We start from the raw sequence: 288,358 nt of genomic DNA, 5'->3' as shown, positions 1-288,358 counted from the left end.
TACAAAATCAAAATACCGCAATAGATTGGATGCCGAACCAGACATGAGAATTCAACATTCTTCTATCAAGCCTGATATTACCCAGTTGATGAGGAATAAAAAACAATTACATGCCTCGCATTAAATGAACTTAGTGTTATCATTTGTTTACTAACTAACTACTTACTGAATCTATATTTTTTTGTATGATTATTAATAAACAATTCACATATAACTGCTTTTGCTTTTAGTTTAGAGTCTAGGGTTCCGTTAAAAATTAATTTTTTTAAATGGGTTCCGTCACGAAAAAAATTTGAGCAACATTATTCTATTGAATGGCAATACCACGAAGAACGTTCTAGCTGGAAAGGAAAAGCAGTGAGAGCAAGTATGAGACAAGGACGGAAATAGAGTCGAGAGTCAGTATTTTCTACGTATTTCGAGAGCAGGAATATTTCAATATATAAGCGGGATCGTGAGGCAGAGCAAGGCAATTCAATTCGACGGGACGACGAGACAACGAATACAATTCAATTCAGTTCGGAGCTTAATACAAGCCAATATTTCATGCGCCATAGTGTTTTAGAGTTAAATTGCGCTGACACGAATTTACGTTTACTGCGCAACAATTTAATACTGAAAATATTACTTTGTCAAATTGATATCAGGAAATTTTTCGAAAGAGGTAAGTCAACACAAAACAAAACCTAATATGACTATTTGATTTCTTAATTCAAACCACAAAGTTAACAAATTTTGAATATAGCAATATTACTTTAACTGATAAGTCCGAAGTAAATGATATTTGAATGTAATGTTATTATATTTATTTTGATCTCTTTTTTCCGTATTTTCATGCTATGCCTAAACACCGTAATAGTAATTTTGTGTATCCATTATTTACGGACAACACGCGAAAAAAGAAAAAAATGTCGAAAAAGTAGCAGTGGAAGTGATGAAAATGACAGCTATGATAAAACTACTCATTTAATGTCAAGATCATTACATGCTAACATTGGACAAGCGTCACATTCTCCAGAAGCTGTTATATATCTGTTGCCGACTATTCTTCTCCATCGACGTCCCAACAAACTTATGACATCAACGTCGATCCTGAAATTATAGTGGACGATGGATATCATGGAAATGATCTGGGTCGTCATGTTGGGTTGGCTACCCAGGTATCGACGGAAAAGAAGAGGGAGTTGGATAAAAAATCCTTAAATCCTGCCCAGAAATTACGATTTTGAAAATGATTTGAAAAGAAAGCAATTTGCAAGCCATTTGAAAAAAAAATGTAATCATGCTTGGTTGGATCAATCTTCGAATATATTAGCCATGATGCATCATGGAGGAATTTTGGGATCATTTATGGTTAGGCCACATATAAAGTTCAAAAATATGCATGGAGACTGCCGAAAGTATGCAACGACCAACCTTCATCTAACAGAGACAAGTGATGCAAAAAATTTTCTTGAAAATGTTCCTGTAGACATCTAACTGCAAAGTGGACACCAAAAAGCAATCGATGAAAACAGACAAATATTGTCATCAATTATTTCTTGTATAGTATTTTGCGGTACACATGATATGCCAATTAGGAGAAAACAAACAGATGAGGGTGTTTTAGTAGATTTATTGAAGTTGAAAATCAATTCAGGGGATGATAAATTAAAAAGTCACCTAGGAAAGTGCCGTCGCAATACAGTTTACACATCTCCAAAAATACAAAACGAATTGATAAATTTATGTGACGTGTGAAGTTATTAAGGAGAATACAATAAGTGAGGTTCAGAAGACCATGGCTTACTCAGTCTTAGCTGATGAAACAGCAGACCTAGCTGGGAAAGAACAGCTGTCAATAGAGGTGCGATTATACGACGAAAGCAAAAGGAAAATCAGAGAAGAATTTGTAGGGTTCATTGAACTAAAAACACAAAATGCTTCATCAATTGCCGAAGCAATTGACAATTTCTTGATTAGTTCTAACCTCCCAATCAAAGATTGCGAAAGGTGTGGATTCGATGACTGTTTTACAATGGCTGGGAAAGAGGATGGCGTACAAGCCATTTTGAGAAAAAAATATCCTCGTGCTTTATATTTTTATTTTTCAAGTCACAAACTTAACCTTGTTGTAAATGATGCGAACGAAATGCCAGAAATTAGAAATACTTTCGCCACTGTAAAAGATGTTATAAAGTTTTTCAGAGAATCGTCTACACGTCGAAATTACGCTCCAAACCTATCACGCATGTGTGAGACGAGATGATCCGAAAAATACAAATCAATCAGAAAGTTTTCTCAAAATTTCCCAGAGCTTAAGAAATCTCTAGAAACGTTATAAAATGTAGAGGAAATATATGCCACCGGAAAATCTGCATATCAGTTGCATTCAGCCGTTACAAAACAAATGTTTATTATTGCTCTACAAACAATAGCCAAATATTCAGCAGTTTTAAAACCAGTAGTTAGCGCACTGCAAGCTAAATCGATCGACATGATCTCGGTGGGAGAACACATCTAAAATATCAAAGATATTCTCAGAAATGACCACGAGTTTCCTGATAGAGTAATGAGTAATGAAATGCTTCAAAAAGCGCGAGCTGTTGCAATGGATTTGAACATAGAAATGTCGGTTCCACGTCTTGCTCACAAGCAAACACATAGAAGTAATCCGCCATCAGACAATGATAACGAATATTGGCGGCGTTGTTGCTTAATCAATAATATTGTTGATTATTTTAAGTGGGACACAAACCTTAATAAAAAAAACAATACTAAGCTAAGCCAACCACCAACACTCACATTTACAGATTTTTGCGTCTTGATTTTTTAACTGCAGAATCACGGATAAATTCTCAATGTATTAACAGAAACAACTCTGACTACTATCAACAACTGAATAGTTTTCCTTCCTCAATGAAGATCAATGATAGTTTTAAGCATGTTTCAAGGCAGAACATGATCTTTCAGTAGTACACTTTGAAATAGAAAGTTGAAACAAACAATTTAATGCAATGCAAAAAATACTTTTATTACACTTAATTTGCCTTGAATTTTGCCGCTCTAGGCCATAGACTATATCTTCTTTACGGTAAGTCCGCCACTGTGTACAATATTTTTTAAACTTACCACTTTCAATAAAAGTTGCTATAATGTGAGATGGACAAGTTCCATGCATTTTTATGCTCCCTCCAGTTTTTGTAATATCTTTTTAAATACTTTCCAGTAAAACCTACAATAAACAAATCTTCTTAATACAAATACAAATAGGTTTTTAAAACTATCATTGTAGTAATTTTGTCCATGATGTCAATTTTGTTAATAATTAATAATATTAATAATTATACCACTTATATAATAATAATTAATATAAGTGGGTCGATTTAGTTCGCCTTATATATTTTTAAATCTTACCTTTCGAGTTACTTCTGTTGCAATTATAATATCAAATCTTAGAATTTGTCAGAGTTGTTTTACAAAATACATATGTACAGAGGCAAGGAAGGTGTTTTGTTTCCAAGCATATTCATCGATTCTCTGTTGTCAAGCCTACACGCATTTTCAAAAGACGAAATTTTAAGCTATAATTAAGCTATAATTAACACAAGATGTGAAAACCACAACACTGTCAAAGTCCTAATTAAATATTTGCACCAAATATGCTATTTACTCATAAGTACGAATCGTACAGCAGTATCGTAAGCAGCTCTAGACGCGAAGGAAGTCTCACACATAATTTCCTCCACATATAATAATATTAATTTATTGATGTTAGATTTTGGGTTAAAAATAAAAAGTAGAAATAGATATATGTTATTCTAAGCTCAAAAATAAGGTCTTCAAAGCAAAAAAAGTTATTAACTTTCTTATTCCTAAAACCGCTTCAAAAAATTTGAAATGGTAACACAGCATTTGTGAAGTTTTATTTTTTATATCTGTTCTATAGTGTTTGGCTAAAAAGGACGTATTTGAGTATTTTTGTGGACCATTGCGATAGTAAAAACTTGTGTTGTTTGTCCCGCACCATGGGAAAAAATGCGATTTAAGCCGATCTTTTCACAAGTTCACTCATATAATATATAGTTTGCTCGTATACTATGTCATAACATCAAATCAGGAGCAACCGTGGCCATAAACGTACAATAATAAAAACGTATTAAGAAATCTTTAATAATTATAAAATATTTAATTTCTAATTGAATCTAAGTGATTTTAGTAGTTATCGATAATTTCTGATACGCGCCGTTATTTTGCATAACTACCAACGGTTTTAGTATTTACGCATAATTCCCAATATGTTTAGCTATTGTATAATAGCAGATTTTGGATATTAGCGGTAACATATATATACAAAAGTATACGATACTTCGAGGGAATGAAGAATGAATCCCAAATGAATATCGACCGGTATCGTCGATATCTGTAACATCTGGATGATGCATTAGTTTGTTTTCTTTTCGTTTGATACTTGGTATTGACAGACAACATTGGCAGCTGTCAGTAACAACAGTGTTAAATGTAGGCTTGAGCTAAGTCGTGAATTTGAATTCACAGGTATAACTGTTAACGCGATTTTCTATTCACTGTGAATATAGCCTGTGAACGTGAATTCACGATTGAGCGCCGGTTGGCGAGTTTGCTTATCGCGCAGTTTAATATCATGGCAGTGAATTCGTATAATAATAAGAAAAGTATTACTATTCTGTGTTTATTGTGTTAAGGATAGTTCATACCCAGGTACAAATATTAAGGGGGCCTAAAGTAAATAAAAAATGGAGACAATATCATTGACAATGACAACAATGATTCATTGTTGTCACATTTGAAAATATATATATTTTCATAGACATTTTTAAAGCTAATATCACGATGTCTTAATAAGAAATAATTGTCTTTAAAACTTTAAAATAATGATAAAAACAAACATATTTTAATATTCGACCTTCCGCAGAAATAGATAAATTAAAATATTCTATCATAATAAAAATCCAGTAAAAAGAAACTAAATAAGCATGACAATATAAAATATAATATTTGTACAATAAAAATAATTTATAAAAAATAATAATTGTTCTCTCGTTTTTCCCCACAAACGAGAGAGACGGATAGACGATGGGAGTCAGATAGTCTGTTTAACGATGGCTAATCGCTGATGAATAAATTACTTCTTTCGGTTTTTCAAATTTCAACGCGCATTCGTTAGTCTGAATGTGAACGCGCCTTTCTCATTCACATTTTGACATTTCACAGTTTATTTTTAAGTTGTCATCAAGTCGTGAATGTGATTTTTTATTCACAGTGAATGATTCACAGGTAGTGAAATTTTGCTCAACCCTAGTTAAATGTGAGAAGGCGGCAAGCCCATAGAGAAATGAATATTACATACTTTTAATTACTCTATGGGCAAGCCTCTTGAGTCTTGAAGTCTTGATATTGAATACTAACCATTATTTCTATTCTTTTTCTTTTACGTTGTAGGCAATGGTCAGAAAATAAGTGTGAAATACCAAAAAAGACCCTTTTACAATTCCAGCATATCGTGTACGTACCCATGGAAGACGGCAAGATAGAAAGTGGCATGCATAGGGCTGGTAGATAGGATTTTAACTCTCTTCCTGAATAAGGAGGCAGCAATGGCGAAGGGAGTCCATGCAAGAGGACCCATGTATTTGATTTAAAATAGTGTAAGTCAAAATATTGCTGATTTAATGTTTGAGACTTGCTGAATAAATCTGGTAAGGGACAGTAAGGGTGCAATCACTTACCCGTCTAAGAAATGTATATCCCTGTTTCTCTTAATTAGAAATTTAATTATATAGTTTATAACACTTTTGAGAGTATACGTATTTGCTTTTTTCTTGTCCTATTCTAAGTCATAATATTTATTATATCAAATAAAGAACTTCTACCATTTATTACTTCTATCAACAGTATAATAATGAAATAAGTAAAAGTAGGCCTTTGATAGTATTATCAAACAGATACCAAGTATTAGCCCTATAACAAAAACCAATTTTTAATTCACTAGAAGATACTGTATATCTGTCTTTGCCAACTTATTTAGTTCAGAGCTCCGCAATTTTAACAATTACCAAGAAGCTAGCACATAAAAGATCAAAGGAATCAGATGGACTATATCCTTTGGTGGTTTTGCAAAATACTTGCCAATGAACAATTTATTAATTAATATAGTTAATTAAGAATAACTTAAAGAAAATTCCCAATATTTTTCATTATCGTTAATAGCAATAAAGGATTGTGGCATTGCTCAAATATTCTTAAAATGGTGAGATTGCTATGGTAAGATTACTTAAGACTTATTTTGTAAACAAAGCACTTGCTTGCAGTGTATGGAAAAGGGCATTTCTTTGACCAGGTCAATCATGTGATACTTATTGTAAACTTGATGCTTTCTTTATCATCCATTATTGGGAGATCACAAGTAAATATTGGGGGCTCTCTCTGTGGCTTTTGATATTTTGTTCGATTTGATTGATATTTGCAGTTAATATAATATTTTTTATAGAGATTAGGACTGTCTCGAATGCCATTTGTCTTCAGAGAGATTTGAGTTCTTTTTTTTGAGGGGTGCGTGGAGAATATATCTACTTTGAATAACCAAGAGTTATAAAATTATACAATTAAAATGCAAAAAGACCATATTAAATCTGAGAATTCCTATCTTAGGATTGTGGATTTTAAAATCACACTTTTCAGTCCAGTCATAATAATCAGATTATATCAGTCACATATAGGGCTGTGTTCAATATCTACTTGTAAGATGTCTAATATTTATCTTAGGTTTGACATATTCTGGAATTTATTTAATCAATTTATTTAAACAAACTTACAAGTTACAATTTTGTGTTAAATATAGTTTAAACCTCTAAATAGTGCCTTTAAGCACTGGTCTCGAGAATAACAAAAATAAAATGATAAATTTAAACAAATTTAAATAAGAAATAGTTTCTAAGTAATATAATAAATAAAAAACCCTATAAATGCTCCAACAAACAGTCATCTAACAAATTTAAAGGTCTTTAATGTTTTAACAAATGTATTATATGTTGTTAAAAATTTTAATTGCATTGATAATTGGATTATTTAAACCTATATTAGTCCTAGTGCTCACTTGATATATATTATTTTGGGATCTTGTTTGATAATTATGCATATCACAATGAAATAAAATATTTATGTCACATTTTTGCTGCCCATGAAGAATTTCATAAATCATTTTACATTGTTCAATTTCTAATATGTCTTCAAATTATGTAAATTTAGTTCTAGGTAAATTATGTTTTTAATACTGGTGAGCCAATCATAGTTAAATAATACATTAGCAACTCTATTTTGTAATATTTGTGCCTTATTAAAGTTAGTTTCACCACACATAAACTGGCAAAAGGTATTGAAAATGTGTTGGAAAAAAAGCATTATAAATCTTATTATAAACTTGATTAAGGGCATGACGGGTCCATTAGGAGACCTATATGCACAACTGCCTTGGCAGCCCACTGTTTCATCAATTCAATTATAAATCTTAAATTTACTTCCCCTACTTGAATAGTTGCTACTCCTATACAAAGCAGAAAGCATGGGTACTATTTTTTCAAGGATTTTGGTTATGTCTTGTGCTCTGTTGGACATGAAAAATAAATAACTATAGTGAAAAAATATTTAAAAAAGGAATGTTAATATTTATTAATACTCATCAATTCATTGATAATTTTTAATATATATTTGAAAGAGTATTTCCTATAATAACTTTAGGATCTTCTTTTTAGAAAAAAAATTACATACGCTTTTTCTCACAAGATTTATGTCCAGTTTTCCAACAAGTTTTAAGTAACCATTTTAATGAATTGACATTGAAATAATTGAATTTTACCAAGTAATAAATAATGTTAAACCTGAAGAAAGAAATCAAATAATTCAATTTTCTCATAAGGGAAAAACTATTCATTGCAGAATTCAAGAAACTTTCTTTCTAATAAAATTAAACTATTATTGGAAATCAATGAAAAATGTTATTATAAAATATATTGATAATTGTGAAATCTGTCAAAAATCTAAATATAATAGAAGACATTTGAAACCATTTGAAGTTATTTATATAGATACACTTATATTAGGAAATAATAATAATAATATATTTATTTATTACTATGAAGTAACATTGTACATGAAAACTTATATAAAATTAAATGATATCACCAAAAAAGGCCTATTTAGTAGAAAAAACATCTCCCTGACATAACTACATATAAGTAACAAAAAACAGAAGGGGCGAAACTAGCAAAAAAATGTTTCCCCCTTGAATCAAAAATTGACGGGTCCGAGGATTTTTTCGCAAAAGTTCTGAGGGACCCAAAATAGGCTCTGTTTCATTTTCAAATTTCTACCCTGTATACATTTATATTGAATTAAAACTGATGGAAATAGAATAAAATTCCATGATCTAAATAATAACCCTGAAATACTACTGTACAAATTAGATAAGATTTCACTCTTATTATAAAAGAACATTTTAATTATCGTTTTAAATACTGATTTTTATTTATATTAGAGAATGTGAAAACACCTTGTTAGCGTTATTTGCTTATAAAAAACGAATTCAAAATAGTATTAGACAAATAAACCCAAATATACATATTGAAAAACAAAAAAAATGTATCTGCAAATCAATATATTCTAAAAGGTTGCATATTACAATTAAAAGTGATACTTTACTCAATCAATCAAATAGTTATCAATATCTTGAACTACATTTTATAATCAATTAAATATCAATGATGTATCAAATCATTTATAATTATTATAATATAATTGGAAAAGTTGAACACATTACATAATTCAATACTTGATCCAACTGGATTAATAAAAGAAATAAATCTGTTAAAAAATTAATTAACAATTGATAGTTTGCCAATACCAGTTAATATCTAAAACATTTTATATTTTTAGATTATTGAAATTAAATTTAATTTGACTCAAATGGTGCAATTATTACCTTTAGATTAGTATTACCATTGGTCGAATCAGATATATATCACTAGTATCAATTATACCTATTCTGTATCGCCAAAATCAATTTTTCTTGAACTTACCACAAAACCATTCCTTGTGGTTAGCGATAGGAAGTATTCTTATATGGATAAATTATCTGCCGAACTACAACTCTATGTGTATTTATGTAAAAATGCTCATACTGTCTGCATAATGCTACAACGTGTCGCCCTTTTTGCATAGAAGTCCAAGATATTCAAGTTAATAGAATTATGGATGGAAAATGGAAATTGAATGCTCCAGGGTCATGCCCAATTTTCAAAGACAATGTGAATGACAAATTACTCAAAATTAAATTTAAGTTTTCACTTTCATGATAAAAGGAAAATATGGAATCTCCCTACGCTGGACCTAAGTACAATGAATCTTGAAGAAAGATAGAAGCTCTTCAGCCATTCAAGAACAAAAAAGACATTTAAAAGAAATTAAGACTCAATAATAATTATTTTAATATGTATTTTCTTTATAGGAAACTCGATTTATACAGGGTGTTCCACTATCAACGTCACATGCTGTAACTTTTTTATTTTTAACTATAATTTTTTTAAAGAAAATGTATACCCAAAATTTCTTAAAAACAATACCCCTGACAAGTGATCCCCTAAAAATCACATCAACTTTTTTTTTTTCAAATGACATCATCATTTCTTTTAGTGTTTGGAATACTTGTAAAATTATTAATTACATTTTATAAAAAAAGCATGTATTAACATCAACCTAAGGAATTTTTAAATTTAAAATTTTTAAAATTAGGCTTTTCTCATCATTTTCAAGTTTAATATCTATAATAAAATGAGGTAGTATATTGAAAAGAAGAAACGAGCTCAGAGATCAATAGATCAATCCTCAGCTCCTGTGTATATAAAAAAGATCTATTATACCTCAAGTAAATTATTGTATTTAAGATTTATTGAACTTACATTAAATTAAATATAACAAAAGGTTTCGTTAAAAATTTAAGGTCATATATCTTCTTTTCAATATTTGAGCACATGACACAGTATTTTCTAAATTGATTTTTATTGTATTATTGATGTAATACCCAACAACATAGGTAACTCATCATGAATTCGCCACAACAGTACAGATTTTACTTATACTTACATATTTTTATCCAACATGTAGAGCAGAATAAGCATTTATAGATGTAGCAAGCTATCAAAGCTCAAGCTACAATTATTTATTTTATTTTTAAGTGAATGTAAGGAAACATATTTCTAAATATTTAAATTATCAGTTTTATTGATTTTTTTAGTGCAGTTACAGCATCTCATCTGGTAGGCCTCTATTTGACTCTGAAAAATTTAGTTTTTTCTTTTTATTTCTAAAGTTTGAATATTAAAGTCCTTTAGCATGGTTTTATATGCAACTATGTACAAGTAAACATTAACTATGTTAACATAAAGATAACATGTGAAGTTGCTTGAATTCCTCATAACAATACCAAGTGCACCATACACTTTATTAGTAGTATTCTCAAAATTACTATTGAATTTTATATTACTTTGAAAAACAACTTTAAGATCCTTTACCTCTGTTTTATTAATTAATAATTTATTATTTATGAAATAAGTAAATTTGATATCGATTTTGCTCAAAGCAATTTTTCTGCAAAGTTTATATCTTCTTGCAACTTTTAGATCTTAGTCATCAACAAAAAGGAGACTTTCCCAGTGTTTTACCACCCTTGGATGGCTATCAGTAGGAATTCAAAAGAGCAACAGCCTCAAATTACTATCCTGTGGCACAGCAGAAACTGCAGAAAAACCCTCAGACATTGACTTTGCAACTGTAAAAATCTGTTGTAGTGAGGTCAGGTATGTTTTCAAATTGTAGCGTTTTTACCGTTAAGGTGTAAAATAAAACACTCGATGCACAAAAATAGTTAACCGATTTATTATACACGTACACACTAAACACTATAATTTAAGACTACTTGAAATATTTATTTACCACTATTTATGTCAATTTTAAAAGTCGCGCCAATATTCTGAAGAATTAACTTGACTCCTAGAACCTTTTAAGCGGTTTTTATTATAGAAAAGGAATAAAAATTAAAGTTTATAAAAGAAAACTCAATTTTCTTAAAATAACGTACAGTGATGCTATGGTACGTTAGGGTCTTAAGTATGTCTGAACAATACAAAATTTGTATTTGCAATTCACTACAGAATACAAGTTAACACATATTCGAAATTTTAAACATGTGCGTGAAATAATAGAAGAGCGCATATTGATTGTGAAATATTTATACAGGTACTTTACGTGAAAATCGAGTAGAAAATAGCCCACTAAGGTCAAAGCAAGAATGGAAAACTGAAAAAAAAGGCTTCTGTCATAAGTCTGCATGTCAAGATGTTGTAGTTGTTCAATGGAAGGAACAAAGCTGTAGCAGCTGCTTCAAATTTTGACGTATCTGCAAATACAACAGCTCCACGTTACTGCAGAGAAACTAAATCTAAGGTAAATTTTCCACAGCCAGGCATAATATATAATTATAATAGAGGGATGGGTAGGGTAGATAAATTAGACAACATAGTTGCCAACTATCGGACCCGAATAAGACAAAGAAAATGGTGGTGGCCAATTTTATATTTCGAAGAAACATAGCCCTAGCTTTGCGGTATTCATATGGCGTAAAGTCTGTAAAAGGGAAACTAAGACCAACCTTACCGCTGGATGTTAGATTTGATAATATCAATCATTTGGTGGAATATTCTGAGACTGATAGAAGGTGTGCATTTTGCAAAAAAAGGAAATTTTGTTTGCATAAAATGTAATGCGGGCTTACACCCCAAATATGTTTCAAGGCTTATCACACTAAATAGGCATATCAAAGAATACATTTTTTGTTGATTATCAGAATTTTTATTTTGTTATTTTTAGCACAATGTCCCTCATAAGGGACTGTTCTTTTTTTCAAATGAATACATTTCTTGTTTTTTTTCCACATTTGCCTGCTTATTTCACGTACACTAAACAAATGTTTAATAAAAAACTTATGTGCTTCTTATTCCATGCTACTTCATGCACTAATGGGTTAAATAAGTTTTGGTTAAAAGTCTCTTTACTGCTTTATTTTTATATCAAAAAAATATTACTGTAGCTTTCGCTAAAATGCGATAGGGGCATTGACTTGGGGATTTACGTTATTCAAGTTAACGATATATATTTTTTTATGCTATTAAGAGCAGGGAACAAAGCTAAACAGATTGGTAAAAACCGCATTCACATATAACTACTCAAACTAAAGTTATTAAAAAAAATGTAACCATTCAAAAATTAAAATTACAAAAATCGTCGTAAATTACTATTGCCTTAGTCGAATTGAGAAAACTTTTGTTTAAATGAATATTCGTTTAAACAAAGAAACTTAGTATAAGTAGGTTTTCGAAAATCCATGAGGAGGCGTTCTTTCATATAATACATTTATATTAATAGATTATTTCGTCCTAGATTTTCAAAATGGGCGCCCCTATGTTCACGCGTAGACTTTGTCTAGCTAAGAAAAGGTACAGCACGTGTTGTTCGGCTCGGTTGCGCAGTAAATTTGTTTACGCCGCTGCCAAAGCAACGGTATCGATCGCCCCGATTTGCATATAAACACTGCCGTTGCGTTAATTCTTATATTTGTGTTCTGTGCCTTTTAGTGTTTATGTCTTTTCTTAAAAAAGGCGCGCTACTGTCGCTAATCGCGCGTTATTAGGGGACATAACTTGGCGCAGCTTTGAAACAGATGGTGTACCTTTCCTTAGCTAGACAAACTCTAGCTGCAATTTTTCCCTCCCTCGTAGAGATATTGACACATTCAATTTCCTCTCTAGGCAAACCATGTATCGCATTTTAAATTCTGAGGATCATATTTTCTGAATGTAGGCCTGGTCCGAAAAACGAGGTCTTTTACTCTTCCCCAGAGGTAAAAATCTAAAACGGTCAAGTCGGGTGACCTGGCTGGCCATAGAAACAGGCTTCCTCTTTCTATACATCGAGTATAGGAAGTATGGTAATGCAGCATTTAACACCTAAATGCAGCAATGGGTATGCTGCAATTAGGGGTTCTCGCATATTTCTTGCAAAATGCGCTGGACAACCATTAAGTTGCAGAAACATATTGCGCCTAAGATCCAGATTTACATCTCCCAATAAAATTGGCAATATGTTTCTGCGGAACTCTAGATGTTGCCTCTTAGTGCCTTGTCAAAGACATATGGTCCTATAATTGTGCCACCTATTATACCACACCATGCATTTATACTACAGCGTCCTTGATGCTGAACTTCTTGCTTCCAATGGGGATTTATGAAGACCAATAATGTATATTATGGCGATTATGGCGAATTCTGTATAGAAATTGATAGTTTTCGTTAACCATTCCCAGAAGCCAATGGCAATAATCGAGTCGTCTATCGAAATCGATATCTGTCAAAGCTTAGTGCAGAACGACATGATAGGGATGTAATCTGAAAGTAAACTTAATTTGCATCAATATGAATCCTATTTGATTAGCCTCTAAGTTATTATATATACAGGGTGGTTCAGTTTAAACGTCATTAATTTTAATACGTGATAGAGAATTTAAAAAGAAATAGACTTTCATTTTAAAATTTTTCTCAGAAATGTTTAATAACAAAGATACAGGGTGCTAAAGTTAAGAATAATTAATTGTTTATTTATCATAACTTTTAACCTACCTGCTCAACTTTAATTAAATTTGGCATGCAGGTTATTGTAGTGAATTATCAAATACTGATGAAGCCAATTTCTAATAAAATTGCCAGTGGCGTAACATACGGAGGGACTTGGTTCTTTTTTGTCTCAAATCTGCAAGGCGATAAAATATTTTTTTATAAGAAGTCAACTGTTAGATTTTCCATTTAATTTGAAAAAAAAAGTTACCCTTGCAAAATTATGATTTAAGGTACTGTTTTTAAAATATCTTAGTTTAATTGTACTCACGTTAAACGTCAACTAGAGGTCGCGTAGTAGTTCAAGCCAGGTCGAGTCGCGGTGACGTCGAGAGTCATATCAAAGAGACTTCCAGGGTCAAAACAAATGTCGAAGGTCCAGTCAAATAAATCATCCCTGTCGTGGAAAGGATCCTCTTCACATCCGATAAATTATCAACAAGGTGCTGCAACTCACTTGCTGATAATCGCTGATTTTTTTTCAAATGGAATAAATAATTATTACACTACAACATACTGCAGGGATAAATATCTCCCACTGACCATTTTTTTGTGCTTAACATTGTATAAAAAGTTTAAAAATGGATAAGATCAATTACCTTTTACTCATACTACTTGCAGCACTTTGAATACAGCCAATTTACAAGGTAATTTCCGGTTTATGAATCAAAAAGAGAGATACCACAATATATACAACGCGCGGTCGCACGGTATTCTTACTCCCGATATTCTGACAAATTGTGATAGTTTTATTCCCAATAACACAGGTTATTTAGTGTCATAATGTGCAGCTTTTTTTCGCCGATATTATAAAACTATTATTGTGTATTAATATTAATCTCGAGTTACTAGAAAGTGGATAAACAACTACCAAAATCATTTGCTCTTTGAAATTTACTGCAATTCCAACAAAAAAAAAGGAATGCACTGATAAAAAGACCAACGGACGAACTTACGCGCAGTTTTCGCATGTACCAATTTTTGCATGATCTACGTTATTTTCATTTTCCTACGTTATTTGGAGAATCTGAATCTTTCTTCATAACTTATAATGTCTAACATATGTTCCTCCTGCTCTCAGGATTGTGTGCTGAAAGAGCCAAAACATTCAAACGATGTTTTTGGCTACCCATGTGATTTTTGTAAGAAGATTTTATGCAGGAAATGTTCAGGAATTAGTACCACTGAACTTCGGGCCATCGTCATGAGCAGCCGAGTTATGCCTTATATACGCAAATTGTGCTTGCCAAAATTAAATGAAACCATGCAACTAGTTAACCGCGTCACAGCTCTTGAGATTGGATTTACCGAATTAAAAAGTAGTACACAGGGAATTTTGGATTCAGCCAATCTTATGAGGTCTTTTTCGAATGACCTAAAAACAATGAAATCCCAATTTTCAGCAAGTCTTGAGGACATCAAATCTCTAGTTAAAACGAAAATAGAAGGCTTAAAGAATGCAGCTAAGGATAATTCAAATAGTTCTGCACAACCAATTACAAGCCAAGCTCCAGAGGAAGAAGTTATCCTGGAATGGCAGGAGCGGCAGAAGAGATCAAAGAATCTAATGCTCTTTAATTTACCTGAGGGTGAGGACAAGAAAAAGGTCGAAGAACTATTTAAACATCTCACTGAAAATCCCCCAGAGGTGTTACACTTTTCTCGGATTGGTAAACCTAACGCAAATCAGGCTCGGGCTTTAAGGATATCTCTCAAATCACCAGATGATGTCATGAATCTTGTCAGGAATCGCTTTAAACTTAAAGGAAAGAATGTTTTCTTGAACTTTGATCTCACCATGAAGCAGAGGGATGCTGAAAAGAAATTGTCAGTTGAGCTTAGTAGCCGGAGAGCCCAGGGTGAAAATGTATCCATTAGGTATCGTAATGGTACCCCATACATTTTTAAGAAAAAAAACTAATAAACGGGCCTTCTACAACAAAGCAACCATCCCATAGACAGCAAAACCTAGATATTTACTACCAGAATGTTCGAGGATTGAGAACTAAGTTGTCAGTTCTCCAGAGTAACATTATCTCTAATTGCTACTCCATAATTTTACTAAGTGAAACCTGGCTCTCGGCTGATATATCGGATGCAGAGCTTGGTTTGGATAAGTACAATGTCTTTAGGACTGACAGAAGTGCAAAATCTAGCACCTCCTCAAGAGGTGGTGGAGTATTGGTGGCGATCTCAAAGGAACTATCTAGTGCTGTAATAAACTTGTCAACAGACCTTGAACTGCTATTTGTTAGTGTAGGCTCTGGGCTAGGAAAGTTCATAGTGGGCTGTATTTATTTCCCTCCAAAATCACCTTCAGAAAAGTACAACATGCTCAGCCAAGAGATCGATTCTTTCTCTGGGAATCAGGAGTGCCCATTACTACTGTTCGGGGACTTCAATCTGCCAAAAGCAATTTGGTCATCAGACAACTTTTGTTCTCAAGCGACCAGTGCACTGGGTGCTTGCCCTCTGGAAGTCGAGTCCATAGAAGTGATATCAGACTTATGTAGTTTCCACAATCTATACCAATTGAATAATATTCCAAACCACCTGGGGAATACACTGGATCTGATTTTTTGTGAGAGTACCTTGTCTGCAGAGGTCACGGCAGCTGATGATGCTCTGGTTCCACAGGACAATTACCATCCACCCCTCCTTACATCCATTACTGTTTCGAGAGGACATACTAATCATCCAGGTAGATTTAACAATCAATATTATTATGATTATAATTCAGCAAATTTTTATTTAATTAATGAACTTCTTGGACAGGTTAATTGGAATTATGTACTTCAACGGGATTCCCTAGATATTATGTTAAATATTTTTTATGATATACTTTATTCAGTTATACATATTGCTGTACCTTTAAAACTGGTGTCTCGCGGGCACTTTCCAAAGTGGTTTTCTCCAGCTCTTAAAAATTTGGTAATTTCAAAGAAACAGGCACATAAAGTTTTCAAAGAATCGGGTTCCAGAGATGATTATATTACCTTCTCAAGCTTAAGATCAGAGTGTAAATTACTTGCAAAAGTCTGTTTTAAACAATATGTTTCCGAATCAGAAAGAAATTTAGTTGATCACAGTAACATAAAGAAGTTCTGGTCTTATGTAAACTCTAGAAGACTAGGAAATGATCTACCTTCAGAAATGTTCTATAATGATAAGCATTGCCTTCTTGGTCCTGCCCTACCTGATCTCTTTGCTGATTACTTCAAAACAGTTTATTCAACCAAAAACTACCCTGTACCTGAATCTTTATCCTTCAATAATATCAACATAAGCAATTTTCACATAAATATTTCTACAATATACAATGAAATTTGCAGCTTGAACACCAATAAGGGTCCAGGGCCAGATGGCATACCACCCTCCATCCTTAAATCATGCAGTTTTGTTCTGTCTCATCCACTTTTTATTTTATTCAATAAATCATTAGAATTGGGAGTCTTCCCTGATTTTTGGAAGACAAGCTACTTGACCCCTATACATAAAGCAGGAAACAAGGGCGACGTAAGCAACTATAGACCAGTGTGCAACTTAAACGCTATTCCAAAACTATTCGAGAAAATTGTAACACAACATCTTACATCATTTTTGGGTCCTACCATTATATCAGAGCAGTTTGGCTTTAAGACCAGGAGATCAACAGAGCTTAATCTATTGACTTATGCAGACTATCTGGCGAGCGTCTTGGATAGGGGTGGCGAGGTTCACACTATCTATACCGACTTTTCGAAGGCGTTCGACAGAGTCAATCATGAGATACTTTTGAGTAAGCTTGGAGCCGCGGGTGTAGGGGGAAATTTCTTGAGATGGTTTCGCAGCTACCTATCAGATAGGTCCCAAATTGTAAGGGTCAATGGCTTCATGTCCTATGAGCTAAGCGTTCCCTCAGGTGTTCCTCAGGGATCACATTTGGGGCCGCTTCTTTTTAATGTTTTTATGAACGACATCCACTCATGTTTTAAATATTCCAGATTCTTATGTTTTGCAGACGACCTGAAATGTTTTCTAGCTATCTCCTCTCTTAATGACTGTGTCAATCTACAGTCAGATCTTTCCAGACTGGAAGAGTGGTGTGTTCAGAACTGCATGGATTTGAATCCAGCCAAGTGCTATAGTATTTGCTTCTCCAAGCGTAGAAATACCACAACATTCGCATATTCCTTGTGCAATAGACCCTTGTCGAATGTGACAACAATTAGGGACCTTGGAGTCATATTCGACTCATCTCTTACATTTAGCTTTCATATATCTGAGATAGTAACAAAAGCCCTTAAAATAATAGGTTTTGTCAAGAGATGCACAAGAGATTTTACAAATACCCCTGCTATCCGCATGCTCTACTGTACATTGATCAGACCTTTGTTGGAGTATGCCTCCTCAGTCTGGAGTCCTCATTATGCCTGCTATATTCACAGGTTGGAACAGGTGCAACGGAGAATGCTGAAATACCTGGCATTTAAATCCAAAATTGATCCTGTTGACAACTACCATTATGATTACAGGGTTCTGTATGAGCTGTTTTGTCTTCCTCCTCTTGTTGTTCGTCGGGAACAACGGGATTTAAAAAATTTGTATAACCTTCTGACTGCTTCTGTAGATTCACCAGACCTGCTATATTCAATAGGTCAGGCAATACCTACGAGAAATACAAGGTCAAACAGCCTTTTCTACCAACCTTTCTGTAGAACAAACATCAAGTACAATAGCTTTATTGCTAGATCAGCCAGGCTTGCAAATAATAGTACATCTCTGAACATAGATTTCAATATAAGTCCAAGGCGCTTTGCTAAGTTTGTTGAGGATTTTCATGTGTGACTTTGTATATTGTTGTGGGGTTTTTGCTATTCTGTTTAATTGTGTGTACATACTATTCATACTTCATAATATTGTGTGCTGGTTTAAACCAATTTTGGAGGTGATAATTGGGTTCAAGGGAGTGAAAACTGAATTTAATTAATTTTATTGTGTTCTTTTGTTGTATATTTTTTAAGTTCTCCTGTTGCCATTATTTATTAATCCTGTTTTATTCTATGACTGTGATAGTGATGGGTTGTGAATATCAAATGATAATTATATAAAATAATACTAAGTATAAATTGTTTGAGGTTATAAATTATTGTTATTGTAAATTATGCTATTTCTGTAAAAATGGGTAATGCCCGTAAATAAATAAATAAATAAATAAATAAATAAAAACACGTGCACGTCTCGAGAGCCACCAACCTTCTCTACAAATGTCGAGAACGTACGTCGTAGCTCGGGAATCCCGTTCGAGATATCCCCAACACTGAATTATCCCATCCCAATGCATTACAAAGCGCTGGTTTCGTGTTCTTGAAAAAATTCTTGGGACATTTATGAGCCAGCAATTTCGAAAAGGTTAAAATTATGGCATCATAGTACATTTCATAATGTATTTATTGTACCTGACGCAAAATACGATTTTTACAAAACCATTTTCAGCTTTTTTACCAACAAACAGGATATTTCTTGTTTAGGCACTTTGTGTTGATTATAACGTTTATAGATGTGCTGGCGAAAACACTAATTTGCCTTTTTTTGTTTAAATACAAAAAACAACCATACTTACAACATTTAAAGTAAATGGCTCTGTTTAGTGGCTTAAAATCACATTTCTGGGAACCAGCTCACTAAATCAGTACATATTTTCTCGATTTTTCCTAAAATATAAGGTCTTTCTTTCTTAAATACTCGAGAAAAATTTAGAAAAAAAAAAGTTCTGTGGTTAAATGATTCTAAATACTTCGTTAAAAGGCGCGGTTGCCATATCTCTTCTGGAACTTTCAAGATTATTTTCTATGGGTATACAGTGTGTCCGAGATAAGGATGTCTATCATGGGGATCTCGGTAGCTGTAGGAGATGCGAGGTTGATTAAATTGGAGAAAAGTTGCGCATTTTAGAGCCTAACAATACGCCGTTTAGAAAGTTTTAAAATTTTGAGTAGTTCCGGAGATATTCGAGAAAAGCCGAAATTTGCCGATTTCGTTTTTATTTTTTTCTGGCGTTATTTAAAGAGATATAGAAAAACAAAAGACACTTTCTCATGACCACTTTTTAAGCTCTAAATAATAACATGGCGAGATTTTTCGTACGACGTTTCGTTTCGAAGAAACCATCATCAACTTAATTTTTTTATATGGCGTGTAAAAAAAGTACACTCTGTATAAAATAGCATATTTTATTACGATTTTAACGATGTATGACACAATATGTTCCCACAATATTTAAATGTTAAAAATTGGATTTTTTTTTAAATTCGGTGGTTTTGATGTAGTAGGCGGTGAAATGATGACGCTGAGTATGGTTTAGTAGGCTGCTATTACTAATATTTTGAAATACTAAATAAAAATCACGTTATTGACAACTTAAAAACTTTATTGACGTCACGTAGCTAGGTCACGTGATTATTTTAAAGAATTAAACACATTATTAAATTAAAAATTTACCTACTAAAAACCCAAAAATACTAATTTAAATCATAGTAATAAATGTTCAAATAAATTACCATTATTCTCCAAACAGAGATAATATCATTTAACAGTCGAGTTTAAAACACTTCTTAACATATCAGGTGTAATGCTCACAAATGCTTCAAGAACTATTCTCCTCCGATTTAAAAACACGACTGTAAAGATAATTTTTGCAATAGCCCCAGAGAAAAAAGTCGACCGGAGTTATGTCTGGGGAACGAGTAGGCCAGGGAACTGTTAAATGTGTTCCTATCCATTTTTCCGGAAATCTTTTCGATAGATACTCTCGCACGCTTAGGGCATTGTGTGCGGGCGCACCATCCTGCTGAAACCAACAGTTTCTAACCTTGGCAAGCGAAGTTGTCCAAGGATTCTTCCAAATCGCGTTCCAATAAGTTGCGATACCGCTCCGAGGTAAGGGAATTGTTGTAAAAAAAGGGGTCTATTAAATCTGTTCCAAAAATACCAAACCACATAATAAAACCGAAACGGTGCTGATATCTAGCCATTTGGTGTACTCGGGGATTATCTCTTGACCAATAATAGGTGTTCTTCCGGGTAAAAAGCTCTCGTCGGACCAGATAATCCTATGGGGAAATGTTTGATCCTCCTGACACTTCCTGGTGTACTATTCACAAAATGTTCTGCGCCTTTTTCTTCGTCACCAGGTCTGAGACCTTCACAGATTCGGAATTTAAACGGGTGGTATTTATGTTTTTTTAAAATGACATGGGCAGTAGATTATGGTATTCCGGTGGTATTTTCAATTTTTCTAACAGTTATTTCCGGATTTTCAGTTACATCTAATACCACATTATTTTCTTTTTTTTTCATTGCAGGGCTTATTTCTTGACAATACTGGCTTCTTAAACGCACCATACTGCTTAAGATTGAAAACCAATCGTCCGAAAATTTTTCTACTAGGTTGTTTCCTGTGTGGATAGTTATTTAAATACATACGACCCGCTTCAACGGCGTTGCTGTAGCATAGGTTATAACATTTCGACATATCAAACTTTTCCTCAGGTAAAAAAGCGTCTTCTATTTTGTAACAAAAAAACTAGCAACAAGACGCAAAAACAGAGTTCAAAAAGACAACGTCAACTAAATTTATTAAATAATTAAAACTATTTACATCACTTAAGATAAAAAGAATAAAAATTAATGGTTATAATAAAAACTACTTTGACATTTAATTTTTATTTAATTTTGACATTTTCTCAACGTCAATATTTCACAGCCTACTACATCAAAACTATCGGAATTTAATAAAAAATCATTTTTTACAATTTAAATATTGTAGAATCATATTGTGTCATACATCGTTGTAATCGTAAAAAAATATGCTATTTTATACAGGGTGTACTTCTTTTACGCGCCATATAAAAAAATTATGTTGATGATGGTTTCTTCGAAACGAAACGTCGTACGAAAAATCTCGGAATGTTATTTTTTAGAGCTTAAAAATTGGCCATAAGAAAGTGTCTTTTGTTTTTCCATATCTCTTTAAATCACGCCAGAAAAAAATAAAAACGAAATTGGCAAATGTCGGTTTTTCTCGAATGTTTCCGGAACTACTCAAAATTTAAAAACTTTCTAAACGGCGCATTGTTAGGCTCTAAAATGCGCAACTTTTCTCTAATTTAATCAACCTCGTATCTCCTATAGCTGTCGAGATCCCCATGATAGACATCCTTATCTTGGACACGCTGTATAAATAGAGTTGAGTCGACTGTTATGACCTTAAAAGAAACTCAAAACAGTAAAAAAGTATCTAATATATAATTGCTGAGTGCTTTTCAAAACGAAAACGATGGCTTGTGACGGTTGGGCTTTTAAAATCAGCGAATTTTTAGTGATGAGTTTCAATCGCCGAAAACTGGTTGATTGTTTAGTGAACCATGATGTGTTGATAAGATCTACGAACTGCAACACCTGAACCAACCAACACGACCTAAGCTCCCTCCATGTGCTCAACATTTATGAGCCCTCTATATTCTTTTTCATACGAATAAAATCTTAAAATGTTAGAAAATATGAAGGCTACCAACCTTTGTCTAAGCGATGAATTTTTCATCGCTGGGTATTAGCTTGGGTAGAAACAGTGAAACCATGCGGTGCGGCAAAACAAACAGTGCAGTTGCAATGGGTGACTAGATCCGCTGTGGTGGGGATGGGAACCTGGGAGTGGCCTCATTCGGTCCGGACACTCACCCCGTTTTCAGTCGTAGCAATGGTTTGGAGCGGAGAGCATCGCGGCTTCGTTATTCGCACGTTTTTTGAAAGCGGTCGTTCGTTCATCACCACTCAACGAGCCTTCCGACGGCACTTTAACATTCCACCTCGTGATCCCGTTCCGCACCGCAATGTTATGGCGAGTTGGCATCGTGCGTTGGAAGAAACTGGTTCAACGAAAAGGCCTAGGGGTATGGGAAGACCCAAACAAGTAAGAACTCCTGAAAATGTCGCTCTAGTAAGAGCAGCTGTCGAACAATCACCAACACGCTCTGCCCGGAAACATGCAACTGCATTAAACATGTCCGACCGCTCTGTAAGGAGGATTTTGCATAAAGATTTATTCTTCCATCCTTATAAGATTATGATAGTTCAAGAGTTGATGCCTCCAGACTTTGAAAACCGGGTGAATCGCGCCCAAGAAATGTTAGACCGTATTCCACCAAGGTCAACATTCTTCAGTAGTGATGAAGCCCACTTCCATCTGTCTGGGGCCGTAAACAAGCAAAATTTCCGCTATTGGTCGGCCAATAACCCACGACAAGTTCACGAGAGACCACTCCATTCCCCGAAATTGACTGTATGGTGTGCAATTTCCATATTTGGGGTGATTGGACCGTACTTTTTTGAGGAGGATGGGCGTACAACAACCGTCACCGCTCGGCGGTGTTGACCATGTTTCGATGCTGGAACAATTTTTTGAACCAGAATTGGAACGGTTGGCTGAACAGCAAGACCTTGGGGATATTTGGTTCCAGCAGGATGGGGCTACGTCCCACACAGCGCAGATATCAATGGCAAAATTGCGGTGCTCTACCCAACTTTTTCTTTTTTTAGTACTTCGAAAAAATTAACATCTATAGTAAATACAGAGAGAAAAGGGAAGGTCTTATTATCTATTATAATCAGAAATAAATTTCATTGAAATATGAAATACTTATTTCTGTGTATCATGCTTCAAAGAACCGTGGTGTGTACATTACAAAGCGTGTGTACAATACGCTCCGCTCTCAAGTAACTCGTATAAATATATAATATAACCAATATTTAATGATACCTTCTTATTTTATTATAATACGCTAGTGGCATCTAGAGTAAATACGCTAAAACAGAGTCCTCAATAAATACACTGTTGTACTGGCGAACGTTATGGCGTATTCACCATAGTATGCGGATAATCGCTGCTTTTAAAGTAATTTCACTTACGTTTTTAAATTATGCTCCAAATTCAAAATTAATTTTTTTACCTTAAAGGCCATTCAAAACTTAGTAGAAAAGTTTAATAAGTAAATTTTCCACGATTTATATGTGCCACAAGATACAGGGAAAAGAGGGTCCCATTTATTAGGGTATTGGGATAAGACAACCGGGTTTTTATGTCGATTTTTTTTTATTTTTCAAATTTATTTTTGAAAAATAAAAATTTAAGTTTGAGCTCGTTTATCTCGGAAGAAGTTTCTTGTTGAAAAAAATAGTTTTAACAAAAAAGAAAGCTACATTTACGTAGGGCTGTTTTGTCCGCATTATCGGGAACGTTACCGTTTAGGCCCCACAACCGTTTAAGTCCGCGAGGTACCGCGCAAAAAGTACAAATTTCATTCACAGAAAAATCCGACTTCTAAAGGGTTTATCTTAAAAAGCGCCCTTTAAGAGCTGCTTTTATATAAAGGCCTGTAACGTTAATGAGTTTCAGAAAATTCGGCTCGGTCAGTTTTCCAGAACGGCTTAATCAAAATTTTTTCGTCAAAAAAACGTTTTTTGCCACGCTCACCTCTTCGGGGTGGATGTGGCGAAAAATTTTTTTTACCATTATATACGCTCATCCTTCGTTCTTATAATAATTTATTCTCCGCAAACGCAGGTATCATTTTCGGCTTCTGAAAGTTCATTCAACATTCTGCCACTTATTTATTATTAATGGGATAAACTAATAAAAGGTTACTACTGGATTTTGTGTTTTAATTTTTCAACCCTTATAGGTTCAATACTTGGCTACTAGGATATACATATAAATGGTATTCACGATAATTTTCTACACCGACACCTAAGAACCAATCGGATAACCAAACAGAAAATCAAATGCTTCGGTTTCAGGATTTTCCCATTTAAATTTTTATTGTATTTTAATTTTGTACTTTGTCACTATCTTTGTGACGAATTTATGGAGCGTGACAAATTTTAAAAAATATCTATTCCGAAAGGTTAAAGAATTATTGTTTGTCTCTTACGCTTTCCCATCTAAAATGCACGCTCTTGAAAATTTAAACCAACTTGAAATCGTGAACCTGATTTCATCAATAAGGTCATCACTGCTGTATTATGTTTATTAGTTTATACAATGCCAAAACACCAGCTTTCAAAGTGCAAGGTCCTGAATTGAGTAAGGCATCTTTGCAGAAGCACTTTGTAGGATGTGTTATTAGGTATTATAATAGGTGATGACTTTCTTTTTGGTTATTGCCGAAGTGAAAAACTACATTTAAAACGTTCGGAAATTGAATAACGATTGTCAACCATTTGATATTATTTTGTATTTTTCCAGATAGTATGAAATAACCATGAACACCAGCCTTTAAAGTGTAGAGCCTGAATTGAGTAGGGCATCTGTCAAGTAACACTTTGTAGGACGTGTTGTATATTTTTTGAGATTCATTTATCTCACAGTCTTGTGATGTTTTCTGATAAAACAAATAAGGTAATTTGATGTTGTAATTGACCTTACCAGGATGGAATATTAATATAAATTGTCGATTCCGTTTTGATATAAACTGCAATTTGTGATATTAAATAAAACAATATCTGGTAGAGTGAAAGAAAAACCACCCTAATGGGAATTAGATATAGAGATCAAAGATCCAGTACGAAAAATCAAATTCGTACAGCCACTTCTCTTAAATGTTGAGCTGAATCTAGACTTTACGTGTATTAAGTATATAAGTTACAGTACACAAGTTAATTCTTATTAAATTAACTTGCCCACCTCTAACAGGATTGACGTTAAACTCGTTAAATATTTACGATAAAGAATTTAACTCCTAATTCCGTAGATAGTCATAACCGGACCGAATTAAGTAGGGACTTTATGTGAGTTTTTTTTTTTTATGGTAAACACAAGCACAAGAGGAAAGTCCTATGTCACTCTTGGAGTGGTGCTTGCGCGAAGATATTTGTGGGCATTTATCTTGAATCGCTGTAAGTTGTATGCGTCGGGAAATATGTGAGGTGGAAGCCCGTTCCACAAAGAAGATGTTCTCCAGATGAATGAGTCCCGATACAGCGACGTCCTTGGGGTAGGCAGGTGAACTTGATGTTGATGAGCCGCAACTGCTAGACGCGTCCTTCTTGCCGGAACAGCCCTGGGTGGAATCAGGCCTGCCAGCTCAGAGGAGCACTTACCGTGATAATAACGGTAGAATAAACAGAGATCAGCCACCTTTCTCCTGTGCTCCAGAGTATCCAGATTCTTTGTCAGTTCTGGTTTGTCGATAAGACGAATAGCTCTCTTCTGTATAGAATCCAGCAGGTTTAAACTATGCTTGGGTGCAGAGCTCCAGACATGCGAGCAATACTCGAGGGAAGGGCGTATTTGAGCCTTATAAAGAGTCAGCAGCTGTTCTGGTGTATACAGTTTATCGTTTTGAAAAGCACTCCGAGTTTTTTGGAAGCCGCCCTGGCGACCTCGGCAACGTGGTCATGCCAGGACACACTGTTGGTGACCTCGACTCCTAGAAGATGTAAAGATAATTTCATTGGCAATGTTTTCCCTGCCATAACCAGCTCCGGGCCACCAAAGTTAGTCTTCATCGTAAATACTGCAGCCTGCGTTTTTTTAGCGTTAAAATTGACCAAATTGTTATCGCCCCACTCCAAGATTGCTCTAATATCGTTGTTGGTTGAAGCTACTTGTTGCTGCCTAAGACTCTGAGAACTTGCGGCTGTCGTTGGTTTGGCGGACTTAAATGTGGAAATAAGTGTGCTATCGTCCGCAAAGCTGTAGATTGGATTGACAGTGGTTCCTAGCAAATCGTTGATATATACCAAGAAAAGGGTGGGGGATAGAATGCATCCTTGAGGGACTCCAGTGTTAATGTTAAATTTGTCGGAGAGGTATCCATCGACGGCTACTTGGATTGTTCGTTGTTCAAGAAAACTTTTGATCCAATTCAATAATGAGTTTTGTATGCCGATTGCGGAGAGCTTGGTTAGTAGTCCCTCATGCCACACTCTGTCAAATGCCTTGGAAATGTCAAGAGCGACTGAGCGGGACTCGCCGTGCTTCTCCATGGCCTCCGTCCACAAGTGTGTGACGTAGGCCAGAAGATCGCCGGTGGATCTAAGCTTTCGGAAGCCGTATTGATGATCGCTGATTAGTCCAGATGATTCCAGATATCTTAACAGTTGGTTGACTGCTTTTTCCAGAGTTTACAACTAATACTATGAAAAAAACAGTGATGATACTCTATAATTTGCTCATTTAGGGGAGAGTCGGTGAATTGTGCGCACCTATGAAAAAACCTTGGTATTTTAGTAAATATGTCGTACAAAAATTTGCAATTTGGCTCAGATGTTCTTCATTTTGTGTACTATAAGGCGAGCGACTCGATTAGTACCAAAAAGTATATTGTAAAATTAAGAACAAGATTAAATGAAATCTTGCCGTGCGCACGATTTCCTAGCCTATGCGGTTAAAATTAGAAGATCAATCGACTTACCTGTAAGGAAGAGTGATCCTAATTATGCGAGCAGCCTCGTCGAAAGATTATAAACACCCTGTAGTAGCAGCGCGACGTACTACATACGACGTTCAAAGAATTTAAAAAATTGATTGGGCAGCATATCGTCAGTTAAGATGCAATAGCTCGTAACCCCCATGAACTTTTTAAAGGAGGAGAAAAAACTAACTACATGTGAGTGGCGACGGTACCTAAAACCAATAAATCCTGGATATTCAACAAAAAAAATAACTGTATGATCGTAAAAAGAAAAATAATGATTTTGAGCTATTTAAGTGGGATAACGAGATATTGCTCGAATTAAATGTTGACCAAATGTGGGTTAACAGAATTATGTAATATTCTTAGTCAAATTTAGTGGCGACCAAATAAGGCAGACTTCTTTTCGGCATCGCCGTTGGGCGAGCTCAGTCCATGAATCATCAAAATTCAGTTTATAGAAAATTATTCCTTCGGAGGTGTATTTTATCGCTCGGATATCCGTAACATTTTTGCTTCCTGGTCTAATACTACCATACGAGACGATATTGACCTTTATAGAAAAGTCACGGACTAAGTCATAATTGACCTATTCCGCACAATAAAGGTGGCATTCCGATCCTGGCAGTCGCGACTCATTGAAACTGCTCGGTCGCGCGACAATTACCATTCGGATAGAAGCGACCCTGTTTCCCAATTTATAGAGTCATTTAGTACTAGACCGAAGCCACTGTGAATAGTTGTGTGTGTTCGTCGTGTTTAAAGATTGAAGCAAAACTATGTCAGATATAGCAAAACAAGAACTTTTGATGCGGCTACTGGAGGACGAAGAAGAGGATGATGATATAATTTTGCTCTTACTATCTGCCAAGAGAAATAAAATTGATTCATTTTATACATCAAGACATGCTGAAGGCTGCTTTGAAATTTTAATAAAACGGCACTTGAAGATCAAAGACGCAAAATTCAGAAAGTATTTCAGACTAAATAAAACACAGTTTAGATTTGTACTCAGTTTAATTCAACATGAAATCCAACCAAAAAAACAAGGTTCGATTACAGGTGAGGAAAAATTATTTCTTACTTTAAGGTAAATATGTAAGACTATTATTTATATCATTTGACTCATTATAATAATCGAAATTAAAAGTATTCGAGTTATTTAAGTTAATTGCTGTAATGGGTAAATTAGTTGTATTCGAATTGCTCAAGTCACTAGCTTCAAGGGGCGAATGAGGCGACGAAACAGAACTTATTAGAGAATATGAATTTGATGATAAATACTCAGAGCTTTGGCGTAACAGAGAGCTATTGGAGGTATTGCTGGAACTCTGGTTTAGGGTAAAAACACACGAGGCTGTTTGCAAGCGGTTTGCGCCGCGACGGCGGCCGGTGGACCGCCGCTCGACTTAAAACACACGCGACGGCTTTCGCAACTACGAACGGCACGAAAAATTACAAGATCAGTTTGATGTTGCCAAGCTTTGCGTACAGTTCACAGTTTTTTATTTATCGTGAGCAAAATGAACTCCGACAGTGAAGATGATTTTTTATTTTTGTTGGCGGCATCGGCACTGGCATTACGCAAAAAACCAAAAAAAAAAATAGAACGAAACGTAAGCTATGGATACATCCCATAGTTATGGAAAGAAACGAGAAGGGATATTTCAATACCATCTATAAGGAGATTTGTGAAGATCCGGAAAATTGTTTAAATTTCACCAGAATGTCAAAGGAATCATACCAGGAGTTACTTTTATTGATCCAAGAGCCATGTACAAAAGCTAATACCATTATGAGAGATAGCATATCAGTGGAAGAAAAGCTTTTGATAACGAATCAATATAATCGCATATAATATATAATATACATATAATATATAGCATATAATACTTATAATTTTTTTTTCCTCAACAGAAGCAGCTGTGCTTAGAAATTCTGTAGTAACTTCTTCCCATGCCTGTTTTTTTTAAATTCTGTTTGAATAATTATCATCACGCAAATCCCAAATCGCTGGGGCCTGTTTCATAAAAAATATTAGTCCAATATTATTGGCAAAAATCTAGTAATATTAGTTTACATTATCAATTTATGTTTCATAAACTTATTAGATAATATTATTAATTATTAGCGTATTGGTTATTAAATTAGTACATTTTATTAGGATAATTTGAGAACTGTTTCATAAATACCTAGACTTCATAAATTTTACTAATAAAATTGATGTATTTTTATGAGTGTTTTTAGCATAATAATGTGAGTTAGAATAATAGAGTTAATTTGCAAAAGTTTACAAAATGGGCGATTCTGAATCAAGTGACGAGGAAGAGAGAGTTTTTGTGAGAAGACCAAGAATATTTAGGGAACGAATTTCCTATTTTTATATAGAAGATACTTATGAATTTAATGAACGATTTAGGTTACCCAGTGCGAAGTTCTACGTAATTTTAAACAGAATAGAACAACAACTAGCCCACGATACAAGGCGAAATTACGCGTTAACGCCGAAACAGCAACTAATGGTTGCTTTACATTGGCTTGGAAGTGGCATGCAGTATCACAGTGCAGGAGATATGCATGGCATCTCAAAAGCTACAGTATGCCGTATAGTTCACAAAGTTGTTCTATCTATTAACAGAACCATGCTTAGAGAAACCGTTTGTTGGCCCGATGATATTGGAAGAGTTATGTATCAATTTAAACAAATTGCTGGTATGCCGCTTGTTTGTGGAGCAGTTGATGGAACACTTATTAAAGTTGATGCGCCTAGTTTACATGAACCAGCTTTTGTTGATCGCCATGGAAACCACTCTTTAAATATTATGCTTGTTTGTGGTCCTTCGTTAAAATTTTACTACGTTTCCGCTAACTGGCCTGGTAGCGTAAGTGATGCGAGAGTTCTGCGAACTAGTTCATTATTCCAAAGAATGGAAAACGGTTGGCGACCATTTCCAGGATCTGTATTGCTGGGAGACTCCATTTATCCACTTAAATCATGGCTTATTCCACCTGTTTTACGAAATGACGGTGACGCTTCGCAAATGCGATTTCTAAGAGCTCATAAAACGACTCGCAGAGTAGTTGAATGTGCTATAGGCATTTTAAAAGAAAAATTTCCTTGCCTCAATTATGTTCGACTGAGAAATACAGTGTTTGCTTGCGAAATGATAAAATGTTGCGTCACTCTTTGCAACATATCAAAAGCAGATAACGAACAATATAACATAGAGGAGGAAGAAAATGCCAATGATGACAACATAGATGCAGAAGAACAAGATGAAATAGATATAGGAGCTGAGGAGAAACTTAACTATTTTTACAATTATTTTCGTAATAATTAATTCAAATATAGGACAATAAAAGAAAGGTTAGGACGTATAAAAGAAACTACAATATATTTTTTTAAATGCAAAATTGTTCTTTATTTACCTTTTTTATTTAGATAGATAACAATTTTTTTAAAATCAGTCATAGTTTTTCATTAATACCGATTACATCACCTTCTTCATTTAAAATATATTCAGTAATATTTTGTGTGTCCTTTTGCTCTTCAGTATGGCTTGTAAGGTTACAGTGACTTACATTAAGTGACCTTTCTTTATCCCACACTTCCAACTCCAATTTTCGGACTTCTAGTTCAAGTTTTTTTCTCTTGAGGTCCTCGAGGTATTTTGTTTCATTGGAATTTTGGACAATGATTTTTCTCTTAAGACATCCTGCAACCGAAAACAATTAATATTAGTAAAAAGGTCAAATCAAATGATGGAAAAAGGACAGTGTAGGGAATGATAAATACACGCTTGGAAAACTTACTTGGAAAGGTTACTTTCTATGCACAAAAATAAACGAGTTTTTTGGTGGAAAAATAAAAAATATAAGTAATAATCTTTTTATGAGGACAGTCTTTATCGAGGTCTTTATCTAATGGAAATGTATTTTTGTCCAGCTGTAGCCTTCTATCCAAAGCCAGCTGGAATTGAAAATTAATTTAGGAACTATCGATAATAACCTCTTGTTAACTTTTGGGACTTCAGCGGTGGGCTTACGACATCTTCAAATGTATTTCCCACATCCTCTTTTATCTCTGTTACATCAGGTAATGTCTCAGTATTAGTCGGTAGAGTTTGGGTTACAACCTCTTCCTCCATTGAATCCGCGACCCCCGATTCCTTCTATAACTGGAGAGTTTTTTCCAATTATTTCAATTACTAGCTTGTCGGTGTCATCAAGTTTCGAATCGGGGCCGCCATCTGATCCAGTTTTTTTTGCGTTATCAAGTTTGATCTAAAAAATATCTTCAATTAAAATACAAAGTATATTAGTTTTTATTTTAAATTAGAGCGTTAGCACTGCATTGTAGCGTAATAAAACAATTGCATGAATATTTTTTTAATAAAATTGCTGAGCAAGAGTAATAAAGTTCTATTTTTTTAAGTGCCTACATTGAAAAAAAACGGATGCTAATGAAATTAATACCATCATGCGATTCCTTCAAAATAAGAAAATAAAAAAATATACAAAATTGTCCAAAAATAACTTAAAAATTGTTTTTTCCCGTTTATTTGGACCAAAAAACAATTTTTTTTTGTTTTGGGTAAAAATGGTATTATCACTTTCGTTATTTATCATGAATAAAATAAATTTTTCCTCTCTTCCTCTTAAAGCCCAATTCATAAACTTTGCGCCTTGCGTTTAGTACGTAAAGCTCATGAACTGGATCTGATTCGACTCACCCCACTTTTGAGATTTTACTCATAGGTAACGCAAAATACGAGGGTGAATCAAATATGAACCGGACTTTGGTTTTAGTAATTTTATTGGTACAGTAAATAAAAGTTTGAACACATGTTATTTTTCTACATAATCTCCTCTCTTATTTACGCATTTTTCCCACCGGATCGGAAGTTTTTTAATTCCTTCATCAAAGAATGAAGCTGGTCGTGTCAGTAACCAATTGCGCACAAACGTTTCCACACCTTCGTCGTCGTCAAAGTGATAACCTCCCAATTCTTCTTTTAGTGGCCCAAACATGTGGTAGTCACATGGTGACAAATCGGGACTGTAAGGCGGGTGTTCAAATCGTGCCAAAAGCCTTTCACACACGGCAAGACGGTTTGCTTTCTGATCTTCCGTCAAAAGGCGAGGAACCCATCTTGCACACACTTTGCGGTAACCCAAATTTTCTGAAATGATTGATTGAGCACTTCCGTATGATATTTCGACGTGTGCAGCAATTTCCCACAATGTAAGGCGGCGGTCACCTTCAATCAGCTCACGGATCGCACGAATGTTCGCCTCATTGATGCTTGTCCTGGGTCGGCGTGCATGGCTCTCGTTTTCCACTACCTCTCGGCCATCGGAAAATTTTTTGTGCCAGTCGTAGACTTGAGTCCTTGATAAGGTTTCATTACCGAACTGTGCAGTTAGTCGACGCAAAATTTCGGAAGGTTTTACGCCCTCACGCGACAAAAATTTTATAATAACGCGTTGCGCAACAGACGTGTGTACCTCTTGTTCAGACATGATGCTACTAACAGCTCATCTACTCCGGTGCGCCAAACCGACTGACTCCCCTCCTCTTGACATCCCTATCTAGCATATATCAGGACGTCGCGCCACTCGCTTCACCTATGGCGCGCTAAACAGAAAAGTCCGGTTCATATTTGATTCACCCTCGTATTAAGCCGTTTAAAAGTTATTACTTAACACGCACATACTAGATTTTTAGAAAAAAACAGACACGATTTTTTTCCTCTAAACCGACTTTTACGACGTTTTAGGACTTTGTGAGATATCTAAACCACTTATATGGTTACGGATTATTATAGTGTATCTTAATACACTATAATAATCCGTTTGTATACAAACGGATTATAATGCGGAAGTAATAAGTTACTTACCATTGTTCGGTTCCGAATATTAGGCCAAGTAGCATCACGCACGTAGGTGTAGTCTTTCTCGCATGTAATCAATCCAATAGAAACCGCATAGTCCCTAACTTCCATCCATGCGGATCTTTTTGTTTCCTTGGTCAGTGTGGTAGAAAACTGTCCAAATAGACTATCTTTCATGTCTTTAATTTTTCGGAGAAAGTTTTGTTGCTTAACTTGCTTTTCCGATCTTTTACTTCTTATTTTAGACATTATGCAAATTTAACGCCACTTAATGGAACCGCACCGCAAATTATGACATAACCTCACTAACTTGTAAACAGCTGACTAGTAAAATAATATTATTAGTCTTCACTTTTATTAGTCTAATATATATTTTTATGAAACAGAAAAAAGCATACTAATATTATTAATTTATAAGACTAATATTAATAGCTAATATTATCAGTATGGTTTATGAAACAGGCCGCTGGCCTCAATTGAACCTCAGTAATTAATTTTTATATGTTGAATTCCCTAGTTTCCATAATAAATGAACAATTTTCAACACTGCACAAAAAAAAACACACCAAAAAACCCTACGTGTGGTTTGCAACACAGAAGATATGTAAATGATGTGCCGCGGTAGTGCCGCTAAAGCAATAAAAACAAAGCGGCGTGCCGGCGGCCCATGGTATCGAGCAGGGGACGCCGCGTTTTATGGGATTAGGGGTCGCCGTCTGTTTCAAAGCTCACAAGTCCCATAAACGAGGCGCCGAGCTCGACCACGGCGCGACAACCGTCGCGGCGCAAACCGCTTGCAAACAGCCTCGTGTGTTTTTACCCTTAGACTCTTTAACTCATATTCTGCTAAAATATTGAAAACTTTAGTTTTAGCTTGTATTCTCAACGCAGGAGTAAGTTTTGTCAACATTGTCCCAACATGTGAGCAAAACGATTTTATACCATCTACATCTGGTTCATCTATTTGGACTGCGTTTGACTGAGATTTCAGATCCTGAATTTCAGCTCGTCTTTGGATATCCCTCTTTTTCCAATAATGTAATAACGCCACATTCATAGCATTATTTTGACCTACCTTCTTTTTTTTGAAAACGGCGCCGGCGCCAGTAGACCGTTTTGCGTTTGTTGTTTTATCTTTATCAGTCGTATCTGTACTGTCTGTTTCTTCCGTTACACTTCTATTTGCACTTACGACTGTTATTTCACTGTCCATTTCTATTTCATTATTCTCTATTTGTGTATTATTATCGTCATTATTATTATAAGGGTTTTCATCATTTAAAGCATCGTTTTCACCATGATCGGCATCCTGAGAGTCTTCAATATTACTCACACTTTTTCTTTCTGCTGGAATTTTTTCCAAAAACTGCAGTCCTTCAAGCAAAGGCCATTTTTTTGGTTTGCTACCCGCTGCTGATCCAGTTGGTAATTCATTTTTACGTTTGATTCGTGCGTAAGAATCTCGGATACATTTCCACCGTTTTTTGCAGTCATCACCTAAAACATAAATTTTATTTCAGGTTCCTGCATCATTAGAATTTATGTATCGCATATCAGCAAGCTATATAAGTAGATTAATCCAGCAAGTTCTGAGGAGTTTAAGAAATAATTTAGTACCAATATTTCTTCCTGTGCCAACGGAAAATCAACTAAAGGGCGCAGCCAAACAATTTTGGAATAGGTCGAATTGTCCGAATTGTTTTGGAGCCATCGATGGGAAGCATGTACGTATTAGAGCTCCAACACACAGTGGATCAATGTTCTTTAATTACAAAGATTATTTTTCCACTGTGCTGCTGGCTATAGTAGATGCAAACTACAAATTTGTTGCTGTCGATGTGGGTTCGTATGGAAAGGAAGGCGACAATGGGATATTTCAAAAGTCAGCTATGGGGAAGAAAATTATTTCTGGCAAATTTAATGTGCTCAACCAGCATCTTTACCAGGCACAAATATCTTAATTCCACATTTTTTAATTGGCGACGACGCTTTTGCATTGGATGTCAACATGATGAAACCTTATTTCAAAGATCATGTTCGAAGTGATCGTGCTAAAGCAATCTTTAATTACCGTATCTGTCGAGCTCGAAGAGTCTCAGAGAATGCTTTTGCTCTGTTGAGCCAAGTATTCCGAATTTTATATACACCTATTGCAATTAAACCCGAAATATGTGATGATTTGATTATTGTTCTATGTTGCCTTCATAATTTACTACGGGATGCGTATTTAGAAAATAATGGTGTCCCATTTTACCATTACGATGAGACAAAACCCAAACCTATACAAAACATGATTTCATTGGCTCGCAGGGGAGGATTTTCAAACATCGCTGGATTTCAAATCAGGGATACTCTTAAAGATTTCTTTAACTCAGAAGTTGGAAAAGTAGCATGGCAAGAAGAATGGATAAGTAGAAGGAATTGAATAAATGATTTTTTTTGGCAAATATATATTATTTCTTAAACAGGGTTTCCCACGACGAACTGGGGCGATCGATTTCTCGAAAAGTATGATTTGTGGTATATTTGGAAAATTTGGCAACGTCGATAAAGGGTAAAAATCTAGCTGTTAAAAATATTTTGAGTAATGCAGTGTTGTCGCTTCTATATAAAACCGGCAACGTTTTTCTTATTTTAAATGAAACACCCCATATATTTTTTATCATTTAGAGTCTCCATAAAAATTTAAGAAATCTGGTATACCATGTTATGGCCTACCTTTAACTGTTTTTGACAAAATGAGTTGAACATCCACTTTTTTAGTACTTTGACCAGTCATAACTTCCAAACTATTTAAGCTATTAAGCTAGAAAGAAACGGTTTTCACTGTCCTATCCTAATTTTTTAAGATCTTAATGTATGCAATGACAGTTGCATATATTGTCATAATACACAGTCATTGCCAAAAATTTTAAAAATTAACATCTGTCATATTATTTTTTTAAAAATTATTTAGCGAGCTTTTAAAAGTTACGTGAAATAAACGTGAAAACCGTTTATCTTAAACTCTAACTTAAATAGTCTTAAAAAGTCTTTTTCGAAATCCTACGTTTCGAGCAAACGATCGCCGCAGTTCGTAGTGGGAGACCCTGTATACTGGCATTCGTATATAATAAGATCCAAATTTTTTAAATAAAATATGCTCTTAGTTTTGGCATTTTCCATTATAAGCAATAAATTATTTATAAAATTAAAATTAAATCCTCAAAACTTACCAGTTTAATTTTAATCTTTATTTTTAATAATAAAATAGTGTTCCATAGGAAATAAACCCTGTACTTTGTATTTTAACAGGAGTTATGTATTTGTACAATAATAATAGGAATAAATAATAATAAATGAAAATAAAAACATAGCACTTACTTGTCTTTTTTAGTTTTTTTGCTATATGCTCCCAAATATTTTCGCGAACGGTACTGTCCTTATACGATTTTAGTCGGAAATCATATAGAGGAGGATTTTTATTAATCATTTCAATTAAATATTCATCATCTTGGTCATTAAACGTGGCCATTTTTGCTCAGTCACTGATTGAGTCGCGCGACCATACTGCTCTTGAAGCGGTCTGGCGGCGCTGCCAAAATGACGCGCATGCCGCGTTCACTAGCGGCGCGACCCAGTCGTGTACATCCAAAGGCTCTCCATTCAAATGCATACAAAGCAGTGTGCCGCGACCCGGCCGCCACCGCCGGGTCGCGACTGCACGGCCGCGACTGCCAGGATCGGAATGCCACCTTAAGGAAATGGATTTCTGCGAGCATCTCGTGTAATTGACAAATAAGTCGAAGGAAGGTAAATCTCTTTAGTTTCTTTGATTTAAGTCTCAATTCTACTATGAACAGAATCACATTGCATTTGCGTATGCCCACGCTCAAGGTACTTCTGTTGAATAATAATATTTTTGGTTGCTGATAAAAAAAGAAGAGCATTGGCCATGATATTGTTCCTATTTTGGTAGGTGCACCCATCACTGTAAATAATAATTTGCTTGCTGTTGTTAGTGAATCTCGAAATGTAGTCAACGACCAAAGACGCAAGCGTGGAAGCTGAAAGGTCACTTTCGACTTCACTAAACAAGTAACACATTACATGCTTAGTTTTTATGTTCATAATTTGAAAATTGTGACAGCATAATTTTGTTTTATAGTACAAAGAACTAGCATTCAAACTGGGGCATACTTTTACAGCTTGCAAGTCCATCATCAACAGTACTGCCTCTTCAGCATCGGCCAATTTTATATCATTCGCCTTTTTTTGTCTTGCTCTATCTCTTTTAGCAATGTGTATCGCATAAAGTCCTTCTTCTAAATTTCCTACTTCATACTGGCAACAAAGATCGCACCTATCTTTTTTCGGCTGATTGATGGCAAGATTTTTTTCTTGAAACAGGTCATCGAAAGTTTTTCGACTCATAGATTTTTTATTTTCAGTTTCACATCTTGAAAGATACGCCCTAAATAAAGCCATTTTTGATGGCACATTTTGGTCCAAGTACAAGTTAGATAATGTTTGACGACAATAATGGAATGGCAAGAAAGACAATTCATCAAAAAACTGATTTAAAAATTCCTTATCACTATTTTTCTTTTCGCGTAAGTGAGCAGCCCTATTCTCATTCTTGCCAACTTTTGATTCATGCATACCATGTTCAGCCTTTTTAACCCATGAGCTTACTTAAAATTCTCCTAGATATGGAGTAGACAAGAAAAGTTTTTTGCAGACATTCGTTTTCTGGCCATCTACTGTTAAACTATAAAACATCGAAAAGTTTCTCGACGAATTTTCATTTTTTGTGTATCTTCTTTTAACAGCTAACAGAGCTACATTATTAACCACATAAACTTTGCGCTGATCCCAAGTCATTTTCCGAAACTTTTCAAAAAGCTGCCTTCTTTTCTCTTCGAAAATATTTGAACAGGAACGTAGTTTAATATTTTTACAAAGATTGGAATCACAAGGTAGGCCCATTATTCTTTCAGCTTTAGGGCCCATTTGTTTGTATTTTTTGGTCTCGCCGTCTTTTTTAAATCCGGTATATTTTTGTCCTTTCTCGCGAAGAATTCTATTGTTTTCCCTCTTCCATAGTTGTTTTAAAGGTTTCCTTTTACGTTTTTAGTCACATTTTCTTCATTACCGCTACTTGATCCACCGTCTTCATGTTGTTCATTTTCTTCTTGGTAACTTGAGTCGCTCTCCAAATCTGATTCATTGTTTCTTTCTGATATCATGGCTGATGCTTCTTCCTCGGTCTGCATGTCTCCTAATCTGGGGCTTTAGTTTTTCATTATCATCCGTTTCGTCCTTTATAATCTCCAAATTTGTATTGTTTGGTACATCACTAAATGGTATGTCGATTACACTATGTGACTGCGAAATATTGCAAGTTTCGCTTTCTAAGGTATATAATTCTTCTCTTAGATTGTTCGCGTCTAAAAAGAATTCTGTAACGGAATCGACAGTAGGTTGAGTAGCTATCGTCTCATTCTCCATAATGTCTTCAAAACTTTGCAAATAATTGTGCAAGATTTGAGGCTCTATTGGATACTCTTTTTCATAATGGCCAACTTGTTCATCTGGCGGCACAGTTACTAGCACAATCGGTTGATTTTCTCCTGAACTACTAGAAGCAGATTCATTTACCTCAGTGGATTTACCTTCTGAAAAAAAAAACAATTTTCTCTTACACAAACCAAAATACTTAACTTGGTGTGCCTTTTCAGAATTTGACATAAAAAATGGCCAACGTTGCCAGTATTAAGTAGCTTAGGCTTTAGCCATTTATTAGCTTTACATCATTACATGAGACCTCTGTCAATCAACCCCAAAGGTTTTATGAGTTGTAAACGCTCCATACACTTTTTTTTTATTTGTTAGTCCCCCTATGTACATTATTTCAAGAGTCGCCTGTCACTTTTTTACCTTTAACTTATAAATTAATAAACTAAAACTACTTGGGCACTCACCTGTAGATGGTAAACACATTTCAACAAGTAATTTACTTCGTTTACGTACATTATAATTAAAGGCGTTATTCATTTTAAAACACATTTAAATTAAAACACGAACAACACACAAAACAAACACAGTGTGGGTTACTTTTGTTTATGACAAACAATGTCAAAACCTCGTAAGCCACTTCAATACACCTGTCACTGTGGGATGCGATGTTTTGCTTTAAACGGCAATACCTCGTAAGCCGCACATGTGGGGGGAGTACGTGGTATTGCATTTATGAGTGTGGGAAACGAGATTTTTTATTTTAAATATATTTAAATTATCGTCAAACTGTGGCTTGGGAGATATTGCATATGCATAATATGGCATGCCACAAATATAATGGTAACAAAATCTAATTTTTGCAAAAAGTGTGGGTTACGAGCTATTGCATCTTAACCGACGATATTAGTACTAGCATATTAATAATAACAGTATTTTATTTATCTAGTGTGTAATAATGGCTATTATTAGTCACAGCCATTGTACGCGTGTTAAAGACTATATTTTATCTACAACTTTACACTTATATGTAGGTATACAGTATACTTTTTTAGTTTAAGAATCTGTTGATATTTTTAATATCACCTGTCACCTAGATGGTGTACAGTGGAGTAATAGACCAATTAGGTTCTCAATCAAGTCGTCAAAGTTAATGTATTACTTATGTTTACAAGTACTTAATAGTTGTAGATAAAATATTTATTTCTACAATTTAAAAAATAGTTCAAACTCTGGTAAAGATAATAAGGGAATAAGTCGGCATTAAAGCATAAAAGAAAACAAAAAGTAAGTTGCAAAATATAAAAATATAAAGCATTAATTGGTATGTATGTAGAACCCTATTCTGTAGACCTTTAGTTTAAACTTAAGTACCTACATACCTATATTTTTAAAATAAATAATTTAAACTAAAATAAAACAATATCTCTCGATTTTATGATTTAGTTAATCTGTTTTTTATGAAATTGATAATTGATATACAGGATGTTTCAGTTTATTGTTGCATAACTTTAAGATTCGATAGAACTTTTAAAATTAATGCATAAAGACTATATAAACATAGGTCGAAAAATGCTTGGCTTCCGAAATACAGGGTGTTGAAAGTAAAAAATGTCATTTTTTATTCAACTAAAAAGAACGTTACGTTTCTGCTTTTTTCACATTAAAAATTATTTTTATAATTTTCCACAAGTTTCTAACAAAAACCACCTCTTCACTTTTTTCTGTCCGGAGAACGGTTTGTGCCAAAAAAAAAAATCAATTTACCTTCATGACCTGTGCATCTTTAGGGATTAAGCAAAGAGTTGCCTCGCCGAATCAAAAATCCGCCACCCATTGCAATAAGTAATTACATGCATTATAACAAATTGGCCATTAAGCTAGGTTTAATCACTTATCGCATAATATGACTCTAATATATAAAGATATCACGTAGTGAAATCTTTTGGGGGGGGGGGGAGATCATAATTTAATATCTGAATCGAAGTGCGTCAAGACTCAAGAGTTTTGGTTACAGTCGGGCCGGATAACCCCTGGATGCATGTTGAGCTAGAAGTGTGAGTAAGCTGATGTTTTATTTGCTTGCAATGCAAAACTCACTGCTCATACTATCTGAATATTGCTTTGCTCATTTGTAAATTTGTTTATGTTAAATAGGTTTGTCCTAGTATTTTAACAAAATTTAACATTTTTCTAAGAGCAATAAGTATACATCTTCCAAAGTGTTATCAAACCCAGACATTCTAGTTATGTGATTATCATCACATTTCCACCATTGATCGTTATAATTAACTATAGATGTATAATAGAGAAAAAATGAAAACTAAGTCTCAGTCTCAAAATGTCTTTTTAATTAATCAGGTGACATGTTTCGCTAATAAAGCATCATCAGACCTTATTCTGATGATCTTCATTTTTTCTCTAGTTACGTAGGTCTCTTTGAGATAATGGACGAGTTCTTTCAAATAGATGTATAATGACCAGATCCAATGGTGTTTCCATGATGCTTAACAACACTTTTTACTCGGTATATTTGATCATCCAAATTAACACTTTCAGAAGCAAAATTGTAAAATTCTCTGAAGACATACTACCAAATATTTATGGCAAATAACCACTGAGCGTGTTTTTAGATTATTGTTACAGTATGGGCATAATCTATCAGAGTCTTTTAGCATTAACATTGAATTAAAATCAATTAAATTGCCACAGTTTTCAGGAAAATAAAGAAAATGAGTGTATATTAATTGTTCATTTTCATTCATATTAATATTACAGTTTTGGCAATTTAAAAGTTCATGACCATTAGCTTTTATGAAAATGCTAAAATCATCTGCATCTAATCCTCTGATTAAAGATTGACAAAATGATTGAGCGTCCATTTGTTGATTTACAGCAAAATTTTCACCATTTCGACCAGACACCAATTGTCGAACTTTTAATGTGGAATTAATTTTGGTCAGCATAATATCATTTAGAATACTGTTTAGCGCTGTATTTCGCCTTGAAATGGAAAAGCGAAATTCAGGTAAACATAAAAATGACTGTACGATGCTATTTGCATAACATGAAACCATATCGGTATTTAATAAAGCAGGCGGTTTAGTAAATAAGTTGGGGTTGTTTTCGTCATCGGAACTAATATCTACTACCATATTATCATTATTATGTTCTATACTTTGGTAAGTAGAGATAGCCAATGAATTTTGTGTTGGTAAAATTTGCATTTGCTTGGTATTAAATTTTAGTTCAGTAGAGCCTTTTGTTTATTTTTATCAACGTTTTTTACCTGCTTAGGAATAAAACCTTTATCATAAATACTAACCACTAGTGATTTATGGTAACTATACACAGTATTATAAATATTGTAACTCAAATTATTAAAATTACTAAAAAGCCAATTAATTTGAGTTTTTAATTTTGTAGTTGATTCTCCAATACTCAATTTGCAACTTAAACCTTTAGATATTAAACAATTTTTCAAACCATTTTCATTTTGATTGATAATATCTTGATTAAAATCACCCATGATTAGGATATCACTTTGTTGATCAATAATCTCTTCCAAACAAAATTTAGCATGTGCAATGCTCAATTTTGGGGAAATATAAACTGCTATGATAATAATAATAATAATAATCTTTATTTAGCAAAAATGCTACATGACATATCAAAATTAAATATATAAATACGAAGCTTGTTTAGTTTAATTTACATCCATACACACACACATGTAATTCCACAATCGATGTTTTGATTTGGTTGCGCTCGGGTCGGGTTGCGGCCTTGTTGACTCAGCCAAAATAGTGCGGTCCCACGCTGTTCCATGGCTGCACGTTTTATCCGGGTCACCAGGACAATGACGACATCCCGGCAACATAGAAACACACCACCCTAACCATGCGCTAGATATGGATGCGTACAAACTAAATATTTAAAATTAAAGACAATTTTACAGTATAATTAAGAATACAAAATAATCATTTACATATTACCTATTTACAGAAAATAAAAAATAAAATAAAAATCTGTCATAATCGGGAAAAATTACATTTTTGTGGTTATACTAACATTAATATTTTGTTAAGACGTATTCCCTTAGTAGCCTTTTGAAGAGGTTAACACTATTACAAACTTTTATATCATTTGGTAATTTATTAAACTCACTAAAGCCTTTGCAAAGAATAGAATTTAGCAATTGGTTGGTATTACATCTATTAAAATAAAATCAGTACAGTTTCTTGTGTTATAATTATGCACGTCTCGAAAAATTGATAATTTATCAGTTAAATATTTTGGCAAAAGACCTTGTTTTAATTTAAATATAAAAAAATTAACATTAAAAGCAATCCTTTGTTGAACAGATAACATATTTAAAACATTAAACATAATTTTAATAGGTGTGTATCGGTTGCATTTTAATATCGTTCTCATGGCTTGATTTTGAATTTTCTCAATTTGGTTGATTTTATACTGAGGCAAATTATATAATAATGTTGAACAAAATTGTATATGAGGTATATATAAGTGCAATGGCATTGTATAAAGAAAGTTTAGCATAAAGTGATAAATTTTGGCCTACTCTGTTTATAAATCCGACCTTTTTTGAAAACTTCCTCATAATGTAATCAGCGTGTGAATGAAAATTTAAATTTGAGTCCAGAATTGTTCCCAAGTACTTAATATTTTTGTCGTACATCAATCTTCCACCGTTTATTGTTATAGCAATGCTTTGGACATCTAGTAAACTTGTTTTAGATTTTTTTGCAAATATGCAGAATTTAGATTTAGTAGTATTTAAACTTAAGTTGTTTTTACAAAGCCAGCAAAATAGATTTTTAAGTTCATCATTTATGTCCGCTATAATTTGTTTTAAGTTTTTACCAATAATATATAACATGGTATCGTCTGCCAATAAAACTAAAGAACATTTTTTTGTTAGTCTTACTATGTCATTTATGTACAGGGTGGCCAAATAAGCGAGGTAAGCGGCTGTATCTCAGGACCTGTACATCTGGCAACAATGGAATTTTTTTTATTATTATAAAAGTGGCCATGAAAAAATTCTGGAAATTATTTTTAAGTTCCGTATTTCACTGCAAGAGGGCGCAACTAAAAATTAAATAAAAGAAACGTCTTTTTTTCCGAAAACTTAAATATTAACTTATACTTTTGATATTATTTTTAGTAAGCCTAGATAATTTGCTATAATTTTGGTTTATGAATTATTGAAGTACGAACTATAGTAGGGGTGGGGGAAGCTATTGAAAGTGGAATCATTAAAATCGGTGTAAATTCTAAACCACTTATTCGATTTGAGCAATTCAAAATTTATTTGCAAGATAAATATAGCTGCTTTAAAAGTCTGATCTCATCACTATCCTGTAGTTCCTAATAAAACCGCCAGAGGTCACAATTTGTAATAATTCCAGTTTTTTTCATTTGGCTCCAAAAATTCAAATTAAATGGTATATTTTTGACATCCTATTTACAAAGTAAATAAAATTTGCAAAAGTACTGTGAAAACCGCACGATGATATCTTTGCTCGTTTTAAAGTTATAGCGAATTAAAGTTTTTTACGCACCGAGCCTAAACTTACGTACCGCCATCTAGTGTCTCGTCTAAAAATCTCTAATTAGTATTACCACAACTAGGATACCATGATGTTGTCATAATTAATAAATTATGAAAGTAATGATTGATAAATTATAAATTAATAATACCTATGTATCACAGAATGACTGGAAGTTTATGTGACTTTCTTAAGGGGAATAATTTTATTAACGAATTTCTTTTTATATTTAAATTATGGTCCTGAAAATAACCGATTTTAAACCCAAACATATTTGGTATTTAATGCCTCGATAGGTGTTCAAACTGCTTTCCATCACATTCCAAACAAGCTTCCAACCTTCTTTGGGTGGATAAAACTGCTGTTTCGATTTCAGCAGCTGATATTTCATTTATTGCACCACGGATTCTGTTTTCCATATCCTGTCTTGTTGTAGGTGGAGTTTGGTACACAATATCTTTTAAACGACCCCATAAGTAAAAGTCTAGGCATGTTAAGTCGGGTGACCTGGCCGGCCAAGGATATAGACTCCCCCTTCCGATCCAGCGCCCTTGAAAGTAATTATTTATATGATGCCGCACCAAACGGGAAAAATGTGCTGGGCACCCGTCCAATTGGAAATACATGGTCCGTCTTACTTCCAATGTCAAATCTTCCATTAAAATAGGCAAGGAATTTGTTAAAAATTGCAAAAAAACATTACCGGTTATTGTGCCATCAAAAAAATAAGGACCAATAATTTTCATTCCGATAATGCTACACCACACGTTTACACTCCAGCGGCCTTGGTGCTGGACTTCTCGCATTCAACGAGGATTTTCAACCGACCAATAATGCATATTATGACTGTTGACTTTCCCATCGCTACAAAAAGTGGCTTTATCGGTCCACAGAATCTGTGACAAAAAAATCCCTGTTTTCGCGAATCATTGCTAGTATCCATTGGCAAAAATCAATTCGGCGCTCAAAATCATGTTCGTTTAGAGCTTGGTGTAGGATTATATGAAAAGGGTGTAGCCTTAAAATAAAAAGAAATGCCTATATTCGAGAAGAAAATTATAATAAAAAGATGTATTACCTGTGGTCTTTAAGTATATTTTGAACAGTAGTTCGAGCTATTCCCAAATCTAAAGATAACGCACGAGTTCCAATATGCCTATTAAACTCTACGTAGGCCAACACATTAATAATGTTTTCTTCAGTTCTTCCAGTAGAGCGACGGCTTCTAAATTTAGGCCGACTAAAACTCCCAGTATCGCGTAGTCGCTGTACCAACCGTGGAAAAATTCTTCTGCCATAATGGCGGCGATCTGGATAGCGAAGGGCATACTGTCTTTCAGCTATTGCTGCATTTTGAAAGCACTCAAAGAAAACCGCAATCAAATCCACAGCTTCATTATTTGTTAAAGGCATTTTACAAAAAATCGAGCAAAGAAAATTGAAAACAGATTTAAACTGGCCGTCTAATAAATATTTGACGTTTCCATACAATCCTTTTTAAAAGTTTCTTTTGTTTTTGCCGCCTACTATACGTTAACTAGACATTTTAAGGGTACAAACATAGTGGAACGACGAGGCTAGAGGCACAGCGACGAGGTAAGCGACGATATAAGCGACGTGGCAGGAGACATACACTTAGTAAGGAGACAGAAGTCGCGATTAATTGCGGCTCTTCAAATTCAATTTAGTCAAAACAATGTTTTCCGACAGTGAAGATGAAATTTTATTTGACAATGCCGCGCTTCGCGGACTTATTGTAATGGGAGGTTTAAACAGAACTTGCTCTGTACATCCCATTAATAAATCGCGCAAACGATTTGGGCAGTATCATACACTATTTTTTGAACTCAAGCAGCATCCAGACCGATTTTTCGAGTACTTGAGAATGGATATTGCTACTTTTAACTATATTTTAGAAAAAGTGTCTCCATGTCTACAAATGAATTGGACAAACTACAATAAACAACCCATTGGACCGGAAGAGAGGTTGGTTATTACTTTAAGCTAAGTTGAATGTATATTTTTGTACAAAAAACATAATATTTATTAAGTATTACAACTAAACAGGTCAATTAACATAACATCTTAAACACTGGAAGAAATGAACAAAAATAAACTAAGTAGAAATATTCTTTTCGGTAAAAACATAAAACGAAAGATTCAGTAGGAGTTGGCGTTCTGATTGATCGGATAATCGAAAGGTTCGATTCCTTGATTCTGATTCATTTGATTAGTATAGCCATAAGCATATCTCTGAACCAGATCTTGAACGCCATTTCTAAAATGCAAAATGTTGTTATCCGTAATTTTTCTCACGTGTGGTAGTAGACTCTTAAAAAATGACAAATGATCATCTTCTTTGGTTTCATTTATGTTTGCCCTCTTTGTTCTAATGAACTCCAATTTCTGTTCCTCGATGGCCAACAAAGCGTCAACATTATTTTTTCTTTTACGAAGTCGGCCCTTTAAAACTGTTCGAGGTTCAGCAAAATGACTTGACGTGCCTGTAGATGAATCCTCAGTGTTTTCGGAAGCAACAGAAGCAGGTGTCAATGGCTCGACATTCACGGGATCTTGTACATCGTCTATTGTTTCCGTCTCCACTCTATCGTCATCAGAATTCACATCAGATTGCACGTCCGTAGCAAGCGATTCATCCAAAGAATCTACCAAATTTCCCGTTGCTTGTCGAGGCCTAAATTGATCCTTTAAGAATAACAAACTTTTAAAATAGGACCAGTGGGATTTAATTGCAATGTCCCCTGGATCACCAGACCGTGAAATGGGAAGTTTTTTCAGTTCTTTTCGGAAACAATCTCTTAAATTTTTCCATTTAGTTTGGGCCACCTTCACTGCAAAAAAATGGATTTCAGTTACGAATAAGCTATTTTTAACATTGATTTTTGTTTCAGAAGTGGTTCATTCTAGCATTAGTGTTAAAATAAAATAGAACACAGCCTAATCACTGACACTAACTAAAATTTTATTATTTTTTATTGCAGATATTGTGCTACAGGGGAATCTTTCAAAAGCCTATCATTCACTTTTCGCATGGGAGCTACAACAGTTGGATCAATTGTTAAAGAAACTGTTAACGCGGTATGGAATATATTACAGCCAATACACTTGCCAGTTCCAACACAGGATGATTTCATTAAAATCAGTGAAGATTACATGAAAATCTGGAATTTTCCCAATTGCTTAGGTGCATTGGATGGCAAGCACGTAAAAATTAAATGTCCCAGTCATTCAGGAAGCATGTTCTTTAATTATAAAAAATTCTTCTCGATCGTTCTTCAAGCAGTCTGTGATGCAAATTACCGCTTTACTGTAATAGAGGTGGGAGGATATGGACGACAATCCGATGGGGGTACTTTTCAAAGTTCGGCTTTCTCTAAATTACTTTCAAAGAAACAATTAAATGTACCAACTGAACAGTCTCTACCACATACGCAAATTCGAATGTCATTTGTTTTCATAGCCGATGAAGCATATCCACTACAAGAAAACTTGCTTAAACCCTATAGTAGACAAACTCTGAATCCTGAAAGGCAGTACTTTAACCAGCGATTATCTAGAGCTAGGAAGACGATTGAATGTTCATTTGGTATAATATATGCAAAATGGAGAATATTATCGAAAGCCATAGAAACAAACGAACAACTCGCCGACATTACAATTAAGGCAATTTGTCTTTTACATAATATTATCATGGATAAAGAGGGTTTCGAAAGGCATTTAAAATTGGTCACAGAAAGTCCTGCAAATAATAATTTTACAAGACCCAATTGGAATGCAAGAGGTCGGGTTCCCAATCAAGCAATTTTTATTCGTGACACATTTAAAGATTACCTAAATAATTTCCCTATTCAATATGAGTGACTCTGTATATAAAATAAAGGTATGTACTTAAAATTTACTTGCCTGTTATTCCACATTCTGTAGCTACTTGTGACCAAAGCTCATCTAATACATAACGGTTTCTATGATCTGGATGAGAAGCATTCCATAATGCACGCCTGTTGAACACGCAGGTTATTATGTTTACTTGCTCAGCCATTGCGTATATGCTGTACCAACAAACAACCTTTTCTAAACCAAAACATGCAAAAACCAATCAAAACCGTCCCGTATCAACGCGACAATAAATGCAAATTTTATCTCGACGCGCACCGCGTCGCTTTTCTCGTCGCCTAGTACCGCGTCGATCTCTTTACTATGTTTGGCTTCATTACAATACACGATGAAATAAAAGCCGCGTCGCTTACCTCGTCGCTGTGCCTCTAGTCTCGTCGTTCCACTATGTTTGTACCCTAAGGCCAAGCGCTAGATATTAGCGGTATATAAGTTTGGACTCGGTGCGTAAAAGACTTTAATTCGCTATAACTTTTAAACAAGCAAAGATATCATCGTGCGGTTTTCACAGTATTTTTGCAAATTTTATCTACTTTTTAAATATGATGTCAAAAATCTACCATTCGATTTGAATTTTGAAATGAAAAAAACTGGAATTATTACAAATTGCGCCCTCTGGCGGTTTTATTAGGAACTATAGGGTAGTGATGAGATTAGACTTTTAAAGCAGCTACATTTATCTTGCAAATAAATTTTGAATCGCTTAAAAAGAAATAAGTGGTTTAGAATTTACACCGATTTTAATGATTCCACTTTCAATAGCTTCCCCCACCCCTACTATCGTTCGTACGTCAATGATTCATAAAACCAAAATTATAGCAAATTATCTAGGCTTACTAAAAATAATATCAAAAGTATAAGTTAATACTTAAGTTTTCGGAGAAAAAGACGTTTCTTTTATTTAATTTTTAGTTGCGCCCTCTTGCGGTGAAATACGGAACTTACAAATAATTTCCAGAATTTTCTCACAGCCACGTTTATAATAAAAAAAATTCCATTGTTGCCAGATGTACAGGTCCTGAGATACAGCCGCTTACCTCGCTTATTTGGCCATCCTGTACCAAAACAGTAATGGGCCCAACACTGTTCCCTGTGGTACGCCGTAATTAACTATTAGATATTCAGATAAAAAATTATTATATTTAACTTTTTGAACTCTGTTGGACAAATAAGATTTAAACCATTTTAGAGCATTGTGTTTTACACCTATGCTTTTTAATTTTTTTAACAAAATATCCCTATTTATGGTCTCGAAGGCTCTTTTAAAGTCCAGAGACACAGCCAAAACGAAGTTGTCAGAATCTATAGCTTTAAGAAATTCATCACAAATATTTACAACTGCAGACTCGCAAGAGTGATTTTCACGAAAACCTGATTGGTTGGGCGGTATTATTTGGTTTTTGTCACAAAACTGCACTAATTGTTCTTTAACGCACATTTCTAGTAGCTTTTCGTAGATCGGACTGTGTTAATAGGTCGAAATTCACTATGTTTTTTTGTGTTTTTACACTTTGGGAACTGGAATGACACTTGACACTTTCCATGACTCCGGGAAAACACCACTACTCAGTGATGTATTGACAATGTCCAAAAGTCGGTCACCAATAACATAAAATGCATCAGATAGTTAACTTGTTTAGTTATTCCACTTTCACCACCCCCGACGTTTTTTAGACTTTTAAGAATTTTCTTCATCTTGGCCATAGATATTCTTTTAAAATCTGTAAAGAAATTATTAGCTGTTGGAATCTCGGGGTTTATCTGAGTTATGTTGGGCTGCGGTATATTTTGAACAATTAGGTCAACACTGTCAACAAAATAATGGTTAAATTTTTGTGCTATATTTTTTTAATTGGTTACTACTTCTGTATCAAAAATAATTTCGCTGGGTAACAATTGACTTTTTCCTGGTAGGAGAGTTTTAAGATGTTTCCATAGCTCCTTTGGGTTATTTCTATTTTGGTCAATGGCCTCTGCAAAATATTTTTCCTTCTCTTGTCGGATTTTATTGACTATGTCATTTCGTTTCCTTTTATATGCATTCCAAGTAGCTTCGGTTTTACTAAAAACAGCTCTTTTATATAAAACGTCCCTTTCGCACATCATAACTCTAATATCGTGCGTAATCCACTTCTTATCTACATATTTTTGTTTAATGACATTTTTTACCACAGGACACATTTTAATTGTACAAATATCTGTGACAAAAGACTCTGCCCGTAAATTTACGTTGGAAATAATGTTGTTCCAAGTTGTTTGTAATAAATCTTGTTGTAAAATAGCACTATTATAATTACGCATGGTTCTCTTGTATGTGGTTACATCAACATTTTTCTGTCTTTGGTAACCATCCGTTACAGTCAAAATCGAGTGGTCACTAATTTTTGGAGCTAAGTGTACCTTATGCTGAAGATATTTGTCATTTGTGATGATGTAGTCAATTAGTGTCTGGCTTCTATTTGTGATCCTGGTGGGTGTTTTAACAATTTGTGTAAAACCGTAGGAATATATGTCGTTTCTTATTTTTTTTGCGTAATAGGAGTACTTAAGCAAATCAAAGTTAAAGTCACCTGTGATAATAATTGTCCCATTAAATTCGCTAATCCGGTCCAGGTATTCATTAAAAATTTAATGAAATCTGCGTCATTTTTTTGCGGTGGGTGATATACAACACCACATAACAGTTTATTACTGCCTGAAGAAATCTCCAAAGACAACAACCACACATAATTGTTAATGCATTGTGCAGTTTTAACTCTACAAGCGCCAATACTCCGCCAGTTCTATTATTATCTGTGGTACATTGCTCTATTTTGTACCCCTCTATCTTAAGTTCACAAGGTTCTACTTCTTCTGACACATGAGTTTCACTTAATAAAAGAATTTTAGCTCTCCAATCATTCAGTAATAAGGTAATACCATCTTTGTTGTTAAGATAGCCTTGACAGTTAAAATAGACTATATTAGAATTTAAAGCTATATTTAGGTCTGGCTATTTTATATATCTTAGCTATTTTATATACCTTCTGCTCTGGATTTTTTCGATTCTCTTATATGACTCACATTTAGCTACATCCCATGTCACGTGACCAACATCTAAATTAAGGCCAAATTTCTGGTTTGATAAGACACAATTTACGCACTTAACCCTTTCAGCGTTACATTCCTTTACGTCATGATTGCCACTGCATTTACCACATACTTTACTTTGTTGACTCTTTGGCCATATGTCCATACCGACAGCACTTAAAACACCTCTTAATATTGTAGTCATTAAATACCACGCAACGATTCCATCCAATATTCATTTTTTCCCTTTCAATGAAAAGTCCATAGTTAATTGGGTCAACTTCCAGGATTAAGTTAAACTTTTTATTTACCACTGTTGTTCTTCGTAGTACTTTAATTTTTGTATCAGGACGCCTCTGGATATTATTCTGCTTTTCGATTTTGGACACTATTTCTTCATCGCCTAAAGAATGTTCACTTTCATTTATTCCGACCACTTTAATTCGCCTTTCCAGATTTTTTGGCACATCTACAGTGTACTTGTCGCTGTATTTCAGTCCTAATACTGGTAAGGTCCTTTTCGTTACCACAATTGACTATAATTCCACCGTTTTTGGTGGCTTTTCCTAATGACAATCCCGCCCCTATATCCGTTGGGTTCACCTTGCTTCTAATATCCTCCTTCACTTGATTTAAATTTTTTTCTGCCTCTTTTTGTTTTACAACCAAAACTTTGCTGTTTTTTAAGGCACTGGCATACGATGTACCTGGCTTCCCATTAGTTAAAACAGGTGTTGGTACTTTGATCCCCTTTAATGATGTAATTTCATCCTTAAGGCTTTTATTTTCCACTAGTAACATGTCTACTTTTTCGGTAAGCTCCTTGGTCTTTGCCACCAAAAACTCCAAGGTATTGCTGATTTCACTGGCAAAATCATGATCCAGAATATCGTCAACACGGCTTCTTTTTCTTGTACGCTCACTTTTGCTACTTCCCTCACTTGACCCTACTTCACATTTCCAAGTGGCCTTTTTCATGTGAAAGCCGCGCATATCAACATTTCCACACTTCCCATGGTAGTACTTTTTACACCCCGTACATTGGATAATATTTTTTATATCCTCAAACTGTTGTTTGCATTTTACGCAAAAACCTGAGGGATCTCCATCGAAGACCATAGCCCCACCGGTCATTTTTAACTATTTTTACCAAAACAAACATATTATTCAACAAAAATTTAAAATACGGTCACACCTCGGTACACTTATATGTTTACTTAATTTATTGTAAACACGCAACAAACGGTAGACCGCCTATCATACGTGTTAACCGTCTTGCACCTCGACGACTACTAAATAAGCTATGACATAAATTTCATTCAAGTAAAATGTGATTGCTTGAAACACTGTACCACAGAAATCTTTGGTGTATTTTTTCACTGACTTTATTTTTGCTGATACATTTTTTTTCTTGAAACAAATTATGCCAAAGGGTTTACTTACAGTTTGATCGTTATTCAGGTTGGCAAACACTTCAAAATCATTTATTTTTAAATTTTGTTTCTTTTTAAGTAACCAGGTTTCAACAAAAATTAGGAAATGTGCGTCTTTAAAAATGGGATTATTTTTTATAAAATTAAAATTTTTTGGTTGACTTTGCACATTTTGATAAGGAATAATATATTTGACATTAGAATCATTAAAATACTGAGTGTCATACCTGGATGTTATAAGTTTGTTTTCTTGCATATTTACCAGTTCTTTATAAGCGGCATCCTTTTCGATTACCGGTTTGGGGGCCTTAAAGTTACCAATGATGTAGAGGCCACCAAGCTTTGTAGCCCGACTGCACGCAACATAGGTACTGGTTCCCGTCATGCGATTTCCAACGTGAACAGCCACTTGCTTGTAGGTGGCACCTTGACTCTTGTGGATGGTAATTCCTTCACTGATTACAAGAGGAAACTGAAGACGCTCAACGTGAACATTGCTGCCTTTTTGAACTTTAATAGCTCTTGCAGCTTTTTCTATGGGCGTCCAAGTGTATAATACACCCATAGACTTCTTAAGGGGTTCGTTTCTCTTGCGGCATTCCTGGCCTGACTTGGAATCGAAGAACTCCATCCACACTCTGAATGGAATTTTATTTCGGTCATAGTCTATTTGACGTAGGATGCCTGTTTCACCATTGACTATTCCATCACTGGTTTTCACATTCATTGAAATCATATATTTGGCATCTACCTGCAATATTAAATTTAACATTAGGCCAAAACTCTCCCCCTTTTTAAGCTTTTTGCGTGTTCCAGAAATAAATGTTTTAGTCGTTCTGAGCAACTCCCTTTGATTACGTCTCTGGCTTGACTTACGGCTCGCTCGGTTTTAAATGTAGACAGTCTCATTTCATTGAATGCCTCTACTTCTGCATTGGTGGAAAATAAATGCATAGTGTCTTCAGGAATTTGGTCAATATTGTCGACTTCCCTCGACTTAATCAATTGCACATCTTCGTCGGTCATTTTACCAAACGCCATATTATTAAGGGCAACTGCAAAAGACTTATCTTCACTCTGTCTCATTATTTCTGAAAGTTCAAATTATTTAAAGTGATCCCACAGATACGTTCCGCATAATTCTTTATACGGATTTGTTTTTACTGGGCAAAAAATATACATATCCCTTACTGGGGGTAATTGACGATTATCACCGGATAAAATTATTGAACTATTTCCAAAGATGGCGTCAGATTTAAAGATTTGCTGCAATCTACTGTTAATATGGTCAAACAATCTGGCGCCAACCATGGAATATTCATCAACAATAATTAATTTTAAGTCACACAAATTACAATAAATAGTATTAACGGTGTCATGGTGTAACGGAATTAGTTGTTCACCATACTGACTAACGGGTAACGATAATGCCGCATGTAAGGTTATACCTCCGATATTAAATGCCGCTTTACCTGTAGGCGCACAAAGTAACACTTTTAAACTTTCAGGATTATTTCCCGATATTGCAATAACGACTGGGTTATTGCCGTAATCAGGTGACTTTTGCCTGTACCTGCTGGACCACTAAGTGTGCAGTAGAAAACTTCCCCTTCAATTAGACTGTCTTGCAAGACATTAAGGAACTGATACTGTTTGTGATCAGTTTGCTTATGAGGGCTTCATACTCTGAATCGCTTATCTGATGAGGCGTTGGGAAAGCGGTATGTTTTACTGGCGCTTCGTCGTCTTTCTTATCGATGATTTGATTGAATGGATCATAAATGGGGTTGTCTAGTCCATAAGGCATAAACTCATCATCGATTTCTCCACCGAATCCACCATCGTCTAATTGATTTAATCGGTCTTCGGCAAGTTTCAGTGCTTCGTCGATTACCTGTTCATCTAAGACATTGAACTTTTGTCGATTTGCAACAATCTCTTGGTATTGATCTTTGTATATGGTCTGTTGATCGATGTTCTCATTTTCAACTTCATCCACTTCATTTCTCCATGGGATGTATAACATTATTTGTTCCCTATAATAGTTAAGAGGGTCTTGCTGAAGTCCATAATTACGGTATGCTAAAATTTTAGCATGACCCCTTTTAACTAAAACGCCACTTCCATCTTTTAAGGGTAAACCATTAGCCTTTGTTTCTGCTTGTTTCTTAAAGAAATCATAATAGGCCGCAAACTCAGCCAAACATATGTTTTCCATCTCATCAGGCCACTGTTCATAGTGTTCTATAAGACCATCACAATAAATATTGGGATCGTCATTGTCCATTTCTTTAAGTTGTGCTAATGGTTTCAATATTTTTGACCTTTCCCTGATTGGATTTGTATGGATGTATACATAGGAGGTACAGGTGTCACGCATAGGTAACACGCTGTAGGCGGCTTCTTGGGCACTAACTTCGCTCGCATTTAAGAAAGCTGCTGCAAGAGATTTAGGTTTGCCCTTAACATCTAAATTATCTTTTTTAATTTCTTCCATAGTCTTCATTAAAATATCAGACGATGTAGGTGCAACAACCATATGACTCAAAAACTAATTGAATGTCCATGTTGCTCTTCATCATGGAGAACATTTCAGCATTAGAATTGTTAATAAATCCATCTTTTGGCAGCCTTTCTAAAAATAAAGTGGTTTTAAATATGTTGTGCTGTATAACATTAAGATACTCATCCTTAGACACACCAAGGTCAGCCAAAAAGTTTTCGAATGACAAATCTGGTTTATCTTTAAGCCTACGCATTATCATCAAAAACTTTTCAGACATGGCCTTACGTAAATCCGCTTCCTTGGTTTTGTCAATTTTTATTGGCGTTAGAATTACCGATTTATCCATTGGAAGGTATGGGATACCATACCTGCAAACTTTGTGTCCCCGCACTTCTTTTTGACACGATTTAGAATGATGATGCGTATTAAACTGAATTATATCACGGACACTTTCTAAATCACTATTACAGGTAATATACCTGTTCGCGAATTCGGCACACTCTTTGAAACTTTCTGGTGTTTCTTGGAATTTTGGAGCATTGGACAACCACAATAACCCGTGAACATGAGGAGACCCACGATGTTGAAATTCTATGCGGTAATAATGATGCTCTATGGGATTTTGTTTAAAGGGTCCATTTTGACTCTTCATATGCTTGAACAGCAGTTTGAACCGATAATCAAAGTACCTGGCACAAGTTATCGGATCTGTTCTAATTAAGCGTGTTTTCTCTAAGTAGGGCATACTGGCGGCCTCTTCTAGAGTAACGTTTGATCGGGCCGTGCTGTTTCTGCTGCTGAAACGGTAAAGAACAGTGTAGGGATTCCAAATTGACGAATCATACACAGTAATTTTGTCTTTTCGTGCTTCCAATAAAGCAGGTGAACCTGCAATTCTACTAAGAAAATGGAATCCTATGTCACTTCGAATCAGCTGGTCTAGAAAGTTTGCTTGTCTTACTTGGCCAGCTGTATATTTTCCATCCTCATTCCTTTTTTTCTGAGACATGTTGCAATTGCACTAGATAATTGGATTAGTTGACGTTTTTTAAATGTATACAACAGTCTGTCCTTGCAAATTGCCTGTCTTTGTGCTGGAGTTGTATTTTCGTCTGGTCAGAATAGGAGAATTTTGTAAGAAATTGCTTAGCATGTCCACAGAAAAGTGTAGGAAATGAGAGTTCATCGCTAAACTGGTCCAGCATCAAATGTATTGGCGTTTTACCTTCTCCTGGGGCAAAACAGATATTTTCTAGGTTACATTTGTCAAGCAAAGTTTCTTGGTCCCCAGGATTTAAAGGCTCTTCTTCTTCATCTAAGAATTCATCTAAATTGTATATGTTGTTTTTTTCAATTGAAGATTCTGCTTGAATATTTTTATCGTCATTCTTAGATTCTAGGGGCACTTCCATTGTTTCGAAAAACGCATTATCGAACAATTCTTCAAAATTTTCACTACACACTGTTTTAGAATCCAGTTCCACTACTTTTGAGCCTTCATTTAAGATCTGTGCAGAGGATTCTACTTGAGATCGTATATAGTCATTAATATTTTTTTCCCAATCATCTGATTGCTTTATGCCTTCTTGTATGTAAAGAGGTTGTTGACACAAAAATTTTGCCGCTTTTAGAACAACTGCGGACGGGCCGTATGGTTTCCAGGAGATAATCATTTTTATAGTTCATTTTTCTCTTGAGTTTAACCTGAATAGTTTGTGTCTCCTCTACATTTCTAGGCAATAATTTGGTCGAAGTATCTATATTTATAGGGACATTGACTATTTGGCCAGTTCTGTAACACTGTCGTGCATATCCTACCTGTCGGATTTGCATGAAAGGTAACCTGGCCGACACCATCCTTTCTTCAAGGATAGTCAGATCTTTTAACTCAACTGGAATAGGGTGAACAATATTATGATTGCCGGACCAGAACTTTGGCAATTGTCCTTTATAAATATTCAATGAACAAGAGTTGCAGAAGAAAACCCCATCATTACTATTTTACAAATTTGTGTAGTGAATTGGTTTCCAAATTTGTTTTCTAGCATTTGTAGATCTACTTTTTGGACATGAAGTGAAAAACCATAATCGCATACAACAACTGCAAACAATGGTGGGGCCTTTTCTTAATGCTAGTTCAAACTTGGTTGGATGATTGATTGTAGTGTCTTCCTGCATTTTGTCACTATTCTGAATTTCACCTGTATGGGATAACTTTTGAAAAGAATCAATAACTTTTTGTTTTTTATGATTAACAGTTTTTGATGACAATACTTCATTGCTGTCAATAACCGTCGATGACTTTCGCTTATTAGACTCTATTACAACTTCATTAAATTTTACCTTACTTGTACTATCCTCTGGGATCTTGTTTATGGGCAACTTGTGTTGCACATGTACTTGTTTACTAGTATTTTGTAAATTTTCCTCTTTGATACCGCTTTCTGTATTTTTGTAAACGTGTGTAACTTTGTAACTTTTTGGATAAATATATTTTTTTTTGCTGGATGTTTTTCGTCTTAGCGGACTTTTTACTCATTTTTGGCATCTGAAAAATTTATTAAGCATACTTTAACGACAATCCTGGCTACATTTTAGAAATTGACAATTTAACCAGTAATTTTAATACAACATTTATTGAAAAGTTGTCCAGCAAGAAAATATTATAGAACAATATATGTCACTCATCTAAAACATAGTTATATACATATGTTGTATAACAATTTAAAGACTTTTTTATTTTAGATTTTAGGCCTTATTTAGAATTGTTATATATAACTTACAGGAATTTACTATATTTGTGGATGGAATTTTAAATGACAAAAATAAACCTCTAACTAATGTTAAATCGAAATTAAATCACATGATAATGCAATCAATTAAAAGATATTAAAAATTTAGATGAATGATGAAGGATGTGAATAATATTAAAGTGAATTGAGGTATCGGTCCTAAGGTCCTATTAAATTAAATTTTTTATTGTTTGGTTTTTTGTAATGAATATATAGCACATTTATAATAAAAACTATATATATATCCCAGTATTTTTATATACATATAATTATAACTGGATATATATACCGGGTGACACAGGAAAAAGGGAACACTTAATAACCATTTTACTCTTTAAGATAAACAAATGAAATTTGGTATATCGATGGAATTATTATAAGAGCAGTTATAAGTTTTTGTGTGTGTGAGTGACACCTTTCTTATTTTAAATGGCACACTTGGTATATTATTACGTAGTTCGATAGAAAATAATATTCTGAAAACAATGATACTGGTTTTTGCTACTTTTTGCTTGATACTCATAGGAAAAAACATTTTATTTAAAAGTTTAAAATAGGGTGCCGTGAACGCGTTAAAAATCTTAATTTTTAATCATGCAATCACGGAAAAATAGTTTTAACCACCGATTTAAAAAATAATTATATCAAATTATTGGGAAAAAAAAACCGCATTTCAAAGGTGGTTGTTCCCAATAATATGCTATTTAAAAAAATAAAGTAAATGCCAAAATTAATGGTTTGGATATTTTAAATAGGCGTGTAAAAGACTTAAGTCATAAAATGCATAAAAATTATTTTTTCGTAATTACTTAATTAAAAATTAAAACTTTCAATGCATGTCACTTCCTGTTAAACCGGAAGTGATGGAAAACAATAGAATATGTCAACAGATGCTCTTTTAACTATTCTATCGCTATACCAAATTTCATTTATTTATTTTGAAAAGAAAAAAAATTATTAGGTGTTCCATTTTTTCTGTGTTACCCGGTATACAGGATGAGTTTTTTAAAGTGTTACAATGCGATATGTCAAAAACGGCTGCAAATTTTTTTTTGACATTTTGGTGACATTTCAAGTATACCGGGGGGCACTTTTTGTGATATTTTTGACATTTGTCCCTTCACCCCCCTAAGAGGGGGGGAGGGTCACTTCCTTATTTTAAATGGAATGACGTGTTTTTTATTCTTAAATACGAATCTACATAAAATATGAAGTCTGTTTACAAAAAATTTTTAAAATTGCTCTGCTGGTTACGGAATTATGATCAAAAATGTTTTGATTAAATTTAAAAATAATTCGAATATTCTACTACAATAAAAACAAATTATTCCCTACTTTTTAACTAGTTATCGTCTATGTATTATGCCTAAGGAGCTGTTCGAAGTGACCGCCTTCGACTTCCAAACACTTTCTTATCCTTTCTTGACATGACTTTCGTACCCGCTGTAACATTGCTGGTGTCACTAATGAACAAGCAAAACGAATCCTGTTCTTCATGTCCTCTAGAGTTGTAGGTGCACTAGCCATTACTTTGTCTTTTATAAATCCCCATTAAAAAAAAGTCAAGGGGGGTCAAATCTGGCGAACGAGCAGGCCAGTTGACAGGACCACCTCGACCAATCCACCTGTTATCAAAAATCTCATTTAAATAAGTACGGGCCTGTATGGCATAATGGGGTGGAGCTCCGTCCTGCTGAAACCATACCTTAGGATTTAAATTTTGGTTTAGTAGACGAGGTAACTGATTTCTTAAAAAATCTGTGTAGACCTGTCCATTTAAATGACCTTGGAAAAAATGCGGACCAATAACTCTATCCTCGAAAATACCACACCATACGTTCACAGACCAGGGATGTTGATTTGGTACAGTTCTCATCCAGTGAGGATTATTTGCTGCCCAGTAATGCATATTGTGCCTGTTTACCTTTTAGAAAAACAAACAACCAAAACTTGAATATGTTCTAATTTAAATAAGTTAAATCTTACCTGCCCGCAATTATTAAAAGAAGCCTCATCAGAAAAAATAACGTTTCTCAAAAAATGGTTATTTTCACGCATTTTTGTTGAAATCCAAGTGCAAAAATTAATGCGATTCTCAAAATCATGTCCGTAAAGCTCTTGATGAAGTGTAATGTGGTAAGGATGAAACTTGTACCGGTGCAGAATTGTTATAATTGATGATTGACTAATTCCAGCATCTAAAGCAAGCCGCCTGGTACTGATTTGAGGATCAATAGCTACTGCTCCTAATACAGCAACTGCCTTATTTTCATCTGTTTGCGTTTTAATCCGATTTCGTCGTTTACTTTTTAGTCCAGTCATACGACTTCTGGTCTCCAGTCTCTTAAAGGCCATATGAGATTTTGGAATATCCGGAAACCTCTCGGCCCACACTACTGCAGCCTCCCTATAATTTTTTCTGCACTCCCCCAAAATTAACAACATATCTACTTCTACACTGAAATTCGCTTCCATCTTTTTCTTTTTAAACACAATTTACTTGTTAATAACACGTCAAAATTTTTATGTGACACTGCTTGTTATGTTGCCATGGAAATCCTACTGTTACTAGGATTTTCATTTCCATCCATACTAGTAAAATAAACAGTAGGATTTCCATGGTAACCGGCTGTTATTATGGTAAAATATTCGAATTATTTTTAAATTTAATCAAAACATTTTTGATCATAATTCCGTAACCAGCAGAGCAATTTTAAAAATTTTTTGTAAACAGACTTCATATTTTATGTAGATTCGTATTTAAGAATAAAAAACACGTCATTTTATTTAAAATAAGGAAGTGACCGGGGAGGGTCACTTCCCCTCTTAGGGGGGTGAAGGGACAAATGTCAAAAATATCACAAAAAGTGCCCCCCGGTATACTTGAAATGTCACCAAAATGTCAAAAAAAAATTTGCAGCCGTTTTTGACATATCGCATTGTAACACTTTAAAAAACTCACCCTGTATATATAATTATATTTATTAGTTATTTAGTTATTATTATATATGTACTATATATTCATTACAAAAAAGCAAACAATAAAAAATTTAATTTAATAATATTAGTAGACACATAGTAAGTAAGTAGAGTAATAAAGGCACTTACGGATGTATATATTTAGATATAAAAAACTAAAAACTTGAGTCCCATTAAGTGATCATATAGTAGATATAAATTGGCATAATAGTTGTCATAAAAAATACTTTACATAGTTGAAATAAACTTGTAGTACAAAATGCATTACTTCTAAAATAATTTTAGTTAAATGCAAGCAGATAAGGCACAATTATTAGGTTTAATTTTTGCTCTAGAAGAACCTTGAAAGTTTCTATAAAGTACTTTTAAAAACACCATTTGACTAGAATGGTGTTTTAAAAAGTACAGAAGAAATGAAGTACAGAAGAAATAATGAAGAAATTATTTATATATACATTTTTCTCATTTTGTTCTTGTTCACACAATAAATTTCTTTACACTTTATGCATCTTAAAATAAATTTAAACCTCTGATTGGTATACTTATAGAATGCATAGACTTACAGCCTGCACATCCTTTTAATCTGTAAATACATATTTATAAGGAGAATGGATTTTAAAACTGATAAATGTCATAATATTGATAATGCATAAAGTTAGATAAAACTTACCTTTGATTTTGTAGAATGGAACTATGTACCAATACTATGGGATGCAATGAGTCAAATATGTTCAGAAACTTTGCTTGCTTGCTTGCTTGTGTGCAGATCTAATAAGTCTAATAATAATTATTGCTTCAGATCACAAACCTATAAACAATAGAAAATTAATGTATAGCTATAAACGGTTGATACAACTTTGAGTGATCCTTAAAATTAACACAAAAGAAACATTAAGAAGTTCCAAAGGAAATTTTAAAACTCTTACTATGTAAAAAAAGAATATAAAATTAATGTTTACATCATTAACCCTAGTTACCACTCAGTGTTCTGCTGGATTTTTCACCTTCCCATTTTTATTATATAAAAAATATCATGTTTATAATATACATAAATTATGAAAAAACTTACCTTGATTTTTTAAATTGAAACTGGAGAAAACATAATCTATGGCATACAATGAGCAAACTCTATTGCTAGCTTGGTTTAGGCCTTTGAGAAAGGCAATCGCCACAACAATAAAACTTAACTGCTTATGCCTCCAAATCACTGACCTAAAAACGAACAGAAATAAACTTGTAACTAAAACCGATTATAGAACGTCGAAATAATTAATATTCCTCAAAATAATCACAAAATAAACCTTAAAAAATTTCCGAGAGAAATCTTATAACGCTTATAATGCAAAACGGAATCTAAAATGAATGTTTATTTACGCTGGTTACCCCGGATACCGCTCCATATACGTTTGTTTGTGTAAAGCAGGCTTAACTTTGTCCTTGTAGTTTTAAGGTGTTTCTATGTAGCGATGATTTAATGGAGCGATTCGCAACGGCGACATTTAGGCGTCGTCGTCACTGACGAACTTTTTTTTGCTAGGTTTGGGTTATTTTATTATGTTCATTTTAGGGTTTTACAAATAGGTTTCTGGGTTTTTGTATATAATATTAATGTTATAATATTTAATATTAATATTAGTTGATTATAATATTAGTTGATGTTAACCATTTTTGCTTTCAATGGTATTTGAGATTCGTGGCGACCATCGCACTGTCAAACGCATAATTTTTATAGAAGCATTTTTTAAAATTTCGATTGACCTTATCAAGTCTAATTAGTTTTTTATTTATAATTTAATCGACATAGGGAATGTTAGTGAAGAAAATGCTTTTCTTATAAAAAAATTAAAATACAAAATGTTAGTAATTATTCAAGAGTTACTAAATAACGTTAATAGTCAGAGGTCATGACTATACATTCAGTTGAAAAAACCTAACATGTTTGACTAAATACATTTATTGCTAATAAAGAAGTTTTGTAAATATAAAGCCTAAAAACTCATTAAATTAAATTACAAAGTTCAACTAAATCGGACCGATAGCAAAAAAGTTACGGTAGTCACATGACCTAGGCTGAAACTCAAATGTCAGTTATCTGTCATAATTTATTAGTTGTATCCTAATTAAACCATAAATACCAAATTCAGAGAAAAGTTTCCATAAGGGTTTATTTATAGGAATAGAACAAACGGGATTTTATGTAAATTTTTTTTATTTTACTTTTTTATTTTTAAAAGTGATTGTAATAAAATATGAAAAGATTGAGGTTTTAGGAAGAAGATTAAGAAAGAAAGAGGAAAAAATTAGTAATAAAAAAACCATCAACGAATTGAATCGAAGCTATAGAAGTCGAGATATTAGTAAAAATGTAAAAAAAAATAAAAGAAAACTCATTTTTTCCCACGTTACCATTTTTTTTCTTAAAATGACAATCGACAAATTATAATGTAAACCCTAAGTTGGCAATTTCCAGTAAAAAAAAAACACAAGAAAAAAATGTTTTTTTATGTCGAAAATCGAAAGGCCATGAAAAATTTCGAAAAAACGGTTTTTATTTTTTTTTAAATAAACTATAACTCTGACAACTTTTTCTCTTAAATAAAAGTTCTCGGGAATATTACGAGGTATTCGACTGTTAAAACGAATTGATTATAGCTATCACAGAATCGGAGAAAATTGTAAAAAACTATTAATCATAAATATCGAATTATCAAGAGCCCTATGGAAAAATTTAATTTTTTTATTTTTTTTTTTTTTATCTTGTACTACTTTAGGATACCATTCAAAAAGGTTATTATCGATTTGACTCTAAAATGAACAGAAAACTTATTTATTTGCATTTATCGATTTTCGAACAAAATCCGGCCCAAAATGAAATTTTTTTCAAAACATACTCCAAATCCAAAATTTCTTTTTTCTGGCTAAAGACCATTCAAAAACTAATGAAAAAGCTTTATGACAAAATTTTTCAAATTCTATAGTAATGCTACAATATTATGAAAGAAGATAAGTTCCCTTTAAAGCCTTTGTATTCGAACCGATAATTTTTTAATTTTTTTTTTTGAAAGGCAAATTTAAGAAATAATTTAACTAATTAAGATAAAAGGAATTGGGTACCTTCTACAAAATATTATCTATAAATATATACATATCATCTATAATAAGAAATTTCAATCAAATCGGGCGAATAGTCACGTGACTTAAAAACACAATATTGTAAAAATTTGTAAAAAGTCAATAATGGCATCCTAATAAAACTCCAAATACCAAATTTCAACCCAATGGGATCAATAGCAAATGAGTTATGGAAGTCACGTGACTTTAAAATATAATATGTCAAATTTCTGTGAAAATTTATTAATTGTATCCTAAATAAAACCGAAATATTAAATTTCAACCCAATCGGATCAATAGCAAGAGTTATGAAAGTCACATGACTTTAAAATATAATTGGTCAAATATCTGTCAAAATGTAATAATTGTATCTCAAATAGCAAATTTAAATCAATTCGGACAAATAGCAAAAAAGTTACACTAGTCACGTGACCCAAAACTCAAATGTCAAATATACATACAAACACATACAAACAACTACGTAATTCAGTTGTATCGCTGTTAAGGCGTGAAACAAATGCATTTTTGGAATATTGTGAGACTAACAATATAAAACAGCTTTGGAAAACTCTTAAAAGTATGGATATTTAAATTAAAAATAAAAATGAAATTCCTATCAATTTAAAAAAACCTAATGATATAAATCAATATTTCTCCTCAGTCTTTAGTAACTCTCAAAACTGTACAGAGCATGCCTCGTTTTTTAGAACTAATAAATTAAATGAAAATTGTACTTTTCACTTTCAACTTACGTCGTTTGACGAAATTGTTAAAAAAGTCAGCAATCTTAAAAGTAACGCTGTTGGTTGTGATAACATAAACGCAAAAATGCTTAAGATTTTTCGAAGGCTTTCGACACTTGGATCATGATTTGCTTTGTGCCAAGCTCGAATACTATGGCCTTGATCCGACTTGCATTAAGTTTTTTATTAATTATTTGAGTGACCGGTTTTTTATTAATTATCAGCGAGAGTCGTGATTGGGGATATGGTGTCGGATTTGGTGCGCATTACTTCTGGAGTGTCACAAGGATCCATACTTGGACCGCTATTATTTTTTTTACCAAAAGATGCTATGCCATTTTAAGACCACTATATAGTAATATTCACATAATGTCTGTCTTTCGTCTTGTCTTTCACTGCTATTTAGTATATTATGCCTCTTTAAATTTACTTACTAAAAATAGATTGCAGAAAATTAAAAATACTTGTTGTATATTTGTTTGCGGAATAAGAAAGTACGATCATTATTCTGAAAAACTGGTTAAGCTAGAATGGCTTAAAGTTGATAAATTGCATATTTATTCCTATTCAATTTTTATATACCGACTAATTCTTTCCACATCACCCCAATATCTCTATGATAAACTTGAATATCGCTATAATGCCCACAACGCTACCTTAAGATACAGTCATAGATTTAGTATACCTCGTTTTCGTCACGCATTTTTTAAGAATAGTTTCTCATACATCGCTCCGCCTATCTATAACTCGCTAAATGACAACTTTAAGAATATGAGCCTATTGAAGTTCAAGAAGTCGATTAAATCCTTTCTTCTATCTAGTGAATAGTTACTACCTGCTATGTATGTTGTATTTCTTCTTATAATTGGTTGTTTTAGATATGTGACTCACGAATATCGGTCACGTTTAGCTAAAAATATTATTTACCTGCTTAATAATATTTTATTTTATAAGTGTTGTTGCATGTTAGATTTAATTTAATTTTAATCTTTCGCTTTTTTTTTATCATGTTTCTCTATGTTAGACTTAGTTAATGGTTGAGTAGAGTAGCTATGTAAAGCTAAACTTCGCCTTTTTTTTGTCAAACATATATGTTTACAAGAATAAAGACATTTATTATTATTATTATTATTAAATATCTGTCAAAAATAGTAATTTCATCCTAAATAAAGTCCAAATACCAAATTTGAACCCAATCAGACCAATAGCAAAGTTACACTAGTCACGTTACCCTAAAACATAGTCATGTCAAATATCTGTCAAAATTTATTAATCTTATCCGAAATAGGTACTAGGTACCAAATCGCACCAAAACCAAAAAAGTTATGATACTCGGCTAACCTTAAAAATTAATAATTTCGAAAAATAATTATTTATATCCCAAAACCAATGTCTAAGAATTGTTAACATTTATTAATAATAAACTAAATAGCATAAAACTCACCTAATATCCTAATTTATATTTTAAATTAAATAGATCATTACGACTGACCCGTGTACATATTCGAATAATTTTAATAAAATAATAGGGCAAATTTCATTTCGACTCACCTCGGTATAAAGACACTGACATTTCAAAAAACGGCATTTTTCGAAGACGTCAAAATGTTTGCCGAATTTTCCTGGCCGCAATACACAATATATGCACAGATTCGGAAAGCCCATTCATTTTCTGATTCGGTGCTTCCTTTCCCTGATCGCTTCCGGTTCATTTTCATTGATAATTTTACAAAAAACCCAACCAAGTCCCGGCCACCTGTCACGAGCAAAAAATTTTCCCACACCAGGCGTCAAAGTATTGTTCCCACCAGCCATTTCTTTAGAGTTTAGGTTGACATCTCCAATTACCTGAAAAAACGCAAAAAATGGACTTTTTTTATAAAATCGCATTTTTCGGGTACTTGTACTATAGCTGGAACCCTGAAATTTTAGTATGTGTTGTAAAACAAAATTTCGGATCTTTTAGATGATGTCCGATGTTTTCACCATGTACAGGGACGCCGCAAATGAATTAAACGCGAAAATTCGAATTACTCAGAACCTATTAAAGTTGGAAGATTGTAATTTTACACAAATAATGGGGTTACTAGAGTATTTAATACCTGAGAATTTAATACCAGGTGCCACCACTAAAAAGTTATTAAATAAAATGTGATTTTTGGGTCGGACCTACATGGGTAAAGTTCATTATTGCTCGCCCTGTATGGTTCCCAAAAATTTCGGTTATATGGCATATAAAAGGTAAAGGATGAAGTTATTTTTTGAAAAAAAAAATTTTCCCAAAATAAGTATCGTTTGGCAAAAAATCCCAAAAAACTGAAAATGCCAGAACTCGTAAAATACATTTTTTACAAAAAAAGGCTCCAAATATGTCAAATCTCTTATAAAATGAAGCCTTTTCGCCAAAACACTTTTTTATAAAAATTTTTTTTTAGCCTTTGGAGAAGTTTGAATTTTTTTTTAGTCACTTTTGTTCGCTTATAATAACTCACCCTGTATACCGATCTGGCCCAAAAAGTATACAGCTCCTAAGCCCCCAGTTATATACCCCCTTTTGCTTATTCTATATATTTTAACTATATTATATTACTGCTTACAGTGCTTTGACAGCAATTGCTTATCTTTAAGTTAAGATTGTATATATAGGACACAAGGAACAAAAACTAGTTAGATATATTTGTACTTCAGTCGAAATAAATTGTTTTTAAAAATAGTTTTTATTGTGGCCACCACGTAATTGGCGCAGTCGGTAGGATAGGCTAAAAGTACGTGTCGAGAGTAGGAATCTATACTGAAATCTTGACTATAAGCCGAAAAAGTCGTCCGTTCGTTTGTTTCAACAATTTAACAAGCCTATCGAAAACGCGTAGTGTCCAGAAGACGTTTCGTCGAAGCCGAATGTATCTCAAGACTAGGGGACCGTGAACAGACATCGTCCAGAGCCCTATTAGTACGGACAACGGGACAAACATCGCCTTGAGTCCATAGCTTAAGACTGACCAGGGGACCGTGAACACGCATCGTCCAGAACCCTATTGGTACGAAAGGAGGACAGCATCGCCGAATCCCATAAGATAAGATAATGTATTTGAAGTCTACAGTACTACTGCTATCGTAAGTACTCCTTTTTATCAATATCCTTATTTAACCTATTGATATTTTTGATATTTTTCTGATTTGACTTATTTATATATTTTTGCATATATTGATATTTTAATTCCAACCTGGAAGATTCAGATTATTTAGTTGAACTCTTTGATAACCTAAAGTTAAGACAAAAACCTAAAATGGCACAACCCAATTACCAATTGATACGTTATCAAGCTGATAACATCCCTTTATATGACGGCAATTCAAAAACTCTAAATAGATTTATCGCTTCATGCGAACATTTTCTTTCTAACCACCAAAATAGGACAGAACCTAATAACCCGATTAACATTTGTCTTTTCGATACGATAATTGGAAAATTAATAGGTCGAGCAGCAGAACTAATAGCTCCTCGAACAGAACTAGATTCTTGGCATAAAATTAAAGAAGTTTTAATAATAACATTCTCAGATCAAAGATCAGAAGATTGCTTAGTACAAGATATAGTTAGTATGAAATTAGAAAGACACGAAAATCCAGCTTCATTTGGTCAAAGAATTCAAGATGCGAGATCACTTCTTTTTACAAAAATAAACAGTTCAAATGCAACAGCAGATATTAAACTTACGTTACGCAGATACTAAACTTATATTAAAAATTACACAATACGACGATATTTGTTTAAAAACGTTTATTAACAATTTAAATTATCATATGCAATTAATTGTCCGATTAAAAAATCCTGATTCCCTCGAACAAGCGCTTTCCTTTGTAAGGGAAGAAGAGAACTTCTTACAATTCAAAAATAGAGCAAACTCTAGTAATAGTAGTAACTCTAATAACCAATCAAACCATAATAATTCAAATAAACATCATAACCAATCGAATTCACAAAATAAAAATCACAACAAACCTGTAGTATTACCTTTAAGTTATAACGATTCATTTAATCGCCTCGCTAATATACAGAGACAAAATCAGAACTTTAATAATAATAATTATCACAACCACTACCCTCAGAGGTTTAACCAACAAAACCCCAATTTTAGACAAAGTAATAATTCAGCCCAATTCAGACAAAATAGATTTGGATCAAACAATCAACCAAATCATAATAATAATAATAACTTTAGACCTTTTAATCAAAACAGAAATAACGATATTCCAGAACCTATGGATACTTCATCATCTAATTCCAGAATTAGATCTATCCAAACAAGACCCCAACCAATTTTTAATAATAACCTTGATTCAACGAATAATTATTCTTCTGCGAATAATGCGGAAAATAACCCTTATGACCCATTTAACAACTATGACCCTGATTTTGATTACAACCAATTCTATTATGAACAATTCTGTCAAAATCCAGATGATAATAATGAGCCCTCAATCGAAGAAAATCCTAATAACGAAGAGGAAAATTTTCTCCCAACTCTAACACAAAACAATGTGACGTAGTATTTTTAAACACTTATGTAGCCACCAACTTACCAATCCTCTACATCCCTGAACTAAACGCTAAGTTTTTATTAGATACAGGAAGTGGTAAAAGTTTCATAAAACCATCTATAGCATACAATCTTTATCCAAATAACATCTTTAATGAATATTTTACAGTTAAGACTGCACATGGAACTTCTATACATAATGAAGTAATTGATATTCCTATTTTTCCCTGTTTTAACGTAAATAAAAACCATTCATTCTATTTATTCAATTTTTCGGATAAATTCGACGGTTTACTAGGAATTGACTTTTTTATGGATATTAATGCCATAATTAATTTCATCAGTGTAACATTGCCTTTAAAATTTGACACAGCAAAAACCTCAGACAATCAAAATTGCAACGCACGTGAGATCATACAAAAATGCAACTCTGTTATCTTAGAACCGCGTATGTCTCAAAAGGTCAAAATACCTGTTAAATTAAAACACGGTGTAGGTATAATTAATTATACAGATTTTAACGGAGCTGAAATGCCAGAAGCCCTTGTTACTATCGAAAATTTTTATGCTACCACAATAATAACCAATACTCGTGAAACCCCTATTAAATTAGAATTTTTTAACCCTTTTGATATTGAGTTAATTAATGAAATGGAAAATAATTTTATAGAAAAAATGGAAACAGACACTAATATAAATCAAGAAATTGACGATAAGTTAAAAGCCAATTTAAAAAATCTAAGACTCGAACATTGTAACAAAGAAGAATATAAAGCTATACGTAATCTTTGCTACCAATATCGAGATATCTTCTATTCTGAAGATATTCCATTAACTTTCACTAATCAAAGCAATCACAAAATAAACTTAACCGATGACTCACCTATTTTCACAAAAAGTTACCAATATCCTGAAGTACATAAAACCGAAGTAAAGTCTCAAATCAATAAGATGTTAAAAAATAACATCATACAACATTCAAACTCACCCTATTCTAGTCCAATATGGATAGTTCCAAAAAAATTAGATTCAAACAAAAAAAAGAAATGGAGAATCGTAATCGATTACCGTAAATTAAATCTCAAAACGATTGACGATAAATTTCCACTCCCAAACATATCCGACATACTAGATAAACTAGGTAAAGCACAGTACTTCACCACCTTAGACTTGGCAAATGGATTTCATCAAATTGAAATGAACCCTAACGACATACACAAAACTGCATTTTCCACTGACACCGGACATTTCGAATTTAAAAGAATGCCATTCGGACTTAAGAATGCACCTGCCACATTCCAACGGGTAATGAATAATGTCTTAAGAGGATTTCAAAATGAAATATGTTGCGTATATTTAGATGACGTAATTATTTATAGCACCTCTCTTCAAGAACATATTGAACGGTTAAAACTAATTTTTGATAGATTCAGACAATCGAACTTTAAAATCCAACTTGACAAATCTGAATTTCTAAGAACTAAAGTAAGTTTTCTAGGTCACTTAATAACACAAGACGGTGTAAAGCCAAACGAAGACAAAATTAAAGCTGTAAAAGACTTTCCTATCCCTAAAACACAGAAAGAAATTAAATCTTTCTTAGGTCTAGCCGGTTACTATCGTAGATTTATCAAAGACTTTGCGAAAATATCTAAACCCCTCACCTTATGTCTTAAAAAGAGCAGTAACGTAACCCACACACCCTCTTTTGTTCAATCTTTTAACCATCTAAAGAATCTACTAATTAATGCACCAATATTAAAATACCCCGACTTTACAAAATCATTTGTTTTAACTACTGACGCATCAAACTATGCTATTGGCGCAGTACTTTCCCAAGACACAGCACCCAATGATCACCCCGTAGCTTATGCATCCAGAACACTAAATGAAACAGAACAAAAATACTCGACAATAGAAAAAGAATTATTAGCCATTGTATGGGCCTGTAAGTATTTTAGACCATATCTTTACGGAAAAAAGTTTACTATCTATACAGACCATAGACCCCTTGTATGGTTATTCAATCTAAAGGAACCCAATTCTAAACTCATGAGATGGAGACTAAAACTCGAAGAATACGATTATAATATTATCTATAAAAGCGGTAAACAAAACACAAACGCTGACGCTTTATCTCGTATCCAACTAAACGCGTTAGAAACCCAATCTATACTTAACAACCCTGGAGATATTGTAAACGACATCGATCAATTCTTACAAGATTTTAACATAGATAATTTTAACCCGAATAACTTAAGTAATAACGATGTATCTGAAACTTTAGAAAACATCGAGACAAATCCTAATTTGAAGAAAAAACCTAAAATTAAAATTCTTCAAAACATACAAATAAGACCTCCCGATATTTCATATGCCTCTAATACCATTCATAGTACAAACGTAAATGAAACACTAAAAGAAATCCCAATCCTAGACGAAATAATTAATAATAAAAATATTCAATTTATTATAAAAAAATCCCCATATGACGCATATATAAATATTAAACCTGAAACCTTTGACAACAAAAAAATTATTTATGCAACAATACCCGCTAATGTAAACGTTATCTTTAAATTCCTTAGAGAATACATGACTAACAAGACCACCTATCTATACTTCTTATCACCCAATTTACGCCCACTATTCCAAGACGTATTAAGTAACCATTTTAGTGAATCAAAAGTAATCGAATGTACAAAATTAATTAATAATGTACAACCAGATGAACGTACACAAATAATTAAATTTTCACACGAAGGAAAAACTAATCACCGTGGAATATTAGAAACCCTTACTAGGATAAAACTAACCTACTATTGGCAAAACATGAAAAATGATATTACCAACTATATTGACAATTGCGAAATTTGCCAACGAGCAAAATATAATAGGAGACCCCCAAATGTTCCTTTACTAATTACAGAAACTCCCTCTAAACCATTCGAAATAATACACATTGATACATTATTAATAGGAAAAGAGAAATTTCTTGTCATAATAGACAAATTTTCAAAATACGGCCAAGCCTTACCATATTTTGGCACAACAATTTCAGTTGTACAAACTTTAGTACAATTCTTTTCTTTTTGTGGTATTCCCAAAACAATTGTATCAGATAACGGTACCGAATTTAAAAATCAAACTGTCAAAGAACTCCTAGAATCTCATAACGTAAAAATACACTTTACAACCCCTCAACATCACGAATCAAACAGCCCTGTTGAACGATTAAATTCAACATTAATCGAACATATAAGATTTCTAAAAGAAAAAGACAGGAATGAAGACATAGTAAGTTTAATGCCTTATGCAATCATAGCATATAACAGCACAATACACTCTAGTACTCATTTCACCCCTTACGAATTAATATTAGGACACACTGACACACAAGATCCTATGAAACTCATGCCTGCACACATCTATGCAGAATACATTAATTCTCATCGAATTAAAACAAAAGCTTTATACGAAAAAATTAAAAATGACACTTTAAACTTAAAGGAAAAGGTAATTGAAAAACATAATAAAAATAAAAAACCACAAATACCACACGTAGGTTGCCAAGTATATAAAAAGCAAGAAAAACGTATTGGTAAACTAAAACCGAAATTCAAAGGACCTTTTACTTTAACTAAAATACTAGATAATAACAAAATCGAAATAATGAACCCAAATAATAATAAAACGGAAATAATTCATGTTAATGAAACTAAAATAATACCCCTTGTTGCAGATGGATCGGAATCATCTACATCAATGCAAACGGAGTAAAATTCCATAACTTAAACCATAATCCCGGTATATTGCCATACAAACTAGGCACAACAAAACTAATAACTAATTACTGGTCACTAATACAAATCCAAGACTTAACACCCCTAATTAAAGAATTTAGGACTTTAAAACAATTTGCTGAAACATTAATTAATGCTTTAAAGACAGACTATTTTTATATGAGAGAATATGAAAATACTTTGTTACCTTTATTTGTTTATGAAAAAAGAATAGAGAAAAGTATAAAACAAATTGACCCTAATTTTAACATTTATGAAAAACAAAAACGAGGTATTTTCAACCCTATTGGATCCCTAATAAAGATAATAACTGGAAATCTTGATCAAAACGACGCGGAAAGATATGACAATTTAATAAGCCAACTAAAAGAAAACCAAAATAAATTAAAAGAAGCTTCGATTAACCAAGCAACTTTATTAGAAAAATCTATTAACGAATTTCAAAACATTATATCGAACGTTTCTGCAAACCAATACATTTTAAAAAGTCGTATTTTACAATTGGAAACAACAATCAAAAAAGTAGCTCTCAATCAAACAAATAGCAATCAATACTTAGGATTACACATAATGATTAACCAAGTATCTATGATGTATCAAACTATTTATGATATTTTAGAAAAAACAGAAATAGCTATATCCTTTGCTAAGCTTAACACGCTACATAACTCAATAATTGATCCTATCGAATTGATAAATGAAATCAAAGCATTCAAAAATCAATTGACAATTTATAGCCTGCCATTAGAAACAGATATTAATAATATCTTAAACTTTGAAAAAATCATTGAAATAAAATCATATTCAAAAGGCGCGGTTATCACTTTCATTTTGGAATTGCCATTGGTCGAATCAGATGTCTATCATTACTATCAATTATATCCTCTACCTATCCCTGAAGACCAAAATAAGCAATTTTTCCTAAACCTACCCCAAAAACCATTCCTAGCGCTTAGCGATAGCAAATATTCTTATATGGAAAAACTATGTATTGAGCTACAACTTAATGAGTATCTATGTAAAGACACTCATACCGCCTACATCAGCCAAGATCCTCCTTGTGCTGTTCAACTGATTAAGTACCAAGAAAACGCCACTACGTGTCACCCTTTCCGGATAGAACTCCAAGATGTTCAAGTTAACAAAATCATGGATGGAAAATGGTTGTTATCCATACCAGAACAGTTGATTGTTCCAGTCTCTTGTCCAAACTCCAAGGATAATGTACCCCTACATGGTTCCTACCTTGTTGAAGCCACTAACGAATGTACCGTCCAAATTAAGTCATTTATCCTTAGGACATACAAGCCCAGCAAGCTGAACTATGATGACGTGTCTCTACCGAAACTAAATTTAAGTTTCCATTTCCACAACCAGAAGAAAATCTTCAACCCCCCTACATTGGACCTTAACACTATTAGCTTGGAAGAAACCAAGAAATTCTCCACTGCACTTCAAGATCAACGAAGACGCCTTGAAGAAATTAAAGACCCTGTTAATATCCAATCAATTAACTTTTGGACTGTTTTGCTATATTTATTTATAATTTTAATTTGTTTATTTTTTATAGGAAAATGGATTTACTTATTTGTTTTAAAGAGAAAACCCGATAATGACAGAATACCCGATAATGACGAAAATGAAATAATTGTGTAATAATCGATTTATTCTTTTTATTTTTAATTTTATATTTTAGGTTTGTAAAACCACACCCTAAAGGGTATGCTTTTATTTTAGGGCGGAGGAGTTATATACCCCCTTTTGCTTATTCTATATATTTTAACTATATTTTATTACTGCTTACAGTGCTTTGACAGCAATTGCTTATCTTTAAGTTAAGATTGTATATATAGGACACAAGGAACAAAAACTAGTTAGATATATTTGTACTTCAGTCGAAATAAATTGTTTTTAAAAATAGTTTTTATTGTGGCCACCACGTAATTCCCCACCGACCCTTATGTACTAAAAATTTCAAGTCGTTTAAAGGCTTTTTATTTGAGTTCTCGCGTTTGAAAGGAATTTGACCCGTTTTTTTACGAATTTTTTACTTTGACTCGGTATACCACTCCCTTTGTACGTACCGAAAAAAAAAATTGTTTCCGGATCCATCATTTCCAAATTTCATCGTTTCGCTAGCCATACAGCTAATTTTTATTTTTCAAAAAACACGATTTTTCGGACCCGAGGCAGAGATGTAAATAGCTCCGCACGGAGCTATTTACATCTGTGCCCGAGGTCGCGTGCATAATATGTGGGGTATAAATGCAAAACGCGATATGTCCATTAGATTACCATTTGAGAAAACTAAAAAAAACCTTTTTCGAGGTTTTCATTGCTTTATTGAAATAAGTTTTAATTATTGTTTAAAACTGAATTGTTAAATATGTCTACCCTACCATTTTGATGAATGCATAATCATTAGGCTTCTTTTAATTTAGAGCTATATTTTGAACATGTCGCATTCTGAAACTAAGGCTTGGACATGTCTTATTTTGCACACAACAATCGAGCAGAGCAATGATAAACCCAACTTACTAACATTATTAGCTCCCGTTTTTTATTAGGAAAAAAAAACCAAGTCACTTAGAAAAACTTTATTAAAATAAAAAAAACTTATACCAAAACTTATTTTTAGATATTAATTTCTTCGTCACTTATTATTTCATTTTCATCGGCATCAACCTGCCTTTCAAAATTATTTTCTACATTGCTGTCGAAAATATTTTTGAAATAACCTAATGCTTTGTTTGATTTCCATTCATCCCCGTAGTGAGTCTTTAATAAGTTTGAAATGCTTTTAATTTTATCTTCTTTTATTCTCAGTCCAACTTGGAATGTTTTAGGCCTTACTGCTTCAATTCGCTTCCCTTTTCTACAAATACCTTTTGCTTGTCCTAAATCACTCCTGTATAATGCTTCGCCTCTGACTAAAACCGTGCCTAATTTATTTTTGGTTAGAACGAATCTTTTTGCTGGTTTAAATTTGAAGTGCCATTGTGTAGTAGGTTTTAAAGTTTTTTTTATTTCAATTTTCCAGTCGAAAACCTGAAAATCTACACCCATTTTAAAAACTGTTGCCCGATCTTTTATCATGTTCACGTAATGAGAAGGTTCTAGGATCTCCGCAGTTCTTCGGACTACTTTTTCGATATTGCCGAAAACTCTGTCAGGTGGCATAAAAGAATGACCTACTACAGGGAAAAATACTTGTATCTCTTCAATGTTCGGAGGCGCATTGGAATTAAACCAGTTGCAAAGCATTCCGATAAAAATCGAATTCTTATTCTGCCCCCCACAACCATCGCAGAAAAGTCGAATGATTTTGTTAGTAGCTTTAAACTCATACGTACTTAGAGTATGATGAATAGCAGATGCAATCTCATTGGAGCTCTTGGGTCTTCGGAGTTTTGTTTGAGAAAAGCAAAGAAGCTTTTGGCTTGAAGAGTATGGACTCTGTGATTTGTAATAAATGACTGCTTTTCCTTAGGATCCGTGCATCTCCTAATTTTTTCTTTATATTGAAGACAGGTTGAACAAAGATCTGTTTGAGGTGTTCCGAATCCAACGTTGTATTTCCTATTAAAATATTTTCGAAAGTAGCACTGCTTCACTTTTTGATCAGGCTCAGCTTGTTCGTTGTAGACATTCCATAGTTTTTTTATGTTTAAGTCACAAGGCAAATAAACACGATGTGGACGATCAGAGCGGCAATAGTGACTTTCGGTGCACCTTAATGATTCAATGAATGTCTTCATGCAAACCTTTTTGTCAACGTTTTTCCCCATAACACGATCACCGCCACGATTCTCCTTTGGCGCTGTTCCTGTGTTTATAAACTTTTTCACCAGGCGCAATATTCTGTCCTTTTTCACTCCTAAGATACCCAGAAATGCCTCCCTACATACTTGAACTGGTTTACCGTCTTGCTGTCGTACCTTATAGGTTAAAGACACTGCTTTTGGCTTACTAGCAGCACGCCCTCTACTTCTTTTTCTTGCAGGCGTGGATCCTGAGCAATAACTTAAAAGAAATGCATCTTGGTCAGCTTTCTTCTTGCTTGAATAAAAACTTCTATGAAACTCCTTCATATCGTTCATGGTAAGATACCAGCATAGAAATGGTCCATTACTTTCCCTATGTCCACATTTGGGAAATTCTGGTAAAGATTTAGGTGAATATCTGAAACAAAAAAAAAAATAAGCTCAGCTTGAAATAGCTTTGCCGATTGCTCGATTTTTTTTATGAATTTGTTTCTATAGGTTGGAATAGTCATAGAAAATATGCATTACATTATTAATAATTTAAGCAATTTTAATTATTTCTCAAACAATAAAAACTCGGCAAAGAATTAAACAAAAACTTCAGCAACATTTTTAAATATTATTAAAAGGGCAAATATTTATTAGAAAAATATTAATATCACAGTCATTTAACGTATTGTAAATATTTATTACGTTTCTAAGTTAACTATTTATTTATTTTTATACTTGGTCTTAACTTACCTTGCTACTTTAGCTTTTTCCCTTTTCCATTCTTGTGGTTGAAAAGATCTTTTTCGAGCTCGATTTTGGGTATCCGGCAAGAGTTTCTTGTTGTTATCGGCCATTATATTTATAATAATTATGAAAACACACGCACAGAATATCAACAAATTTCACCCTCGTGCTTGCATGCTTGTAAAGAAAAAAATAATAATACGTTTATACCAAAACATACGATTTATCAGGTGTTATTAAGCTGTTTGCTGATTGGTCGTGTGGACAACGTCGCATTTTGAATCTCAAATGCAGGTTGCGATGTCGCATTTTGCGTTTAACCGAAATTTTTAACGAGCGTTTATAAGCGTAAATGTAGTGGTTTGCAGGCAAATATATTAGTGGCAGATAGAGAAATTTATACACTTTCTGGGTGCACATGAAGGCCATTTTCGTTGAAAAATGGACATGTCGCGTTTTGCGTTTATACCCCACATATAGTCGCAGACGCTCCTATATAATAATAGACAGGACAGTATTCAGCCCAGTAAGTTAATACCTAATAATAATGTGGGTTATCGCACATTTAAGGCTCGGTAGGGGGCAGAAGACTTGATGCAATAAAAAAACTGTAGATAAATATTTTGGCCGAAATAGGAAAAGGAAACTAACTGCTGCTATTCCAAATCGAAATTCCAAATTTTGATTTTCAAATTTTTTTTACATTTTTGGTTTCCGGTAGGGGGCAGAAGACGCATTACAATCGAAAAACTGTTCATAAACATTTTTCTTGGAATAACAAAAGGCAACTTTTGCGCACTATTCTAAAACGAAATTCCAAAATTTTTGAAAAAGCTATTTTTCGGCCCACCCTACTCTACAGGTTGAGATCTTACATTTTGGGCAGAAATGAGGGTGTATATTCAGAGTTTTCAAACGTGAAAGCAGATGATACCCCAGACATCCCACTCAGCGGAGTACTTGTTGAAAAATTGAATATTATTCCTTCTGTAGCAGATTCAAATGAAGATATTTCTGCCTTAAGAGAGGAATTGAATGAGTTGGCCTACGATGGACTCGAAAATTTAGCTGGTTTTGTTTGCCACAAACTTCAAGATTCTGGTTTGGAAAGCACTTCGAGTGAGAGCTACTCCTGGGTTGACCACCTAAGTGAGGGTGGCTTGTTAAAAGCATCTTCAACTTTTATGGGTCATATTAAGGAGCTTAACAGGGTGTTTCTGGGAGCGAATGGGGAGGAATTGGTTACTGGAGAAAACAATTTTATCCATAACCTTTTAGAAAAAAGTGTTCATATTGATTGTCCTTTAAAAGCAAAGAGACTTTTTTTTAGATCTAGGATGTTTTTCCGCATCAAAGAGCTCAATCGAAGTTTGAATAATGACCAAACAAAACGCAAAAGAAAGTGGAAGAAAGCTTTAACTTAATTAAGCTTTTTTTCCCAAAGAACCCGCCAACAAAAAGGGTTATAGGTAGTCATGTACATTTATGTCTGTTTATTTATTTTTTCATTTATTTTATTTCCAACAAACTTAACAGTTTATTACAGGAAATACATTAATTTCTAAATCTAAGGAATTAATATTAACATAAATTATCTAGAACTATAAATTCATATATAAATTTATTTTTTTCTTTTCCAGAAGAATTTTCTTTAAACTAAAACGAATTAATAAAACGAAACGCCGTCCCTGACTTTTGCAACTTAAGCAGGGTCAAAGTTTACTGAATAAAATATTTTATTCAGTAAACTTTGGCAGGGTCAATAAGAATCGGCGGTACTGTTCTCCAGCCAAAATCGAGGCCGAAATATGAATGTTTATGTTACTCTAGCAGTGTTATGCTATTTAAGATATAATTTTATTCAGTAATTCGCAACTAAGCTTTTTAAAAAAACTTTATTTTACAAAATTACTAAATATGTGATCCACGGCGAAGCAACTTATGAACTGACTCATAAATGACTGGAGTCGTATTTATAATTATATGAAAATAGCTGAGACAAGCATTATTCTTATGACTAATTATGACTAATACAATGATTAATTATTATTAGATCATCGGAAATGGCCATATAATTCCTCCCTCCTTAAGTCTGAGAAAATCGGGGTTGATTTTCGAAGGATTGTTTTTCAAGGGGATTCAATTTTATGTCCACTTTTACATTTTCTTTTGTTTTACATTTATACTTATAATATACAAAGATTATTATCCCTATTATTATTACTATAATAATTATAATTAATGTTACAGATACACCTGAGCTGATAATATTTAGTTTTTCTAAGGGGTGTGTTGTTAATTTATTGACATTTTTTAATTCTTCGTGTATATTATTTAAATTAATTTCTTCGAGTTCTAAGGGTTCTAATTTTTTAATTAGTTCTTCATTAATTGTTATTGGTGGTAGTTTTAATCTTAAGTTAATAGAATCTGATTTTTGAGAATCGAAATAATCATTCTTTATTTTGACAATACAACTTTTGGGTAGAATTAATGTTGGTTGATTGATTGTTTCGATGGTGTGTTGATTAGGGCATTGAAAATTTATTTTTTCTTGATCTTTGGGAATTATTATAATTGAATTATCCTCTAATTGGGTGACAGATGTTTTTAAATAATTAACAGGAGTCATTGGGCAATGATTTGTCAGGTTAATTGTCTCAGAGATGCAAGGTTCATTTTGATTTAATATTTTTGCATGGCAAAGAAAGATGTCCTCGATTTTTTGGCAACTTTCTTTTAAATTTTAGAAATCTTTGTCTGATTTCAATAAATAGGGATTACTCAACATTGTTAAATGATTATTTATTGGGATAGGGAAAACATGATAGAAAGCATAAGTTTTCTCAGATATTAGGGGTATTGCTATATAGAAAATTATTAGGTCTTCTTTTATTGTTACGTCAGCATGTGCGACTTCATAATATTTAATTATGTTATCAAAAGGAATTCGTGTTTTCTGATTAAACTTAGATAGGATGACTAATAGTTCTTGATATTTGAGAATACTATGATGCATAATGTTTATTTCTGCGAAATTAATTGCAGTTTGCACATTCATACGTATCTCATTGATGACGCGAAGATTGTTTTCTAGCGTATCAAGTAGTAAGATAAAATATAGTGTAGTAGACGTTGACTGACTCATCTGTCTTAGGTCATTAATTTCCTTATATAATTTTTGCTGATTATTTCCTATGTTAGTCAGCTGAGTGTCAATATCATGGGTTAGTTTCTTTAGGACAGTTTGTGTTTGTAATATGTCTTTTTGTAAAGTGTCTTGATTATTTTGGAGAGTTCTAATATAATTGTCATAGCGTTCTCCATCATCTGCGTCTAATGTACCGTATAGATATTTTTGCGCTTTTCCTAAGAAGTTAAATAATCCTCTTTTATTTCTTTTTGAATTTGGCTTGGTTGTATAATGATCTAAAAACGATTCTATTGATCTTGATTGATTGAGAAGATCATTTGTTTTTACAGCTAAAAGATGATATAAGGGTAGATTTGATTCTCCCAAAGTCTTATTTGCATACATAAGCGTTTTCTTTGTTAGTTTTAAGCAATTCCTTATATTAGTAAGATTTACGTGATAATAAATATGATGATAACTAGTTACTATATAACCTTTTCCTTGGTAGATTGGTAATATTGGGTTGTTAAGAGTTTCAATCTGGTATTGTGCGTTCACGAGCAGCGGAAGTATTACAAGAAGGGTCTTCATTTTCTAAAATTTAGAATGCCTTTTAATATCTTTAGGATGTCTTTGCTTTTTGAACGTCTTTATTTTATAGATAGGTTCTAATTTCTGTGATAATTTTTTAGGTGTTTTTAACAATTGATCAGTATTTTCCGGTATTTCAGGGTCGTTTTCTCTATTTTGATTAAGTTTGCTAAGGACATTTGCCTTTTTTGCATTCATTTTGGAATAAATGTTTTTATTTAATTCCTTGAATGTTTCTGTCAATTCATTTATATAATCTGTTTGTAATTGGTCTAGGTTTTTCTCAAAATTTAACTGATAATTAAGGTTTCCTTTAATTATCTGGAATGGGGTATAATCATGTGACGAATGTATGCTATTGTTATAATTTAATACAGCTAAATCAATTAGATTTTGAAGTGGTTTTTGAGAATAATCGTTTTTTAAAGCAACTAGGCTTTCTTTTAGAGTTGAATGAAATCTTTCAATAGGTGAGTTTGAATTCGGGTTATATGGTGTTGTAAAATGCAACTCAATTTTATATGCTTTACAAAGATTTGAATTAGGTTGCTTTTAAAATTTCGAGCGTTATCTGTTGTGATTCGACATGGGGTTCCATGGTGTGAGAAGAATTTAATTAAACTCTGACATATCTCAATTGATGTCTCATTTATTGGATATGCTGCAGCAAATTTTAAAAAATTATCTATTATTGTTAAATACTTTTGAGCTGCTATTGAATATATATCCATGTAGATATGCTCAAAGGGTTTAGATCCTGTTGGGGTTGGTTTAAATATTACTTTGTGTGGATGTCGATCATATTTCGTTTTTTGACATACTTCACAGGTGTTAATAAAATCTATTACGTCTCTTTCTAAGCTTGGCCAATAGTAGGATTGTTTAATATTTTTAATATTTTCGTTTATTCCTCTATGTGATGTTTTTGTTGTATGATATCTATTAATTATTTCTTTTTGTTCATCTTGATTTGTCAAATCTTCAAGTAGCGTATTAGAAATAACTAATTTAAACATATTACTTGAGAACGTTTCTTGGAATATTCTAAGAATTACTGGTTCTAGTTCCTTGTTAGGGAAATGTAAACAGTAACTGTCTGGTGGTAAATGGTCTCTTAGAAATATTTGTATTTCTTCTGTTATTGGGTTTTCATTTATAAACATTATTATTCTTTTCTTGGTTTCGAATAATTTCTTCATTATTGAATAGGGTTTTTCATTTCTTGTCCATTTAAAAATGATTTGATTTTTATAAGTATTTACACTTTTGTTAACATAAGGTGCGCCTAGTATTGGGTTTTCTATTGATGTATGAATTGTCTCTGTTTCTGAATCTTCTTTTCTATTTTCATTTTCTTGTTTAGAAGTTGATGGTAGTGGTTCATTATTATATTTATTCGGAGGTCTTATTTGAATATCTGATATTATTCGAATTTTTGGTTCTGGTTTGGCTTTTTCAATTTCTTTTTGTGGTTCAAACAGGTTTTCCTGCGATTCAATTCCTTGCGATTCGAAAAATCGTTTAATTTTATCATGCCAAGCATATTGGTCTTCAGGTTTTTTATTTCTTTCGCATACAGCAGACATATGTGTTAATGGTGGATCTATTATATTTAAAGGGTGTATATCCAACGGTGGTCTTGAAAGTGCATCGGCATTTAAGTTTCGAGTACCTTTCTTATAGTGGATAGTATATTCGAATTCTTGAAGTTTTAGTCTCCATCTGACTAATTTTGAGTTCGGTTCTTTAATGGAGAATAACCATTGAAGTGGTTTATGATCTGTTACCACTGTAAATTTTCTACCAAATAAATAAAGTCGGAAATATTTGGTGGCCCAGACAATTGCTAATAGTTCCTTTTCTATTGTAGAATAGTTACATTCAGCTTGGTTAAGAGTTCTGCTTGCATATGCTATAGGCAAATCTGATCCAACGGGACCTTGAGAAAGTATAGCGCCGATTGCGTAATTGGATGCGTCTGTAGTCAGGACGAATGGCTTTTCAAAGTTAGGATGTTGAAGTATAGGATCATTCATTAAAATGGTTTTACAAAGATTAAATGCTTCTACAAAAGGTTTATCATGAATTATTTTAACATTTTTCTTTAGACAATGAGTTAGGGGTTTTGTAATTTTAGCAAAATTCTTAATGAATTTCCTGTAGTATCCGATAAGTCCTAAAAAAGATTTTATTTCCTTTGTGGTATTTGGAATCTTGAAATTTTTTATTGCTTCGACTTTCTTTGGGTTTGGCTTGATGCCGTCTGGTGTTACGACGTGTCCTAAGAATTCTACAGGTTTACGTAGGAATTCACATTTATCTAATTGAATTTTCATATTAAATGATATTAGACGTTCGAATACTCGTCGCAGGGCATCGATATGTTCTTGAAGTGAGGTCGAATAGACAATAATATCGTCCATATATACTAAGCATTGTTTTCCTAGTAATCCTCTTAAAACATTTTCTATAGCTCTTTGAAATGTCGAAGGAGCATTTTTGAGGCCAAAGGGCATTCTTAGGAATTCATAATGTCCATGTTCTACGTTGAATGCCGTTTTAGGAATACTATTTTTTTTCATTTCAATTTGGTGAAATCCACTTGTTAAGTCAATGGTCGTAAAATATTGACATCTTCCTAGTTTATCTAGAATATCCGTTACGTTTGGCAATGGATAGCGATCATCGATTGTTTTCTCATTTAATTTTCTATAATCGATCACAAGTCTCCATTTTCTTTTGCCAGATGCGTCCATCTTTTTTGGTACAATCCATACAGGTGAACTCCAGGGTGAGCTAGAGGGTTGTATTATTTTATCTTTTAACATTTGTTCTATTTGATTATTTACTTCTTCCTTATGGATGTATGGATATCTATAATTTTTTGAATGAACTGGGATTTCATCTGTCGTATTTATAACATGTTTGACTTGATTTGATGATGTTAAAGAATCTCCAGGTTTAGTTAACATTCGGCTAAAGTTTTTTAGAAGTTTAAAGAGCTGAAATCGTTCTTCCGGGTTTAAATGTTGATGTCTTATTAAGGATTCTAATTCTCTGCATTCAAGAGTTTTTCTTTCTTGATTTAATTTTTGTGGTTGCGTTTCTTCAAAATTTATTACTTCGTAATTATTAATTTCAATTGGTTCTAATGGTAAATTTTCATTTATATTGCATTCAAAAGCGAAAGTTTTATCCGAATGATTAAGGATATCAACTGTATATTTATGGTCATTAACTGTTATCAATGTTGGTTGAATTTCAATATTTTCGTCAGAAAAATAAGGCATTATCCAAGTGGAATCATTAGGTAGGTTTGTTTTAAATACTACTTTTTGAATTGTTTTAGGCAATATTTCGATTGTATATTGATCGAAGTTTTGTCTATATTGAAAAGGAATTTCTAAGTAATTATTCTTCAATTTCTGATTTTTTAAGTCGATGTTCAAGTTTAGTTTACAAAGATCTTTTACTCCTAAAATTCCATCGAAATATTCGTGAAATGGGTATAGGACAAAGTCTATGTGTTCGCTTATGCCAAAGGGTAAAAGTAATGGAATTTTAGCTTTAGCTGTGGCTTTCCTTGATCCAGCACACGTTTGAAGGGTAGAAATATAGGGTACGATTGATTCAGGGAATAAGTTTTCAACTATTGATGGTCTGAGAAGAGATGCATGAGATCCTGTATCGATTAATAATCGAATGTTATAATTGGGTATTTCGATATAGGGTAATTGATTGACTTGAAAACTGTTTAAATTCAAGCATGATTTGTTCCCGAGGCTTGTAACTGAAAATTTTCTAATTTTTCTGTTAAAGTCTCTTCAGCAAAGTAATCATTATAAGGGTTTTCTTGATAGAAATCATTATTTAAAAGTTGATCTTCAGATGGTTCGAATTGTGGGTCAATTAAGTACTCTTCATTGCCTTCATAATTAACATCAGTTTTATTTTCATCTTCTAAATGCGTTATTTCTTGAATTAGATAGTTGGGTTTTGAGTTTTGAAAATGGTTTTGAAAATGGTTTTGAAAGGGTCTTTGAAAGGGTTGAGGTGATCTTATTTGAGAAGGGTTTCTCTTAGGTTGGATACTTACTCCTGACATGGGTTGTGGATATTGTTGTTTACTGGGCGGAATTGGGTCATTCCTTTGATTAGAATTCAAAAATTGATGTTGATATTGTGGTTTGAAGGGAATTCTTGGGGGTAATGGAGGAGGTTGACTTTGTTGTCTATTAAATATTGACATTCTTGGGTGATTAGAGATTTGGTTGGGTGTCATCATTCGTGGAATATTGATTAGAGAAGTATTTTGATTTGCATTGTGTCTATTTTGAGAATGATTATGTACGAAATTATTTTTAAAATTAGCTTGACTTGTCAAAATTTCATAGTTTGTTATTATATCAATAGCACTGTCCAAGTTTTGAGGATTTTGAACTATTAATAAAGTTCTTAGTTCATTAGAAATATTGGCTAATAGATTTTGTGTTGCGGTCAATTCATTTTGAGAAATTAAGATAGTTCTTGCTTCAATATTATTAACTTCGGTGCATATTTTTGTATTTATTTTAGTAACTAAGGCTTTGAGCTTTTGTATGTAATCTTGAGTGGATTCATTCTTTTTACTCAAAAATATTAATTGTTGTTGCAAGTTACTTCTAGTAATTGGGTCACTAAATTTTTGTCTTAGAGCTAGTTTAATTTCTTCCCAATTTACTAAATCAGGTCGAGTCAAAAGAAAATCTTCAGCTGGTCCTAAAATTTTAGATTTTATTGCCAAGTTGACATACTCTTGTTGAGACGAATCATTATTAAAATATCTTAAATGAAATGTATCAATTTGATTAATAAAGGCTTCCAAATGTGATGGAGTTCCGTCAAATGTTTTTAAAAGAGTAACTGTTGATCTCAAAGCGTCAGCCATTTTGAAATTAGAATTATTTGTACAAATAGCAATGTCAGAATATAATGTTTCTATATCTAAATTAGAAAAATCAGTATTTGTTACTAAACTATTTCTTCTTAAATTACTACTAATTCTCGGATATGTAATATCTTCAGAGAATGTTCTATTTCTACTCATTAAAGTTATTAAAAGTTCATTAATCAATCAGTTTATAAAAAATAATAAAATAAAATAAAAATCAATTTTTTCTTAACTAACAGGACTTTCCAACAATAAGAAACAATTTTAGTAAGTCACTTACAATTATTGTTCTTGTCTTCTTCCTGCATCAGGCAGTAGCTTTGCCAAGAAGATGAACTGCTTGGGTAGGTTGCTGCTTGTAGTAGACGCTAGCATAGGCCAATACGTCTCACTGGTTGTGTCGTTGTGGCGTACCAAAAAGCGATTTTCAACCAGGAGCCAAAGCTCTAGGCCGGGATCTGTTTCTGATTCCTTTCTTAATCTGTTGAGACAGAAGGGTGCACAGTCTTGATCATGTGGGCACTTTCACATTAGAGTTTACACTCTAAAGGTTACTGGTAAAAGCACTACTAAGAGAGCACTGATAATCCAGAAAGCACTGATAATCCAAAATCCAGAAAGCACACCGAAAGGTATCCTACCAGCTGCGCCAATTTTATTCAGTAATTCGCAACTAAGCTTTTTAAAAAAACTTTATTTTACAAAATTACTAAATATGTGATCCACGGCGAAGCAACTTATGAACTGACTCATAAATGACTGGAGTCGTATTTATAACTATATGAAAATAGCTGAGACAAGCATTATTCTTATGACTAATTATGACTAATACAATGATTAATTATTATTAGATCATCGGAAATGGCCATATAATTATATTTTGAAGGTTTGGGTCTGAAAGATGATAAAAAAAGAAAAATAAGTGAGTCTATCGGTTCGTTTGGAAGAAGATAGTTTTTAGTCACCTTTTGTACGTTGAATTGAATAAATCATTAGAGTGGACAAATCAAATTTTCGTATCTGCTCCGCCACTGCTACCGTAGGGGTTCTATTTTGAATGTACAAATAGAAGAACTTTTTTACCAGAGGCAACCGGATCAAGTCGTAGCCGATCGATAGTTCTAGCCTGGACACTTATCCCCGCTTCCATCGATACCTCACAACAGAAGCCGAAATCATGCGAGGCGGCGACCGCATCGCGATGGCAAAAATTCCGCGCTGGGGCACATATTTTGCCTTGATTCGAAATAATATTTTACTGCAGTTATTATTGTAGTTTATAGTAAGATTACGCATTTAAAATTTTAAACTACCAAACTGTTTCGATACTCGCTTTGAGTTTTAAAAAGAATAAATATTCGGTATTTAAATTAGGTGGGTAAATTAACAATTTTATTTTTAACTTACATTTTACAATCTTAATTTTATTTAGAATAATGCCTACCTCTTGCTGCATTCCTGTTTAAGCTCAGAAAAAATTAAAATGGATTTAACATTTTTTTTTTTTGGTTTTTTTTGATTATCTTCGGAATCATTCAAATTTTCGATTGTTTAAATAAGCAACAAAAATTTGCCGTAGGTACCTACCTAATTTTGTTTTCGGCATTAACATTTTTACGAAAAAGTAATACAGCAATGCAAAAACTTTCCCATAGCAACCAAGATAATCCACAAAAGTGTCAAGATAAGTTTTTGAAAAATTGTTTTTTTTCAATAATCTTCAAAACCACATAAAATATAATATATATTATATTTTTTTATATGGCATATTCTTTTACAAGTAAATAATGTGCAACTTTGGGGTAAATTATCCATTTTCGTATTTTGAGGGTAGACGAATTTGAAACACCGTTTATGTATATTTCTCCAATAAAATAAATAATAAAAAATGCTTAAAACATTTATCATATACCTAAAAATACATAATAATAAAAAAAAAATATTATCTTGTAAAATGTATAATATTAGGTCCCGCGGTATCTCCACTTAGTCGTTCCACTGTACGGCGTGCGCCACCAAATCTCGGTTCAATTTTGACGCCACGAAACCAGTGTCACGGCTAAAGTCTGCCCAACCAATCTGTAGCTAAGCGGTGTCGGTGCGGGGAACGTCGTTGTAGACTAGACCCGCCTCATTTCATTCATGAAATGGCCAGTGACGTGCGAAATTTTATAAACCGATTCCACAGATTTGAATGTATTAAATATTAAAAAATATGGTTTGGTTTTAATTTTAAAATAGGTATTTGTAGGTAAGATATTAATTTGGAAATTAAACTCTTCTAAAATATTTTATTTGTAAATATGTAATAAAAAAATGCTTTAGATATGATATATGTACATATGGTTCGTATATTTTCATAACCCACCTCCATTACGCCTGACAGACAAGATTAGGGAAGTTTGAGATAAAAGAAAAGTAAAGAAAACATAAAATTTGCAATACACCTACTTAGTTTATTCACTTAAAATAAGAGTGACATTGAATTTTTAATAATAAGATCATTAAATTTCTGTTAATTGTTGAAACTTATTTATTAACCGTTCAGCATGCCACATTTAAAACTGAAGAATGTTTGGGTTAGTGAGCCGGACATGTCCAGAAGATACTGGGGTCCGACGGCGAGGCAACCCAGCTAGAGCACAACACAAAATCATACCAAAATTATAACTACTACTACTAAGCCAATACCACCTAATAAACGGTTTAGTATAGTAATTTAACTTCCTTTTGTTTACCTTGAGATATAGAATTCGTTATTACTACCAGCATAACTCGATCTATTGAAATATTAAGAAGTTTTACATAAAAAAAAACGAAATTTAGCATAAAAGTACATAAACAAAAACTTATAAAGTGCATTACATAACGTTAGAATATCATAATCATTATAAGTTGTTAATAAAGACAATGTTGATAAAAATATAACAAGAAACAAATATACTTAAATATATAGGTGTGCGGTAAATGCAATATCTAATTGTTTAGTCTTACATAATATTTACAAATGTATAAATCTATAGGCCGTAAGTTACAGTACAAAATTTTAAATTATTTCATTCTTTATTAGTATCTTTAATTTAAGCTATATTAGGTAGCGCGAAAAAATCTGAATAAAAAAAATATTGGGGATATTCGCAAAATAAAGCAGAGAAAAATAAAAGATGCTAATCGCCGACATGTGTCTCTGCTTGTTGGCTAGTTATATCCTTTTCATCATCATTTTATTACTTTGCATAAAACGTTTATAAGAGGAATAGAAAAACGTAGGTAGATTATTCTTCTACGTCTTGATATCTCAGCCTGCATCGTTATCAGTATTACTATTGTCTTCTTCAGCTTCATTATCGTCATCAGTATCGGTATCACTGTCATCATGGGGTTATGTAATAATTATTGGTTCAATTTTCTCCATAATTTCATCAGCTTCCCAAAACTTATTTTCAATATCTTGTCTTGTATTTCAATGTCTTGAAAATTTTTGCCAGTCTTCAATAGTAATTAAAGACATGGCTTCCTCATACACCTCCTTTAAGGCCCTTATGGAAAAATCTCCAGTTGTGTTCCGACTCCTTATTATATATTTGAGCTTTGCCCAAGCCAATTCTATCGGGTTGAGTTCACACATATATGGAGGAGTTCGGAGTGGAATATGCCCGTGTGATTTAATTATTCGGTCAATTTTAGAATTTTTTTGATTTATTAGAGGCCTGTGAAGCAATATTAGGTTATAGAGGTCATCTTTCCTCAATTTAGGATCATGTTCTATGCCTACAAATATATTTTACGTATAGTATGTATGTACATAATATGTATGTATTATATATAGCTACCCTTTCTTGATAACCAATCCACCATTTGCATTTTTAAAGCTGATCGAGTAGGTGTTTTATCTTCTTGGGCCGAGCGGTATGGAGCATTGTCAAACACAATGACTGAGCTGGCAGGGATGTTGGGGAGAAGTTTTTCCTCAAGCCATCGAGTAAAATTAGCTTTATTCATTTGGCCATGATAATCTCCTGTCGTAAGTCTTGCCTTAAATTTAAGACAGGCATTATTAACAAAGCCATTTTCCGAACCGGCATGTACCACGATAAGGCGACCGAAAATAACAAATACCTACGGGGTGTTTGGTACACCGACCTATCTATATAATATATATCTAGAAACAGTTGATATTTTTTTTAAACTAGAAAGCTGACAGACATTTTAAATTAAAATAAAATTGTTAATCTTTCAAAATTAAAGAAATCATTAATAAAGATAAGTCAAATTTTTATTTTTCCAATATTACTAGTACAAGATAGTTATTTTAAACATTTTTAAAGATTAACAATTTTATTTGCATTTAAAATGTCATCTTTCTAGTTTTAAGAAAATATTCAATTGACTGCCAAAAAATAAGTACCTATGGAATTCAATAGGATTTTTTTTCTTCTTAAGATGCATAGAAAGGATAGAAAAAAAAACTTAAAAAGCCGTAATCTCGGAGACCGTTAATTTTCGACCCCTAGAGGGATTAATTTGTCAGAAAGGACCTTTAGAATCGCCTGTTTTAAGTTATATGTCGGTGAACCAAACACCTTGTATATAATCTAATGCCTGCATAATATGTATAATTTAAATTATTATTTAAATAAGTATAATCGATTTGTACCTGTTGAAGATATATTGCTAACCACTACAGTAACAGTTTCACTCTGCCAGCATTTTTTAAACGTTAGGTCGTTGTCTATCCGAGTTTCATCTAAATAAACAATATTGCAACCTTCGGCTCGGTGTTTTTTTATTTCTCTTAGGTATTTATACCTTAAAGATGTTATTGGTAAAACCTTAAAGTATCTAAGAAATCATGTTACCTTAAAGATAAAATATTGGGTCGCTCCATTAAAATTTTTCTTTTATTCTGACACTTTCGCCAATAAAAGCCATTTTCTCGGCCATAAGGAAAATTTTCTTCTTCTCGCAATTTTTGCAATAGCTTTCTGGTAGTGGGCACAACTTTAAAACATATAAAATCGATTTATTAGGTGTTTAACTATTTGTAAATGAAAGTTGTCGTCTTGTTCCACCTTCGTCATTCGCGGTCTTTTTTTGCCGGGACTAGAAAACATTTTGTTGGGATCCGTCCGCATTCTTTCTTCATCTTCTTTGTGAATTTTTTTCACCTTTGAAATGCTTACGCCAATATATTGAGATACTCTTTCAAGTTTGCGCTTTACTGGTAGATTAACGAAGTTATTAGTAGCTTCTTCATCGCAAACCCTTAAAATTTGTACAAGAAGTATATAACCCTGATATTCGATTTTTTTTAGTCGTCGTTCCGATTCATATTACTTATATTTATACACATTTTATATTCAAAATAACCAACATTAACTTTAAATCTTTTTTGTTTTTAAAGCAATCGAGCTTGGTTTTATTTCATTGAATATGATTTTTATTCATTACAACATTAGGTATATAATTTTTGAAATTTAGTGTCGCATAAATTATGATTTTATTTTAATGTTTTTTCTTTCATAACTGTGCTTAGGCTTTATAATTCTCTTATTATCATTTTACTTACCTATAAACATTCGCAATCCCTTCGCTTGCCCGACTATGAATTGTCTTTCTATGAATAAAGTTATTCATTTTAACGTAAATAACACAAAACAACAACAAAACAGCAACAACAATAATAGCAAATAAACTAAACTATGCTACACTACTCAAAAGTCATAGGTCATAAATTAACACATTCACTGCCCAAAAAAATCCTAGCGGTCACATGTGTGCCGCCTATTTTTTTAAAATAATTTTTTAATTTAAGGCTAGTGTTAGGTTTAGGTTAGTGCCCTTAGCTGATATTGGCCATTTTTTTGTAAAAAAAACAAGGCCGCCCTAGGGGCGGGCAAGGCACAGGGCAAGCCAACTACTTAGCTTGTGCCCGATGCCGCCTCTGCGGCGTTCAATTGACATATAATATATCCTTTTTCGAAAAAGTCGAAGTAAATAATAAGACGATACACATACATATTTTAATTTATGATAAATATTAAAGTTAAACAATAAAACACAGAAAATAAAAGAAAAATAAAACAAATATGGCAACAAAAAAACTGAAACTAAACTTTATTCAAATCCAACATAATAAAATTCTATGTTGAAAAATATGAAAACTCAAAAACAAAATACAAAATCACTCTATCAAATAAACGAACATAGTCAAATAGAGACAAACACGAACAAAATTTATTTTGTGGAATGAAATACTCGAAAACATGGAGTCAAGCAAAGCCCAGGTTGGTTAGGACACAAAGGACAATAATAAATTGAATCCTTCCTTTGTTTTTTTTGTTCCCAGCACACAGCGCACCTTCTCCGTTTGACTCTAGTATTCTCTCCATCAGGTTTAGGGCATAATTCAGGAAGATGTGTTATTCTAATTTTTGGCAACGGCTCTGTTGGAAGGGGTCCTAGTAGTTTTTCAATTATAGATAATCTAAAGTCATAGAGGTTTTTCTTATTGTTAGGATGTCCTTGCTTGTAAAGGTAAAATGAAGTGAGCAACATCATTTGAAATATATGTATGGCTAATTTTTTGTACCATATGAGGGTTTTATGCTCACAAGAATAATAAGAAAGCATTTGGTCACAATGGTCCACTCCTGCCATGAATTGATTATACTTATTTATCATTGCAGGTTTTAATTTTTCTTGACCACGCTGAGTTGTCACTTTTTCAAGTTGCCCACCATATTGGCTGGATATAGCCAGAATTTCACGACGGTCCTTCCATTTCACCACGCAAATCCCTTGCGAATTGTGCTGAACAACTAACTCGCCCTTTTTTAGTTTTTTTTTAATTATTTCTTGAGGATTCCCTTTTCTGTTAGACCGGAGTGTTCCAGTTACATATGTTTTTCGGGTAAGCAACTCCTCGGCAAGTTTTACACTATTGTAGAAATTGTCCATATATAGCGAGTGACCGTTGTCCAATTTCTCCGCCATTAAAGCTAACACAACTTTTTCTGTATGCCGTTCACCAGATAACTCTGTATCTGCTGAACCAGCATATACCAGCATCTTCAGTGGGATGCCTTTAGGTTCGCATAAAACATAAAGTTTTATGCCAAATTTATGCCTTTTTCCTTTGACGTATTGGCGAAATTTTAAACGGCCTCGCCACAGCACCATAGATTCATCAATGGACAGTTCGTTAGTTGGGTAATAAATCTCTACCATTTTATTATTATAATAATTTATTAACGGCATAATTTTACCCAATTGCGTTCGAGGTTCGTTGCTGTCTGTGTTTTCAAACTGCAAGCTTCTTAAAATCAGCAAAAATCGATTGCGACTCATAAATGATGAAAAACATGTCAGGTTAAATAAATAGTTTTTCTTCCAGTAGTCATTCATTCTATTAATTTTAATTGTGCCCATATGAAAAAGTAAACCCAAAAATGTTCTCATTTCTTTTGGAGTAACATCAACCCATCTAGTAATTCGCGCTTCATCACCTCTGCCCAGTGAAATTAGGTCGATAGCATGATTATTGGCTCGACTACATAACATGTCAAAAAAAACGTCTGGGGCCATAATGTTGAAATAGTCTATTGGCTCGTTGGAATTAACATTGACTAGTAATCCTGGTGTCTTTGTAAAAGAAAACTTTTGACTAGGAACCTCAGCAAAAGTCCAAAAATCCATAGATTTTCCTTGAATATTTGGTAAAGAGGGTGGAGGAGAATTCACAGGGGCAGGAGGAGGGGGAAGGACTTTTGGAAAAGAAGGAAGATCTTCATCTTCGGACTCACTAACCTCGTTTTCGGTTGAGTAATCAGGGTCCTCGTCGGAGCTATTTTCAAATGGATCGTTTTCACTTTCCGACTCTTCTAAAAGAGCTAACAACTCTTCATCAGTTAGTCTTTCTTCCCTTTTATTATACTTCACCCTCTTTGACGGTCCAGGCTCGTCTGCCATAATAATCTGTAAGAAAATTCATTAAAACTATCATAAATTTGCCTGTGCCCTTGAACGCCTCTCGGGCGGTCATTATTTAATTTTCGTGTTTATATATTCATATATCTAACAAAAAATTACTAGAATAACATGATTTTGGTATTTTTCTATGATTTGCACTAATAAAATAATAAAAAAACTAGAAGAATATTAAAAACCTACCTTTTACAAAAAACTGATAAAAAAAACACACAGAATTAACACTTTCAGAAACCAAAGCCGTCACGTAGTAAAAATAAGGTACACAAAACATCCGATCATAATAGTGAACGAATTCAAACTGACCGTGCTTATTTATCTCCCTATGAATAAGCGTTAGACGAGAACGCCGCTCGGGCGGTCCCGGCATTTTTACGAAGTGCGCATGAACGCCTCTGAGGCGTTGCTGGCAGTGAATGTGTTAACTAGGTACCTAAAAATACAACAATAAAAACAGTTTAATAGCTCAAAAGTATTAACATACGCCGCCGCCACTGAATCCGCAAGAAATCGATATTATTCCGAAAATTACACAAAACCTGCTACGATGCGATCCAATAAGATAGAGAAAGACAGAGAGCTGCATAAAAATAATAAATTAATGGCCGCAATGTCATCAACCAATCACCTGTCCCCAAACAGCGAGATGCTTCCGCGAAAGCACGACGTTGCCGGCTTTGTAAGTTTTATTAGGAATTTCGGATAAATGTTAGTCAATATTGGATTTTATAATATGCAAAACATTGTTAAAACTGCATTACATTATTTATTATCTTTTTTATGATTAAATAGCTTAATTTTACCATTATATTTACTTTTTATTCAATACTATTTCATTTTTGCAGTAAGACGTGACAACGCTCCAAAATTTCGCCCGCATTCTTTTCGTAGACGCAGATCCGACGGTGAAACATTGGATCTCTCGATCGGCTACGATCAAGTCTAATTTTATTCGGGTAAAGTCCAGTTCAGAGATCTATTAGAATCTTTGATGTGTCGCAGATGCCGCACTAACTAGTCCGTGCGCCTATGTCATATTTATTGTTGCATGATATATATGTTTAAATGGCAAAATTTTATATTGTCTATCTATGAAATCATTTTAAATATACGTAAAACCACATGTTTTATACTATTTTTTATTTTTCTTTCGAAAAAGTCAATTTTTAGAAAGAAAATAATATCACAAGAAAATAATGACAAAAAATTGACCGCGGACTAAAATCCAAGCATCTTACAAAATATTTTAAACACTTCCAGCAATCACAGACTTGTCACCTCTTTTTAGCCAGTCTATTAAACAAAGATAAAACACCTGCGTTCTGACAATTCCTACTTTAGGCTGTGCAAGTGATTGTGTATCTCTCTCTATCCCACTGAATTTAAGAATTACGGGGCCGTACCCAAATAAATTTTTGGACCATTTTTGTATTATTTTCGTCGTATTTTTAAAGAGATCTTTACGGATGGGTCTATCGCCTTTAAAATACTTGTTGGATGAGGTTATTGTTTGATGTGTTTTGCCGGTTATGCTTTTTACACGTTTATGAAAGTAAAGAATTTAGAATTTGGCCTGTATTCCTGTAAATTTTTTGCAGTTTTTACTGTGAGGAACAGTGTTTTTTTATTTGTGTTTGTGGATTTGTTTTGGTATTATACCTAAAGGCCTTAAAATGTTTCGACCCTGGAAAAATAGGCAGGAAAATTTGGCAAATGAAGAGGAAAGTGTTTGTGCGGGCTTATGGAGACCGTGGGTGTACAAGAAAGACAATAACATTTGTGATAAAAACAATAAGAGTGATCTGGGCAGTGATTTAGACTTACATAGTTCTGATAGTTTATTTTCTAGTATTGAGGAAGCAAAAAGAAGCAAGGGAAGTAGAAGCTACAAAGGAAATCAAGCAGTTTTAAAAGAACAAATTTATCTAAATATCTATAACAATCTAAGGAATAATACTCAGTTCACAAATGATTGTAGTGCTTTGCAAAAAATAGCGTTTTTAACAGGGGTTCTCTATAGTACAATATGCCTGTAAAAAAAAAAGATTAAAGACAGAATAAAAAGGAAAGATGCAGGACAATCAAAGGGACTTGACATGGATATTGCCAAATTGCTAAGGAAAGGTGTGTATTCTAAATACAAAAACAATGAGGTTCTGACCATAGAGACACCTTATCGGCAAGGCACAAACATTTCTCAGTCTCAACCTTGCGGAGATACCTGATAAAACTTGGATTTAAGCTTAAGATGGTTGACAAAAGAGCTGCTGTAATGGAATTGTCAGGTGGTGTATAGAATATTTGAGGAAAATTAAAAAAATTTGGGAGGAAGAAAGATCCATATATTATTTAGCCGAAACATGATATGATACATTTATGATTGATGTATGACTTCCATTCTTTGGGAAAAAAGTCCCTTTTTTGCCATAGTAAGAAAACCATATTTTTATTAATAAAACAAGTTTAAAATTTTGTTTTTTCCAGCTTACTGCCCCTGTTGTCCTTCAGTGATACAATAAAGACTGCTTCTTCCACCATTCTCTGGGAAAAACCCTTTTTTGCTATGGTAAGAAAAACACTGTTTTTAATAAGAAAACAAATATAAAATTTTGTTTTTTACAGCTTACTACCCCTGTTGTCCTTCAGCAACACAATGAAGACTGCTTCTTTCTCCATTCTCTGGAAAAAAGTCCCTTTTTTGCCATAGTAAGAAAATCCTATTTTTATTAATTAAACAAGTTTAAAGTTTTGTTTTTTTCAGCTTACTGCCCCTGTTTGTCCTTCAGCGACACAATAAAGTATATATAATTTTATGCTTTAGAATCCATATGCTGATGTGCGAGATGAAGTTGGAATCCATGGCGGCAACAGAGAAACTGTTTCCTTCCTTAATGTAAGAAACTGCTAAAGAACAATGGCAAAAAAACAGAATTTACAAAATTTGTATTAACTTTTTGGGCCAGATTCAAAAGAGTGGTTAAATTTATAAAAGTATTTAGTATCCTCACTGTAGTTTTAGGATCCAGTATACTTAAAATGTAGTGTTTTGTATAAGATTTTTAGTTTTTAGTATAAGCATTTATTTTTGTTAATTATTATCTAAGCTCTCCTAATATGCATAATAACTAAATACGAGGCAAACAAATTAATAAATACATTCAGGATGTAAAGTGTGTTTTTTTTTATAAGTAAAACTTGTGCCTTTTAAAGGCATAAAGTATAGACAGCCAGATGATTTTTAATGTAAAAGTTTATTTAAAAAAATATACTCCCAATTTTCTGACTACATAATTACTTTTTATCAAAAGAAGTTGGTACTAAATATAGGGGGTTTTCATGAGTATATTATTATAATAATATATCATAATATGTATTAATTAAAAAAAACTATAATAAAGGACATTGAATATGGCAGCCACAATCCCCATTAATAATCACCACCATGTAAAAATAAATCTCAATTCCCAAAAAAAGGAAATATATAAAATTTGAAGACAAACCAAAACATTTTACACTTTTGTGTCAAAAAGTAACTATTTAATGCCTTAATCCACAGAATAAATGGGCCTAAGAAATTTGTCACCTACTCTCTCATTAAACTCAAAAATGCTTTATTGTCAATATAAACATAGAAGTTGTAGACAAAGCCAATAGACTGTACATTAAAGGAATAAAAACGAGAAACTAATTTAATATAAAATAAAATTATATAAAACTTTGAAAAATACTTAAATGCTAATCATTAAAAATTCATCATAGTTTAGGTGCTACATAGTTTAGTACGCTTTACTAGCAAGAAATATCTTCTTCCTTGTACGTAGGCTTTTTTCAGTCTTAAGGTGTCTTATTTCTAGTGGAAGTTTATTAAACAGCTTTCTACCTCCATATATGATAGAGCTACGGACAAGTTCAAAATGAGGAATGGGTAGCCTCAACAAATAGTTTTGTCGCGTATTATAGTGGCTTCCTAAGTGGAGTTCCTGTTTATATTTTCTAAAAACTAAGCAAACTGTTTCCAAAATAAAAATACAACACAGGGTTAAAATATTATGACTTACAAAAAGCGGGCGACATGAATCACGAGGCTTGGCCCCACATAGATATCTAATGGCCCCTTTCTGGAGTACAAACACTGAACTAAAAAGTGAATTTGAACATGAACCCCAAAAGCAAATTCCATATCGAAGGTGCGACTCGATAATCGCGAACGGTGGCATGTTGATGGCTTCATTATTTAAACATATATCATTTGTATTACATTTAAGGATATTTGTTTTGGAAACATTAAATGTCAAAAAATTTGCCTCACACCAGTCTTTTTTTTTTAACAAATCTGCACGTATATTGGCCTCCATTTGAGAAACATCAGAGTCGTGCCAGAGGGTGGTGGTATCATCGGCACACCAGTTACCTGCAGTTGTGGCAGATCGTTCACATAAATGAGAAAAATTAAAAGACCAAGTACTGATTCTTGCGAAACACCCACATTTATATTAAGTTCCTTAGACATACCACCATTAAATTTGACAGCCTAGACACGATTTGATAAGTAGGAACGAAACCACTCAAGGGCAGTTCCCCTGAAACCATAGAGCTCCAGTTTCATCAGCAGCACTCTGTGACTCATGCAGTCAAATGCCTTGGACAAGTCACAGAATACCGCTGCTGCAACTTCACCAACATTCAGTCGGTTGTACAGGTGCTCTAGAAAGCTAAAGATAGCATCATTTGTGCTCACAGACTCACGAAAGCCAAACTGCTGAAGACTCAATAGGCCAAATCTATTTGAAAATGAAACCATCCTCACCTTAACGAGCCGTTCCACTATCTTGGCTAAAGTAGGCAATAACGCTATAGGTCTAAAGTTAGAAGGACAGTCGCGATCGCTACCCTTGTAAAGAGGAACAATCATTGCTCTTTTTAAGCACTCTGGGAAAACTCCAGACATAAATGAAAAGTTAATTGACTCGGCCAAGACTTGCAAAGCAACAAGAGGTAAAACAGAAAATATTTTAAGAGAAAGCCCATCCCAACCTGATGAACTCTTATTCTTAATATTAACCATTAACTGTTTAAGCTCTTCTACACTTGTGGGGGCAAAAAAGAAAGATTCGGCTACTACCACATTGCTGAGATAGCTCCTGGGATCTATTTTTTGTGAGAGATTGGCTGCAAGGTTACTAGCAATATCACAGTAGAAGGAATTGAGGACATTGGAATCTAAGGTACTTGGAATAACCAAGACATTATTTTTACCCCTAAGCTCATTTAAAATCTTCCAAGACTCTTTTGCTCTGTTGGAGAAATTATTTATCCTCCTTTGAAAGTAGATCTACTTAGCCATTCTGATTGAGTTTCTGTAAATCTTGCGGTATCTGTTATAATAATTTAAAAATGTTGCATTGTTCATAACGTATTTCCTAATGTAAAAAAGGAAGCGCATATTTTTCCCAGATACTCGTAAACCCTTAGTATATCAAGGTTTTCTATTTCGTTTCTTAATATTGACAACAGGAAAAGCAGTGTTAAAATTGTTTAATACTATTTGATGAAAGCTATGCAGTGGGTTAACAGTAGTCAATACATTATTCCAACTTGACATATTGCAAAGCAAAGAGACTTGACTTGTTATAAGGGACTGATGGCGCTAAAAACTAAACTTATGAAATTAAAATTTTTGGTTAAACTCATTTAACGTACTTAAATCTTATATTTAAATTAAATATTATTTTGCTATCAACTATCCTGAATTTCTAACTTAATAAAACTAAACCCAAAAATCCCGAATAATAAAGTTTTAAATACAAATAAATTTTAAGGCCGGACCTGTGCAACTTTTCACGCTTGAGTGGCTGTGACTAAGGTCAGGCGTTTAACAAAATAGTACGTGGGCACATGCAGTCACATTTTACGAATCAAATGTATAAATTCTTAAAAAAATGCTTAAAACATTTATTTATTTAATGAAATGATTAAATATCGCTTAGAATAATACTTTATGACTCTTTCCACATAAAATTTTGCGGTTTAAAGATGCATGTCATGTGACAATACAAGCAACACCGGCACACGGACTATTTGCGGTACATCAAAGATTCTAATAGATCTCTGAACTGAACTATATACTTTAACCAAAACCCTGAGCTACTTTACCTTTATTTAGGCTAGACTGCAACTAGTAAATAAAACACCAAATAATTACATATGTGAGAATATTTATTTGTTGTAAAATAAATATCTCTGTAGTCATCCAATCAGTGTTAAAATAAGAAAACTGGGGTGTATTTCAACGAAAACAAATAATCTTAAATTTAATTCATGCGCTCATCCATTCATGCTTTTCTTAACTAAAATAACAACAGTAAAATTATTAACCTTCCGGAGCTCGCGCCATATATTGAGATAGAACACTCGCACGCGGACTGTCAGTCCGCAGTCAAAGTCGAAGGCTAAATCAACTTTTTTTAGAATGTTTATGCAATATTAACCAAAAATAAATGTACAGATTCTAAATAAACAAGATTTTTATTGTAAAATTGCATATAACTTATTAAATCTAAACATTAATTATTGGTAAAAAAGGCATTTAGCAAACAAATTTAGCAAACAAAGTGACAGGTAATTTATAATCAAATAAAAACTTTAAATTTATGGGTGACATTCATGACATACCATTAGCGAATGCTCTCAACAAATAAATTTATGACATTCAATACATGAATAACGTGAAGGCCTATTTTTTTTGCGATCGCAGAATGCGCAGCGTCCTCGTTGGCCAGCTTTTGTCGGTACTCGATCTGGTCTAGGTGTTTCTAATCCAAAAATTTCACTTATCCTTAGTTGCATAACCCTGGGAATGCACTGGGTGACACGTCGGTGAACATGTTCTTCTACCAACTGAAAAGATAAAGCTCGCAAAAAATTCCTTCGTCGTATTGCAGTAGCATTATTTGTCGAAAAAATGACAAAAGACTTTATTCCAGCCACATTAAGTAAGGAGTAAAATATGACCATGGGCCATCGTCTGGTGTTTCGAGCACAATTGTATGCTGCGCATAGTTTGTCTACACAATCCACTCCAGCTTTAGTAGAGTTGTAATCCATTATCATTTCTGGTTTGTTTGTGATGGTATCTATTTTGTCATCATAATGCATACTTGACAAAACTAAAACATTTTTGTTTTTTTTTTGGTACATGTGATACCAATGTACAATTACTTCTGAATGCAAATAAACTTGATCTAACTGGACGACGTGATGGCTGTGAAAATTCTAAGGGCAATTGTCTTTTATTTTTCCATATAGTACCCAAAAGAGTCAGCTTAAAATCTTCATAAAACGATGTCAACAAATCCATACTGGTAAACCAGTTGTCAACTGTCACATTGCGGCTGGTTCCTTTGATTGGCTCGCATAATCTTTGTACAACTGCAGTTGGTGAGTTACTACATTCATATGGTCCGCTTGGCTGCTTCCCTACATACACTTCCATAATTGAAGTATAAAAAGTTTTCGAATCTGCTAAAATTTTAATCCCGTACTTGTTAGGTTTACTAGGAATGTACTGGCGAAAATTACATTTTCCTCGAAAAGCTTCTAGCTTTTCGTCGATTGTCACGAATTCAAATGGTGTATATGCGGTTTTAAAGTTATTTACAACAGTATCAAATACTTCTCTAACAGCAGCCAACTTGTCAATTTTTTTTCTTTCATCCCTAGTTTCCAAATCATCAAAATGCGGGTGTGCTAATAGAAATCGAAATCTACTTTGAGACATCGTTAGCCTAAAAAGCTCTACACCCGTCGCATTTTTAGCCCACAATTCTTCAAGATTTCGCCGATTTGATTTTAGAACCCCCGCCAAATATAAAAGCCCAATTACTGCCTGAATTTCCAAAATATCTGCATCTTTGCCGTCTCTTTCCCGACTATAATTTGATCTAGCTTATTGAATGTGTTTATTTGTGTAATGAACAATTAAATTCAAAATGCCATTTGTAAAAAAATATTTCCAAATCGCAATTTCTGTTTTTAAGCCCTTAGCAGCTACTTTTACTCCTGGAAAATGCTTTATTATGTTCTGAGATCTAGTTTTTACATTTTTTTTCAAAATACTCTTTTCCCACTTTGTAATTCCATCCTTACCAACAAAGGTAGGCTGCATTTCCAAATTATCATCATCATCATCGTCCTCTTTTTCTTCTTCTTGTTCCACGTCCGATATTTCTTTGTTGGATCCCCACAGTGTCACTGTCGGGATCCTGTCTTTATACATGATCTTCTTCTCCAGACCCTTCCTCATCATCGTATTGGATCTCCGGCTCACGATCGCTTTCTTCCAAACACTCTAACATTAGCTGATTTAGACGAGCCTGTTCTTTTTCCCACGAACTGGCCATCTATAAAAATAACACAAAGAATTACTAAAAAAAATTATATAACTTTTTCAAATTTCATAAAAGAAAAACAAAATAAAACACTTACCTTTTATTTTATACAGAATAAAAAATAGGAAAATAACTAACACAAACGCTCGCGTGCAGACTCACAGTCCGCAGTCGTAGATATTTTGAATACAACTGCACTCGTTGAAGACACTTGCACTTCTGATTAAGAGCTAAAACACACGGAGCTGTTTGGGAGCGTTTTGTGCCGAGTCGGCCGCCGATCGGCAGCCGACTCGGAGCATCGTTTATGGGCTTTGTGTGTTTCAAAACACACGAGAAACTTCCAGAGTCGGCGGTAGAGCGTACCCTAGCATCAGCCATGTGCCGAACGCGTTTTTATTACTTCAGTCGGCGGATCATTTATGGATATTCAGTGCTGCGAAACACACGCAGAGCGTTTTTCGAGCTGTTCGAAAAGGCTGTGTTGTCAGTGTGTAAGTTAATTATTAGTAAAAATGGAATTATCCATGTTCGATACCGAGAAACTCATTAATGAGATACAGTTAAGACCCGCGATTTGGAATATGCGCGATGACGCATATTCCGATCGTATTCAGAGGGAAAGATCGTGGGAGGAGGTAATTACCATATTTTCTTCAGAAGAGACTACCGTAGATCAAAAAAAAACAAATTGATAGGTATATTGTTCCTAATTAATTTTTGCTTTCAGTTTTTATTAATTTAGCTTTGTATTTAATAAGTACATAATAAGTATGTATGTATATATACGAGTTGTATAGTAGATACGTACTTTATTATATATTAAATATTATTAGAAAATAACAGTTTAATAAAGACCACACTAAGTTGGAGAGCCGCATTAAAAATAGTGGTTTTGCCATGGTAGTAGATCAATATTGAGAAAATAATTGGCAAATTTTTCCCTGTGGTCTAAGGCTCTTGGATTTCCTCTGCTAAGCATATCAGCTCTTACATTTTCGAAAGAATTACCTCTTGCAGTGCCATCTTCATGAAGACCATCTCTAACTCTTACAAAATTGTGTAATACACAGCATGCTTTTATTATATCCTTAACTAATTCTAGATCTACATTAAGCGGTCTATGAAAGATTCTTTCAAGATCAAAGATTTTTTGTGATAATACATTTACAGTTAATAAAAAAAGAAACTCTTCAACACTACTACTACTGTCGGATGAAGTCATTTCGAATGTCTTCGCTATACATCTGACAACAGCAAACTGATTTTTTTTCCACAACACGCGCGAGACCAGCGCCAGCGGCAGACTCGGCCCATACCGCTCACAAACAGCTCCGTGTGTTTCGAAGCAGTCGGCTGGCGATCGGCGGCAGACTCGGCACAAAACGCTCCCAAACAGCTCCGTGTGTTTTAGCTCTAACTAGTACGTCGCGGCCAAAAGATACTAAGCGGCGCGAGCGCCTAAAGGTAAAAACGTAGTGGAGCGGCGAGTCAAGCGGCGCGTTTTTGATTCAAGATGCAAGCGTCGCTTTCACATGTACATAGTAGAGCAGCGAGAATTGCTGCGAAGAGAGCTTCATGTCATGAATTCAGTCAGCAAAATGCTGTCTGACAGTGAAGATGATTACTTGTTGGAAAATAGTGCTCTTAAAGCGTTATGTCTTAAAGGTGTTAAAAGTTATGCTGGTCATCCATTGAACCAAGAACGTCATACATTAGGCGAATACCATAACCTATTTCCACAACTAAAGGAGTACCCTGATCGGTTTTTAGTATTGAAAATACTTCTGGGGCCTGTTTCATAAAAAATATTAGTCCAATATTATTGGCAAAAATCTAGTAATATTAGTTTACATTATCAATTTATGTTTCATAAACTTATTAGATAATATTATTAATTATTAGCGTATTGGTTAATAAATTAGTACATTTTATTAGGATAATTTGAGAACTGTTTCATAAATACCTAGACTTCATAAATTTTACTAATAAAATTGATGTATTTTTATGAGTGTTTTTAGCATAATAATGTGAGTTAGAATAATAGAGTTAATTTGCAAAAGTTTACAAAATGGGCGATTCTGAATCAAGTGACGAGGAAGAGAGAGTTTTTGTGAGAAGACCAAGAATATTTAGGGAACGAATTCCTATTTTTATATAGAAGATACTTATGAATTTAATGAACGATTTAGGTTACCTAGTGCGAAGTTCTACGTAATTTTAAACAGAATAGAACAACAACTAGCTCACGATACAAGGCGAAATTACGCGTTAACGCCGAAACAGCAACTAATGGTTGCTTTACATTGGCTTGGAAGTGGCATGCAGTATCACAGTGCAGGAGATATGCATGGCATCTCAAAAGCTACATTATGCCGTATAGTTCACAAAGTTGTTCTATCTATTAACAGAACCATGCTTAGAGAAACCGTTTGTTGGCCCGATGATATTGGAAGAGTTATGTATCAATTTAAACAAATTGCTGGTATGCCGCTTGTTTGTGGAGCAGTTGATGAAACACTTATTAAAGTTGATGCACCTAGTTTACATGAACCAGCTTTTGTTGATCGCCATGGAAACCACTCTTTAAATATTATGCTTGTTTGTGGTCCTTCGTTAAAATTTTACTACGTTTCCGCTAACTGGCCTGGTAGCGTAAGTGATGCGAGAGTTCTGCGAACTAGTTCATTATTCCAAAGAATGGAAAACGGTTGGCGACCATTTCCAGGATCTGTATTGCTGGGAGACTCCATTTATCCACTTAAATCATGGCTTATTCCACCTGTTTTACGAAATGACGGTGACGCTTCGCAAATGCGATTTCTAAGAGCTCATAAAACGACTCGCAGAGTAGTTGAATGTGCTATAGGCATTTTAAAAGAAAAATTTCCTTGCCTCAATTATGTTCGACTGAGAAATACAGTGTTTGCTTGCGAAATGATAAAATGTTGCGTCACTCTTTGCAACATATCAAAAGCAGATAACGAACAATATAACATAGAGGAGGAAGAAAATGCCAATGATGACAACATAGATGCAGAAGACCAAGATGAAATAGATATAGGAGCTGAGGAGAAACTTAACTATTTTTACAATTATTTTCGTAATAATTAATTAAAATATAGGACAATAAAAGAAAGGTTAGGACGTATAAAAGAAACTACAATATATTTTTTTAAATGCAAAATTGTTCTTTATTTACCTTTTTTATTTAGATAGATAACAATTTTTTTTATATCAGTCATAGTTTTTCATTAATACCGATTACATCACCTTCTTCATTTAAAATATATTCAGTAATATTTTGTGTGTCCTTTTGCTCTTCAATATGGCTTGTAAGGTTACAGTGACTTACATTAAGTGACCTTTCTTTATCCCACACTTCCAACTCCAATTTTCGGACTTCTAGTTCAAGTTTTTTTCTCTTGAGGTCCTCGAGGTATTTTGTTTCATTGGAATTTTGGACAATGATTTTTCTCTTAAGACATCCTGCAACCGAAAACAATTAATTTTAGTAAAAAGGTCAAATCAAATGATGGAAAAAGGACAGTGTAGGGAATGATAAATACACGCTTGGAAAACTTACTTGGAAAGGTTACTTTCTATGCACAAAAATAAACGAGTTTTTTGGTGGAAAAATAAAAAATATAAGTAATAATCTTTTTATGAGGACAGTCTTTATCGAGGTCTTTATCTAATGGAAATGTATTTTTGTCCAGCTGTAGCCTTCTATCCAAAGCCAGCTGAAATTGAAAATTAATTTAGGAACTATCGATAATAACCTCTTGTTAACTTTTGGGACTTCAGCGGTGGGCTTACGACATCTTCAAATGTATTTCCCACATCCTCTTTTATCTCTGTTACATCAGGTAATGTCTCAGTATTAGTCGGTAGAGTTTGGGTTACAACCTCTTCCTCCATTGAATCCGCGACCCCGATTCCTTCTATAACTGGAGAGTTTTTTCCAATTATTTCAATTACTAGCTTGTCGGTGTCATCAAGTTTCGAATCGGGGCCGCCATCTGATCCAGTTTTTTTTGCGTTATCAAGTTTGATCTAAAAAATATCTTCAATTAAAATACAAAGTATATTAGTTTTTATTTTAAATTAGAGCGTTAGCACTGCATTGTAGCGTAATAAAACAATTGCATGAATATTTTTTTAATAAAATTGCTGAGCAAGAGTAATAAAGTTCTATTTTTTTAAGTGCCTACATTGAAAAAAAAACGGATGCTAATGAAATTAATACCATCATGCGATCCCTTCAAAATAAGAAAATAAAAAAATATACAAAATTGTCCAAAAATAACTTAAAAATTGTTTTTTCCCGTTTTTTTGGACCAAAAAACATTTTTTCGGTTCCGAATATTAGGCCAAGTAGCATCACGCACGTAGGTGTAGTCTTTCTCGCATGTAATCAATCCAATAGAAACCGCATAGTCCCTAACTTCCATCCATGCGGATCTTTTTGTTTCCTTGGTCAGTGTGGTAGAAAACTGTCCAAATAGACTATCTTTCATGTCTTTAATTTTTCGGAGAAAGTTTTGTTGCTTAACTTGCTTTTCCGATCTTTTACTTCTTATTTTAGACATTATGCAAATTTAACGCCACTTAATGGAACCGCACCGCAAATTATGACATAACCTCACTAACTTGTAAACAGCTGACTAGTAAAATAATATTATTAGTCTTCACTTTTATTAGTCTAATATATATTTTTATGAAACAGAAAAAAGCATACTAATATTATTAATTTATGAGACTAATATTAATAGCTAATATTATCAGTATGGTTTATGAAACAGGCCGCTGGGCGCACGTATATGGGACCCGTCTTTGAAAAAACGACATGCTACAAAACGAAATGTAAAGGCTAGCGTCCACTATACGGATCGCATCGGGCCTCATCGCAACGTAATAATACTCTCACGTGGAAACAAATGAGAGTGCGTCCACTCGAGGCGCGTCGCATCGGGGCGGAACGCAACGGATTTTTGTTTTGCCTCATAGGCGGATTTTTGCGGACGGCACGTTGCGACCCGTCTCAAGTTAACGTAGAGCGATAGCAGCACAAACGCATTTTAGTATTTTTGGTTAATTCTTTATTGCTTTGCCCACAAATTAACTAGGAAATTAATTAGAAATGGACAAAGAATTGCTAATATCATTAGTGTCCCAGTATAAGGAACTGTACGACACGGGAGATGCGAGGTACCACGACGAATAGAGGAGAAACAATATATGGCAAGAAATTGCAGATTTAATTAAATTAAGGAGTAAGTACATAGGTTTTTCAGACGCATTTATTTACCTAATTAAATAATAATATGTCAGATACATATATGTAAAATAGACGGTAGCGAAGTATATATTATTCGTTATGACGAAATCCTCGTCTTACGACCTGTAATTGCCAAGGTAGTGATCCGAAATTCGATATAAAATATTGTTTAAACTTGTCCCGAATACTGAGAGCAATTTGTGTTGCATTTCCACCAAAGTGTGGTAAATTCACTAATCCTTCCAATTTTTCATTATTTTCTTTTAAATCGTCTTGTAACCCCACATTGGTAATTAAAAAGTTATGTAAACATTGTTGCTGCCACTACAATGTATGTTCAGGGGTCATGGATAATCGTCTTTTGCATATTCTAAACCTAAGTGAGTATGCCAAACGCATTCTCACTGACCCGTCGTGCTCGGCTTAGCCTATAATTAAACACTTTCTTCTCTTCAGAGGCTAAAGTCTGGTTACCAGGATATGGTCTCATTAAATGCCTTCCCAAAGGAAATGCTGCATCTCCAATGATAACATGAGGCATAGCATCTTCAGTGCCAGGAAGTGGTTTGTCATGAGGAATGTTCAGTCTGTTCTCTGCTAGCGCTTTTCCGAAATTGGAATTCGAAAAAATATTTCTATCGGAGTTTTTCCCTAGGCCGCCAATGTCGACCACCAGAAATTTATAATCGGCGCCTACCAAAGCTAATAAAACCACACACAATGTTTTTTTATAGCCAAAGTATTTCGATCCACTTTTTGCGGGACATTCTATAACAACTTGTTTCCCGTCTAACGCACCTATACAGTTGGGAAAATTCCATTTATCCCAAAACTGACAAGCTATTGTTTCCCATTGTTCTTCCGAAGGTGTGTCAATTTTCATTCTCTGCCATATTGCTGTACAAGTTTCGTAGACTATAGCTCTTACAGTCTTTTCTCCTAAACGAAAACTGAAAGCAAGTGATCGAAAAGAGTTGCCATTCGCCAAAAACCTGGAAAAGAATTTAATTATTAGTGTTTATACCCGCAAAAAAAATGAATATTGTTTATTTAATATATCCATACATTTTGTTTTTAGCATCCGAATGTCGGGACCGCTGGAAAAGGCTAAGAGACAACTTTAGGCGCACAAAAAATTTGCGAAAAACCAAGAGTGGACAAGCCGCTACAAAGAATAAGCCTATTAAATATGAGAAAGAAATGCAATTTCTAACTTGTTACTCTTGGAAACTCAGGAAAAATGTTTAACAAACATTTCGAGATAGTCGAGTGATGATGAAGAAGCTGTGCTTGATAACATGTTGCCACCATCTACACCAGGGTCCCAATCCCAAATGAGTTCCAATTCAACTGCTTCATGTTCAAAAAAAAAAAGAAAGTACAGGACGAATATGGCCAGTCCTCAACCTCGGCAAAAACACTGGTTCAGTCCTATATTAAGAAAAAATTATGACCAACCTCGCCAAGAACCTGACACAGTTGTTGACTTTTTTACTAATTTGGGGCGTACAGTGAAAACTTTTCCTGAAGACATCCAAATTCGTGTGAAAGGTTTCGTCTTAAAATTATAAATGACGCTGAATTGGAAATGTTACAGGGAAAAGCAAGCCATGAACAATATTTTAATCGTCCTACTGTGCGGAGCCATTATCAAGAACCAGTCCGAATGCCAGTGTTACAGACAGGTCAAATTGCAACGACTGGATCAAATACTATGGTCCAAAGCAATGAACTTAGTTATTCGTTAGGATCGCAAGTTTATTCTCCAGTTTCACCTGGACAATCCTCACCAGTCGCACAAGCTGGACCAGCTGATCACGCAAACAAGACATATATGCAGATGGGAGAATTTCTAACGTTTCCTGAACGTTGATGTTAGTAGACTAGGAACTTAATACATTTATATAGAAATTAGAATAAAATGTAGTAAGTATAAAAAATATGAATTAAAGTTTATCATCGCAGAAATAATAGTTTTTGATTTCATGCCGTGGAACATTAAAAAATGAGCTATGATCACTTTGCAAAAAATTATTCTGATGCATGTTTCTTAATAAGAATACTACTTACCTGCGACAGACAGCCAGTCGTTCATATGGCTCTACTGGTTCTCTAAATTTAGATTTTTGTTTTATAAGGTCGTTATTTAAAATATGCAGTAATTCATCAAATTTTTCTTCTGACATACGAAAATATTCAAAAAATTTTGTAGGGTCTTTTTTCAAATCTGGAATTAAATGGTGAAATTCTCTGTATAGTTTTCTTTGCCTGCATGTATCGTGAACCCACATTTTATGTTTACGTTTCTTTTTTTCCGTTTTTTCTTCCTCTTCCAGCAATATTTGAAACAGGAACAACTCTTCATCAGACGTATCTATTTCCATTTCAGGACTTTTTTATCAGTTCAATGATTAAAATAACTCAAATTTCAATAGTGTCGAAAACGCTCGTCCCACCCCATCTACAATAAACACAAAAACGACTAAACTGAAACTGGCTAAACATACAGTATACCTAAAAATATCCGTCTTGCTACGTCTATAGTGAACGCAGTTGCAAAAAATGCGGCCCGGTCCGCCCCGCCGCGATCCGTCTGAAGTGGACGCTAGCCTTAACAGTCCGGGTTCAATGACCTGCCTCATCAATGCGATGTCGGCGTTGATCAGGGAATAGAGCAAGGTCGTTCGAAGGCCGCAATGAGGTTTGGGTTTTAAGTCAAGTATGTAGGTGAGAGAAATATTATGTGATTCCTATATTATATTACCCGATTTATAAGCCATGAAGCGAATAGGGTGCGTGTTATATTCAGGATTCTTTTATTTTATTTGTTCCTTTCGACAAGACGTGTTACTAAAAAACTTGTGTATTCGAAAATAAAAGTGTGTGTGTGTCAATTATTGATACGAGGATTACAAACAAGGGTGGTCTTTTATAAAATAAGTGAAAATAAAATAGGTAAGTCCTTAGTGAAGTAGTTGAGCTTTCTATGTTGGTGTCATGGGGAATATAAAAATTGACCACTTGAAAAGTATAGGTAGATATAATAATTTATAGCTAGCAAATTGACAGTTTTTCGACCAAAAATTTATGTGGTGGAAGTTAGCCACAGATTCAGAAACGAAAATCATGTTTTACAGTCGCCCAGACAAGTTTTGGTTTTAATTTTTGTTTGTTTTTAAAAGCTTTTATTTACCTATGTATGTATGTATGTAAGTATGTATGTAAGTATGTATGTATGTATGTATGTATGTAAGTATGTATGTATGTATGTATGTATGTAACTATGTATGTTTGGGTCAAATCTTGGAAATCAAAATTGACCAACTTCCAGATGTCCGATTTACGTGAAATTTGAAACACATTCATATTTCCGATGACAATGCAATTTAGTGCTATCACAATTACAAAAAACAAAATGGTGGATCCAAAATGGCAAACTTTAAAACCAAAACTTGTCTGGGCGACTGTAAAAACATGATTTTCGTTTCTGAATCTCTAGCTAAGTTCCACCACATAAAAACTTGATGAGTAAACTTATTTTGGGCAAGACTGTACCTGTCGAATGCACACTTTTTATTTATGGAAATATAAAATAAAGGCACTTTAAAATTAAAGTTACCTGTCAAATTGTTTATTTTTCGACGATTTTGACTAAATGTTTTTAATGTAAATAAATTATAAACTATTTAACTTCCAAAATGTCCCGCCATTCACATCAATTGCCGTTAAAGAAACGGAAACTTAATATTGTAAAAAATGAAAACGAAAAAGTTTTACCATTCAAGCAGAGAAAAATAACTCTTATAGAAGATAAAAAGGAAGCTGTCGAGTTACAGTCAAATGCTGAATGTTGTGTGCAGTCAAATGCAAATACTGAGAAAAAACATATTAAAACTGTTTTACTTTCTTTGGATGCAGAAGACTGTGGGACTTACCAAAAACAAGTAATTAATACTAATATTTCATTACCAAGCACTAGCGGTGCTACCGCACTTAATAAAAGTCAACCTGATAATAAGAAGCAAGACAATGTCAAACTTGCCTTGAACGCTAAACGTTGTCGGGAATATAGGCAACGAAAAAAGTTGAATAAAATAATTTCTTCGAATCCCAATACTACAGTTGATGGTGTTTCTGTTTTCCAAGATGTCTCTTCTGTTCAACGATCTGAGGAAAAGCAGAAAATCCAATCACGGGGAAAAGGTTCTACCAATAGTTCATCGGGTATCATCATAGAAAAGAAAGAAGCCAGGGAAGCACCAAATAAAACAGGAAATTGTGAGTCTTTTGATTCAGATATTTTGAACTTTTCAGGATATCTCAATAATTCAATAGTTACTTTAAATCCAACAAATACACAAATTTTTGAAAAGAGAACATTATATTTAGAGCATTTTATGAACACTAAATTTTATGGTAATAAGTTAAACGAATTCTGTCGTATATGTGACCGAATTTGGTGGACTAATGATATTTGCTCCATAACCAAGGATATTCTTCCCCTTCTTTATGAAGCTGGCTACCCAAAAATGCATTCGAGTATCGAGGATGAATGCAAATTTTATAAGTGTTGTCGTAACTGTTATTCCACTTTATCCCGTAAAAAAACGATTCCTCAACTGGCCACTGTTAATGGATTTGTTTATCCTCCTATTCCGTCTGACTTACCCCCCTTAAATCCCATTGCTGAGCGTTTAATTTCACCCCGTTTACCCTTTCTGCAAATTCGCAAAATTCACTATTTTGCTGGTAGTCAAAAAATGGTGGGTCAAATAATAAATGTTCCTGTCAGTGTAAATAATATGGTAACTTCCCTGCCCAGAATTGTTGACGATGAATATACAGTGACAGTTTTAATAAAGCGTCATATTCTTCAAAAAGGGGCATATTTGTCTGGATGTGTCTCAAAAGCTATTCTGCGTAGATGGTTATTATATTTACGAGATACGCCATTATACCGAAAATATGATATTAAAATTAATAACACATTCTTGGGTATACATGAAGGTTATGATTTTGCAGAAGAAAATCAAATATTTTACGACCAGCATTTCGAGATAAGGAATAGTCAAGAAGACATGATGGACGTAGTTTCGTCGCGTAAAGAAAAAATTTTAACAACTGAGCAATTATTAAACATGCAACAGCAAACAATTTTTTGGGGGGAAGATATGGTGTTACATTTAGCCCCAGGTCAGAAAAACAAACCGTTTGCATTATCTTTTGACGCTGATGCAGAGGAATTATCATTTCCTGCTATCTATTACGGACATGAAAGACAATTTAAAATTAATGTAACTCCTTATATGATGGCAACTAGTGAAATCCATAGAAGAGATAGACGTGGTGTTACCCCTAATCACATTCTTTACATGGCAGCCAAAATCATGCGTTTGAGAATTATTCAAACATTTCAAGTATTGTTTCGCAATAATAACCATGAGGTAAAAAATATTACAAGAGAAGATTTATTAGATCCAGAATTTGTGAAAGAAAGCATGGAAAAGAATGAGTTGTTTTTAAAAAATATACCTAATTCGATACAATATTGGCAGTCAAAGAAAAAGGACTTATTTTGTATGATGCGTCAACTCGGAAAACCAACTGTATTTGTAACACTTAGTGCATCAGAGGTACATTGGAAGCCACTCTTAAAAAGCGCCTATAAATTTCAACAAAATTTAGACGATGAAGATAACATTGACGATAGTATCTTTGATATTATGTCTAATAGTGCTAAAGCGGAATTAGTGAACAATGATCCTGTTATTTGTTGCCTATATTTTAACAAATTAGTAGATACAATCATGATTGCTCTAAAAAAAAAGAGAGATGGCCCATTTGGAAAATATTATTTAAAAGATTACTTTCATAGGGTGGAATTTCAGCATAGAGGTAGTCCACACTGTCATATGTTATTATGGCTTGAAAACGCTCCACCTTCCCATGAGGCACAGTTATTAAATGATGAACATTTACCGGAAACTATTGCATTAATTGATAGTATTGCCTCAGCCGAAGAATGTTTAGTTTCAAGCCCCAGGAATTTACAAACGCATGCTCATACTCATACATGCTACAGAAAAAATACAAAAAAATGCCGTTTTGGGGCACCATTTTGGCCAATGGATCAAACTAGGGTATTAATTCCGGTATTGCCAGTTAATAAGGATAACTCAAAAGTTTTGTTATTTGAAAAAATGCATGAAGCTTTAGAGGTGGGTTCTTTGACAAGTTTTGAGGAATTCCTTCAAAAATTTTATTTAGAGTCATTTGATGAGTCTTTGGACATTCTTCGACATGGCATTCATCGACCCTCGGTTTTTATGAAACGTGGGATTGAAGACATTTGGATCAGTCCATTTAATCCATGTATTTCGAAAGCTTTGCAGTCAAATATGGATGTTCAGTTTATATTAGATGAATATTCCTGTGCTGCTTACGTTGCCGAATATGTAAATAAAAGTGAGCGTGGCTTTAGTTCCCTTCATCGAGAATTAATAAAAGTTCGTGATAAATATCCAGATATGGATTATGAGATGTGTATGAAAGAATTGGGTAAACTTAAATAATTAAAAAGTTTCACTTTTCCTCCACATGAAATAATACAGGGTATATCAGCCAAGTGGAATAAATTCGATAATACTTAAATGGGGGCGTGTTCGCAAAATTGCTTGGATATGTAGATTGTTATTTTTGGTGGCGCATTTTAGAGCCATATGGAATGGCGCCTCGTTCAAGAGTTTTGGAAATAAGAATAAAAGCCGTATTTTATACCACCCGCATAGCTATGATGAGTTTTGCTCAATTTTTTCCAGAGTGGGTAGTAAAAAAGAGGCGGAAGGGGCGAAGGGCGGAATTTTCGGGGGGCACCCTAATTTTAAAAAATAAACCGTTAAAATTAATGGCAATTACAAAAATATAATAAATAACAAACTGATTTCATACATAGGGGCCCGAAATAAACAAACGCGTATATGATCTCGATATGCTCATAAATAAGAGAACGAGAGAAGAAATAAATAAGCCATAAGGCGTTGAAAGATCAAAACACGTAACACGATCGGGGTCAACAGTTTTGTCGACTGCAAAGGTCGGTGACAGTTTTTGTTTATTTTTCGACGGATTTCGTCCAAATTTTAGTATGTTGGTGCCATAGGGAATATAAAAAAAATGAGCACTTTAAAATTACAGGTATCTGTCAAATTACAGGTATCTGACAGTTTTTATTTATTTTTGATGGATTTCGATCAAATTTTAGTATGTTGATGCCATAAAAATCCCTAGAAATCAATAAATGTCAATTTGCTTTCCAAACAAGGCTTAATTCTTTTATGTTTCGTTTATTGAGCACTTTCAAATGACGTCACAAGATAATATAAAATATAAAAAATAACAGCCACCGTACTTGTATCTGGTATTTTCAATACGCCTACGATGTTTGCGCATGTTGCAAAATCTGTGAATTTTTCAATACACCAGGATGGAGCACAGTACCTTTGTGTATATTTTAGATCTCATACAACCTGAAATCGTAACAAAATTCACCAATTTCGTCAAGCAGCCTATTGAACCTGAGGAGAAGCTGGTTATAACATTGAGGTAAGAAACTGACTAGATAATAAAAAATTGTAACACATTTTAATGGCTAATATTGAAATAAATATGGGTTACGCAGTACAAAAGATAAAACTAGAGATTGTTTTATAAAAACTTAAGTTCTATCATATGAGTAGTCATAACCACGAGACCACTGATCCAGATCTAGGATGTTATTGTCCTGAGGTGTTGGACTTCTGGAAGGTGGAAGAGAAATGCCTGTAGACACAAATGATTGACGAGTGGAACCACAACTACTCGTAGACGGTCTAGAAACGTCGTTTTTGTACGCATATTTCAGCACTAAATTTTGAACATCATTTCGAAAAAAAAGTTTATCGGCTTTAAAGACTTTAAAAAAACAGCATGTCATCATCTGGCTTTTCTTCTGCTCGTCTTGTCCGCTTTTCTTCTAACATCGCCATCTTCTTTTCTTCGATCTGTATCAATTTCTTTAAGTCCTGACTTTGTGCCCTCCTCTTATTGAAATTGTTTGGGTGGACAAGACCTTCCTTTGTAATTTTGTCTGTGGAAGTTGATGAACCTGTGACACTGACATTGCCACCGACGCTCCCCTCATTACTTTTATTTAGATCTTTTGTCACGTTTTCTTCCACAACATTCTCGTCGTTACCAGTTGGCTCTTAAGAAATGTTTTTTCAGTCTGCTCCTGCCCACTTTCACACTTTCTCTTTATATTTCCAGATGTAGGCCTAGTCTTGAATTGAGACCTCATAAAGTCTAACAACAAAAAATATGGCCAATTAGATTTATACACAGAATCAGAGCTGGATCCCGATCTTTCCTCTTGCATTTTTCTTACTTCCTTCCTGCAATAGTCCCGTAGCGATTTCTATTTGCTTTGATATTTTATTGCAGATACTTGGCAACTGGTTCTTCATTCAAAAGTTTATCATTCTCATTTCGTGTTGGAGCTTCTACAGTTAGCAGGATAGTGAAAGAAACCGTTGAAACCGAAAAAACATGTTCTATGGAATGTTTTGCAACCCCTACATATGCAACATCCTTCAAAAGAAATCTTTGCTCAGGCAAGCAAGGAATTCAGTCACTTGTGGAATTTTCCAAATTGCATGGGATGCATCGATGGAAAGCATGTAAGAAGTTCGTGCCCACCACATTCAGGCACGATGTTTTACAATTACAAAAAGTTCTACTCCATTGTTTTGCTAGGAGTTTGTGATGCAAAATATAGATTTCTTGTAATAGATGTTGGTGGGTTTGGCAAGCAAAGTGATGGAGCCACTTTTGCTTCCTGTGACTTTTACCACATGATAAAAAACAATCAAGTTGATATTCCGGATGATGCTTGTTTGTCTGGAACTAATTTTACGACGCCATTGGTATTTCTCGGAGATGAAGCCTTTCCCTTATCTGTGCGTGTTCTGACACCTCACAACGTAGAGAATCTCAATGATGAAAATATGGTGTTCAATAAAAGGCACTCTAGGGCTCGAAAAAGTATAGAGTGTACGTTTGGAATCATGTTATCTAATTGGAGACTTTTGTCTAAAAGTATTGAAACTGATCATCAAACTGTAGACATAATAGTAAAATGTATGTGTGTTTTTCAAAACACTATCATAGATAAGGAGGGATTTGAGAGGCATTTAACAGAGGTTCAAACAGTTGAACCCAAGAACATTGAAGTACCAATAGGACGACGTCGAAGAGGACGCCAATCAAGTGATGCTCTTTTGGTGCGGGACACATTCACACGATATTTTAATGAGAATATGATTGATTTCTCAAGAGACTAAAGAAACATTCGTAAAAAAAACGGTTCGTTGTGTAAACAATCAGAAAAACGTTTTTGGAAAACCTATAAAACAAATCTAAACATTTTTTCTTTTGTAAAGTTACCTTTAGGTCAACAATTTATTTTATTTTTTGTATATAAATAATAAATATTTAGAAGTATTACATTAGTAGAAAATTGTTTATTGCCCTACCTAGTATACACAAACGTACCTGTACAATTATTTTCTTCACCTACTTCTTTCCATAGTTTGTCCAATGTATAACGATTGTGATGGTCATTCAGCTGCTGATTCCATATAGGTTCTCGATTCCGTATTGACAGAATAAACAACTCCACGTTCATGTTGTTTAAACTAATATAAAAACTAGAACAAAAAACAACAAACACGCCGTACCACCTGCAATGGAAGCCCCAAATCGACTGGAGCAGCGCTTCAAAGAAATCGTTGGTGATTTCACGAGCGATGAGTCAAGATTCATGTCGATGCATGCAGCACTGCTCCCGCCTCACTATGTGCGCATCAACTTGATTGTATGGAAGATTTTAAAACGCGCCGCTTGACTCTTGACTCGCCGCTCCACTATGTTTCTACCCTAAGGCGGCGGATTTTTAAATTAACATAAAAATAGTGAACCTGCGGAACGAGAGTCCGTGCGCGAGCTCCGGAAGGTTAATATACAACAAAACAAATTATCAAAAATACCAGCAAAATTTGATACCCTTTTTTTACATGAATTTGGTATCAAGTTTTTTTTCAATTTAATTTAAATATAAGGAGAGCGAAGGAAAAACTGTCTCTTTATTCCTATAACACTTATTGAGACACTTAATTCACCAGTAAACTTTAACAGGTTTAAATCAGAAAAAGCACTACACTGAATGTTTTTGTTTTGTAGGTACTTTACATTGAGTACACGTAACATTATGAAATCTGAGTAGATTGGTCAGCCATATAGTATAATAAACTTAAAAGGTTACCTTGTATGGTTTTCTCACCATCGGAACCCAAAACAGGTAAGTATCACTGCACAGGTACCACGAGCAGCAGCCATCACCATCAGATACAATTAACGAAACAACGTCTTACGTCGTCTTATGTTATCAATTGGTTTAATTACCGAGCCAAAAATAACTATCGTAGTTATTTTTGCACACAAAATGGTACTTAAATTGAGCACATTTCGCATAAAAATATATAGGTTTAATATAAAAATCGTATCTTAACGATTAAGAGCAAATAAAATATATAAATTGGGATTTTTCTGCAATTAGAGCAAATAATTGTTACAGTGTGGCAGGATCTGAAACACTTCGGCCTGAGGTAAGGGGAATGCAGTAGTCGAGACAACATGGCCGACTTCATTCATAAAATGGACAGTGGCGTGTGGTATTATGTGAAACTATTTAAATTCGATTTAAGGAAAATAATTTTAAAATTTATCAAAATAAATTTTCCTAATTAATTATTCATTTGTATGTTTTATGGTTTTAGAAATAAGTTCTTTTTTTTGGTATACAGGGTGTCCCACAATCAACGTCACAGGATATAACTTTTTTATTTTTAACTATAAAAATTAAAAAAAAAAAATTAATAGCTATAGGACCACTACCCAAAATTACTTAAAAAAACTAACCCCAAATTTCCAAACAAAAAAAAAATATCTGAAGAAACTGGGGTGGAAAGTTTTCATTAGCTCACCGTGTATGAACATATTATGTAGGTACATTTATATATTTAAAATTTAAAATTTATCAGTTCAAAAGGCTTAATTAAGTTGTTATAGCTACCTTTCTTAGTTAACCAGGCGATTATATCTCTTTTTAAAGAGGATTTTGTTGGGGTTTTATCCTCCTGCACCGACTGATAAAGAGCATTGTTTAACACTATTACCGAATTGGCAGGTATATTTGGGAGAAGTTTTTCCGTGAGCCATCTAGTAAACTTTCCTATTCATTTGGCCCTGGTAATCACCTGTGGCCAATTTGGCTTTAAATATTAAACAGGCATTGTCCACAAAAACCTTGTCGGAACCTGCATGAACAATTATTAGCCGACCTAAAATATCATTTAAAATATATATATTTCTCAAATTTAACGGGTCCTTGCCCGTGAAAAAATATATGACTGTAACTTATACACACTGTTTTGTATTGTATGCTTAGGTACCCGTTGAATTAATATTTTTTAAAACACCAGTAACCGTATCGCTTTGCCAACATTTCTTGAACGTCAAATCGTTATCCACCCAAGTTTCGTCCAAATAAATAATGTTTCAGCCTTCTTCGCGATATTTTCGTATTTCGCGAAGATATTTGTATCTCCAGGAAAGAATATTGGGCTTCTCCATTAAGATTTTCCTCTTATTTTAACACTTACGCCAAAAAAAGCCATTTGACTTTAATAAAAGTCGAAGCATTTCCCTGGAATAAGAAAAATTTGCCTCTTCTTTTAATTTTCTTAACAACTTTCTAGTTGTCGGAACCACTTTATATTCTGGGTAAAATCTGGTGATACAATGCCTAACTATTTAAAAATAAAAACTGTCATCTTTTTCGACGACAGTTTTCCGTGGCCGTTTTTCCCTGGAGTGGCTAACATTTCATCAGGGTTATTTTGTCGCCTTTCTTCATCTTTCTTGTGAATTTTTCTCACAGATGATACGGAGACTTCGGTATAAAGGGAAACGCGATCAAGCTTACGCTTAAGAGGCAATTTCATCGAATTATTTGCAGCTTCTTCATCGCAAATCCTAATAACAATATTTTGAATGCATAGTTGGTATTCAAAAAGCAATAAAATATAATATAAACTACTGTTTTTTTAAGAGGCACAATGTATTTAACTTTTTTTAAAATAAATTATTATAACTTACCTGTAAACGTTTGCTATCACTTCCCTCGTTTGACTATAAAGGACCTTACCCTCAGTGAATTTATTCATTATAATGAATGTTATTATTCGTATATATATAGACAATAATAAAATAAACTAAAAAATTAAATATTAGGTATTTGATGTAAGTAATAAAATAGTGAAACTCCAAACCTACGAAAATTACACTACCTACTTATAGGTATACACAACACTAATATCAGTTTTTTTAATTAATAGCCACAAATAAAACAAAATAATAAATAACATACATATAAAATAAACGGAATCCAAAAATCAACGATAAAACCTACGCCACTGTCCACCCTTCAATAGTAATCAATGTTTTGAAACGGCAGCAAGCATTGTAAACAGGTGGCAAAGACGCTGTCCAATGAACTGTCGAAATAATTCATAACAAAAACACGTGCGGCGAGGGAAACCAATCACAAGCGTTCAGGTTCATAATGGCTGACCTCTATTATACAAGAAGTAGAGGAGTAGAAGTAGGAATGTAGAGGTGGAACGTAATGTTCCCAGATTTACTAAACATGATCCATTTTTTGGACAAACATTTAATTGTACCATATTTAATGGTAAAACAATTGCGTATTAAAGCCAAAATGGAATAACTATTTAGATTATAATTCTTAACATTTTACCCTCTATATCTTGTGATTGTAAAAAATCTTATATTGCATATTATTAGAAAGTAAGTCCCGCACAATTACGTTTTGAGGTTAAACGTGGCAACGTCGAATATTTTGGCCCACATTCCTGCCGCTGTTTCAGATCCACTTGCCAGACTGTACTCGACAATTTGTGGCGGGAGGAAACTTTGAGCTAGAAACAAGAGCAATGTGTATTCGAGCGAGTGTGAAATGTGACTGTCGCGACGGGGGACGGGGACTGTAGTCAATCGTTACGAGATGGGTGCATTCGACACAATCGTCATTTGACATAATGGACATTCGACACAATACCCGCGAAATATTTTAAACGTTCGAGTATGATCGGTTGGCTCTTTTACACGTCAGCCAATTTTTATTCGAAATAGCTGTAGTATTGTCATCTAACACAAAATAGGGTTAGGTATAGGTATATTATTTTGTTTACATTCGAGTCGTGCTTACAACAATTAGTTCATATTTATCGATAGTTTGCCAAAAGTTATTAATTTGTGAGTTCTTCAGTATATTTGAAGCTTTAAGATATAACTACAAAGAACCTGGGATGATACTTCCTGGTACTGATTAAGAAACACTATAACTAACTTTGTGTAATTTAGTACTTACTTGGCCTCCTATCCTGTGATTCGTCTTCTTAGAACATTAAATACCTTCATTATACTTATTGCGAAGTGAAGAGGAATTTGACGCCAAAAAAACGGACCATCACTTGGGAAAGTGCAAGTTTTTGATCTTGTGGAAGCATGTTTTTCATTAAAAATTGTGGCAAACAATGTTCCATTGGACTTGCATAGGTGTGGTGATAGTGTTTATATTTACTACTTTTGACTAATAAACTTGAAAAAGTGCAATTTAGGATAATATGCTGGAGAAACTGGATGATTTTGATGAAGTCATATGCCTCCGAGGATATTTGGATTATAAACTATAGTGTGTCACCTTAAATATAACATACTGAATAACCAAAAGGACTGTAATAGACTATACAGTTTTTAATTTACTTATACACACACTTATTGCTATGAAGTAATTTGTAACTAACATTATTTCTGAATTGGTGTCATAAAAAAGTGCAATGAGCTATTAGTTAATAATATTTATAAGTAGGAAAAGAAACAGGTTCTTAGAGAATATCATATATTACAGCCTTATTCAGATTGAGCCAAGTTTTCATTTATATTGTTGAGTTTTGTCAGGGCTGGAATGTATACAAATTACGGTAACGGTTTGCTATCTTATCGACTACCCATTTTCAAGATTAAAAAAAAAAGACAGGTACATAGGATAGTGAATGTCGTATTCATCATAAATTCGATGTCGGAAGACTCAATCATTTGAAAAAAAGAAAATAAAAAATATTAAAATTTTACCCCTGTTCGTTTTTTTTTTTGCGCAATCAGTTTTTCTTATGAAAAATGATTATTCACCCAACAGGTCCTTTTTGCACCCAGCGCCTTTTTATATAAAAGAAAATCACTACCAAGCAGCTCAGCCCCAACCAACTCAACCCAGCCCAATGCAACTCAACCCAACCATACCTAACCCAATCCCACCCAACCCAGCCCAAATAAATTGAAATTTTTGGTCTCCGACAATGAATTTATGATGAATATATTTATGAAATACACTATTATATAATAGACAATCTATAGGATAGTAAACAATTACCCAAATTGATAGGTTATGAAAATCCTGAAAGATACTTAATAACTAATACTCGCAGTTTGTAAATAAACATTTTTTTTAAATTGTTTTATTGCTTTTTTTTCTCTAAAAACAAAATATTATTTCCATCATTTTCTGGACAGGATGGCGAAAAATTCAAAGATGGTGGGAAAAAAATAAAAATAACATTTTGGGGGAATTTTTATAATATTTTCATCTTTAATAGTCTTAAATAATTAAAAATGATAATAATGTCAAATGTAAGGTGAAGAAAATATAAATTTGAATAGTTTACACAGTATTATTCCCTCACAGACCAGAACTGCCGCCATCTTGAGAATATTTTCTAGCCTATAGTTGCCCCCAATAACCTCGGTGCAGTACCAAATTTTCCGAGTCTTATAGTTTTCCCACAATCGGTCGATGCAGTTCCTGGTGACGCACCCTGTATAGTATATATATATCCCTACTAAGATTTTGATATAATATAATAATTCAGTCATACCCAATTTTTTTTTAAGTATGCTTTGTCTGTTTAACTAAAAACCATCAGTATCATAATAATTATTATGCAAACAAACAAGATATAAAAACGGCTATTAAATAAGGACTGTTAATATAAAATGTTAATTGCTTATACTAAATTTATATAAACTACAATCTTAGCTAGGTATGTAGCTATTCAAAATTGTTTGAAGTAACATAAGAAAGAAACTATTGCAGTGTACCTATCAGACTTCTGCACTAAACATTATTGTTATGTATACAAGTATTTGAATATATTTCACTTAAACTAAAACTTGCATTTCGGAACTGTTAATTACTAATGTAATTTGTAAAAATAAAAGGAAGTCTACTTAGTCAATAAAATATGTTGTTTGGTAACAAATACAAAACATTTTATAGTTCAGCAAAACCAACGAGAAGGTGTAGACTTTCCATACTTTGTTTTACCCCTGCAATATTGATGAAGAAGTGAAACAAAAATATGGATTTTTGCCGGGGAAAGGAAAGGTAAACTAGGAAATCAAAAATTAATTAAAATAGAGGTGTATAGAAAAGGAATATAAAAAATGCTGCAAAATAGAAATACTACTAATACTAGAAAAATATTATAAAACCTGAAAAATATCAAATTACTTTCAATTAAAAAAAAAAGGAATAGGTGATCGGTTTAGTTCCGCTCGACATATTGCACACCGAGCTGCCTCAGTGTTGTATATAATGGATGAGCATGTGGAACAAAACAGATGACCACAGTCCGGCATTACATACTGTACCACGTTTAGAAGGCAGACATTACAGTTCAGCATGGGTGGCATGGTGTCCTCGTTAAATGGCACTACTTGAATTTTCGATTCCCAGCCTTAAAAAAAATAGCACGAAAATTAGCCAAAAAAAAACATTTGAAATGAACTTACGGTTAACTGGAGCTCTAACTGGTAACTCTTCATCGTTTTCTAGCTGGCCGAACAATCCTAAGATTCCTTCAGGGATGGGTGAACATGGGTTCAGGAGGAGGAGGAGAAGCAGGAAAACCAGGAGGAGGAGAAGCAGGCAAACCAGGAGGAGGAGGTGAATCAGAAAAACCGGGAGAAGGAGATCTCGGGGGTTGTAGTTCTAAGATTTGGGGCGGCGGCGGCAAATTCTGAAGGATTGGGACAAGGGGAGGAGGTGACAATGGACGGACAAGTGGCAAAATGGGAATAGGAACTAATGGAGGTAAAGGCATGCGTGCACGAGGAAGTGGAATGAGCGGAGGAGGTTCCAGAAGAAGAGGACGTTGCTGATGGAGTAAAATAGGAACATTTCTTGGTGGTTGAGCAATAGGAGCTGGCATTAATAAACGATGAAGATGGTCTAGTGAAACGACGACAGCTTCTTCTTCTTCTTCGGTCGGTACTTCCTGGTTCCACTGATGTAGTTGTCCATCTATGCCATCCACAAAATGGACTGCTTGCCTTAGGAAATCTCCCACGGTGAAGCGACCATCCGATAACTTGTCCCAAGCTTGTTTCAGTCGAGCATCAAATACCACATTCTTTCTTGCAATCCTGTAAACATTGGGGTGTTGTTCCAGCTGAGTCAGCTCGATGGAAGCAGTGTTCTGGATATCAATAAGCGTCTCTGAAATATAATTGAATAGAAGGTAACGCTGCTTTCTTAAGTTAAAGAAAAAGTATATTGGTTAATTAATAAAGAAAAAGCACCGTTTTTATATGCTGGACCCGTAAAAGACCTTCATCAGCAGCAATTGAATTTAAATTACACTTTAAGCATATAGTTTTATAATATTTGCTTGAAATATAATTTACTAGATATTAAAGTAAATAGACTATAGCATCGCGCATCGCCTGTAGCCGTTGAATATTAGCGCATTCACCATCCGGTCCAAAAAATTTTATTGACGAAAAACATTTAGTTTAGTTTAATTTAAAAAAATGGGCAATAAAACAATAAAAAAAGTAGATCATGTAAATTGGTGTAGTACAACACTCTCATGAACTTGGTGAAAATTTTAGCTTAGAGTTTTAAATTTGTAGATTACCTATCAAATCCCACACGCCAGGATGTCTACTCAATTTACTGTTCAGTCTTCTGTGGTATGATTCCATCACATTGTTGGTCCTATGTCGTTGCCTGAATACACTGAAATGCTGAGCTGTAACGCGTTCTATCCATTGCCTCCTGATATACTCATTGAGTTCTCTAAATACAGCGCCAAAGTCCAAATCGTCCTTATAATAGAAAAAATGGTCACGAATAAAAAATGCGATTGATAACAAAAAAAAACCTGCAAGGAAACTAATGTCGGTTCAATCATCTCCGCAGGTAGAAGCGCCAAACAATAGTATTTCTTCAATAAGACTCTTCCATTAGGTCGTCCCTCGATCTGCCGTGTAATCCCTAAAGTCCTGGCTTTTCGTAATACCGCCTAAAAAAGTTTTTTTTCATATAAAATCTCATATTATGCATTTTGATTAAAATGCGTGTAAGCACCATTTTAAACTGCTCTTTTATAACATATAATTTAAGTGCATGGTGCTTAAACTTTCCTTAAATATCTACATATACAGGAAAATAAAAATTTGAAAATATTAACAACTTATTTCATATTTTCACCTTTATTGTTGAAGTGCATGTAAATATACATACAAATACACACCTGACAATAATGGAAAAAACAACCATGCAATGAGGCATTGGGAAAGTTGTTCCTCAGTGATTCCACCAAAGCCACCTCATAGTCCGTCACAACGTTAATATTGACAAATTGTGGGAAGTTCTCACGCAGGTAGGCAAAAACAGCATCATACAAGATTTTCGTTCTTCTCTCCATGAAAATATGTGCAACTGGAAAAGCCTGCAAAAGTATATAACTTAAAATTAACTGAATAGTGTATAAACAATAAAAGTTTATAATAGTGATTTTTTCTATCATATTCTAAATATTAATGTTTAGAGGATGGCATAAACTTATTTTTATTTTAGCAAAGAGGGTGAATATTTTTATAAAAGGATAGCTTATAAATAGTAAATATAATACTTCCTAATTATTCAATTAAATTAATTGTCTATGAATTTTTAAATCCTATAGCTGTTATACTTACATGATCCATGCAAGTGGCAAATATGGTCAAGATTTGACAAAAGTTAGGTCTTCTCGGTACTGCCTTGAAGGTTCCATCAATGAATGTGTGTTGGGAGTCAATGAAGTTTCCTATAAATTCTCTATTGCCAAAAACCACCGCAGTAAGTCCATTGGCTTCGACCACACCTGAAAAAAAACGTCCACTGGTACAATCCGTATATCTTGGCCAATTACCTGTTCGAAATATGTCTGCCAGTTCCGTTAAAGTTGCCGGGACATTAGGCCTCGTTGCCTGGCTCCATCTCAACATTGAACGGCGAATCACATTAAATGGAACCTCAACAGCACCATCCACGTTTCTAAATGAAGAATAATTGAAATTAAGCACCTATAGATTTTAATAGATAGAAAAACGAGTTTTGAGTTTTACTCTTTCCTATAAAATTAGTTATAAGAAAATCTTTTTTAAAAGTTAAAATGTACTTTTTAAAATTAAAAAAGCCTTTAGCTGTATGTCTTTTTTTAAAAAGCAAATTGTAAGGGTAACAGTTTTTTTTGTAACAAAAAACTTGTTTAAAAAGTGTTTTATTTAGCTACGAAAAAGTAGTTCTTTAATGGCAGCAAAAAAAGTCTCTATAAAACACTTTTTAAACAGAAATTTATTAGTGTACATTACTGTAGTGTACTGTAGAAGTCCTGTATAATACTGTATTGTCCTGTGGAGTCCTATATAGTCCTGTAGTATATATAATAGCCACTTTACCTTGCGGCAACGCGCTCATAAATATTTTTAAGGGTTCCTCTTTCTCGAACACAGGCCTCCCGTAGCTGAATTCTAAAATCCATTGCTTCAACTCTGTTGTCGTCTCTAGGATGATTATGTTCAACCTTTATAGGAATGAAGACATTTCCCTCTTGTAAGTGGATTTTCCCTGATGCAATACAACCCAATCGTCGGTACTTGCTACAGATTAAATACCTAAAAATTAGATACATATACATATATATTCATACAGCTGAACACTATCCACTAGTCCAATGCGAACTGAATAATCCTTTTCCAATTTATTTATTATTTGTAGTTGCTATTATAGACACAGTTCTACTCCTAGTTTAACATTAATATTTGTCTAACACACAATTTCATAATCGATACCTACCTGATGTTGTGCTTCGTGGATCTTGTTATGTACAAAAACCCATCGTGGTAAATTCCTCCTGATCTCTGATATCTCCTATGGTCCATTATTACCCTGAAATTACACCTATATCTACCAATAAAATAAACATAAACAAGTTGAAAGTACCTAGGCGGTCGAGGTATCCTTGAATCTTGAATATAATGGAGACTTCTAAAGTATTTTGGCACTAAAAGCACTACAAACGCTTAAAAAACAAATGGTAGACAACACTAAACAATAATAATGTAGTTTATTTTCGAAATACCAATTCAATAGTGATTTGCAAAAATCGCAATAATATCGCAAGCCAAGCAAAAAAGCAAAGCTGAAGTTTTGCTTTCAGGGAATCACTCGATGGATATTACAGAAAGCGGGTTTTCAGGGTTGTCAAGACTTAGAAGCATCGGTCTTAGCGCCAATTGAAAACTGCAATTTAAATAGGAAACATATACTAAAAAGAATAATAAGACAGCTATTGAAATTAGTTTTGTTTTTTAATTATTTTTTTTTAACGATTTATCGAATGGTATGACTATTCGATCACCTAAAAAAATTGTATATTACCTGTTAAATAATAGCGCTGGCAACCCCGATAATTCAGTGTCTCGAAAGGTTTTTTCGGTACGTATTCTGGTAAATGATTTCCGATTTGTTGTCTCTCTCGTCTCAACATAATCGAGTATTTCCGAGCGGTGTGTTATGTGTCGAGGTCACCCTGTTCGGGCGCTCGCCGAGTCGCTTCGGGGGAAGCTTCGGGAGTGTGTCGAACGTCCATTGTGTTATTTGCCTGTTTTCCATCGTTAGGGCGAAAACACAGTGAAAGCCGGTTTCCTGCTTACCGGAAACCAGCGCCGATCGGTTCCGAATTTCGGCACTTAGTGCGGACACAGTGCCGACGAGAAAAAAGCAAATAAAAACCAGCCTTTTGTCAGTTCCAGGTTAACCTTCGCGTCAACATGGCATCTAGCTCATCTGACGATGAATTTATTGCGTTAGATAGCCTTGTAACTAAAATAATTACTAGAAAAAAAGTTGGTGTTCACTCTATAAATCGTGAGAGGGTACTTTATGGTGAATATCATCATTTGTTCAAGAAGTTGACAGATGACCCTGACCGCTTTTTTCAGTACACCAGAATGAACCATGAAACCTTCAAATATATTCTAGAAAAAGTTAAACATCTTCTAACTAAAAACTGGTGTAACCTTCACAGTCAGCCCATTTTACCAGAAGAAAGATTAGTCATTACCTTGAGGTAAGTATCTTTATAATATTTACGAGTATATATTTTAAGTAGGTTACTAACAAACAAATCATTTACTATTAACAAAACGTCTAGCAAATAATTACATATGTTGGTTTTGTTTCAACAAAAATAAGACTTAAAATGGTTGATTAAATTTTTATTTCAAAAAGAAGGACAGTGGTGGGGGACATTCGGAAGTACCAGAAACCGTTTCAGGTTGTTCCATGTTTGATAAAATGAGACTTGTACATTCTTCTTCTGCAGTGAAACGATTTCTATCGATGTAATTCAGTGATTGATTGGAAATAGATGAGTTGGAAGTTGAAGGACCAAGGATCGTAGATGGAACAGATTCGAACCTATTTAGCGGGTATGAAAATTGTTCAACTAGCTCTTGAACCCGGCATCGAAAAGCTAATACGCGTGACTCAGGAATTTTTTTCACATGAGGCAGAAGACTTTTAAAAAACAAGAGGTGTTCATCTTCTTTCTCATTTGCTCGCTTAGATTTTGACTCTAGGTATGCTACTTTTTGTTTCTCAATTTCTAATAATGAGTCGTTAAATATTTCTGTTGGGCCTCGTTTCTTTTTAGATGAAAATTGTGGTGTCGAAGATACATCAGTATTCCTTTTTGTTCTCGAAGGTGTTTCAATATTTTCTTGCCTTGTATTTTCTACGATATCATCGCCAGCATTTCGTTGAGGAGGTACAACATCTTCAGTGGAACAAAAGCTGGTCTCGTCTAATTCCATCGATGACTGAATCGACTCTTCTGCTTCAGTTTGACTTTCTGCAAAGCTTTCAGTACGACCACTTACTTGTGGCAAATTTCCTTTCAACTTTCTAGGCATTACCGTATCTTTCAAAAATAAGAGCAGTTTGAAGTATGGCCACTTGGATGTCGGAGTATCATTTGCGGCATCACCTGAACGTGGAGGAGGAAATTTTCCTAATTCTACGGAAAATTGATCCCTGATATACTTCCATTTTTTCCTCAGTTTATTTTCTGAAACAAAATTACATAGTAAAAAAAATTTCAAAATGCACTAAAAAGTATGAAATAAAAATAATTAGTATCAAAAATTTGTAAATATCTTGATTATTCAAAATTCAATAATTTTTTCAAATTTATTGTTTGCTTTCATTATCTTATGATTTTACCATCTCTAAAAATATACTTTCAGGATAATTTTAATTTACACCCCTCACTGACCATTTGTAATCATTCATTCATTTATCAAAACGTCAAAACCACGTTCTAATAAAATATGTTTTTTGCAGGTATCTTGCTACAGGCTCATCTTTCAGAATGCTGTCATTTTCATTCAGGGTTGGAGCTTCTACTGTAGGAAAAATTGTAACAGAAACAGTTGCTGCATTGTGGAAAGTACTGCAACCAGTCCATATGCCTGTGCCCACGAAAGATGATTTTCAAAAGATATCTGAAGATTTTAACAATATTTGGAATTTTCCACATTGCATCGGCAGTATTGATGGAAAACATGTACGCATTCTTTGCCCTAGAAATTCAGGGTCAATGTTTTTTAATTATAAAAAATATTTTTCTGTGGTCCTACAAGGAGTAGCAGATGCAAATTATAAATTTATAGTTATAGATGTCGGTGGATACGGCAAACAAAGTGATGGTGGTACATTTCAATCTTCGGAACTGTATAAGTTGCTATCGAATAAACAACTGGATATTCCAGAACCAGCGTATCTGCCTCAAACTACCTTAAAAGCACCGTTTGTACTAATAGGTGACGAAGCATACCCCTTGCTTCCTTATCTTTTGAAACCATTTGGTGGAAGAGATTTAAATTTTGAGAAAGAGTGCTTTAATAAACGTTTATCTCGTGCAAGGAAAACTATTGAATGTGCCTTTGGTATCGTGAGTGCTAAATGGAGACTACTTTTAAAGTGCATTGAAACTGACATAGCTACTGCAGATCATATAATTAAATGTATATGTATTCTTCACAACACTATAATAGACAGAGAAGGATTTGAACGACATTTGACAGATGTAAGGTTAAATATTCCTGATCACAATAGATGGCAAGTAACAGGACGAGCATTAAATGAAGCCAAAACGATTAGAGATATATTTGTAACATATTTTTCCAACATCACTCTGTCATACGATAAATAATAATCTATTTATTCATATTTTTAGAGAAATAAAAACAATAATATAATAAACGAAATAATAGATATATATTTTCATACGTACCATCCTCTTTCATTTCTTCAGAAATTTCTTTCCAACATTTGTCAACAACATTTCTATTGCTGTGTAATTTACTTTTCTTATCCCATATTGGGCATTTCTTATACACTGATGCTATTAAAATCTCTATATCCATAGCTGTATCTGTCTGCCTGTACGAACAACCGGCTAGAAAGAACTAAATAATCATTCCGGTAAAACCGGTGACGCCGACTACCAGCGCCAACAAGCCTGAGCCTGTCTCTATTGTGTTATTGCTAACTTGAAAGCATTATTTATTATAGAAGCTTATAGGCGCCGATCGGCGCTGGCTGCCGGTAAGCAGGAAATCGGCGTCCACTGTGTTTTTACACTTACGTACTTGTCCGCGCCACTTCTAATTCGCCCCGATTTCGGGAATTTGGCGGTCTGATTGTGTTAAAGAGGGACGAACATACGCAAAAGATTTCTTTGTCTAAAACACAGTGGCGGCACAATTTTATTTGGGGTTTAACTTGTTTGGAATGTGTTTTCCAAACAATCATTTTACTCGAACGGAATATTGATTTATCCTGAATAAATATATTTTACGGGTCGTAACAAAACATTTTTTAAATTATGCGTATTTTTTATTTTTGTTGGTAACGAATTATATAGCAATATTCCGTTACAATATAATACTAATTGTTTTTCAAATTTAGTTTTAAAATTTAATGTCTTTAAATTTAAATGTTGCCTTGTATTATGTTTATGAAATTCATTTGTTCTTGTCAAAGTTATATTAGAACATTTTTCTTTCACTATGATAGAATGCATTTAATTTATTTAAATCTGTAATATTTAATAAACCCTTTGGCTTATATAAATTTATTGTTGATTTTAACAATGGCAATTTATAAATACATTTAATTATTTTGTTTTGAAATTTTTTCAAAGGTTCAATTTTATTTTTAAAAGCAGATCCCCAAATAGAAATTAGATACTGAATTTTAGAATAAACTAGACTAAAATATATATTTTTTAAATGTATGTAGGTACATATTATATTTTAGGTATTTTAAAATGTATAATGGACAAATTTATATCTTGGTTCTTGACAAATTGTTGAGGATAAAATTTATAAAATGTAGAATAGGTGATATTTATGTAGGAAAAGTTTTGATCTTGAACTCTGGTATTTTTTACTATTTTGAAACTGTTTAAATGAAAAAATATCTACAAACTGCATAAATAAAAGCGCAAGAGAGGCTGGAGGATTTGCGTTTAGCTAATTTAGAAAGGAGAAATATGTGGGAAGAAAGTGATCCTTTTTCTATTGAGGAAACTAGATTCAAAGAACTATTTAGAATAAATAAAGATATGGCCCGGTTCTTGTTGAATGGTATTTTGGCTGACCTAGAGAGGGGTAATAACCCTGTAGCAGTGCCCAGTCTTATTAAATTTTTTGGAACCCTTGCTTTTTATGCTACGGGATCCTATCAAAGGGTTTTAGGTCGTAGCCATGACATTTCGTTTCACAGCAAACCATGTCAAAGGCAATTCATGAAATAACGACTGCTCTAGTAAATACATTTGCTGGACAATTCATTAAATTCCCACAAAATCGCCAGGAAAAAAATAATGTTAAGGAAGTTTTTATGGCAAGCAGAGGTTTTCCAGGAGTGATAGGTGCCATTGACTGTACCCATGTGGAGATTATCAGACCCCAAATAGAAGAACACAACTATTTGAACAGGAAAGGATATCACTCTAAAAATATCCAAATTGTAAATATTTTTATCAAATAAAAGCTTTTACTAGGTCATAATATGCATTTCTCATTGCTTTACAGATTTGTGATCATAACTTACGAATATTAAATATAAATGCTCAATATGCTGGGGCTTCACATGATGCCTACATTTGGCGATAGTCAATGGTAAGAGCTGTACTAGAAGCTGAATACTTAAGAGGTAAATAATAAAAAATATTTTCATAAGATGGTATAAAAGCTTAAAATGTATGTGGTATGTGCTTTGCAGGTGACAGAAATTCATGGTTGCTCGGGGATTCAGGGTATCCTCAGGAGCCTTGGCTTATAACTCCTATAGAGAATGCATTGCCTGAGTCTCCTGAAGGCAGATATACACAGGCCCATATACAAACAAGAAACTGCGTGGAGAGATGCATTGGTGTCTTAAAGGGTCGGTTTTTGTGTCTTTCTAAAGTTTTAAGATATTCTCCTGAAATGGTGGGGCAGATTTTTAATGCTTGTGAGATTCTCCATAATCTCTGTGTGGAAGCCAGATTGGGAATTGATTTTGAAGTTCCACAGCCTCAAGAGCCAATTTATGCCATGGTTCCCAATAATGTTGCCGCCAATAATCAAGAAGGGAATAACGCAAGAAGAAATCTCATTAATCTTTACTTTAGAAATTAAGTTTATATCGAGATTTATATAAATATAAAGCAGTATAGAAAGTAAACAATGTTTTTTTTTTATCTTTTTTTGTTAATTAAGAAATATTTTCTAATTGTAAGAATTGAAAAGTAAGAAACTTTATTTATAACAAATAGTTTTTTTTTGTATGGTCACTACATTTGAGGGCTGATACAAGAAAATTCTTAATGACACAAAAGAAATACCAAAAATTAATTTTTAAAGTAATTATAGTAAATAAAATTAAGCATGCCTATATTTCAGAATTGGTTTTTTTTATATATTATTATATAATTCAATTTAAATTCCCCTAAAATTTGAAACTTTGTAATAGGTATAAATAAATATTTTTAAGCTTATCAATTTTTTATTTTTAAAAAATGGCTTTATAGGTTTATGCAATTATTTAAGTATTAAAAAATTTTAATTATTTTATGATAATTTCTCTAAAAGCCATAAATCACTGGGGTGGCATGGGAGGCGAAATTTTCTATAACAGGAAACATTCAATAATACTACAAATTATACTTTATTAGGAACCTTTAACCAAATACGTACATTTAACAGCGCTTTATCACAGCCTAATAAACATACTAAAATTACTTTTATCTTAAGCACAAAATTTGACGTTTCATAACTCAGTTAATTAAATAGACATACCTATAAGTAATTTTAATTCTAACAAATAGGTATAACACAAGAAACTTTAACTCAGTCAACTAAATTTTGATTTAAATTAAAAAAATAAACAAATTCACAAATCAAAAACAGATAATATAAATACATTATATAAATAATAAAATATATACATATAATATATTTTATAATATTCATATTATACAGGGTGTCTCACGACGAATAGACGCGATCGATATTTCGGAAACTAATTTTTCAAAAATTTTGAAAATTTGGCAACATGGCACTGTCGAGGGGGGCTACACAACTAAAATATTTTGACAGTTGTGACATTTCCGGTTATACCGGAAGTAGGTGTCAACTTCGTTATTTTAAATGGAACACCCTGTATATTTTTACTTTTTTGGCTTTTACGTGAAATTCTAAGTATATTTTGTGTATAATGTCCTATACCTAAGTGTAACCGTTTTTGACATATTTTTAATTTCATGTGAAAAACTATGTTTATAAGCCCTAACATAATTACCGATTACTCCCTTTTAGTACCTTTATTTATTGGTTAGTTTTGGTTTTATTTTAGAGGAAGGACCACTTTAAAAGACTATTTTAAAATTTGGTTAAAAAAAAGATACAGGGTGGTCAAAAACTAGCATTAAAAATTAAAATGAAAAAATCATTAAAAGTCAATTTTTTTAAATGGAAACCCCCTATTTTTATAATTTTTTCATAAAGATAATTAAAAATAAGGTTAACTTTGTATAAGGTTATCTAGTCCAAAAATTGATAGTTTCCGAAATATTGGCAGTTTAAATTTGGCCTAATATTAAAAGCCGTATAATAACACGGCTCAAGGATTGTTGATTAGTTGGGCATGACGGTTGTCATAGTAACCGCTAGAAGCGGCAGTAAGATAATGGATTATAACAGAAATGTACACTTTTTAATTAAATTACACTTTTACGAAGAAAACTTAAATAGCAACTAACTTATAAATTTAATGCATATAATCCATTGTCTTACTGCCGCTTCTAGCGGTTACTATGACAACCGTCATGCCCAACTAATCAACAATCCTTGAGCCGTGTTATTATACGGCTTTTAATATTAGGCCAAATTTAAACTGCCAATATTTCGGAAACTATCAATTTTTGGACTAGATAACCTTATACAAAGTTAACCTTATTTTTAATTATCTTTATGAAAAAATTATAAAAATAGGGGGTTTCCATTTAAAAAAATTGACTTTTAATGATTTTTTCATTTTAATTTTTAATGCTAGTTTTTGACCACCCTGTATCTTTTTTTTAGCCAAATTTTAAAATAGTCTTTTAAAGTGGTCCTTCCTCTAAAATAAAACCAAAACTAACCAATAAATAAAAGCTACTAAAAGGGAGTAATCGGTAATTATGTTAGGGCTTATAAACATAGTTTTTCACATGAAATTAAAAATATGTCAAAAACGGTTACACTTAGGTATAGGACATTATACACAAAATATACTTAGAATTTCACGTAAAAGCCAAAAAAGTAAAAATATACAGGATGTTCCATTTAAAATTACGAAGTTGACACCTACTTCCGGTATAACCGGAAACGTCACAACTGTCAAAATATTTTAGTTGTGTAGCCCCCATCGACTGTGCCATGTTGCCAAATTTTCAAAATTTTTGAAAAATTAGTTTCCGAAATATCGATCGCGTCTATTCGTCGTGAGACACCCTGTATATGTATATTAGTGATTCAGTCATTTTTTCTGTAAAATTTCTTTAATATCCCTAAGAGACTCCGCTATTGAACCCATGTTGTTGTCAATATTTTGCAAAGTTTTTAATGCTTCTTCATTTATTGCAAGGAGATTTTTTGACAACCTTTGCAATTCTACATGCCTTATACGTTTTACAGGGTAAGCTGTTGACTCAGTGATTTTCCTTTTTGGTGCGGCTGTAGAAATATTATTCATTGAAGCCAGAGGCAATTTTCCGCAGGCAATTTTTAGTGTAAGGGTGATCCAATGAATGGTCAGCCTCAATTCCACAAATATTTGTTTCCTAAAAATAAGCAAAAATTAAATTATTCTAGAGCATTTTGTAAGATTTATACATAATACATTTAAAATACTTAGTGTAATAATTCAATCAACGATTCACCATAGTACCTTCTCCAAAATACCAAACCACACAACTCTAAAAAACTAAAATATTCCTCTATATTGCACTGTTGTAATATACATACACTTCATTACCAAAGCCAAGTTCCACAATATTTACATCCCCCTCTATAGCTTTGGAGCCCATGAGGGCAAGCAACCTGTTTTCTATTTCTGATAATGGAATATAATTAGCAGCACCACCACCTGTTCTATTAATTTCTAGTTTTATTTTGGCTGCTTTTGCTTTGGTTTTGCACTTCCAATCAGTTAATGCCTAAAACCAAAAGTCATGCATCCGATTTTTATATTATGTATAATAGGTACCGTCAAATGGGGTTAAGTGAATTAAAATAAGTGGTTTTTTTCGTTTTTCTGCCAAAGTATTAAATTAAAAAATATGTAAAAAATATTGTAGATTCTGGTAAACGTCTTAAAAGATTTTGTTAAAACTTGTAAGCATTTAAGCATGGGAAGTCCTCCATTTTTTTTGATAAAGTCTGATTCACTTTACCCTTTGGTTTGGGGTAAAGTGAATCATGTATTAGAAGTGCTGTAAAATTCACTTTAAACATAATGTGGGTAAAATAAATCAACAAAAAATAAAAAAAGAAGATTTAAACGGAAAAAAACACTTAAAAAAAAAACAAATTCTTTATTCTAAAGGTAACAAAAGTAAGATTAAGTAACAAAGTCTTATTCTATAACATATTCTATCACAGAATATTAAGGCTTTATAAAAACAACAAACTTAGGAACTTTTCTTTAAACAAAAATGGCACTCTTGGTAAAAAAAACTTAAGTCTACATACAAAACATAGGAAAATTAACAAAAAAGAAATTACTCCAACTTTTTAAATTCGTCGTTGTCTAAGTTAAAAACAAATTTACCCCTCTTGAAAGACTTTTGACGCAGTTTTCTAATAATTTGGTCTTGGCTTATTAGGCAAAGGTCCTGTATTTCTGGATAAACAAAATACCCCTTTTCCGAGTTTCCCTTTTTTCTCATGGCATTTATAGTAAATTCTTTTTTCTTTGAACAATTCTCGATTTTGCCAACAAACAATCGATCTCGTTTCTCGGTTGGAAACTTTGCAATAATAAACTCCCCAATCCTTGGCTCCATGGATAAGTCTGTGTCGATCATGTAAGTATCATCATTCGATGTCGACGGATTTGGATCAAACTCGTCAAAGTTTTCAACAATATTTTCGAAATCACTTAGGGAAAATTCTTTATCTAACTCTCGATCTAACTCATCATCCAATATTTCCAGGGCTCTTCTTTCGTTTTTTTTCATGTTTTTTTTAGATGATTTTTTTGTGGGTGTTTTATCTATTATCGTCGATAATAAACTTTGACTTGACACACTTTTGCCAGCCTCGATAATAATTTTTTTTCCTCTCTTTGTTGATTGATTCGGGGTAGTTTTTAATTTTTTAGGTGACTGATTATTGTGTTACTCCAGGCCTGATCATTGTTCTCACCATTTTCATCGATGTGTAAATTTCGTGGAATTTTATTTAAAACTTTGTTGGGATCGAGCGGAAAAATTCCACATGCCTTAAAACCAGCAATGGAATTTTCTTTCGACTTTATGCCAACCTTTTCCACACTCTGTCTCAGCAGCCTTGGAAACTCCGTTTTAGGAATGACTCCACGGTGTTTTAGTTTCCATTGTTCCAAGGTGGATCTCCATGCAGCTTTTAAAGGCCTAAAATACGCGACATCGAGCGGTTGAAGCAAATGAGTTGAATTGGGAGGGAGTAAGACAAAATCAATTTCATTATTCTCACATTGCTGTACGACATTAGTGGTAATGTGGCAATTTAAGTTATCGCCTATTAAAACTTTACGCTCAGCAAGCTTTCGAAAATAAGGCATGACAATTGTCTTAAACCAGTCCTCAAATATATCAGAGTCAAACCATCCACTCATGCTTCTGTTATATCTTGCTCCTTCAATTCCTCCCTCTGTCCAACCATCATAGGAATGTTTTGCCTTGTATACCGTATATGGAGGCAGTAATGTTCCATCAGCGGCTATTGCAAACATCACAGTTGTGCTGGTCTTTGAGGAGTCTATTAACCTATGGGCATGCTTTGCACCTCTTTTTGTAATTACTTTAGCCGACCCGGGATCATCCACAAAATTGGTCTCGTCATAATTGATAATATTTTGAGCAGGGACGTCTTTCAACGTGACCTGCAAGTTTTCAAAATATTTTTGAATAACCTCGCGGGTTAATGCACCTCTAACGCGTTTTGTATTTTCAGCCAACTTAACGGTAAGGTCTTTATTTCTGCTCATAAAACTTTTGAACCAGTCCATCCCTGGCATATTTTCTTTAAATCTGGAATCCCTTACTCCTAGTCTATTTAGATATTGTTGCACAATTGCTCTAACATCTGTACTTTTTAATGGGAATCCCCAGTCGGCGCAAATTTTGATTGTCTCCTTTAGTCTTAGCTCTTGCTCACCACTTAGTACAGGCTGTCGACCATATTTTAAAGAATGTTTGCCATGATATCTTCTTTGAATGGTACTGAAAGGTACACCAAATCTTTCAGATGCTTGTCTCATGGACATATCACCTCGTCTAACCGCTGCCACTGCTCGACGAACATATTCTTGATCGTAGTTACATTTTCCCTGCGGCCCCAATTTTTTTTTTTAAATTCTCGGCATGCTAAAAAGACCAAAACTAATAAAAAAATATTTCTTATATAAAAAATTATTGCGACACTTAAATGATTCATTTTACCCATTAAAGTTACCATCTTAGAAAAAAAAAAATGCTAAAATTCAACAAAAAAAAATTTACCAAAAATTAAGCACAAATTTGTTTATTAATGTCTAATAAACACATTAATTACATTCAAGTAAATAAATATTAATATTGATCACTTCCGCAACCAATCGTTTCCAAAGTTTTGTAAAATACAAAAAAATCGTTTAACCGGAACATGTCGTTATGTCAATAATGTCACTATATGGGGCAGGTCTGCGACGGGATCGACTTTTTTGCGGAAATACCCGATTAATTCATTTTACCCACTATGATTCACTTAACCCCGTTTGACGGTACTTAATAATATTAGTACAAAAAAGATAAGCACTACTCATACCTACATCCACATATTATTATTATGTCTAGAAAGGAAATGGGAACTAATGTGGGTATAGGTAAGAAGGTAAGTGGTAAGTACCTATACCTATTTATTAATTTCATATAAAAAACTAAGTAGGTATAATAATGATTATATTACTTTTCTTTACTTTGATAATACTCACCCTTCTCCATTCATCCTTGGTTTTTTCACCAAATCCAAGACTATTTAATTTATGGGCAACATTTTGCCAGAGAGCATGCCCCTTTGTTTTGCCATCAGGGCCATTAAATTTGTTTGTTATTAACATTGGATTTGCCTCACAGAGTTCTAGCAACATCTGCCAATGTTCGGCACGAACCCTCATAATAAGTACTTAATTGATAAATCAATGTTAAACACCAAAAAAACAAAATTCATGAACTTCACAAAGGCAAAAAAATCAGCTGTCAAATAAAACGTAAACAAATGTATTGAAAACCACACGTCCGGACATCTCGCCTTGAAGCGATTAAACGAGTTGCGTTCTGGCGACTATTTTTGCGCATAGAGTGCCGGTCATGTGGAATCGAATCAATCAGTGGAATTCCATACGACACGGAGTCCGGCTGCTGGAAAAAGGGAAATGAATATCTCTGCTAAGGAATACTAAGGTATTTTTACTAAATCTTTAATTTTTTTTTATATCTAAGTGAGGTATTCTATAAATTTTGTTCCTTGTAGGCAAATGGATAAAAAACCTAAAGGTCCATGCATTGGAATGTAATTGTCATTTTGTTAACAAAAATTGAATGAATGGGCCCACTATTTTTCCACATGCAAAGAGGTTAAGCGCGGAGAAACTGAAGACTTTATCAAAAACTCAGGTAGGTCTATACTTCCAATTTATCTTTATTTATTTCGAAGCTTGATTTTTTTCAAGGTTAATACAGAATTGCTTAGTACAAACTTATCTATACCCAGTACAAGTTCATCCACTTCTTTGAAGCATGGTACTTCAAACAGAGAAACTGTCAACGATTTGGTAGAAGGTGAGCCGGTGTCAAATTTCAGTAAGGGACATGATTTCAATTTTGCACCAACAGCAGAGCCTGAAATTCATTTTGCTGCAAAAAGTTGGAGGATGTGAAAAAAAAAGTGCACAAGTTAAAATTAAGTTTTTCATATGAGCATATAAAAATAAAAAAAATAGTCATGACAAAGTTCAGTTTTATGCAGGTTTGACATGCATTAAATATTTTTGTAACATTATTAAGTTAATTAGTTTTATACATTATTTAAATAACAATAGTATAGTTCACATAGAATAGGCAGAAGTTATATGTACTTATATAAATTTTTTTATTAAGATAAGGACAACATGTATTAAAGAATAACACATATCATATAATACAGGTAAGATCTTTATTAAAAATTATGATTGTATGTTATGTAGCATTAGAGCCAAAAAACATTAAGGAGAATAAAGGTCGTTATTGGCAAATCACAATATTATTTTCTCTATTTCCTACATTTTTGGTGAAGAGAATAGGCTCTGCCCTAAGAAGCCAGGTTAAACCAAGAGCAAAAAAGTGTAGGTCTCATGAGTGTAAGTAAAGTAAACCTTTCTGTTAAAAAGGCCATTCAAGATAAAAAAATATGCTAAAAATATTAATGTTACTTCTCTAGCGACATCTAGGGTGGATATGCTAAATCAGACTCATCAATTGATTCACTGTCGTACTGGTGAAAGGCGTTATGGCGTATTCACCAAAGTATGCAGATAATCGCTGTATTCAAAGTAAGTTTGAGTTAATTTTCATTAAGTTCAGTTTCATTTAAGTTTTCAAATTATGCTCCAAATTCAAAATTTCTTTTTTTACCTTAAAGGCCATTTAAAACTTAGTAGAAAAGTTTAATAAGTAGATTTTCCACAAGATAAAGGAAAAAGAGGGTCCCATTTATTAGGGTATTGGGATAAGACAACCGGGTTTTTATGTCGATTCTTTTTATTTTCTATTTTTATTTTAAAAAGCAATTGTAATAAAATTTGAAAAGAATTAACAGGAAAAGGATTAGTATTAAAAGAAACTCCTAACGAATTGAATCGAAGCTATAGAAGCCGAGATATTAGTAAAAATGTGGGAAAAACAAAAGAAAACTGGTTTTTTCCCACGGTACAATTTTTTTTTTAAATGAGTATTGACAAATTTTAATGTTAGCCCTAAACTGGCAATTTTTACTAAAAAAACCCAAGAAAAAAAATTTTTTTTTAGTCAAAGATTAATATAATTAATATGATTAATATAATAATTGTATATTCACGAAAAATTTCGAAAAAATGGTTTTATTTTTTCATAAATAAACTATAACTCTGACAACTTTTTGTTTTTAATAAAAGTTCTTAGGAATATTACGAGGTATCCGCGTGTCAAAACGAATTGACTCTATCTATCACAGAATCGGAGAAAATTCGAAAAAATCACTATACATAAATATCGAATTATCAAGAGCCCTATGAAAAAATTTTGATTTTTTATTTTTCTATCCTGTACCAGTTCAGACTACCCTTAAAAAAGTTTATTACTAATTTTTCTCTAAAATAAACGTATAACCTATTTCTTTGCATTTTTCGATTTTGAAGCAAAATCAGGGACCAAAATGAGCATTTTTTCAAAATAATTTCCGAATTCAAAATATCTTTTTTTTGCTTAAAGATCATTCAAAAACTAGTAAAAAAACTTTATAAAAAATTTTTCCAAGATTGATAAAAGTGACACAAAATAAAAATTAAACATTAGATCCCATAGGAATCTATGTATTGAGATAGGACAAAAGGGTTTTTAGGTAGATTTTTTTGATTCTTCAGTATTATTTTTAAAAGCTTATTGTAATGAAATATAAAAGGAATTGACAGGAGGAGAAAAAGGAATAAAAGATACCATCAACGAATTGAATCTAAGCTATAGCAGCCGATATATTAGTAAAAATGTGGAAAAAAGAAAAGAAAACATGTTTTTTTTCGTAGTACCATTTTTTTTTTCCAAAAATGATTATTGGCAAATTTTAAAGTAAGCCCTAAACTAACAATTTCCAGTAAAAAAACCCAAGAAAAAAAATTTTTTTTTGGTCGAAAATCGAAAGGGTCACGAAAAATTTCGAAAAAATGGTTTTTATTTTTTTATAAATAAACTATAACTCTGACAACTTCTTGTATGAAATAAAAGTTCTTAGGAATATTAAGAGCTATCCATTTGTCTAAACGAATCGGTTCTAGCTATTATAGAATCGGAGAAAATTGGGAAAAACTATTAAACATAAATATCGAATTATCAAGAGCCCTATGGAAAAATTTAAATTTTTTTATTTTTCAATCCTATACTACTTCAAAATACCTTTAAAAAAGATTATTACCAATTCGACTCTAAAATGAACAGAAAACCTACTTCTTTGCATTTTTCGATTTTCGAACAAAACCCGGGGTCAAAATGAACATTTTTTCAAAATATGCACCGAATTCAAAATTTCTTTCTTCTGGTTAAAGACCATTCAAAAACTAGTAAAAAAGCTTAATGATAAAATTTTCCACGATTTATACGAGTGCGACAATATAAAGGAAAATATCAGGTCCCATAAAAATTCATGTATGGGGATAAGACAACCGAGTTTTTTCGTGGATTTTTTTGATTTTATTGTTTTATTTTTGAAAGCCAATAGTAAGCTAATAGTAAAATATCAAAAGAATTGACAGGAGGAGAATAAGGAATAAGAGAAACCATAAACAAATTGAGTCGAAGCTATAGAAGCCGAGATAATATAATAATAATTAAAAATGTGGGAAAAAGAAAAAAAAACTGGTTTTTTCCGACCGTACCATTTTTTTTCCCTAAAATGATTATTGGCAAATTTTAAAGTAAGTCCTAATCTAACAATTTCCAGTAAAAAAACCCAAAAATTATATTTTTTTGGTCGAAAATCGAAAAGGGTATGTATGTATATGAAGACTACAGGGGAAGAACGATCTAAGGCACATTTTTATATTTTTGAGAAAAACGAATTTGAAAGTTGGAAGACCATGCAAAACAATAAAAAATAAATCGTTTTGTACTATTTTTTTATTAGAAGTCATTAACATGGGCAATACTTAGAGACTACTAAAAATCACAAAAAAATAAACAGAATTTTGGAAAAAAAAATAATTGAAGATTCCTTCTCTTCGGTGTACCGAGAAACGATTCAAGTCCACAAGAATTACGTTTGAACGCCGCTATAACAAGAATACAATATTACTAAGAACCTTAATATTTGACCGTTGTCGCTTACCTTCATTCCGAAGTAGCGAGTCATGTTTGGCACGAACATTATAATAGACATTGGTATTGATAGGTTTCATCTACAAACTTCTTAAGTTCCTGCAGTTGGTCATACTTCAACTTTGGAATAGGAATGAGGCCATTGTAAAGTTTGTCCGGTGTTGCAGCCGCTATGCCTGGCCTTGGGGATATTAGAACAAAACTTGATATAGCTTCATTGTAACTTTCTCGCATTTGAATTGTTCGTGGATGTTGATGGATTATTATTAGTTCTTTTATTGGCCTTGTTGGAAATGGACAGGTTTTTTTATATTGAGGGGTTAAAAATTTTGTCCATGCATGGAAAATGTCTGTAGTACAGTTAATAACATTAAATGGCATTTGTTTAACCCTAGCACTTTTAAAAACCTCAACCCATTGGGATGGAACTTCAACTCTTGTTTTCTGTTTGATGAGAGCAAAGTCTTTATCGCACTCTAAGTACGAGTGCCCCCGAATTGGAAATGTAATTTTGATTTTATCAAACCTACCTTCTCTATGGACCATATGATGTAAGAGGCGTATAATGGTGTAATTCTTATTTTGGTCTGCGCATGAGTCGCAAAATATTTCCAAACATCTAACAGTTTGTCCTAGAATATTATGGCAAAAATCATGTAATAAAGACGCAACTTCATCTGCACCTTTCTTGGCAATAGTCTCAGGGTATGTATAAAAAACAGCCTCATTGGTAGAGAGCTTATGAATATTAAAACTGACAAAGGTCAATTGCCTTTTGTAGTATACATCATTGGTAGTGATGTTGGGTGTAGAAGATTTTTGGAAAAGTCCATGGTTATAGCTTCAATTGACTCATTTTTTCTGGACTTTATTAGCGTGTCGCTTTCTAGTATAGAAAGTAGCTGCTTTAAGTTTATGCAATTTATTTTCATTTTCCAAACCTTTAATTTCATTTTGTAATTCCAACTGTGCCTCGTTTTCGATAGTGTTCTTTATTCTCTTTCTCTTTCCCTTGTTTCTCTTGTAGTGACTTCATTTTAACTGTGTATTCATCACACACACTACACGTATCGGAGCGAGGATACCCGAAACTAATGTTAAAATCTTTGACGAAAATTTGTCTGTATGCTTCATAAATTATTGGGTCATTGGGGAATTTGTCGCCGTACATTTTGTGCATTTTCTTAACCTGAGCTCTTCAGGGAGGTAGATCTTTGATGATTTTTTAAGGCTATAATATGACTTCCTACTTTTAAAAGATTTTATGTGGTTACGCACATTAATTGAGAGCTCAATCGGTGAAGGCGATTCTGATGTTTCCCCCTCATATCAGCAAAACAATAACCGCCTTTCTTTAGGTAGTCTTTCATAGTCATAATACACTTTAAAATCATGATTTCAAATTTTTCATTCTCTCTATCCTCTGTTTAAATTTCTGATGCTTTTCATATTTTTTTGAAGCATACAGTTTGATTGAATCACTTGAATTACGAATTGTGGACTTTCCCTTCAATATATTATTAATATTTCTGATCCATATAAATGTATGGAACTTTGTTTCGTACTGAAACAGCATTTCTGAAAGGTTATGTTTTTGACAGTTAAAAATAAAAATGTCCTCTTTGCATAAATGTTTTAAGACAAACATCAAAATTGCTGTTACGAAAGTATATAGATTTGAACTATATGAGGCCATTATTTGCAAAACTCGTCCTATGCTTTAAAGCAAATTGTTCAGGAAATGAAAAAAATGCTCACAGAATTACTAATGCATTATAATTTAGCTGTTTTTTTTTACTGGTAGCTTCGTAGGTACAGAAAAGCAAAACCACTAATTAGAAATCTAAAACGCTAAAAATGTTGCTAAAAATAAATAAATAAAGTGCATAGAGAGAGTTTTGCAAATAAAATTAAAAAAATATATATCTTCTAGTTCTTCCCTTTATTAATCAAACATGATAATAATATTAAAACTAGGGTGAAAGCATAAACAAATCCTAATTGCGTTTATTTAACTGCATAAAAAACAAAGAAACATTTTTTCTAACAAAAATAAATGTTGGAAATTCAGTCAAAACAAAATCAAAATATAAATTATTCAAACAGGAAAATCCTCAGTTTGATTTTGGCATCCCTCCAACTTATCGTCTTCTTCGCGTGCAGCGGCAGGCTTTGTGAGATGACTTTTATAGAAAGTTAATTGTGGAAGACTCCTCCAATCGTTTCCGTAATGTTGAGCCAGCAACTTGTCAATTGTACTTTTGTCACCCTTCAATTGATTGCCTAATGGCCTCTTTAGGCGATAGCGAGGAAACTTTGCAATTTTTTTTGCAAATACCTTTAGGTTGCCCAATATTAGTGCGATAATTAGGTTCGCCTTGCACCAGAACAGTACCATTATTCCTGATGAAAATGAAACGTTTTGCTTTATTGAAGGCAAAATGCCACGATGAGGGATTCTTCACTACTCTTTTGGTCTCTGCTCTCCAGTCGAATAGTCTCCAGTCAACCCCTAACTTTCGAACAGTGGCATGTTTTTTAATTATGTCATCATATTGACAAGGTTCGACAATTACTGGTGTCTTCTTTATGTCCTTTTCGACCAAACCAAAAACCCTGTCGGGAGGGATGAAGGAATGTCCAACCATCGGGAAAATCAGTTCCAGACATTTAATGTTTTTTGGCGCCCCTTCTTGAAGCCAGTGGGCCAGCATTGCCATCATTATAGTATTTTTATTTTGGCCGCCACACCCGTCGGCAAATAAATTTATTTTTGTTACGGAATTTTCAAAATTGAAGTTAATCAAAACATCTCGAACAGCCGATGTTATAGCATTAGAATGTTTCGGAGATTGAATTTCGGTCCATAAGTATGAAAAGACATTTGTGACTCTTAATTAAGTCTGGGAGCTACCACATACGACTGTGAAATTATTGTAATTAATTTGCTGGCTAAAGTAGGCAGATTGGTCAGGCAACCGTGGTAAGGCCAGATTCTTTTGACAATCAAAAGAAAAGGTAACTGTTGTTGGTTTAGTGTATTTAAGTAATTTGAAAAAGGTTTTTGCCTTCAATACGTGGATGCGATGTTCCACAATTAATTGATGCCTACCACTCGCGGATGTCATTGATTTAATCTGTTCTTTCGTCCTCAGGCAGAAAGAACAACAGTCAGTCTGTGGGGTCCCAAATGCAATATTGTAATTAGCATTTACATATTTTCTGAAATAACTTATTTTTACATGCATACCTTCCGGGGTTTTTGCCAGATATTGATTGTAGAGCTTTTTAAAAGAAAGGTCACAAGGTAAATACATCCGGACACTTGACTTGCTTCGGCAATAGTGCGATTCAACACACTGAATTGATTCAATGAATTGCTTTATGCTTTTTTGCTTGTCAATATTTTTTACACCTACTCGATCGCCACCTCTGCGTTCCTTTGGAAGAGCCCCGAAAAGCACAAAATTTCGCATTACCCTTTGAATTCTATCTTTACTAAAATTTGATATTTCCAAAAAGGCATTTCGGCATACCCTTATCAAGTGCCCATCCTTCAAACGGATATTGTATTGTATAGAAACCTGAGCGTGGTCTGTTTTACCTCTTTTGGGTTTGTTTCCCGTGCAGCAAGCCAGTATTCGCCTATCTTGTTCTATCTTGTCTTTAGATTCGTACAAGTACGCGTGACACTCCTTGACCTGCGCCATCGTTAGTGTCGTGCAATAATAAGGTTGTCCTGGTCGACCATCATGCTTGCAGGTCGGATACGTTGCCAGAGTCTGTGGTAAATGTCTAGAATAGAACAGCAGGGATTAATTAAAAGATTCTATGACACATTAAAAAATGATATACCTACCGCATACGCTTGGCAACATTTCTTTTATAGTTTTCTGGCTGACGTTCTTTCTTACGTCCTTTCCCAGCAGGGCTAGGTAAAACACTTGAACTAGCATGTAGTATTTCCATAGCAAATAAGACGTTAAAATAATAATTGAACACTGAACAATATCAACAATCGTTGAAATAAGACGGACGATAACAACTAATATGACACACGCTGCGACTGCAAATAAGACGTAAAAACACATAAACAGCTGCAAAAAGTCACGTGAATATTCTAACGCGCGCTATTGGTTCAAACGCATTCAGCGAGTTTTGCAACTAATTTCGCGAAGCATAGAGCCAGTTTTGCAAATTACAAGCCTTTTTGATATGATATTTAGGTATTAAAGAGCCTGTTTAGCGCGGAACTGACTCGACCAAACTATTAGCCTTATAAAAATGAACATTTCTGACACAAAAAACAATTTTCGGTAAAAATGTCGATTAGCGAGTTTTGCAAATAATGGCCTCATATATAGAATTAGTATATATAGATTTTAGTATATAGATTTCATTGTTAGACTGTGCTGTTACATTTAATGAGAAACAGATTTGGGGTAAAATGGTTGAAACCAAAAAATGAATGCATTTTTGAAAAAATATGTTAAAGTTTGTTGAAGGCGCCAGAAGAGCTCTAGGAGAATAAGCTCGAGCTTCAATTAAGAAATATTCTTCTCGACTCCTATCACCTTCAATTAAGTTTTTCCTACAGACTGCACATAGTTTAATTTTGTTAGCAACAAATCCTGCAATGTACGTTAATTTGCCCCTTCTTAAAAGAGAACATTTGCTCAAGTCTATATAAGGCACATCTACATTTGGGATGGACAAAGCAGAAGGTATTGCCGGTTTTGTTGCATTTAGTAACAATGTCTTAAAATTATCCAGCCCTTCTAATTCATCATCTTCACAATTGTAAGAAGCTGAATGTGATGCTACAAAATTATTAATTATTAATGTCTTGAAAGAATTGACAAAACTTGTAACATTTGGATTTATGTTTCTTACTCCATGGCTTCGGATGGAACCAAAAAAGTTTTCCAAAGGGTCCTGATTTAGGTTTCTTGTACATAAAAATGCCACACTCTCTTTACTTAATTGGTTCCATAAATATAAAAAGCCTTTGAGAGTATGAATCCAATTTTTTAGTGAAGGAGGGAGTATTTCTTTTTGATTTTTGTTCTCAAATTTTATACTCTGAAAGACCTTTACAGCTTCTGACCAAAAATTAACATATTTTGAATGCATAGTTACCGCAGATTTTAATTCTTTTCCATGTCTTGTGGTAATAGCACTACCGTTTACGCTTTCAAAAACCTTGTCCATGAAAAGAATAAATTCTGCAGTGCTAACTGCATCTTTTGATACACCCTCAGGGCTATTAGAAATGTTACATTTTGCCATTCTGTTCATGACACTAGCTACTCGATTACTAAATATTTGAGCTGCAATAGATAGTTTCATTTTTTTATTATTATCAATATGGTTGTAACTTAGCTTTGAACACAATTTATAGTCGTCATATTCAGCTGCTTCAAAGTCATAAACTTGTTTTATGTGGTCCCATCGAGCTTTCTCTGGTGCATTATTTCTTCATTGAAAAATAACGTCATAATTAAAAAAAATATTTCTGATGCCCTTTAAAAGGTGTGGAGCATCATAAAGTGGGATGATTTCTTTTCTCCCAATGAGAACTGCAAATAGTCTGTTTTCCTATTCTCTTCTAACAAAATATTCATGGGTTTCTTTATATATTTTTTTAATCGCAGCCACATTAGCACTGGCCTGATCACATACAATTGACAACACTCAGACCAGTATTTTCACAAGCAATGACAACTTCTTTTATTGTTTTTACCAACACATCTGTTTTCATTCCTCCTTCATTGAAATAATAGCACAGTGGTTGTTTCCATTTTTTGCAAACACCCCTCACCATGAAAACCATGGTTTTATCTGCAATCAAATGTCTTCTGGTCTTCCCTCCACCATTGTCCTGAAAACATCTATCAAGTCGGTTTTTTTATTATATTGCAATAAAGGTTCAACAGCGAATATTACTTCGAATATTACTGAATAAATCTTTTCAATGTCCTTCATTTTTTCTACCGTTATTTTTAGAGTTTCCATAATATTTTTATTAATTCCGGTGTAAAAGGGAATATTAGCCAACAAGTTGGTAAGTGTTTTTCTTGATGGAATGGCAAATAGCTTTCGAAGTAGGTTATAGCCTCTTGGACTTTGCTTTAAAAATGACAAAAACAGAATTTTTTCATCCAATGTATATCGCCTTCCTTTTGGATGTTGTGGTTGGCATCTCAATTGTGACATGACAAATTGATATGTTTTGTCCTTTAGCTTTGCCTTAAGAAATTCATCACAGGTTGAAAAATTTTCATATTTTTTTACTTGTTCCCGAAGATCACTGTATTGGAAATCCAGTTTTCTTGCTGTTCTTCTTAGGTCAGAGGCAATCTTATATTGTTTTTTTTTCTTCGGGGTAAGGTCTGATACTTTTCTGGTCTTTGTATAGGCAAGCAGACTAATTCGTCTTCGTAAATCTGAAAAATAAAAAAAATAAATGAAGATATGTACATATGGTAAATGTAGATTAAATGCTTATTTTTAAGACTTGCTTTTGAGCTATTTCAAGTGCTTTTTACCAATTTTTTACTGCTACATATACATTTTATACTGTTGCATATTATTATACTTTTATATTTTATCAGATCAACTGTTACCGCAATCCAAATAATTAATTGGGGCTCAGTTAAATGTTAGTATTTGCCACCAGATTATTACATATAGCTTATAACACATGCCAACCAGTGGCGTGCAGTGGCATTAAGAGTAGGGTAGGCACTAGGCAATAAGGTAGCATAATTTTTTTAAATGTACTTACCATTAAAAAATCGTCGAGAAGAATCGTTTTCTTGATGAAGTGGAACATTGTCTTTATTTACACAAATTTATTTAAAAATGTCTGACTACCTGAGAAACAGAAACAATCATTTTTTATAAATTAGTTCAATACGACGATTTTTCACCAAAACTGCAATGTTTTAAATCTAGCAAGAGTTCTTTCTCCAAGAAAATTATTGATAAACTGCTAAGCCGTTCTTGTCCTTAAGTATTACGTAAATACGTGTGGATGCGTTTTAATCCAGAGAATGAACGTTCTGCAGATGCCGAGCTAGCGGGTATTGTTACGATTAATTTTGCTAATTTGATTATTTGAGGGAACACTTCGCACATTTTTTTTCCTGGCAAAAACGTATGACTTCATAAGCATTCATGCCTTTGAATTCTGATGATGAATACAAACAATTAAGCTCATTTTTCAATCTCTCAAAATCAAACTTTTGTCCGTATTTCAATTTTAATCCATTGAATATTTCATCTGGAAATTTATTTCTAAAAGTTTCGAAACAGAATCCAAAAGACGGACAGAATCTAATAATCTAATTTCCCTGTAGCGATCATCAAATTCGCTTTTGATGTTTTCAACTATTTCTCTGAAAATTCGCCTGTAATGCGTTTTAACATCATCCATATTTCGTTTTGTTCGAGGTTCGCCATAAGCATTCGCACATTTACTTATAGATTTTTTCGAATTCTATGAAGAAATTTTCCAAAAATGCTTTGAAACTCTCCATTTTTTTAATACAATAGCCAATATCAGATAGTTTCGACTGTATTATATTATACAGTACATCCGTCTCAACCAATATTTGATTGAAAATTTCTAAAAAATAATTGAATTCAAAATCATCTAGTGTAAATAAATACATTCTAGCTACCGAAAAATTCTCTACATCCCAGTTTGATTGATTTTTAAGCATATTATTAAATAGGTTTTTCAAATTAAAAAGTTTACTGAAAATTACGTTTACAGTTCTGGAATTATAGGCCCATCGAGTCTGTACTACACGTGGTAATTTTTTAGAACAAAATCGATTATAGAAATCAGCACCTTTGGTACTCATGTGGAATAATGTGCCCAAATTTTTAATTGTTCCAAAAAAGTGTTTGGTTTCCACTACCCTCTCGCAGGATTTCGACAAAACTAAATTTAAAATATGAGCATTGCACCATACGTATCGCGTCAGGACAAATTTCCCGCACTTTTTGCTGAACCCTATTTTTACTAGACGATAAAACAGTGGCTCCATCGTAAGTTTGAGCTACTAGTTTATCAGTACATTTATAGTCATTCAAGATATCCGTAATTATTTTGGTTAGCGCTTCTGCAGTTCGATTTTCACTTACGTCGATAAATCCCATAAATCCATCAACTATGTCATTTGAGTCTGTAAAAATTACACAAAGTTGTTCTTTGCCGCTTATATCTGGTGTCTCATCAATCATAATAGCCACGACCTCTGTTTCATTCAACTCATGTCGTATTTTTCCTTGAGTACAAAAGCGATTAAAGAGATTAAATCGTTTTGTATTTGATTAGAAAATCCTGAAAAAACATTTATCTTTTCACTTTCATTGCATGCATGTAAATGATCTTCAAGAATCCATCATATTTAGCTAGAAGTTGTATGCATTCTATAAAGCCATTGCCAAACGGGAAGAACATAGTGAGGAGGAGCGCCGTCTTGCTGGAAATTTATTTCAGATGACGAGTTTCCAGATAAATGGATAGGGCGAAGGGGGCCTATAGAATGGCCTGCTAGATCTCCTGATATAACGCCGTTAGACTTTTTTCTATGGGGTAATTTCTATCTATCCAACTTGCAACCCAGGGAGCCAGCAACAGCCTGGTAGGCCCTGAACCAACATGCTGTGTCAGCGATAAGACCTGGAAGAGGGAAATCGGCAACTGGCTAACAAACCAGAACAAATTCTACTGGGAACAGCTGCCAAAGATGGAACAATCCAAACAACTTATAGGCAGCCCACCCTTCAAGAAGGGTGAGAACATACTGGGCCTCTCCAGACAACAACTGCGAAGGGTCGCAGGGCTATTTACAGGCCATGCACCCGGCAGGAAACACCTGCATACGCTAGGGAAATCAGTTACCTCGCTATGTAGGGGATGCAATGAGGAGGACGAAACAACTCTTCACATACTGTGCTTCTGTGAAGCATTTAATCAAACCAGGGCAACATTCCTGAGGGAAGAGAAACCCTCACCAGAGGGTATAAGAAATCTACCACTGGGCACAATCCTGGACTTCCTTGAAGCTACAGAATTGAACCTGTGGGACTAAACATATGGGACACAATAGGACTGCTTCTTAGCAGACCGCAGTGTAGGGAGCCACAAGGCACCACCCAGTGGTGGAGTTTTAGTGGGTATAGGACGAAACAGACTCGACACTGAGTCCCACACTACGGGGCGGCGCCGCGTAACCAGTGTTTATAAAGAATTTCTCAACCGACCCCCAAAAAAAAAAAAAAAAAAAAAAAAAGAAAAAAAATGGGGTCATTTGACATCTATTGTGTTTACTCCCCGACCTGAAAGTTTGGATGAACTTCGTCAACGCATCATCGACAGCTGCCATGATATCCCACAATATGTTTTTGAAAATGTCCGTCAGGAATTTGAACATCGCCTATATCATTGTTTGGCCAAAAACGGGCAACATTTTGAACACTTATTGAAATAAAAACTGATATTTTCATGTTTTTGTTTTCTATCTGAACAAATTAAGATAAACAAAGATTTTTCTAATTTTCTCGAAAACGAATCGACCAATTAAAAAAAATCAAACATCAAAATAAAAGACTTTTTAAACAAGCTATTACTCGATACCCCTTGCCGTTTAAAATTTTTAAGGGGATAACCCTGGGGGCAGAGGGTGAAGTAATTTTAGGTTAGAAAGTTGTCCCCCTTGAGAAACCTTTTGAGTATCGGCGTTTTTTTTTTAAATAGTGGTTTTCGATAAATCCGTGGTGGGAACTTTTCAAATGAACACCCTGTATAAATAAATACCCCGGCACGAGCCGTGAACCGCCTTCGTCGCGAAAACACGAAATACTGCCGGCATAATCGCCAATCGGGTTTCGCTCTATCTCTTTTCAACACACACCTTAATTTCGTTCGCTTGTCGCGTATAAGCGCTATAATTAATTGATCAAACGAACTTACCCTAAGTGAAGTTCGATCCTAATGATATTGGTCCTCGTCGATGTAAATAAGAATATTATTGTAGTTTCCCCATTCCTACGTTAACCACGAGATTTAAAGCAACCGCGAAAAATAGCATCTCCCACCGCGCCGGGCGACCCCTACTCCACTCCGGCGCCGCACACATAATTCACTTATTTAAAGTTAAAAAACCCAAAAATGTCAATGGGTTAAAGCAAAAATATGTATAACCTATTTTATGCTGGGTAGGGTGGGAGTTATTTACTTTGACGAGGACCAATATAATTAGGATCGAACTTCACTTAGGGTAAGTTCGTTTAATCAATTAAATATATTGGTCCTCGTCTCGTAAATAAGAATATTATTGTAGATGTTTAAAGAAAGACATTTTTGGCCTTATATCTCCAGGTAAAACAAAAAACACAAAAATTATAATAAAATCAAATATATCTAATTCTGAATTGTAAGAACAATTTTGAACAAAAAATAAACTCAATGTATCAAATCAGGTAACAAGGTATTACAAACCTAATACATAATTAACATAATGTAATATATTATATACGTATCAAAAACAAAACTAAGAATTATCGAAAACGGCTTTTGCAAAATCAGCCTGATCTTGAACAGGTCTATCATAGAACTTGCAAAACTCTGCAAAAGTCGTTGATGCAGCTGACCAGCCAGCGGCTAATCTTATGGTATTATAACTAACCTATAATGCCTCTTCTCAAAGCAGCCGATGTTGCCGCATGTCGAGTGCTATGCGGCTTAAAAGTAGAAATATCTACTCCAGATAAACCCATGATTTTCTTTATCCATCTTGAAATGCTTTGAGAAGAAGCATTCTGGAAGGGTTTCTTAAAAGTAATAAACAAATTTTTACATAAATCCACATTAGAAAGCCTTAAACTCTTAGTCCGATCTAAATAACACAAAAGAGTCTTAGCAACACAAATATCAGAGTCAGCAAAAAAAGGTAATACAAGTAACGGTTGAAGTCTATTTTTTCCAGAATTTTTAATTCTATTTACAATTTTTATTTCAATTTTCCTCTCGAATTTTGAAATATTTGCAATTTGAATAGAAGCTAATGTTTGTACTCTCTGTCCTGTGGCCAATGCCATTAACATGGCTAACTTATAAGTGAGGTATTCAACAGAAATATCATCATTTTTAAGAGTTCTACTAAAAGAAAGGACTGAAGACGGGTCCCAAGTATTTATATATCTAGGTTTAGAAGGTCTTAGGTGAAAAACTCCTTTAAAAAATCTTTTGATCCTGCTATCTTCCGCTATGTGATGGCCTAAGATAAGGCTGATAGCGGAACGATAGGAGTTTAAACCACTATAAGAGGCTCCTTTATTATACTGAGACACCAAAAAATCTAAAATTTCAGGTATCAAAGAAGTATTTACCTTAATTTGCTTCTCCTTACAAAACAACCACCATAACTTCAAACCGACATCATACTGCCTAATAGTGGCTTCTGTGATGGATGCCAAACAGATATCAATGGCTGAGACCGGAACATTACTTACTTTCAGTGCTTCCCTGATAAGACACCTACCACCAGGGTAAGGCGCTTCCATAACGGGTGAGGTGACCTGTCAATAGAAAAGAGCAAATCACAAGACGGTTTAAGAATTAAAGGGGGTTTTATTAGCATGGAATAAAAGACTGGGTACCATGGCTGGGTAGGCCAATCAGGAACTACCACAATTCCAGTAGCCTTATCATTTTGAATTTTATTTAGGGTTTTTAAAATCAAAATAAAAGGGGGAAACGCATAAAAATCCAGATTCTCCCAATTTAATGTAAACGCATCTATATTATAGGCTTTAGGATCTCTATGCCAAGACACAAAAACCCTACACTTCTTATTAATCCTACTTGCAAAATGGTCAATACTCGGCTCATAAAATGTTTCAATTATTTTGTTAAAATAACTACTGTTGAGTTCCCACTCTGTTTATAAATTTAACTGGCGTGAACCTAAATCTGCCTCTTTATTTTCTGAGGATTTGATATAAGATGCAAAAATAAAAATCTGCCTTTCTTCACAACAATCTCAAATAATCCTACTTAATTTATTTAATTTTCTAAAGCGAATACTCCCCATTTTATTTATAAAAGCAATGACAGTTGTGTTATCAATTCGTAACAAAATTCTTTTCCCTCTAAGATTGTCTGCACCTGATACCGCAGTACACATCTGGGGGGTTTAGCAACCTATCAGGCGCGTCTCCAGGTGGCGGATAGGAGAACGGCCGGAAAATCAGAAATGATTCTGGTTAACGGTGACTATAAGGGAAGCCAACGGGCCTACACCCGTCCGGGCCAACTGAAGGTCATCGTCGCGGACCAGCTATATACCGTAAACCGTCCATTCGGCGCAACGACCCCCATGATCCTGAAAGGGAGCGTGGGGTACGTGCTGATGAACGGCACGGGGATCTGGGCTTAACCACCCGGACCGCGTGGTGAGAACACTATAAAATCTCCCAATTCTTAGGGTATGGCGCGCGCCAAGGGATGCAAGACTGGGAGGAAGCCCAGTCACTAGCGGCCAACCCTGGGGAACAAGGCGCACCCCATTGTATACAGCCTTACCCCTGCATGCGGGGCTCTGCAGGGGTGGACCACCCTTTCCCTAGCTACTCGTGGGAACATCTATGATGGACCAAGATACCCAAAATACCAAAGAAGGGGGCCAAGAGCAACCTTTGCCAGCAATGGCGGGACCTAAAGGAACCGCTGTTGAGAAGTCAACAGCGGGGCCGCAAGGAACCGCCGCTGAGAAAGCCAAAGAGGGACCTGCCGGAAGGAAACGACTGTCGGGGGCTCAAAGACGAAAAGCTAAACTGTTGGCGGCCAAGGAAAGGGGGGGGGGGGGGGCAAAGAGGCATTGACACCCACCCAGACCAAGGCCAATACGAGCGAGACGCAAAAACGACATCGCTCGGAGGGAGAAACTCCGCCGGAGTCAAAAAGACCCAGGAAGAAGCCCAGGGGCCCAAGACGGGAACCAGGGTTGTCCTATCGGGTTGCTGCGGCGGGGGTTCTAAGAATGGCCATAACAGCTAAAAAATACCCCGAGGCATTCGTCTCGGAGGAGCAGGCAAAACCCTAAAGGGCTGGCTGCTCAACAAAACGCTCGCTCTGCAGAGCGGATCGAAAATTGCGCCCAAGTTTGCAGGCGTAAGCCACGGTGGGGGAATTCTTCACATCACCTGTGTCGACGAATCAGCTAAAAATTGGCTCGTCGAACTGGTGCAGAAGGAAACTCCCTGGGAAGGAGCTGAACTCCAGATAACGGAGGACGGCAAACTCCCCAGACCGGTGAAGGCAATAACCTGAATGCCGGGACCTACTGAGGAACCGAAAGCACTCCTACACAAGCTGGATGTTCAAAACAACATCAACACCAGCTTGTGGAAAGTGCTCGATATGAGGAAGGACCAGGACGACAAGGGTTGCCTGGTAACGCTCCTCATAGACGAGAAATCCTGGGCCAAAGTAAGGGAAGCGAATCAATCGCTATACCTCAACTTTGGCAGCATAAAGATCAGACTCTCGGCCAGCAGCCAAGAGAAAGGGAAGAGGGACCAGGCAGCCCCTATGGAAACAGGGGGATTGCCGGGAACCTCTTCTTCCTAAAATCGCTCTCCGCAATGGGTGTGAGGCTGATACAAATAAACCTCCACCACTGCAAAGCAGCCACTCCGGCCTTACAAAAATGCATAGCCGACAATAACATTCAGATAGCCCTGATTAAGGAACCTTATAGTTATAGGGGCCAGATAAGGGGACTAGGAAACAACCTCAACGGGAGACTAGTGTCAGACCCAAAAGAGGGACCTAACCTAAGAAGCTGTATCTTTATAAGAAAAGATATACATCTATATAGAAAAGAGGCCACACCGCTGTGGGAGTTTTGTGACAGGGACACAGCGGCGGTCAAAGTGCAAATCAAAACAGCGGAGAGGAGCTACGATACAATAATAGTATCAGCATACTTTCCGCACGATCAACAAGGGGAACCACCTCCGACAACAGTTCGGAGGTAGATAGACCATCAAAGATTGGAAAACCTTATAATAGGCTGTGACGCCAATGCTCATCACACTATCTGGAGAAGCACTGGAACAAACAAACAAGGCGAATCATTATTAAATTACTGTGCTGCCTCCGGTCTAAATATACTTAATGTGGGGGAGGAACCGACCTTCGTCAACATACTCCGCAGAGAAGTAATTGATCTAACCATTGGTAAGGGACGCATCTGCGACCTCGTTAAAAAATGGCATGTATCTGACGAACCAAGTTTGTCGGATCACAGATCAATGAGATACTAGGACGCGAACTGGAGAACTGTCCAACGGAGGGAAAAGACAATGTAGAGCTCGAAGTGCTGACAGAGTCAGTCACTGAGGCTATTAAAGTTGCTTTTGAAAATTCATGTCCACTAAGCAAACCACGTCAAGCAGGGAACACCTCATGGTGGAACCAAGAATTGGGCGAGCTAAGGAAGACAGTAAGAAAGCTTTTTAACAGAGCCAAAAGAACTGGCGAGTGGAATCTATACAGACAACACTTAACCAGGTACAATGATGCTATAAAAAGAGCAAAGAAAGAAGGGTGGAGGAAGCTATGCCGGGACTTAACAGAGACACCAGCATATGCTAGACTCCACAGGGCAATATCCAAAGGGCCACAACAAACCCTAGGCTCTTGTCTAAAACCCGATGGAGAATATATGACAACCGAGGAAGAAACGCTTGGCTTAATGCTGAACACGCACTTTCCGGGATCGAAAATTCTCCATCAACCAGAACATACCCAGGACCCAACTCCTATCATTCCGAACAGGGGCAAAAGGGAACACTGGGAACTAGCTAAAAAGGTCGTAACCTACGAGAAGGTTAAATGGGCGATAAATTCCTTCAAACCATTTAAATCTCCCGGAATGGATGGCATAATGCCAGTCATGTTACAGCGGGGTAGCGAACTGCTGCTGCCTGCACTATGTAAAATAATGCGGGCAAGTCTAGCCACGGCGCATATACCAGAGAGTTGGAGGGAAGCAAAGGTAGTATTTCTACCAAAGACGAGACGCGACTCCTATGCGAAACCTAAATCCTTCCGACCAATCTGCCTTACATCATTCCTCCTAAAAACAGAGGAAAAGCTCATAGAAAGGCATATCAGGGACAATGTATTACGGGTCAACCCTCTACATCGACACCAGTATGCCTACCAAACAGGTAAATCTTGCGAATCAGCGATTCACGAGATAAACCAGAGGGTCGAACAATCTCTGAACAACAAAGAGATCGCCCTAGGAGCTTTCTTAGACATTGAGGGAGCATTCGACAATACATCATATGACTCAATCAACCATGCGATAGCAGCACGAGGTACATCCCATGATGCGGCTGGATAACCCAAATGCTAAATCATAGGAAAGGAGCAGCAAATCTCAACAGCACAAAGGTTAAGGCCAAAGTGTGCAGGGGAACACCGCACGGGGGCATACTGTCACCGCTGCTGTGGAACCTTGTATCGGACAGCTTGCTGACACGACTGGAGGGGCAGCTTATCCTCGCTATAGGATATGCTGACGATATAGTCATCCTTACACGAGGGGGTAGTCAGGCTCATGTATTCGAAAAAATGCAAAGAGCCCTGACTACTGTCGATCACTGGTGTGAGGAAGAACAACTAAGGGTAAATCCCACAAAAACTACTCTGGTTTCCTTTACCAAACGAAGGAAACTAGAGCCCATTAGATACATAAAATTTTATGGAGAAAATCTGCGAGTTGAAGACGAGGTCAAATATCTAGGTATAACCCTGGATAAAAAACTCAGCTTCAAGAAGCATGTAATCCAGGCTACAAATAAAGCCACGAAAACTCTTATGTACTGTAAGAGAATGTTCGGTAGATCATGGGGACTGTCACCAAAAATGGTACATTGGATGTACACGACAATGGTTAGACCCATCATTACATACGCAGCACCTATATGGTGGCATGCGGCAGAAAAGAGGACTGTAATACAGATACTCAACAAAACACAACGAATAGCATGTCTGGGCATAACAGGAGCGATGTCAACAACGCCGACTGCTGCCCTAGAGAACCTGATAGGACTAAGCCCGCTACACTTAGTGGTACGGGCTGAAGCTATATCGGGGGCGAAAAGACTGCTGTCAAATGGCGCAACAATCCTATCGAAAGATGGGCACAATGCTTTATTTGACAAGATACAGGACCTTGGGCGCCTGGCCCTAAGAACAGACAGAACCAAGGTCACATACCTAGACAAACCTTTTGTCATCAAAGAGAAAAGGGGACCACTGGACGCAGAAGCGGACAGGCTCAGGCAAAGAGGTTACTCAGTATGGCACACGGCAACCAAACGATCCAAGATCGGGGTAGCTGTGGGCATGGTGGAGGACGAACAACAGGGCAGACAACTCATGCTAAACCTGGGCCTGGAAACAACAAATTTACAGGCAAGCATAATAGGAATACAAACCTGTGTCCAACTGATGAGAGAAGGGCTGCCAAGAGGCAAAACCTTCGCAATTTTCACAGGAGACCAGGCTGCAACACTTGCACTACAACAGTTCGAGACTAAGTCGAGGACTGTGCAAAGCTGCTGGGAGGATCTCAGGAACCTCGCCGAAGCGCAAAATAGGCCAGAGATAATCCTAGCAGAGAATATGGGCAACAATAAGGCTGCAAGAAGGGCTATCCAACTTGCAACTCAGGGAGCCAGCAACAGCCTGGTAGGCCCTGAACCAACATGTTGTGTCAACGTAAGACCTGGTAGAGGGAAATCGGCAACTGGCTAACAAACCAGAACAAATCTTACTGGGAACAGCTGCCAAAGATGGAACAATCCAAACAACTTATAAGCAGCCCACCCTTCAAGAAGGGTGAAAACATACTGGGCCTCTCCAGACAACAACTGCGAAGGGTCGCAGGGCTACTTACAGGCCATGCACCCAGCAGGAAACACCTGCATACGCTAGGGAAATCAGTTACCTCGCTATGTAGGGGATGCAATGAGGAGGACGAAACAACTCTTCACATACTGTGCTTCTGTGAAGCATTTAATCAAACCAGGGCAACATTCCTGGGGGAAGAGAAACCCTCACCAGAGGGTATAAGAAATCTACCACTGGGCACAATCCTGGACATCCTTGAAGCTACAGAATTGAACCTGTGGGACTAAACATATGGGACACAATAGGACTGCTTCTTAGCAGACCGCAGTGTAGGGAGCCAAGGCACCACCCAGCGGTGGAGTTTTAGAGATTGTCTGCAAAACACTTAAGACCAAAAAATGCTGCCTTTAATTCTAATAGATTTATTGGGGAAAGTTTTTCCTCCAATGACGAAAACCCATGAGACGATTGCCCATCACAAAATACACCCCAACCCGTTAGGGAAGCGTCTGAGAAAATAATGAAGTCAAAATTTTGAGATTTTTATTTTCAGGTAGAGATATAGAAAGATCTTCTGAATTATAATTAAAACCTAAATATTGTATTGTATGTTTAGGATAGATCTCACTTTTTTTATAATTGATGACAAACCCCAATGACTCTAATGTCTTAATGGTAAATGAAACATTGTCTAAACAATCTTGAAAAGAGTTTCCCAGTAAAACGTAGTCATCAAGATAAACCACAGACCTGAATCTATTTTGTCTCAAAAAAGCCATTACCGGTTTCATCAACTTGGTAAAAACAAAAGGGGCACAGTTAAGACCGAAAGGCAAACAGTTAAATTCATATAAATTATTATTAAATCTAAACCGTAAATATTTACTAAATGGAACGGTAACAGAAATTAAGAAATATGCATCCTTCAAATGAATAGATGCCATAAAAACATTTATTTGTATAATCTTAGCAACTGTCTTTAAATCTTCTAATTTAAAATGATCAGTCTTTACAAAAGTATTGAGAATCTTAAGATTTAAAACAAACCTAAAAGAGCCATCAGGTTTAGGTACTGTAAATATATTTGACAAAAACTGATCAGAGCAACGCTTGACCATACTGATGGCTCCCGAGTTTAAGAGTTCAGAAATACAACTTTTTAAAATAATGGTTTCTTTTGACGACCACACCTAGTCTTTTTGGGACTAGTTTCTGAACAGGCATCTTAATAAAAGGAATTTCAAATCCCTTTATCCAAGTTAAAATGGTGTTGTCTTTTGTAATTGTTGACCATTGATTAAAAAAATATTTTAGCTGACCAGAAGAACCACAACTCACCTTACTAGTTATCTGTGAGTCCGTCGGGCCATCTGAGGTCTGGCAGGCAACTCCCTGTACCTCAACTGATTGTTCCCCCTTCCTGTCTGGAACATTGTCTGATCTCTTGTTGGAACGAATATGATTTTGCCTTGGTCCACTTCGAAAGTTCCCTGGGGCTCGAAGTGGACGGTTGGAGTTTAAAGCCTCCTTTGTATTACCAAATGGTTTCTTAAAAACTTTTGGTTTTAGATCCAGGCTTGAGCGCTCTAAATCCTTGGATTGTTTAATTCTGTCACCCAGCTTATCACCAAAAAGCCACTCACCCGAGGGATTTTTAGTTAGGGTCTCTTTTACATCTTTCTTTAAGTCGAGCATTAGTAGCTCTCTTCTTGATTTAGACTGGATACCATGAAAATCCAGCAAAAGTCTGAAAGCATCTCCAATGCACTTAATCTTGGACTCATTATCCTCTCGATTCTCCTTTATTAAGTCACTAAGTACTAGTCCTAATGCAGATAAGGCTGGCCCAATTTGTTTTGGTATTCCTGAATCTTTTTATCCCTCTTCCTAACAACTTCCCTGCTTGCCACTTCCACTTCAGGGTTAAGCTTAGGTGCCCCAAGCAACAAACAGTTTATAGGTGGAGGGTATTTTTCTAAAAGACAAGAACGATCCTCTTCTGTCAAACCTCTTTGCAGCATACTTGACCAGCTAACAGCAATTTCCTTTACGAGAGGAGGGGAGCCTGCCTTTATAGGAGCTACATCATATCCTAATAACGAGAGAACGGATTGATTCAACTCCTTGTCGAGGTCACTCTGATTTTACTTGTTGGATTTAACATCTGCAATCCAGGAAAAAAATATGCTGATGTTATGCGTTTAAGCCATGTATTACTATTATCAAAATAGTAAACATAAAAAAATATATTAAAAAAGAAAAAAAAATTAGGTAGGTACTCAAGACAATTCTTGGGTGCATAATCAAAAAAAAAAACATCAGCCCTCCCATAAACCACTGTCATCAAAACGGAGTTTATTAATAAATGTGTTTTCAAAACAAATATTAGACAGGTAACAACACAAGAATAAGTCAGAAGTCACTGTTATCAAAACAGTGATTATGACCTCATAATATATCTGTTCTCAAAACAAATATTGGGCACCTAAAATTCCAGTCACATGAACCAGTGTTTTCAAAACAGGCAGAGTATAGGTATAGAAATGTAATTTTTTTAAAAACAAACAATGTACCTATATAAAATATGGCCCCATACTTAAATGTTGGCCTAGTCCAGCGTAATTGTTGTCCTAACATATCATAAAAACTCACCTGGAAATTCCGATGGCTCAATCATAGAAAAATTCGAAAGCCTGGAGGGCGATTCGACCCCCGACAAATCAACAAAAACATCTGTGTCGACCTCGACTGGGGGTTCAACAATACCGCTGACGTCACCCGATCGATAATCATGTTCTGCACGTGTACGTCCCTTCATGGTGCGTGGTGACGAAGCGCCAACGGAAGGCTCCTTGTCGTCCATCTTTGATAGTTTGCCCTTTATTATTTTCACTGCTTTTCTTAGGACGACATCGTCATCCGACTTAGAATCACTGTACTCTGCCCTTCTCCTCTTCCTTGAGTGTTTTCTCATTGTTCCAAACACAAAAAAAAAAAAAAAACGCCTAAAAACACGTGAAAAAGTGATGCTCTGTGGTTAACACGAGAACGAGAAGTGAATTATGTGTGCGGCGCCGGAGTGGAGTAGGGGTCGCCCGGCGCGGTGGGAGATGCTATGTTTCGCGGTTGCTTTAAATCTCGTGGTTAACGTAGGAATGGGGAAACTACAATAATATTCTTATTTACGAGACGAGGACCAATATAACAGGTGCTGCCTTCGCATCTCCATATATTTTTCATATCAAGGCAATGTCCACCTTACGAAGCCCGCATATGGGCCACCTACATGGGTAGTAGCAAGTTCGCTTAAAAGCAAGATTGCACTATTTTGGATTCCTGGAAATGTTTGCGTTTGCTTTATAATGCAGGTGAAAATTATATTGTAATTTATTTCTCTAATTTTACAAATATTGCTAGGGTAGGCAATGCCTTTTTGCCTACATTGTTTGCACCACAAAATATAAACCTACGTAAATAGAAGACGAAGTGCAATAGTAACGCGAGTCTGTAAAAGAATAGTTCCCGGCCGAACCGCGTGGGGGAGCGACCTCCTTGGCGGAAAATTTGAATGCATACCATTATTGACGTGGTTTTAAAATCGATTGAAACGTGAATTTAAATTGGATCGGCGCCAGTTAGATAGCTGTATTTGCGATTAAGAGGGGATTCTCTAGAGCGAAGCCTTCGAAATATTTACGGTGGGTTAAGGGGGAATCTAATTTTTCTCTCGAATTAAATCCGGTTTATTTTTTAACGGATTTTGAAAATTCTTTTTTTGTTAAAATGTATAAAATTATTCTAGAGTGGTGGAAAGTTTTTTTGGAAGAAATGTCTATTCTAAGTGTTTTCAATTATTGTTAATAGCAAACATTGCCGTTTTTTCTGGTTTTTGAGTAATTTTGAGAGGCTTATGTTTTGCTAATTTAAGTTACTTTTATAACAATAAAAAAAAATTTCCAGCACTCTGTAATGATTTTAAATTTTAACAAAAAAAGAATTTTTAAAATCCGTTAAAAAAATAAACTCCGGTTTTAAGTCAAGGGAAAAATTCTAGGATTTAACCCAATATAAATTTCTCCAAGGCATTGCTCTAGGGAATTTCCTCTAAATAATCACATTTACGCATATAATTGGCTCCAATCCTATTTAAATTCTTACTGAAAGTGATAAAAACATAGGTAGTAATCAATAGTATTTAATAACAAAATTATAATTGGATTAATACAAAATGAACATTTTATTGATATAAAATTAAGTTAAGAATATTTTTCACCGAATCCTGTATATACATGAATCCTTACACAGAATACTGTAAATATTAAATTTATTATATAAAATAAATATGAATATAATAAAAAATAAATAATAAATGCAATTATTTTATAAGACTTAATTTTTTCTAGCTATAATCTTAAAATATGACTAATTATCCTGTACCTATAATTTCTTTATAGAAATAGTGTAAATGGTTATCTATAAAAATAAGAATGAACTATTTAAAAAAATGGTTAAAATATTTTTTGAAAAAGATGTCATTTCATAAAATAAATTATATTTATGTTGTGAATAATAAAAAGCTTTGATGGATACTTTTTTGACACCAAGCATGACTAAGTTTTAACTTAATAAATAAAATAGTACACAAATAATAAATTCTTAATTTATGAATGAAAAGAATTCTATCAATATTCAAGAAATATAAATTTATACATTTCATTTCATAATTTATCATTTTTATATATTTTATTAATTTTTTATGTCTTGCTGGAAGGGCCTCGTCATTATATACCTATTTCTTTTGCCTTCCAATAATTTCGGACATAAATAAATAGGCCCCTTAACAGTAAAAATGAAGTTTTTTATGGTAGGGACCGAAACAAACAATTTTTTGTTCGGGCAAAAATATTTCATCGTCTGTAACACTTGCAAACTCTGCCTCCAAAATTCCAAATGATCCGAAGAAACCTTAACTCCAGCTTTCATTGGCTTTCCAGGAGGAGAAATTTTTTGGCTTGAGTTCAAACTGTCAAACAGTTTATCAAAAAATAAAAGACATTCTGCAGTGTCGATGGCTTTTTCATCCAACTTGAACTCAGGTCTTTCTAAAATAGAATTAAAAAAATAATTTTCGGATTTAAAAGATCATAATACATTTATTAATAAATAATTTTTCACATATCTAGAAAATGATTTCAAAATCTATTTCTTGTTGTTGAGATGAGATGAGTGCACTGTTACTGTTGTGCAAAATATTTCATTATTTTTTAATATATTTTTTCGACTCTGGATTCTATCTTCTTGTTGTTTTTTATTTTAAATTTTTTATTAGTTAATTAAAACTTACTCCATTTCAAAATTTTCTTCATGAGGTTTCCAACCCGTCGGCTGAAGACTTGCGTGCAGCACTTAACTTTCATTTTATTAATTTTCCCTCTGAAAATATATTGAAAAAAAAATTAGTATTTCATTAAAACTTTTCAAATACTTATATAACAATTATTATAAAAAAAAATTTTAAAAATTAAATAAATAATACCTTATAATATGGCTATCAGTCAAATTACTGCAAATTTGATCCTCATCTTCTGCATCCAGCATGTAAAATTCTTCTAAATGGTCCCACTTAGCTACTCTTTGGATGCTGTCTTTAGAGAAGTGCAAATGCTTATTAAGAAGATTATTCCTTATTCCTTTTATAAGGTGTGGTCCATCAAAGAGTGGGACGATTTCATTGTCATTGACAATGAAACCAAAATGCCCATTTTCTTCGTTTCTTCTTGCAAATTCTGAATTAGTGTCATCAATGAGACTTTTTATGGCTGCTTGATTTGCACTTCCTTAGTCGCAGACTATCGCCACAACATTGAGGCCTGCTTCAAAACAATTTGTAATAACCTGTAAAGCAAAAACGCTATTAACTCAAATTAAATTAAATGTTATATAAGAAAAAAGTACCTCTTTAATAAGACGTTTCAAGTCGATCGTTTTTATTGGCCCATTACTGAATGTGTAAGACAGTGGCTGCTTCCACTGTTTATAGACTCCTTTTATCATAAAAACATTTACATGGTTTGCCAATAGAGGCTTTCTGCAATTATCTCCTAAATCGTGGAAGCCATATATTAAGTCATCTTTCTGATTGTAGGTTAGTCCCATATCAATTGACATTTCATCAAATATTACAATTGACGTTTTGTCAATTCCTTTGAGGTTATTCACCTTTTCCTTTAAGGATTCTATCAAATGCATATTTACCCCTGTAGATAAACGGACCTTGCTTAAAAGGTCTGTCAACGTTTTCTTCGAGGGCAAAGTGAAAACCCTTGAGAGAAGTCTATATGATTTTCCACTTGTTTTGAAAATGCTTAGGCATAGGATTTTCTCATCAAGAGTAAATCTCCTAGCTTTAGGTTTTTGTTTTTGTGTCCTAATTTGGGACATAATGAAATTATAGGTTGGTTTATTAACACTCCTCATAATGTTTTCATATTGGGCTGCAACACTTTCAGCTTCATTTAGCCGATGCTGAAAGCTTTTAATCCTACTGCTCATCCGTGCCATTCTATTTGATGCCGTAACTACCTTTTTATAAAGGTGTCTCGCCTTTGGAGTCAGCATTACCTGCCGAGTAACATTGACTTCTTTTAAAATTCGTGACCCTGAAAAGAAAATAGTTTATATAAATAGCAGCTAGAGCAAATTAATTTATGTATAAATTATAGATAAACATTTTTACTACATATATAAATCTAATATCTATACCGGCCAAAACAAATTCAAAAAAATAAGCCAAACAATAATTATTATTAAAGAGAGGGAAATAGAATTGCACGTTTATTTAGAAAATGTAAAAACTTAAAGTTCATGGTTTTATTTTAGCTACCAACTCCATTTGTTTCATTATTTTTTTAAAAGAATGTATAGGATCTAAATTATTGAGCGACCAAAACCATATGTATTATGTTATTCAAAAAATGGGCCTTTTAAATTTTAGTAAATAGTTCAAGTAAAGTAACAAAGAGCAAAACCACAATTTTCTTATTTGTTTCCATAACTTCGGAATAAAAACAACTTAAAATTTTATATTTGTTTCAAATTTTTATGAGTAATCAAACATTGCAACAAAAGTTAAATGTTCGTTATTGCTTTTTTTAGCTTTGTTTTAAAAGTTGGCTCACTATATGAAATTTTGGAACTTGTTTGTTACTATTTTACTCTACTGTTGTCATTAAATTGTTAAAATAAAGGAATAAAAAATATGACACTACTTACTCTGCTTGATCATTGGAGTTTTATAAGCAGTTCCAGAAGTTGTGGCAATGCTTTTTGGTTCTGTATTAGTGCATGGTGTACCCTCTAGATTGCCTTTCTGTACTACCACAGTGTGATGCGTCTGTGTAGGGGGACTAGTGGGAGTTTGGTCCACTAACATTAACTCATCATCTAGAACAAAATTAATAATTTTGATTACCACTTATTTAGCCAAAATGTACAGGATATATTAAAAAACCATCAATATATTAAAAACAATTTTAAAATTGTTTTTAATACTACACCATTGTACATGATAATTCCAATGAAATTGTAGGTGTATCTCGCTTATGAGCAGAGATAGAGACCTGCGGTTTTTGCAATAGTTGGCTGTCAAATTGAGCTCGGACAAAAAATTACATGGAAAATGTCATTTGTATCCCTTCTCGTTGATCTGTTATTCTCTGGTTAGGCATTATCAATTACGGCAAGTTTAAATTAAGAAATGACCTCTTAAAGTTTGGTCACATAGATATAGGTACCTACTTTTTATCTAACTTTTTTTTTAAACCTAATGCCGGTTTTACACAACATGCTGCATAGTCACAGTCATAATCATACTCACAATCACAGTCTTAAAAGACAAAAATTATTAACTTTCTTATGTAAATAAAGTTTTGCTTATGACTGTGATTGTGATTTGTTGTATAAATCCGAATATGGCACAGTACATAAATAAATTCTGATTATGATTATACTATTATGACTAAACAAATATGTATACAGGGGAAACACGGCATAACAATGCAAACCCTTATATCTGTTTAAATATTACTTGAAAATAAGTGAGGTGGTAAACAGTGTATGTGTCTATTTATTTTAGCAGAAAAGTATATAATGTATTTGACCTCCTATTTGACCAATATTCAATAATAATACAAAATACAACAAAAATTAGCAGAAGTTAAGTACCTACTTACCAAAACGACGATTCTACACTATCACTACAAAAAATGTCTAAAATGAAAATGTCTGGAGAAAACTAGAAAAACGCTAGGAAACACAAAACGCAAAACAACAAAACTATAGCACATTCGAAATATTCGAATACAAAACGAAAATGGCCACACAAAATAACATGTGGTAAATCTCCAGTTGTGGTTTCTCAAAACAGCTGACCGGGAGCGAGGCGGAGCCACAACGACGAAAAATCGATAAACGGCGGTGGCGCCCCCTTGTGGTTCGGCCGGGAACTACTCTTTTCATTTGACCTTGATCATAAAGCTTTATTTTCTATGTGGGTAGTTTATATTTTGTGCTGACAACATGTGTAAAGTCTGCCCAACCAATCTGTAGCTAAGCGGTATCGGTGCGGGGAACGTGGTTGTAGACTAGACCCGCCTCATTTCATTCATGAAATGACCAGTGACGTGCGAAATTTTATAAACCGATTACACAGATTTTAATGTATTAAATATTAAAAAATATGGTTTGGTTTTAATTTTAAAATAGGTATTATAGTAGGTAAGATATTAATTTGGAAATTAAGGTCTTCTAAAATATTTTGTTTGTAAATATGTAATAAAAAAATGACAGACAAGATTAGGGAAGTTTGAGATAAAAGTAAAGTAAAGAAAACACAAAATTTGTAATACACCTACTTAGTTTATTCACTTAAAATAAGAGTGCCGTACTCGATGCCTGGATATCGCGAGGGAAAGAGCAGGGCAGATAATCCGAATTATGCTGTTTAAACATTGCATTTACTACATAATATGTATAATTTAAATTATTATTTAAATAAGTATAATCAATTTGTACCTGTTGAAGATATATTGCTAACCACTCCAGTAACAGTCTCACTCTGCCAGCATTTTTTAAACGTTAGGTCATTGTCTATCCAAGTTTCATCTAAATAGACAATATTGCGACTTTCGGCTCGGTGTTTTTTTATTTCTCTTAGGTATTTTTACCTTAAAGATGTTATTTTTGGAAAATGTTCTTCTTCTGGCAATTTTTGCAACAGCTTTCTGCTAGTAGGCACAACTTTAAACCCATATCAATTCGATTTATTAGGTGTTTAACTATTTGAAAATGAAAGTTGTCGTCTTGTTCCACCTTCGGCGGTCTTTTTTTGCCGGGACTAGAAAGCATTTTGTTGGGGTCCGTCCGCATTCTTTCTTCATCTTTTTTGTGAATTTTTTTCACCATTGAAATGCTTACGCCAGTATATTGAGATACTCTTTCAAGTTTGCGCTTTACTGGTAGATTAACGAAGTTATTAGTAGCTTCTTCATTGCAAACCCTAAAAATTTGTACAAGAAGTATATAATCCTGATATTCGATTTTTTTTAGTCGTCGTTCCAATTCATATTACTTATATTTATAGACATTTTATATTCAAAATGACCAACATTAACTTTAAATCTTTTTGTTTGTAAAGCAATCGAGCTTGGTTTTATTTCATTGAATATGATTTTTATCAACATTAGGTACATAATTTTTGAAAATTAGTGTCGCATAAATTATGATTTTATTTTAATGTTTTTTTTTCATAACTATGCTAAGGCTTTATAATTCTCTTATTATCATTTTACTTACCTATAAACATTCGCAATCACTTCCCTTACCTGGCTATGAATTGTCTTTCTATGAATAAAGTTATTCATTTTAACGTAAATAACACGAAAACTGTTAAAAATTATGAACTTTAACAACAAAGAAACAAATAACACAAAACAACAACAAAACAGCAACAACAATAATAGCAAATAAACCAAACTATGCTACACTACTCAAAAGTCATAGGTCATAAATTAAGTAGGTACCTAAAAATACAACAATAAAAACAGTTTAATAGCTCAAAAGTATTAACATACACCGTCGCCACTGAATCTGCAAGAAATCGATATTATTCCGAAAATTACACAAAACCTGATAGGATGCGATTCAATAAGATAGAGAAAGACAGAGCGCTGCATAAAAATAATAAATTAATGGCCGCGATGTCATCAACCAATCACCTGTCCCCAAACAGCGAGATGCTTCCGCGAAAGCACGACGTTTCCGGCTTTGTAAGTTTTATTAGGAATTTCGGATAAATGTTAGTCAATATTGGATTTTATAATATGCAAAACATTAGCAAATAGAACTAAAAAATATGGTTTAAACTTCATTATATTATTTATTATCTTTTTTATGATGAAATAGCTTAATTTTACCATTATATTTACTTTTTATTCAATACTATTTCGTTTTTGCAGTAAGACGTGACAACGCTTCAAAATTTCGCCCGCATTCTTTTCGTAGACACAGATCCGACGGTCAAACTATAACTGCTGCAATATTGTTTCCTTTTTGCCCAGCGTGAACCGGCCGAAAAGCACGCATAAAATTTCGCGACGGTGACGTCTTTTTATTAGTCCGGTCGATAAATGGTTGCTAAATTGTTAGTCCGGGTAGGATAAAACTAAAAATATCAAAAGTTCCGAACAACCTCAATGGACCGTATGTTGTTCGATGGCAACTTATCTGGTACGCTACAAAATTCGGTTCGGGCCTCATCCTCTTGATCAGCTTCGTCTTCTGGCAGCCCCTAATATAAAGAAAAAAAAGTAAATTATTATGATTTATGTAAAATTAATTATGTAAATTTCTATAGTAACTCCTTTTTCATATTAGATTTATGGTCAAATATTTTATTGGTATTTTTTATGACATATATTTTTTACTCACCTGCGAAACTAGTCTTTTAAGTGATAAAAAAAACTTCCGACTTATCATGTTCACAGTTAGCCCCTACAGACTGGGAAAAAGTTAGCTGCTTAACTAGTAAACTGTTACAGTAATTAGAAAAGTCTGCTGCCGTCGGATTTACATTCCTTTGCCCTCTTTGGCGGATGCTGCCAAAAAAGTTTTCTAGGGGGTCCTGATTAAAGGTTCTGGGCATTAGATATTATGTAAAATTATTTTTTTGCAGAACGGTCCATAAATCTTCGAAATTTATCAGCGGTATTTTTAAATTTTTTAAACATGGTGGACGTGATCCACCATTTAAAAATTTCATATTTTCCAATCTGCGGAGGGAATTTTTCCAAAACTGCCTGTGCGGAGAACTGGATTTAACGGCAAGTCTTAACGGTTTTGCAAGATCGGCGTTAAAAGAACTGCCATTTAAACTGTCGAAAAGCTTATCTAGGAATTCCAAAAGATCGGCTGTTTCGGATGCCGATTTCTCCATTTTTATTTCTTCGTCGTCAGTTTTTATAGTTGTCTCTAAAAATTAAGATTATAATTTATTGTAACGTTAATTCATTGTGTAATTCATTAAAAAAAAAAAAAAAAATAATATACCTGAAAAAGCAAGCGACAGAGTGGCTAAAAACCTGCGTGCATTTTGACACCTTCATTTTCTGAATTTTTTGTGGATTTACGTGGGCATCAGTAATTTTAGGCATCAACCTTAGGCTTCCTAGACAAGGGTCTAGCTGATATGCCTTATATATATGGTCCCATTTATACGCTATTTCAGAAGTGTATAGAGCAATAAACTGGGGAATTCCGTTCTGTTTGGCTACATTTCGTGGTAGTTCATAGGCGCAGGTACTTATAATATTTATAAATTTAATTTTCACGGATTAAATGCCTTTATTTTGAAAGAGATTAAATACTAATTAAATACTTTTAATCCTTTTGTATAGGTACCTATCTTTTAACGCTTTGTAACATGCAAAAATGGGGTCAGGTAATATATACAGACTATAAATACTTTTAAATCATATTTTAAACGTTAGTAGTCACTGCTACGCTGTAGTGTAATCACAATATTATTATCCCAATATTTAAAAAATGGAGGTATTCAGTCCAACGAAAAGATGTACTAAAAATTCTCCACTATCGCTGAGTGAAAAAGTTATTATTTTAAATGTACATGATTGCATAAAACACGATTACCCTAGTTTTACTGTGCAAGAAATTGTTGAAAAATGTTCTCGAATGAGTGGAATTGGAAAGTCCACCATTTTCAAATTGTTGCGGGAAAGAAAAGTAGCAGGTCAAGTGGAATCTCCCAAGCAAAAGCCAGGACGACCTAAAAAAGTCCTTGATGAAAATGCTAAATGTATAATTCGAAGAAAAGTTCACTCTTTTTATTTTAAAAAGGAAATACCCACCCTAGACAAAATTTTAATGGAGCTTGGCCGAGATGACAGTATTCCGTTGATAAGTAGAAAACTTTTATGGAAAACTTTAAAATATATGGATTTTGCCTGGGAAAAGCATAACCGCAAAGCACTTTTACTGGAGAGCGACGAAATTGTTTGTTGGAGACGACAATACTTGAGAAGTATCAAGCAGTACCGCAGGGAGCAAAAGAAAGTTTTTTATCTTGATGAGACGTGGATTAACGAAGGTTATATAGTCCAAAAAATGTGGCAAGACAAAAATATAACCAGTGCTCGCCAAGCTTTCATAGAAGGCCTGTCTACGGGTATTAAAGTACCTTCGGGAAAAGGAAAAAGACTTATAATCACACATATTGGAAGCGAAGAGGGATTTTTAAAAGAAGGTCTGCTAACCTTTGAGTCGACTCGCACAGGAGATTACCATGAAGACATGAACTCAGACGTTTTCGAGGACTATTTTGGTGAAATGATAAAATTTCTTCCGGCTAATTCGGTGGTGGTTATGGATAACGCAAGCTATCATTCACGGCGAATAGAGAAGACGCCAACTTCAAGTTGGAGAAAGCAAGAAATTATCGATTGGCTGACTGCAAAAGGTATTGCGTTTGAAGCAAATTTGATAAAAAAAGAACTGCTGGCAATAGCAAACTTACACAAAACTCGTTTCATGAAATACGCCGTGGAAGATATAGCCGAAAAATATAATATAACTGTACTGCGCTTACCGCCATATCATTGCGAACTAAATCCTATAGAACTGATATGGGCGCAGGTAAAAGGATTTGTAGCAAGACAAAACACGACTTTTAAAATGAAGGATGTTAAGCTACTGTTTGATCAAGCCATTACGGAAGCGACACCAGAGAATTGGCGAAAAGCAGTCCAGCATGTAATTAAGCAAGAGGACAAAATGTGGGATCTTGACAACCTCATCGATCAGACAGTCGATCCTTTAATTGTAATGTCAAGAGGTGATGACAGTTCGTCAGATGACGAAGAAGACTACAATCTATTATAATTTAAAATTGTTATACACTGTTCAAAAAGTGCCAGATCCAAAAGTGACATTTTCAACTGTTTTACTCTACATGTTATGTTCAATAAATTTGTGAAAAAAATATATTATTCCATTTAAACAAAAGTAACTTTCTAAAATAAAATAGCATTTAAGTACATTAATTATAAGGTAAAAAACAAGTCCCAGTTGCACGCCTTTGGCGAACCGTTTTCAATGTTTATCAGTGGGTAACAATGGGCAAAACTCATAAAATGACCCAAAACCGGGTGGCACTACCTGCAATCAACGAAAAGAAAGAATTTTACATTGAAACTAATACCCAACTAAGGTAGTGGCATAAAATATTGGTGGATCACCAGGTACCACTGTTGCATACCTAATGAGGTTTTATTGCTCTACACACTTCTGAAATAGAGTATAGCTACTTTTTAACGCTATTTTCAATGTAACTGATGTTATGCCTAACAAAGTTATTACGGAGGCATTTGAAAATGTGTGGAACGTCATATAATGGAATTATCGTCTTATTATCCACCTCGAAATGGTAATCAAGTAGTTGGGTTCCTTGCCTCATATAATATATTTCGCTTTGGTTTGATCTACCAGGCTTTGAATGGCGGAGCGATTGTTTGAACCCTGATCACATATACAGTGGCTACAATATTGAGCCCAATGCTGTGACATTTTCTTACAATGTGTTTTATAATATTAACCAAATCGTGTTTTTTGGTAGCGGCATTCACAAAATTGTAATAAACAGGTTGTTTCCATTTCCGCCGGATACCACGAAGCATGAATCCCTAAAAGCAATAATTTTAAAGTAGGTTTATTTAAGGCCTATTTTTAACTAATAAATTGTAACTTTCGTTTTCAGATTTAATACTAAAGTAATTGATGTAAAAGATTGAACCAATTGGTTGATTGAAAAAACAAATATTATTACAAATATTATTAAATATTACCTAATATAAATGTGGTACCAGTTAAAAATGATAGATACTCTTAGAAAAAAAATATACGTATTAATATATTAATGAGCCATATTAATTACCTGAGCATGATTAGCTATTTCTTAAGTCTGCCTAAATCCTAAGTCTTCAAAACCAACAACCCTTCCTTCGCTATAATTAGGTTGTAAATTTGGCTGAATACTTATTTCGTCGAACATTAAAATACAATGCCTATCTTGGGGATTTTTGAAGTGTTTTGCCTCAGCCTTCAAAACTGCAAACGCCTCTTCATGTAATCCTGGACGAATGGGGATTCTATTAAGCAGTTTCATGACAGTTTTACGTGATGGTAATGCAAACAGCTTTGACAGAAATCGGTATCCAGAGCCGCTACTTTGCTTATACAAAGCTAGTGCCAATACTTGGTCTTCAAAAGTATACCGCCTTCCTCTTGGTTTCCTCTCAGCATTTTCAATCTGACACTGAAAAAATCTAGTACGGATGCGGTCTAAGCTTGAAACACATTGATGTGATTTGCGGTAATTTGAAGGACCAGTCAAACACTTAGCTTGACAAAACAAATGAATATATTCGATGTAAGTAAACTGTACAAAGAACATCGGCCTTAGATATAACTAATTACCTAATACTGGGAAATAGAAATAAACATAAAATTAAAAGTAAATTTAAAATATACGCGTATGAGTCGGTGTCTCGAGTCGTTCTGACTTCTGTCTTACACTTTCTTTCTTCGGACCTCACTTCCCACCAACCCCTCTCGCTCCCGGATTGGGTGTCGTCACAAGTAAAAAGCGAGGTTGTCAGCTTGTAATGTCTTTCCAAGTTGGAACATGCCGCCCGCCTTGAAAAGTCTCTTTTCAACAAATAGAAGTCTAATGGGAACAGTCTGAACATTAAACTTCTATAGGCAATAAACACACTTTGTTAATAGCACGCTTAATCACATTGCCATTAGGAAGTTTTAAAGATACTACACGCACCACATTATTAGACCCTCGGAACAGTTCAACCACTCTAGCCATAGGCCACTTTAATGGGGGTGTATTGTCTTCGATTAATACAACTAAAGAGTCCACTTTTAAGTCATTATGAATGTCGTGCTGCCACTTGGAGCGTGTCTGCATCTGGGTGAGGTAGTCTTTGGACCAACGCTGCCAAAACTGTTGCAGTCGGTGATATCGATCTAACCGTGTGGTCTTCATGTCCGTGACATTTTCTTCTGGAGGACTCGCCAATGAGCTCCCGATCAAGAAATGCGCGGGGGTTAGGGAAATAAAATCTCGGGAATCATTTGACAATGGTGTCAACGGTCTCGAGTTCAAGCATGCCTCAATCTGTACGAGCAAGGTATACATCTCCTCAAAACTTAAAGAAGATTCGCTTAAGACACGCTTGAGATGAAATTTGGTCGACTTTACTGCCGCTTCCCAGAGGCCTCCCATATGGGGTCGTTTCAAAACGTTCAAAAAGCTAGAAGAAGTCAAGTCAGTTACTAACTCAATATGAGTAGCGCGAGTAGAGAAACATACAAATATGCAAATGTAAGTCTTAACTTTCTTATCGCTTCGACGTAAAATTCCATCTCTAATAAAAATTGGCCCGGCATAATCGATGCCATAATTAGTAAATGGTCGATTGGGCGTTACTCTGCTATTAGGTAAGTCACCCATTAAAAACTTGCACGGTTTCGGATTTAATCTATAACATCGAACACAAGATTTTAAAACATGCTTTACGGCGTTTTCACCATTTACAGGCCAATACGTCAACCTTATAATAGATAATAAATTCTGAACTCCAACATGTAAATATTTAAGATGGAAATTTCAAATTATTAAATAAGTGAGCTTATGTTTGCTTGGCAAAATTATGGGGTGTTGCTGATTATAAGTTAATTCTGACTTTGATAGTCTACCTCCTACTCTTAAGACATTTTGATCATCAATAAAGGGGTTTAAATTAAGAATCTTACTTTGATTAAATTTAATTGATTTAAATTTATTTAGTTCACTAATTTCTTGTTTAAACGATACAGACTGAGCTAATATTATTAACCTTAATTTAGCATTCTTAAGTTCTTCGGAACTTAATGATTCTGTTATAGGTTTCTTATTTAAGCAACGATTTTTGAATCTTAAAAGGTAAGCAACAATTCTAACCAGTTTGGATAATGTAGAGTATTTTTCAAAAATATTTAAATGATTTTTTGATTCAATTTTTTCTTGGAAATTAATTAATGATAAAGAATTTGGTTTAATTTCAGGTAAGTTTTCAAGAATTATTTCTATGTTATTTGTAACTTCCGGGTTAGTTTTGTCATAAACAAATTTTGGACCATTAAACCAAATTTTGCTATTTATTAATTCCTTTGGACTTAAACCGCGTGATATAATATCTGCTGAGTTATTATTTGTCCTAACATGTTTCCATTCATCAATATTTAAAAGTTCTGTTATTCGTGTAATTCGGTTTGCTACGAAAATTTTGAGTCTGCAGGGCTCTATTTTTATCCACGAAAGGTTTGTGTGAAGTTATCCATAAAATGCCAGCCATAAAGTTACCGCTCCGCGTGACCGGCCTACTATTTGTGTCAGGCCGGATATTTTTAAAAATCTAAGGAAATGAACATCATCTGTATAAAATTACGTAATAGTACTAATTTTTATCTTTATTATGCATTAAAAAATAAATTTAATCTTAAAAAACAAGCGTATATGAGGAAAAATAATATTTTTTAATGTTTAATATTAGTTATTTCATTTTCATAATTTCTGATATTTTATGGTGAATGAGTTCTTATATTTTAATACTTTTAAATATATATAAATTTAAATTCTATCTCATAAATAAAAATAAAATTTGAATGGAATCCAAATTTTTTTTCCAGATTTTGTATACTTGGTGCCCTCCTATTTTTATGCAAATCAGAGTGTATGAGTTTTGTTTTAATAGTGATATTAAGGATACTTTTGAGTATACACTATCATAAGTTTAGATAGTTGCCACCCCTTCATAACCTGTAAAAAAAATTAAGTTTGGTCAAAATCCCGATTTTTTCAAGAATGTTCGTTATTTAGTGCTCTCTTACTTTTATGCAAATCGGAGTGCATGAGTTTTGTTTTAATAGTGATATTAAGGATACTTTTGAGTATACACTAACATAAGTTTAGATAGTTGCCACCCCTTCATAACCTCTAAAAAAAATAAAATTTGGTCAAAATCCCGATTTTTTCAAGAATGTTCGTTATTTAGTGCCCTCTTACTTTTATGCAAATCGGAGTGCATGAGTTTTGTTTTAATAGTGATATTAAGGATACTTTTGAGTATACACTAACATAAGTTTAGATAGTTGCCACCCCTTCATAACTTCTAAAAAAAATAAAATTTGGTCAAAATCCCGATTTTTTCAAGAATGTTCGTTATTTAGTGCCCTCTTACTTTTATGCAAATCGGAGTGCATGAGTTTTGTTTTAATAGTGATATTAGGGATACTTTTAAATATACACTAACATAAGTTTAGATAGTTGCCACCCCTTCATAACCTCTAAAAAAAATGAAATTTGGTCAAAATCCCAATTTTTTCAAGAATGTTCGTTATTTAGTGCCCTCTTACTTTTATGCAAATCGGAGTGCATGAGTTTTGTTTTAATAGTGATATTAGGGATACTCTTAAATATACACTAACATAAGTTTAGATAGTTGCCACCCCTTCATAACCTCTAGAAAAAATTAAGTTTGGTCAAAATCCCGATTTTTTCAAGAATGTTCGTTATTTAGTGCCCTCTTACTTTTATGCAAATGGGAGTGCATGAGTTTTGTTTTAATAGTGATATTAGGGATACTTTTAAATATACACTAACATAAGTTTAGATAGTTGCCACCCCTTCATAACCTCTAGAAAAAATTAAGTTTGGTCAAAATCCCGATTTTTGCAAGCATGTTCGTTATTTAGTGCCCTCTTAGTTTTATGCAAATCGGAGTGCATGAGTTTTGTTCTAATAGTGATATTAAGAATACTTTTGAGTATACACCAACATAAGTTTAGATAGTTGCCACCCCTTCATAACCTCTAGAAAAAATTAAGTTTGGTCAAAATCCCGATTTTTTCAAGAATGTTCGTTATTTAGTGCCCTCTTACTTTTATGCAAATCGGAGTGCATGAGTTTTGTTTTAATAGTGATATTAGGGATACTCTTAAATATACACTAACATAAGTTTAGATAGTTGCCACCCCTTCATAACCTCTAGAAAAAATTAAGTTTGGTCAAAATCCCGATTTTTTCAAGAATGTTCGTTATTTAGTGCCCTCTTACTTTTATGCAAATGGGAGTGCATGAGTTTTGTTCTAATAGTGATATTAGGGATACTTTTAAATATACACTAACATAAGTTTAGATAGTTGCCACCCCTTCAGAACCTCTAGAAAAAATTAAGTTTGGTCAAAATCCCGATTTTTGCAAGCATGTTCGTTATTTAGTGCCCTCTTACTTTTATGCAAATCGGAGTGCATGAGTTTTGTTCTAATAGTGATATTAAGGATACTTTTGAGTATACACTAACATAAGTTTAGATAGTTGCCACCCCTTCATAACCTCTAAAAAAAATAAAATTTGGTCAAAATCCCGATTTTTTCAAGAATGTTTGTTATTTAGTGCCCTCTTACTTTTATGCAAATCGGAGTGCATGAGTTTTGTTTTAATAGTGATATTAAGGATACTTTTGAGTATACACTAACATAAGTTTAGATAGTTGCCACCCCTTCATAACCTCTAGAAAAAATTAAGTTTGGTCAAAATCCCGATTTTTTCAAGCATGTTCGTTATTTAGTGCCCTCTTACTTTTATGCAAATCGGAGTGCATGAGTTTTGTTCTAATAGTGATATTAAGGATACTTTTGAGTATACACTAACATAAGTTTAGATAGTTGCCACCCCTTCATAACCTCTAAAAAAAATAAAATTTGGTCAAAATCCCGATTTTTTCAAGAATGTTTGTTATTTAGTGCCCTCTTACTTTTATGCAAATCGGAGTGCATGAGTTTTGTTTTAATAGTGATATTAAGGATACTTTTGAGTATACACTAACATAAGTTTAGATAGTTGCCACCCCTTCATAACCTCTAGAAAAAATTAAGTTTGGTCAAAATCCCGATTTTTTCAAGCATGTTCGTTATTTAGTGCCCTCTTACTTTTATGCAAATCGGAGTGCATGAGTTTTGTTCTAATAGTGATATTAAGGATACTTTTGAGTATACACTAACATAAGTTTAGATAGTTGCCACCCCTTCATAACCTCTAGAAAAAATTAAGTTTGGTCAAAATCCCGATTTTTTCAAGAATGTTCGTTATTTAGTGCCCTCTTACTTTTATGCAAATCGGAGTGCATGAGTTTTGTTTTAATAGTGATATTAGGGATACTCTTAAATATACACTAACATAAGTTTAGATAGTTGCCACCCCTTCATAACCTCTAGAAAAAATTAAGTTTGGTCAAAATCCCGATTTTTTCAAGAATGTTCGTTATTTAGTGCCCTCTTACTTTTATGCAAATGGGAGTGCATGAGTTTTGTTTTAATAGTGATATTAGGGATACTTTTAAATATACACTAACATAAGTTTAGATAGTTGCCACCCCTTCAGAACCTCTAGAAAAAATTAAGTTTGGTCAAAATCCCGATTTTTGCAAGCATGTTCGTTATTTAGTGCCCTCTTACTTTTATGCAAATCGGAGTGCATGAGTTTTGTTCTAATAGTGATATTAAGGATACTTTTGAGTATACACTAACATAAGTTTAGATAGTTGCCACCCCTTCATAACCTCTAGAAAAAATTAAGTTTGGTCAAAATCCCGATTTTTTCAAGCATGTTCGTTATTTAGTGCCCTCTTACTTTTATGCAAATTGGAGTGCATGAGTTTTGTTTTAATAGTGGTATTAAGGATACTTTTGAGTATACACTAACATAAGTTTAGATAGTTGCCACCCCTTCATAACCTCTAGAAAAAATTAAGTTTGGTCAAAATCCCGATTTTTTCAAGAATGTTCGTTATTTAGTGCCCTCTTACTTTTATGCAAATCGGAGTGCATGAGTTTTGTTTTAATAGTGATATTAGGGATACTCTTAAATATACACTAACATAAGTTTAGATAGTTGCCACCCCTTCATAACCTCTAAAAAAAATAAAATTTGGTCAAAATCCCGATTTTTTCAAGAATGTTCGTTATTTAGTGCCCTCTTACTTTTATGCAAATCGGAGTGCATGAGTTTTGTTTTAATAGTGATATTAAGGATACTTTTGAGTATACACTAACATAAGTTTAGATAGTTGCCACCCCTTCATAACCTCTAAAAAAAATAAAATTTGGTCAAAATCCCGATTTTTTCAAGAATGTTTGTTATTTAGTGCCCTCTTACTTTTATGCCAATCGGAGTGCATGAGTTTTGTTCTAATAGTGATATTAAGAATACTTTTGAGTATACACCAACATAAGTTTAGATAGTTGCCACCCCTTCATAACCTCTAGAAAAAATTAAGTTTGGTCAAAATCCCGATTTTTTCAAGAATGTTCGTTATTTAGTGCCCTCTTACTTTTATGCAAATCGGAGTGCATGAGTTTTGTTTTAATAGTGATATTAGGGATACTCTTAAATATACACTAACATAAGTTTAGATAGTTGCCACCCCTTCATAACCTCTAAAAAAAATAAAATTTGGTCAAAATCCCGATTTTTTCAAGAATGTTTGTTATTTAGTGCCCTCTTACTTTTATGCCAATCGGAGTGCATGAGTTTTGTTCTAATAGTGATATTAAGGATACTTTTGAGTATACACTAACATAAGTTTAGATAGTTGCCACCCCTTCATAACCTCTAGAAAAAATTAAGTTTGGTCAAAATCCCGATTTTTTCAAGCATGTTCGTTATTTAGTGCCCTCTTACTTTTATGCAAATTGGAGTGCATGAGTTTTGTTTTAATAGTGGTATTAAGGATACTTTTGAGTATACACTAACATAAGTTTAGATAGTTGCCACCCCTTCATAACCTCTAGAAAAAATTAAGTTTGGTCAAAATCCCGATTTTTTCAAGAATGTTCGTTATTTAGTGCCCTCTTACTTTTATGCAAATCGGAGTGCATGAGTTTTGTTTTAATAGTGATATTAGGGATACTCTTAAATATACACTAACATAAGTTTAGATAGTTGCCACCCCTTCATAACCTCTAAAAAAAATAAAATTTGGTCAAAATCCCGATTTTTTCAAGAATGTTCGTTATTTAGTGCCCTCTTACTTTTATGCAAATCGGAGTGCATGAGTTTTGTTTTAATAGTGATATTAAGGATACTTTTGAGTATACACTAACATAAGTTTAGATAGTTGCCACCTCTTCATAACCTCTAGAAAAAATTAAGTTTGGTCAAAATCCCGATTTTTGCAAGCATGTTCGTTATTTAGTGCACTCTTAGTTTTATGCAAATCGGAGTGCATGAGTTTTGTTTTAATAGTGATATTAGGGATACTTTTAAATATACACTAACATAAGTTTAGATAGTTGCCACCCCTTCATAACCTCTAAAAAAAATGAAATTTGGTCAAAATCCCAATTTTTTCAAGAATGTTCGTTATTTAGTGCCCTCTTACTTTTATGCAAATCGGAGTGCATGAGTTTTGTTTTAATAGTGATATTAAGGATACTTTTGAGTATACACTAACATAAGTTTAGATAGTTGCCACCCCTTCATAACCCCCAAAAAAAAATGAAATTTCGTCAAAATCCCAATTTTTTCAAGAATGTTCGTTATTTAGTGCCCTCTTACTTTTATGCAAATCGGAGTGCATGAGTTTTGTTTTAACAGTGATATTAAGGATACTTTTGAGTATACACTAACATAAGTTTAGATAGTTGCCACCCCTTCATAACCTCTAGAAAAAATTAAGTTTGGTCAAAATCCCGATTTTTGCAAGCATGTTCGTTATTTAGTGCCCTCTTACTTTTATGCAAATCGGAGTGCATGAGTTTTGTTTTAATAGTGATATTAAGGATACTTTTGAGTATACACTAACATAAGTTTAGATAGTTGCCACCCCTTCATAACCTCTAAAAAAAATAAAATTTGGTCAAAATCCCGATTTTTTCAAGAATGTTTGTTATTTAGTGCCCTCTTACTTTTATGCAAATCGGAGTGCATGAGTTTTGTTTTAATAGTGATATTAAGGATACTTTTGAGTATACACTAACATAAGTTTAGATAGTTGCCACCCCTTCATAACCTCTAGAAAAAATTAAGTTTGGTCAAAATCCCGATTTTTTCAAGAATGTTCGTTATTTAGTGCCCTCTTACTTTTATGCAAATCGGAGTGCATGAGTTTTGTTCTAATAGTGATATTAAGGATACTTTTGAGTATACACTAACATAAGTTTAGATAGTTGCCACCCCTTCATAACCTCTAAAAAAAATAAAATTTGGTCAAAATCCCGATTTTTTCAAGAATGTTTGTTATTTAGTGCCCTCTTACTTTTATGCCAATCGGAGTGCATGAGTTTTGTTCTAATAGTGATATTAAGGATACTTTTGAGTATACACTAACATAAGTTTAGATAGTTGCCACCCCTTCATAACCTCTAGAAAAAATTAAGTTTGGTCAAAATCCCGATTTTTTCAAGCATGTTTGTTATTTAGTGCCCTCTTACTTTTATGCAAATCGGAGTGCATGAGTTTTGTTTTAATAGTGGTATTAAGGATACTTTTGAGTATACACTAACATAAGTTTAGATAGTTGCCACCCCTTCATAACCTCTAGAAAAAATTAAGTTTGGTCAAAATCCCGATTTTTTCAAGAATGTTCGTTATTTAGTGCCCTCTTACTTTTATGCAAATCGGAGTGCATGAGTTTTGTTTTAATAGTGATATTAGGGATACTCTTAAATATACACTAACATAAGTTTAGATAGTTGCCACCCCTTCATAACCTCTAAAAAAAATAAAATTTGGTCAAAATCCCGATTTTTTCAAGAATGTTCGTTATTTAGTGCCCTCTTACTTTTATGCAAATCGGAGTGCATGAGTTTTGTTTTAATAGTGATATTAAGGATACTTTTGAGTATACACTAACATAAGTTTAGATAGTTGCCACCTCTTCATAACCTCTAGAAAAAATTAAGTTTGGTCAAAATCCCGATTTTTGCAAGCATGTTCGTTATTTAGTGCACTCTTAGTTTTATGCAAATCGGAGTGCATGAGTTTTGTTTTAATAGTGATATTAGGGATACTTTTAAATATACACTAACATAAGTTTAGATAGTTGCCACCCCTTCATAACCTCTAAAAAAAATGAAATTTGGTCAAAATCACAATTTTTTCAAGAATGTTCGTTATTTAGTGCCCTCTTACTTTTATGCAAATCGGAGTGCATGAGTTTTGTTTTAATAGTGATATTAAGGATACTTTTGAGTATACACTAACATAAGTTTAGATAGTTGCCACCCCTTCATAACCTCTAAAAAAAATGAAATTTGGTCAAAATCCCAATTTTTTCAAGAATGTTCGTTATTTAGTGCCCTCTTACTTTTATGCAAATCGGAGTGCATGAGTTTTGTTTTAATAGTGATATTAAGGATACTTTTGAGTATACACTAACATAAGTTTAGATAGTTGCCACCCCTTCATAACCCCCAAAAAAAAATGAAATTTGGTCAAAATCCCAATTTTTTCAAGAATGTTCGTTATTTAGTGCCCTCTTACTTTTATGCAAATCGGAGTGCATGAGTTTTGTTTTAACAGTGATATTAAGGATACTTTTGAGTATACACTAACATAAGTTTAGATAGTTGCCACCCCTTCATAACCTCTAGAAAAAATTAAGTTTGGTCAAAATCCCGATTTTTGCAAGCATGTTCGTTATTTAGTGCCCTCTTAGTTTTATGCAAATCGGAGTGCATGAGTTTTGTTCTAATAGTGATATTAAGAATACTTTTGAGTATACACTAACATAAGTTTAGATAGTTGCCACCCCTTCATAACTTCTAAAAAAAATAAAATTTGGTCAAAATCCCGATTTTTTCAAGAATGTTCGTTATTTAGTGCCCTCTTACTTTTATGCAAATCGGAGTGCATGAGTTTTGTTTTAATAGTGATATTAGGGATACTTTTAAATATACACTAACATAAGTTTAGATAGTTGCCACCCCTTCATAACCTCTAGAAAAAATTAAGTTTGGTCAAAATCCCGATTTTTTCAAGAATGTTCGTTATTTAGTGCCCTCTTACTTTTATGCAAATGGGAGTGCATGAGTTTTGTTTTAATAGTGATATTAGGGATACTTTTAAATATACACTAACATAAGTTTAGATAGTTGCCACCCCTTCATAACCTCTAAAAAAAATGAAATTTGGTCAAAATCCCAATTTTTTCAAGAATGTTCGTTATTTAGTGCCCTCTTACTTTTATGCAAATCGGAGTGCATGAGTTTTGTTTTAATAGTGATATTAAGGATACTTTTGAGTATACACTAACATAAGTTTAGATAGTTGCCACCCCTTCATAACCTCTAAAAAAAATAAAATTTGGTCAAAATCCCGATTTTTTCAAGAATGTTTGTTATTTAGTGCCCTCTTACTTTTATGCAAATCGGAGTGCATGAGTTTTGTTTTAATAGTGATATTAAGGATACTTTTGAGTATACACTAACATAAGTTTAGATAGTTGCCACCCCTTCATAACCTCTAGAAAAAATTAAGTTTGGTCAAAATCCCGATTTTTTCAAGAATGTTCGTTATTTAGTGCCCTCTTACTTTTATGCAAATCGGAGTGCATGAGTTTTGTTCTAATAGTGATATTAAGGATACTTTTGAGTATACACTAACATAAGTTTAGATAGTTGCCACCCCTTCATAACCTCTAAAAAAAATAAAATTTGGTCAAAATCCCGATTTTTTCAAGAATGTTTGTTATTTAGTGCCCTCTTACTTTTATGCAAATCGGAGTGCATGAGTTTTGTTTTAATAGTGATATTAAGGATACTTTTGAGTATACACTAACATAAGTTTAGATAGTTGCCACCCCTTCATAACCTCTAGAAAAAATTAAGTTTGGTCAAAATCCCGATTTTTTCAAGCATGTTCGTTATTTAGTGCCCTCTTACTTTTATGCAAATCGGAGTGCATGAGTTTTGTTCTAATAGTGATATTAAGGATACTTTTGAGTATACACTAACATAAGTTTAGATAGTTGCCACCCCTTCATAACCTCTAGAAAAAATTAAGTTTGGTCAAAATCCCGATTTTTTCAAGAATGTTCGTTATTTAGTGCTCTCTTACTTTTATGCAAATCGGAGTGCATGAGTTTTGTTTTAATAGTGATATTAAGGATACTTTTGAGTATACACCAACATAAGTATAGATAGTTGCCACCCCTTTATAACCTCTAGAAAAAATTAAGTTTGGTCAAAATCCCGATTTTTTCAAGAATGTTTGTTATTTAGTGCCCTCTTACTTTTATGCAAATCGGAGTGCATGAGTTTTGTTTTAATAGTGATATTAAGGCTACTTTTGAGTATACACTAACATAAGTTTAGATAGTTGCCACCCCTTCATAACCTCTAGAAAAAATTAAGTTTGGTCAAAATCCCGATTTTTTCAAGAATGTTCGTTATTTAGTGCCCTCTTTCTTTTATGCAAATCGGAGTGCATGAGTTTTGTATAGTACCTGCAGTATATACAGAATACATTTTCTAATTCGACCTTATTGATTAAATTCGCAGATTGTATAAATTTTTTAATATTATTGGGGTCAAAATTTGATGATTTCGTGGTTTTATTTTTTTTATTCCACGATTCTTGGGAAAGAAGTCCTTGGTCGTTATCAAATGTTCTGTCCTGTGAGATATTCGAACTGGAAATGTAAGGTTTCGTACATCTTCTATTTTTTAGTTGCAGGTCTACCTCCTTTGCAATAAAAAGAACATGTTTTCTTATGTTTCTAAGTACACGGCTACATTTTTGCGATGTAAGTTTTTTCAAAACATTATTTTTTATGATGCCAAACCATCTTTCTACAGGTCCATTACTAAGCCGTGTACCCTCAAGAAGAAACCCACTCCACATGGGGCAATAGGGAATGTATCTTTTGGAAAAAATTTCAAAAAACTCCTTATTATAATAAATATTTACTTTTCCCTTGTTCGTTTTACTTTCCCCAATTTTAATTTTTGGCTCAGTAATAACTTGCTTCAAATATTCATAAAATATATTTTTTTCATGAAAATTGTCGTTTGGTTTAAAGTGAAAATTATTGCTCGAGACAGAATCATATTGGTTAATTAGGTCCACTTTTACAGAGAAATTTGCCAACTGGGAAAGAGCGTTATCTACTATAGGATTGTGGTATTTGGAGTTAGTAATAATGTAGAAATATTGAAACCATCTGCAAAATGCAGGCCATTCCAGGTTAAATGATACTGCTATTATCTCCTTTATTAATTTTCTACGTTCTATAATAAAAAAATTATTTACTGATTCTGCCATTAATTTAAATACATGAAAACAGCAAATATGAACTTGAATAAAGTCTTGATGTAATTTTATTCCTTGGTTTAAAAAATTAAACACCTGCGACAAATAAGTTTGAAGATCCATGTTATTCCAAGACAACATCAATGCATTTATAAAGGCAAAACTAAAATCGGTTACTACTTTTTTAAAGATTGGCCATTCATATTTTAACGACAAAATATACGTCTTATAGCTAAAAAGCCAAGAAGCAATTGTCGCACCATCATGACAGGCCGATACCATTTCAAAAACAGAACAAACTCTATTATTATTTGGTATTTGAATAACCGCAGCATAATAAAAAACTTTTTTAGAAACTTCATATGGCTTTCGAATTATGCTACCTGTAGCATCTAAATGTAAAACTTGATTTGCTACTTTCTGCACAATAAGATTTTGCTCTTTGCTAAAGATATGCACGTAAAATGGCACACCAACAGAATGTATGTATTCTGGATGATCTTTCTGCATTTCAACTAAGTCTAAAATATCATTCTTTTCTCTGTCATTTTTTGCAAGTTGATTGGATCGGACTTTTCTATAGACGGCATCGGATTTTACCTTATCGTAGTTTTTAAGACCAACAGAAAGATTTTCTAACGACAAGATATCCTTTTGCCGGCATTCTAATGGTTTGATGGTAGACATCACATTTCCTACCATTTGGCGCTCCATACCTCTTAACTGAGATGTTACTAGGTCGAGGTGCTGTAATATTACGCCCTGAATAAGAAACATTCAAAAATATTATTTTAAATGTTTTACATTGCCTATGAATACAATAACAATAAATAGTTATTATATCTTTCTTTTCAGAATAAAAGGATTCTTTAAAATATAATCGGCATGTGGTATTTACTTGCCTAAATTTCTGATTAATTATGTACGCATATTTTGCAGGAATCAACTTTTTATCTTTAGTGATAAGGCTAAACTCTTCAATACCTATTTCAAAAGTTCCTTCAAAATATTTGCAATTGGAAAAGGATGGCCTTTTGTGGTTATCATCATTTATATTGACTGTTCCCGATGGACGTATTATTGTAACGTTAGATTCACATTCCATTATTTCAATTTGCTTCGGTATTGGATATTTTTCGGAACTAACTGGCTGAAAAACAGAATGGTTATTTTTAGTGACTATATCTTGCTCTCTTACAAGTAATGGAGTATTACAAGTAATTTTGTCTTTTTCAGGGGTCTGATAGATATCGTTTTCTAACTCGAAATAGTCTAATACTTTAGTATTTGATTGAAAACACGTTTCTTCACGCGACCCTGTCAATTCCTGTTGAAGGGCTTTTGTACTCCCATTCTTGGAGTCATTTAAGAAGACAGCAAATTTATTTGAATTTCTTTTCCAATAAGCAAAAAGTCTCTTTCGATTTCTAAACGAATTCGTTACACCTATTTCTGAACATAAGTGTGCAAAGATGGAAGTATCACTAGCGTATGTACCACATACCAAACTGTTAAAACTTATTTTTCCGGACGTTAACACAGCACACATTTTTTCAAATTCATTTGATTGGTTTCCTTCTTTTTTGTAAGTACTTTCTTTGTTAAGGAGCAACTCCTTAACATTACCCGTATTTCTTTGCAGGAACCGTCGCAAATATTGTTTGTGTTTCTTGTCAGTGGACTGAAACATATACTTACAAATACTTTCCAAAATAGCGCTGTCTAGCCTAAGATGTTGCAATTCGAGAAAAGTCAAATAATGGTATTTTCTATTTAAAAAATCCACCAACTTGCGAGAATTTAGAAGACACTGTTTCCTTTTCTTTTCCATTGTAAGCATTAGATTTAATAAAATTTGTTCTGTAACCAAAAACCTTGCTTTTTTGCAAAAAAACAAAAAAAGGACAATCGAGAGAACAATAATATTATAAATATCCTTGAAATATCCTTAAATCCTTAGAAGAAAGGTTAATAAAGGTCCTTTGAATGAAAAACGAATGAAAAAAACAGAAACACAGAAGATCTCAAAATACAGATTCTCTAAACTATACCTACCAAAATAATAAACGTAACAAAAACTAAAAAAATAATAATAAAATTTATTCCTAAAAAATTTAGAAAAAAAAACCTTTTAGTGCCAAAACCACCTAAATACCTTAAATTAAAACTATTAATCTAAACGAAAATAAAAATTCACAACAAAAATATACTACTCGAAAACCTCTAACCTCTACTCTACAAACTCGATGAACGCAATAACAAAAACGAAATAAAAATTAGCGCAGTCCAAAACTCTGATCACTAAATCCCAAATCGGAAGGCTGAAGCACAGAATAAACGATCTCACAGAAGCGAAGGCTAGCTCTTCTTACCGAACCGGTTTTTCGTTCAGGCTCCTCCCATTTACCCCCATTCTAACGGGTACAACTGTCGTCGCCCACGTGGGGTATCGGGTCATAATTAGTGTATTAGTACGAGCGTTAGTGTGTATATTTGCGATATTTTGTAATTTGCCGTTTTTTATTTTATTTTTGTTAAGTAATTACACATTACCTTGTTTTGGAGTTTAACTCTGTGACTTTGTTTTTTCTTCCATTTGTGTTGTGCTAAAAACTTCCACTGTGTTGTGCGTATAGGGGTTATTTTCGTTTCCTAGGGTTATGAGAAGGTGAGCAATAACAATAATAAAAGAAAGTAGGTATAGAAAAGTTACATTATTATGTATTATTCATTATTATTATGGTTGTTTAAAAGCTTTGAAAAGTTCAGGATATTCCCTAATTAATTTGTCGTGCCATGCAAATAAATACAGAATAAACATTATTTAATTTAATAAACATATATGTATATACCTAAACCATATGTATCTATGTATGTGTACATACGTGCAGGTACATAACATTGTACATATATAAAAATATTAGGGTTGATTTAGGTATACAGTATTTTATGTGATAAAGAATAATGACTTTCATTTTCAATTATCTGTCTTTTTATGGACTGGTTTACCCATGCAAGTGCATAATATAGTAGTAGTAAAACCCTTAAAAATCTTATATTTTGTTCCAGACTATCATAATGGACGGCGACTATACAACGTATAATACCTTTATAAAATATGGACGTATGTGTGGTACCTACATATGTATATAATAATACAAACATATATCTTTTTATATATAAATATATAAAAGCCGATGATACCTACTCTTAAATGTGTAGTGTTTAAAACATACGAGAAAACTTACCTGCGTATAAACCTTCCACCTAAAATTTAATTTAAAAATACCTACCTATGTACATATGTATATGTATATTGTTAACATATTAACATCCCACAAATAGCAGACTTTTTCTCAGCTATAGTGCCGCACTAAAGGCAAATATTATTTACCATTATCATAAAACAACTAACACAAAAATTCCATTCCAAAACAAATTAAAAGTATATTAAGCTACACCTCTATCGTGTATCAAAACTGTCAAATAACAATTTTTATAAAAATAATAATTATTATAATTATTCTAAAAAGCAAGGACCAATATAAGCCTTAACAAAAAAAAATCCTATTTGAAATGTAACTAAATTTTGTAGTTTGCTCCCGTATTATATGAATATAACCATTTTGATTTTAAAAATAAAAGCACTTCGTTCGGTGTATGCGTTTACTACAACTTTACGAGATATCTCAGTGTATTTGCGCCGGGTGCATCTGTCAGTTATAAAAAACTAGTGGTTATAAAAAGTCAGTGGCTTATAAAAAACTAGTTCACGGATATCAAAGGAGCCGACGCAAGCCTTCGCTTCTGTGAGATCGTTTATTCTGTGGCTGAAGGCCGCGGCCAGTGCTTGGGATATTAACTTTCAGCGATTTCTCGGCTCCTCGATCAAGAAAAATTGTGTGTGGAGGGGACAAGATATAAGGCAGCGATGCCCTACAATCGGGTTTTTGCTTCTCGACCACTAACGGGTGAGGAGCAGTTAGTGTTCTTAGACTCGTGCACTCTGATATTCATATAAGTAGGAGGGCACTAAATAACGAACATTCTTGAAAAAATCGGGATTTTGACCAAACTTAATTTTTTTAGAGGTTATGAAGGGGTGGCAACTATCTAAACTTATGTTAGTGTATACTCAAAAGTATCCTTAATATCACTATTAAAACAAAACTCATGCACTCCGATTTGCATAAAAGTAAGAGGGCACTAAATAACGAACATTCTTGAAAAAATCGGGATTTTAACCAAACTTAATTTTTTCTAGAGGTTATGAAGGGGTGGCAACTATCTAAACTTATGTTAGTGTATATTTAAAAGTATCCCTAATATCACTATTAAAACAAAACTCATGCACTCCCATTTGCATAAAAGTAAGAGGGCACTAAATAACGAACATTCTTGAAAAAATCGGGATTTTGACCAAACTTAATTTTTTCTAGAGGTTATGAAGGGGTGGCAACTATCTAAACTTATGTTAGTGTATATTTAAAAGTATCCCTAATATCACTATTAAAACAAAACTCATGCACTCCCATTTGCATAAAAGTAAGAGGGCACTAAATAACGAACATTCTTGAAACAATCGGGATTTTGACCAAACTTAATTTTTTCTAGAGGTTCTGAAGGGGTGGCAACTATCTAAACTTATGTTAGTGTATACTCAAAAGTATCCTTAATATCACTATTAAAACAAAACTCATGCACTCCGATTTGCATAAAAGTAAGAGGGCACTAAATAACGAACATTCTTGAAAAAATCGGGATTTTAACCAAACTTAATTTTTTCTAGAGGTTATGAAGGGGTGGCAACTATCTAAACTTATGTTAGTGTATATTTAAAAGTATCCCTAATATCACCATTAAAACAAAACTTATGCACTCCCATTTGCATAAAAGTAAGAGGGCACTAAATAACGAACATTCTTGAAACAATCGGGATTTTGACCAAACTTAATTTTTTCTAGAGGTTATGAAGGGGTGGCAACTATCTAAACTTATGTTAGTGTATACTCAAAAGTATCCTTAATATCACTATTAAAACAAAACTCATGCACTCCGATTTGCATAAAAGTAAGAGGGCACTAAATAACAAACATTCTTGAAAAAATCGGGATTTTGACCAAATTTTATTTTTTTTAGAGGTTATGAAGGGGTGGCAACTATCTAAACTTATGTTAGTGTATACTCAAAAGTATCCTTAATATCACTATTAGAACAAAACTCATGCACTCCGATTTGCATAAAAGTAAGAGGGCACTAAATAACGAACATGCTTGAAAAAATCGGGATTTTGACCAAACTTAATTTTTTCTAGAGGTTATGAAGGGGTGGCAACTATCTAAACTTATGTTAGTGTATACTCAAAAGTAGCCTTAATATCACTATTAAAACAAAACTCATGCACTCCGATTTGCATAAAAGTAAGAGGGCACTAAATAACAAACATTCTTGAAAAAATCGGGATTTTGACCAAACTTAATTTTTTCTAGAGGTTATAAAGGGGTGGCAACTATCTATACTTATGTTGGTGTATACTCAAAAGTATCCTTAATATCACTATTAAAACAAAACTCATGCACTCCGATTTGCATAAAAGTAAGAGAGCACTAAATAACGAACATTCTTGAAAAAATCGGGATTTTGACCAAACTTAATTTTTTCTAGAGGTTATGAAGGGGTGGCAACTATCTAAACTTATGTTAGTGTATACTCAAAAGTATCCTTAATATCACTATTAGAACAAAACTCATGCACTCCGATTTGCATAAAAGTAAGAGCGCACTAAATAACGAACATGCTTGAAAAAATCGGGATTTTGACCAAACTTAATTTTTTTAGAGGTTATGAAGGGGTGGCAACTATCTAAACTTATGTTAGTGTATACTCAAAAGTATCCTTAATATCACTATTAAAACAAAACTCATGCACTCCGATTTGCATAAAAGTAAGAGGGCACTAAATAACGAACATTCTTGAAAAAATCGGGATTTTAACCAAACTTAATTTTTTCTAGAGGTTATGAAGGGGTGGCAACTATCTAAACTTATGTTAGTGTATATTTAAAAGTATCCCTAATATCACTATTAAAACAAAACTCATGCACTCCCATTTGCATAAAAGTAAGAGGGCACTAAATAACGAACATTCTTGAAAAAATCGGGATTTTGACCAAACTTAATTTTTTCTAGAGGTTATGAAGGGGTGGCAACTATCTAAACTTATGTTAGTGTATATTTAAAAGTATCCCTAATATCACTATTAAAACAAAACTCATGCACTCCCATTTGCATAAAAGTAAGAGGGCACTAAATAACGAACATTCTTGAAACAATCGGGATTTTGACCAAACTTAATTTTTTCTAGAGGTTCTGAAGGGGTGGCAACTATCTAAACTTATGTTAGTGTATACTCAAAAGTATCCTTAATATCACTATTAAAACAAAACTCATGCACTCCGATTTGCATAAAAGTAAGAGGGCACTAAATAACGAACATTCTTGAAAAAATCGGGATTTTAACCAAACTTAATTTTTTCTAGAGGTTATGAAGGGGTGGCAACTATCTATACTTATGTTGGTGTATACTCAAAAGTATCCTTAATATCACTATTAAAACAAAACTCATGCACTCCGATTTGCATAAAAGTAAGAGGGCACTAAATAACGAACATGCTTGAAAAAATCGGGATTTTGACCAAACTTAATTTTTTTAGAGGTTATGAAGGGGTGGCAACTATCTAAACTTATGTTAGTGTATACTCAAAAGTATCCTTAATATCACTATTAAAACAAAACTCATGCACTCCGATTTGCATAAAAGTAAGAGGGCACTAAATAACAAACATTCTTGAAAAAATCGGGATTTTGACCAAATTTTATTTTTTTTAGAGGTTATGAAGGGGTGGCAACTATCTAAACTTATGTTAGTGTATACTCAAAAGTATCCTTAATATCACTATTAGAACAAAACTCATGCACTCCGATTTGCATAAAAGTAAGAGGGCACTAAATAACGAACATTCTTGAAAAAATCGGGATTTTGACCAAACTTAATTTTTTCTAGAGGTTATGAAGGGGTGGCAACTATCTAAACTTATGTTAGTGTATACTCAAAAGTATCCTTAATATCACTATTAAAACAAAACTCATGCACTCCGATTTGCATAAAAGTAAGAGGGCACTAAATAACAAACATTCTTGAAAAAATCGGGATTTTGACCAAATTTTATTTTTTTTAGAGGTTATGAAGGGGTGGCAACTATCTAAACTTATGTTAGTGTATACTCAAAAGTATCCTTAATATCACTATTAAAACAAAACTCATGCACTCCGATTTGCATAAAAGTAAGAGGGCACTAAATAACAAACATTCTTGAAAAAATCGGGATTTTGACCAAATTTTATTTTTTTTAGAGGTTATGAAGGGGTGGCAACTATCTAAACTTATGTTAGTGTATACTCAAAAGTATCCTTAATATCACTATTAGAACAAAACTCATGCACTCCGATTGGCATAAAAGTAAGAGGGCACTAAATAACAAACATTCTTGAAAAAATCGGGATTTTGACCAAATTTTATTTTTTTTAGAGGTTATGAAGGGGTGGCAACTATCTAAACTTATGTTAGTGTATATTTAAGAGTATTCCTAATATCACTATTAAAACAAAACTCATGCACTCCGATTTGCATAAAAGTAAGAGGGCACTAAATAACGAACATTCTTGAAAAAATCGGGATTTTGACCAAACTTAATTTTTTCTAGAGGTTATGAAGGGGTGGCAACTATCTAAACTTATGTTAGTGTATACTCAAAAGTATCCTTAATACCACTATTAAAACAAAACTCATGCACTCCGATTTGCATAAAAGTAAGAGGGCACTAAATAACGAACATGCTTGAAAAAATCGGGATTTTGACCAAACTTAATTTTTTCTAGAGGTTATGAAGGGGTGGCAACTATCTAAACTTATGTTAGTGTATACTCAAAAGTATCCTTAATATCACTATTAGAACAAAACTCATGCACTCCGATTGGCATAAAAGTAAGAGGGCACTAAATAACAAACATTCTTGAAAAAATCGGGATTTTGACCAAATTTTATTTTTTTTAGAGGTTATGAAGGGGTGGCAACTATCTAAACTTATGTTAGTGTATACTCAAAAGTATCCTTAATATCACTATTAGAACAAAACTCATGCACTCCGATTTGCATAAAAGTAAGAGGGCACTAAATAACGAACATGCTTGAAAAAATCGGGATTTTGACCAAACCTAATTTTTTCTAGAGGTTATGAAGGGGTGGCAACTATCTAAACTTATGTTAGTGTATACTCAAAAGTATCCTTAATATCACTATTAAATCAAAACTCATGCACTCCGATTTGCATAAAAGTAAGAGGGCACTAAATAACGAACATTCTTGAAAAAATCGGGATTTTAACCAAACTTAATTTTTTCTAGAGGTTATGAAGGGGTGGCAACTATCTAAACTTATGTTAGTGTATACTCAAAAGTATCCCTAATATCACTATTAAAACAAAACTCATGCACTCCGATTTGCATAAAAGTAAGAGGGCACTAAATAACAAACATTCTTGAAAAAATCGGGATTTTGACCAAATTTTATTTTTTTTAGAGGTTATGAAGGGGTGGCAACTATCTAAACTTATGTTAGTGTATACTCAAAAGTATCCTTAATATCACTATTAAAACAAAACTCATGCACTCCGATTTGCATAAAAGTAAGAGGGCACTAAATAACGAACATTCTTGAAAAAATCGGGATTTTGACCAAACTTAATTTTTTCTAGAGGTTATGAAGGGGTGGCAACTATCTAAACTTATGTTAGTGTATACTCAAAAGTATCCTTAATATCACTATTAAAACAAAACTCATGCACTCCGATTTGCATAAAAGTAAGAGGGCACTAAATAACGAACATTCTTGAAAAAATCGGGATTTTGACCAAACTTAATTTTTTCTAGAGGTTATGAAGGGGTGGCAACTATCTAAACTTATGTTAGTGTATACTCAAAAGTATCCTTAATATCACTATTAAAACAAAACTCATGCACTCCGATTTGCATAAAAGTAAGAGGGCACTAAATAACAAACATTCTTGAAAAAATCGGGATTTTGACCAAATTTTATTTTTTTTAGAGGTTATGAAGGGGTGGCAACTATCTAAACTTATGTTAGTGTATACTCAAAAGTATTCTTAATATCACTATTAAAACAAAACTCATGCACTCCGATTTGCATAAAAGTAAGAGAGCACTAAATAACGAACATTCTTGAAAAAATCGGGATTTTGACCAAACTTAATTTTTTCTAGAGGTTATGAAGGGGTGGCAACTATCTAAACTTATGTTAGTGTATACTCAAAAGTATCCTTAATATCACTATTAAAACAAAACTCATGCACTCCGATTTGCATAAAAGTAAGAGGGCACTAAATAACGAACATTCTTGAAAAAATCGGAATTTTGACCAAACTTAATTTTTTCTAGAGGTTCTGAAGGGGTGGCAACTATCTAAACTTATGTTAGTGTATACTCAAAAGTATCCTTAATATCACTATTAAAACAAAACTCATGCACTCCGATTTGCATAAAAGTAAGAGGGCACTAAATAACGAACATTCTTGAAAAAATCGGGATTTTGACCAAACTTAATTTTTTCTAGAGGTTATGAAGGGGTGGCAACTATCTAAACTTATGTTAGTGTATACTCAAAAGTATCCTTAATATCACTATTAAAACAAAACTCATGCACTCCGATTTGCATAAAAGTAAGAGGGCACTAAATAACAAACATTCTTGAAAAAATCGGGATTTTGACCAAATTTTATTTTTTTTAGAGGTTATGAAGGGGTGGCAACTATCTAAACTTATGTTAGTGTATACTCAAAAGTATTCTTAATATCACTATTAAAACAAAACTCATGCACTCCGATTTGCATAAAAGTAAGAGAGCACTAAATAACGAACATTCTTGAAAAAATCGGGATTTTAACCAAACTTAATTTTTTCTAGAGGTTATGAAGGGGTGGCAACTATCTAAACTTATGTTAGTGTATACTCAAAAGTATCCTTAATATCACTATTAAAACAAAACTCATGCACTCCGATTTGCATAAAAGTAAGAGGGCACTAAATAACGAACATTCTTGAAAAAATTGGGATTTTGGCCAAATTTCATTTTTTTTAGAGGTTATGAAGGGGTGGCAACTATCTAAACTTATGTTAGTGTATACTCAAAAGTATCCTTAATATCACTATTAAAACAAAACTCATGCACTCCGATTTGCATAAAAGTAAGAGGGCACTAAATAACAAACATTCTTGAAAAAATCGGGATTTTGACCAAATTTTATTTTTTTTAGAGGTTATGAAGGGGTGGCAACTATCTAAACTTATGTTAGTGTATACTCAAAAGTATCCTTAATATCACTATTAAAACAAAACTCATGCACTCCGATTTGCATAAAAGTAAGAGGGCACTAAAAAACGAACATTCTTGAAAAAATCGAGATTTTAACCAAACTTAATTTTTTCTAGAGGTTATGAAGGGGTGGCAACTATCTAAACTTATGTTAGTGTATACCCAAAAGTATTCTTAATATCACTATTAAAACAAAACTCATGCACTCCGATTTGCATAAAAGTAAGAGAGCACTAAATAACGAACATTCTTGAAAAAATCGGGATTTTAACCAAACTTAATTTTTTCTAGAGGTTATGAAGGGGTGGCAACTATCTAAACTTATGTTAGTGTATACTCAAAAGTATCCTTAATATCACTATTAAAACAAAACTCATGCACTCCGATTTGCATAAAAGTAAGAGGGCACTAAATAACGAACATTCTTGAAAAAATCGGGATTTTAACCAAACTTAATTTTTTCTAGAGGTTATGAAGGGGTGGCAACTATCTAAACTTATGTTAGTGTATACTCAAAAGTATTCTTAATATCACTATTAAAACAAAACTCATGCACTCCGATTTGCATAAAAGTAAGAGAGCACTAAATAACGAACATTCTTGAAAAAATCGGGATTTTAACCAAACTTAATTTTTTCTAGAGGTTATGAAGGGGTGGCAACTATCTAAACTTATGTTAGTGTATACTCAAAAGTATTCTTAATATCACTATTAAAACAAAATTCATGCACTCCGATTTGCATAAAAGTAAGAGAGCACTAAATAACGAACATTCTTGAAAAAATCGGGATTTTAACCAAACTTAATTTTTTCTAGAGGTTATGAAGGGGTGGCAACTATCTAAACTTATGTTAGTGTATACTCAAAAGTATCCTTAATATCACTATTAAAACAAAACTCATGCACTCCGATTTGCATAAAAGTAAGAGAGCACTAAATAACGAACATTCTTGAAAAAATCGGGATTTTAACCAAACTTAATTTTTTCTAGAGGTTATGAAGGGGTGGCAACTATCTAAACTTATGTTAGTGTATATTTAAAAGTATCCCTAATATCACTATTAAAACAAAACTCATGCACTCCGATTTGCATAAAAGTAAGAGGGCACTAAATAACGAACATTCTTGAAAAAATCGGGATTTTAACCAAACTTAATTTTTTCTAGAGGTTATGAAGGGGTGGCAACTATCTAAACTTATGTTAGTGTATACTCAAAAGTATCCTTAATATCACTATTAAAACAAAACTCATGCACTCCGATTTGCATAAAAGTAAGAGAGCACTAAATAACGAACATTCTTGAAAAAATCGGGATTTTAACCAAACTTAATTTTTTCTAGAGGTTATGAAGGGGTGGCAACTATCTAAACTTATGTTAGTGTATACTCAAAAGTATCCTTAATATCACTATTAAAACAAAACTCATGCACTCCGATTTGCATAAAAGAAAGAGGGCACTAAAAAACGAACATTCTTGAAAAAATCGGGATTTTAACCAAACTTAATTTTTCCTAGAGGTTATGAAGGGGTGGCAACAATCTAAACTTATGTTAGTGTATATTTAAAAGTATCCTTAATATCACTATTAAAACAAAACTCATGCACTCCGATTTGCATAAAAGTAAGAGAGCACTAAATAACGAACATTCTTGAAAAAATCGGGATTTTAACCAAACTTAATTTTTTCTAGAGGTTATGAAGGGGTGGCAACTATCTAAACTTATGTTAGTGTATATTTAAAAGTATCCTTAATATCACTATTAAAACAAAACTCATGCACTCCGATTTGCATAAAAGTAAGAGAGCACTAAATAACGAACATTCTTGAAAAAATCGGGATTTTAACCAAACTTAATTTTTTCTAGAGGTTATGAAGGGGTGGCAACTATCTAAACTTATGTTAGTGTATATTTAAAAGTATCCCTAATATCACTATTAAAACAAAACTCATGCACTCCGATTTGCATAAAAGTAAGAGGGCACTAAATAACGAACATTCTTGAAAAAATCGGGATTTTAACCAAACTTAATTTTTTCTAGAGGTTATGAAGGGGTGGCAACTATCTAAACTTATGTTAGTGTATACTCAAAAGTATCCTTAATATCACTATTAAAACAAAACTCATGTACTCCGATTTGCATAAAAGTAAGAGGGCACTAAAAAACGAACATTCTTGAAAAAATCGGGATTTTAACCAAACTTAATTTTTTCTAGAGGTTATGAAGGGGTGGCAACTATCTAAACTTATGTTAGTGTATACTTAAAATTATCCTTAATATCACTATTAAAACAAAACTCATGCACTCCGATTTGCATAAAAGTAAGAGAGCACTAAATAACGAACATTCTTGAAAAAATCGGGATTTTGACCAAACTTAATTTTTTCTAGAGGTTATGAAGGGGTGGCAACTATCTAAACTTATGTTAGTGTATACTCAAAAGTATTCTTAATATCACTATTAAAACGAAACTCATGCACTCCGATTTGCATAAAAGTAAGAGAGCACTAAATAACGAACATTCTTGAAAAAATCGGGATTTTAACCAAACTTAATTTTTTCTAGAGGTTATGAAGGGGTGGCAACTATCTAAACTTATGTTAGTGTATACTCAAAAGTATCCTTAATATCACTATTAAAACAAAACTCATGCACTCCGATTTGCATAAAAGAAAGAGGGCACTAAAAAACGAACATTCTTGAAAAAATCGGGATTTTAACCAAACTTAATTTTTCCTAGAGGTTATGAAGGGGTGGCAACAATCTAAACTTATGTTAGTGTATATTTAAAAGTATCCTTAATATCACTATTAAAACAAAACTCATGCACTCCGATTTGCATGAAAGTAAGAGAGCACTAAATAACGAACATTCTTGAAAAAATCGGGATTTTAACCAAACTTAATTTTTTCTAGAGGTTATGAAGGGGTGGCAACTATCTAAACTTATGTTAGTGTATATTTAAAAGTATCCTTAATATCACTATTAAAACAAAACTCATGCACTCCGATTTGCATAAAAGTAAGAGAGCACTAAATAACGAACATTCTTGAAAAAATCGGGATTTTAACCAAACTTAATTTTTTCTAGAGGTTCTGAAGGGGTGGCAACTATCTAAACTTATGTTAGTGTATACTTAAAATTATCCTTAATATCACTATTAAAACAAAACTCATGCACTCCGATTTGCATAAAAGTAAGAGAGCACTAAATAACGAACATTCTTGAAAAAATCGGGATTTTGACCAAACTTAATTTTTTTTACAGGTTATGAAGGGGTGGCAACTATCTAAACTTATGATAGTGTATACTCAAAAGTATCCTTAATATCACTACTAAAACAAAACTCATACACTCCGATTTGCATAAAAGTAAGAGAGCATTAAATAACGAACATTCTTGAAAAAATCGGGATTTTGACCAAATTTAATTTTTTCTAAAGGTTACGAAGGGGTGGCATCTATCTAAACTTATGTTAGTGTATACCTAAGAGTGTCCCAAAAATCCCTTATATAACAAAACTCATGCATTCTGATTTGCATAAAAATAGGAGGGCACCAAGTATACAAAATCTGGAAAAAAAATTTGGATTCCATTCAAATTTTATTTTTATTTATGAGATAGAATTTAAATTTATATATATTTAAAAGTATAAAAATATAAGAACTCATTCACCATAAAATATCAGAAATTATGAAAATGAAATAACTAATATTAAACATTAAAAAATATTATTTTTTCTCATATACGCTTGTTTTTTAAGATTAAATTTATTTTTTAATGCATAATAACGATAAAAATTAGTACTATTACGTAATTTTATACAGATGATGTTCATTTCCTTAGATTTTCAAAAATATCCGGCCTGACACAAATAGTAGGCCGGTCACGCGGAGCGGTAACTTTATGGCTGGCATTTTATGGATAACTTCACACAAACCCACGAAAGGACTATGGTAGATATTGAGGGGTTGCTATTTCAAACCCTATTTATTGTCTCTTGATGAAAGGAAACTAATTATTGTAAGCAAAATGGACTGTATTTTCTAGTAAACCCTAAACTATCTATCATGGCCGACGGCTGGTTACAAAAGAGAGCGAGATCGTCCTTGTGGCCACGCACCTTCACATTTGTGTTAGCCATGTTGCCAGATTTAAAATACGAGATACATACAAACGAAATCAATGAGTTAGAGATGACTAGCCATACCGCCGGCCTTGAAAGCACAAGCTTTCAACACAAAATCTAGCTAACTACCTTAAATCTACTTTACAAAGTTGAACTGAGCAAATTGAACAAAATACAAAACTCTTAAACCTAAATAACCACTACCTTAAATCTAACAAGTATACAACCGATTACACTAGTATACATAGATTTATTACAAATAACACCTTCTAAATCAATAACAGCCAACGTCCTGGACCTTAAAACCGGTAAAAAACAACATAAACCCTTACAACCGTCAAAAAATAGCTTTAATCCACACTACAGTCTACACTTCACCTTTCTTGAAGCCCATATCAGTCTCTATTTGCTCTGGATTAGGCAATACACAAAGCTTGTGTATTGTTCGCCTTACAACACCACTGAGAGTCTTGACACTTGCTACTCGGATGGCTCCATCCTGTCCTGGATGAACCGCAACCACGCGACCTAGCTTCTATTGAAGTGGGCTGGTATTCTCATCCTTCAGAACAACCATTTCTCCGACTTCTAAGTTAGGAGAGGTCTGCTGCCATTTGTTCCTTTTCTGCAAAGTGGTGAGGTACTCGACACTCCAGCGTTTCCACATATGCTGCACGACCTGCTGCATAAGGTGGTATTGTTTCAAACGATTGGTCGAAACATCCGATACATCTAGTTGAGGGATCGCTATCAGGGCTTCTCCAATCAAGAAGTGGCCAGGTGTTAGGGCCTGAAGGTCATTAGGGTCCGACGATAGAGGAGTCAATGGTCGCGAGTTTAGTACCGCCTCCACTTGAGAAAGTATCGTAGATAAATCCTCAAATGTGAAATTTCTATTGCGAGTTAAACGGATCACGTGATACTTAGCCGATTCACATATGCCGCCTTGATGGGGTGACCCGGGTGGAATAAAATGCCAATCTATTTTATTTTCTAAACAATATTCGCGAACCGCATGTTCCCCTTGAATCCTGCTCAACTCTTTATTTATTTTAATTAGGTCGTTGTTAGCCCCAACGAAGTTAGTTCCGTTGTCCGAATAAATACGTCTACAAATGCCCCGTCTTGACCCAACCTTTTAAAGCAGTTGAGAAAACTATCTGTACTAAGGTCTCCCGCTAATTCTATATGAACTGCTTTGGTAGAGAAACAAATGAACAAACACATGTAGGCCTTTACTATAGTTCTATTACACCTTATAACTTACCATCCTTCAACTTAAATGGTCCAGCAAAGTCCACACCGCAAACATAAAAGGGTCTCTGAGGCTATCACTCGGTAAATTACCCATTTTTTGCCTCAACACTGTCGGATTTACCCGAAAACAAATGTGACATTTAGATAGTACACTGCGTACTTCTTTTCGACCATTAATGATCCAAAATCTATTTCTTAAAGAAGCTAAAATCGCCTGGGGGCCTGCGTGCAATTGTTTTTTATGTTGATCAAGAATAATTAATCGCATCAATTGATGTTTTTGCGGTAATATAATAGGATGCTTTATACTATACAACATATCCGACCTTTGCAATCGCCCACCTACTAAAATTAAACCATTTTCATAGAACGGATCTAACGATTTTAGTTTGCTATTTCTTAAAACATGTCCATGCTTTTTTAAGCTACGTAAATCCTCAGCAAATTCTTGTTCTTGAGCGACCTTTGCTAATGAATTTAATGCGTTTTCTGTTTCCTCAGCTGTTAAACATTTACTAACCTCCCTATCACATAATTTAAGGTTTAAATTCCTATAAAATCTTAAACACCATGCAACTATTTTTACAAGTTGAAACAAAGAACTTTTAAGAACAAATATCGATTTGTCCGGCACTATAGAAATCAAACTAATTTTTTTTCTTTTTTTCGCTTTGGAATTTCCTCGGAATTATTGGTATCACCTATTGGCCAGTATTCTCTATCTTGACATAGCCATGACGGCCCATGCCACCATAAATTAGACTCTCTAAGCATACTTGGATTCATTCCGCGAGAAATGATATCCACGGGATTATCGTTCGACACTACATGATTCCATTCCTTAACGCTACTTAACTCCTGAATTTCTGCTATCCGATTTGCTACATAAACCTTCCAATTGCTAGACTCTTCCCTAAGGCACGCTAAAACTATTGTGGAGTCCGTCCAAAAATAAGATTTACCTATAGTAATATCCAACGCCCCTACTACTTTATGGACAAACCTAGCTAACAACAACGCTCCGCACAATTGAAGCCTTGGAATCGAGGTATATTTTAATGGTGCGACACGGGATTTAGCACATACCAGATTTACTACGATTTCACCCTGTTTATTTAACGATCTTAAATACACACAAGCACCATATGCACTCTCACTTGCATCGCAAAACCCGTGCATTTCAATACAAACCGGTTCACATACAACACAGTGTCTAGCAATCCTAACAGAATCTAACAATTCTAACTCACTATAAAGATTCCTCCATAATGTCAACAAATCAAGGGGAATGGACTCATCCCATCCTAGCTGCAAGTGCCATAATCTCTGTAAAATAATTTTTGCCTGAACAGTAATTGGGCCAACCAAGCCTAACGGATCGAAAATCTGCGATATGATCGACAAAATCAGACGTTTTGTAACTGGGGTACGACTTGATTTAGATCTAATTGTATATTCTAATGTGTCTTGATTTGGATTCCAAAACAGACCAAGTGTCTTTTTCATATCACTCTCAGGGATAAAATAATTAGATGGATAATTATTGTTATTTGGGAAAGCCTTAAGCACTTCTACCTTATTAGAACCCCATTTACATAATAAGAAACCATATTCTTTTAAGTTATGCGCAACCTCTCGCCCTAGCTCTACTGCCTAACAGAAGACGCCCCTACAATAAGGTCATCCACGTAAAAACACTTTGATATGACCTTGCTTACTTGTGGCAACCTATCCTTTAACTTATTTGAAACTTCCTGCAAACACCTAGTTGCTAAGAAGGCGACAGAAGCAGTTCCATATGTAACAGTGTTTAACCTGAAATGCTCTAAATCTCTATCTGGACTGCTTCGCCATACGATACGTTGCAAATCTCTTTGTTCCGGTGAAATATTAACTTGTCTATACATCTTAGTTATATCAGCTGTTACTACTACCTCATTCTGTCGAAACCTAACAAGAATATTAAATAACTCATCCTGAATTGTTGGTCCAACTTTCAAAACACTGTTTAACGATAACGAACTACTACTCTTGGCACTCGCATCAAACACGACTCGTAGCTTTGTCGTTGTACTAAACTCATTAAAAACAGCGTGATGCGGCAAGTAAAAAGTCTTTGAATCACTCACAATTTCATCCTCATTAATTTTTGACATATGCCCTAAGCTGCTATATTCGTCTATAAACTGGCAATACCTTTGTTTTAATGTTGGATTTTTTGCAAATTTCCTTTCTAATGAATACATCCTATTTTTTGCCATATCCAACGATTCGCCTAACTCATTTAAATTAGATTTTGTTGGAAGATTTACACAAAATCTACCCGTTTCATCCCTAGTCGTTGTTTTTACGAAATGCTCTTCACACTCTTCTTCTTCACGCGAATGTGACGGTTTGCTAATAGGAAATTCCTCAACAAGCCAAAATTTCTCTAATTGTTCCTGAACATCCTGTACTACATGATGACTCATTACTCTATTATTAGTCCTATTCACATTCTCACTACCCACTTGCATCGCTCCCGAAACTATCCAACCCAAAACCGTTTTCTGCAAAACAGGTTTTTCTTTTCCCAATTTAATTTGACCGGCGCACAATAATTCGAAAAAGACTCCTGCGCCCAATAAAACATCTACTCTGGAGGATTTGTTAAAACCAGGATCAGCTAACTTGATATTAGTAGGGATGTCTAAGTCTACCATACTAAACGACGAAGAAGGTATGTTTAAAGTAACATTTTTTAACAATAAAAATTGAATATTTGCTGTGAAATTATTATGTACCGACTTAATTGTACTCTTAATTTGATCTTTTACATTAAAAGACTTGTCACCAATTCCCGAGATAGGCATACATATTTTTTGTACCTTTAACTCTTTCAAGGGCCCTGGTGTACAAAATGTACCACCTTAATGCATGCTCTAGTTAGGCGGTGGTACATATTTAGCACCACTGGTATAAAATTTATTTACGAATGGAGCAGTGGTTTAGTTTATGAACCACCATTAGAAATAAGTTGTTTACGTCCTTATAAAGAAGTGCGCCTTGCGGTAACGGCGCCGGACATAGAGCCACTGCCTGAAAAATAAATTAAGGTTATAATTAAGTTGTCAAGAGTGTAAACTAACTGTGAGTGAGAGGAAGACTAAAAAAGTAAGTATATTTGTATATTTGCGTTGTAATTATATTATAAAGCTATTTTCTTATGATGGAGACTGAATATTTATTTGAAAAAATCCTGTAATATTTGATATCTGTCTGGTACTCTATGCGTACCACCGCACACATTAGGTTTTTTATTTTTTGCGACAGCTTTTTTTTATTTTCAGGTTCCAACATGTCCGACTTGCCATTTAAGTTGGTTAACATGACGCAAGATGATCTATTCGCTGAAATAGAGAATATTTATTTAGAAATAGAACAAAATCATGCAGTCGCTGAAGAAATTCCTTCTGATAGCGAATCATTAGCCAGTAACAAGGGCGAAGAAGAAAGCGACACGGAAGCAACCATCGGAAATAATGTGCTAATATATTCAAGTAGTGACTCTGAAGATGATTTGCCTTTGATAACAATTGCTAGAAAAATTCAAACAGCTGCATTTGCCACACCTGCTGGCAGAAAACCTCTAATTTGGTCTAATGTGGAAACTCCTGCTTCACCTCCAGATTTTGCTGCTCAGTCTGGTTTAGCTGATTGCGTGACGAATATGATAGATCCAACTCCGTGCAAACTGTTTCAGCTGTTTTTTTCTGAGAATTTCATAAAAGATATGGTTTTTGAAACAAATTTGTATGCTCAACAAAAGTTTAGCAAGCATAAACCAACCGATGTTCGCGAAATAAAAACATTTTTGGGGTTGAATTTACTTATGGGCATAAAGCGCCTTCCGAGTTATAGGGACCATTGGTCCAGTGCGCCAGATCTTCATGACTCTTATGTAAGTAATCTAATGTCAGTGAAGCGTTTTAGTTGGCTGCTTGGTAACTTTCACTTGAACGACAATTCACTGATGGCAAAAAAAGGGGAAGCAAATTACGACAAACTATATAAAGTAAGGCCATTGTTGATTTCTATGGCAGAGGCTTTTGGCAAATGCATGCTGCCAAGTCGTGAAGTTGCCATAGATGAATCTATGATAAAATTTAAAGGGAGAAGCTCCCTCAAACAATATATGCCAAAGAAGCCCACTAAAAGAGGGTATAAAGTGTGGGTACTGGCAGATAAAAACGGATATTGTCTAAAATTTGATATTTATACAGGAAAGCCAAGTGGTAATGCCGAGAGGGTCAAGAGTTGTCAAACAGCTATGTGAAGGGCTAGAAAATAAAAACCACCTTGTCTACTTTGACAATTTTTTTAACGGGGTAGAACTTATGGAAGATCTAAAGAATATGAATATACATGCCTGCGGCACTGTTAATTCTTCTAGGCGACATATACCGAATTTTAAAGCTGATAAGAACATGAAAAGAGGTGAAATGGAGTGGTTTACGAGCAATAGTGATTTATCGGTCATTAAATGGAAGGATAAGCGTTCCGTTTTTCTTTTGTCCAACTTCCACGATCCACGTGATATGCTTGAAGTGAACCGGAAAGAAAAGGATGGATCAATTACCAAATTACCCTGTCCAAAGGCACTTGCTGACTACAATGCAAATATGAATTTTGTTGACAAGTTCGACCAAAATTTGTCTTACTACAAAATAGATCGAAAAAGTCATAAATGGTGGCATCGAATTTTCTTTTTTTTTCTGGACGCTGCAGTTGTTAATGCTTTTGTATTATATAAGGGACTGCAGCTTCCACCTCTTTCTATGAAAGATTTCCGACGAAGTATAATAGAAGGACTTGTAGCAGAAGCTCTGGTGGCTAGAAAAAGATCTGCTTCAAGTTTTGAAACTATTGCTATAAAGAAAAATAAACCATATGTTTCCGAAGAAGTCCGATTTGAAGGTTCGACACATCAACCTGAACGTGGTACTCGACGTCGATGTGCTAACTGTAGCACCAAAAAGAACCAAGTCAGAACGGAATGGGTTTGCAGCGTTTGCAACGTGCCTCTCTGCTTAACTAAAAATAAAAGATATTTTCAAGACTTTCATAGAAATAAATAAGAACGGGGCAGTGGTACATATATAGCACCAGTTGTTTTTTCACATTTATGTACAAAATAATAAGTAAAAATAAAAAATAAACAAAGTTACTAGTATTATTTATGTTCTTAAGTTATAGTTTACAGAAAAATAAACATAATAAGAAAAAAAAATCTGTGCCCAAATAAAGAATAAAAATTTTAAATTTGTTGCCCCTGAAAGAGTTAAACCCAACTTTGCTGCAAACTCCTCTGTAATAAAGTTAACCTGGGACCCCGAATCTAATAAAGCCCTACACTGGATAAACTCATTTCTACAATTTCTAATTTCTATGACCGCTGTAGATAATACTATTTGACTCGATATTTGTTTTGTCCTAACATTACTACTACAAGTGGCAGCAACCTCCTTTCCGTTATCTATATCCTGAGTTCCTGTGCAAGCTACGCTATTCCCAGTGTTTCTGGAGTCCTGATGTAATATCGTATTGTGCCTACCTCTACATTTTTTACACCCGTAAGATTTACAATTTCTAACCTGATGACTCGACCGTAAACAATTAAAGCACACTCCTAAACTCTTAATCTGTTCTGAGCGCCTGTCTATATCTAATTCTAATAACTTCTTACAAGTATAGACAAAGTGGTCGCCTTTACATACCTCACACTTAATTTTAGCATTAAATTTTTCTAGTGAGTTGTCCACTGCAGCAAACGCTCTATTGCCTACATTTTTATTTGGAGCTCTGACTGACTTGTTATTACACTCAACTGTACTTAATATTCGGGCCTTATTTTCTAAAAACTCTATAAAATTGCCTAAATTAGGATCACCCTTGTACTCCGATAATGATCTTTCTTCCCACTCCTTTTTAGAATCTAAGTCTAATTTTCTACTCAGAAAGAAGATAATTAGCCTACCCCACTGCTCTATTGGCTCTCCTAAAGTCTTAAGTGCCCTTACATGTTTTTCTATATTATCAACTAGGCCCTGTAATAAATTGTGAGACTCTCTACTAAGTGGAGCTATATCAAATAGTTCTTTTAAGTGCGTCTGTATAATAATAGGCTTGTTAAAAAACCGTTTTTCAATAAATCGATGGCTACTGCATAATTACTGCTAGTGACTTCTAAGCACTCTAAAACTCGCTTTGCCTCATCTTCTAATGAGTCTAACAAATAATAAAAACGTTGTACATTATCTAATGTAACGTTGTTATGAACTAAAGTCTGAAACGTTTCATAAAATTGTTGAAACTTGCTATAGTCACCTGCAAATTTTTGTAAACCTATACTAGGTAATTTTACCCCTACACTATGTGACTGTTGCATACCTTGACTACTATTATTTGTTAAAACCTCTCTATGTTCGAACTCATATTTTTCTACGTGGCCTCTGGCAAGCGTAACAGATCTATTGTACAACTCCTCAAATTCGTAATTAGCATCTTCATTAAATCTAGATTCGTCTAATAACTGAATTTCTAAGACAGTTTCCTCAAAACTACTCAACAAAGGTTCGACTTTCTCTAATCTAAGCTTCAACTCGCTTATACCATTGCTAAGATTTATTGTTTCCAAAAAAACCGAAAATTTTCTAATTTGCTCTTTAACACTTTCACTGCCAATGACTCAACATATAAGTCACGGCGGTACCCCTCCTATGGCCAGTGGCTCAACTGTTGAGTCATGTGCATGGCTTTAGTATATGAGTTTAGTATTGTTTCGGCTTCCGCAGGGGATACGTCTCGTTTCACCGGTCGCAAGTGTACTTATAAACACGTGTTTTTTCGAAATCGGTTTTTGTTGGTGATAAGTAGTTTTCCTGACATGGATGAAGAAAATCCAGGTCCTTCTCGGCCTAAACGGAGGCATACAGATTTCAAAATGATGAGACCCCTGACATTATCTGAACAAGAAGAACTTTTGTATTTATCAGAAAATGAGGAGGACCCGTTCGTCGACAGTGGCAGTGAATACGAGCCTACTGATCATGAGAGTTCAAGCGACGAAGACGAATTGCCCGATGTTGCCGCTTTAGAGGATGCAAGCCTTACCGACATTGAGAATAATGAGACGATTAGTGTTCAAAACAGTAACAGTGATATTCCGACCTGGACTGATGTGCCTAATCAAAATGACTTTTTATTTTCGGGTGTGCCTGGACTTCGGACAACCCCATCGATTTTTTTCAATTGTTTATCACAGACGATTTTCTGGAACATATTGCTACCGAAACTAACAACTATGCCGAACAACTCTTTTTAAGTAAAGAAACAAAAGAGAAATCAAGAATCACTGAATGGAAGCCGTTGACAGTGCCAACACTGAAAACTTTTTTGGGTCTGTGGTTTCACATGGGCAATATTCAGCTAAACCGTTTGCAGGACTACTGGAAGACCGATGAATTGTATAATCTGTCTTGTTTCAGAAATAACATGAGTCGAAATCGATTTCTAGTCATTCTAAGATGTTTACATTTTTCTAAAAATCCCGAAAGAGGTGACCCAGATTATGGTGACCGTTTGTGCAGGATAAGATGGCTTCAAAATTTCTTCAATGACAGAATTGACAAGATCTATTACCCAAACAAGGAGCTATCACTAGATGAGTCCATGGTGCTATGGAGAGGAAGACTGGTTTTTCGCCAGTATATTAAAAATAAAAAGCACAAGTTTGGGGTGAAACTGTATATTTTGTCAGAACCTGATGGGCTTGTGTTAAAAGCTAGGATATATACTGGAGACGAAAAAGATATGAAGGGAGAATTAGGGCATGCAGCAAACGTTGTTTTAAGTTTGACAAAGGATTATCTTGATAAGGGCCATTCCTTATACATGGATAATTACTATAACTCGATTGCACTATGTAAAGAGCTAATTTTAAAAAAAACCTATGCTACTGGAACCTTAAGGCTGAACAGGAAAGGAAATCCTCCCGAAGTGAGTTCTAAAAAACTTAAAAAAGGTGAATCTATTACAAAGTACTCTAAAGGCATTGCAGTGGGTAAATGGCGTGACAAAAGGGAGGTTTTATTTATATCTACAGAGTTTAGTGGGGAACTGATCAAGCAACCAAATAGACGAAACGAGGAAAAAGAAAAGCCAAATGCTATCATTAATTATAATAAAAACATGTCAGGAATCGACAGGCAAGATCAGATGCTTGCTTATTATGCCAGCGAAAGAAAAACCATCAGATGGTATAAGAAGCTTGCTATTCATCTGATATCAATGATGCTGCTTAATAGTTATCACCTTTATAACAAATATTCTACTCAGCAAAAGTTAAGCTACTATGATTATAGGCATAATATTATAAAGAATTTGTTGTCTGAAGCCAAAGAAAAACCACCTGAGCCTCCTAAAGTCAAACAAAACCAGCCTAGTCATTTGCCTGAAAAATGTGAAATGGATAATAAAGGTCGTCAAATGAGAAAGAGATGCAGGGTTTGTTATACACAGAAAATGCGCAAGAACACGCCATTTTTCTGCCCGGTTTGTCCAGATAAGCCAGGTCTTTGCCTCGGAAATTGCTTTCGAATCTACCACGATGAAAAATAGGTCTTTTTTTCATTTGTTCTTTAAAAAATGTTAATTTTGTTATTATTTTTTGTGATTTACTCCTAAGAAAAATTAATTATTTATGTTTTTTTTCGCTACGTTATGTGTTTGCAAAGTTTTAGTGATAAGAATTACACGTGCAATACATAATATAAAATATACCTGTTAAAAGTTCTTTGTTTTTTATTTTAATTCTGACTTTAAAATTTGACTCAAATGTTGAGTCACCGGCATATTCTAGGAGAAATATACCTCAGGGGCCGGTGACTCAGCTATTGAGTCAAAGTAGATTTAGGCCCAAAAAGCAAAAAAAAAACACAATATTAATCATACAAAGTACTAAAAATCCTATTTTCGACTTTTTGCAAATAGTCCCGACGGCTTCTGAACAAAAAAATACTTATAGGCAGTCAACGTGTTAATTTGTTCTAGTTTTTTCAAAAACCTATTCAAAAATTCATCCTTTTCCGCAGATGCTGTTTTCTTACCCATCGTGTCTGTCTAACAACAAGCTAATTTTTAACAAAAAATATTCCAAGTTCAAATCTATAAAAATCAAGCAAAATTCAATGTAACTCTAACCCGACGAGCTCGTTTCTTGACAGATTATTTTATTGGCTGCGCGCCGGCCGGGGCCAACCAACTAGGATCTATGTTTGAACCGATCCGAAATACCCCGAACTTCGACTCGGCATGGCAACGTGAGTACGCCGAGAAGGCGGAATTAGTCCTACTCAGATTTTGTCCTACGGTAGATCGGAACGGTTCGGCTTTTCCTCGAAAATCCTGGGTTTGTATTTCGATATAGAAGCAAGGATAGGAGGTATTTATATTTGACAACGCCGTATTTACGAATTTCGGCAGCTAAATAGCGACCGATGCGATGGATTGTCTGTGTCGCAACTGTGAATAGGTAGATGGCGCACGCGGGCGGCAACTGTATTATTAAGTTATATGGAAATATGGGGTATTCTGTATAGTGTATATGTTACGGTCAATGATGAAAATTCGTACATTAACGATAATGGCCGGGCAATAACGTAACGATCCAAGTAAAATAGGCAATATATGAGGTAAATCGAAGTTTTATGACCAATATTCTCTATTTTCTTAAAATATTCAAAACCTAACCCAACCTTGGGCCAACCCAAGTCACCAGGACGTTGTGTAGCCAATTATTTTAATAATGCTTAAATTGATGTCCAGTCGTTATCATTTGATTAGACAAAGTTAGGGCGAGTTAGGTTGGCCCAAGGTTGGATCAGGTTTCATATATTTTTAAAAAAAATACATATACAAATACAAAATACAGAGCATATTGGTCATAAAACTTCGATTTTCCTCATAATTTTATTGTCTATTTTATAATAATTTGTATAAGTATAAAACTGATTTAATTTTAAATTTAAATTTTATTAAAAGTTTCATACCTTCTGGCTTCATTAATAAATTCTTGATCAAAAAATCTTTGACTACCAAATCCTTCCATCTTTGCAACACACACACACACAACAATAAGTTCTAGGTTGAACGGCCTTATTCGTTGTAGTTGTTGTATGGTTGGTATCACATTCAATTTCACACAGTATCCCCCTCCCTGAACTGAATACTGAATTTCGGTCACATTGCTAAGAATATTTTAGAGTTCTGACAACACTGTTTTTAACCGTTCAGCCGGATTCGTAAACGTAGGACAAATTCTGAGTAGGACCAATTCCGATCCCCCAGTACGCCGCGTTCCCGCGTTGCTACCCCGCTCGATACACGACAATGACCTTAAAAAACAAAATTAAATTTGCCGACCTCTTCTGCTATCCTCTTACAGTTTTCGTATAATTATTATTTAATAACCGATTTTACGAGCTGGAACCGGCCGATTTTCTAAACGACAAGCTTCAATTTTGTTCTTTCTACTGCAAAAATACTACGACACGATATCTAAATACGTAAATTGATCAATGGCAATTTATTCCCAGGCTACATTATCAAGGCTACTTTTTTCTAAAAACAACTAAAATTTCTAGCGGAATAAACACAAGCAATACTATAAAAATGCAAAATTCGATCAATATTTACCAGTGGCGAAGCGTGAATTTTTTTTTCGGGTAGACAAACAATAAAAATCATTAATTAGAAAAAAATGTGTATTCAATATTATTTATTTTAATGAAATAGAGAATGAAAGCGCATGAAATATTAACTCAAAGAGAAAAATTATGTAGTGATATAAAAAAGAAAAAAATAAATACTACTTACAAAAAAACACAACATAGGTATACCTATAACTTATAAATCCATAATATCCATTATTTTAAAATTAATTAATTTTAAGACAAATAAAAACACAACTAAAATACAATTGCCAATATCGAACAGTCGTTCATAAATAACCACTAAAAAAACCTGTAAGATGTATTGCGGCCGACCAGATCAAGCGTGTCCATAAACAATAACCCTCAACAGCATAATAAAATAGCTGGTCGACTTCGATAGACAAAAGCTCGAATGTCTTTCCCGCGAGTAAATTTTGCATACGTAATAGGCTGAATGCTGATGCGACCGGACCTCTGCCACCTGCTTGATGCGTATATGGTTCGATTAATTGCTCTAAATTTCGGAAGACAAATATCAATGTGTCTTTCTGGGGCTCGTATACATTAATTGGGTGTCAGCCCTGCATTTTTAATTTAATTGGTGCGTCAGGCGGGGCGCGCCTTGGATATTATAGATAGATAGATAATATAGCCGTTTAGATACTATATAATAATAGTAAGGAGAGCGACTACGTTCTGTGTTAATTTTTTTTTATTGTAATTCAACAATTACATGAAATAATAACGTAATAAATTAATGACAAATAACTGGATAATTTTGGGTAGACAGTGTCTACCTTGTCTACTCGTACGCTTCGCCACTGATATTTACGGCTCTCCTCGATACTACGGACTTACATGATGGCTTCTCCGCCGGCCGTGATTTAAGCCGGGAACACATTGTTCTGATGCTACACCACGTCATGCCATCCGAGATAATGCATCAGAGATGTACTTTGTGCACACTGTTCCCACGTCATCCGATACGACGCGACGCTACGTTATATAAATGATAGAAAATGAGACCAGTTTGAGTTCAGACACTATGGCGAGTAGTAGTTCCTCAGGTGAGTGGGAAGAAGAACTAGAATGTGCAGCATCAGCTTTACTGTTATTAGAAAAGAAACGAAGAAGAAAATGTTGGGTACATCCAATAAATTTAGAACGTCACTTTCATGGAGAATATCACACGCTAATTGATCTTCTCGAAATGGGTGACAATAGTGACCGGTTCCACATGTCGGATGAACAAGGAGCATTTTGAGAACTTGCATTCATTAGTGGAAATGAATATTAAAAAAATAAATACAACCTATAGGAAGGCCATATCAACCAAAGAGCGACTAGCAATTTGTCTAAGGTAAGGAAAACTTTTATTTGTTTTTAAATTTATATGTTTATTTTAAATGATATTTATTTCTTACACACAAGCCGTAATACTATATAAAAAAAGAACATTAATCCTAAAAACACCGAACTTTAAATAAACCAAATATGTTCTCTATAAAACGAATGTAACGTAAGGATAAAGAACGAACGTAGGGATTTCAGGTAGAGGGATCTTGTTGAATGTTGTGTGCTGAATGTAAAGTTGTGTACTGCATGTGAGAGTCTTCAGCCGGGTGTTCTATCTGACCATAATTATTATGGTAATTAATTAATGAAAATGCCTGGTTTGATGTAGATGTTTGTGAAAAAGGCCTAGGAGGTGGAGAAAATCGCTGGTTTGATGTAGATGCAGAAGAAGTGAATGAAGAAGAACTGGTTAATGGTATGGCTGTCTGATATGTTTGGGGCCCTTCCTGACTCCTCATTTATCTAATTTCTGCTTCAGAAATCATAGTACACATGTTCATTCTGATACTTGATCTATTGGAGACAGGCATTTAACGGTCTTAGCCATGCTCAGAAAGAACATATCAATTTCATCAAACGTAGATTGATATCCTTCAGGTTTTGGTACATTTTTGTACCTAGACCTTCGAAGCTCAGCATTCTCTTTTATTATGTTCACCAATTGTTCAGCTGAAGTTGATGTTTGTCTACGTGTAGGCGTTTGTTTCTTTACTACGAAGTCATCAGAATTGCGAGAAAGGGTCGAATCGTTAACACTTAATTCCTGTTCATCTTGAGATTCCGTCGTTTCGTGAACTACCTCCTCATCATCTTCGTCATTTAATTATTGGGTTTCTTCAATTAAATTTGTTTGCGTTTGCCGAGTTTCCGAATACGGCAAGAGAAATTCCATTTCCTTTTCGAACTTCCATTTTGCAAGTTTAGTGGCAGCTTGTCCACTTTTTGTTTTACGCCTTTTTTAGGCATTGAAAAAATAGTTCCTTAACTTATTCCAAGCTGTTTTTAAAGCATCCGCTAAAAAAAAATATTATACTCTACCGGGTCTCTGGGAACAAAAACTAAACTGTGCAAAACAAATTAAAAATAGGTACCACGATTAAACAGTACAAGGTGACCATTTTTCCAAACTTTTGCATGGTATTTCCCTTATTTTGAAAGAAAGGGTGTTCTGATTTTCGCGATTCTGGCCTTTTTTTATAAAACTTATTAAAATTTTTATAGGCCTCTTGGTTTCTTAATGATATAGAGCGCAATTAAAAATATTGAATTGACCCCTCTTATTTTTGTTATTCTTTAATATATCTCAAAACTATAAACTGGCTCTTATACAGTTTTTTACGTAGAATCCAGTGGCGTAGTTAAGTTTTCTCTGGATGCGTCAAAGCAGTTTTTTTAAATGGGACACCCTGCATTTAAAAAAAAATTAACTAGCATTAAATTGCCTTTACAATGATAAATAACTTGACTAACTTTCTTTAGAATTCAAAACTCGCCATAAGAACCTGTAAAATATATAGGGAAGTTATTTTAATGTTCTTTTCAAAAATGTCAAAAATGCAGGGTGTCCTATTTGAAAAATACAAGGTTTGTCTATAACTTAAAATTTGATGCACCCAAATAAAACTTAACTAGCCACTAGATTATGTAAAAAATTTTATAAGAATCATTTTTTAGCTTTGCGATATGTTAAAAGATAACAAAGATACGAGGGGGTACCAAAAGTGCAAATTTTCAATTTCACCCTGTGTTTCAAAAACCAAGAGGGCTATAAAAATTTTGTTGGTGACATCTTTAGTTTCATAAAAAAGTAGCACAGTGTCGCAAAAACCACAAACCGCAATTTTTTATTTCGCTTATTTTAATCTTTAAAATAAGCAAAATATGGTGGAAATACCATGCAAGTGTCGAAAAACTAAAAGTTCTTCATGAATAGTTTGTTAAAAATTACATTTTTGTTTTAGATTCCTTGCAACCGGAAACTCATTTAGATCTTTGGGCTTCAATTACAGAATGGAGTTCAGTACAGTACGGCAAATATTTAAAGAGGTATGTCAAGTAATTTGGCAAGTATTGAAACCCATGGTGATGCCATTACCGACTACCCAAAGTTATGAATGACTATGGAACTTTCCGCATTGCTTAGGAGCGTTAGATGGCAAAGATATTAATATATCCTTATAGGTGTCCTATTAATGCTGGTTCTGAATATTACAATTATAAAGGGGCCCACTCAATAGTTCTGCTAGCCCTTGTTGATGCCGATTATAAGTTTATTGTTGTCGATGTAGGAGCACAGTGGCGGCTCGTGGTTAGGTGAGAGATGCGTTCTGCACATTCATCGATAAAATATAAAAGATGGCAAAAAAGGGGAGAAACGCGGAGAAATCAAAGATGTTTTTTTAAACTAGACAAAATTAAACTTTTCCTTATAGCTTTCATTAAATGGTGTTTATATAGGTATTCTTATTAAAAAAAACTAGTATTAAGTCCAGATATGTGTCTGAAAACAGCCCCTTTTTGACATTTTACCTTCCAAAAATATATCAAATAAACATAAAAAGAACATGCAACTTGCGAACTTTTGCCAACCAAAATTTTGCCTTGTACTTTCCCGACTGTTTAGAATTTAAACAAAACAGGAGCGTACTCTTATGACCTTGTTCACCTAGATTTCGGTACTTAAATGTGAAATTAACTGCATACACATATACTATTTTAAACTTATACATTATAATAAATATATACATATATATATATATATATATATATATATATATATATATATATATATATATATATATATATATATATATATATATATATATATATTTTTTTTTTAAATTTATATTTATAATTACATTGTAACATATAATAGTTATTTTTTGAAGATTAAGTTTATTCTTCGATTTTTTTTGGCTGCAAATTTGTCTATAACCATCTCGTTGAAGTTTACAGTTTGCGTGACGATTTTTTCCATTGAAAGCATCGATAGTGCTACCAGACGTTCTTCCACCATAGAATTACGTAAAAATGTTTTGATGCGCTTTAAAGTGGAGAAAGAACGTTCGGCTTCAGCTGTCGACATCGGAATAGTTATGAGTATTTCCAAGAGCTTTTTAGTTTCTGGAAATGAATCGGTCAAATTATTTTCTATCAGTAATTTTAAAAAAGGTATTGCTCCTTGTATCTCCCTGCAGTCTGGTCTGGAGTAAATCACTGAAAGCTCTGTTTTTAAACGCTCCTTATCAAAATTGGGGTATGAATCGCAAGTTACTTTTAATTTTTCATCAGGAAAATAATTAATATAGTTAGCGAACTGGTCAGAATACAGCAATGAAGCAGCTTATAAATGATTTTTAAAATGAAATCTATCCTTAGCGCAATTAATAATTATGTCACAAACTTCTAACGCAGCAATACGGTGATCGAATTGACTGTCATATTTTCTTTTTCTTTTAGGAGGTCCTACTTCACATTCAAGCAAGGATGCAATATCTTTGGCTTCATTAATAATTTCGTCAATTGAATTTCTTACTGTCGTAATGCTCTGCTCAAAAACTTGTATTTTGTGGTTGATTTCTACAGGATCAATTTTTCGTTTTTGTAATTCGTTGTACAAGATATCGGTGTGTCGCATAATACGGTGAAAAAATGTTAGGCAGAAAATAAACTTTTAATCCTGTAACATTCTTCTTATTGAGGAAGCTGCGGTACATGCAGTGTGCAAAATGAGCAACTTTGTACTGATCTTTAATTCGCGCCTGAACACCAGTATTTCTGCCACTCATTACTGCTGCTCCATCGTAGTTTGAGCTATCAACTTATCCTTAGAATTTTCTAAAATCGGGTCTAAGACACTGCGAATATCAGCAGTCAAACTTTCTGCATTTAAATTTTGTGGCTCCAAATAAGTCCAGAACCGTTCAACTGCATCTTCATTTTGGATATATCTAAAAATTACAACCATTTGAGTATTGGCTGACACATCTGTTGTTTCATCTGCTATAACGGAAATATATGGAGCTATGCGAATCTCGTCTAAAATTTTTTCGTGGCAAACTTCCAATATACAATCCAAAATGTCATTTTGAATATCTTTTGATATACCTTTAAATACACTCGAGTCTTTTAAATGTTCCGCCATTGTTTTATCAAGTTCAGCTGTAAAATTTATCAGACCATGAAAAATACCTGGGTTTTCCGATGTCAAAGTTTCATCGTGGCCCCTAAGCGCAAGCTCGAATAATCCACAAAATTTTATGCAGTCAATAATTTTAGATAACACATACCTGTTTTTTGTTACGTTCTCGTTATATACTCGAATATTTGTCCAATAGGCACTGTCCAACTTTTCACGAATATTAACACTACCCAACAAACCTAGATTCATTACATTGTTTAAATGATTTCTCGATGTTTCGTGGCGTTTAATTTTTTCACTTTGCACCAGGTCAGTTACACCAACTACAGTCCAAGATTTGTCTCCACCAAATAAAAGACACGGAAAACAAAAAAGAGCATTTTTTTTATTACATCCGCATATCCAGTTATTTCTAGCATAAATATCTGGAGTAAAAATTCTTTTATATGATTTTCCACGGCTTGAACCACACTTTTCTATTAAAATATCGGGCAACGGCCGCTCTTCCTTTTTTAGTTTTATTTTTTCTTCATACGTAAATTGGGAGAATTTTATATATTGTGTATTTATATATTGTGTATGTATAATTTGATCATTATATTAATCAAATTATACACCACATTCATTTTTAGAGTATAGAGATCAGCTGACACAGCACAACACACAACGCAAAAAAAACAACCAACAACTAAATGCAAAACCCAAAACCGTCAACAGTCAGCAGAATTACTGCAAATGTTTGCAGCTCCGTTCCGACTTAAAATTCGCTATCTAAACTTATGGCGAAGTGCGGTGCGGAGCGAGGAAAAGGGCTCAACGCGGAGCACAGAACTCGAATGTGGTCCAGTTAGGTTGCGTTAATGGCATTGTAACTGTAGTGATTGGCACGCCAACAGTTTTTACTTGGCCGACTGTAATAATCAGATGTTCGTTCGGGGCGCGTTGGAGCGCGGATTGAAGGCATTGAGACCTACTATATGGCGTTCTCGGCCGAAAATATACTGTTTTATTATTTTGTTAGGTTTTAATTTTATTTTACTTAGAAAAATATTAAATAATTTCAAAAATAGTTAATCTGTATGAAAATGTTGGAGGTTCTGCAGCTCTGCAGCGCTTATGCACTAGCCGCCCCTGGAGGAGCATATGGAAAAAATAGCGATGGTGCCATTTTTTCAAATTCTTTGTTAGGCAAATCATTAGCTAATGACACGTTTAATGGACCTGCCGATGAGAAACTAACAGCACATGGAGAAGAATTACCTTACGTTATAGTTGGCAATAAAGCATTTCCGTTTAAATATTATCTTCTGCGCCCTTATAGTAGAAGAAATCTTGGCGGAGATGAAGCCAAAAAATTTTTAACTACCGTCTGTCAAGGGCTCGAAGAGTCGTAGAAAACATTTTTGGGATTTTAGCTGCTCGCTGGAGAATTTTTCTTCGATACATAGAAGTTCAGCCAGACACAGCACAAGATATTATTTTAGCAGCCGTATGTTTGTATAATATGGTATGTCAAAAACGTGACTTTGAACCGGAAAATGATTATTCAAATCAGTCTAATTCTTGTTTTACTTCAGTACCACCCATTCGGCAAAATTGCACAGAGCGGGCAATGTTTGTGAGAGATAAATTTAAGGAATATTTCAACTCCCAAGAGGGCAGCGTACCTTGGCAGACCCAAACCGTGAGACGCGGAAGAATATAGTGAAGTTGTAAAAATATATTATTAATAAATATAGAAAATTTTTGTATAGTTTTATTTACCTGCTATGTTCATTTCCTCCCAAGCTTCTTCTCTCATATTCTGGTCTCTATAGTGCTTGCTTTTCATATTATAAAGACACTCGTGCTTTCGAACCAACTCAATTAGTAAAATTTTATCAATTTTTGCTGCCATTTTATCGTTATGATGCCACCTTCGCGTGCACACTGCTACTACACCTTACTACGCGATGCCACGCGACGTGATATCATATGATGAAAATCAGGCAAGAGGGGATCGTATCATGTCGGATGGTGTCGAGTCGCGTGGGATGGGGGAAAACGGGCAAATAACACAATGGACATTCGACACACTCCCGAAGCGACTCCGCGAGCGCCCGAACAGCGTGACCTCGACACATAACACACCGCTCGGAAATACTCGATTATGTTGAGACGAGAGAGACAACAAATCGGAAATCTTACTTACCAGAATACGTACCGAAAAAAACCTTTCGAGACACTAAATTATCGGGGTTGCCAGCGCTATTATTTTACAGGTAATATACTATTTTTTTAGGTGATCGAATAGTGATACCATTCGATAACTCGTTAAAAAAAATAATTAAAAAACAAAACTAATTTCAATAGCTGTCTTATTATTCTTTTTAGTATATGTTTCCTATTTAAATTGCAGTTTTCAATTGGCGCTAAGTCTTGACTCTTGACAACCCTGAAATTATTTTTTTTTATATAAAAAAACGCTGGGTGCAAAAAGGACCTGTTGGGTGAATAATCATTTTTCATAAGAAAAACTGATTGCGCAAAAAAAAAAACGAACAGGTGTAAAATTTTAATATTTTTTATTTTCTTTTTTCAAATGATTGAAAAATGATTGAGTCTCCGACAACGAATTTATAATAAATACGACATACATTAACTTTTGTAACTGTTTAATTTTTTAAATTTGTACAAAAAAACGGCGTTCGATAGGATAGTAAACTGTTACGCCAGGGGTAATTATTTAATATAGTCACTTTTTTTAAACGATTTAAAAAAAAATTAAATTGAAAAAATTGAAATTTTTGGTCTCCGACTATGAAATTATGATGAATACGACATTCACTATCCTATGTACCTGTCTTTTTTTTTAATCTTGAAAATGGGTAGTCCATAAAATAGTAAACTGTTACTGTAATTTGTATACATTCCAGCCCTGACAAAACCCAACAATATGAATGAAAACTTGGCTCAATCTAAATACGGCTGTAATATATGATATTCTCTAAGAACCTGTTTCTTTTCCTACTTATAAATATTATTAACTAATAACTCATTGCACTTTTTTACGACACCAATTCAGAAATAATATTAGTCACAAATTACTTGATAGCAATAAGTGTATGTATAAGTAAATTAAAAACTGTATAGTCTATTACAGTCCTTTTGATTCAGTATGTTATATTAAAGCTGACACACTATAGTTTATAATCCAAATATCCTCGGAGGCATATGACTCCATCAAAATCATCCAGTTTCTCCAGCATATTATCCTAAATTGCACTTTTTCAAGTTTATTAGTCAAACGTAGTAAATATAAACACTATCACCACACCTATGCAAGTCAGATGGAACTTTGTTTGCCACAATTTTTAATGAAAAACATGCTTCCACAAGATCAAAAACTTGCACTTTCCCAAGTGATGGTACGTTTTTTTGGCGACAAATTCCTCTTCAGTTCGCAATAAGTATAATGCAGGTATTTAATGTTCTAAGAAGAAGAATCACAGGATAGGAGACCAAGTAGTAAATTACACAAAGTTAGTTATTGTGTTTCTTAATCAGTATCAGGCAGTACCATCCCAGGTCCTTTGTAGTTATATCTTAAAGCTTCAGATATACTGAAGAACTCACAAATTAATAACTTTTGGCAAACTATCGATAAATATAAACTAATTATTGTAAGCACGACTCGAATGTAAACAAAATAATATACCTATCTATACCTAACCCTATTTTGTGTTATATGACAACACTACAGCTATTTAGAATAAAAATTGGCTGACGTGTAAAAGACCCAACCGATCATACTCGTACGTTTAAAATATTTCGCGGGTATTGTGTCGAATGTCCATTATGTCGAAGGACGATTGTGTCGAATGCACCCGTCTCTTCTGATGCATTCCCATCCCGCATCCCAAAAAGCACACTTGGGAAAGTGCAAGTTTTTGATCTTGTGGAAGCATGTTTTTCATTAAAAATTGTGGCAAATAAAGTTCCATCTGATTTGCATAGGTGTGGTGATAGTGTTTATATTTACTACGTTTGACTAATAAACTTGAAAAAGTGCAATTTAGGATAATATGCTGGAGAAACTGGATGATTTTGATGGAGTCATATGCCTCCGAGGATATTTGGATTATAAACTATAGTGTGTCAGCTTAAATATAACATACTGAATCAAAAGGACTGTAATAGACTATACAGTTTTTAATTTACTTATACATACACTTATTGCTATCAAGTAATTTGTGACTAACATTATTTCTGAATTGGTGTCGTAAAAAAGTGCAATGAGTTATTAGTTAATAATATTTATAAGTAGGAAAAGATACAGGTTCTTAGAGAATATCATATATTACAGCCGTATTTAGATTGAGCCAAGTTTTCATTCATATTGTTGGGTTTTGTCAGGGCTGGAATGTATACAAATTACAGTAACAGTTTACTATCTTATGGACTACCCATTTTCAAGATTAAAAAAAAAGACAGGTACATAGGATAGTGAATGTCGTATTCATCATAATTTCATAGTCGGAGACCAAAAATTTCAATTTTATTTTTTTTTAAATCGTTTAAAAAAAGTGACTATATCAAATAATTACCCCTGGCGTAACAGTTTACTATCCTATCGAACGCCGTTTTTTTGTACAAATTTAAAAAATTAAACAGTTACAAAAGTTAATGTATGTCGTATTTATTATAAATTCGTTGTCGGAGACTCAATCATTTTTCAATCATTTGAAAAAAGAAAATAAAAAATATTAAAATTTTACCCCTGTTCGTTTTTTTTTGCGCAATCAGTTTTTCTTATGAAAAATGATTATTCACCCAACAGGTCCTTTTTGCACCCAGCGTCTTTTTATATAAAAAAAAATAATTTCAGGGTTGTCAAGAGTCAAGACTTAGCGCCAATTGAAAACTGCAATTTAAATAGGAAACATATATTAAAAAGAATAATAAGACAGCTATTGAAATTAGTTTTGTTTTTTAATTATTTTTTTTAACGAGTTATCGAATGGTATCACTATTCGATCACCTAAAAAAATAGTATATTACCTGTAAAATAATAGCGCTGGCAACCCCGATAATTTAGTGTCTCGAAAGGTTTTTTCGGTACGTATTCTGGTAAGTAAGATTTCCGATTTGTTGTCTCTCTCGTCTCAACATAATCGAGTATTTCCGAGCGGTGTGTTATGTGTCGAGGTCACGCTGTTCGGGCGCTCGCGGAGTCGCTTCGGGAGTGTGTCGAATGTCCATTGTGTTATTTGCCCGTTTTCCCATCAGAACAGTGTACACACAATATATAAATATGCATTAAAGTCCACGGTGTCAGATCCTTCTGACGTTGCGTCGGATGGCATGGCATAGCGTGGTGTGGTGTAGCATCAGAACAATGTGTTCCCGGCTTTACCTAATTTTCCACAAAACACCGTGGAAACCTAGCAATAAATTCGTCTCGAATGACCAATATTGAGGGGTTGCTATTTCAAACCCTATTTATTGTCTCTTGATGAAAGGAAACTAATTATTGTAAGCAAAATGGACTGTATTTTCTAGTAAACCCTAAACTATCTATCATGGCCGACGGCTGGTTACAAAAGAGAGCGAGATCGTCCTTGTGGCCACGCACCTTCACATTTGTGTTAGCCATGTTGCCAGATTTAAAATACGAGATACATACAAACGAAATCAATGAGTTAGAGATGACTAGCCAGTAGAGTCTGTAAAATAAAAAGACTTATAAATATGAATGTCAAGGGTGTTTTTAACTTTATGCATTAGTTCGGCTAATAAAGTTAATCAGCAGCTAATATTTGTAAACGAGGCAGTGACAGACTTTTTAACGGGGCTACGCGTGACTTAATTGGCGGTTAAAAGTTTAACAATGGTTTCTCTATTTGACATAGATTTTATATAGACACACCCACCGTATGCCTTTTCAGAGCTGTCACTAAAGCCAAGTTCAATTTCTTTAGCATCTGGCAATAAAACATGACGGTCGATTACTATTTCGTTTAAGAAATTTATTTCAGAATAAAATTTTAACCAGTGATTTTTTATGTCTGGAGGAACTTCCGTGTCCCAATCCAAATTAAGTTGCCAGAGCTTCTGAATGATTAGTTTGGCTCTGATTATTGCAGGACCTATTAATCCCAGCGGATCAAAGATCTGCGATATAACAGAAAGTATCACGCGTTTTGTGACTTTATTTTCATTAATGTTAATATCAATAAAATATTTTAGATTGTCGTTATTTGTATCCCATCGGATACCTAGAGTTTTCTTTTTCTTTTTGAAATAATATTAAATTTTCATCTTTAATATCGGTATTGAATAAAATGTAATTTAAAATTTCTGAATTATTTGAGGACCACTTATGTAGTTCAAATTTTGCGCTTGATAAAATTTTGGAAATTTCATGATAGATTTGCTTTGCTTCTTCTTTAGAATTTACACTAATGAGTAAGTCATCTATATAAAAACATTTTTCTATTATCTCTGAAGTTCCCGGGTATGTATCTTTATTTAAAATGGCTAACTTTTTTTCACTCGCATCGAACACAACCCTACACTTAGTTGTTACCGCTGACAAAGTTTACTGAATAAAATACAAGTTGCTTCACTGGGCTCCACGCGCCGAATTACCTATTCACCGCCCCTCACTTCATTTGCCAGGCGACGCTCCAACAATCGAATCTGTTGGGTTACACAGTGAGTAGAGTTTAAATCGTTTTGATGTGCGAGCGTTTTATTAGTAGTTGTACCGGGTGGACTCAGTGGACTGGCAAATTATTATAATCTATTATATTAAAATGTCGACTTATTGTTCGTTGTTTTACAAAGCGTAGAAGTGGTCTAATGTTTTTTAGATGTCCGAAAAATTAAATATATAAATAAAATATATATTTATATATATAATAAAATAACAATTAAGAAATAGGGGTAAACCAATTAGAGTAAAGTGGGGCAAAAGCACGCAGTTAATGTTTGAACTCCCCTAGTTTCCACCTTAATTAAAAAAAAAAATAAAAAAACACAAATGGATGAAAGCTTCAAGTCAGTACTATAAAATATCTGATGGAAAAAATTTAAATGTAAATGGTTTTAAAGTTAAAAAAAAAATATGACAAAATGTCAATTGCGTTCTTTTGCCCCAGTAGGGGGGCAAAAGCACGCATGCCGTGAGGCATAAGTACGCACCTTGTTTTTAAAATGAAACTTCTTTTTATTGTCAATTTAACATTGCATTTAACAAAAACTAAAAAATATTTCACAACATACGAACTTATAGCTAATAGAAAACAACTTAAACTAAATAACTCCTGAACAAATAATAACAAAAAATAATGAAACATTAGAACTTGCTAATAGCAACTACTTAAAACTTTGGCTTAAACACAATGGTCACATTTAAATGCACCAACGCCTTCATAAGGAGAACAATCTTCATGCCACCATTCCTGGCAATAATTGCACTGAACCCAATCATCGTTGGGAGTTTCCAAAAATAATTCCTCACAACCAGGACAAATGACATCTTCTGTTTCAGCGCTTTTTAGAGTTTCTCTAATTTCATATTTTTTTTCAAACGAAGTTTTTATTTTTTTATTTTTAGGCCCTCTTTGTGTTTTGGTTTCAAAGACATTTCTTTTGCCTTTATTATTTTTGTTTCCTTCGCGCTTTTTTACTTCCTCCTCCAAGGCGTCTTTAACAGGTGTGCTAGTTATTATTTCTGATTTTTTTCCCTTACTTTTTCTTGTCATAGGGTCCTTTTTTTTAGGAATAGGCAAAATATCGGAGGGGCAAATATGTTTTTTGTCATTCCTTGGTTTTTCAGATGCTATTGTTGCCAGTACATCAGCGTTGGTTGATGTAGGTGGCTGTAAATCAGTAACTGCAGATGGTTTTTGAATAGGCTCTGGAACAACTTTTGATGTAGACGGTTGCCGCTGAGGTGACTGATCATTAATCTCTGATTGTCGGAATTCAATTAAAGATTGTAGTAAATTATTTGAAGTTGATGGCTCCAAAATATTCTGATGTAGAAGGCTGAAGGAAAGAATCTTCTGGTTGAGATAAATTTTCCTGCGGTATGAATTGTTGGTCAGTAACAGTTGATGGTAAGAAGTCTTCGTCGGTAAATACATCAGGATTGTAAGGTACGATTCCACATTTTTTAAAGCCGTTAATTGCTTTTTCCATGGTACCCACAGTTTGGTATGCCTCTGCAAACAGTGAAGATATCTGAAATTGTGTAACCACTTTCCCAGGATTACTTATTAAATACCGCTCACATGCTTCAGCAAACTTGTCTTTTAAAGGCTTAAAAAACATCTATCCAGCGGTTGTGTTTTTTGGCTACTGTGTGGCGGTAAAGACATATGAATAAAAAATTTCTAATTGCGAAGCAGCTTGGCGCTTGGATAAAGCATTTTGGATCAGCTCCATAGCTCGATTAAGAATTTGTGGCGTGATGGGCGTGCGCTCTGATTTTCTTTTGTAGTCCCTAAAAACAAGAAAATGGGTTACAAAAATTCATGGGGTAAAAGTACGCGCGAACTTTTGCCCCACACAGCCGTGCGAACTTTTGCCCCACATGCACTTTTTTATTTTTTTTTCAGTGTAAATCGACACAAGCACGACTCACAACAGGTGAATATATTTGAGATTACGATTGGGCTTTTATAACAAATAAACGTTGTTATCGTAATTTGCACTATAAAAGCATAATACAAGAATCTGTATGCACGAAAAATAACATCAAAATAGCAAAAAATAAACTTACCTCATTTTCTCCTTTCTGTAAAGCCGAAAAACTAAACTGGTACCCTTTACATTGTAGCGACATGTGACCCTTAAATCGCGTGGAGACAGACTGATCGTACATGCACTCGGGCCCGACATATTGGCACTGCGTTCTTTTACCCGCCGCGTGCTTTTGCCCCACTCTACTCTACATGCCAGGTTATAGTACCTCTCTGTCTTGAGAGGGTATGTTGTGACCAAAATAACGTGTGCAGTTTCGTTTTCACATAAAATAAAATATGAAAGTTGGATTTTGGTCCACTTCTTATTTTATTCTTATATAATTTTGCAATATAAATGCGTTATGGAACTTTTGTACATTTAACTATTATTTTATTTCTTATTTTACTTTATTTGTCTGTATAAATCCAGCTTAAGAGACTACATTGTTTACATTTTAAAATGGCAAAATATATTTTCCTCTCAATCTTTTGTCCTTCTTTTACAATATTGCACTTTTGCCAGAGCTATTTATCCACTTTTTAAGTATTAAAAAATGTAATACCTTTACATAACTTAGCTTATAATGAAAAAATTAATGAAATTCATAGAAAAATCGACTTAATTTAAAAGCAAAAATATTAATTAAAGCAACAGTCAAAATAAAAATATCTTGGAGCATTAAAAAATTTCGTCACTTCGGCAACGTTGCGCTACAGTCTTACGCACGTTTTACTATTTTTCGAGTTCTGTCAAAAATTATGAATGAATAAATCCCGAGCGATGTCGCTAAGGAATTAAAACAAATAAACGCTTTAAATTATTGAGTGTAAGTGTACGGTCAGACTGAATTGCGGGCGGGCGTGAAACGGGCGATAAGCGAGCGAGCAATTTTTTGCAAGGCGATTTTTTGGCCATACTAAAAATAGAAAATCGCAGATTGGTGGTGTTCTGTCGCCAGTAAACATGGCGCCCTTATCAAAACTAAAAAGAAATATTTTAATAGACAGTAACCCCTATATGAAGTGGAAATTATTTTTGGAGAAGTCTCGTAGATATGGAATACATCCTATTAATAAAAGAAGAAAAAAATTGGAGAATTTCACCACCTATACGTCGAATTAAGAGAATACCCGAAAAAATTCTTTGAATACTTAAGAATGTCCATAAGTACATATGATTTTTTATTAAGTAAGGTGTAACATATGTCCCCTAATTATCGGATACAGCGGCAACATGGTTGCGCCGTATGTTGCGAGTGTTCGGGGAAGGAGAACCAGATACGACCGAGAGACGACGAGCTGGGAGGGGAACAGGCAGAAAGCTGCTGACCGCGAGAGGTTTCGCGTCAGGGGCCCGACTGTTTTTGGTTGTTCACCTGCTTGTGAACTGGTTTGAGACTCGGGGAAATATAGAAGGCGTCGCCGTCATTAAAATATAAACTCGTCGTTGGTTCGAGATTGGCTTTATTGGCTTAGCACATCTATTTCTTTGGAAGTTAAACCCGGGAGCCTGGAGGAAAGTGAGTGTGAGATAAAACAATGGCTTGGGACTTGTAAGGTTAGTGTTAGAATTACAGTTGAGACGCTCATAGTTTTAAGGATTACCTTTAATTAGTTTTCGTTAATAAAACTTTACCTGAACTGATGACTGTTTATTTATAAAATTATACACCCACGGCTCTGAAGTGTAAGGAGTCAACTTCAAAGGTTAATAGGAGGCTTACGAAAATTACGACAAATTATCGATCTCCTATATCAGCAGAAGAAAGACTGGTAGTCACATTAAGGTAAGAATATATTCTTTTTATATATAATAATGAAATGTTAGTTATAGAAATAAAAGTTTTTATTTAATTTTATTATAACAGGCTAATTAATCAAATTTTTTAACGAAAACTACATTATATAATATTATACGTTAAATATGAACCTGGGTCGTTACTGCAGCCTGCTTGGTTTTCCAAGTTACCAGTTTCCAAAAGCGGAAGTTGTAAAATCTGCTGCTGCTGCTCTGGCAGCTTTTTTTTCTTTTTCTTTAAAATTAATGACATGATATCCGACTTAATTTCCAGTTTTTAAAATTCTGTGAAATCAGCCATATGGGGCAATAGACTTTTAAAGAACTGTAAATCGGCGTTATCATTGTCTTTCGCTTCGTTTTGCCTCATTTCAATTTTTTTAGTTTCTAAACTTAAAAATTCTTCTTGGATGTCTTTTTTGGTCCTTTTACGTACTTTGAGAAATTGAGCTGCTTCTAGATGGTGTTCGTGGCGGCATTGATGAGGGTGAAGAAGGTTGTGAATGTAGATCGCTGGCTTCATTGTTTTCATTATTTTCAACGGAATGAAGTTCTTCGATTTCATTTGAATCTTCATTGCAAGAAAACAAATTCCCCTGTGTAGGGGAAGGAGTAACGAAATCTTTTAAAAAATACATTTGTTCAAAATACTGCCACTTTGGTTTTACAGGTGGTGCATTGGCTCCCGATCTGGGAATGGGTATTTTTTTCACCTCCTTTCTTAACTGATCTTTTAAATTTTTCCACTTGTTTTTGGCATCCGTAACTAAAAAGAAAATATAATTTAGACACTATTATAGCTAATTTATGATTTTTATATTTACAAAACTTTTGGTGATATTTATACTTATTTATAGATTTTTTTATGTATTTGGCAACGGGTTTATCGTTCAGATTGTTAGCATTTGCTTTTCGAATGGGAAAATCTACAGTAAGCAACATAGTTTTTGAAACCTGCCAAATTATTTGGGAAGAACTAGTGGAAGAATTTATGCCAATTCCAACTGAGAACTGTTTAAAGAAAGTTATAGCTGACTACTTTAATCGATGGAAATTTCCAAATTGGAAAACACTGTCAAATAAGATGCCCACCAAATTCTGGATCTCATTATTTTAATTATCTACCTTATTTCTCTGTCGTGCTACAAGCTGTAGCATATGCGGACAAAAAATTTTTAACCATTGAAGTTGGAGGCCGTGGTAAACAAAGTGACGGTGGAACATTTGCAGGATCGACGATATTCAATTAGAAAGTAATTTATTTAATGTCCCTCGTCCTACTAATTTACCGAACACAAATATAGAATTACCACATTTTTTAATAGGTGACGAAGCGTACCCTCTAAAATCATATTTAATAAGGGCTTATCCGAGACGCGGACTTAATCCCAAAAAAGAATACTTTAACAAATGCCTCTCCACTGCTAGAAAATGTATCGAGTGTGCTTTTGGAATACTGTGTGCCAAATGGCGTTTTTTAAATAAAGACATAGAAACACTGCCTGACAAAGCTTGCATACTTATTAAGTGTGCTTGCATCCTGCATAATTTAGTAAGAAACAAAGATAGCGACAGTGATCTCCACTATCGTCACATATCGGAGCAATATCAGGAAAATAATCAACCTGCCTTTAATGGAAGAAGGAATAATCGAGGAAGTTCAAGAGCAATTAAAATTCGAGAAAAACTTGCTGACTACTTATTCCACTTGCCAACTTAATTATACATCTACTATGTATTAAATAATTATGTGATTGTGTGTGTAATTAAATAATTATATACGTTCATATTGATAAGTATAATATAGACCTGTGTTCAAAAAAAGCGTTTCCTTACCATTAAAATTACATGCTTCGGCCACTTCTTGCCATAATTTATCAACAGCATTTTTACTTTTATATAAAGGGTGACTGTCTTGCCACAAAGGTCTTCTGGTATAAACTTCAGATATCAGGAGCTCCTTCTGTTCATGTTTATTACTGCTACACATTTTATTTCTTTTTATTTACATCTGTTTTACGAGAAACACAGCAACAAACTATCCAAAAATCCAAACACGCTCACTAGAATTTCAAACAAGTTTAATTATTCTTTTATCGCACGCTGCACGCTCAATTTTCGCCCGCCCGCTAAGCGCCGGTGTGGCTATTTGCATCTGTGCATTAGCTTTTGAAAAAATCGCTCGCTCGCTTATCGCCCGCTTCACGCCCGCCCGCAATTCAGTCTGGCCGTGCACTAAGGGCCTATTTTGTGTTTAGAGTGTGTTTTATCAGTTTTTTGTTGTTTTCGTACTTTTTTGGAGAAAATTAATGCCAAAATAAACGATCATGGTGCATTCTTGTGTAGTAAAGAGAGTAGAGCATTAAAGTCCAAATTTAACGTTTCATCGGTAAGTTTATTTGTTAACGTTTAAACAGCAAAAGACTTTTGTATTTTTATCACCAGCGTCGTCACATGAAAAATATTAAGGTTAAATAATTATGTAATGACATTTTGCGCCTCTATTTAAAATTGCACAAGAGCGACAAAAGCAACACGTATAGATATAAAAAATTATTTGTACAGTACACAATCCTAACCCGATTTGTAAGGGAGGGAAAATGAAAATTACAAATTTGTCGATTATTATAATATTATTTGCTCTAGTGCAAGCTCTACCCCACTGGCAACAAACCAAACAAAAATTAATTGAAAATATGCATTGTCGCCAAGGGGTACTAACAACACTTTCTCCATGCTTTTCTCTCTCACTACTAATTTTAAAACAATAAAATTCCACATTTTTGGGCTGGTTATGAATGAAACATTACGTTTATTACTTATAATGTCTTTGGTAATGCTATTATTAGTCCGACAAAATAACAAAAACGTCAAAAAGTGTAGTAATCAATCATTTAAAATTCAAACATGTCATTACTTAGTAATTATGTCTAACTTTAGTGGTTAAGTTTAGTAACAGTAATATATGCATTTTTTCACACAAACTTTTGACTTTGATATAAAAATAAATCCCAATGAAACCAGTCGTACCAAAACAACCTTTAATAAGATACCTAAGTACCTAGTTATTAACAAAAAAAATTTAACCATTTAGTTCTTGAATTACGTAAACTTTGATAATGTAAAATTTATTTAGTTTGGTGGCTATAAAAACAAATAATTTATAGTATTATCAATTTACATATTTTTCCTAAGTAGGTACATTAAATATAATAGTAACAATAAAATAAAGTTATTATAAAATCGTGCTCCGTCTTCCCCTACAGTTCGAATTAGACGAAACTCGTAAAATAATAGGTATTTTTTACCAGAATTCCCCTTTACATTTTTTGCTAGTTCCCAGTCGGCGAGGAGCTCGACGGCCTACCTTAAGGCCTGGGGCCGTATTTTTGAAACCATTCGAATTTGATTCGCATACGAAATTAGACGATTTCGCACGAAAAATCAATATTCGTATTTTCGACCGCATAGTATGCGAATTTTTTCGCATGCGGTGTCTCGAATGGGTATATACCATTCGAATTTCAAAGTTCGTGTGCGATTTTCAATTTGATTCTGCCACTTGTCTTGTTTTGATTTTAAACCTTAGCTTTGTATTTTTTTTAAATTTGTGTGTTCGTTGAGTATTTTCGTAGTGTTTTTTTGTTGTTTATTGAAAAAAAAAACTATAATCAAATGGCAAGATTAAACTATCTTGTGCAAAGAAACGTCGTCGATGCACTGGAAGAGGCTGAAACTCTGGCAGATAGAAGGAATAGGATGTATTGTTCATTTCTTGACCCATTTGAAATGTATTCAGATGCTCAATTTATTAAATTATATAGATTAAGCAAGCCTCTTACGATGGAATTAATAGACTTACTAGAGCCTCACCTCACAGCTCCATCTAGGAAATCAGCATTGTGCATTCCAAGGAAAGTAAGTAGGAATCAAAATATTGTTTTTGTATAACAATCAAATAATACCTTCAGATTTAATGCTAAATTTATAAAGCTTTTAGATAATTATGAATTTCTCAATTTTTCAAGTATTTTGAAAAATTTTTGTATAACATGTATGTAATTTATGAAGGTACAAATTTCAAATTTATGAAAGTAGAAATGAGATCCTCTTGTTTCCTAGTAAAATGAATTTATTTCCTTAAGTTTGAGAAAGGTAGCACAATCTGTTTTTCTGAAGAGGTGCTGATATTCTAAAATGGTGTTTGGAGTTTCTAGATGCTCTCCTAATACAAGAATTATTTTTTTATAGATTTTAACAACATTACGATTCTTAGCAAGTGGCAGTTACCAGTTGGATGTAGGTAGAAATATGAATCATGCTGTTTCACAAAGTAGCGTGTCAAATGTGATTCATGAGGTAATAGATGCTCTTAATATGCCTGATATATTTAACAAGTATATTCATTTACCTCGAAATAGAGATGAACTGTCAGATTTAAGGAACAAGTAAGTATCTTTTGTTTTATAGGTATATAATTCTAACCTGATAAGAGTAGAAGTTATATATTTTACTCTTTTATTCACAAACTCGTCTGAGTCTGCTCAGCAAGAACTAATTAAAACAAGGCTATTGCCATATTAATAAATTGTAATCATTGTTTTTAGTTTAAAACATTGTATTAATTTTCTTAAAATGGATTATCCAATATTTTTTTAAGGTTTTATATGACACATAACTTCCCTGGAATAATTGGCAGCATTGACTGCACTCATATAGCAATAGTTGCACCGAAGAGGAACCAGTACCCAGAGGAAGCATATGTGAACCGCAAGGGCTACCATTCATTAAATGTGCAGTTGGTAAATAATAAAATATCTAAATTATTAACAGTATTCAATTAGCTAGATATATAACTCAATATGTTTGCAAAAGTATTCCTACATTATGTCTGCTAACATATTTTAACTACTTTATATTTTTATTTCAGATCTGTGATCCAGATTTAGAAATTCTAAATGTCTGTGCCCGATATCCTGGCAGCAGTCATGACAGCTATATCTTTAACAATAGTGCAGCCTACCAATATATCAGACAACTGTATAATAATGGCTATACTTCTTTTTCTTTCTTAGGTAAGATTTTTATTTTAATAATTAAATATACTGATTTCACATTAAAACAAATGTTTCAAGGTGATTCAGGGTATGCACTAAGGCCATGGATGCTCACCCCAATCCAAAATGTATTGCCAGGATCTCCTGAAGAGAATTATAATATTCGACAAAAACAAGCAAGGTCCATTATAGAAAGATGTAATGGGGTGTTAAAGCTTAGATTTCGTTGTCTTTTAAAGCACAGGGTTCTTCATTATGATCCAACCACAGCCTCAAAAATAATTAATGCTTGCACAGTACTGCACAATATGTGCATTATACATAATATACCTCCCGTAGAATTTGGTGATGAAGAGGAAGATAATTATATTGATATTGACTATGGAATCTATATAAATGATAATGATATCATACAAGTTAGAAACCAAGGCCAAGAACTCATTGCAGGAAGAAGGTTACAGCAACTATTAATTAGAAACCATTTTAGAAATTTTTAAATTGATATACTGTAATATGCTTGAAATCCTATTTGTAAGAACTTTGTTGTAAAAATTTGCAGGTCAATAAATATGTTTTTAAAGTTATATACGTTTATAAAGAATAAGAGTTGATTATTATGTATGAGAATTTAATTTGGCCAATGCAAAAACAGGTAGGTAAAATGTTACGTATTAGTGTATTTATATTTATTCAAACTATGTATAAGGCTAAGTTGTGTATTTAAAACAACAGTATAATTATACAACAAAAAATTGGTAATAAAAACAAATTAACATTAATGGAATATTTATTTCATCCTCTCATCACAATATATTCTAACAAGTTCTTGGTAAACATAATCAGCTACATTAACAAAAAAAAATAATGCCAATTAAACAAAAAATAAATCCTAGAACAAAAAATATATGGTCTGAAAGCTTAAAAATCTACATAGGAACTCACATTCTCTTTATTTCTCAAAACAAACTTAAAAATAATAATTATATCTCTTGCTTAATGTTATTTGGTACTTATCATACTAAATATCACAAAAATAACACAGTACATTATATTATAGGTAATAAGAGAGTAAGTGGAAATTTTTTCGAGTAAATATTTGTAATAATGGAAATATTTCATTTATCTGTATGTAAAAACAAGTCTAATAGAGCCTTTTGATTCACAGAAAAAAAACAATATGGATCAAAAATTAAAAAACTGTCTCAATTGAAAAGAATAATACATTAAAAAAAACTAAATATTGATGACAATTTATCTTTAAGTATAAAGTATTCTACTAGAGCCTTTAAACTTTGTGCTATTGATTCTTTAGCTTCCACATCTCTTTTGAGTAGGTTGTTTTGTTCCTTTGTTAGTTCAATTAATTTATCATTTGCCTGTATGGTTTTATTTAATCTTTGGATCCGTGAAGTCTTTTTCCTATTAGAGGTGTTTGAAGTTAAATGATCAATGGAGGTGTATTTATCATCTGCAGTTAAACATTTACCGGCACTAGTAGGGTGATTAGATTGAGGGGAAAAAGTTATAGGCTCAACATTAAAAGTGCTTTCATTTAAACTACTGACAGTAAAGTGGCAAGAGGATTCCTCTACATTGCGATCACCATCTACTAGAACCGGTCCGATTAATTCTAAAATTTTTTCATCATCACTATTAAGGTCTGCCACAGCTGGTCCACCTCTAGTTCCCATTTGATGATTTCTAATTTCAGTTTTTTTCTTCTTTGATTTTGACTTCAAATCTTGCCAAGTCTAAAATAATTTAAAAATCATATTTAGAAAAGGGTAAATCAATCTAATTTTAACAGATATAATAACTGTACTTATAACCACTGAAAAGCAATAACAAACAATAATTTTGTAGAGAACACTCGTACCTTACGCCATTGTTTCCAGTCCTTATGTGCTCCAGGGAGACTGTGCAATCTGCCCGCTAACTTTATCCACAAGGCTTGTGCATTTGGATCCATCGTAAAAAAAAGTCAATTTAAAAAACCCAAGAAACGCCGTGAAAACAACCTCAAAATTCCCTGATGCTTTTAAACTTAAATTTCAGGTTAGTTTAAAAAATCTTTATCGTCTTCATGCCGTTTGACATGGCCTTCAATAGCACTCGACTTTGCTACGTTGCCACTACATTTCATGTTCGTATGCGAATGAAATTTCGAATGCTGTTCAAAGATGCACTTTTTAGTTCGTGTGCGAATTTTGCCGCTCGACTTTGTTCGCATTCGAAGATTCTCGCATGGTTTCAAAAATACGGCCCCTGGTTTCCTCGAACATTCGGTCGCGGAAAGCGGACAGTCCGTCGATCGCCGCAATTTGACGATTTTATCCAACCATGCATTTCAATTGGGATTGGTTTCCTCGGTTCCGCTCATCTGAACGGACGCATTCCTCTCCGCCGACCTGTGACGACTGGTCAGGGTTGGGTAAGTAGCAAATTGTACATTTGCTACTGCATTTACGACTGTCGCAAATGTATATTACGACGCGTTCAAAAAATTTAATTTATTACCTACATTTGCGACAATATGTAACAAATTCAATGAAAGAAAACATTGAAACTATTGAAAGTGAAAAAAAAAAAATCTCAAGGATTTAAAATCAATAAAACACAGTTTTTTAAGAAAAAAAAATTGTTTTAATTCTGGACGGGATAGACAACTTATAATAATATAACTAAGACACGTTTATTATAATAATAATAAGGTATTAATATTAATATTGATCTGAAACATTGCTGTCCTTAAGCTTAAGGGAATAATAAACTGAAACCAACTTGCTTGATTTTTCTTTGGTCAATCTATTCCTCAAATCTGAGTGGACAAAAGACCAGTTAGAAAACAATCTCTCCAACTAAGCTGATGAAGCTGGAATACTTAGTAACTTTTGTGCCAAAGTTGAAAGAGCTTCATATTTTGTTTCTACTAAACCCCAAAATGTTGAAACAGAAATGTTTTGTGCCTTCTTTTTTATGGTGTCAAAAATACCCTCATTTCTGATAAAAGCATTAAGACCGTCCAAGCTCTCTTCGGAGTCCAAACTATTAATAAGGAAATCCTGAACCATTTGTTTCTGTTCTTTGCTTAACAAATTTCCTCTATAATTGGGGTGTAAATAGTTTGCTGCCAAGCTATATATGTTTAAAGCCATATTCGTTCGTGACTTTACACATCTTTTAATCTTATCATTGTAACTTTCTGATTCCTTAACTTGATTGTTCAATTTTAACCACTCCTCTGTGGAATCTGCAATGGAAGTAGATTTATTTTGACATGTGTTAATGATTTTGCAAATTGGATCTAGCAAAGCTACTGTTGCTTTTACGGATTCTATAAATTCTTCATTGTAAAGATAACATGTAACTTCAGCTTTAATTTTAGTATGTTCTTCAGCTGCGACTGCTGCGACTTGTTTCATGATCCGTAAGTTTTTCAGCAAGGAATCACAAGAATCACGATGAGAGCACCAACGTGTCTCAACAGGTAAGACTATTTTTAAACCCCCTCTCTGTAAAATCATGTTTTCTAAAGTTGTGTGCTTAAATTCTTTTAACACCAGAGTCACAGTTTTCATGACGTCATGATCTACTATGTCCTTAACAAGGAGATTACCTGTATGACTGCTGCAAGTGCTATGCCATAAATTTATAAGGCGACCCATTTTTACCATATTCGAAGCATTATCAGAGACTACGGCGTAAATTTCACAGTTGTATGCTGATTTTGCCGTTTCAAGAGCGTTATTGCAGACTTCTGCAAGTGCTTCACCCGTTTCCTTGGCTGTTGAAAAGTCATAAGATTCAAGAAACACACTTTAACCATTAAGAGTTTGTAGCATTGTTACTACATTGTTTGTATTATTTGATGAGTTTTTCCAACCATGTATAAGTAATGTGGCTGATTTCTTTAAACTGTTTTTATTGTTTATTAACACGTGCTCATGGACTTTATCCAAAAGGGTAGAAGATAAGGTCTTTCTTGTAGGCGGATTGTATGCCGGACGTAAAAGTTTTAAAAAATTCTTGAAATGGTCACTTTCCACAACACTGAACGGAATATTACACCCAAAAAAAAATTTTGCCAAAGATATATTTGCCTCTTCTTTTTCTTTTTGATTCATTTTGTCAACAAAGGAACTTAGGTTTTTTGTTTTTTTTTTTCCTTCTTTTGCCTGCTGTTATTTTTATTTCCATTAATTAACTTAGACAATCTTGATATGTCAGTCCTCGATGATGATGATGATGAGGATGCAGTGGAAATGGAAGCTGCGAAATTGATGGGAAAATTGCGACCTTGGCGCTCCTCTTTGGCATATCCATGTTCCAATAGCTGATTTTGATTGGCCAACGACTCATCAACCTCTGATGATGATATCGGTAGTGGCGATGATACAGGGGATGGAATTATCTCCAGGTTTTCCTGTAAAAATTAATAAATCTATTAGGTAATTCTAAAAATTAATAAATAAAATAAAAGTTACTAGGCGGGGCTGATACCTTTTAAAATAGCAAAAAATGTAAAAAAACATAGTAGGATGAAACATGTTAGAACAGGAAGAGAATATAGTAAAATTTAAAAGGAAAATAAATTACGGGCGATCTGAGGTCGGGAAGGGGCAGAGGGGTGAGTTTTTGAGGTTAGAAACAATTTAACTTAATTTCCGCCAAAACTACAAGTGCGATAGAAAAAAGTTAAATAGCAAAGTTGTAGATAATAATAAGGTCTACAAATTTTGTTTTTACACTTTTTTCACATAACCTCAAAATTTACGTAAAAAAAGCAAAAAACCAAGTTTTTGGTTTTTTATGTTTATCTTTTACAAAAAATGTGTTTTTTTCACGAAATTTTGAGAGAATCTACCTTTTTATGTCCCCAATACACTGTAATTTTCTTGATTAATAATGTACATTTGTTTCACTTTATTTTGACTTATATCGAAAAAGCAGCCTAATTTTCAATCAAAAATTCACCCCCACCCCTTCCCGACGTCCGATCGCCCGTAATTTATTTTTCTTTTAATATTTGTAATATTCTCTTCGTTTTACAATGGGTTTCATCCTACTATAATTTTGTTTGGTTTCAAAAAATATCGATCCTGGTCTATACATAAATACAAGTAAAAAAAAAGTTTTATAAAAAAAATGTTATTATAACATTATAATAACATTTTTATCAATTGAAAAGTATGTAGGTACTTACAATATCTAAAACTCTATATGAAGATTGGGGAGGAGGGGCACTTGTGTTTACTTCAACTTCCATAACCACTTCTTGGGGCACTTCTTGAGTTTCATCGTCAGAAGTTATTCCAGTAGACGCAGCAGTAGAATTAATTTCCCTGTTAAGTGGTCTAACCCGTCTAACTGGCCTATCGATGGGTGTCATTACATTTTCAGACCTCACACTATCATCTGACGATAATGATATGGCTTCACCTTCTTTAGAATCAATACTACTGCTCTTGCGAAAACATCTTTTTCTGTAAATAACAGTAATAACACAATAATGACTTATTTAGAAAAGAGGTTTTAAACTATTCTATTATGTTATAGCGTAGGCAAAAAAATCCCAAATTTTAATATAAAGATAGGCACTATATTTATAGTAAAAGAGTTTTACTTACCTATGTGTACGAAGGCGAGATATTGCTGTATTTTTTAGAATATGGTTGCATGTGTCACACTTAGCTCCCATTCTTCCATTGTCCAAATGTAATGATTCAAATCCGAGTTCCTTGTATTGTGGGGCTTTCTGCCCTTTTCAGAGTTTGCGGTATCGGTATTCATCATGGTATCAACTGTGGTACCAACAGGGGTACAATTACAACACTAGGGAATTAAATTATCACGAAAAATCGAACGAAAAACAAACAGCTTAGCTCTAAAAACCGTTAAAAATGAATTTAAACGATGTAAACAACTAGTTTCATAACCTTAAATTTAGAAGCAGATTTTGCGACATTTTTAATTTGCGACAAATTTCAATTTACTACATTTGCGACGTCGTAAATGTAACAATGTAGTAAATTTATTTTTGCCGCGTATTACCCAACCCTGCTCACAAGCATAAACGCCACCGGCAACACCAGTATGAAGGTTGAATGTGGCAGGGCGGAATAGTCTGCCACCCAAGATGGCCGATTGATTGATTGTCTAATTTTTGACGTACATCAAATATGACAATAGTGACATTTTAACTGTCGTATTTGACGATTGTCTTTTTTAAGTTTTCTTTGGGTGGAAAACAAGCCAAGCCTCATGATTTTCTTCCAATTTAAAGTTTTTAAGTAATTTTATAGCTTTTTGTAGTTTTTTTGAGTTCTGGGTTGATACATTATTTTACAAACGTGCCAACATCGAATCATCGTGCAATTACATAGAACAGGAGGCAGGTAGATTTCAATTATGACATACCTAAGTGTTTTCTAATAATGTTTAGGTGTATCTTGGATGTATTATCATTTTCCAGGATATAATTATAGATTTAATCCTATTTTGGACATATCTATGTCACTGTTCTCAATTTAACTTTTTTTTTTACAATTCAGTTTTAATTCTTGAACCTTCACTGGGAAAATATGAAGTATTTCCTTTTCCTTGTCTTCATCTAGATTAAGATATTCATACAAATATTCTTTATTCACTAGTTTATATATGAGGAATTGCCCAGACAGTCACAGAAATCATACATTTTTTTAATTGCCACTGAATCCATCCTTACAAAAATCTTGTCTGTCATGTAAGTCCGACTAAAAATGTTTACTCCAACACTTTTCTGGTTCTTTAGTAGAAATGATATTCACATGGAGTATAAACACAATACCTATTTGTTCAATTTAACGAAAACAGATTGACATATACTTCTCAAAAACTGTATTTCCCAAATCGACTTAATCCACCTTAAGTTATACACATTTATGGATGGATAGCCATGGTCATTTAGTCAATTTAGAGAAAAAGTTTTGGATGGTTTATAAATATTTAAAGTATAAAATCAAAAAGCCAACTTCAAAACCACAACAACAATCTTTAAGTGTTGGTTATTCTAAAAAACAGAAAAATATTTGACAATCTAAAATGCCTTTAAAAAAACAAAAATCCTGAATATCCTCATTTAATACTCATGATCCTACACCTACACAATCAGAATAATTTTGTTTTTTAACTTTTTAATAATAATAATAATAATGTCTTTATTAAAATTTACAATTGGTAAATTCTAAATGGCAAAATGAAGCTTACTTCCTAGCTTAACCATACAAATCAGCTTGAGGTTAGATATTACAAAGAATTTCAAAATGTATCTTAAATAATTGCATAGTTACAAAATATTAAGTTCTAACTGCCTATATGCACAACCAATTAACATTACAACGTTTGATAACCACACAGACTTATGAAATTTACAATAAGTTAAAGAATATATATTTTACAACACTCTAGGCTAACAGAGATCAGTAATATAACTGCTTTTTTTTCGCTTAAATATAGAAGGTGAAATATATTTTAACTCAGGAGGAATTTTATTATATTGCAGATGAATACAGTAACTAAAGCTCGTCTCAAATAAAACAGTTTTATGAAGAGGAGGTGTAATAAAATGTTTATTTCTTAAATCCAAAACATGAGCGTCATATCTAAACTTAATTTTCTCATAAAGGTAATTAGGACATTTTTTAAAGACAATTTTATTAAAGAGAACAAGACTATGTAGTAACCTCCTTTCACTCATATTTAGCCATCTCATCAAGCGTAACTCACTACTCTTTAGCGACATCTAGGGTGGATATGCTGAATCAACTCATCAATTAATTCACTGTCGTACTGATGAAAGTTATGGCGTATTCACCAAAGTATGCAGATAATCGCTGAATTCAAAATAATTTCATTTGCGTTTTCAAATTATGCTTCAAATTCAAACCTCCTTTTTTTCCTTAAAGGCCATTCAAAACTTAGTAGAAAAGTTTAATAAGTAAATTTTCCACGATTTATACGTGCCACAAGATAAAGGGAAAATAGGATCCCATTTATTAGGGTATTGGGTTTATATGTCGATTTTTTTTATTTTGAAAAGCAATTGTAATAAAATATGAAAAGAATTAACAGGAAAAGAGTTAGTAATAAAAGAAACTATTAACAAATTGAATCGAAGCTATAGAAGCCGAGATATTAGTAAAAATGTGGGAAAAATAAAAGAAAACTGGTTTTTTCCCACGGTACAATTTTTTTTTAATGATTATTAACAAATTTTAAAGTTAGCCCTAGACTGGCAATTTTCACTAAAAAAAACCAAAAAAATTTTTTTTTTGGTCAAAAATCGAAAGGGAAATCCACGAAAAATTTCAAAAAAATGGTTTTTATTTTTTTATAAATAAACTATAACTCTGACAACTTTTTGTATTAAATAAAAGTTCTTCGGTATATTAAGGGGTATTCGCCTGTCAAAACGCATCGGTTTTAGCTATTATAGAATCGGAGAAAACTGACCTGGCGACTGAGTAAAACGGTCGTGTTTATATCGTTCCGCAGATTTTCGCTGATTTTTCAAGTATAAAGTGTTTAAATATAGTTAAAAATTTTAAAAATCAGTTGTATTATGTGTTTTTAAAGTGTAAGTGATAAATCCATTTCATAATTATTATCCTAAAATAGTAAAAAAGCCAAAACAATCGTTGTTTACTTTTAAATTCAACGGCTTGCCGAGTCTCTGATAAGGTGATTTAGCGAGACGATACATTGTGCGTATTGTGCGTGTGCTGATAAGAAAGCGATGCTTCATATACAGTACAGGTCCGGATCGAGGCAAAATTGAAAGTTTAAAGGATGGCAAGTGTCTTTGATGAACAGGGTTTTGACCCTAACAGTTGCGTTATATGTGAAGTACCTTTTGATGATTTAAAATCTGCCGTGCAATGTACGAGTTGCAAAAATTTTTTTCACGGGAAGTGTGAAAGTATTGACATGAGGGGCTTTCACATGAAAAAGGCTTCATGGAAATGTAAAAATTGTACTCCTGTAAATAATGATATCGATACCATAAATCGAAATGAACGATCGAGAAAACGAAGCAGAGTAGAGGAGGCTTTTATTGATCAAAACACTATTGAAACTATGAGTCAAACTCTAGGGCTGTTGGTTGATAAAACTAATTTGTTGACTGAAAAAATGGATATGCTATTGAAGGAGAATGAAGAGTTAAGGAAAGAAATAGCTGGTTTAAAAAATCGTCAGACTTCAACACCTTCAACTTTGGAGTCTAAAACCTATTCAAATGTTCTTAAAAAAAATAGTAACATTCTTGTAGTACAACAAAAGGGTGAAACCAAAGATGCAAAAAAGATTAAAGAGGATTTAAGAAATAAAGTTGATCCTGCTGACATAGGTATTGGGATCTCAACGGGAAGGAATACAAAAAATGGAGGTGTGATTCTTGATTGTGGAGAAGAAAAGGAAATAACCAGGGTGCAGTCAACTATTCAGAGGAAACTGGGAGAAAATTATACTGTTGTTAAACCAACTATAAAGGAAAACAGAATAAAAGTAGTCGGGGTGGATGAGAGTGAATTAAATAGCAGTGATGAAGAAATTATTAATAAGGTAATTAGGCAAAATTAACTCAAATCTGCATGCAAAAACTTTAATATAAAAATTGTTCGTAAAACTAAACCTATAAATAAAAAATGTAATATTATATTTGAGGTAGATATTGATAGTTATAATTTCTTAATAGATAGGCAAAAAATTAATATAGGATGGAACCGTTGCTGGGTTTATAATGATTATGGTATTATACGATGCTTTAAATGTTGCAAATATGGTCATGTTATGAAGGATTGCACTGGTAGCATAGTTTGTCCAAAATGTACTGGTAACCATGATGGTAAAGATTGTTTGGAAGGTAAGCCTAAGTGTATTAATTGTATTACCGCTAATCAAAAATATGGTTTGAAAGTTGAGGTTGATCATGTGGTTTGGGATGTTAAGAAGTGTGCGACATATCAAAGGCTCGAAAATCTTCAAAGGGGTAAATGTTTAAAGTAGCAATTAGATAGAGATATTGATAAAAATTCAAATGTGGTTTATTTGAATTGTCAGGGGTATCTTAATAACAAGGATAATATAGTTTTATTAATAAATTGTTGGAAACCAAGGATCTTGCTATTATCTGAAACTCATGTATCTTCTGAGGAAGAAATGTGTGAACTGGAAGTGGATGGCTATTTCTTAGAACAATGTACCACAACTAATAGAAGAACAGGCGGTGTAATGATTTTGATAAGGAAAGATATTAAATATAAGCGAGTAACATTAGAATGTGTGGAAGAGTATGTATGGAATGTTAGTATAGAAATATTTCTTAATGGATCCAAGTATCTTTGTAGTGTTTTGTATCACCCCCCTAACAATAGAGATGCGAGGTTTATCGAATATTTTTCAAACTATTTGGACCAAGTAAGTAGCATTGAGGGCATAAATATTATAGCTGGTGACTTTAATTTTGATTTAACAAAATACTCCTTTTATGGTGAAAAAATATTAAATAGTATATATAGGTCTGGATTCACTCAACTAGTCAACACTCCTACAAGAATAACAAACAACAGTAGCACCTTGATTGACTTTATTATATCAAATGATAAAAATTTATTGGTTCAGGTTCATCACACACCAAAAATTAGTGATCACTCTATTGTGTCTGTATGCCTTCCAAACACAAACGACGAAAAAGAAAAAATTACATTCTACCATCGGTCCATGAAACATTATCATACAGAAACTTTACAAAACTGCTTGTCTGACAGGTCATGGAACAATAATATAGCAGATGTAAATAACTTGGCAAATTCTTTTGTTTTAGATATAGAAAATATATTAAATGTAATGTGTCCCAAGTTAAAAATATGTGTTAGCCAAAAATATAAAAATAAAAAATGGATAACTTGTGATATCTTACAGCTAATGGAAAATAGGGACAAGTTATATGTAAGGGCAATTCAGGAGGGCACTACATACTTATGGGATAGTTATAAAAGGATAAGAAATCAAATAGTGAATAAAATAAAAATAGAAAAAGATAAATATTTTCGCGAAGCTATAGATGAAAATAAAAATAATTCTGTAGAGCTTTGGAAAAATCTTAAAAGCCTTCTACCGGGTAAAAATTCCGTATTACCAAATGAGGTTGTATTTGAGGGCCAGACATTTACTGAGGAGTTGGACATAGCAGATAAATTTAATAAATACTTTATTAATAGCGTAGATCAAATTGTAGATATTTTACCCAAATTTTCAGTTTTAGAAAATACAGTTGATAATATATCAACGTATACTATATGGGATAAATTTGAAAATACCACTATGAGTGAAACTAGGTGTCTATTAAAAAATATGAAAAATGTTAAAGGAGGGGAAAGTGGTATCTCAAAAAAGGTTCTTGTAGATGTATTTAATGTTGTGGGCAACCGTGTGTTAGACATAATTAATACATCGCTTCAAAATGGTGAATTCCCAGAAAATTGGAAGGTCTCTACTATCTTACCGGTTCCTAAGGTTTCAAACACAAAGCAGGCAAGTGAATTTAGGCCTATAAATACTGTACCAGTTTACGAAAAACTTCTAGAGCTAACTGTAAAAACCCAACTACAAACTTACTGCGATAATAATAAAATTTTAACAAAAAATCAGTCAGGGTTTCGACCTCAACATTTTTGCGAATCTGTGATAGTTAACATCTGTGATAATTTTAATAGAGAAATAGATGAGGGAAATTTTGTTTTAGCAATTTTCTTGGATTTTAGAAGAGCCTTTGAGACAGTAAATCGAAATATTTTACTTCTTAAAATGGAAAAAATGGGTATAAGAGGTACGGTTCTAAATTGGTTTAAGTCGTATTTACATAACAGAAAGCAAGTGGTCAAGTTTAAAAATAATTTGTCTCTTGCAAAAGAAATTGTTCATGGTGTTCCTCAAGGCACTGTGTTGGGCCCAATTTTGTTCCTTATGTATATAAATGATATTGTTAAGGTAATGAGTAGAAGTAATTCAGTATTATTTGCGGATGACACTATGCTGTATGTTGTGGGCAAAGATGTAAATAAAATGCAAGACGATCTAAATTTTGATTTAAATAATATATATAGATGGTTGTGTGATAATAACTTGAGCATTAATGCGGCTAAAACAAAATTTTGTTTATTTGGAAATAAAATTAGATTAAATGAAGTTTAATTTAAATACAATAAATATCAAAATTAATAATGAAACAATTTCCTACCAAAGAGAAATTGAATATCTGGGTGTTATTTTGGATCCACATTTGAATTTTTATTCGCATATAGACAGCATAACACGCAAAATGTCAAAAAAAATAAATTTTTTATCGAGAATTGGCAAAAACCTATCTATACAAACAAAATTATTAATCTATAATAGTATTATTGTGCCGCATTTAGATTTTTGTTCTGCACTCCTGTTTGGTGTTCCGGATTACAGGATCAATAGACTTCAAATCATACAAAACAGAGCCATGAGGGTCATACTAAAATGTAATAGATATACACCGGTGGATAATATGCTAAATGTCCTAAATATTTTGGCAGTAAAACAAAAAATATTGTTTAATACATGTATGTTTGTTTTTAAATTAAAAAATAAATTGCTACCAGAATATATTTGCGAAAAAATCACAATATTTAGTGATTTGCATAACTATGCTACCAGACAGCGAGGGGATTTTGTACTAATGGGGAGACATACTTCAAACAGAATGACAAATACCATTCTCCATAAAGGCCTCAAATATTTTAACGAATTGCCAATACATTTAAAGAACAGTGAAAGCCTAGTCACATTTAGAAAAACATTAAAAAGATATATATATTCCATCCCAAGAAATTAAATTATATTATATTGTATAGGTATAAGGTATAAATGTTTTATTTTGGTTGTATTGCTTTGTGTTTTATTATTTTATCTTTACTCTTTTAATATAGTTTAAGGTTTTATATTTTTAAATTTTTTATATTTACATATTTTTATTTTTTTTTTGTTATCTTAGTTAAGGTCTTAAATTTTATTGTTTCAAATTTATGATAGTTTTAAGTTTTATATATATATTTTTTAAATTATCTGTTGTCATTTGTTGGTATAATTTATACTTATACCTATAATACCTATTTGTTAGTTTACTATATGCCATTTAAATTTTCCTTTTTATTTTTAGTTATATTCTAAAAATTTTCTTTCTTTGTAATTTTTTGTAGCATGATGCTAAATAAAGAAACATTATTATTATTAAAATTGGAAAAAACTATTAAACATAAATATGGAATTATCAAGAGCCCTATGGAAAAATTTAAATTTTTTATTTTTCAATCCTGTACTACTTCAGAGTACCTTTAAAAAAGGTTATTACCGATTTGACTCTAAAACGAACGGAAACCCTATTTCTTTGCATTTTTCGATTTTCGAACAAAATCCGGGGTCAAAATGACCATTTTTTCAAAATCTGCTCCGAATTCAAAATTTCTTTTTTCTGGTTAAAGACCATTCGAAAATTAGTAAAAAAGCCTTATGACAAAATTTTCCACGATTTATACGATATAAATTTTATTTTTTTTTAAATTAACTGTAAGTCTGAGAACTTTTTGCTTCTAACAAAAGTTCTTAGGAATATTTCGAGGTATCCGTACGTCAAAACGAATCGGTTCTAACTATCATAGAATCGGAGAAAATTGAAAAAAACTATAAAACATAAATATTGAATTATCATGAGCCCTATGGAAAAATTTAAATTTTTTATTTTTCTATCCTGTACTACTTCAGAGTACCTTTAAAAAAGATTATTACCGATTTGACTCTAAAACGAACGGAAAACCAATTTCTTTGCATTTTTCGATTTTCGAACAAAATCCGGGACCAAAATGACCATTTTTTCAAAATATGCTCCGAATTCAAAATTTCTGGTTAAAGACCATTCAAAAACTAGTAAAAAAGCTTCATGACAAATTTTTCCACGATTCATACGAGTGCCACAATCTAAAGAGAAAAATCAGGTTCCATATAAAAAGCAATGTATATTAGGATATGAAAAAGGGGTTTGTTTCTTGTTTTTTTTTTGTATTTTTATTTTAAAAGGCAATTTTAATAAAATTTAAACAAATTTAAAGAAAAAAAAACGAATAAAAAAATTTATCAACTTATTGAATAGAAGCTATAAAAGCCGTGATATCAGTAACATAGTAAAAAAATAAAAAAAATACACCTTTTTTTGAAACCGCATCAATGTTTTTTTTTTTCTATATTGGTAAACTATTAATATAAATATTATCCTTCTTGTAAATGTCCTTAAACCTTAAAACATCCTGTATAATACGATTACTATAATTATAAATAATATTTTCCTTATTTATTCCCTCAACCTTAAAACCCCCCCGTATAATTTTATTTATATACTATTATTATCCTCATAAATGTTCCATAATATCAATACCCTCAGTATATTTCAAATATATATTTATTAATATTTATATTCATTTTATTTATCCCAGTAATTTATCTCCCAGCCTACAATTTCATCTTTTGCTAAATTAAAATAAAGATAGGATATTAAAGATGTTTTATCAATACATATGGTACAATACTTATCAAGTTCAGACATAGTTTTAACTTTAATAGCAAGAGAATTGAATGTTTGTTCGTTTAATCCTGGTTTTGAAACAATACTTTGTGTCGTTTTTTCCAGAGTACGTTTAGTAGGTAAATTTAATATTTTTGCGAGAAATCTATATGCTTTTGGCCCCAAGAAATACAAAACTAAAGCAAACTGTTTATAACTATCTGGATATCGTTTAGCTTTACCTACTTTATGCTGTAATTTAGCTTGAACTTTTATTATTTCAGATAGAGTTTTATTTAAAAAGCTGTCACATAATTTAATAAAACTATCGAGTTTCGGTTTAATCGCTTTAGCCTGCTCAAATTGCTCTTTTTGTTTTAATATATTTCTTTTTAAACCTCTGACTTGGTATCGCAACTTCAGCTTTCTTGGGCTATTGGCAGTCAATGCAGATGAAGTTTGTGTTCCTATGCTTGTAATGTAATTGATGGGCGTATCTTTAGTGCCTGTCATCTAAAAAAAATTATTAACTCTAATACTATTTTTATAAATATTTAGATAATGCCTATGCTAATACCTGTGTTTACATATGCCTTTGAAAAATCACTTTGAACAAATTTATAATTGGTCGTTTGGTTAATCATATCTTTATTTGATTTAAGGTTATCCACATCTAGATAATAACAAAGAAAAAAATAAATATTATTAGAAAAGTTTTAAAAATATTTATTTTCTGAAGCACATTTTAAAAAAAATGTCCTTTTAAAAATAAATTTTTATTTGTGTGAAAGTGAAAAAATAAAATAAATATTACAAGACTTGATAAGGCAGGGTAAACCGAGGGGCAAACAGAATAAAAACAAATACTTGACATTTTGCTGAAGAGAAATGTGACTTATTGTTTGCTTTTATTATATACATATGTTAGCGACCTGTAACTCTAAAGAGTTTTTATTTTTTGCATTGTACTAATTATTTTTTTTTATATTAATATTTCTATTATACTTTTAGTGCAATTGATAAACATCAAACCAAAAGCCCCTTTTAATTAGGAATATTTCTAATTAGGAATATTGCTGACAATACGGTTCTTATATATTTTTGAACCCTAGTGAAAAATATTTAAATTTAAGCTTCATATAACAGCACAAGAATTAAGTCTTAAACATAGCAAAATTACAACTTTCTTCAGCCAGTTTCCAATGAGACAGTAAAGAAAGAATTAGGTAACTAAATCGTGTTAAACTAAAAAATAAAAATATATGTTTGATTAAGATTAATAATACAATCAGCTCTTTTTTTAAATTAGCAATAAAAAAAAACATAAATTAATAAAAACACATTAAAATGTTATATTTTATTGTTATTGTTAATTAACCAGATTAACATTAATTTCAGTTTCATTTATTTCCGTCGATGTAAGTACACAAATATGATTACAAAAAAATGTAGGTATAGCGTTTGGAAATAACTTTTTCCCTCCAGTTGAGATATATTTTTCCGCAAAATGCTTTCTACATATTCTGTAATTTTTAAAGTTTTCTTCTTGCAGCAGGTCTTCTCTTTTAGCTGCACGAAGCCAAGTGTTGGATATCAATCCAAGATTAATTAATATTGAATATTTTTATTTTTTTTTAATTATTTTTTCTGGATGTTTAAATTGGGAAATCATAAGATGGTTCTTTAATAATTAACTATTTTATTTAAAATACATTTTTTCCGCGAAAATACGCACATTGTTTTGCGGGCTTGTAACCTTACTGACCCTGCGCAATGCAGGCCAAATGCATTGCCAAAAATTGGAAGGAAGTACGCAGTAGTACCTACACATGCTTGCAAGTAGGTTTTGTAAAACAGCTAACCGCTAACAGCCTTATACATATTGACCGCCGGTGATTTTCCTGCAGTAATTATTTAACGAATTAGATTAAACTTATAATAAAGACTTAAATTAAACTTTACCTAAAGTGTGAGTGCCTGATATGGAAGGAACGATGAACTGGTAGCGCTACCAAGCCCGACTTCAACGAAGCAAGGTAAGCCATTATGCATCACTAATGTGCGTTCGAACATTCCTTGAAAAAACGAAGAACCATATGAAATCTCAATCTATCTCAAAAACCTAATACAGCCCACATAGCAATAAGAAGCATATTCATATCTATAGCATATACCCAGAATGTGATTGAACGTATATTCTTATTTTCATATTCTTAGCATGTTCTACTAAGATATAGTTATGTACCATCTATATTCTTAGACGTATGTTCCCGTGCATTTATTCATAACATATGCTAAGATTATTTCGCCATATTCTTATAAAATACTTTATAGGATATACTTCAGACGATGTGCGTAGCATATGCTTATGATATACCGGGATATATTATACAAAACAACATGACAACAGCGCCACCTGGTGCTACTGCCTCAGCCGGTAATGCGGCCAGCCGGTATTTTTGACATTTTTGACGCCATCGGTGTCATAGACAAACGATCGAACGAATATCGGTGTTTATTTTTTATTTTCCGTTTCGTTCTCTGTTCTTTTGTTCGAGGAACTTTTATTATCGTATACGAGAATACGAGGCCTGTAGTTCCGTAGTCAAAATCGTGTATAAAAATAGTGTATACCGTGAGGGTTTACTGTAGCAATGTACATAAATGAGGATTGAGGGTTAGATTTAGGAGCATTAAATTCCAAAGAAACATTAAGCAGGGGTATTCTTCAGAAGACTCTGAGTTTTATTGAAATTTCAAAAAAGAAGACAGTCTTGTGTGTGCTAAGGATCTAGGTATTAGTGTAGGTAGGTACACAGCTTTTTTAGTTTGTAATATTTCAATTTATACCTAGTTTGATAGGTTTTAATTTTTCTAATTAGTTTTAGTTATTGTGTTTAAGTTAAGTTTGAAGAGGTATCAGGTAAAATGTCAACAAAAAAACAACCAAAAAGTAAACGTTCACTTAGACGCATAGTGACCAAAAAAACTGAAACAGAACTTTTGCTGACTTCAGATGACACTCTCTGACCCTATCCAGAGTTATAATTGGTAAGTATGTATAGTGGTTTGTGTAATTCCTTTTTTTTATAACTGTAGAACCATATGGTTATAAATTGAATCCAAGAATTTTATTATCCAAAACGGCCAGCTAAAAGCTCCTTTATATTGTTGATTTTTTAAAATCTATGTTAAGTTTGTTAAGGATGTCAAGATTTTTTTAGATATCTAAAAAAAATATTGACGTCTTTATTGTTTAACAACAATACATTTTTGTAAACCCAGCTGTGGTTCATAGAAAAATTTGTTTTTTTAAATATATTTTTTTATATCTCCATAGTCCAAAACACTATACATCATTAGGAAAAATCACAGATTTGAAATAACTATTAATGGAACTTTTTCTTTTTAGATGCAGTGAGATGTAATAAAAGAACCTCAAATGCGTGTGATGATGAAATAATCAGTGAAATAAAAAGATGGCTGGTCAAGGCAAAGGAAAGATTGCAAAACAAAAACAAGAGAAGTGAAAAGTAAGTGCATATGGTTTTATTTATTTTAGATTAGTTATTAGGCTTTTATCATAATTTTTGGTTTGGTTTCAATATAGATATGTAACCGATGTTAAGTAAATTCTGAAAAAACAAAACATATTCTCCAACTTTTCTATTAAAAAGTTTCTTCTAAATGTTAAAATTTAAAAAAATAAAGGGTGTAACATTTATAATGACTCACCCTTTACATAAAGATATAAAAATACTTACTTTATAATATTTCTATTTTTTAGATTGGCTGACAAACGGAATACACAAGAGGACCATAATGTATAAAATATGATGCATTATGTGATTTTTATTCAATAAATTTTATAAGCATATTTTATGTAGCTGATTTTTGTAGCAAGTATGTTCCAAGAATGTGCTATGCATACATAGCCAAGTATTCCCAGTATATTTCTAGAACATTCCTAATCCTAGTGCATAGCACATGCTACTTGCGGCCAAAAGTATATGCTGAGCATTTTCTCAGTACATATAAGTATAATTCTTAGCACATGCTCAGCACATATTTCCAATATTCTTATACGTAAAAGTCGATTCTAAGCACATGCTAGGTATATAATTTTGCTATGTGGGAGTCCACTAAATCAAAAGTCTGACGATGACACCAAGCTTCACGTCTAAACAAACGGTGCGTATTATTTTAAAACTAAACAAATTAAATACGTTTACCTTAAAGGATCACTTGGAAGACCAAAAAAGGTTACTTCTGTATTCACAGAAGAACAGCATCTACTTATGCACTTATAACTCGTCATAGTTAAAAAAATATATTTGCGCTCGCACTATGCCACTTCTCAGCATCACGGGTACCGAAGCAAGCGTGAAACTAAAATAATTGTGCTCCCATACTATTCGATCCGACGTTGAGCAGACGAAAATAGTGGGGAACGCAGATCATGCCGCCAGGCTTACATTCGCATCTGGTTTAGGTAATCTGTGCCATAATACTAATAACACAGCATAAAGAAACCAGCAGTCGCACTTCAATAAAAATACATTGGCTTGAATAAGCGAGTTCGGTGCATGTGTACTAACGCAGGCGCGGCATATTTGCTTATAGTAGGGATGCTGCTGACACTCGCTACGGTCCACGCGGCTTTTGCCTTAGCTAGAGCCGGACTTAAAATTTTTTTTAGATATTTTATCTTGTAAAATAAAAATACCTACATAGTACAAATATTTATTTTTTAATATTAATAAAGTGCATACATTAACAAAATATTTAAACAAAAATAAAAATCGCATTTCTACATCTAACAACGACGATATAGAAAATTTTGTAAAAACGCTATCAAAATAGTCACTAAGTACGGCGCTGAACTAGGCGATACACCTATGAACACAGTTCGATAAACAGTGAGCTCGGCATCCGGAGAACATGGCTGCGGCATGGCTAAGGATGCTATTAGTTCGCTTACATTTTCGAGCGGAGTGCGACTGCTGGTTTCTTTATGCTGTGCTTAATAATTCATTAATAAAATAACTCATGACATCACGAGACGAACACGACGCGTTTATAATTGTTGCCAGACATCCTCCATCCTTCTCTCAAACTCTCGCTTTCCTACTCTAACTCGTAACGCAAATGGGCTGAATTTGCCGCCACAATACCGAAAACCCCGCGGGTACGTCATCTGGCCGGGACCATCGACAGTCTATCGGGTCGGAGACTGTATCCCCTCCACAATGATTGCGTCACACTAGTGGCCGGCGGGAATCGCGTATCGCGCCATTCGCGCCTCTCTTTGCAATATTACTATTAATATTATTATTATATATATTATTGCAATATTACTATTGCAATAATACTGCACAGTGAGCGTTTTGGGGCCCAAATGGAAAATTCGTTTTGAAAGAATTTTTAAATACAACCGATACTTCAACACTTAAAGCTCAAGTCTTAACAGTACCACTACTAATACTATTATTAATACATTTAATGATTCGTTGTTGTATAACGAAATAAGCATATCTGATAATGATTTAAGATATGACTTAAGTATGCCAAAGATTATTTTAATAATATAATTATAACCATGTACACTTTGTTTTAAGCTATTAATTCTAAAAAATACTAAAAGACATTTTTAAATTTCACTGAATTTTCCTACAAAATCATTTTTATAACACTTGCGGTAGCAAATTTTGAAATGGATAAATACAATTGTGACTGTGGTAACAACTTATCAAGACTTAATAAAAAATGTATTAACACCTTTTTAAATATCCTTTTAAATAATTATAGCAAGGCCAAAAATAATATTATCGAGGAAGATTTATTAAAAAAAAAGAGAAAGTTGGAAAAGTTTTATGGAAAATCCGAAGTTGGAAAAAAAAAGAGAATTCGAAAATGTACTGAAGAGGCTGCTTGTTTATGTTTTTTGGTGAATGACTAATTTACCCACCTTTTCACTTGACGAACTACCTCGAGCCATAATTACCAAGACGTTTTCGCATATAACACCTTCCGTTCCTTCAAATCCTAGATCTTCAAATCCAATAATTTTGTCATATCCTGTGTCAAAACAAAGCTGGGATTTAATTGACATCTCGTCTATGCATATTATACAAAGTCGGTCTTGTTGTAGCATTGTGTTTACTTTAATTTTCAAAGATTTATAAATTGAATCATTATTTAGGCCAGGATTGCAAGATATTGTTTTAGTCATTTTTTGTAAAGACCTTTTTGTTGGTAGAGTAAAAATTTTGCTCAGAAATCTGTATCCTGAAGGACTCAAAAAATACAACCTTAACGCAAATTCTTTTAATTCTGGAGTGTACCTTCTTGCCAATGGTTTCTTATCCTTCAAAGCAGCATGTGTTTTGACAATTTGAGACACGGTCCTGCTAAGAAAATGATCGCACATATTATTAAAGTCTTCAAGGCTCCAGTTTTTGGTTGTTGATGCTTCTTTTTTAAAACTAAGTTTTCTATTCTTCCTCCGTATATGGTTGATTTTAAGTCTTAGCTTCTTTTTCCGGGGAGTGTTTCTGCTTAACGCTTCCTCTGTTTGGGTGCAGCTGGTAGGCGAAATTAGGTTTTTCAGCGTTTTTTCCTCAGAAGGAGGGGAATTTTTAAAACGGTCCTTTGAGGTATTTGGATCTAGAAAAAAAATCTAATCAACTCTTTGATAACATAAAAAAAAGCTTAATGCAATTTTACTAACCACTAGTCACACAAGAAGGCTTTAAGGAAGGCTGCGAGGTCATCATCATAGGTGCAATCAAAGACGAAGAAGCCATATTTATATCTGTTAATAGATAAAATTTAATTACCTAAGCTTAGAAAATAAGAGCAGTTTTGTTTTTGTTGAGAGTTAGATATACAGTAAATTCATCTTATGACGCAACATAGGCATTTGTGTTCAATACAAAACTTGCGTTCATTTTTAAATGGAACATAGGAATTTTAATGTATAAATATTATGGAAAATACGAAGGAAAATAAATTTTAAATAAACCTTTTATTTAAAAAAATCAAAATTATTAAATTTCTTATTTGATATTTCCTATGTTCCATTTTAAAATGAACGCAACTTTCGTATTGGAGTCAAATGCCTAATATTGCGTTATAAGATGAATTCACTGTATATGCTTTATAATGACTTGAAAAAGTTGTACCTAAATCTAAAAAAAAACTTTAGAATACTTACCAGTGGCCACATCAAAAGAAGGCTCCAATAAAGGTTGCTGTAAGGTCATCTGAGGTAAGGTCAAATTGGAAGGAGGCTTGAAAGGAGGAATTGTTACATTTGTTAAAAAATAAATATATTTATTTATTTATTTATTTAATTATTCTTAAATTATTATATTCTTACAAACTCCAAAAAAAAATTGGTAATTATACATGCAAAGGAAATTAACAATATTAAAATTAACAATTTAAGCAGAAAAAAAATACAACAAAATAATAATTAATCACTACAATCACACAGTAACGTAGTAAATAAATATGATTTAATCGTAGGTAAAAGTACTTTTAAAAAAAAAAATGATATTTTTGCTACCCTGCGTTACAACATCATGAAGTAAAAATTATTAAATTATAGCTATACCAACCTGACAAAATCACAATCTTCTTTAAAAATTGATGTGAAATATTAGTTTTACTATCATCCTCTTCTTCCACAACTTTTCTTTTAAGAGTCGGAAATAGTGTAGGGACCGCATTGTTCAACAAACATTTTCTTTCATTGCCTTGGTTGATATATTTTTTTTCAAAATGCTGCTCGCATATCTTATAATTTTTATATAGATCTGCAATCTTCGGCAATAAATCCATCCTATTGCAACTTTCCAACCAAATTTTAGCCCTAAAAATGAAATAAGTTTTGAATATCTACATTATATGTTCATATGTATTTACATGATAATATAATGCGTGTACATATTAAAAAAATTATTGAAAAATTATACATTGTGTTATTTAATTATGAGATAGAAAGAGTAAATAATTTATATTTTTTTAAATCTTTTATAGTACCTACTTACCCTCAACAGTTTAGTTATTATATTATGTCTAACATTTTTGTAATAAGAATAATAATTAAGGATATTTTAAGAATAATTACATTTTCGAATTTTTTTGGAAAGTGGAGACCTTAGAGAGATTGGCTTAAGCACTTTTTACGTAATGAATTTAAAAATGTTGTTATTTGTTATTGCTATAATACTAAAAAAGTAACTCTACTAAGTAGGTCATATTATATTATGCACTTGCATGGGTAAACCAGTCCATAAAAAGACAGATAATTGAAAATTAAAGTCATTATTCTTTATCACATAAAAATACTGTATACCTAAATCAACCTTAATATTTTTATCTATGTACAATGTTATGTACCTGCACGTATGTACACATACATAGATACATATGGTTTAGGTATATACATATATGTTTATTAAATTAAATAATGTTTATTCTGTATTTATTTGCATGGCACGACAAATTAATTAGGGAATATTCTGAACTTTTCAAAGCTTTTAAACAACCATAATAATAATGAATAATACATAATAATGTAACTTTTCTATACCTACTTTCTTTTATTATTGTTATTGCTCACCTTCTAATATCCGTAGGAAATGAAAATAAACTTTTTCCAGCGACGCTTTTGGCAAAACAACCCCTATACGCACAAAAAGTTGGCATTTTAGTGTTTTTTTTAAAGTTTTTAGCACAACACAAATGAAATAAAAAACAAAGTCACAGAGCACAGAGTTAAACTCCAAAACAAGGTAATGTGTAATACCTACTTAACAAAAATAAAATAAAAAACAGCAAATTACAAAATATCGCAAATATACACACTAATGCTCGTACTAATACACTAATTATGACCCGATATCCCACGTGGGCGACGACAGTTGTACCCGTTAGCATGGGGGTAAATGGGAGGAGCCTGAACAAAAAACCGGTTCGGTAAAAAGGGCTAAGCCTTCGCTTCTGTGAGATCGTTTATTCTGTGGTGACATCGTCCGTATGCTTTTACATTGGGTCAATTGGGTGCTGGACCGCCAACTATATTGTACCATGAGCTGGCTCCCTGTGTCTCCAGGGTATGACTGGTTGATTGGAACGGCTTATTTTTTGGGGTTTTTCCTAAATAACAGCGCGCTGCGGAAAAACGGAAACATTTGAAGAAAAACGGTTTTTAGTGGATTATAGCCAGATAGTGTCTCGTGTAGGTGGTTTCAGAAAAAAAATGGTTTTCGTAGGTGTCATAGGTATGCCGGCATAAAGCGTCAAAGTTAAAAAAAGGTGTAGAGCAAAAACTACTCTACGTAGAAGGTTGTAGAGTATGTCGAAAAATAGGATTTAAAAAGTTCTTAAAACGCTGAAAGTTTGAAGTCTCTAGGTGCCGCCAATAAACAGTTATTAAGAAAAATAGAAAAAATCGGTCAAAAAAAGGCTCAAAAAGAGGTTCATATTTATTAACACAGCTCACCCTGTATAATACCTAGCGCCATGAGTAATACCTCTATTTAATCCTAAAGGATTAAGCTTTCAAACGGTGTTGCCAAAAAAAATTTAAAAAAATTTTTAGAAGTAGAAAAAAATTTATTTCTCGAATAATTCACTTTTTTTTTTCGTTTGTTTTTTTAAGTTTGAGCTCGTTTATCTCGGAAGGAGTTTCTTTTAAAAAAAATAGTTTTAATAAAAAAGAAAGCTACATTTACGTAGAAAAGGGCTGTTTTGTTCGCATTATCGGGAACATTACCGTTTAGGCCCCACAGCCGTTTAAGTCCGCGAGGTACCGCGCAAAAAGTTCAAAATTCATCACACAGGAAAATCCGACTTATAAAGGGTTTATCTTAAAAAGCGCCCTTTAGGAGCTGCTTTATATAAAGGCCTTTAACGTCAATGAGTTTTAGAAAAATCGGCCTGGTCAGTTTTCCACAACGACTTAATCAAATTTTTTTCGTCAAAAAACCGTTTTCCGTTTTTTTCACCGTTTTAATTTTTTTTCGTTTTAATAATTTTTCTCACCGTTTTTAATTTAATAAAAAATTTTTTTACCGTTATATGCAGGAAGGATGAGAGTAAAGACCCGAAAGAAAAATTCGCCATAGAACAAAAGTTATTAGCGTTTTTGTGTCGCAAGTCGGAACCTCCACCAATTTTTGTCGGTGCGTTCTTACAATAACGTAAGAACGCGAAGCGTATTGTAAAAACTAATTGTGAACCAATTGAAAGAAACAAGAATTCTTCTTAAAAAATTTTCATACACCTACAAACACAAACGGCAGTACGTATCATGTAGAATTAGAATATTAATATTGAATTGAATTGACGAAACAGTGGGCTGCCAAGGCAGTTGTGCATATAGGTCTCCTATTGGACCCGTCATGCCCCACCGGGGGTTACCAGAGCCCAACGGCCTTAGAGAAACCTATAAGGCTCTCTGGTCTGAAGGACTTAAAGTCGCTCGGTACACTGAAAGTGTTACCCAAGTATTTGAACCTGGCGCGCGTGAGTGCTGGGCAGTCCCCGACTACATGGTCAACGGTTTCATCCTCCTCACAGCACCATCGGCATTCCGGGTTGTCCGCAATACCGATAGTATGGAGATGGCTTCTTAAGTGCCAGTGACCGGTTAAAAGACCTGTCACTAGCCGAATTTCGCGTCTTTTTAGGCGTAGTAGATTTTTGGTGAGAAAGGCAGAGGGCCCACCTATGTGCGCTTTGGCCTGTCTCATACCAGGGGACTCGGTCCATCTTCGGTGGGTCCACTTGTCCAGCAGACCCTTCATTGATGTGACCGCAACGCATTTGGCGATACCAACTATGGGTTCCGGCCCCATCGGCACATTCGTGGATCCCAGTCTGGCAAGAGAGTCCGCTTGTTCATTACCTGCATGGCCTGCATGGCCAGGTATCCAGACGAGCTGGACCCTGAATCCAACCTGTACCAGTTTTTTCAGGACTTTTATGCACTCTAGTACAAGCTTGGAGCTTACCTTTGCGGCCGTGATAGCCTTAATGGCAGCTCTGCTGTCCGAGCATATTGATACGACTGTATCACAAAATATACCCCCTTAGAAGTTACTGTCAAACGTTAGACAATAGGACTGATAGAAGCGCCATCTATCGACTGACCGCATAACTATATTTCACGTATGGCGGGCGCGTAAATTTAAAATTAAGTTTGTTTTAAAGGTAGATGTCAATTTGAGAGTGAAAACTCTTCAGGAGAGTTTTCACTCAACTTCAAATTGACACCTACTTTAAGTTTCTGATGTTATATTTTTACCTTCAGTTAGTAAAATATATATATATATATATATATATATATATATATATATATATATATATATATATATATATATATATATATACATATATTACTAACGTTAAAGTAAAAACTACCACACAGAACCCGCATTATAAGAAGTAATAAGAAAAACATAATTTAAAACTAATACCAATAAATAACAAAAATGTAATTGTAAATATTTGTATATTATTATAAAGCATACATAAGAATATAATTGTTATTAAACTTGACATAAAATACCTATAAAACCCTGTACATATACATACATACAATCATACAAACTATATTGAATTGGGGACACATACTATTTTTCATATTATCATCTTCTTGAAACTGATCGATTTTTAATTTAATTTAATGACAATAACAAAATAAGGTTACAAATGACATGTCTGTCAGTATAAAAACAAAGTAAAAACCAGTAAAACCAATTTAGTGGGAAAGAATGAGTTCATATTATCCCTAGGGAAAATATGGGCCTTTTTTGTCCCAGCAACACTACATTCGTCTAAAATTGCCTTGTTTTGACTGCCAAAATAGCTGTCAAATGTCGTTGTTTTAATAGAGGTAATATGAAAATAATATTAAAAATTATAAACTACATAGGTATTTACACAAAAACCACACAATATATTTTATTTTTTGTTTCTTTTCAATTTTTTTTTGAGTTTTTTATAGGCCTGCATTTTTAAAGGGTCAACCAATATCGCATTAGGTTTCCTTTTCAGGTATTTGGCAAACATTGAATCTTTTCCCTTTATTATGCGATTCACCTGTTTTGTCCAAAAGAAAAGGCAACACCTAATTATGTATCTCATCAGGGTAATGTCGTTGTTCAAATGACAGTCATTATTAATCATTTTATAATGAAGGTGCTGCTCTTTGAGTAAAATTTTTTCGAGAACAATTGATATTTTTTTTAAATGACATACCCTGGGAATTATATAAAACAATCGGGCAGTTGATTGGCTTATTAAAAAAGATAAAAATGTTCCAGGTTTTGTTAACTTAGAATGATCATACTGCCTTGCACTAACAAAATCTGTGTCAGCATCATGCTCGCGAAATAGTAATTTTTCCTGGCAAGTATTACATTTTATTTTTTTTTAAAACTTTTTTGTAATAAAACCAGCAATATATACCTGGATACATCTCGTAATCTTTGATTTTCTATAAGATATAATAGACGGAGGTATTTCAATATTGTCGCTATTGTCAAGTGGCAATATTCCAGGCATATATTCACTATTTTGTAAGTTTTCAAAAAAATTTTTTACATTGCCCAACAAACCAAAACTTTCGTCCTGCTCGCAATTTGAACCAGGTGAATGGACAGACATAAAATTATTTATTATTAGTGCTTTAAAAGATGTTAAAAAGTGAGAAGCACTGGGATTAATTTCCCTCCCACTATAATTTCTTATACATCCAAAAAAGTTTTCAAGTGCATCCTGTTGGAATACCCTAAGTAAAATATATTTCTTAGGAAACCGCTCTAAAACTTTTTTGGACAAATAAATAAAAGCTTCTAAAGTTTTAATAAAATTTGTCACTGAAGGCACCCTTTCAAATTTATTTTTTTTTGGGCAGTAATATTTCATAGATTTTAATATCTTAATACAATAGTACCAAAATTCTACATGATTGGATTGTTTGATCAGTCCTCCTTTCAAAGGTTTCCCTGAAGGTGCTGATCTGTGGCTGGAGTTGACACTGTCAAAAAGTTTGTCAAGAAACAATGTCAGCTCTGCAGTATCAATTGCATCAGGATCCAAGTCAACTTGTGCCTCTGAAAAAATATACAAATGAATATATATATGCATATGGTTAAAAAACAAACAGTATACTCACTCCACATCAATATTCTTTTCATCAAAGACCCTACTTGGTGGCTAAAAAGCTGCGTGCAACACTTCACCTTCATTTTATTAATTTTATTCGGCATAATGTGCTGGTCCGTTAATTTTGGAAAAACTTTTTCATTGGGATTTTCCGAATCTATTAAGTATAATTGTTCATAATGCCTCCACTTTGCAACACACTTTTTATTGTTCATTTCAAAATTAAGGTCCTTAGTCAATAAATTATTTCTCAATCCCTTCATAAGGTGGGGAGTATCAAACAATGGAATTACTTCTTGATTATTTACTATAAATCCAATATTCTGATTTTCTTCCTGTTTTTTAAGAAACATTTTCTTTGTTTCTTCAAGCAACATATTAATTGCTGCTGAATTACCGCTGCCCTGGTCACAAACTGTGGCTACAATTTCCAAATTAATTTGTTGACATTCCTTTATCATTTCAACAATAAGTTGCTTTATTGCAATGCTCCTTGTTGGGCCTGCACTGAAAGTGTAACATATAGGTTGCTTCCATTGTTTAAAAACGCCTTTTAGCATGAAGACATTTGCATAGTCTGCAATTTCAGGTTTCCGGTGTTCATTCCCCAAATCATGTATCCCCTCAATTTGATTTTCACCTATATTATATTGAACCAAACTGTCAATGGCCATCTCGTCAAAAACTAAGATTGCCATACGATCCTGGGGTGGCATTTTATTTACAGACTCCCGCAGACTTTCGAATAGTGCCTTGTTTATGCCACATGGGAAAGGTATCTGTCTTAACAACTCTGTCAAAGTTTTTTTGGAAGGTAGAGTAAAAATTTTGGATAACAATCTGTAGCCTCTACCACTTGCCTTAAGAATTGTTAAAGCTAAAACTTTTTCTGAGAGAGTATACCTTCTGGCTTTGGGCTTCTGTTTCTGAACTCGAATTTGAGACATAATAAAATTATATGTCAATGGGTTGACATGCTCTATTAACTTTTCAAATTTATGGGAATTGGCTAAATTTTCAGCAGCTTGAATGCGAGCTTCATATGATTTGATTTTGTGGCTTAATTTGGCAAGCTTATTGCTTTTTTCAACAATTTTTTTATAAAAATGTTTGGCTTTGGGAGTTAAAAACTTCTGTCTTGTAATATTGACTTCTTTTAATATACCATATTTACTAACACCTGAAAATAAGAAATTTATTTTATTAAGTTACTATGTATATGTATATATAAAAGGCAATGTCTTGATTGACTCATCAACGCCAAGCCTAAACTACTAAAGATAGAACTTTGAAATTTTGAGAGGATATTAATTTTATACTGTAGGTGTCATTTAAGAAGGAATTTTTCGAAATACAACCCCTAAAGGGGTGAAACAGGGGATGGAAGTTATTTATAAAATTCGGTCATTTTTAATTTGAAATGAATGAAATTATGTATTTAGCCTCTCAATATGAAATAATAAAACATGAATTTAAGGTTTTTTTTTTAAATTTCATTAATTAAAGGGGTAAAAAGGGTTGTTAAGGTTGGGATAAAAAAATTGAAATTAATGAAATGAAGCCACAGGCACAAAGCTAGTGATACATAAATATTATCCAAAAGGTTAAGCAGCTAAATATTATAGTATTGTTAATTTAAAAGCAAGACAGCAAATACCAAACTTGGAACAAACCCCACATACAAGGTTTTTATATGAGCTAATGAATAAATGTTCTTTTACCTTTTTGGATATGTTCCTATATTATTATATAGCTGCAGGTTTTTTTAATTTTTTTGTGTTATTTTAACAAAATATATGGCTTACGTTTTTGAATTTTTGGAGATGTGGTTAGAACCTGATCCTCGATCTGATCATTATTTCGTCCACTTGAACTGACAATATGGTCAGAAACTTCTACATGTGAGATATCTATTAATAAAAAAAAAAATTACAAAAATTTTACTCTGTGAGTGATATCACAGTCAAAATGTTTAAGCTTTGTTTAACTTACCATGAGAATGTTCACCAAATAAACTACCATCTATTTTTGATGGACCTGGTAAGCAATCCATTTCAATAGGAACAGAAACTTGTTCAGGCAATTGCAAAAGTTGTTGCCTCTGTTGTTGCTCTGGCAGCTCTTCTTGCTCATGAGACTCTTCTTTAATAATTAGGTAATTTAGTTAGTTAATTAACAGTATACAATAATCACTCTTTTTACCTGTATTATCAGTGAGGTATAAAACTGGGACAGGATTTGGCGTAAGCCCTCGTCTTGTACCATATTGTCTTTGTTCAGGCAGAAAATGTCTCTCACACACAACACAATTTTGATATAAAATATCAAAAGACATGGTCATAAGTTTTGGATTATTTATTTTCTTTAACCACATATCAACCCAATACTTATTGTTTTTATTGGGGAAACGAAAGCGACTGCTTTCTTTGTCCAAACAACCAGGTACACAACACTTCTTTTTTGAAGGTCTTTTTTCACCAGCATTATACATAATGAACAGCAATTAACACAAACACTGTACACGCAATAATGTAAGCACTAAGGCAGTCTGATTTTTTCAAAATACCCCTTTCAAAACTAACACAAAACAACAAAAAACGAAAAAATTAACGCATCAACACAAGACAATATGACGGAAACAGAATAATGGGCAATGTGCACATAATGGCGGCTTTGTTTACTTCTTTAGCCTGGTTTAGCTAGAATATGTCACGTGTTACTTGTCATGACATGCAGCGCCCCTTGTGATTGACCGCAAAAGCTTTTTCATAATTCACACGTGCGCCATTTAACTGAAATTTCTAAGGGGGAATATTTTGTGGACTGTATTGCGGTGTCCGCAGCTTAGGATTTTCTGTCCGCATTTTAATACAGCGAATACTTCGGCCTGGAAGACAGTGGCGTGCTCCCCCAGCGAGTATGCCCTACTGGTATGTGGGATCCCACCAATAAGCCCTGATCCAGCTCTGTTATTCATTCTGGAGCCATCTGTGTACCAGATGGTCCCCCTATTTAGCAATGCAGGTCTGTTGGAATGCTGCCACTCCTCTCTGCCTGCAATATGCGTCACGAATCCCTCGCAGTCCACAGTCACTGGAGCCATGCAGTCACTGCCCATCAGAAGGAGAGGACATTCCTGTATGGCCCGTGACCAAATTTTTGCGTGACCGGTCTCGCCAGCACGTAGTTCGCCGAGGACGTATAGCCTGTATGCAGTCCTCATTGCCTCGAATTGCACAACGAGGTCCAGAGGCGGAAGGCTCAGAGTCTCAAGCGCTCTAGTTGGCGCCGTCCGCATGGAACCCGTTATGCTGAGACATGCAAGACGTTGGACTCTGTCCAGTTGTGTGCGAATTTTCGCTTTCTCAGTACATGGCCACCAAACGATAGCCCCGTATGTGAGAAGAGGTCTCACAATGCGCGAGTAGATCCAGTGGAGGATCTTAGGAGACAGACCCCAGGTATTGCCGAAAGCCCGCCTGCAGGCCCATAGCGCGCAGGTGGCCTTCTTCATTCTGGCGTCTGCATGATCGTGCCAGGAGAGTTTGGGATCCAACCTGATTCCCAGAAATCGAACTGTCCTGGAGTAATGCAGCTGCACGCCACCTAGAGATATAACAGGGGGCGTGCCAGAGTTACGTCTCCTCGTGAATAGTAGGAGCTCTGCTTTTTTGGGGTTAATCCTGAGACCTCTCGAGAGGCACCATGTGTCCACCATACGCAGAGCTCTCATCATAGGGCCCCGCATTGAGACGGCGTCTTTCCCTGGGCAAAGGATTACCAGATCATCAGCGTAGGCCTGTGTGTATAGGCCAGGTTTAAAAGATTTATCAGGCTGTCGACTACAAGGCACCACAAGGTAGGGGACAATACTCCTCCCTGCGGGCAGCCCCTAGCCGCCAACGTTTCGACAATCTCGTTGTTGAGCTGGGCAGATACATGACGTTTCGAGAGCATGACCTCTATCCAGCTAACCAAACAGGGTTCTGAGCCGCGGCTCTCGAGTGCTTAGCAGATAAATGCAAAAGGGGTGTTGTCGAACGCCCCTTCAATGTCTAAAAACGCACCCAGACAGGCCTTGCCACTACCCAGAGCACCCTCCACCTTCCTAACGAGGTGGTGTAGGGCCAGATCCGTGGATTTGCCCGCCTGATAGGCGTATTGGTGCACATGTAGTGGCCTGTTGACCAGGATGCTTTCCTTAAGGTATCGATCAATCAGCCTCTCCATCGCCTTCAGCATAAAGCTGGTAAGGCTGATAGGTCGGTACGATTTGGGATCTGTAAAATCGCTTTTTCCGGGTTTCGGAATGAAGACGACTTTCACTTGACGCCATGACTTTATGACGTAGCCCTGAGCAAGGGACGACCTGAACAGTCTGACTATGTGTGGGGTTAGTACTTCTAACCCGTTTTGCAAAAGGCATGGATATATTCCATCCATGCCCGGAGATTTGAAGGGGGGGAATGTCTTGATTGCCCATTTCACCCTCTCGTAGGTAATTATTCTTCTAGCAGTCTCGAACTCTAAGCGAATCGGAGCCCGAGAACAGCTAGGAGGATCGCGAGTTGAGTTGGAGTCTGGGAAGTGAGTGCGCAGCATGACTTCCAGTGACTCACGCTCATTGGTAGTAAAGCCGCCATCTGGAAGTGACAGCGACCCCAATTTAGTTCCAGGTTCCTTGGACAGTACTTTGCACAGTCGTGCTGCGGATGGTGTGTTTTCAACATCATCGCAGAACCGCCTCCAGCACTGTCTTTTGGAGTCCCTGAGTGTCTTTTTGTATTGCCTTTGAGCTGCGTAGAACGCATCCCAGTCACTGGCAAGCTTAGTGCGCTCAGCTCTGCGAAGGAGCCGACGCGTATTGTCACGGTGCTTTTCCGTGTTCTTGTTCCACCAGGCATTCTTGGCATTGGCGGGTCTCCGTCTGAGGGGACAGCTGCCCTCGAACGCCGCGACTATTGCACGAGTCAGGTTGATAGTCCCGATCTCTGTGTCGGCCGGAAGTGTGTACCTTGCCGGCATGTCCGTAAGACCACCGACTAGTTCCTCTCGAAAGTGGTCCCAGTCAGTGCACCTTGGGTTTCTGTAGGCTGGGGTATCGTATCGAGCCTGCTTCTTTATTTCAAAAAGAATGTGCCTGTGGTCCGACATTGTGACCTCAAGGGACACTCTCCATGAGCTGAGAATGTTCACAGTACTAGGTGAACAGATAGTAAGGTCAATAATTGATTGACCCCTATTGCAGTAGAAAGTTGGGACACTGCCTCGGTTGAGTAGTTCTAGGCCATTTGAGCACAGGAAGTCAACCAGGGAGCGGCCCCTTGGATTCTCATCTCCGCATCCCCAAAGGCCGTGATGTGAATTCGAATCGCAGCCCATGAGAAGCGGGAGACCCAAGTCTTCACAGTATTTGACCACCGCAGTGACGGCCAGGGGGGGTGATTCAATTTCGATGGGAAAGTAGGCAGAACAGACTACCAGATCCTTTCCCGTGTCCATTGACAGTTTGACGGCTACTAGGTCCCTTGTACAGAGACCTGAGAGGAGAAAGCACCGCACATTCCTAGTAAGGATGATTGCGCGGGGATTCTCACAAGGTACATGTTTATGTATTGTGCCGTCAGTTAAACCCAGGCCTTTAACAGAGCCCTGGTAAGTCCAGGGCTCCTGTAACAAGGCGACGTCGATATGGAGCTCAGTGAGCCTTTTGCACAGAACAGCGGTGGACGCTCTTCCATGCTGTAGATTCGCCTGCAGAAATGTTAAAGGCATGCTGTATGGTATGGGGATAGGTGACTGCCAGTACGCTTAGTCCTTGGAGCTGGAAGGGCCATCGTCTACGGATAGCCCTGGCCGCTCGGAAGCTGCGGCGTCAGCAGTAATGGCCTTTTCTAAGTCGGCGGCCGAGGGCCCAGGGGCCACTGTGGAAGTAGCCACCCTGGTGTCATCAGCCGCTTTCCTGCTCTCGATAAGGGAGATAGAGTTCCTGGTGATGCTATAAAATAGCAAGCCCTGTCTCTCCCTTATCGTTTTGGCCGATCCCTCATCCACCCCCACCACCAGCCTGAGGTTCTTAGCCTCTTCCTTGCGCTCCCACACTCTCCACTGGGAGCACGGGAGGCCAAGATTTTGAAGCTCCAGAAGCCTCAGGGTGTCCTTGTCAGACTTATGTCTAATACCCGGGATCCTTAAGATGGCCCGGCGTAAGCGAAGCGTGGAGGGATCTACTGTTGTCAGCGTGACCCCCTCCCAAGGGGAAAGACTTGGGAGTGCCCGACGGAGCCACTCCAGACTTTCCTGGTTCGCGGCCGTTAACAGAATGTGGTTCCTGATCAGCCGCGGTGGATGGAATTGCAGTGACTGTGCCTCACTGCTGGACGAAGTCCGCAGTATGGCCTCAGTCACTCAGTCTTCGGTAGGCGTAGACCTGGGTGTCCTGAGCCTTTTGGTGCCTGGTCCCTCTTTAGTGGAAGCCCCAGGCTTGCAAGCCTCTGAGGGAGTGGGTGCCAGGGCCGCCGCGGAAGCCGAGCCCAGGGAGCCCTTGGCCTCTTCTGCAGCCCTAGCCTTCCTTCTCCTTCTTTTCTCAGAACCGCAGAGGTTCTTTATTTTCAGCTGTGCCCTGTTGAGAGCTCCAGCTAGATCGCCAATGTTGACGTCGGGGATTACCGGGTTCCCTGCTGAGACAGAGCCCTCGGGGGTGGGAGAATGTGTGGGCCCATCAGAGGAAGGGCCCGCAACAGGAGCTGAAGGAAAGGTGGGCTCTGATGTATCAGAGCCCGCCATAGTGGAGGGGGAACGAAGGGGAGAGAGAGTTTCTTTAGTTTTTTGATGGTCCATGTTGGTCCCACGAGTATAACGGAATAGCGGTCCACCCAGGCAGAGCCGTTTACCTGGGTAAGGCTGAATACTCTGGAAGGTCGCCCGGTATTCCAGAGGGAACGTCGACGACCGTGTTTTGCCCCACGGCCATTCATCCCTCGGCACGTTGCCTACACACCTTGGATTGGGCTAAAGAAGAGAAGAAGACACGCAGGGAAAAAAAAAAAAAAAAAAAGGACGAACACTAAGAAAGAAGAACAGCAGGCCGAGAGCGGCAGATAGTAAGCAGAAAGAAGAGAAAGCAGAGGCACACCCAAGAATAGCGGAAGAAAGGTGCGACTCTAGTCCAACAATCCCAAGTGTTATTGCCGGGGAGTTTATCGACGTCCAGTCTAGATCTACAGGATTTAGTTTCAACAGGGTTACCGCGTGTAGGATGCAGGCTACGCCTGCATACTCCCGATCATTGACGGGAGTATCCTGTAGTCTTGGTAGTTTGATGACTATGGAGGTGCTAGCCAAGGAGAAAAACAAAAAGGTCTCCGTGCAGGTCCAACAAACTACCCAAGAGGTGTGCTAGGGACCGTTCAGCCTTACGCCGATTAGAGCCCAGACCACCTCCCCAACCCCTTTTACCTATATTAATATTAATATAGGTAATTTAAGAGACAAATAAATGAATGCGTTGTTGCCGTTTTTTTAAGCCGCGTTTACACTTCTTAGGCAATTTAAAAGCGATGTTATAAATAATGATGTTCATGATTTTCTAAATATTCGGTTAATTAAAATTAGAGCAAAATTGGTGTTTCGCTTCTGATATCCCATATCACTAGTTTAGAGTGAACAATTTTAGGGATCGATAAACACATGTTTTTAATTATTAGAGTCCAAATATTACAATTTTTCTTCGCACCTCTAGCGAATATCTGAAGAGGATGTGGGGGTTGTTTTTGGTATTAAAATTAAGGGAAAATCTTCCGCTATCACATATCTTCAATTTAGGGTGAAACAGTTTTAGGGTTCGATAAAACATTTTTTTTATTATTAGAGTCCAAATATTACAATTTTTCTTCGCACCTCTAGCGAATATCTGAAGGGGGTGTGGGGGTTGTTTTTGGTATTAAAATTAAGGGAAAATCTTCCGCTATCACATATCTTCAATTTAGGGTGAAACAATTTTAGGGTTCGATAAAAACATTTTTTTTATTATCAGAGTCCAAATATTACAATTTTTCTGATCGCCTCTAGCGAATATCTGAAGGGGGTGTGGGGATTGTTTTTGGTATCAAAGTTAAGGTAAAATCTTCTGCTATTACATATCTTCAATTTAGGGTGAAATAATTTTAGGGTTCGATGAAAACATTTTTTTAATTATTAGAGTCCAAATATTACAATTTTTCTGATCGCCTCTAGCGAATATCTGAAGGGGGTGAAGGGATTGTTTTTGGTATTAAAATTAGAGCAAAATCTTCTGCTAGTATAAAAGTAAAAATTTAGTAATTTAGAGAAATAAAATTAAAAAAAACCCTTGCATAGTCATATATTGTATAGTTGCAATTTTATTACTAATATAATATGTATTCCAATTTCTGTGACGTTCTGGTTCCTGTGGTAACTTCAAATGTATTTATGTTATTACCACGGTATAAAAAAAACTGCATTATAAGGGACTTTTAAGAAAAGTGTAGTAAAAGATAAACAGAATCTATTTGGATGGTTTGCCATTTTGGTAAATAAATTAAACAAATTTTCTTAAAGCTTTTCATCCCAAAGTAAAAACCCATAAAAACAAATTTGTTTGCTTTAATACTGCTGTACCCGACGCCACTGGACGTTCGGGTGACATCGGCTTTTTTCAGCTAACTTTTTGGTAGCTCACTTCACACTTCTAGTTTTTAGATATAAGTTTATTTTTTAGCGTTTTTAGGTTAGTGATCAATAATTCACAGATTTATTAGAGGAGCAGTTGCTCTGGTGCAGTGACAAAGCAAGCAAGAAAAAGGAAAAATTGAAAAAAGTTTAGAAAAATTGGTCTCATTACATCCTATAGTGTGCGTTTTTCATAGTCCTATTGTACAAAATCAAAGGTAAGTTTTTATTTTCATTTAACTGCATTATAAACATAATAATTTTAAAATCCAATTATATGATAAAATAGGCATAGGTGAAAGACATGATCCTATTTTTGGAAATTAAGATTAAATGTCTATGTGTTTATTCCTTTACATGAAGGAAATGGGTTTATATATTCACATATAACAAGAATGACAATTTCCTGACAAAATAGAAAAATTGTTTATTAACCATGGGAGGAAACAAAATTCCCAAATTAAATATCTGAGATTTTTAACTTAAGTTAGTGATTTACTATTCTTGAAAATCCCCTTTATAGATAGAACTATTTATAAATACAGAATGGATAATAACCAATATTATAAAAAAGTGACTCTAGAGGTGTCATGATTTTACAATTGAGGCTCTATTGAATGTAAATACTGAACAGTTTTTAGTTCTAAGTTTTTATATATAGGATAGATTGGAATATTTTAAAAGACACAAGTTAAAAATATTTTAAAATGAGTATCATGCCAGAGGTGTAGATTAATTTTCAAATAAGTAAATGAAATAAGAGAATATGATTAAATGAAAAAAAAGTATACATTGATAATTATCCTTTTATTCAAGTAGAGTTTTCAAAACTAGATGTATTATAGTAGCAATAATTAGGTTGTACTTGCATCTAACTAATAGTTATAGCAAATATTTGTCAACAAAAATCCTTGTAATCTATTGTTTGTTATAAATAAGTTATAAGTATTTGTGGTATTGTTCTATGTTGCGATTTATTAGACGGTTGAAATAAATTTATCTTCAAATCTTAAGTGATTTTTACAACCCAATTTGAGGACAAAACGGAGTCAGATACGAAAAAATATCAAGAGGGCCGTTTTTGTTTACAATTAAATGCACTATTTAGAAATGATCGTTTAATCATCTTAATCCAGTGGGGTGCTACTTTTTTAGTCACATTAACATTATTAATTATATTGACAATTATATTGTCATATCTCCGCCACTGGCCAACGTAGAAACATGATATTATTTACGATTATGATCCTTCATCCTAGAATTGTTTATACTAATTTTGATTTCAATATCTTTGATAGTTCGGATATTAAAAAATAAAAACTTTTTTTTTGGGAAACTTTGATGCTCTGTATCTCAGAAACAAAAAGTTTGACGATCAATATTTATATGAGAAACCTACCTTAAAATTAATTTTTCTAAATACTGTTAAAGTCCTGCTACAAAAAAGTGAAACACCCTGTATATATATGAGTATATATAACTAAACACTATTTATTTTATAATTTTAAGTAATAAAACATAAAAATAAACAAAACTTGATAATTAAAATAACATTAAATAATGTATGATCATACATAAAAAATGTACTAGCAACTAATAGTACTAACTATATTCCCATCTAAAATAATGATATTATTGCTGATGGTTAATATTACTAACAAAATATGGCTTCTAACTCATTATAATTTATGGAAAAGTTTTGCTCTAGTCTCCCAAGCAACTGATTAGCTTTTTCCAAAAAATATTAATAAACAACAAAAAATGACAACAAAATAACAAAAAAAATATTATTTATATACAGAATAAAGAGTCATGCTGATTAGGTATGTATAATTAAGCATTTAAGTTTAGCTAACATATCATAAAGTGTGTATCCATTAATAATATTCAATTTTTAATTGTAGTTAAAAACTTGAAATAAGTTCTCTTTGTTGGATTGACTGAATAAAGATTTTTGTTAAAAAATAATTATTTTTACTTTGAAACACATAAATTAAATATAATTCCTATATAAAAATTCACTTCAAAATTTCTTAAATTAATATATTTGTATTTTAAAAAGTAATGCAATAAGTGTCTTTATTACTCATGTGTCTACTAATTTTATTTTTTATTGTTTTTGAATTATTACAAGTATAAATAGAAACCTCATATAAATTTTTAATAACAATCATATTTTTTTATCTTATTGTTAAAAAAAATATTATTACTAGGCAATACTATACTATAACATCAGCTCATACTGTGGTGCACAACATGACTGCAAGGACTGTGAACAACAAACAAAAAGCTGTGCAAATTGTATTGAGGCAAATAATAGGTTTGGACTTTCTTATGATACAAAACATACCTCATATGCTTCTGAATGCCCAACAATGATTTTTTATAGACAAAAGCTTAAGAATAAGATAGACTATGGAATGTAAAACATAGGTTACCTTTATTTTCTATCAAGTGTTATTATTTATCTAGTTATATGTTTATTTTCTTTATAAATTAAACTTAAAAACAATTATAAATAACTTAAACAATGGCTAACAATGAGGTTATTATACTCAATGGATTGGAAAAAAAGGTAATCCAATTTGATCTAATAAAAGACAGGCGCTATGACGTTAATGAATTTAAAATTCAAAAAGCACGAAATTCTTCCTTAATAAACAAAAAAAATTGATAAACTTGACATACTTGTACTGGGTGAAACTAAGCATATTCTAGAAATAAAAAACTTTACTATCCCAGGGTTTAAAACTAATTATAACAATAGTTCAAATAATATTTGTGATGGGTTAATTATATACATAAGAGATGGTATTTAATTTGAAATAGAGCATACAACTCTCCCTACTTCAAAAATAATGCTAACTAAACTCACATTTTCATAAAGCTCTATACATTATTCACTTATAGCATGCTACAGATCTCCCAACACCTCAAAAAATTTATTTCTTAATGACTTTGATCTTTATCTAAATCATTTTGGAAAAAAGAGGGCATTAGTATTATAATTGGCAACTTCATCATTGACATCTTAAATAAAACAAACTTAATAAGCACTAGATATATAAGTATGCTCCTTTACTATGGTTACAGCTCACTCATCACTCATATACTAGAGTAACACAAGATACATGTATTGATCATGTTCTTATGACAAAATGGTCCACAAAGAAACAAATTAAATTTTAATCTTTACATTTTAGAGACTTATATAACAGATCATTACCCTATTTATCTAGAGATTTTTTCCAAGCTAGACTACCCTAGTGATAATACTAAAAACCTAAAAACTCATTATACAATTTCAAGCAAAAGTTTATAGAACTTCAATCAATACAAAATCAATCCTGGCAAGAAGTATATGAAATAAAAATCTCAATCCTGGCATATCAAAACTTCATAAACATTTTTAGTTCCATAAAAAATAAATGTACAAAAATAAGATATACAACAAAAAAAACACAAAAATTAAACCCTGGATAACTGAAGGTATTATTACATCAATTAAAAAAAGAGACCAAATGAAGAAAAAGTTATTAAAAAATAAAAATCATGACACACTGAAACTTGAATATAAAACTTATAGAAATAATTTACAGAAATTAATAACTACTACTATATATTTACATGATATTAAAAAGATTTATGAAATTCTGAGTGATGCTTCTAATGAACCTAAAGTTAAATCTAACTGAGACATTTATATAAAAGATCTAAATAATAAAGACTTTGAAAATGACACAGAGATGGCCAATTTCTGTAATGAATATTTCTCTAAAATAGGAACTAGTATGGCATGTCAAATTCCTGATACAACCACAAAGCTTAATCTAAATTATCCATCTTTCTTAAACTGCATGTCGTTAAAGCCTATAACAAAAAATGAACTAATACTTCATATTAATTAATTAAAGAAAAACTTTCGCCAGGTCCAGATGGCATAACTTCTGAAATGGTAAAGTTGTGTCATCCATATACTGTTGAACCACTTAAATATATATTTAACCTTATTTTCTCATCAGCAGAGATACTTGAAGAACTCAAAACTTTAATTATTACACCAATTTACAAAAACGGAATTAATAGTGATGTTTCTAACTATAGACCAATAAGCTTAATAAATACATTTGGAAAAATTTTTGAAATATGCTTAAAAAAAACATTATATGACTACCTAAATAAAAATAAAGTATTTAACAAAAATCAATTTGGTTTTCAAAAAAAAAACTGGTACAAATGATGCAATGTATAGTCTAATAGAAAACATAAAATATGGATTGGAACACGGAAAAAAGTGTGTTCCAATGTGCGGTTTGACCCTAGCACTGTGCAAATTGGAGTGCCCCAAGGCACAATGCTGGGATCCGTACCCTTTATTTTATATATAAACTCCCTTTTATCCTTGCATATAGGTGGCATCTTACGCAGATGACACAGTTCATGTATTTAAGGATGTTACTTGAAATCTTGTAAGAACGAAACTCATAAATGGCATGAGGAATGTAAAGATATGGTTAAACAAGTAAAAATTGTCCCTAAATATTTTAAAAAATGTTTATGTCGCCTTCTCTCTAACAGATGCAAATCGGCCAAATTTTAAGGAAATAGTTATTGATGAACAACAAATAATTGTTGTAAACACTTTATTATAAAAGAAGTAGAAAACACTAAACATCTAGGTATAATAATAGACAAAAAATGAAAACGGACACCACACATTCAAAACTTAACATCTAAACTCAAAAGCTTAATTCATAAATTTTTAGAAATATTACTTAGAAATATTTTTAGACTTATCAGAAATATATTGGATAAAAAAACTTTAATAATGTTGTACCAATCATTTGTGGAATCTCTAATATGCTATGGTATAGTGACCTGGGATGGATTCTACAATAATGCTCTTGAATTCTTAAAAACTGTTCAAAATTATATTATCAAAATAATCTGTAAAAAAGACTGATTGTACCCCACCTCGCTCTCATGTGATACCAAAATACTTAATATCAGATCCTTATATCTATACTCCAGTTGTGTATTCTGATATAAACTTAAAGATAAAAACTACATAAGTCACCAACATGAAACCAGACAACTAACTGAAAGACATCTTAATGTACCAGTTCGCAGATTCGATGGAAGCCAAAGATATAATTCTGTAATAAGACCAAAAATTTTCAATAAGTTGCCGCGGACAATTCGGGAGATTACAAACAAACAAAAGTTTTCAGAACTTTGTAAAAGGTTTATCTATGAAAATTATGATGCCTTACTTGACCTTCTATAAATAACTAATAACGTTTTCCTTTTCTTCTGAAATTTTTAATCTTTGTGTCCTATAGTTGTTTTACCTGTGTTTTAAATGTACTATCCTCAGGTTTATGTAAGTTAGTGGTATGGGGCCCCTAGTAAATATAATTGTGTTGTATAATAATATAATTAATTTTCAGTTATACACATACAGGTGCTTGCACCTAGGTGTACTTTATTGTATTGGTACTACAAATTAATTTTGTTTACATCTATCCTGTACTAAGCATGTATTTGTTAAGTCAATAATTAAGTCATTAATCAATTTCTAAGCATGTAATGTTCAATAAATTATGAATAACAGTAATTCACACAATCAGGAAAATAAACAAACCAACTAAAAATCACAGCTGCTTATGCTTAATAACTAAAATCAAATCATAAGACATTATTGATGTTTTGTTTGTTCTTACAAGGTGAAAATTAATTGACTTTTGAATAGGACTGAAATGCATCTTTCTCATCCTAGTATTATAATATATTGGTTAAAAATGTAGTCATATTACGTTAATATTAATCACATCCGTACCTTATTAAACTATATTTGTAGGTTGGATGCTAGCTAAATGTAAAAGGAAGAGCAATAATAAAAATAAGGCTAAAAAATTGTTTTGAATATTAGCAATCTTGAAAAAAGTAAAAGATATTTAAAAAAATTTATATTTCTTGAAATTCTTTACAAACTATTTTTTGCATGTTTTTTTTTAATCATCCTAATTATAAGACCTAGATACTTCATCGTATTAATCCTGTCAATCACTACCACTTGATTCACTGCATTACAATAATTAGAATATAAATGGATATAAATTAGATTTATTTACATCTATTTTATAAGATTAAATTTAGTTTCTTAATTTTTATAAAATATATGCCAACATTTTGATTAAATTTTTGGCATTGATAAAATCTAGAACAACCTATACCACGATTGTTCTGGATGAGCACCTTTTAAATAAATATTTCATTAAAATGGTTATTTAAATTCTCATTTACCAAAATATGGCCAGAATTGTCATTAAAGCATGTTAATTTTTTAGATGCCAAAAATGAGTAAAAAGTCTGCGAAAACAAAAAGCTGCCAGGATAAAGAAAATTATTTATCGAAAAAGATGGAAAAGAGAAATGGAAAAGAAAGTGGTAACAATAATGAAAATTCAGAGATTTCTGGTAAGCCTGCACATTTGCAAGAAAAGTTGCTTAAAAATAAGACCTTAGAGGATAGTACAAGTAAGTTAAAGTCTAATGAAACTATAAAAAAGTCTAATAAGCGAAAGCTGTTGACAGTTATTGATGACAATGATGCATTGTCGTCAAAAACTGTAACTCAAAAAAAAACAAAAAGTTTTAGATGTAGCTAAAAAGGTGTCAGAAGAAATAAAGAATAAGGAGAAGTAGCCACCACAGATTATAACGAAGCGTCCAACGAATTTTGAATTGGCTTTAAGAGAGGGACCGACTGTTGTTTGCAGTTGTTGATTCCCTCTTCATGTAGAAAAGTAAATGTACAAATGTTAGAAAACAAATTTGGAAACCAATTCATTGCACAAATTTTCAATGATGGAGTTTTATTGTGTAACTCGTGCTCACAAAACATTTATAAAGGACAATTGCCAAAGTTTTGGTCTGGCAATCACAATATGGTTCACCGTATTCACTGAGTTAAAAGGTCTAACTATTCTTGAAGAAAGAATGGTATCAGCCAGGTTACCTTTCATGCAAATTCGACAAGTAGGATATGCACGACAGTGTTACATAACTGGCCAAATAGTCAATGTCCCTATAAATATAGATACTTCGACCAAATTATTGCCTAGAAATGTAGAGGAGACACAAACTATTCAGGTTAAGCTCAAGAGAAAAATGAACTATAAAAATGATTATCTCCTGGAAACTATAAGGCCCGCAGTTGTTCTAAAAGCAGCAAAATATTTGTGTCAACAACCTCTTTACATACAAGAAGATATAAAGCAATCAGATGATTGGGAAAAAAATATTAATGACTATATACGATCTCAAGTAGAATCCTCGACACAGATCTTAAAGTAGATGAAGGTATAAAGTAGATAAAGTATGAAGGCTCAAAAGTAGTGGACGTGGATTCTAAAACAGTGTGTAGTGAAAATTTTGTAGAATTGTTCGATAATGCGTTTTTCGAAACAATGGTGTGCCCTTAGAATCTAAGAATGACGATAAAAATATTCAAGCGGAATCTTCAATTGAAAAAAACAACATATACAATTTGGATGAATTCTTAGATGAAGAAGAAGAGCCCTTAAATCCTGGGGGCCAAGAAACTTGGCTTGACAAATGTAACCTAGAAAATATCTGTTTTGCCCCAGGAGAAGGTAAAACGCCAATACATTTGATGCTGGACCAGTTTAGCGATGAACTCTCATTTCCTACACTTTTCTGTGGACATGCTATGAAATTTTTTACAAAATGCTCCTATTCCGACCAGACCAAAATACAACTCCAGCACAAAGACAGGCGATTTGCAAGGACAGACTATCTGTTGTATACATTTAAAAAACGTCAACTAATCCAATTATCCAGTGCAATTGCAACATGTCTCAGAAAAAAGAGGAATGAGGATGGAAAATAAACAGCTGGACAAGTAAGGCAAGCAAATTTTCTAGACCAGCTTATTCGATTTCATTTTCTTAGTAAAATTGCGGGTTGACCTGCTTATTGGAAGCACGAAAAGACAAAATTACTATGTATGATTCGTCAATTTGGCATCCCTACGCTATTCTTTACAGTTTCAGCAGCAGTAACAGCATGGCCCGAATTAATCAAGGTATTAGCACAAGTTGTTGGTCAAAACGTTATTACTCTAGAGGCGGCCGCGAGTATGCCCTACTTAGAAAAAACTCGCTTAATTAGAACAGATCCGATAACTTGTGCCAGATACTTTGATTATCGGTTCAAACTGCTATTCAAGCATATGAAAAGTCAAAATGGACCCTTTAAACAAAATCCCATCGAGCATCATTATTACCGCATAGAGTTTCAACATCGTGGGTCTCCTCATGTTCACGGGTTATTGTGGTTATCCAATGCTCCAAAATTCCAAGAAACACCAGAAAGTTTCAAAGAGTGTGCCGAATTCGCGAACAGGTATATTACTTGTAATAGTGATTTAGAAAGTGTCCGTGATATAATTCAGTTTAATACGCATCATCATTCTAAATCGTGTCAAAAAGAAGTGCGGGGACACAAAGTTTGCAGGTATGGTATCCCATACCTTCCAATGGATAAATCGGTAATTCTAACGCCAATAAAAATTGACAAAACTAAGGAAGCGGATTTACGTAAGGCCATGTCTGAAAAGTTTTTGATGATAATGCGTAGGCTTAAATATAAACCAGATTTGTCATTCGAAAACTTTTTGGCTGACCTTGGTATGTCTAAGGATGAGTATCTTAATGTTATACAGCACAACATATTTAAAACCACTTTATTTTTAGAAAGGCTGCCCAAAGATGGATTTATTAACAACTTTAATACAGAAATGTTTTCCATGATGAAGAGCAACATGGACATTCAGTTGGTTTTTGAGCCATATGGTTGTTGCACCTACATAGTTAATTATATCAATAAGTCTCAAAGAGGTGTATCTGATATTTTAATGAAGACTATGGAAGAAATTAAAAAAGGTAATTTAGATGTTAAAGGCAAACTTAAATCTCTTGCAGCAGCTTTCTTAAATGCGAGCGAAGTAAGTGCCCAAGAAGCCGCCTACAGCGTGTTACAACTACCGATGCATGACACCTGTACCTCCTATGTATACATCCATACAAATCCAATCAAGGAAAGGACAAAAATGTTGAAACCATTAACAGAACTTAAAGCCATGGACAATGATGTTCCCAATATTTATTGTGATGGACTTATAGAACATTATGAGCAAAGGCCCAATGAGATGGAAAACATATGTTTGGCAGAATTTGCAGCTTACTATGACTTCTTTAAGAAACGAGCAGAAACAAAGACTAATGGTTTACCTTTAAAAGATGGAAGTGGTGTTTTAATTAAAAGGGGTCATGCTAAAATTTTAGCTTACCGTAGTTATGGACTTCAACAAGACCCTCTTAACTATTACAGAGAACAAATAATGTTATACATCCCATGGAGAAATGAAGTGGATGAAGTTGAAAATGAGAACATTGATCAACAGACCATATATAAAGATCGATACCAAGAAATTGTTACAAATCGACAAAAGTTCAATGTCTTAGATGAACAGGTAATCGATGAAGCACTGAAACTTGCCGAAGACCGATCCAATCAATTAGACGATGGTGGATTCGGTGGAGAAATCGATGATGAGTTTATGTCTTATGGCCTAGACAACCCCATTTATGATCCATTCAATCACATCATCGATAAGAAAGACGACGAAGCGCCAGTAAAACATATCGCTTTCCCAACGCCTCATCAGATAAGCGATTCAGAGTATGAAGACCTCATAAGCAAACTGAACCATAAGCAATATCAGTTCCTTAATGTTGTCCAAGATAGTATAATTGAAGGGGAAGTTTTCTACTGCACACTTAGTGGTCCAGCCGGTACCGGAAAAAGTCACTTAATTACAGTAATAACTCAGTCGTTATTACGCCATTTCAATTCAATACCAGGTAATAATCCCGAAAGTTTAAAAGTGTTACTTTGTGCGCCTACAGGTAAAGCGGCATTTAATATTGGAGGTATAACCTTACATTCGGCATTATCGTTGCCCGTCAGTCAGTATGGTGAACAACTAATTCCGTTACACCATGACACTTTAAATACTATTTATTGTAACTTATGTGACCTAAAATTAATTATTATAGATGAATATTCCATGGTTGGCGCCAGATTGTTTGACCAGATTAATAGTAGATTGCAGCAAATCTTTAAATCTGACGCCATCTTTGGAAATATTTCAATAATTTTATGCGGCGATAATCGTCAATTGCCCCCAGTAAGGGATATGTATATTTTTTGCCCAGTAAAAACAAATCCGTATAAAGAATTATGTGGAACTTATTTGTGGGATCATTTTAGGTATTTTGAGCTTACAGAAATAATGAGGCAAAAAGAAGACAAGTCTTTTGCAGTTGCCCTAAACAATATGGCGTTTGGTAAAATGACCGATGAAGATGTGCAATTGATCAAGTCCAGGGAAGTTGACAATATTGATCTAATTCCTGAAGACACTATGCATTTATTTGCCACCAATAGAGAAGTAGATGCATTCAATGAAATGAAACTTTCTACATTTCAGACCGAGCAAGCAATAAGTCAAGCCAGAGACGTAATCAAAGGAAGTTGCTCAGAACGATTAAAACATTTATTTTTAGAACATGCTAAAAGTTTAAAAAAATCAGAGAGTTTTGGCCTAATGTTAAATTTAATATTGCAGGTAGATGCTAAATACATGATTTCAATGAATATAGATACCAGTGATGGGATAGTCAATGGTGCTACAGGTATCCTGCGTCAAATAGACTATGACCAAAATAAAGTTCCATACAGAGTGTGGATGGAGTTCTTTGATTCCAAGTCAGGCAAGGAATGCCGAAAGAGAAACGAGTCCCTTAGGAAGTCTATGTATTTATCACCCACTTGGACACCCATAGAAAGAGCTGCAAGAGCTGTTAAAATTCAAAAAGGCAGCAATGTTCACGTTGAGCGTCTTCAGTTTCCTCTTTTAATCAGTGAAGGAATTACAATCCACAAAAGTCAAGGTGCCACCTATGAACAAGTAGCTGTTCACATTGGTAATGGAATGACGAGAACCAGTACCTATGTGGCATGCAGTCGGGCTACAAAGCTAAGTGGCCTCTACATAATTGGTAAGTTTAAGGCCCCTAAACCGGCAACCGAAAAGGATGCTGCTTATAAAGAACTGGTAAATATGCAAGAAAACAAGCTTTTAACATCCAAGTATAACACTCGGTACCTTAATGATTCCAATGTCAAATACATTATTGCTTACCAAAATGTGCAAAGTCTACCAAAAAATCTCAATCTTATAAAAAATAATCCCATTTTTAAAGATGCACATTTCTTAATTTTTGTTGAAACCTGGTTATATAAAAACAAAAAAAATATAAAATTAAATGATTTTGAAGTGTTTGCCAACTTGAGTAACGATCGACCTGTAAGTAAACCCTTTGGCATAATTTGTTTTAAGAAAAAAAATGTATCAGCAAAAATAAAGTCAGTGAAAAAATACACCAAAGATTTTTCTGGTATAGTTTTTCAAGCAATCACATTTTACTTGAATGAAATTTATGTCATAGCAGTTTATATTCCTCCAAAATTGAGCATTGTACAAGATAAACTATGTTTTGAAGACATTATTGATCAACAAAGTGATATACTAATCATTGGTGATTTTAATCAAGATATTATTAATCAAAATGAAAATGGTTTAAAAAATTATTTAATATCTAAAAGTTTAAGTTGCAAATTGAGTATTGGCGAATCAACTACAAAATCAAAAACTCAAATTGATTGGCTTTTTAGTAATTTTAATAATTTAAGTTACAATTTTTATAATACTGTTTACAGTCACCATAAATCTCTAGTGGTTAGTATTTATGATAAAGGTTTTATTCCGAAGCAGCTAAATCAGAACGTTGATAACAATAAACCATTCACAAAAGGTTTTAATGAACTAAAATTTAATACCAAGCAAATCCAAACACAAAGTTCATTATTTGACTCTACTTGCCAAAGCGTAGATAATGACATGGTAATAGATATTAGTTCAGATCATGAAAACAATCTTAACTTATTTAATAAGCCACCTGCTTTATTAAACAGCGATATGGTATCATGTTATGCAAATAGCACCATACAGTCATTTTTATGTTTACCCGAATTTCGCGTTTCTATTTCAAAGCGAAATACAGCGCTAAACAGTACTCTAAATGATATTATGCTCACGAAAGTTAATTCCACATTAAAAGTTCGACAATTGGTGTCTGGTCGAAATGGTGAAAATTTTGCTGTAAATCAACAAATGGACGCACAATCGTTTTGTCAATCTTTGATGGGAAAATTAGATGCAGATGATTTTGGCATTTTTATAAAAGCTAATGTTCATGAACTTTTAAATTGTCAAAACTGTAATATTAATATTATATAAGTAATATACACTCACTTTCTTTATTTTCCTGAAAACTGTGGCAATTTAATTGATTTTAATTCAATGTTAATGCTAAAAGACTCTGACAGATTATGCCCACACTGTAACAATAATTTGAAAACACGCTCAGTGGTTACTTGCCAGAAATATTTGGTAGTATGTCTTCAGAGAATTGGCCCTCAAGGGAATAAGATAAATGCTAAATTTTACAATTTTGCTTCTGAAAGTGTTATTTTAGATGATCAAATATTCAGAGTAAAAAGTGTTGTTAGGCATCATGGAAACACCATTGGATCTGGTCATTATACATCTATAGTTAATTATAACGATCAGTGGTGGAAGTGTGATGATAATCGCATAAGTAGAATATCTAGTTTTGATAACAGTTTAGAAGATGTATATTTAATATTATTAGAAAAATGTTAAATTTTGTTAAAATACTAGGACCAACCTATTAAACGTAAAGAAAATTACAAATGTTCGAAACAATATTAAAAAGAGTTTTGCATTACCAAAAATAAGCCATAAGTGATTAATTATTCGCTTTCACAATGAAAATCCCTTTTCTAATTTCTTATATATATTGCTAAATTGTTATTTTGGACAATCAAATAGTTAGACTTTAAACAGAACTACATAAAAAAGAACACATTTTTAAATGTAAATAACTTTATCTTTTAAATCCCAATGATAGCTGTTAAAAATAATACTAGTATCGAAAAATGAGTTAAAAAATGTAAATAAAATTATTGGAATGTATAGACAATTAATTGCCATATTATTATTTCAAAATCTATGCCTGTTTCAAGGGTATATTAAAATAAAATAGCAGTTTGGTATTTGTTACAATGATTTATTGAAAACGAGAAATTTGTATTGATAATAAACTATGATTGTCTTATAGCTTTAGCTACAGCACCACTTGACATTAATAGCAACTTAAGTTAACAAAAAGGCTTAAACAAAAGTACTAAAACAGCTAAAAATGCTAAAGTACCAAAAGCCCAAAAACACTAAGCTGCTAAAAAATGTCCAAGTTATGTTGTGCTAAAACATTAATCCAATCAGGTACATTAAATACTAATTTATTTTTATACTGTTTTGGTTGAGCAATTACCAAAATAACTGCATAAAAATAATATAATAATAACTAATTTATTTATTTATTAATGGTAACGTAAATAAACATAATTTAATTTCAGAATAGTTAACCAAAAGATAAAGTTTTTTAAGCCTAGTCAATTTTTGAGCCCGAAAAATAGGCCTATTTAGAAATTAATTACAAGTTGAGCATTGACCTGACTTACACTTACTTAATTTATTATTATTATCTTATAAATGAATAAAGTATCAGTTTGGCATTTTAAATCCTATTTAAAGTTGTAAAAAGCTAATAATCATTATGTTTAAATAATATATGACCAACAAATAGTTTTCACATCATAATTGAAGTTATCATACTTTTCTTTCATAATGATAAACTATGATTGTCTTACAGTTTTAGCTACAGTACCACTTGACATTAATAGCAACTTTGGTAAATAAAAGGCTTAAACAAAAGTACTAAAACAGCTAAAAATGCTAAAGTACCAAAAAGCCCGAACACACTATAAGCTGCTAACAAATGTCCAAGTTATGTTGTGCTAAAATAATAATCCAATCAGGTACATTAAATACTAATTTTATTTTTGTCTGGTTGGTCAATGTCATTAAAGATTTTAATGTCTAATATAAATAGACAAGAATGTTCTTATAATTTTGTAATATGTTTAATTTGAAATGTTAAAGAAAACATAGTAAAATATATTTTTTAAAGGGCAAGAAAAAATTGTAGGCAAATATTTCTGTTTTACTGTTTTATCACATTTTAAGTAATTTTTATTACTCTTTTAAATGTATTCAGTATTAGTATTGGTATTTTCAATCCTATTTAAGTTTATAAAATGGTAATAAAATTTAGATTTAAATTGACATATGACCAACAAGTACTTTCAACATCATAATTAATTGAAGTGATCATAATTTGCTTTGATAATTATAAACTATGATTGTCTTATAGCTTTAGCTACAGTACCACTTGACATTAATAGCAACTTTAGTAAATAAAAGGCTTAAAGGAAAGTACTAAAACAGCTAAAAATGCTAAAGTACCAAAAGCCCGAACACACTATAAGCTGCTAACAAATGTCCAAGTTATGTTGTGCTAAAATAATAATCCAATCAGGTGCATTAAATACTAATTTTTGGTTTTTGTCTGGTTGGTCAATGTCATTAAAGATTTTAATGTCTAATATGAATAGACAAGTTTAATGATTTTATAATTTTGCAATATATTTAATCTGAAATGTTAAAGAAAACAACAAATTACATTATTTGAAGGGCAAGAAATTGTAGAAAAACATTTCTTTTTTTTACTATTTTATTACGTCTTAACTCATTTTTATTATCTTATAAATGTATAAAGTATTAGTATAGGGATTTTCAATCTTATTTTAGTTTCTAAAATAGTAATAACATTTACGTTTAAATACATGACTGGCCAACAAGTACTTTTAACATCATAATTAAAGTTATCATAATTTGTTTTGATAATGATAAACTATGATTGTCTTATAACTTTAGCTGCAGTACCACTTGACATTAATAGCAACTTAAGTAAATAAAAGGCTTAAACAAAAGTACTAAAGCAGCTAAAAATGTTAAAGTACAAAAAGCCCAAACACACTATAAGCTGCTAAGCAATGTTCAAGTTATGTTGCGCTAAAACAATAATCCAATCAGCTACATTAAATACTAATTTTATTTTTGGCCGGTTGGTCAATGTTATTAAGGATATTCATGCCTAATATATGAGCATAATTATCTTATAATTTTGCAGTCTGTTTAATTTAAAATGTTGTTATTCTTATATTATATTGTATTATCTAAGGGGCAAAAAAAATAGAACAAATACTTAAAAACAGAATTTAAAAAATATTCTCATAATGTTAATACTTGAGCAATAAACAAAAAAAAAACAATAATATTATACATATAATGGTCAACAAATTACAAGACAGTTTCAATAATAATTGGCAGAATTCAAGTATAGTACAAAGGCTAATACATGAATGAGTACCTACCTAAATAGCTAAAAAAACGCTAAAATAAAAGGTACTAAAAGCCTCAAAACAGTACAAAAATTACTGGAAGTTGCCGGTTTTATTGTTTATACAATTACGTGCATATTTATGTAGCACTTTTTTCCAGTTGACCAATTTTACAATATTGAGATAAACTAGAAAATATTTGGCACTAGAGTATTAACAAATTGAGTATTATTAGTCAAGACATGCAAAACAGTCAAGACTTAATCGTAACTATTGAAAGGAATACTTTTGTTATTTTTAATATCTCTCTAAAAAAAGAATTAAAAATTTTGGCAACTGTTGACTAGTTGGCCCCGCAGCAACAATTGTCTATTGCTTTCGAGAAATGAATAATTTCTTGGGTATGCAATACTGATGAGTTCATAATGAGGACGAAACAATATGTTGCTCATAAGATGCTAATAATATGGTTTCTTTTTCTAGTGATCCATTTGTATTCCAGATTCTATTTTAATCGTGATCAATCAGCAGCCTTTAATTTGAAGAAAACGCATTCAACGGACTTGACAATGACAAGTGGATAGATCCTTTTATAGCAAGAAATTGGATGGCTTAAAATTTAATTATTGGTGAGGACTGTTCTTGTTTTTAATATTTTATTACATTTTTTCATTCTAGGTCTATAAAAAAAAACAAAACAAGAAGTTTTATGGTATAATCCAAAGCTGCAAAACTTCGACTGGAATGAATTGAATGAATTGACGAAACAGTGGACTGCCAAGGCAGTTGTGCATATAGGTCTCCTGATGGACCCGTCAGGCCCCACCTGGGGTTACCAGAGCCCAACGGCCTTAGAGAAACTGATAAGGCTCTCTGGTCTGAAGGACTTAAAGTCGCTCGGTACACTGAAAGTGTTACCCAAGTATTTGAACCTGGCGCGCGTGAGTGCTGGGCACTCCCCGACTACATGGTCAACGGTTTCATCCTCCTCATAGCACCATCGTCATTCCGGGTTGTCCGCAATACCGATAGTATGGAGATGGCTTTTTAAGTGCCAGTGACCGGTTAAAAGACCTGTCACTAGCCGAAAACTTCGACTGAAATCCGAGGACAATTAAGTAAGTTTTTACTCAAAAAATGTTTTTTGGTAAGACAACTTTTTAGAACTAAATTAAAAAATAATTTTAAGAAAGTTGCAAAAAATTATTCAGTTCACTATCAGTCAGACCTACGATTTAATCATTGAAATATAAAAGCTACTTTTCTGAACATTTTCATTTCTTATAACTTTTTTGGTCTAAACATATATTGTTTATTTTTTTTAATTATGCGCATGTCTCTTTATATATATCCATAAATTCGGTCACTCTGCAATATTGACACTTTTATTCAAGTAAAAAATATGGTTATTTCTGCAAAACTCTTTTTACTAAGTAACTTACTTATTGTTTATTATATTTGACATATAACACACTATATTGACATAC

General features: G+C 33.6%; 5 protein-coding genes and 2 long non-coding RNA genes across 11 annotated transcripts; 3 read left to right on the top strand and 4 right to left on the bottom strand.

Moving 5' to 3' along the window:
* Positions 1-5,306: 5,306 nt before the first annotated feature.
* Positions 5,307-11,852, top strand: LOC126746726 (uncharacterized). The gene is made up of 3 exons (XR_007663964.1): positions 5,307-5,666; positions 10,692-10,868; positions 11,308-11,852. It is a non-coding gene; the product is annotated as an uncharacterized LOC126746726 (long non-coding RNA).
* A 112,194-nt stretch (positions 11,853-124,046) lies between these two features.
* On the bottom strand, positions 124,047-224,319 carry LOC126746707 (uncharacterized). Of its 3 annotated transcripts, XM_050455048.1 has the most exons (9): positions 127,795-128,017; positions 127,357-127,656; positions 127,210-127,302; positions 126,813-127,028; positions 126,284-126,408; positions 126,069-126,235; positions 125,624-125,821; positions 125,006-125,392; positions 124,047-124,584 (listed from the first exon to the last, which is right to left on the bottom strand). In XM_050455048.1, the coding sequence occupies exons 3-8, from the start codon at positions 127,293-127,295 to the stop codon at positions 125,132-125,134; spliced, it is 1,053 nt and encodes a 350-aa protein (XP_050311005.1). In that variant the 5' UTR covers positions 127,296-127,302; positions 127,357-127,656; positions 127,795-128,017; the 3' UTR covers positions 124,047-124,584; positions 125,006-125,131. The 3 variants fall into 3 exon arrangements, with proteins under 3 accessions (XP_050311005.1, XP_050311004.1, XP_050311003.1); XM_050455047.1 differs by lacking the exon at positions 127,795-128,017 and adding an exon at positions 224,292-224,319 and having other exon boundaries at positions 126,069-126,408; XM_050455046.1 differs by having other exon boundaries at positions 126,069-126,408.
* Positions 145,588-147,534, bottom strand: LOC126746708 (uncharacterized). The gene is made up of 2 exons (XM_050455049.1): positions 147,150-147,534; positions 145,588-147,085 (listed from the first exon to the last, which is right to left on the bottom strand). The coding sequence occupies exons 1-2, from the start codon at positions 147,257-147,259 to the stop codon at positions 146,188-146,190; spliced, it is 1,008 nt and encodes a 335-aa protein (XP_050311006.1). The 5' UTR covers positions 147,260-147,534; the 3' UTR covers positions 145,588-146,187.
* An 8,869-nt stretch (positions 224,320-233,188) lies between the features above and the next one.
* LOC126746704 (putative nuclease HARBI1) lies at positions 233,189-235,352 on the top strand. 2 transcript variants are annotated; one of them, XM_050455044.1, is made up of 5 exons: positions 233,189-233,699; positions 234,033-234,229; positions 234,442-234,583; positions 234,712-234,856; positions 234,917-235,352. In XM_050455044.1, the coding sequence occupies exons 1-5, from the start codon at positions 233,457-233,459 to the stop codon at positions 235,333-235,335; spliced, it is 1,146 nt and encodes a 381-aa protein (XP_050311001.1). In that variant the 5' UTR covers positions 233,189-233,456; the 3' UTR covers positions 235,336-235,352. The 2 variants fall into 2 exon arrangements, with proteins under 2 accessions (XP_050311001.1, XP_050311000.1); XM_050455043.1 differs by having other exon boundaries at positions 234,712-235,352.
* A 3,471-nt stretch (positions 235,353-238,823) lies between these two features.
* On the bottom strand, positions 238,824-240,478 carry LOC126746711 (uncharacterized). The gene is made up of 2 exons (XM_050455053.1): positions 240,042-240,478; positions 238,824-239,261 (listed from the first exon to the last, which is right to left on the bottom strand). The coding sequence occupies exons 1-2, from the start codon at positions 240,225-240,227 to the stop codon at positions 238,980-238,982; spliced, it is 468 nt and encodes a 155-aa protein (XP_050311010.1). The 5' UTR covers positions 240,228-240,478; the 3' UTR covers positions 238,824-238,979.
* Positions 240,479-255,685: 15,207 nt separating this feature from the next.
* On the bottom strand, positions 255,686-256,812 carry LOC126746728 (uncharacterized). The gene is made up of 3 exons (XR_007663966.1): positions 256,675-256,812; positions 256,189-256,272; positions 255,686-256,124 (listed from the first exon to the last, which is right to left on the bottom strand). It is a non-coding gene; the product is annotated as an uncharacterized LOC126746728 (long non-coding RNA).
* A 22,665-nt stretch (positions 256,813-279,477) lies between these two features.
* Positions 279,478-287,448, top strand: LOC126746701 (uncharacterized). 2 transcript variants are annotated; one of them, XM_050455039.1, is made up of 2 exons: positions 279,478-282,481; positions 287,374-287,448. In XM_050455039.1, exons 1-2 carry the CDS (start codon positions 279,496-279,498, stop codon positions 287,412-287,414), a joined length of 3,027 nt encoding a protein of 1,008 aa, XP_050310996.1. In that variant the 5' UTR covers positions 279,478-279,495; the 3' UTR covers positions 287,415-287,448. The 2 variants fall into 2 exon arrangements, with proteins under 2 accessions (XP_050310996.1, XP_050310997.1); XM_050455040.1 differs by lacking the exon at positions 287,374-287,448 and having other exon boundaries at positions 279,478-281,281; positions 281,691-282,816.
* The last annotated feature ends 910 nt before the right edge of the window (positions 287,449-288,358 follow it).

This window comes from Anthonomus grandis, chromosome 18 (genome assembly GCF_022605725.1).
Source record: "Anthonomus grandis grandis chromosome 18, icAntGran1.3, whole genome shotgun sequence".
Classification (NCBI taxonomy): Eukaryota; Metazoa; Arthropoda; class Insecta; order Coleoptera; family Curculionidae; genus Anthonomus; species Anthonomus grandis.
Note: the sequence above shows the minus strand (reverse complement) of the source record. Positions and strands in the feature narration are given on the sequence as shown.

Bases quoted from the DNA above. Each gene is read 5' to 3' on its own strand.
- LOC126746707 (XM_050455047.1), bottom strand. From the start codon at position 127,295: ATGGACCATAGGAGATATCAGAGATCAGGAGGAATTTACCACGATGGG. The intron at 127,029-127,209 runs GTAGGTATCGAT...TCTAATTTTTAG, and splicing joins TCCACGAAGCACAACATCAG to GTATTTAATCTGTAGCAAGT. The intron at 125,822-126,068 runs GTAAGTATAACA...ATACTTTTGCAG, and splicing joins TTGCCACTTGCATGGATCAT to GCTTTTCCAGTTGCACATAT.
- LOC126746701 (XM_050455039.1), top strand. From the start codon at position 279,496: ATGCCCTACTTAGAAAAAACTCGCTTAATTAGAACAGATCCGATAACT. The intron at 282,482-287,373 runs GTAAGTTTAAGG...TTTGTATTCCAG, and splicing joins AAGTGGCCTCTACATAATTG to ATTCTATTTTAATCGTGATC.
- LOC126746711 (XM_050455053.1), bottom strand. From the start codon at position 240,227: ATGACACCCATCGATAGGCCAGTTAGACGGGTTAGACCACTTAACAGG. The intron at 239,262-240,041 runs GTAAGTACCTAC...TAATTTTTACAG, and splicing joins CATATAGAGTTTTAGATATT to GAAAACCTGGAGATAATTCC.
- LOC126746704 (XM_050455043.1), top strand. From the start codon at position 233,457: ATGGCAAGATTAAACTATCTTGTGCAAAGAAACGTCGTCGATGCACTG. The intron at 234,230-234,441 runs GTAAGTATCTTT...TATTTTTTTAAG, and splicing joins CTGTCAGATTTAAGGAACAA to GTTTTATATGACACATAACT. The intron at 234,584-234,711 runs GTAAATAATAAA...TTTTTATTTCAG, and splicing joins ATTCATTAAATGTGCAGTTG to ATCTGTGATCCAGATTTAGA.
- LOC126746708 (XM_050455049.1), bottom strand. From the start codon at position 147,259: ATGGAAATACTACATGCTAGTTCAAGTGTTTTACCTAGCCCTGCTGGG. The intron at 147,086-147,149 runs GTAGGTATATCA...GTTCTATTCTAG, and splicing joins AATGTTGCCAAGCGTATGCG to ACATTTACCACAGACTCTGG.